We start from the raw sequence: 245,442 nt of genomic DNA on the forward strand, positions 1-245,442 counted from the left end.
TAGGAAACAATTGTGAGGTTTTGATCAAAGGAGCAACTTGTAAGAAGAATTTCTATGGAATGCTGATGCAGGTGACCAGTTAAAAAGTAAAGGTTTGGGGATTGTGATGGAAAACCAGAGATGAAAGACTTGGTTTGAGAAGAGATTTTATGCTTTGCATAATGTAGCTTAGGAGAAATGTGGGAAACTGAGGAAGGCAGACCCTAGTCTTGGGCCAGGTGAGAGGAGAGCAGGGGTGGGTTGCTGGGCCTTTGCAGACTAGGCTGCGCCTGTGTCAGGCTGCATTCCCTGGCAGCACTGGGTTATCACAAGCAGACTGGACGGACACACACACACACACACACACACACACACACACACAGATGGAGACTCTCCAGGGTCTCATAAGCTGAGCGAGCCATATAAACAGCCCAGCATCCAAGCTGGGAGGTGGGAACCAGCTCCTTCCAGGGAATCAGCCGCAGGTCAGACTTTGTGAGAGAAACCGGTCAGAACCTCGAGCTTTTCCTATTTGAATTGCCAGCGGCAAAGCCGAGCAAAACCGCATGAGTGGTTCTATTTCCAGAGCAAGGGTTTATCAGGGATATTTTTCTTCCTTATAATTCATATATTCCAAGTACATACATTTTTATATCTTTCAAGTATTCTATAATCAGAGGAAAAAAATGAAAAAACATTATGATTATAATTATGGTGGCAGAAAACTTAATTTCGTGTAAAGAAGAACTCCCTCAATGAGGATTAACAAAAAGGGGTCCCCCAGGGAGGAAGCTCTGCCACCCTCCCGTCTCTGTGGGGGTCAGGCCCCTGTTCCTAGAATGGCTGGCGCTTGCTTGGGGGCCTGGGGTGGGGTGATTAAACTCCACCACACGCTGTCACCCCTGGAATGGACCGGGTGGTCCTGAAATCAATTTTGCATTCTAATCCCATTATCCGTGCACCTGGCAGGCAAAGTCTTGAGTGTATTGAATGAAACACTAAGCTGATTAGAGTTAGTTGATTGAGTTTCAGTACATTCGTGTTCTGGAGGATTTCATTTCCTCTGAGGATTGGACGGCAGCTGAGGTTTCTCCCCCGAGGATACTGCTCCCTGGAACTGCAGGCGCTCTTCCCTGTGTTCACCCCACACCTGCCAGGTCCTACTGCCTACCTCCCATCTCCAGAGGGTAAACTAGCCCTTATTTTTTTTTCACTTGAATTTTCCAAGTCATTTATATTTATTGTAGAAATTTTAAGAAAAAAATAAGCAAAAAAAGACAAAAATCGCCTGTAGGTCCACCAACCAGGGATGACCAATATATATTTTTCTCTTTTTTCTAAAAAATTTTTTATTGATTTTTAGAGAGAGAGAAAAGGAAAGGGAGAGAGAGAAACATCAAAGTGAGAACCGAACATCGATCAGCTGCCTCCTGCACGCCCCCTAACGGGGATCGAGCCCATAACCCAGGCACTTGCCCTGACCCGTAACCAAACCAGCAACCTTTCGGTGCATAGGACGGTGCCCCACCCACTGAGCCACACTGGCCAGGGGAGAGATGCTATATTTTTGACTCATACATAGATAATTGTCAAAATGAAATAATATCAAACATACTGTTTGGAAATGTGTTTTTTCACGAAATCTTCATCTTGAGTACATTTTCAAGCTAGAAATGAGTAAGTCTACACATGCACTTTAATTTGTACGTACTATTCCATCGTATGACTCAGTCATTTAACCATTCCCTCATGGTTGGTCAGGCTGTTACAGCTTTTTGTCATGATCAACAATGCTGTGATGGACATCCTTGCACTCATCTTTGCCTTCATCTTGTCATTATTTGCTCAGGTCAAATTATAGGAGATAAACTGCTAGTTTGAAGAGAACACAATCTTTTAAAGTATGTCTCTGAAACAGGTGAAATCTAACGCCATGAACCACTCGCTATTTCCCCCCCACCTGCCTCTCTTTTGGGTTTGAAGGGTCTTGGGTAAGTTTGTGACTTCTTGCTAAAGAAAGTACATTTCCTTCTCTTTCCCCACCTGTCCATGTGCAATTTCTCTGCCCCTTCTCCTCCCTCTGAAACCATTGCCCTCTTCCCCTGCTCTGCTCAGCTCAGCTCTACACACGGTGCTTGCAACATGTTCATTCATTCAGGTAATTCAGTAAACAGTAAACATGCATGAAGCATTTATTCCATGATAAGCTCTGGGAAATATAGAGGCAAATGAGTCAAGTCCTTGTCATCATGGAACTTACAAATATTAACAGAATTTCAGACTGTGACAACTTATGTGGAGAACCAGCAGAGTAATGAGAGAGTGAGTGGACGTGGAGAGATGATTTAGATAACATGGTCCAGTGCACCTTCTCTGAGGAGGTGACATTTGAATGGAGAGAGTGTTTCGATATACTTCTCTGTTGATGTGTTTTCTTCCCTTTGTTAGATGGGGACTGTATTTTATTATTCATATTCCAGAGATAGCACAGTGCCTGGCACATAAAGAGGGCTCCGTAGACATGTATGGAATGAATGAATGAGTGAGTCAATGGAGGTGATGGCCCTACCACCCTCTGCACTGCTCTGAACCCAGATCCAGAGGGGGGGGTTCCTTCCTCGGATGCCTCACCTTGTTATTAAGTATTATAAGGAGACCAGAGGTGTTGGGGAGCTCGCTGCACTGCACAGCAAGCCTTGTGGCAGAGCTGCCGTGAGAATCAGGACAGCAGCGCAGCAGAGGTTAACAGCAGGAGCAGAGGCTTGAATTGGGCTCTGATGTTTATCCACTCTGTGACCTTGGACAAGTTACCCAACTCTCTATGAGTCAGTTTTAAATCTAGAAAATGGAGATAATAGCAATTAATTACCTCACTGAGTTGTGAGGATTAAATGGAGATAAAGTATGTAAGAGCTTGGCAGCAGGTGGGCTCCGCAAAGGGAGCAGTCAGCCTTGCTGTGCCCGAGGCGCCGGGGCCTGCGAGTGGCTGAGGGAAATGGAGTTTACCTGGCTGGCTCCAAGACTTCAAGAGAGGAGCTGCCCTGGCTGGTGTGGTTCAGTGGTTAGAGCCCCGGCCCCAGCACCAAAGAGTCATAGGATTGATTTCCCATCAAGGGCACGTACCTAAGTTGCGGGGTTTTTGTTTGTTTGTTTGTTTGTTTGTTTTTTAAATCCTCACCTGAGGATATTTTTTCCATTGCTTTTCACAGAGAGTGGAAGGGGGAGAGAGAGAGGGAGAGAGAGAAACATTGATGTGAGAGAGACACATTGATTGGTTGCCTCCCACACGCACCCCAACTGGGCCAGGGATCCAGCCTGCAACCGAGGTTCGTGCCCTTGGCCAGAATTGAACCCAGGACCCTTCAGTCCACTGGCTGCTGCTCTAACCCCTGAGCCAAACCGGCCAGGGCTGGGTTGCAGGTTTGATCCCCGGCCCAGTTGGGGCATGTGTGGGAGGCAACCAATTGATGTGAGACACATCAATGTTTCTCTCTCTCCCCATTTCCACTCCCTCTAAAAATCAATAGAAAAATATCTTCGGGTAAGGATTAACAACAACAACAAAAGACTTCCAGAGAAGAGACGGCATGTGGGCATATTTTCCACATTATTCTAAATGTTTACCCACATCCTGACTTCTCTTTAAAAAGAATTATTATAGGCAATATCTAGGGAATGACTGAGCACTGTATTAAATGCTGTTGCCACAAAAAAAAAAAAAAATTATTGTAAAAACAATATAAAGACATTAAAGGAAATTTTAAAGAAGAAAAATAAATCACCTATGATCTCAGCATTCTAGCTCAATGATGCTATTTTTTTAATCCTGTCTAGTTTTTCCAGTTTGTCCAAATATGTACATATTTTATATCACTGCAGTTACAGTGACCTGGTACTTTACATTTTGCATGTCATTTAACATTTTTATCGTAAATCTTCCTTCGTAATCCTGCAGTCTTCAGATAGAATTTTTAATGACAGCCTCAACTTCCAAGCTGATGAATCATCATTTATTTACTCATTTTTCTTATTGCTGGATATTTAGTTTGCTTCTTTTTGCTGTTAAAGATAATAATATATTTGTTTATATCTTTTTAATTCTTTATGGCTACACTGCTCTCTAGTATAACAATTTACACTTTATATGAGTATACGAGCACAATCTCACCAACTCTGCAAAGAGCTGTAGTGTTGCTAATGTGGCTGAACCTTGTTAACTTAACCTGGTACATCATGGTATTCATTTACTATTTAAGTTCCTGGTGAATAAAATTTAGTTCCTGTTCTTTGCTCATATCACTCTTGATTAGCTATTAATAAACTTAATTTTTTGTCTTATTTGCTGCAAGATTTTTCCCCAGTCTGTCATCTTTCCTTTTCCCCACAAAATTCTACTTTTTAAAAATTATAAAAGTAATACATGTTCATGGTAGAAAAAAATTGAAAAATAAAGTATTAAAATGTATGTCACCACTTAGAATTAACCTTTTTAATTCTGTTTCAAAGCCAAATGTAAAAAATATTTTTTGAGTCTACTGGGAAATGAGAATATGGACTGGTTATTAGATGATATTAGGGGATTATTGTTCATTTGGGTGTGTGTGTAATAGCAGGGTAAATATATATTTTTATTTTTATTTTTATTTTAAATATATCTTTATTGATTTCAGAGAGAAGAATGGAGAGGGATAGAGAGATGGAAACATCAATGATGAGAGAGTCATTGATCAGCTGCAGCCCACAACCCGGGCATGTGCCCTGACCGGGAATCGAACCCGGATCGCCTGGATCCTAGGTCGACACTCAACCGCTGAGCCATGCCCGGCAGGGCTAAATATATATTTTTAAAATAAGCTTAGCAGTTAAGATTGGTGAGGGAATGTCTCAGATTTGCTTTTAAAAACCCCAGGACAAAAACAAACAAACAAAAGTTTGGAGGAAATTATATAAAACCAAATTGGCAAGATGTTAATATTTTTTGAAACAGAATAAGTGCCCTAGCTGGTTTTACTCAGTGGTTAGAGCATCTGCCTGCTGACTGAAGGGTCTCAGGTTCGAGTTTGGTCAAGGGCACATACCTCGGTTGCAAGCTTGATCCCTGGCCTGTCAGAAGGCAACCAGTCGATGTGTGTCTCTCACACTAACGTTTCTCTCTCTATCTCTCTCCCTTCCACTCTCTCTGAAAAGCAATGAAAAAAATATCCTTGGTGAGAATTAAAAAAAAAAAAAGAAACAGAATAATGTATGTGTGTGTGTGTATATGTATGTGTATATATGTATATATATGTGTGTGTGTTAATCACTTTATTAGTCTCTCTAACTTTGAAATCTGTGATGAAAAGTTTCAAGCATTACCTTTGCAGGAGATCTTCCAGGCTCTCCTACTTAAAATTCCAACCCTGACTCTCATTTTGTATTTCTCGTCCCTGATTTTTGTTTTTCCTCCTTAGCATTTTATTGCTGTCTACCTACAAACCATGCTCTTGTTTTGTCTGGCTAATCTGGCGAGATGAAATGCAAACTCATCAGGACTTCTGTCGGTTCGGTTCAGTTTGGTTCGTCAGCACTGCCTGACAACTCAAATCATCGTTCAATGAAAAACAACGTCATCGTTAACATTTTAAAATTATAGGTATTCATTTTTACTTTCCATGTAACAGAAGAAAAAAAGATACTGTAGTAGAATAAAGGACGTGTTGAACATCAGATTATGGTTCCTAAAAGACCTAATGTTTAAAAAAAAACGTGAAAATCATCAAGGTTGGAGGCATTAGATTTTTTCTCCCTCCTCAATGGGCATACATTTAACTTCCAGGCAGTAAAACTTAGTAACTGCTTCATAAACGTCAGAATAAACATCACTAATATTTGAAAAAACAAGCAAACTTTTTTTTTTTACTTACACATACACCAAGAACAAAGTGGAAAACATAGGCCTACTTTTACAGTGATTCTCTAGACCAAGCAAATGGGCAAAGGCTGACCAGTGAGTAAAATATCCTAGCCAAGGGGAGAAATCCCCTATCATGAAGAAATGATTAGAGCTACTATATTCCTTTGTTGTTCTTTATTACTTTTAAAAAGAATCCCTGACAGCCATCAGTCACTGACCAGTGTGGAAACATTACCTGGGCAGGCCCAGCCAAGGAGCAGGGGGAAGAGGCCCTCTGGAGTCCCTGTCACCAGCTTCTTCCACCTTCTTCCCTGCCTTCCCCACCTTGGCCCATCTAAGTCCACCCAAAGTGGGTACTCGCTTTTTCCTCCGCCCTCAGCTCCTTCCCTCACCAACAGCACTGGTTTCCAACCCTGGGGGTCGGGCTCACCTGAGAAACTATGAAAACACAGCTGCTCCCCGCCCCCCTCCCCGCCGCCTCGGGCCCCATCTTTGCAGATCCTGACCCTGTAGGTCTGGGTGGAGGTCGGGAGTCCTTTCTTGAAGTCCTCATGTAGTTCTGATGAGTAGGTTTAGGGACCACTCCATAAGTGTCCTTCATTCTTTTTACATATCCCAGAACCTACCACCATGCCTGGTAAATTACAGGTGCTTAATAAATATGTAACGAATGAAATGAAGGAAAAAAAGTTTAAAGTCCTTATATACGTACACAAAAGTCAGTGTCACCTCTTTTGGTTTTCACAACCATTCTGTGAATATTATTGTCCCCTTTCACAGAGGCCTAGAGAGGTGAGGCAACTTCCCCCAAGGTCTCCTTAGAAGGGGCCAGAGGTTACTTCCTTCCACCAGGCCAATTCCCAGAGGCTTAGGTAAGGGGCAGAGGTTAAGGAGGAGAGAACGTATTCCTATTCCCATTTCTTAGGGCAGCAATTTTCAACCTTTTCATCTCATGGCACACATAAACTAATTACTAAGATTCTGCAACACACGAAAAAATTTATTTTTTGCCAATCTGACACACAAAAAGGGTATACTTTTGATTGATTTACAGGGGGAAAAAAGTAATTACCTACCTTTTTTGTTCCAAAGTGACTTTTTAAAAAATCAGGTGGCTATAGTTGTATATAAGGATTTCTGTTACCAAGAATTAACCGATCAGACACAAGCTTATTATGCGACATGACCAATAAAAATCAACTCTATTATATGGCCTATATAATTGTGGTTTAAGACAGGGCATTCATACCAGACGGCTACTGTTGTGTTGGCTGCTGTCATTTTTATCTGACAGTCTAAGGGAAAAGAGGTCAGTGCCCCTGACAAAATAGTCAGGTATTGCATGTTTTAAAAATTCTTGCGGCACAGCGGTTGAAAATCGCTGACCTAGTGGGTAGAGGGAAATTGAGGCAAGCGGGGAAAAAAGAGAAAAAGAAAGAAGGATCCAGAAAAGGTTAGGGGTGACTAACAGTATGAAAATGAAACAAGACATCAAAAAAACAAAAAGCAAGACTCTAATGCACACACAGGAGGGACTGGTTGGGATTGTGGAGAAGGGGCCAGAGAAGCTTTGTCACAGGAGGCAGAGGGAGGCAGAGCAGGTTCTAGAGAAAACAGCTCAAAGGGAAGTAGGTCATAACACCTGTTTCTGGGGAGCAGGCATGCGTCACTGGTCCCTGAGTTTGAGGTTTCCCTCGGGGTCAGAGCACTGGGCCCAAAGTTCCCAGGAAACACGCAACCTCTGCTGACTGTCGCCTTTGTCCCCAGGCCTCCTCCCCTATGACTGTGTGTTTAGGCGACTGCCCTGCATTTTTAGAACAATTTTTAACTTGCAGTCCGCTCTTGCAGAACCAGAATGTCTGCTCAAGACCAGTTACATGACATCTTCAGACCTTCTGGGTGCTAAGGTGAACTGCAGTCCAGACAAGTGTGGGCTGAGCCTAGTCAGAGAGGGCAGGAGATGAAAGGGAGTGGAGGCCTGAGCCCCGACTCTGGAGAAGGAAAGTTGAGCGGGGCAAGACCCAGTCCGAGTCTTCTATCCATGTGCCCTTAGAATGTAGCTCTGCTCTGTTTCAAGGCTTCCTAAGGGATTTAGGCTAGATCTAAGAAAGAACCTCACCATTGCCCTAGACAGGTTTGGCTCAGTGGTTAGAGTGTCATCTGGTGGACTGAAGGGTCCCAGGTTTGATTAGGGCCAACAGCATGTACCTCAGTTGTAGGCTCGATCCCTGGCCCTGGTTGGAGTGCTTGCCAGAGGCAACCAAAATCGATGTGTCTCTCTCACATTGATGTTTCTCTCTCTCTCTTTCTCTCTCTTCCATTCTCTCTGAAAAGCAATGGAAAAAATATCCTTGGGTGAGGATTGAAAAAAAAAAGAACCTCACCATTGAGGAACTGCAAAATATGAACATGTTATATGAAAGTTGTGAAGTTTCCTTTTGTAGCTGTTTAAAGATTATATCTGATTAATAAAGTCCTGCCTGGAACAAAGGAGTGGACTATATGACTTCCAGAAGACTTTATCTGGCTGGTGGTTCATGGTACACTGGGCAGCTTCCAGGTTTGGACACCCCATGCCTAGGACCTAAATGCTCTTCTGGGAATAAGACCAAATCTCAAAAAAAGGTTTGCAGAATGAAGATAAGGAGCTGAGCTCACTGCAGCCTCTACAGCAGCCTGGGGCAGGCCTGAGCAGAGGGAAGGAGGGAATGCAGATGGCCATCAGGGTGGCTGGAATGCATGTTACAGAAACAGCCTGGAGCCCACAGAATCCAGCAAGGTGGGGGGGAGATGGAATCCCAGCAAGCCAGCGCTGGCAGGGACTAGGCAGAGCAGCTGGTCTACCTCCACATTTTATAGACAGAAGGCCGAGAAGTGACTCATTTGCCCACAGTCACTTAAAGAACAAGAGCATGATGAGGCTGGTAGATCAAGACCTTAAAGTCTTCCAGGAATGTCAGATATCTAAAGGGGGGGCGGGCTAGCTCTGGAGGCTGCTGGCTGGATTTGAGGGAGGGTTTGAGAGGCCCCTGTAGAGTTCTAAGCCCTGGGTCTGGAGCTGACCAGGCTACAAGCCACAGATAGGAAGACATCCAAGAAGTGTGGAAGAACAATTAACGGGACTTAGAAATGGATCTCCTGGGGTCAAACCATGTACCCAAAGTGGCGGCTGGCATCTCTACCCTGACCTTTCTTCCTAAGCTCCCAAGATTACCGCCCAACCCTGCCAACTTTCCCATAACAGGACCCCACCTGCTCACCCTTTGCCTAGCCAGTCAACAGGCATCCGTGGAATCCACTTGCTCTGGGCTGCCTGGCATCTCCCTCCATTCACACCCGTTTGCTTTTCTCTCCCTTCCCTCCTTTCACTGGCTTACAGACAGGCTGAACCCCTTCTCACTGACACTGTAGAAGCTCCATTGGTCACATTTACCTCACTCCAATTTCACCTGGACAATGGCAACCGCCTCCTCACGGGTTCCCTGCCTTCACCCCTGATCCTCCAGTCCTCCACTTAGCCAGCAACTAGTGAGTATATAAAAACGCAAACCCAGTCACCTCACTCCCCTGAAAGCTAGTCATGGCTCTCCAGAGCCCCCAAGATAAAGCACCAGCTCCTTGGGAGAGCAGGCAGGTTCTTCGGCAGCTGGCCTTGCCCACTCCAGCCTCGAATATCACCCTCTGCTCCGTGCTCTGCCGTGTTGCTCCCAGAACCCCCTAAGCCTTTTCACACCCCTGGCTTTGTACTTTTCTTTTGGTTTTCCTTGCCTGGGAGGCTCTTATACACCCTCATTCACCTGGGATATCTCCTACTACTCATCCAAGTCTCAACCCAAAGCTGCTTCTACTGGGAAACCCTCCCTGATCTTCTCAGGAAGAAACTGGCATTTCTTTTCCCAGTTCCTGCGATAGCCTGTACTTGCCTCTCTCAGCATTTGTCACATGTGCTCTGATTTCCCATTTGCTTGTTGTGGTTGGCAGCCTCCAATGGGATGGCTCACAATGATCCCTACTTCTTGGTATTTCTCCTTTTTGGTGCCCTTCCCTTGAGTGTGGTCTGGGCTAATTGACTCCCTTCTAATGACAAGAATACAACAGAAGTTAAGAGATGTCACTTGTGAGATTGGTTACAAAAAGACTTTGGCTTCCGAATTGGGTGCCTCTCTCTCAATCAGAGCCCTCACTCTGGTGGAAGCAATAGTCCTGTGGAGGGGCCCAGGAACAGATGTCTCTAGCTAACAGTCAGTAAGGACTTAACGTGGGTCAGTTGCTACACGAATGAGCTGGAAGAAGATCCTCCCCTAGTCAAGCCTCTGAGGTTAACTGCAGCCCCAGGCGTCCTTGATTGATTTTGTTGTGGAGACTCTGAGTTAGAAGCACCTGGCTAAACTGAGCCCAGATGCCTGACTCATAGAAACTGTGAGACAGCAAATGTTTGTTGTTTAATCCTCTAACTTTGGGGGTAAGTTTTTACACAGCAATAGCTAACCAGTACACACCTCTTCTCCCTTGGTCTTAGAGCTCCTCGGGGACTGACTTATCCATCCTGAGATCTGCTGGGGCAGCTCAATAGGGAAGTGAAAAGATCCTACAAATTTTGAAGAAGCAAAAATAAAACAAAACCAAAAGAAAGGTTTCATCAATGGATCTGGGATCACAATGGCATCAGCCTTCTCAGCATCAGCTCTGGGAGCTGGAACACAATGAAACAAGACCTTCAAAATTCCGAGGGAAAATGATAGCCAACCTACAGCGTGAGTGTGAAACATTTTCAGTGAAGGTCTTAAAATTTTACCTATGATGCACCCATTTTCTCAGGAAGCTACTTGAGGACGTGCTCTGCCAAAACAAGAATGGAAATTAAGAAAGTAGAAATGGGATCAGGAACTAAGAGCCAATAAAGTGAGGAGCAAAAGAACTCTAGCTGGTGGTGAGGGGAGATCCTAAGACAACAGCTGTGGTGGAGGCCTGGAGGGGACCAGTCCAGAATGGCGCCAGTCAGAGCGCTGATAGAACACCTAATTTTTTGAGCATATTGACTTGAGATTTACACACAAATGGGGAAGAGTTTGAGGTTGAATTAGTAATAGATATACCAAATACTAAGCAAATGAGAAAAGTAAGACAATTATTAACCCTAGCAAAAACAAAATGTTGTGTAGGAAAAAGTAATTGTAGTATAGTACATGAGCTGTGAATAGAGTTTTCAAAGTCCAAAATATTGATCTGAACAAAATTACAACATAAATAAATTGGGAGGAAGGGGAGATGGCAAGCTTGATTGGCAAAGCCTGTGTGGAGGGGATAGGGAGAGCAAAAAAAAAAATTTTAAAAAAAAGAATTAAATCCTAGTCTTCCACAGTGAAAAGTCAATAGATGAAGAATCAGCTAAAAAAGCTGAAAGTAGTTGCCTCTGGGAGTTGGAAATGGGGTCTGAGTTGCTAGAGATAGTTGTTTTCATAACAAGTCTTATAGGACTATTTAACTCTTTAAACTACGTGGAAGTATAACTCTATTAAAAATTAAACTTAAAAATATACCACAATTTTTACATATAGACGGTCCTCAAGAAATGGCACTCATTATAATTCCTTCCATATGATGTCTTCATCAGACAGCTTGCTGCACTTGCAGGTGGATGTATATATGAGGACACTTGATTGCAAAGTATAAAACCTCAACTTAAAACTGGTGAAAGCATCAACAGAGATTGAAATGTGTCATGTCACAGACAAGCTTCAGTCATGGCTGGATCCAGGTGTTCAGATGGCATCAGCAGAGATCTTTCTCTCTCCATTTCTTGGCTTTATTTCCTATTTTGACTTCATTCTCAAGTAGGCTCTTCTCACACCTTAGCAAACTGGCCTCCAGCACCTCCAGGTTTCTATCCTACCAACTTCAAGATCCTAATGGAAGGAAAGGGTCTCTGCCTGGTAATTGCAGCAAAATGCCTGGGATAGACACTCATTGATCTGGCCTGGGTCACATGACTATCCCTGGACAGATTGCTACGGCCAAAGGGGTAGAGCACTCTGATTGGCTAAGCCTGAGTCGTATGCCCACCCCTGGAACCATGTGCAGAGTGTGGGGGGAATAGTGTCACAAAGGAAATGTGGGTGCTGTTATCAGAAAAAGTGAGGATAGCTCTAGTTGGTTTGGCTCAGTGATTAGAGCGTCAGCCTGCAGACGGAAGGGTCCCAGTTTCGATTCCGGACAAGGGCACTTACCCCGGTGGCAGGCTCAATTCCCGGCCCAGGTCGGGGCACATAGGAGAGGCAACCAGTTGATGTGTGCGTCTCTCACACTGATGTTTCTCTCTCTCCCTTTTCCACTCTCTCTGAAAAGCAATGGGAAAAATATCCTCGGGTGAGGATTTAGAAAGAAAGAAAGAAAAAGTGAGGATAAATGCTGCAAAACCAATAGTTGTGCCCTTACTTGAGAACTGAGACTGCTGCTTACCTTCACTAGTACAGGAGCTACTAGGTAGGAACCTTCTGAGCACTATATAATTGGCCCATCCCCTCTGCTTCAGGAGAGCCATCCTGTATGTAAAGACATGTCCCGCCCGGCCGGCTTGGCTCAGCGGTTGAGCATCCACCTAGGATCTAGGAGATGGAGGTTCGATTCCCGGTCAGGGCACATGCCCGGGTTGCAGGCTCGATCCCCAGGGGGGGCGTGCAGGAGGCAGCCGATCAATGACGACTCTCTCATCATTGATGTTTCAACTCTCTCTCTCCCTTCTCTCTGAAAATCAATAAAGATATATTTAAAAAAAAAAAAAAAAAAGGACATGCCCCCTGTTTCCACATCTTCTCATCTCTGAGGAAACAAGCTTAGACCCCCTAATTTTCCTTGCATAATAGTTTCTGGACCCGGCTTTTTCCTGGTTCTCTTTCCCTGGATGCTGAGTAGTGTCAAAATACTAAAATGTGGCACCCAGAGGTGAATGAAGCTCCAGGTGTGTGGCCTGAGCAGCCTAGAGGCCCATGGATGCTCATCTCATTTCTTTTACCAGTGGAGCACCTAAGGGTGCACTAGCTTTTTGTGACTGCAGTGCATTGTTGGCTCATACTCAGCTGCAGTCAACACCTTTTATTATAGGAGCTGTCATTAAGCCAGGGGTTCCTTCATTCTGCATTCATGCAATTGGTTCTTTGAACCTAAATAAAGGACTTTGTCCTTGTTAAATTGCAACTTATAAAATTTAGCCCACTATTGTAGTTCACTGACGTGCTTTTGAATATAGATCCTGTTTTCAGTTCTAACTATCTCTCCAGGTTTTGCAAAATCCACCTATTTAATTGGTAGACATTCTCTTTATTTTCAACCAAGAAGATAATAAAATAAATTAGGGTCAAGGATAAAGCCCTCTGCCCTACTACCCAAGACCACGTGATATATTGTGATTGCCTAATCAGCTATGGATCAACCAGACTGTTTATTTCCTAGGGCTACCAGAGCACATTACCACAAACTGAATGACTTACACAACAGAAATTCATTCTCTCACAGTTCTGGAGGTTAGAGGTCCTAACAAGGGATCATCAGAGCCATGCTTCCTCCAAAGACTCTGCAGAGAATCTTTCCTTGCCTCCATAACTTTTGGTGGTTGCTGGCCATCCTTGATGTTCCTGGGTTTGTAGCTACATCACTCCTTCTCTGCCTTTGTCTTCACATGGTATTTTCCCTCTGTGTGTCCTCTTTGTGTCTCTGTGTCCAATTTCCCTCTTATAAGGGAACCACTCATTGGATTTAGGGCTCACCCTGATCCAGGATGAGTTCATTCTAACTAGATTACATATGCAAAGGCCTTGTTTCCAAATAAGGTCACATTCTCAGGTACAAGGGGTGAGGACTTCAATATCTCTTGGTGGGACACAATTCAACCTACTATGTAAGTGGTATCAGTTTTCATCTCCCATGTCTCCTTCTTGATTCAGACTCTGAAGAGCATTTCTATTGAAAGCCTTGCGGCAATCTAGATGGCCTGGGAGTCTATGCTCCCCACCCCATCAACCAGTCAACCCGATCTACTAACCCAGCCTGGAGAGATGGAGCCAGCAGGGGCTGTATATGGCTGTTCTCTCCCTTCCAGCTTTTCAAGATTCTGGTGGAATCTACCCCTGGGGAGGCCAAACTCTGGGGCTTGGGGAGTGAGTGGGTATGTGGAGGAAGGAGGCCGTAAGAGGCATGGTTAAGAGCTTGGCCTTTGGAATAAGACAGACCTGTGACTTTGGGCTGGTTTACTCAACTTCTCTAGCATCCCACTTCTTCACTTGTAAAATGTGAGTACTAAAATTTATCATCCTTATGAGGATTAAATGACATCCCAGGGTAGCAATGGCTGTTTACCATTGCTGCTCCTGTTGTGAGCTGCTTTAATTCGGATGAATTTAGATTTGAATTTAGATCTTCAATGTCCCCCTGAGGCAAGTTTCTTAACATCACTGAACCTGTTTTATGTTTCTGCATTTGCAAAATGAGAAATCTAACTTAGGGTGTTGTGAGCTCTGAGTACACCCAGCACAGAGCCTGGGGCACAATAAAAGCATCATAAATATTTGCTCCCTTCCCTTCCCTTCCTTTCCCTTCCTTTCCCTTCCTTTCCCTTCCTTTCCCTTCCTTTCCCTTCCTTTCCCTTCCTTTCCCTTCCTTTCCCTTCCTTTCCCTTCCCTTCCCTTCCCTTCCCTTCCCTTCCCTTCCCTTCCCTTCCCTTCCCTTCCCTTCCCTTCCCTTCCCTTCCCTTCCCTTCCCTTCCCTTCCCTTCCCTTCCCTTCCCTTCCCTTCCCTTCCCTTCCCTTCCCTTCAGCAAAGGAAGTAATGTTAGTCTCTGCCATGACCTATTATCTGAAAACTGAAGTGGCTCCTTCATGATCACTCTCTTTTCTCTGTCCTTGGGGAGAGATCTTGGATTTTATATTGAGCTTGTCTTCATAGAGACTCTAAATTGTTATATATATCTTTGGCTACTAGTTCTTTAGAAAGCCCTCTTGAGTCACTATATTTATTTATTTATTTATTTTTTAAAATTTTTATTTATATTTTACAGTTACAGGTGACATTTAATATTATTTTATATTAGTTTCAGGCGTACAGTACAGTGGTTAGGCAATTATATAACTTATGAAGTGATCCCCTAATAATTCTAGTACCCATATGGCACCATACAGAGTTATTACAATATTATTGACTATATTCCCTATGCTGTGCTTTACATCCCTGTGACTATTTTGTAACTACCAATCTGTATTTCTCAATCCCCTCACATTTTTCATCAGCCCAGTCCTCCTCCCATCTGGCAACACTATGTTTGTTCTTTGTACCTCTGAGTCTACTCCTGTTTGGTTTGTTTGTTTATTTTGTTCCTTGGATTCCACATATAAGTGAACTCATACAGCCCGTGTCTTTCTCTGACTTATTTCATATAGCATAATATCCTTTAGGTCCATCCATGTTGTCCCAAATGGTAAGATTTTATTCTTTTTTATGGCCAAGTAATATTTCATTGTATCACTATTTTTATTATGCCCATTTCACCCAGGCAGTAACTGAAGACAGGCAGTTAATAGCAGCCCCACGGGCACATAGTAGTGAGAGCTGCAGCCTGGCTTCAATCCACATCCTTGAACTCCAAGCCCTATGCTTTGCCTTCACACACAAAAAATTTAGATTTTTTATTTTATTATTTTTAAAAAATATATCTTCATTGATTTCAGAGAGAGGAAGAGAGAGATAGATACATCAATGATGAGAGAGAATCATTGATCAGCTGCCTCCTGCATGCCCCTGACGGGATCGAGCCCCCAATCCAGGCATGTGCCCTGAACGGGAATTGAACCGTGATCTATTGGATCCTAGGTCAATGCTCCACCGCTGAGCCATGCCCGGCTGGGCTAGATTTTTTAAAAGTGTAATTACATATGTATATGAATTTTCTTTAAAATATTAGAACATTACTGATCAATCTAAAATTTATTTGCCCATCACTTTTAATCTTTGTCCTTGCCTCCACCTCCTCAAGGGTTACTATTTATGGGTTTGTGGTAGGCAGTTAGACAGATATGAGCTGAGTAAGGACAATGGGCCAGGTACAGAAGGTCACCAGAGTGGAAAGCCCTGGATGCCTAGCAAAGGACAACTACAGGGTGGGACCTCACCCCCAGGGTGACATTTTCTCCCCTAGCACATCTCTGGTCATGCGGTTTGGACCCCCCCTGACCTTTCCTCCCTAGAGATAACATCTAGGCCTTGGTTGTATTTTAGCTCCAGGCCCAAAAGAGCAGCAAAACAGACAAGTGATCCCGTGGCTGACCTCAGGACCAGCTGCACTGGATAATGACCCTCTGCCCTGGTGGTGACCAACAATCAGTGGAGACCCCTACGCTGAAGGGACACACCTGGAAAGCTGATGAATATTCTATTGAGATCTTTCCCTGGGACCTCCCCTAAAATCTCTACCCTTAAAACCCATAGGAAGGAAGACCTAGCTTGCTCTCCCTCCCAGGAGCATGGGAACAGGAGCAAATCCCAAGCCTTTCCTTTACCCTCCTTCTCACCCCCCTCCCCTTTCCCTCCCCCTTCCCCTCCCCTCCCCATCCCCCCAGGCATGTTATCATTACCTTCCTCACTTCTAAGCTCCAAGGGCCCTTCCTTTGCTTTGCCTCTATAACTTTTTTGCTAATCCCGTTTCTTCTACAAATTACTTCTTCTACCTCTGTGAGTTTATAAATAAATGTTCTCTTATAGTTTGAGCCTTGGCTCTGAATTCTTTCCTAGCCAGAACTCAAGTACTAAGGTTGCTGAACCCAGGTTGAGTCTGACCCCACTTGTCTAGCACCTGGTGCTGTTCCACCGCCTACAACATATTTGATATGTATGCTCCAGAATGTTAAAAAAACATGTACATTTCCATTCCTTTATGTATATGCAAACCCATACAAAATATACTGTATTGTGTTTGTGTGAGTGTTTTCACATTGACAACATCATGTACCACACATGATTTGGCTACTTGCATTTTTTACTGCAAGCACGTTTAGAGAGTCCTTCCTGTTGAAACATACATCTGGTTTGTTCCGTTTGTCCCCTGTATCGCACCATGGATGCCGTCCTTGATGAACCCTGCCTCTGTTGATAGCCCCCTGCTCATGCCCCATTTCCTACAGCTCTGAGGGCTGGAGGCTTTGTTGAGCAGGACCTGAGCAGCCTTCAGGAAGGTCTCCTGGGCTCACAGACTTCCTCAGCTGAGGAGGCCAGAATCATGGGGAGCTGGCTTTGAAAGCAGGGCCACCCACAGACCCTAACTGTCTGGGTTTAAGATCAAGGACTTCCCGCAGGCCACCTGCTGCAGTGGCAGGAAGGCCCAGCAGAGCTTGCTGGGCCTTCAGTTCCTCCCTGCTGGGCCAGCCCTCCTGGCCCCTGCTTGCCAACAGAACCTATTAGTAGTGAAAGATGAAAAGAGAAATAAAATAAACACAGTAAATAGACTAAAGGTTATTGAATGAAACGGCAGCAGTAAAACAATAAAAACAAACCAACTGACTGCCGTGTGAATACACAAACGTAAAGAGATTAAACCCTTTCTCGAACAGCCCTTGATCTAAATTAAGACTGACCAAGAACAAGGCCTGAGGCTGGAGGTGGGGATCGATTCCCTAGGGGAGCACTCCCTCTTTCCTGTAGGGATTCACCCTTCCTGAAGGGATGGAATCTGGGTTCCTTTAGGAATATCGTCCAGATCAGTGGCTACATATTTGAATCACCTGGAAAGATTTAAAACAAACAATTTCCTAGTGGTTGGGGGTAAATCAGTTGGGGATTGGGGATCTGTGAATTAACACTACACTGATTTGCAGTGTTTACTGATTTTCATGCTATAAATACCCTCACCAGGCCTGATTTTAAGCTGCTAATTGCTTGCAAATTAATTCATGTAGTATTCAAGACAGTTGCACCACATTTAGAAACTCTTTGTAGCTTTTCTCACCTTCCAGGAATTTCCAATACATAATCACAGAAAAAAACAGCCAATCAAAATTTAATAAGTTATTTATAGCCAAATAGTTTATAAAGCAATTTTCTTAAAATCCTTTCAAAAAAATCCACAGCAAAAAATATTTAGCCCCAGCTGGGTGGCTCGGTGGGTTAGAGTGCCATTCCGTGCACCAAAAAGGTTTCGGGTTCGATTCTCGGTCAGGGCACAAACCTAGGTTGCAGGTTGGGTCCCCTGTTGGGGTACTAGGGGCGCTCGTGCTCGGGAGGCAACTGACCGATGTTTCTCTTCCTCTCTCTCTTTTTCTCTTTCTCTCTTTCCCTTCCTTTCTCTCTAAAATCAATAAACATATCCTCCGTGAGGATTAAGTATATATATATTTAATGTGGGCTGCTGCATGTTGTGCTCTGATATGATATGTGGAGGCTTCCACAGGGATGTATTTCTAGGGTCCACAGAAGGGGTAGAAGAGGAGGGGTCTGGACTGGCCAGAGGCGCACAAGGGAAGCACCGCTGACCACAGAAATCCTCTGCAGGATGCACAGAGTCCACTGAGCACTTCCAAGGGAAAGGAAACTGGGATTCTTAAGGGTAAAGCAACTTGCTCAAGCTCACACAGCAGGTCTCAAGAAGCAGGTCTCTTTCCAAAACTGGAGCCCACTTAATGGCGTTTAAGGCCCCAGCTCAGGTCTGGCAACTTTAAAGTTTAGGTACCCCTCCCTTACCCTCCTTTCCTGACCCTCAGCCATGTCCTGCAGCTGCTGACTTGGCAAGACCACAGGCTGATCTCACTTAAGCTATGAGTGCCCGAGGGGGCAGCCTGTGAGCTTGTTTAAATTACCCACCTTCCAGCAAGGCTCCCAGGACAGAAGAGGTGCCTGCAGGGGCAGGAGTGGGGGAAGCCGGGAGAGCTTTCGGGCCTGTGGTTTAGGGGCCAGAGCTGCTGACACTGGGGGCAGGCCCACGCTGTGGGAGCTGCTCCCTGCAGTCAGGGGTTACACAATCCATGAAGTCAGCCAGGCAGGGTGGAAGTCCCCATGGAGAAAGTGTTCCCACAAGGGAGGGGGTCCATTCCCCCATCCCCTGCAGTGAGTCACGCCCCCCAGGGGTTCCTCCCGGCTACAGCCCCCACCTTCCTGAACGCACAAGGTGCGGCATTGCCTCGGTAGGGGTGAGCCTAGGCAGAAGAAAATAGTTGATTCCCTCAAGTATCAGCTACTCTGGCCGGCTCTGGGTCTGCTCATTGCAGTGGGGCCTGGGGAGGTATCCCCAAACAGCCCTCATGGTAGCCTGAAAGTCCTGGCCTCCAAGGTCAGACATTGCCACTAAGAATCCAGAAGAGGCTCTGTTCTCATAGCCTCCTTGGCAGCTGCCTTCAGGCAGGCCAGCTGGGCATAGCTGGGGAGGCAGAAAGGGCAGGCTCCCTGTGCTCTGGTGAGGGTTTCTGGTCCCCGAGGCAATCTCTCTTGTCTCTAAAATTATATGTGTGGGTTAAGAACACTCCATCTGGGCAAGAGTAGATGGAATCAGGGCAGAAGCATAATCAGACCCTGATTTCAGATCTGTGGCTCTCCATTTATCAAAAAGACAAAAATAAAAAACAAAGAGGAAAGAGATATGGTGTGTGTGTGTGTGTGTGTGTGTGTGTGTGTGTGTGTGTGTGATTTATTTATTTATGTGGCACATGATGTGGGGAGGGGACCTGACTCAGTGTGTGTGACAAGAAGGTGGTTTTGAGGGGGCGGAGATGAAGCAAAGGAAATGGGAAATTGAGGTCAGAAGGGAGAAGGGAATAGACAAATTTGGCACACTGTGGGTAGTCAGAGAATGATAAGGACCCAAGAGCTCAAAAAGGTCTGACAAGGGTCAGAACAAGGAGAGAAGTCCTGCAGCACCAAGGGTCTCCCAAGGGCCTAAGGGCATCCCTCCCACACACAAGCGCGAAAACAGAAGAAAGTGTAGATATGGGGGCAATCAACAGAAAACCTGACTTGCAAGCTCCTGAACAAACAGAAGTTTCTTTGTCTCACATAATAGAAAATCTGAAAGTGGGCTGGGGCTGGTCTTCCGCATTGTCAGGACAAGCACCTCTGAGGTTCTCTTGGCCTTTCCCCATGGAAATATAGTTGCTGCAGTTTCAAATATCGGGAACCTTTTCAAAGTAGGAAGAAAGAAGGGAGCCGAGCCAGAGAGGCTGGCCTAGGACTGCTTTTCACCTGAGGCCCATTGGCCAGATCTGGCCACGTGGTGATCGGCCTCCCCGAGTGGCAGGTAGGCTGGGGAAGCAGAGTGCAGGGTTCTGTAAGGATGAAGGGAAAATGGGTACTGGGAAGGCAACCAAGCCCCAGAGGGTCAAGACAGAGTGCCAAAGGTTTCTGGTAAAGACTGAATTAATATTCCAAAGTTGAGCTGAGTCTCCAGAAAACAGTGAGGCCCTGCTTTGGGAATGGCAATCCAGAACCCCACAGTCTAGCCCCATGATGCAAGTCTCAATCATCACTAAGTGTTTCGATTAATCTTCATAGTAACCCCAGGTAGGAGCTATCGTTTTCCCACACTGCAGGCAAGAAAGGAGTTGTGCATCACACTTTGCAGGGATACATCCAGTCAAGAATTTACAGGCTCGCCCGGCCGGGTGTGGCTCAGTGGTTGAGCATCGACCTAGGATCCAGGAGATCAGGGTTCGATTCCTGGTCAGGGCACATGCCCGGGTTGCGGGCTGCAGCCGATCAATGACTCTCTCATCATTGATGTTTCTATCTCTCTCTCTCCCTCTCCTTTCCTCTATCTGAAATCAATAAAGATATATTAAAAAAAAAAAAAAATTACAGGCTCTAATCCACCTACTCCTCAGCTTTTCGGTCCTAAACTCTTTGACTATTCTGGATAGAAAGCTGCCCACCCTTCCTTCACTCAGTGATTGATCTCCGGCTCTCCCCAGGATCAGAACAGCAGTAAGGAGGCCTTTGAAATCTGACCTGCACTCAAATCACTGTTCTTCCACTTGTCAGTGTGCGGCCTTGGGCAAGGGACATGGCTCTCTGGGCCCCTAAACAAGTACCTCTGCTAGAAGTTATGGGATTAAATAGATGACGGATTGGAGCACAAAGAACAGTGCCTAGGAACAGCAGGTGTTCAACAACATCAGTGCCTTTCTAGAGATGAAGCCGTGGAAATTTAGCCGTGGACCAGCTCTGGTTTTGCATAAACCAACCTTACATTATTGCCCAAGAACTTTCCTGAGAAAATCTAACTCTATATTCAGGAGTCATCTGCTTTGTTTTCCTTTGCCACTAAAAACCTGATGTGGCCTGGCCGGCATGGCTCAGTGGTTGAGCGTTCACCCATGAGCCAGGAGGTTACAGTTCGATTCCCAGTCAGGACACATGCCCAGGTTTCAGGCTCGATCCCCAATAGGGGCTGTGTGGGAGGCAGTCAATCAATGACTCTCATCACTGATATTTCTATCTCTCTCTCTTCCTCTCCCTTCCTTTCTCTGAAATCAACAAAATCAATATTAAAACGAAACCACACCTGATGTGGTTTGAAGTCCTCGGTGGTTACTTCAACTAACATTTATAGAGCATCGACCAAGGGCCGGGCACTCTGCCGGTTAAAGGCTTGGTCCTCGCCCTCTCGGAGTTTGCAATCTAGTTATAGAATGGCACATGTAGGCAAATAACACTCAAACCGGGCAGAGTGGAGTGAAAGACGTGGAGTGATCATTCAAAGTGCTGGGACTCCAGGGGTGGCAGAGCTACCTTCATGTGGCATGGCCTTGTCATTACTTCTCTAGAGAGCAGAGCTCCAGGGCTGCCATAGAAGAGACACCATCAGGACAACTACATAACTTGTGGGACCTCTTGTTAAAATATTAAGAACTTCAGTGACAACAGAGCCTTAAGTTAAGTGGGGGGCTCTTCTGAGCACAGGGCCCTGTGACCGCCCAGGACGCATGCCCATGCGGCCAGCCCTGAGCTGCCATTCCCTGACCCGCCCGCTGGCCTCTCAGGTCCTGCAGAAAGGACAGCTGCTACGTCTGGGAGAGTCAGGCACAAGGCAGACCCTGTGGGAAATGGGCCAACCCACCTCCTCCAGGCTAGTGACCATGTGTCATGTGTCCCCACTTCTGCCTGAGGAAAGTCATTTCTGTCTGATGAGAGTCACCAGGGGTGACTATGGGTTTCCACAAGCCAGAAAGGGAGGCAATTTCCCCAACAGGAGAAAGAGCCACCCTGCAATAGCCCCAGGCAGTTGCCGATGGCCTATCCCTCACTGTGTCTTCTGCCTCACCAGTAACCGCCAGCAGAAGGTTCAAAGGCAGGAAAAGAGATGGGGGCTACTGATGTAACTAATCCCAAAAAGAAAGCCATGGACAGAAAGCAAAATAGAATGTATAATAAGTTGTATTGTACACATAAATGTTCATGATAGGCACCAGGATAAAGGTGAGATATCAGGGGACATTCTTGAGCTGGTTGGGCCCTCCAGAGGTCAACTAGGTCGTCCCTCTGCCTCCAGCTGTTTCAAGGCAAATGCAGAAGGTGCTGTGGCCATGAAAGAGGGCATCCTGCAGGTCTGTCTGGAGATGCACAGAGCTGATGTTGCTGCTTCCCACTTGCTGCTCTGCTGCCTGCTTATGACTTATGTGACCCTCCTCAGGGCCCAAGAATAGATGCCTGTCAACACCCCAGTCTGAACAGGGACCTACATTTCTATGCACAGCCTTTGGGATCGGCTCTCACTGGAGTTAACCCAGCCCCACTCCTCCTTCAGCCCAGAGACCAGACCAGAAAGATGTAAGTCCAGCACGGGATTCTCCTGGCAGTGAGCAAAGAAGCCGCTAGTGTGCCATGGTTAACCTGGCTGTGCCTGCCAGGCCAGCCCGAATACACCCCTTTATAACCCATGGTTACAGGGTGCTTTACAAACCCTCTGCAGCTCAAGGTCTGGCACAAGGCCTTCCCAAATGGCCCTCCTTTGAAATGAACTTAGGACATATGGCTAGGTCCTTCCAGTGGGGTCCTGAGGGATGGATCACAGCCAGGGCAGGTCGCCTGGCTGGACTATAAAGCTCCAGGGAGGCTGGGACTTTGTAATGAGGCTCAGTATAACCTTGTTGCAATGAGCCCAGGAATTAGCACCTGGCACAATTTCAGCTTGCTCTGCCCTCTTTTAAAAATGACATTTTTTTTTGCCCGGCCGGGTGTGGCTCAGCGGTTGAGCGTTGACCTAGGATCCAGGCAATCAGGGTTCGATTCCTGGTCAGGGCACATGCCCAGGTTGCGGGCTTGATCAGTGACTCTCTCATCATTGATGTTTCTATCTCTCTCTCTGCCTCTCCTTTCCTCTCTCTGAAATCAATAAAGATATATATATTTTTAAAATTACATTTTTTTGACTACTAAAATAAAACCCAAAAAACACTGGCCAGGATGTAGAGAAATTGGAATCTTTGTGCACTGTTGGTAGAACATAAAATGGTGCAGCCACTATAGAAAACAGGATGGAGGTTCCTCAAAAAATTAAAAATAGAACCACCATGTGATCCAACAATTCCACTTCTGGGTATATATTCAAAAGAATTGAGAGTAAGGGCTGGAAGAGATATTTTTACACCCATGTTTGTAGCTGCACTTTCACAATAGCCAACAAGTTATCAACCCAAGTGTCTATCTATAGATGAATAGATAAACAAAATGTGGTATATACATATAATGAAATATTATTCAGCCTTAAAAAGGAAAGAAATTATGGCCCATGCTGCAACATAGATGAATCTTGAGAACATTATGTTAGGTAAAAAAAGCAGTCACAAAAATACAAATACTTTGTGAGTCCACTTATATGAGGTACCTGGAGCAGTCAAATTCATAGATACAAAGTGTAGAATGGCAGTTGCCTGGGTGGGAATGGAGAGTTGTTCAGTGGGTACAGAGTTTCAGTTTTGCAAGGTGAAAAGAGCTCTGGAGATTGATTGCACAACAATGTGAAGGTAATAACACTACTGAACTGTACACTTAAAAATGGTTACAATGGCTCGACCTGCGTAGCTCAGCGGTTGAGCATTGACCTACGATCCAGTTGATAGATTCTGGTTCGATTCCCAGTCAGGGCACATGCCCGGGTAGCTGGCTCGATCCCCAGTGGGGGACGTGCAGGAGGCAGCTGATCAATGATTCTCTCTCATCATTGATGTTTCTATCTCTCTGTATCCCTCTCTCTTCCTCTCTCTGAAATCAATAAAGACATATTAAAAAAAATAGTTATGATAGTAAATTTTATCATGTGTATTTTATCACTATTAAAAATTTTAGCACTGTTAATAAATAAAAAACTTACATTTTTGTTGTTTTCCTGAAGATAAGAGAAATATTATCAAAAATCTTAAACTTATAGAAAAGCATAAAGAGTTAGAGATGTAATATATTTCATATATTGTTAAAAACTCATAAAGGAATAAAAATTACCCATAACTCTACTACCCAGAGACAAGTGCTGCTAATAACATGATATACTTCCTCTCTATTTTGAACATACACATGTATACATCTATGTATCCATCTATAATTTATTTTATTCAATAAATACAATTATACATACCACTTTTTCATATAACTGTATTATGAGTATTTCCAAAAATCTCCTATAACATGATTTTTAACGGCTTCCTGATATTCAATAACATGGACCCAACAAAATTTATTCAACTTGTCTTCAGTTTCTGAATATTTAGGTGGTTTAAAGCTTTTCAATATTTTAAGCAATAATGTTAAAACATCCTTATTTATACACTATTACCCATATTGCTGATCATTTTCTGAGAGTAATTTCCCAGAAGTGAAGTTCCTGAGCCAAAGACTGAATATTTTGAGGTCAATGGCACACACTGACTGGGGCCTCCTCGGATGACCCTGTTTTGTGCCCAAGGCCACTGCTCACCCAGTGCTCTGCTCTCAGTCCCTTCCAGTGCTCACAAGGCCCAGCCTGTCTCTCCTTTGACTTCTGTTAGACCAACTGCTGCAGGTGCTGGGGAACTAAAAGCTCTGGAATTTAAGCAAAGTAAAACAGAGGCCTTGTGTTTCTATGGGCTAACTTTCAGGTTCAAATGACGTCTTACGAGGAGTCCAGAATCTCTGTCTCTGGAAAGGACTGGGCGATGCCCTCATTCAACCCTGTCATTTTACAGAGCAGGGAAATGAGACACGCAGGAGGAATAATATTCCTTTTTCTTGATGGATGAACTGAGCTAAAACTGAGCTTGGTCCATCACCCCGGGGAGGGGTCAGAGCAGAGAGGAAATTCTCCAGCTCACTGGACCAAGTGCCAGGTTCCAGAGCAGCTGCGGGGTCAGCTGGGGCCATCTTTTGACAGCTTGAGTGACAACTGCCTCTTGCCGCATCCTGGCATTCAGGAGGCTCCAGTAAAACTCTACAAGACAGCAGTTCAGACCCCTCTCCTACAGGAAATCCACGAAACCAGGGCAGGCATGTGGGTGGGTGGTCTGCACTTGGCCAGAGAGAGGCAAGAGGACCCAGACTTGCCCTGTGCAAGAAATGGAGTAGGGGAGGGGCAGGGAAGGGATCCTACCTTTACTGAGCACCTGCTGAGTGCTGGGCACCCACCTTATTTCCCTGAGTCCTCAATACTACCTGTGAGGAAGGCATTAGCCCCCCTTTTGCCAATGAGGCTCAGAAAAGGTAAAAAACTTGACTGAAGGTCAAACTGAGAGCAAACGCAGTCAGGGTTCCAGCCCAGGTCGACCACGCAATAGCTGCCAAGTTCTCACCACACCACTTGTTACTCACAAGGACCTGGACACACTTCGGCATACATAACAAAAAAGATACACGATCGTGCATGCGACTGGGAACTGGCTTCGCATCACAGTGAGAGGACGAGTGAGTTCAGTCGAGTGCGCCATGAGGCTGCAGGGCGGTACCTTCTAGCCCTAAGGCTCCGCGAGTCGTGGAATTCTGGGAGGGGTGCGGGGACTCATCTGAGGCTGTATCCAAAAACCCTGATGAAGACCATGGGCAAAAGGCAACAGCTGTGGGGAGGAAAGGACCTGGTGCAGGGGGTTGAGGACCTGGGTGCCCTGGCTGAGCTAGGCCAGCTGTGCGAGCCCGGGTGACATTCACCTCTCTGAATTTAGCTGTTCACATGTAAAATGGGAAACCTCCTGCTCCAGCCACCACCCCATCTCACTCCTTCCCTCTACAACAAAACTCCAAGTGTTATCTATACTTGCCTCCAGGTCTGTTTCTCTGATTCTTTTTTAAAAAATTACATTTATTATGAATTGCAGCTTAAATAAAAATAACATCTATTATATGTTATAAAGAATATTAAATAAACCTGTGCGCCTGCCAGTCAGCCTAAGAAATAGAGTACCAAAGCACCTGGAGTCTCCCATCACGTCCCTTTTCCGCCGCCCAAGAGTAACCACTATTCCAATTTAGCGTTGGTCATTCCCTTCCTTTTCATTAAACTTTTAAGTATTTATGTATCCCTAAATTTTATATAAATGCTATCTCATTATATGTACTCTGCCGCTTTTAAAACTTGCTATGGATTTAATTATGTTTCCCCCAAAAAAGATTGTGTTGTGAGTCCTAACCCCCAGTACCTCAGGATGTGACCTTTATTGGAGATAGGGTTTTGAAGAGCTACTCAAGTTAAGATGAGGTCATTAGGGTGGGCCCTGATCCAATATGACTGGTGTCCTTATAAAAAGGGGGGAATTTGGGCGGAGGCACGCACACAGAGAATAACCTGCGGGCACTGTGGTTACGCTGCCAAGGAATGATCAGAAGCTAAGAGGCCTGGAACAGATCCTTCCCTAGAGCCTTCCCAGGGAGCGTGGCCTTGCCAACACCTTGATCTTGGATTTGTAGCCTCCAGAACTGTGAGAGAAGATATTTCTGTTGTTTAAGCCACCCAGCCTGTGGTACTTTGTTTTGGCAGCCCCAGGAAACGAATACATGATTCCACGCTATGGTCTTGAAATTCACTTGTGAGCGAATGAAGCTGAGCTTTAACATTTTCTCTGCCATGTTCCATTACATGATATACCGCCATTTATCAATTTTACTTTGAAAAGCTATATGGCTTGTTGTCACTTCTTTTTGACATTGCAAAGGGGGCTGCCTTGACTCTCCTGCACTGTGTATCCTCCAGGGAACTGTCACTCAGGTCCACAGAGCAAATGCAAGTCTCGCCTGGTAAGAGAACCCTGATTGCTACCCCCTTTGACAATCTGGTGGGAGTAAAATGGTGTTTCCTAGTGTCTTCAATTTGCATTTTCCTGATTCCTAAGGTAGTTAAGCATCTTTTTATATGTTTACTGACAGTGTATGTTTTCTTGTTTGCAAAAGAGTTGCATTTTTCTTGTCTTTTTTCTTATTTATTTCTAGGAGTTCTTTGCATTCTGGACTCTAATCCTGCATTGGTTATATGTTGCAGGCATCTTGTCCTATTTTTCATCTTTTTGTTTTATTTATAGCTCCCTTCGAGGAACAGAAGGTTTTCATGATTTTTTTCCTTTTAAATAGACTATATGTGTGGGCAGTTTCAGGTTCACAGCAAAGTTACAGAGCAGGGAGTACAGAGAGTTCCCATACACCCCTCCCCTCACTCATGCATAGCCCCACTACTGCCCCCCACCAGAAGGGTACATTTGCTGCAATTGCTTTCCCTACATTGACACATTGTCGCTTTCCATTTTAATGTGGTAGGATTTATGCACCTTTTTCCTAACAGTCAGTGCTTTCAAGAAATTCTTTGTAGCTCAAGGTCGCAGAGATATACTCCTACACTTCCTCTTAAAGGTTTATATTCTGCCTGTCACATCATTAATGGGCCTGGGATTGATTTTTGAGACTGCTGTGTAGTAAGGATCTCCAGTGGGAAGGAGTCCTTGCTTTTCTCACAGGGTTATTGTGAAGATCAAAAGAGAAAGTACGTGTGCAACGCCTCTGACAACTGTAAAACAATTACAAGTAGGGTGTCTGCAATGCTGACTATGGCAGATGAGGAAGCCATTGGAGAGAAGGCTGCTTCAGCCCCTGATTTGCTAATAAATTGGTGGCATGTCAGGCTCCCAATAGGCCAGACAGAAACGCAGCCGCCACCCCTCTCCTGAGGCTGGAGAACAAGTGTGGTCTTCGCAAGAAAGCCACTTCCAGTAAAACCGCTGCGGCTGGACTCCCCCCACCCACACTGCTCCCCCCGTCTGCCACCTTACACTAGCAGACAAGGTTACAGATATGGCCCTGAGTCATAGAGAGAAGATAAACTTACACTCACGAAATCCTGCTCGGGAAAGTGCATGAGTAATGAGATTTAGAAAGCTGTCGTTAAAAGCAGCAAAAAGCAAGTGTGGCTGCTCCGAAGGAAGCCTGTCCGCCCCCTCTCAGCCTGACCACTCCACCTGGCTCCTGCTCCGCTTGCAGAGGCAACAAGAGCTAAAGGCATGGCTGTGACATGTGTGACCAGGGACCCCAGCGACCTGCTTGGGCGATGCTACAGAAGCAAAGGGGGAAGTAGGGCCAAGTTCAGGGAGCTGGAAGGAAGGTTCAGCTGCAGTGAGACAAGCCTGCGTGATGGGGGGCTGGTTAGAGGAAGAGGGTTATGAGCCTGGGGGGGCGGGGGCAGGTGCTAGAGAGCAGGCCAGGCTGTTGGAGGAAGGTGACGAAACCAAACGCAGCCTTTGGCCTACAGAAGGTGGTGGTGTTCGCACTCCTAGAAGCAAGCCGTGACCGAGAGCCTGAGCTCGGCCAAGGCCCCCTGCCCTTCCCCCGGGCCAGGCGCCTGCTAAGCAAGCCGGGACACTGGCCAGGAGTCCCTGAGCTTTACGATGTCAGCACTGGGAGGGGAGGCGAGGAAGCAGAGGATATAAATGGGGCTCAAGGAAACTTTTGGGGGTGACAGATGTGTTCAGTATCTTGATGGTGGTATTGGTTTCACAGGTATAGATGTCAAAACTTACCAAACTGTACACCTTCAGTATGTTCAGTGTAGTCAATTGTGTGTCCATAAAGCTGTTAAAAATCATAAAACAGTGTGGTGGTAATTTTTATTACATATGCATGTTGACAGAAGAAAGACTGGAAGGACGCCCAAGATGTCAATAGTGGTTAGTTCTGGGTTATGAGATTACAGAGGATTTTCCTTTTCCTTTGTGTATTTCTATAGAGCTTGTAAAAATGAGCAACAGTGGAGCCAAAGGGCTGGGCATGTGGTGGGTGCCCAGCACGAAGGGGCCACAAATAACTGAGGCCGCTGGCCCTGCAGCAACTGTCTGGGTTGAAGCTCAGCTCTGCAATTTGTTTGCTGAGTGGTCTTGAGCTAGGTGCTTGACCATTTGGTGCCTCAGTTTCCCCAGTTATAATATGGAGATGATTGTAGAAGCCTCTGAAGGTGACAGAGATTCAGCGAGCCCATGCAGGTGGTCCTCAGCAGTGTTCCCACAGCACAGTCCAGACTGGGTGGGTAGTAGCTGCTATCTCCTCCCCGTCTTAGCATCAAGGTAGCAAAAAAAATAGAATTGACTTAACAAAAGTTTTATTTATTTTTTAAGATAAAAAAATAAAGTTGCCTTGGCCCGTATGGCTCATTTGGTTGGAGCATTGTCCTGTATATCAAAGGGTGGTGGGTTCAATTCCCAGTCAGGGTACATACCCAGGTTGTGGGTTTGATCTACGGTTGGGGCACATACAGGAGGCAACCAATCGATGTTTCTCTCTCACATTGATGTTTCTCTCTCCCTCTCTCTCTCAAATAAATAAAAACATGTCCTCAGGTGTTTTTAATTAAAAATAAAGAAAGTTGAGTAATCTATGAAACAGAAAGCCAGTCCTGGAATAGAAGATTTTGAGGTTTCTCTTACCCAGTATCAGCAATTTTTATCTTCAACCAACTGTAACCACCATTTGGGCTCTCCCTCCACCCACCAACAAGTGCGCCCTCTCCCTCTCCTCCTGCACATCCCACCCACCTTCCCTGACCCTCTGATGCGAATTACCCCAGCTGGCTTCTCCTGCAGCTGCTTCTGGGGACAGAGACCATACCTTCCACCTCCTTTCCCTTATTCCTGCAGACCTAGAAGTCACCACCCATGCCCTCCCTGTTCCTCCCATGCCCAGGTCAAACTTTGGCTTGGCCTCCCTTCATGGCTCTGGATGCTATCTTTAACTGCCTTAGTCTGCTGAACTGAGTCACTAATCGCTTCCCTGAGCCTCAGTTTCCCCATCCTGCCCCACCTGGCTCACGGGGGGAATGTGCTTTGTAACTTGTGTATTAAGACTCACGAAGCTTTGGTAAGACCAAATTTTCCTCAGTTGGCACCAGTGCCCTGGAAAGGCGGTCTGCAGCCTCTGGGAGTGGTCACACACAGCACTGTGAGCCCCATCCTACGGTCGATCTTCAAGTCTTATTGAAATCATCTGCTGACTGGTCTCTTAAGCTTCTCCAAGCAAGCTCCCTGTCCTGTCCCTCAGGAGGCTCCAAGTTCCTTGAGGCCAGGGCCACCTCACTCGTCTCTCCCCCCTCCCCTTTTCCTTTTCACCTAACAAATCCACACCTTGCACGGGGCTAGCTCATCATGTGCTCTCATTGCTTGTTGTTAGTTTTATTTCAACCAGCATTTATTTATCTCCCTGGCAACCGCAGGTATGAGCCAAAGCTATTCAACTTTACAGTGACGACAGAACAGAGGCAGAGGGACAGGTTAGCAACAGTTCCTACCAAAGATGAAAGTACACCCTGAGTGTTTTTAAAGAAGCACCAGGGCAAAAGATCTGAGATGGACACTCAAGTAGGAAGGTCCCCTGACCCCAAGACATGTGTGTGTATGTAGGGGGAACTGTGGCCAGGACTGTGTCTGTGTGTCTGGTGGATGGCTATGGATGCATTTGCAGAATGTAGAACTTTCCTTTGACTTAAGTCCTTCCCACTTATTCTCAGATTGGGTGTTAGAGGCTTGTTAAAGGCTAATTCCAGGCCCAACCAATGGTTGAAAGAACCTGGGTGGGGGGCATGTTGAGTTACTTAGTTGCTCCCACAGGTTCTGGACTCCTGGGGTGGCCAGCCTGGCAGGCTACTGCCTGTCTTTTGTCTCTGCCAGGTTCTCCTTTTCACCATCCCCCCTCCCTAATCCCCATTCAGTCGTGCTATCTGCCCTGCCACAGGCATGAGGTCAGCCCGTTTCTGTCAACCGTTTCTGGTCCCAAGACAAGCCCCTGCCTGGAACAGCTCGCCAACGGAGAGGTGAGCTCTGAACTGTCAGCCCAGGGCTCCACAGTCTCCTGGCTCAGGGGTCTTGGGAGGAGCCCTTTCTCCAGGCCCCACCACCCCACTGAAGATAGGTCAAGGTCATTGATTGGCTCCTTCACTCCCTCACTGAGTGACCTTGGGCAACTCGCCTCTTCTCTCTGCTCCCGTTTCTGCCTTCATAAAAGAGGGAAATAACACCCACTCTCAGGGCTGTTATGAGCATGAAATGGGAAAATATCACTTCCCAAACTTCAGTCACTCTATTTCCCATCACAATTCTTACCATGTCTGCATGTCACCTGCTCTATTTTTTATTTGGTTTTTGTCACTAAATCAACTTTTAGTCATCTCATTTTATAAAAAATACTTTGGTAAAGAACACAGAGCCCATACAATAAATAGATTAATATATGCAGCCTCTCTTGTTCCTTTGAATTGATCCATTTAAAAAACTTGTGTCTCCAAATCCTTCAGTTCTTGGTCAGTCGGGCCTCTTTTGAGCTAGCTATAGTCTTCTCTAATACTCATTACCATAAATGCTTAATTATTGAAGTACGAAGTCCTGCAGGCTGGTGCAGCGTGCTTTGGGACACCCTGCACTAACAAATGGGCAGCCTGGGCCCATGCCTGCCCGAGGCAGGTGGGCAGTGGCCGTGGGTCATGGGGAAACCTTTGCCTGGGGGAGTCACTGGCCACTTGGAGAGCCAGGACCAGGGCCGTGCATACCCCCACCCCTACGCCCCACCCCCCGTGTGGAGACAGAGGGACACAGGGGACAAGGAGCCCTAAGCCTGACTGTGAAGTGAGATGTCAGCTCATCCTGGGAGTCACCTTCAGGCCACTGTCTAGCGCACACCTCCCACCATCCGGTACTTGAGAACTGAGCGCTGGGAGGCTGAGACTGGGGGTCGCGGGGGGAAGGGGTGAGAGCTGAATTGCTCTTTAGTACAGCTCAGGCCTCTGGAGCTGCGTGGCCAGGCAGGGCCTGACTCCATGAGCTCAGAGTGGCTTGTCCTAAGGAGGATTAAGTGTTTGGGGACTGGGGCCTTATCTTTTCAAAAACAAGTCAATTAAACTGTGCAATGAGGCCTGCATATAGCAGTCCTTAATTGTGCTCTGCACCTTCAGCATTGAAGGCCCCTTTCACATTCTCTGCTTGGTACCTCACAGCCACCCTATGAAGTACAGTCATCCCTCAGTATCTGCAGGTGACAGGGGCATGTGGGAGGGGGTTGGTTCCAGGACCCCTGCATATGTCAAAACTCTCGGATGCTCAAGTCCCTTATATAAAACGGTGTAGAGTTTGCATATAACTTACACAATCCTCTCATATACTTTAAATCATTTCTATATTACTTATAATACTTAATACAATGTAAATGGTATGTAAATAGTTGTTACAGCATATTGTTTAGAGGATAATGACAAGAAAAAAGTCTGTACATGTTCAGTACAGATGCAACCATCTGAGGCCTAACTACATAGTACATGTTAACAACAATGTAACTTCTTTTTTTTTTGAATATTTTTTATCTGACGTTGATTGAATCCGCAGATGGAGAATCCACAGATACAAAAGGCCAGCTGTTAGTCAGGGACTGTTACCCCAGTTTGCAGATGAGGAAACAAGGGTTCAGAGAGTAAGACATGAACCCCCAGGGCAGTATTGTGTGCTGGCTCATTCCCACACCTTACCTCGTTTGGTTCTTAGGACAGTTCTTATTAGCTAAATAAGCAAGGTTAAGAATTCTGCCCAAGATGTAGCAGACTTGAATTTATTAAGAATTACAGGAAGCCCCCAACTTCCAACCAGGCAATATTCCAAGATATGGTCAAAGACATTTTCCCATTGAAAATGTAATTATGGTAGTTAAGTATTCAGCCTAGTCCAAGGAGGGCCAATTAACCCACAGTATTCCAGAATTCTTGAGTATGTATAATAAACATTAGAAAAAATATTATAATTCAGTAGTCAAAACAGAAAAGCAAAAGCTGTTGACAAGAAATTACTTTAAAAAATATATATATATATCTTTATTGATTTCAGAGAGAGGAAAGGAGGGGGAGAGAGACAGATAGAAACATCAATGATGAGAGTCATTGATTAGCTGTCTAGCCCGAAACCCGGGCATGTGCCCTGACCAGGAATCGAACCCCGATCGGCTGGATCCTAGGTCGATGCTCAACCGCTGAGCCATGCCCGGCCCGGCAAGAAATTACTTTTTGTCTTGAATGCCTGCCTGAAACTCTGAGGCCAGGTAGAAGAATGAACATAATTGCCCCTGCCCTCTTATTTTATTATTATTTTTTTTAAACCCTCACCTGTGGATATTTTTTCCATTGCATTTTCAAAGAGAGTGGAAGGGAAAGAGAGATAGAGAAATATCGATGTGAGAAAGATGCATGGATTGGTTGCCTCCCGTATGTGCCTGACCAGGGCCAGGGATCGAGCCTGCAACTGAGAGGTATGTGCCCTTGGCTGGAATCAAACCCAGGACCCTTCAGTCCGTGGGCCAACCCTCTAACCACTGAGCCAAAACGGCTAGGGCTGCCCTCCTATTTTAAAATTTAAAGAAAAGGAAGGAAAAAAGTGGTATGTGGGGGGGGGGCACCAAGTGGGGAGCAGGCTGGTAAAAGGACAGTTAGTCGACCAAATAGGGAAGTTGTGAAAGGGAGAAGCAGGTGCTTGGAGCCAGCTCAGTAGGAGAGGCCAACAGCATGGTGAAGACACTACAATTTCTCCTGTTCCAGAGGCTGCTTTCCCACAAGAAGGAGAGAAACCTCCACAGAAAGAAGACAAGGTACTGGGAAGTCAGGGTGATCAGAGGCCCGAGAACAAGAAGGGGAGAAGCCATTCTGCCAGGGGGTCCAGGGAAGAGAAATGTGTTTCTAACAGGTAAAATCAGAAATGGGTTTAAAACCCACCACCACAGACAAAATTCTGGCAGTGGGGGCAAGAGTGGCGTCTATAGCCGCTGGAAGCCCGGCTCAGTCCTCAGAGGGGCAGCCTAGGATTCTGGCTGCTTTCGACTCATGACAAGACAGCCCGTTCCAATCCTGACGCCCCACTTCCCAGCTGTGTGACTGGGTGTGGTTCTTCCCTCTCGGAGCCTCACCTCCCTCCAGGCGGTGACAATCAAACTTCCCACCAGGGCTGCTTCGGGGGACGAATGAGTTAACACCTTCAGAACAACTCACACGCCCTGTCTGGTACAAGGGGGGACAGGTAATCAATCCGTGTTACCTCCCCGCCTGGCTGATTCCCTCACTTCCCAAGAGGGGCTGAGGGAGCAGCTCTGGACATAGCTCCCTCTGTTCGTGGTCACCAGGCTGCAGTATTTCCTGATTCTAAATGGGTGTAAAGAGATGAGAGGCATGATTCTAATTTGAGATCAGAGTCAGACAGCTGGTCAGGCTGTGGGTGACCCTCCTTCCCATCGGCGGAGCCCTCCAGGAGAGGGGCCTGCAGTGGGGGTGAGCACAGCCCCCAAAGCAAAGCAGAGCAGCCCAGCCAGGTCAGAGCTACAGATCTTCTGGTTCCACCCTCTCGTTTCACAGATGACAGAAAAGGCCTGGAGGGAAGGGCTTTGTAGTCACACAGCCATGGGCAAAGGAAGAGCTGGGCCTAGAAACCAGGTGTTCTAACACCCAAACCTGCAGCCAGAATCCTCATTGGAAAACACTTGCTCATGACCATGAGCATTTGATGAATTTGCTTTCAGTCTTTTAAAAATACAAATGTGTAATTTTATACTAACAGTTATGCTATACATGAACATATCCTTTTTTAAAATTAATTTCAGTACCTCCTGGACACATTGTGGTTTTTAGTCTTTGCTGGATGAGTGAATGAATGAATGCTTATTCTTACTATCCCACTTCAGGCCTTAGACTTTTTGTCAGCTCCTCCATGGATGAAAGCAGTAAGTCCTTGATTGGTTCCCCCCTCTAGATGTCCCTTGACCCAGTGCCCTTCCTCTCCACCCCTGCCCCCACCCCCTCCACCCAGTTCTACCATGGCCCCCACAGCAGGGCCCCAGGGGGCAAGGAGGGCAAGCGAGGCTGCTCAGGAGAGTCCTCTAATCCTGCTCCTTTCTTGGTCAAGGTTAGCTTTGGGACAGCCTTTGAACTGGGCTTGGGACAGGTGTGAGACACCCAGATGCTCTCCCCGGATCCAGGCCCTGGAAGGCTGCTCAGCTGTCCCCCCACACTAACAAGTTTAATTGTTGTTTTTGCCTCTGCTTTTTCGCTCCTTCCCCCCCTCAGTATTGGGACCCAAGCCTCTGGTGGGGCTCCAAGGGAATAATTTAATCATGGAAAATTAAGGCCAATTTGATGGTGGGAACCCTTTCACAGTGTATACGTATATCAAATCATCACATTGCACACTTTAAGTATCTTAAAATTTTATTTGTCAATTCTATCTCAAGAAAGCTGGAAAAAAAAGAGGAAATTAAGGTCAGAGCATGGGGCAATGGCAGGGCCTGAGGGCCTGACGGTGGACCTTGGCAGGGCCTGGCACTGCTGAGGGCAAGGGTGTGAGTGAGTTCTTCCAGAGGGGCCATGCCCTGAGGATTGGCCCTGGAAGGTTTCCTGGTAGGAGGTGAGAAGAAGAATCATAGTCGGAGCATCAGAGGTCAGGCGGAGAGTAAGAACAGTGTCTGATTCCTGAGATCAAGCAAAGAGAGTTTTCAAGAAAGACAGTGTGGTCAAGGGTCAACGCAGCTAAGGATAGAAGAAAAGGGGCCTCTACTTCCTGAGGTGGATGTGCACGGCCCTCTCCTGGGACTCAGGCCCAACTGTGACCAAAGGCCCTCAGGCTGGATCTGGTGCTAAGGAAGCCTCCCGGTGAGGCTGGATGGGTGTGGGCCCTCCAACCAAACCCCAGGGACAAGTGCCCGAGACTCCACTGAAAAGAAACAGGGTGGGACGGAAACCAAACAAATTGCTCCTTTAAAGCCACCTGAAATCCGTGTTTCGGGAATGTTTGATTTTTGGCTTCTTTCCTGTAGCAGGATATTTAAAGAAAATAAATCTTTTAAAGCTTCAACTCCAAAGCAAAGAGCCTTCTGTGTGCCTTCTTCTGGCCTCTGCTTCAAGAACAAACCTCCTTTACTCTTTGGTCTGGATTGTGTCCAAGGCTGGTAGAAACTCTTGGCCAGGATGGGTGCAGCCCAAGTCCCTGTCGAGGGTTCAGAGTGAGCGGGGCACAATCAGACCTGGAGGCCTTTCAGAGGCTTCCACTCTAAGGCACCCTGAGGCCAGGCGCCTGGGGTGGCTCACAGACGGCAGTGCCAGCTGGGAGCAGAGAGGGCCACATTCCTGCCCCAAACCCAAGTCCAGCCAGCTTTTCCCCGGGACAGATACTTGGTGGGGAAGAGGGGGAGCCGAAAAGTCACCCAAGGAAGGTGATCCAGGCTTAGCCTGTCTGGGATTTAAAATAAGATGGCCTTGACCACTTCCAAATGACTCAAATCCAGAGTCTTCCAAAGGAGGCCCTGGGGGGGAGATGGAGATGAAAGGGAAAGGGAGTTTCTCCTGCCGGGCTCCCAAGCCCGAAGCTGGCACTCCATTGCTCCCTTTATAGCGACCCCACACTCACCCAGTGCTGGTCCGCACAAAGCAAGCAAAGTCCACAGAGTGTCTTCCCAGGGAGCGTGTGATCTACAGAGCAGGGAGGGAGGCAGGCATGCGCTTTCATTTCCCTTTACAGATGTGGTAACAGTGGCTCTGGGACACTAGGGGCTTTTCCAGGGCTGCAACCACCAGGAAGCCGCAGAGCCTGCTTTTCCAACCCAGGTCTCCTGATGTCCAGTCGCCCAGTCTGTGCTCTCTCCATAGCATTCCACTGCCCCAGCCAAGAAAAAGGCAGGCGGGAGCATGCCTTTCCATTTCTGTCTGTGCCTGAGGAACAGATGTCTAGGAACTATGGGGCAGGGGTCTTTCCCAGCCCAGATGGCCAAGGGTCCTGCCCGGGGGTCAGTACCTTTGCTTAGTGACTTAATGCTCCCCACCCCCACTATTAGGGGATAGATGAGGTTCAGGTAAAGGACCCTAATGGGCCATGAAAGAAGCCCTGCCCAGGACCCTGTCCACCTCAGGGCTTGTCTCCAGACCAGGGACTGTCCTCCCTGGTTGCTGAGCCACAGACCCCCAGGCAGTCAGGGCAGGAATAGCCCTGAGGATCCTTCAGAAAACTCTGTGCTTGCAGATAGGGAGATGGAGACCCAGACTGTCCCGGGTCACGCCCACAAAAGGAACAGCAGCACCTTCCTCACAAGTTCTGAGAATTACATGAGATAATACAAGCAAAGCCCTTAGCCCACAGTTAGCATTAAACGGATATTGTTATTATTGTCCTCACTGTTGTGATTTTACCCACCAGAACCAAGTTACTAGGCCTCCAAGAGAGGGAGGAATCAGTCCAGGTCTCTGACCCATCTGGCTTCTCACGTAGGGTGATGGTGAGGCTGGGAGGCAGGAGACCTAGGACCCGGCCCTGTCTGGCCTCTCGCTAGACATGTGATCTGACGAAAGCGCCGTGGAACTTCTCACTGAGAAATAAGCTAGGTAGTCAGTAGGCCCAGATTTCAGCAGCAGCATGGCCTGACCACAAAGGCGCCGGGAAAGCGTGTGCCTGGCTGGGGAAGGAGACAAAGGCGCCCTGTGCAGGCCTGGCCCGGAGCTCTGTGGGTTTCCATACCCAGGCCCAGGGGCTTCCAGGAATCACAGTTAGAGTTAATACTTGCAAGTCGGCAGACAGTTGACTCTGTGTTCCTGGAAGATGCAGTCCAGGAAAGGCGGGAGGGAGAGGCAGAGCGAGAGCAGGAAGAGCATGAAAGGCAGCGACAAGAGGAGGAACAGGGGAGAGAAGGCGACAGAGCGCGAAGGTGAGGAGAGGAGAGACGGAGAGACGGACGCGCACAGAGACCACGGGGACGCCAGAGACAGCAGGGAGAGGGCAGACGGGCGGGCGCTGGGGGCAGTGGCTCTCAGCGGGGCCCGGACACCCGGCGCAGAGCACCCTGCCGTGGCTGCTTCAGCCCGGGGCACTCACACAGGGCGCAGAGCACCCTGCTTCAGCCCGGGGCACTCACACAGGGCGCAGAGCACCCTGCTTCAGCCCGGGGCACTCACACAGGGCGCAGAGCACCCTGCTTCATTCAGCCCGGGGCACTCACACAGGGCGCAGAGCACCCTGCCGTGGCTGCTTCAGCCCGGGGCACTCACACAGGGCGCAGAGCACCCTGCCGTGGCTGCTTCAGCCCGGGGCACTCTGAAGCCACCAGGTGCTTTCTTAACAGGAACTTCCTGTGGGAAGGCAGAGCCCCTGGGTGGTCATCTCGCTGCTCCCCGGAGGACTCTCAGCCCACACCTCCGTTCCTTCCCCTTTGGCTCGGAGGCAGCAGTGTTGCTTGACTTCCTGTGAAATGCCACCACAAACCTCCCGTGAAGCGGCATGCTTTACCTTTGCTGCCCAGCACTAGGAAACCCACACCAAACCGGGCGGGAGCGGCTGCTGCCGCCACGTGCCCGGCATCCTGAGGGCCCTGGGCCACCCTGTACCGTCAGTTAAGCACCTGCCCTGTGTCAGCTCACGTGCCCCGTGTAACGAAGCCCTGATGGCGCTATGAGACACGACTGTTCATCTGCGGCAGGGACACCGGGCAGTCTGCTTCAGAGCCCAGGTCTTAGCCCGTGTTCTGAATTGAAACAGAACTGCCTGTGAGCACAGTGCAGTGGGAAAGGCCAACGGAGCTTCGGCTCTGCCACGTAGAAGCAGTGTCACCTTGGGGAAGTGGCTTGTTTGCTCGATGCTAGTTTCCTCATCTCTAAAACGAGAATAACAACTTCAGAGGGTTGTTATGAGGATTAAAGGAGAGCTTATGAACCACTTAGCACAAGATCTGGCATGGAAGGTGCTCCATAAAAGTTCTGTTACCCAGTATAGGGCCCTGGCAAACCTCCAGCCCAGGGCCACGCCCCTCCAGCCAAGCTCCGCACGCAGGAACTAAAGAGGAGGACAGGGCGCTGATGGGGCATCGCCTGGTGCCAGGCACTGTGCCCAGGTGCCCAGGAGGGTCAGCCTGCAAGGGGTCTGTGCCCGGTGAGGTGTTAGGATTCTGGCCCCTGAGGTCAGGATACTGCTACAACCTCCTCTGCCCCATCAGCCCCTGCCTTGCCCCACCCTCAGCCACCTGCAGGGCCCCTTGGGTGAGGCGGGCAGGGCAGAATAGGGCAGGGCAGGGCTGAGCAGGAGGCGGCAGGGCGTCTTTATCGCTCCCAGCACAGGGCTGGAGGCAGAGTTAAGCCAGGCCTTCTTATCAGCTTCCCAAGCCTGAAAGGCTCTGAGACATGGGGGCTGGAAGGCAGGGCCGTGGTCACTGCCTAAGTCGTCCCCACTCTGAAATGGGCCTCTGAGCAGGAATGGGAGAGGCAGGAACGGTTGGAGACCAACCGTGTCATCCTAAGCAATTCCTTCTCCCTCTGGTTCCCATCTGTCAAACTGGGAGTGGAGGGGCAGCTGGATGGGGTGACCCCAGAGTCTCTGCCAGCTCTAAAGAGTTAGGATCCTGTGACAACCTGTGAGGTAGCCATAATCATCATGTGTATAGACGACGAACCTGAGGCCAAGAGGAGGGAAGAGACTTGTTCCTATAGCACTAGTTAGTAGCAGAGCTAAGTGATACCTGACTCCTTGCTCAGTGCCCTTCCCACCCCACATGCCCTGACCTTCTAGAAGACCCACAGAGGAAAGATCTAGAAGTAATGAGGGGGTGCTTCTGAGATCCCCATCCCAGGGTCCAACCTCCTCTACCGGGTTCCAGGAGTGGGCTAGGAACCTCTCAGAGGGGCTCCAGACACATGGCACCTGATGGCCCTGCAGGATAGAAGTCACTCCTTGGCTACGTGCAACCCAAAGGAAAGCAGGGACAGCATGGCTGCATGATGTGTGGAGAGTAGATTCCATCAATGGACCCCAATAATACTCCCTTTTTATCAGTAGGCCAAGGACTTCGAGAGGTGCATCTGAGAATCAAGGGCAAGTTCAGCAGAAATGGGGAAGGGGTAGAAAAGGAAGGTAGGTGCAGCTCAACTGAGGCCTCCAGCCTCAGAATATCTGAGGGGGGCCCAATGCATAACAGAGAGGGGGTGGGGGTGAGGTCAAAAGAAGAGGTGGGCTAAGTCCCACTTACCCCCGGAGAAGCAGAAATCCTAGAAATCTCAGGCCGGTAGGGACTATAGAGACCTAGAATCTACATCCCAGAACAGGAAGGGTCATGGCCTCCTTTGAGAATCTGAGGAAAGTTATGTCTGTGCCCAGTACCGAAACAGAGGTCCAAGCTGTCAAAGGAGATGATTCACCCTTGGTTTAGGACTTGGAAGGCCTTGCCTAAGATTGGGTGAATCCCCTACGTAGCTAGAGGCAGGAGCCTGGTATTAAAGAGAAAACCACAGGCTCAAAATGGTGCCACTTATGCTAAAATCTCATGATGCTAAACCTAGATTGAATACCTGATCTAACTGCAGTTTCAACCTCTCCCAGAAATGTAATCTTAACCAGTCAGGAATAAAGTAATCTGTCACGTAGGCCCTCTCCATCCCACAAAGAAAGAAAAGGCAATCTGAATGACAAAAACCCTTTCTCTTCACCCACAAAAGACATTCAGGCCCTCAAATAATCCTTTCTTTCCATTTGCTAATAGCTCCCTTGCCCCACCCTTCCTATAAAAACCTTCTGTTTTGTACCACCCCCCAGGGTGCCCTTCTTGTTGCTAGATGGGATGCTGCACAATTAATAAATCACTTAATAAAGCCAATTAGGCCCTGACCAGTGTGGCTCAGTTGGCTGGGCATTATCCTGGGCACCGAAAGATTGCCGGTTCAATCCCCACTCAGAGCACATGCTCAGGTTGCGGGCTCGATCTCCAGTGGGGCCGTGCAGGAGGCAACAAATCAATGTTCTCATATTTGATGTTTCTCTCTATCTATATCCCTCCCTCTCCTTCTCTCCCTAAAAATCAATAATTTTTTTTTAAAGTCATTTAAATCTTCAAGCTTACTCAGTTGAATTTTGTTTTTTAAAACTGGTAAGTGAAATCCTGATGACCAGCCACTCAGCTCTGAACCAGTCTGACTAGGTCTCCCCAGACCCTGGGCCATGGCCTTCTCAGCCCCGTGCAGAGCTGGGGCTCCAGGCAGGTGCCACTCCTGCTCCAGCCAGTTCCATGAATATCTCCCCATCCAAGCCTTGGCCCAGGTTCCTGGATCTCTTCTACTTTGGTCCAAGCCCAGGCCACACCAAGGACTCCCATTTGGGAGTGGGCCTGAGATCCCTGTGGGTGCCCCATTTCACCAGCCTGGACTGAGCTGTGCCCCTGAACACAGATAAGAGACTCATGAAGATTCCTGTTCCACATACACACTTAGGCTCAGGGGCTGAAAAGGCCTCATGCCTTCCTTCCTTCATCATGTGACCATATACAGCAGGCTTTCCACACTACACAGGCTGCTTCAGCTTTACTTGTAAATGCGGGCCCTAGGAATTTTAAATGTGGCCACTGAAGCCACTTACAGTAAGGCTCAAACTGGGCTGCCCTTATGTTTGCTAGGGAACAGTACTCTGCCCCCCTCCCCAGAACCCAAGGACAATGCTGAGTTAAGCAGGGACGAGAGCTGAGAAAAAACATAAACCTCAAGGGGGCTTAGGACTTGGGGAGACACTGGAACCAGGGCAAAGGGGATGAGAAAGAGCTGGAGTCCCTGGGGTTGAGCAAGGCTGGCCAGGAGCCTATAGAGTCAGAGCTAGAGCAGCGGGTGAGGCTGAGGCTGGACACGGAAGGGCCCTAGGCTGTAGCAGCAGGTGGAGTTGGGAGGAAGAGGGAAGGCAGCCTCTCGGAGAACTCAGCAAATGAGAGCTGGAGCCATGTCCTGCGCTGTAGGTCACCTACTTCCCGGGTGGGTGGGGCTGGCACCCCTGGAGAATGAGCTCTTGCCCCCACCCCAGCACACAAGGACATGCATGCCCACACAGGCACACACACCTCCCCGGGCCCCTGAGGTGTTCATCTGACCGCCTCATCTTCATCACACCCTGATTTCACCTGGCTATGAGGGGAGAAGGGTGGCTGTCACCCATCCTCACCTCCTAAGGCAGCAGTTCTGAGACTTCAGGGTGGCAGGGTCACATGGACTCTTGATAAAAATTCCAATTCCAATTCCTGCCCTCCCCCTACCCCATAATCCTGGGTCAGTGGTCTGGGGGCCCAGGTAATTCTAACAAGGTGGCCTTTGGAGAAACACTGCGTGGTCTATTAGCTCTGTGGTAGAGAAAATAATTAAAATCACACTGCTGCATTCATTGTGTGCCTACTGTGTTCCAGGCATGAACCACCTCACTCACTTCATCCTCTGACAACCTTTCAGGAAGGTGACATTATTTCCATTCCAAAGGTCATACACTGGCTCCTAGAGGAGTCACAGTTTCATGTGGACCCTCTCTAACCACCACCCCCCCAGGAGCCTGTATTCTCACAGGGCCTGGGACCCTCCCCAGGGACAGGACCTGACTCCCTAACAAGAGGGAGGGAGCAAGGTGAGGCCCACTAGCAGGAAAGAAGCAGGGCTGGACTAGGATGGAGACAATCCCCACCCCCCACCTCCCAGGGATGAGGCAGAGAGAGGACCCACTCCTAGACCAAGAGCCAGCCTCAAACCACCCAGGAGGTTCCAGTGCCTCTGGCTGGCCCAGGCCAGGCTTGACGAATTCCCAGGCAGCGGGCGCCCCCTGCAGTCGGAGGGGGTGCTGCAGGGCGGGGCCCGGATCTTTGCCGAGGCTGACATCCCTGACAGCGCTTGATTTTCTCTTCCATCGTCTCCAGCCCTGGCAGGGAGGTAGCCAGGACAGCCACTGTGGTTTTTATGGTTGCCCCATTTTAAGGATGAGAGAAATGCTGAGTGTCTTGCCCAAGGTCGCAAAGCCAGCTAGTGTTGGGCCTTCCTCCTTCCCAGGGTCTTTGTCCCAGCCCCTTAGAGCACACCCATCCCCACGCTCCCTCACACCAAGGACAGACACACGCAGCTGGACAATTGTAGGAGGCAGGAAAAGTATGTTTAATGTGCTTTGGAGGGGGGGAGGGTGTCTTGGCACTCCCGCCAGCAGAGTGGGCAAGGGTGGGGCTCAGGAGGTGAAGTTGGGGTGCAGGGGCTCCTGGCATTGCTGGGTGTGAAGGGGTGAGCCTCATCTGGGGGCCTCCTGAGGCAAGGGCAGCACTGGGCCTGCATGGAGCTAAACATGAAATGGGGGTGTGGGGACTTCCCAAGCTCGTGCCCCAGAGGTCAGGGCCTACCTGCTGGGGAGCAAGAAACTGTCCAAGCTGCCACCTTCCAGCCACCCCAGGCAGAGCAAAGGGAGTGGGCTGGCACCATACAATGTCACTACACCCCCAAATCATTCCTATTGTTTCACCTCCATATGTTTTATATTGTACTTCAGAATAAAAATTGCCTTTAAATAAAGGAATTGATCCCCCCAAATTATAAATCACTGGGCTAATTTTAGTCCTCATTGTAGCTGAGGAAACTGAGACTCAGAAAGGGTAAGTGGCTGGCCCAAGACTAACCACAAGTGAGTGGTCTGTGTGTCTTCAGGACCCCTGGTGTAATTGGGAGGGCTGTGACTCCACTTCTAACACTCCTCAGGTCTATAATCCCTCTCCCTGAGCTCTGAATGCTCTAGCTTCAGAGCCAGCCCAACATGAGGGGCGCTTCCCCCCAACACCTGTATAATCCACAGATGCCTCTCTCCCAACACACACACACACACACACACACACACACACACACACACACACACACACACACACACTACTTACCTCCTGGAGAGCTGCAGCCTCACCACTCCCTGGAGGAGCATTTCCTGGTTTGTGGAGAGCCAGAGGTTGGGGCTGGTGGCCAGACCCAGGCCCAGGGAGGACTGAAGGATTGAGCCCAGCAGGGCACATTGGGCAATGCAGGTTCTGCATGAGCACCCAGTCCGGCTCTACCACTCTCTGCAGCCAGACAGCTTTGGCCATGTACCTGGGGAGCAATAAGCCAGATGCAAGGGGTAGTGGCCCCCTGGCCTGGTCCTCATGCCTCCTTAGCTTGAGGAACACATAGCCCAGGGCTTGGCCCTGCAGGGAGCTGGAGCCAGCCTCATCCAGGCTGCAGTGTCCCTCTACTCCATTTCCTGGGGCAAGAATGCATAGAGGCAATTAAGTAGGGAGACTCGGAGGCTCCCACAATGCCTTGAAGGAAACCTCAGAGGAATGAGAACAGTGAGTGTGCGGGTCTGAGAGCTGTGCTAAGAGGCCAGGGGAGATGACCTAACTTCACCCCCCACAACCAGCCCCAAGGCCACCTGCTTGGATCTCTGGTGTGCGAACTCACTTGGGTCCCAGCGGTGCACAAATCGCTAAATACCAGTTGTTGGCACAGCCATGGTCAAAAGGGTTGTATCCTCGCAGGTATCGGCACTGGAGGGGGTATAGATGGAAAGAGGAGCTCAGAGCCAGCAGGACTGGGCGGACCACCCCACTGGCCCTCCATCCCTGAGCTTGTCAGCCCAGCCCAGCCCAGCCCTGCAGCAAACTCAGAGGGCAGAGAGGCCCAAGAGTGAGCTGAGGCCTCCCCCAGCTCACTTCTGAGTTGCTCTCTCCAGGCAACCCTGGCACTGCACCCACCTCTCTTGCCTTCTCAGGAACCCTTCCCATCACCTTGTAGCCCTTTTGGAGCATCTTCCCCATTTCTGTCTCCTTTGACCACACACATCCTCCTACCATGTCCTTACAGGTAGACTTTCAGTTCTTCCTTTTGCAGACAAACTGCTCCAAAGACAGTTCCACACACACACATCCACGCACACACATCCTGTTCCCCCACTTCTCTACTTTCTTACCTCTCACTTTTCTCTAAACTTGTGCTTTCACTGAATTTCACTATCTGGAAGAGCAGTTGTATGGATCCCTAACATATTTACCTAACCAAAATCACATGGCCCTGGAAAATCTGGGCTGAAGGTCCTGAGCACCCAGTGCAGTAAAAGTCAAGCCCAAAGGTCAAGTCCTCCCTGGGCACTCTAGACCAAGTTCTCCTCCTCCTCCTTTCTCCCTCCCTCCATTCATAGACTTCGGGCCTTCCTGAGCCCCATTTTACTCCCCAGCACAAGCCAAGTCTCACTCAGACTTCAAGAGCCTTTGCTACGAAATGTGTGTCATAACCCAAAATGGCCCAGTGGCACCTCTGCCCACCACCAGCTCCCCAGTACCCCTTGCCCCTGTTACTAAGACTTTGATCTTCAACAGTATTCTCCCCCCAAAGGAGCCAGGATTGCATGCAGGGCGGCTGACTCCTGGGACAGGAAAAGTCAAGACGGCTCCAAAAAGCAACACTAACCATTGAGATATTTCGAGTTCTGCCTACTTAAAGATGTTTAAAGCATTTAAGGGAAACTGGCATTCTATTCACAATTTTAATTAAATGGCTGGAAGAGCTCGATCAAAATTATAATCAGAATTTTAGAGAAATACATATTGATTTATTAGATGTGTAAGAAATATAGGAAAATGTCAATACTTAAAGGAATGATAATTAATAAATTCATAAAAATGGACTAATAAAGCAGAGCTCTTTCCTCTCTCTCCCCACATGGGACCCTCTGAGAGTGAATGGAATCCAACAACTCTGAAGTTTCCAAGCTGTCCTCTCTCACTCGCTCCAGATCTGGGTCTCCTGCTCCAATTCCATATTTCCAATGCCCTTGCAGTCCACAGGATCAAAACCAAAGTGGACGTCTTCTCACCCCATCTCCTGCCCAACTCCCTGCTGCCTGGACGCTCTCCGCCTCCCCTAGGGATCAGGGCTTCAAGCATCTCTCTCTCTCTCTCTCTCTCTTTCTCTTCCAAAGCATTACTGATTCCTGTGTTTGTAGGTTCACTCATTTAGTCATAAATATTTTGGGGCCTCAACAATGTTCCAGGCACTGTGCTGGTGGAAGAGCAGGCACAGGCCAAGACCGCAAGGTGCAGGCATTGCAGCTGGGCCCAGGGAGGCTGGGGAAGGGCCACTGCAGGAGCCTTTCTGTCTCAGATGCTGCTGGGTGCAGTCAGGAAAGATTAGTCTGAGGGCAGCCTGCCAGCTTTGGCCATTTGGAGATGCATCAGTGTGACATTGAGGAAAGAGGCCGGGCTGAAGTGGGCTGAGGAAGGTGAAGAATGGCACTTGTGAGCACAGCCAACTCTTTCAGGAAATATGGCTGAGCTGGAGGGGAGGGTGCAGTAGGTGGAGTGGATGCCTGTGATGTTAATGGAGGGTTTTGCTTTGCTTTTTAAGATGAGAGAGACGTGAACATGTGTAAATGATGATAATAACAGCGTATACAGCACTTACTTGTACCAGCTACAGTCCTATGTGCCTTATGCATATTAACCTAAGCTGCATCCCCCTTAAAGATGGAGAAACAGAGGCACTAGGGGGCTAAGTAACATATGTTGTGGAGTTGTGATTTGAGTTTGTATGGTCTGGCTCCATAGCACTTGCTATCAACCACCGAGCAAGTTGTGGTCACCGGATGGAGGTAGAATGGAGGTACCTGAAATGGGGTCTGCAGGTAAAGGGAAAGAGCCTTGCCTGGTGAATCAGAGTGCATGCCACATTTACGTTTCTTAGGCTGAAGATCCTGGATTGGGAGGGCCCATTCCAAGCGGTGGAGGAAGGGTGAGCCTATGGCCTGGCCTGGGGTTAGAAGGACCACAGGATGTGGGAAGGGAGAATGCTGCCCAAGAGAGGCTGAAATGAGGGACTGAGGCTTAAGAGAGAAGACAGGTAGACCACATGGGGTTAATGGGTAAGGGCTGAGCAGAGGAGTCATAGGTGGGCTGGGAACCAAATATGGGTGGAGTAGAGTGATTGAGTGGTGACTGAGAGGATGGGAGGTGGTAGGCAAAGAGGGCTCCCCTGTCCTTTCAGCTGTCTCAATGACTCCAGCCCCTTCCTCATTAAAATGGCACATGACAATCTTCTTAAAACTTTAGAAGTCATTGTCCTGCTGAAGGAATCCCATGGCAAGAATGTTCACCTTTACCACTCCTCCTCAACGCTGTATTGGAAGTTCAAGACAGTGCAGTAAGAAAAGAGCAAGAAATAAAGCCATATTGTTGGAAAGGAAGAAATAAAACTGTTCTTATTCACAGATGGTGTGGTTTTCTATTAGAACTAATAAGTGAGTATAGCAAAATTACAAGATTCAAGACCAATATACAAAAATTCACTGTCATGCACCACATAACGATGTTTGGTGAATGGCAGACTGCATATTCACTGGTGGTCCTAATTAGATTATAATGGAGCTGAAAAATTCCTATCACCTAGTGAGGTCGTAGCCATTGTAACATCATAGAGCAACACATTACAACTACCTACATTATTCAGTACAGTAACATGCTGTATAAGCTTAAAGACTAGGAGCAATAAACTATACTATATATCCTGCATGTGTAAGTCTGTTACAATATTTTATCCATTAAAAAATTAGATTATTTTAAGAGTTCTTTATAATTCTGGATTTAGATATTTTCTCCCAGTCTGTGGCTTGTCATCCCATTTTCTTAACAGTATTTTAAATTTTGATGTAGTACCACCTAGGTTTGAGTAAGTGCACTCTATGATGTTTGTACAACAACAAAATTGGCTAATAATGCATTTATTATAATGTATTCCCATAGCTAAGTGATGCATGACTATAATAGTAAACAAATGGATTTTTTTTAAAGTTATAATAGCACAAAAACAGGAAACACTTAGAAAGAAATCTAACACAATATATGCAAGATCTATATATGGAAAACTGCAAAACACTAATGAAGGAAATCAAAGGAGACCTAAACAAATGGAGAGGTACACTATGCTCATGAATTCAAAAACTCAATACAAATTTTCCAAATTGACCTATAAGTTCAATGCAATCCAAATGAAAATCTCAGCAAACATTTTTGTAGAAATTGACAAGCAGGTTCTAAAATTTATGTGGAAAAATCAAAGGAACTAGGATAGCCAAATGAACTTTGAAAAAGACAACAAAGTTGAAGAACTCATAATGCATGATTCCAAAACTTAATATAAAGCTACTAATCAAAATAGTGTGATATTGGCAAAAGAACAGAGAGCCCAGATACATATGGTCAATTGATTTTTGACAAATGGGCAAAAGTAACTCAATGGAAACAAGATAGTCTTTTCAACAAATGGTGCTGGAAAACCTATATGCAAAAAATATATATGTACATCTTGACTCATACCTTGTATCACATACAAAATTTAACCCAAAATGAATTATAGACCTAACTATAAAATCTAAAACTATAAAACTTCTGAAAGAAAACATATTTTAAAAAATTTTGTGACTTTGGGTTAGGCAAATATTTATTAATTACAACACCAAAAAGCATGATCCGTAAAAGAAAAAACTGATCATATACTACATCAAAATTTAAGATACTGTTAAGAAAATGAGATGACAAACCATATACTGGGAGAAAACATCTAAATCCAGAATTATATAAAACTCTTAAAATAATCTAATTTTTTTAATGGATAAAAGATTGTAGCAGACTTTTAATAAACCATTTATGTGGCAAATAAGAACATGAAAAGATATCCAACATCATTAGTCATTATAAAATACAGATTAAAACTACAATGAAATACTTCTACACATTTATTAGACTACCTAAAGTAAAATAAAAATTAAATTAAAATTTAAAAAAAACAACTGACAATGCCAAATGTTAGTGAGAATGCAGAACAATTGAGATTCTCATATTTTACTTTGGGAATGCAGAATGGAACAGCCATTTGGAAGACAATTTGGCAGTGGGGAATGGATAAACAAGCTGTGATACATCCATATGATGGAGTACTACACAGCAACAAAAAGGAAGAACCTACTGACATGGACAACATAAATGAATCTCAGATGCATTACTTTAAGTGAAAAAGGCCAGACTCAGATGGCTTTTTCAGTCCTCACCTGAGGATATTTTTTCCATTGCTTTTCAGAGAGAGTGGAACAGAGAGAGAAACATCAATGTGAGAGAGACACACCGATTGGTTGCCTCCCACACAGGCCCCAACAGGGGCAAGAATCTGGATGGAGTCTGCAACTGAGGTACATGCCCTTGGCCGGAATCAAACCAGAGACCCTTCAGTCTGAGGGCTGACGCCCTAAAGGGCTAGGGCCAGATTCAGAAGGCTTTGATTCCATTTATATGAGACTCTGGAAAAGGAAAAACTGTAGTGATAGAAAACAGATCTGTGGTTGCCAGGTGAGCAAGGAGAAAAACAGACTGCAAGAGGCCAAGAGGGAATTTTGGGGGGTGATGGAAATGTTCTAAATCTTGGTTGTGGTGGTGGTTACAGGACTGTAAGTGTTTGTCAAAACTCATACAACTGTGCACTAAAAAAGGGTGAATTTTACTGTATGTTAAAAAAAAAAAGAATGTGACCATGGCTCCCAGGATTCCACTGCACCAAGACCAAATTCTCCCCTTGACTGGCTGGGCCTTTCAAATCTGGCCAACCCCAAGCGCTCCATTTGGCTTCTGTGCCGTCTTCTGCTCCAGTTGAGACTACTTCTTGGTCATCCTATCCTCATTCCAGCGACCTTCAGGCTTCCAGCCTTTTGCTAGCAGACCCCTCCCTGCAGTGCTCTCCCGGGTCTCCTGCCCACCCAACCCCCTAAGCGGGGCGCCCTGCCCTGCCCCGCGGCCGGCCCTGAACCGCCAGCTCCCCAGCCTGTGCCACAGGGCGGAGGACAGGCCCCACAGTGTTCACACGCGCCTGGCAGGTGTTCCTCTCACTTCAGGCGCTTCACCAGCACTAGCGCGAGGCGCTGGCCTCACCCGCGCGCCTCCCCCCAGAACAGCGCGCACGGGCCGGGGACCCAGCAGGTCCTGGATGCAGCGCCCCGGGAGGGAGAGGGACCTGCTCAGCCGAGGTCCCTGGGGGCTAAGGAGGCACCTTCGCGGGGAGACAGGCCATCGACGACCAGGGTGGTGCAGAAAAAGTGCGGAGATGCCGGAGGCGCAAGGGGCCCAGCCCACAGCCCGACGTGCCGGGCCCCGCGGCGCCCCGCGTACCTGGCCCTCGCAGGAGCGCTCGGCCGCGCTCACCGACATCGCCTGGACCAGCAGCAGCAGGAGGAGCGGCACCAGGAAGCAAGCGGCGGGGACAGCCACCACCAGACTGCAGGCCGCTAAGGAGCAGCGCGGCGGCCTCCCTGCGCCTCGCCGCAGCCCCCCCGCCCCCCCCCCCCGCCTCTCCCGGCGCTGCCCCGACCCCGGTGCCACCTTAGCGACCCCATCCTTGACCCTGCTGGATTCTTTCGCCTCTTTGTAGCTCCTCCTAGCCCTGCCCACCCTCACCCAGTCCCAGACTGGTATCCCCAGCAGTAACCCCTCCCATCATTAGCTCTGGCCCGGTGCCCCACCCCAAGGCCCGCACCCCCACCCCCCGCGTCCGGGCTGTCCCGGCTGTCCCTACTGCTCCCTACCGCTCCCTACCGCTCCCTAGTGCTCCCTACCGCTCCCTAGTGCTCCCTACTGCTCCCTACCGCTCCCTACCGCTCCCTACCGCTCCCTAGTGCTCCCCACTTGGGCCCAGAGGCCAGGCGGATACGCGAAGACCTTGTCTATGTAAAGGAGCTGTTGAGTCGTCCGCAGCAAGAAGATCAGGCAAGTGGCCAGCACTGCGCCCGAGTAGAGGCACAGGGACAGGACGAGCAGCATGAAGCAGCGGAAGTTTCGGTGACCTATGCAGTTATTGACCCACTTGCAGTGATGGTCAAAATCCTGGGCGAGAGGGAGAAGGGGCCAGCCTCTAGTACCCCACCTCTGGCCCAGTCTCTCTCGACCCTAAATCTGAGGCCTTGCCTTCCCACCCTAAGCACCTGCCCTTCGCCTCACACACTGCCTTCCCTCACCCCCCAGTGAGCCACAAAGTCAGCACATCTGTAGACCTCTGTGGGCTGGCAAGTGAGAAACACGCACTCAGGTCAGGTTTGAACCAGTGTGAGTCGGAGGACCTTGGGTATCACTGTCAGCGAGCCTGGGGTGGGGGGAAGGGTAAGACAGGGGTTTTTCCTTCTCCTGGCTTGACCGGGCCAGCATAGATGTGGATGCCCCTGTGTATGTCAGCACCTGCGCGGGCAAGGGCCAGCCTCCCTGGACAGGTGCGCAGGCACAGCAGCAGTGACCCCATGAGTCCAAGAGTGGCCGGGAGTTACTGCTACCTTCGGCCTTTAGCAGGCCCTGAAGTGGTTTCACAGCCGCCCCGGCCCTGGTGTTAGTGAGCCTCCGGGTCCCCACCAGGGGCTGGGTGGGGGTGGAGTGGCAGGTGGGCAAGCGAGAGGGGCACTCACCTCCACACAGATGTTACACAGGTGGCAGTGATAGGTCCGGGGTGGGCGGTGGAAGCAGCACTTCTGGCACCACTGCAGGCGGAAAGCCCTGTGGTTCACCCATACCACGTGCACCGTCATGGGACCCTGTTCGTTGGAGCCTGGCACGGGAGGATGCTTGGGCAGCGCCAGGAGTCTCCTCCACCAGCCTGTTACGGGTGGGGGAGCCCCACAGCAGCACTGGGCTCCAGGAAGGGCGGGGAGGGGACTGGCAGGGGAATCCCTAGACCCAGCTGAGCAAAGTGGCCGAGCTCGGAGAGGCTGGCAGTCAGAGGGAAGCATGGTTTCCGCCGGAGGGGTTCTGTGCGGACTCGGGCCTTTGGCATCTTGACTGATGCTTTAAGGGTTTTGCGCAGTGGGAAGGAGGGAGGGAGGGAGAACTGAGTGCAAAGAGCTGGCTTCTCTCGCCAGCCCACCCCTCTAAGGCAACTAGAAAACCTCTAGAATCCTGTTTTTCCACATCCCGGGCCTTGGGAAATGAAGTGCCAGCCGCAGGGCCCAAGCAAATGAGGACTTGGGGGCAAAAGGGTCCCGAGGCCACAGCAGGAGAAATGGGAATCATCCTTATAGGCAGGAGCCCTTAGGGTGCTACCAAGTTCCAGGGGGCACAGGTCTCACCTTGATGTAAGATGCCAGGGTCTGAGAAGTTGAGTGAAACGAGACTGAAGAAGGTGAGGATAAAGAGGGGACCCGTGATGACGGGAAAGGCCCACTCCCCGTTCTGGGCCAGCCACCTGCAACTGCGACCGGAGCAGGGCTCAGCCCAGCTCTGAAGCTCCCGCCAAGACCCAGTTCACCTCTCAGGACCCACAGACCTTAAAGCCTGCTCTCAATACCCATGCTCATGACAGATCCATAGAGGCTCTACCAAGTGTCCTCCAGTATTACTAGCCACCTGCAGCTCCCACATGCACCAAGTGCTCTATACATCTGTGTCTTTGCACATTCGATTCCCTCTGCCTAGAATATCTTTCTTTCCCTGACTCCCTCTTCTGAACTCTCCCTGCCGTCTGTACTATCGTTATCTGTTTTCCTTTCTTGTAAGAAACCTGCCAACTTGTGTGGTAGACTCACGGGAATGCAAAGAAGAGAGCACTGAAAAACACCAGCACCACGACATTGAAGGCAGCAAACAGGCTTGGCAGGATCCAGGGAAGCGGGGCCTGCGGTGGGGGATGGGGCTCCTTAATGAGGGGAACGGCATCCTTCAAGAGCGGCATGGCTGGATCTCCGGTGCCCCCAGGGGACATCAGAGCCACCAGGCCCCTTCTCCCCTGCTGGCTCCAGGCGCCCCATGGCCATAGGGGCCTCGGAAGCCACAGCTCAGGGTGGAAGGAAAGAAGTCCTAATGTGACATCACAGAGGCTGAGGAGAATGGGGGCCAGGGGTTCTTCAGCAGAACTGTCTGCAGCCTGTGACTGTCACTTCCAACAGCCAACCCACTCTACTCCCACTTGTGCTGGGGACTGAGAAGTCCTGCCCCTGCGAGGAGGTTTGCTTCAAGACTACACGAGGTTAGAGAAACACTTGGGGAGAAGTGATTCTGATCACCCTGTCAGGTTGTGTGCTGATCGAAGCAGTGCTCACTGTTCACTCTATTTCCCTTTTTATTATTACAAAACTCCACTTTGGGGGAGGGGCAGCTAAATAATTTTCCAGCTTCCCCCATTCCCCTGGTTGGCTTCATGACGCAATTCTGTTCAGAGAGGCAAAGGTGGGTGTCTGTTGAGGGTTTCTAGAAAAGCTTTTGCTGTCTGATAAATAGAGGAAAGGACACAGTTGGCACAGCTCTGTCCCTCTCTTGAACCCAGATGTGCTGGCTGGAGGTGCCACCTTGGACACATTAGGCGATAAATCAACACGCTACACAGACAGAATGACATTGATGACATTGTTGAATCACTGCCCCAGCCTTGAACTGCCTACCTCTGAGCGCTTATTATGTAAGAAAATAACTGGGTTTTCTGTTACCTGCAGCTAACAGTCATCATTTGTTTTAGCCACTGACCATTGAATTCCTGTGTTTGGAGGATTCCCTGCACTGTAAGTCTTGATGAAGGGCAAAGACCATTTCTGTGTCCCAGTTGGAGCTGAAAATGCGAGACACACATTCAAAGTCTCTCATGCAGCCAGCACTCAGGCCTGTGACCCCGATGCCATTAGCCTCAGAATGGCTACCACACAGTCTGCTGAGACACGGCGGCTACACACGTTGACAGAGCTCCTGCACGTTGAAGTGTAATGGTCATTTTGAATGTCACTTTAATTTCAACAGAGATTATACTATTCTTAAACATGGATAAAATTTGTAATTTCAAGATTCCTACTTTTAATTGGACTAAATGAACTGGAACGTTTTGAGGAAATTAGTTTGATTAAAAACAAAGAGCAAAAATCTCTCATCAATGCACAATTATTATTACCTATATTTTCTTGTCTATAGAAACATTTTTTCTTTTTTTACTGATAACTAATCACTTCTATTTATTTCAGGACATAATATACTTTTTAGATCTGTGGATGATACTGTTATAACCCTGTTTAAATATCCATAGGGTATTTTATTTTTGCAAAGATAGGTTCTAAAAATCATAAAACCAGATGGATTAATATTAATATACATCAAAATTAGATTAAAAATATAGGTCATGGCTCTCATTTACTGTCCTAGCATTAAAGATGTTACAAAGATACATAGTTAGAATACCACAAAGTATCCCAACATTTACACTCATAAGGGTTAAATATCACTCCACACCAGCCAAACACACTGTCCTCCTTGCTGCTCCTCAAGCACATCCGGTATTTTCCAGTTTTTCACACTTGCTGTTCTCTTTTCCTGGAATCTTTTGCCACAAATATTCGCAGAGTATGCTCCCTCACTTAACTGAACTCTTTGTTCAAGTGGTGCCTTCTTCCATTATTTAGATGCCTGCATTTCCAATTATTTCCTTAGAATAGATTCTTAACAGTTGGCTTTTGATTCCATGAATATGAATATTTAAAACTGCTTTTGCATAATTTGAAGGTATTTTCCAGAAAGTATGTATACATTTATCTTCCCATAGCATACCCATATTACAATACAACACTATAATTGAATATTAACATTAAATAATTCCTTCAATTTTATAGACTACAAAAGATACCTTGATCTTTTCATTTATATCTCCTTAAATTACTTATAAAATTAAATACTTTTATACATCTATGGGTCATTTTATTGTCATTCTTTTGTGAATTGCCTATTTACATCTTTTGCTTGCCAACATTTCAATGTGGTGTTTTGGGGTGTTTTTCTTTTAATTGTAGTATATATGTGTAACATATAATTTACCATTTTAACCATTTTTAAATGTACAGTTCTGTTATTAAGTGCCTGTGCATTGTTGTGCAGCTCTCACCACCATCCACTCCAGAATTTTTTCATTTTTCCCACAGAAACTCTGTGCCCATTAAACACTAATTCCTCGTTTCCCCTCCCCCAGCCCCTGGTAACCACCGTTCTACTTTTTGAGTCTGTGAATTTAATTATTCTAGATGCCTCATATAAGTGAAATCACACAATATCTGTCCTTTTGTGCCTGGTTTATTCCACTTAGCACAATGTCCTCGGGGTTCATTCTCGGCCTTTCGCCATCCTGGAAATTGGGATATGGTAACTGTATCAGAAGTTCCTTCCTGAAGGCTGAACAGCATTTCATTGTATGTACATGCCACGTTTTGTTTATCCATTCATCATTCATACTTAGGTTGCTTCCACCTTTTGGCTACTGTGAATAATGCTGCTGTGAATATGGGTGTGAAAATATCTATTCAAGTCTTTCCTGTCAATTCTTTAGAAGTGGAATTTCTGATTACATGGTAATCTTATGTTTAATTTTTTTGAAGAACTGCCATACTGTTTTCTTTTCTTTCTTTCTTTTTTAAAAAAATATCTTTTATTGATTTCAGAGAGAGGAAGAGAGAGGGAGAGAGAGATAAAAACATCAATGGCGAGAGAGTCATTGATCCGATGCCTCCTGCAGGCCCCCCACTGCGGATCGAGAGGCCATCTCCTGAATCAAAAGTCGGTGCTCAACCGCTAGGCCACACCCGGTGGGCTGCCATACTGTTTTCCACAGCCGCTGCACCAGCTTACATCCCCCTAACAAAGCACAAGGTTCTAATTTCCGCAGATCCTTGCTAGCACTTAAAAAAAAAATCCATCTCAATAAGTATGAAGTGGTATCTCATTGTGCTTTTGAAGGAGATATTGAGTTTTTCTTCCTGATTGGCAGGAACTCTTTTATGTTAAAGTCTTTAACTGTGTTTATTGCAAATATGTTGCCAGTTTGTTGTTTGCCTTTTAATTTTGTGTGCAATTTTTAACATAGAGTTTTTGTTTTTATGTAATCAAATCTATTAATTTTTTCCTTAGCATCCCCTTACCTTCTAAGTCTTTCCCTTTCTTTCTATCTGATAAATATTTAACTATATTTCTTGCTTTCTTTTCCATCTACATTTTAATTTATCTGAAATTAATGTAGGGGTAAGATATACAGTAAGGGCCTAACCCCATTATAATCAATTGTTCAGCATCACTTATCAAGTAAGTTTTCCTTTCCCTCTTACAACAGATACTAAGTTCTTCATATATATTAGGATCTGTAGGTGGCACTGTGAGGTGCCTCCCAGTCTGCCTTCCAGAAGTAAAGAACTTATTCCCCCAGCTGTTGGAAGACAGTCTCAGTTTGGAGGATTGTCTCCCTTAAAGAAAACTGCTCACCCAAAGTGCCACCTCCTTCCAGGGATGGGTTGCATCCAAGGAGTAGCCAACATGAGGGTATAAAGGCCCACTTTGCCCCAGAGCAGGACAGTTCCTAAGGGCCATCCCAGCCCCCATGTGACCTTTCGGTTAGCTGAGGCTTTTGCCTTCCTTTCCACAGATGCTGATCGCCAAGTCACTCCCTAATAAATATCCTGCATGCTAATATCTAGAGTCTGTGTGTGGACTTTCTGTTTCATTAACTTATTAAATTTAACACCATGTATTTCAATTTTTTGTAGTTAGAATTCAGGGGACTTTTGCGTTTTTGGTTGTCATCATCTCAATCCCTAAAGTTATGATGTTACGTAAAACACTGCCAAGTGCAAAGTGAAATTTAAAATTTTTCAAAAGAAGTAGAATTTTATTATGTTGATAGAAATGATAATAGAATACCATTTAAATCACCCCAAAAGTCTAAACTGCTAAAAACTGAAGAAGGGAAAATCAACAAGGTTGAAAACATGGTAGGCTCTTCAAAAAAAAAAAAAAAAGGCCTGTGGCTTCACTGGTGAATTCTACCAAACATTAAAGAATGAACATTAATCCTTCTCAAACTCTTTCAAGAACTAGAAGAGGAAAGAATTCTTCCAAACTCATTCTATGCGGTCAATAGTACCCTGGTGCCAAGGCCAGACAAAGACATCATGAGACAAAACTACAGGCCAATATCCCTTATGAATTTAGATGCAAAAATCCTCAACAAAATACTCTCAGACTGAACCCAGCAGCATAGTACAAGGATTATACACCATGACAGAGTGATATTTAGCCCAGGAATGCAAGAGTGGTTCAAGGTACAGAAACCAACCCACGTACTACATCACATTAATAAAATGAAGGAAAAATACAACATGATTATTTAATGCAGAAAAGCATTTGGCAAAGCCTAATACCTTTGCATCAGCTATTTTCAACTAGTGTGTCCCAAGAATTTTTAAAACATGGACTACCTGACTCTTTAGTCAGGGGCACAGACCTCTTTTCCCTTAGATTGTCAAGGAAAAAAATGACAACAGCCAACACAATAGCCATTCAGTGTGAATGAATCAAAATTATACCGCCCGGCCGGGCATAGCTCAGTGGTTGAGCGTTGACCTAGGACCCAGGCGATCGGGGTTCGATTCCCGGTCAGGGCATATGCTCATGTTGTGGGCTGCAGCAGATCAATGACTCTCTCATCACTGATGTTTCTATCTACCTCTCTCCCTCTCCTTTCCTCTCTCCAAAATCAATAAAGATATATTTAAAAAACAAACAAAATTATACCTATTTTTTTGTCAGATCAGCAAAAATTACATTTTTTGGTGTGCTGCAGAATTTTAGTAATTAGTTTATGTGTGCCATGAGATGAAAACGGTGTCCTGTCATGTTATTGTACAATTTTGTGGGGAAAATTAAGCCAAAAAAATCAAAAGTGATTTGTTCTTCTTGGTTCTAAAAATCAGTTTTGAGGCCTCCCGGTGCTCACCACAGGCTGTGTCCTTATACTGACTGTACAGAAAGAGGAGGCAGAGTAACACCCCATATACACCTCAGCCCCAGCCCTTTGCCTGGTCTGTATTGTGAGTGGGGGACATGGGGGGTGGAGAGTAAGTGTTTGACAGCTAGTAGTCTAAACTCAGCAAGAGAAGAATCTGATTGGCCGGTTCAGGTCTCTTCTCTTGCCACGCTTTAGCTGTGGACGGGCTGGCCTTGAGCCAGGGCAGGGCCCTGGACTAATCCATGGGCCACACTGTATAGAAGATAGCCACTTAGGGACTTTGGGTGGGGCAGAAACACCCCATCAGAGCAAAAGCCTCCCTCTCACCAGCACCCTCCTATTCCTCCATCGTCATCCATCCTGAGAATTATCCAGCCTCTTCTGGACCCTCCAGCTGCCAGGCTCTGGAAGAATGAATGTCAGCCCAGCCACCTCCCCTCCCCAACTCCCTCCTGCTCTTCAACACCCCTCTCCTGCTTCCCCCAGCCACTCCCTCCCTTCCCAGTTCTGTCCTGAAGAAGCTTGGAGTACAATCTGCTCTAGGGAAATCTAAAGTTCAGGGCTTTGGGCAATTAAGCTCAAGGCCTCTCATTGGGCTAGGGGTGAATGACCCGGGGAGCATTCCCGTGGAAATGGTTTGAGGAAGCTGAGTCATCTGGTGTCTTTGTCAGGGCGGGCCCCAGGCAACTGACCCTCTCGAGGTCAGTGCCCCTGACTTCCCTTTGTGCCCAAACCTCCACCTTAGGAGGGAATTGGGCCCTTGAGATTCCTACATTGTCCTGCCTTGAGAGGTGTGTTTGAGGAGGAAAGTAAAAGAGGGCAAGGACCCTGTTTGACCCTCAGAAGATATTTTGAGGTGTTTTGAGACAGTAGTAGAAAGTTTTCTGGTATCACATCACTAACTGCTTCCTCCGACTGTATCTATTCACCAGACCAGGTCAGGGAGCCTCCTCTGTCCCCTCATTTGTCCTCTCTCACTGTCCAAGACCTTCACCTGAACCTCAACAGAGCCCTAGTCCACTGCTCTCTCTCTACCTCCATGGCTTTGTACACAACCAGGTGTCGTAAACTCTCTGACCCTCAGTCTTCTTATTTGAAACTGGAAATGAAGACAACACCTACCTTTAAAGAGAGGCTGTAAGGCTTCCGCGAGATAAGGAACATTTGCATTTCCTACAGCACCTGGTACACCATAAGTGCTCAATAGACCTTAGTTGCTGCTGTTGCTGTGATTTTATATTATCAGCCATGCAACCACTTCTAAGGAGCACTTAGTGTGTCTCAGGCTGTGTCCCAGGAACCTTGGGGTACGGTGTGTGGCCCCAGATAGATTTAAATCTATTTGGAGAAAGAAGAAAAATCACCAATCACCAATAAAATAGTTCATAAGCAATTTGGCAGAGTTTTTAAAAATCTGTCCATGCCCAGCCGGGCGTGGCTTAGCGGTTGAGCATCGACCTAGGATCCAGGCGGTCAGGGTTCGATTCCTGGTCACGGCGCATGCCCGGGTTGTAGGCTCGATCCCCAGTCGGAGGCATGCAGGAGGCAGCCGATCAATGACTCTCTCATCATTGATGTTTCTGTCTCTCTCTCTCCCTCTCCTTTCCTCTCTCTGAAATCAATAAAGATATATTAAAAAAAAAAAAAATCTGTCCATATGCTCAGAAATTTCACAACTCTTTCTCTTAAATACAGCCTCCCTCTCCCGCTTGCTGCATCTCTGGCTGCTATTTGGCTGGACAAATCCATCATCAAGATGTGGTGGGCCAGACTTTGGGAAACTCACAAGGCCCTCTTCTGGCTTTTCCAACTAGTCCTTCCTTCCACATGTCAAGCCACCAGCACCAACGCAGTCAAGGCCTCGGCCCTGATTCTCCCACCCCTAGGGCCCCAGAGCCTGAGTTCCAGTCAGGTTCTTGGGGAGAAGAAGTTGTTGACCAAGGGGCATTGAGAACTTTGTCCCTACCACCCCCCTAGAAGGCTCTTTGGAGGGTAGCGGGGGATATAGGATGGAGGTGAGCCAGGAGCAAAGGATGGCTAAAGCTATTTATCGGAGGGAGGAAGGAGGGACCACACCTAGGGGACCGGGAGGAGTCATGAACCTGGGAACTCAGCCAACTGAGAAGATCAAATTTCAAATTCCTCTGGGATGAACTCTGAAATAGAAGCTGTGGGCAGGGAGGCCGGAGGAGGCTGAGAGCCAGAGGGAAGGCCCAGCCACTCTACCTACTGTCTGCCCGAGTCCTTTGGGAAAGGCTGGCAGTCAGCAGGGCCAGGACCCACCTACCCCAGGTCCCCCACCTGCCTGCTCCTCTCAGTGCCTGCCGAGAACGGAGAACCAGAGGGAGAGAAGATAATGGAGCCAGACAGGACTCAGATAAAACTTGACCCCAGGTGAGTGAGGGCAGCAGGCCCTGAGCCAGCAGCCAGTTGCTCAGCAGCAGGTGGCCTCTATCCCTCTGGCCTGTCCCTCCCTCTCTTCCAGAGCCCTTTGGTTCCTAGCGCACAGAATGAGACAGGACTGATAATGGCCTGGTTATCCCTGAGGTCCTCAGGGATTCCATGGGGTCGGGCATGACCCCACAAAGCCTTAGCTTTCTCTCCCCATTTGAGGAGAGAAAGGTCCCAGAGCTGGGAGCTGGGGGAGAGGGTGCATGCACAGGGCCCCCACCAGCTGGAGACCCATCCCTAACCCGAAGGTCCACTCTTTCTCTGGGATCCTGCTCTTTCTCCTTAGCTATCCCCTAGACTATGCCCCAAGGGAAGGAAAGGGAATGGACTGTGGGCTCTTCGGGCACTGCAGCCAGACTGTCCATGGCCTAGGTGGCAGGCTGCCTTACACACTAGACTAGGCCCATTCTCCACTCCCTCCCAGAATCACGACCTGGAGGGGGAATGGACAAGGAACCTGAACCCAGAAGTGTTTAAGGGTGTGTCAAGTAACTGGTGTCCCTTCTGGTACCCTCTCCTCTCTATGAGTACCCATATCTGAACGCAGGCTGGTGTCTCTCCAGGTACACGGCAGATCTTCTGGAAATCCTGAAAACCAATTACAGCATCCCCTCTGCCTGCTTCTCTCACCCTCCGACTGCAGCCCAACTTCTGAGAGGTGAGTCAGGGACCCTCCCCAGAGGAAGAAATGGGCGTCCTGGTGGTAAGTCAGGACAGTTGAGAGGAACAGAGGAGAGGTGGCTCTTGGCTGGCCAGCCTGAGAGCCTGGGAGGGTGGCTGGCCCAGTGTCTGTCTGTCATGGTTAAGGCGTTGGAAAAGAGCAACTCCTCAAGGAGCCAACAGGCTAAAAGAGGGGCATAGCCTAGCCCAGGAGACAAACCTGCATGTTGGGCCTCCCACATAGCCTAGCCTCAAAGCTCATTCAAATTGGGGACAGTGGCCTAAAGCATTTTTCAGACCCCAGGACCATCCAGGGACTCAAGATGGTGCCCAAACGACCCAAGCCTCACAGAATCCCCTTGAGGTCTACACAACACCCTTCTTGGGAAGGGCCTGTATCATTCTAGAGGGGTGGTTATTCTGAACAGTGTTCTAGAAACTTAGGTGAACCTGTAAAAGTATTCTGACAGTGCCGGCCAACTAGGTTCCTATTTTGAAAGTGAAAGGCTGGGGATGGGACTCAGTTTATTCCCTGGATGCACAGAACATGATAATCAAATGACCCCAGCGTCTTCATAGCAGATGTGGCTCCACCACATTTTATTTTGTTTTCCTACTGTGTGATTAACTACCTTTTAGACACTGATAAATAGGAGCCAGTGTCTCTGTGGTACCTGAATGCTTTTCCCAGCCTCCTTCCTGACTTTGTTGCCTCAAGGAGTAGACTCTTTCTGAACAACAGGATGTCGTCTGTGTGCATCAGGAGGCACATGTGGCCATGTCCTTGGACATTGTCAGCCTTTTTTCAGGTGCTCTGAACCAGAGTGAATGCCAAATGCCAGAGTGTCCAGAGCAGGGGTGGGGAATGTATGTGGCCCATGAAATCATTTGGTCTGTCCCTGCCAAGGCAGCCACAGGTGGAACTTGAAATTCAGTAACTCTAGGAGCTTTTTCATAGCTAATTTTTAAGTTGATAATTCTATATGGCCCGCAAATGATGTTATAAATATCCAAATGGCCCTTGGCAGAAAAAAGGTTGCCCACCCCTGGTCTAGGAAAACCCGTTAGCTGCTCTGTGATTTGTGCCAGTGGACAGCTGCTACATCTAGCTCCAGGGACCTCTTGTTCATAGAGTGTAGCTGGTGATACACCAGCCATTGCCAGCCAGAGTCGATTTTGTCCCCTGGGGACTTTTGGCAATGCCTGGGGACAGTTTCTGTTATCACAACTAGAGGGTGCTACTTGGCATCGAGTGTGTAGAGGCCAGAGATCCTGCCCTGGAAACAAAGGAAATCCTCCCAAAGGGTCAATAGTGCTGAGACTGAGAAACCCTGCTTTCCACAGTGAAAATGACTCTCACACTGTTTGGCACCAACAATATTCAAAGTAGGGAGACCATTCGGGGCCTGGTAGCCTGGTGAGCTGCCTTGTTCCCAGGTGCAACTGTTGGAGTGGCGAGCAGGCCACGGGCACTGCTGGCCTGGGGCTGAGAGGGAGCGAGCAGGTAGGTTCCCCAGACACTGCGGAGCTAGATCTGGCAGATTCAAGGTTGCTGGTGGGGAAGTAGGGGACAGTTGAGAGGCTGGGCAGGTAAGGTGGGGCCCAACGAGTGTCAGGCAGAAGAGTTGTACTTTATCCTGTAGACAGAAGGAGCCTGGCGAGGGCTCTGAGATTGGGAGGGGCTGGATAGTGCTTCAGGACCATTAATCAGTAATCAGAATGGACTCCAAGGAAGAAGAACCTTGAGAAGCAGGGGTATAAATTGGGGCTATTGCCCCAGCCCAGCATGAAGGAAGAGAGTCTGAGCCAGAACAATGCCAGGGAAAGAAAGGGAAGGCTGGAAAACGCAGGCAACCCAAAGAAAGAGCAGGCACTCGGTAAATAAATATCTAGACAAGGTAAGTGAAGGAAAAGGAGACTAATGATGACTCTGGGGATCTGAGTGCAGAAACCAGGAGAGCCAGGAAGAGGCGCCCATTGGAGGGTGTGGAGAAACCCCTTCCTTCTTCCTTCGTGAACTTTGTTCCTCAACATAAATGCCATTTAAGAAAGAGCTATTCTGGAAGAACTAGTAAACCTTCCAATAATCTGTTTTTGAAACATCTATGATTTTATTGCAATTATAATACTTACAGCATTTTTTTTTTTAATGGATTGATCCAAACATTTATATAGATCTGCAAAGGGCCATGAAAAGTCAAGACAGTTCTGAACAAGCATAAGTATAAGTAGAGTACTTGCCTTCCCAGAGAAAAGGCTTATAATAAGACTAGGGAATTAAAGCAATGAGGCAATAACTACAAGTAGAAAAATGGAACAGAAGGCTGTCTGTTTGGGATCCCTCTTGCTGTGGCAGGAGCTTTTGTCTCTCCTTCAATAAAATTTTGCTTTCACTTAAAAAAAGAAGAAGAAAAAAAGAAAAGAAAAATGAAACAATATAGGGCCTAAAAATAAACCCATGTCCACGTGGGGACTTGCTCTATGAAAGAATGCTATATACATCAGAGGGGCAGGATGGACTCGTCAAGAAGTGATGCTGGCCCGGCCGGGCATGGCTCAGTGGTTGAGCATCGACCTAGGATCCAGGCGATCGGGGTTCGAGTCCCGGTCAGGCCACATGCTCGGGTTGCGGGCTCGATCAATGACTCTCTCATCATTGATGTTTCTATCTCTCTCTCCCTCTCCTTTCCTCTCTCTGAAATCAATAAAGATATATTTAAAAAAAAAGAAAAAAAGAAGTGATGCTGGACAATTGCCTGTCCCTATGGCAAATAAATAAACATGAAAATAGTGCCAACGTAGCTTTAATCCAGGTAAATGCAAATATTCTTACAAAAGAAAAAATAGAAAGATATCTTCATGAGAGTAGAAAATAATTTCTTAAACACAAGAAAGCATAAGTGATCATGGAGATTGACTACATAAAGCAAACTCTGTACAACTAAAAGCACTATGAAGAATGTAAAAAGCCAAACCACAGACTGGGAGAAGATATTTTCTTCTTTTTTAAAAAAATAAATCTTTATATATATCTTTATTGATTTCACTGAGAGGAAGGGAGAGGGAGAGAGAAACATCAATGATGAGAGAGTCATTGATCGGCTGCCTCTTGCACACCCCCAACTGGGGATCAAACCCGAAACCCCAGGCAGGTGCCCTGATCGGGAATCGAACCACGATCTTCTGGATCCCAGGTTGATGCTCAACCTGCTGAGCCACGCCAGCCAGGTAGGAGAAGATGTTTTCAAGCCTATAACCAACAGAGGGTAAGAAAAATTACCCAATAAAAATCAGATAAAATATATGAACAGACAATTCACAGAATAGGAAACTCAAATGGCCAATAAATATACAAAAAGATTGTCTATTTTCTTAGGATTTAGGGAACCAAGAGTTAAGTAATAAAATATCATTTTACTACACTCATTGGCAAAATAAAAAGTTTGATAATCCCAAGTGAAGGTAATTTGAGGTGAACTGTGAACTCTCAGACTGCAGGTATTGTAAATTGGTATAACCACTTTGGAGAGTAATTAGATATCTGTAACACTGAAGATTCTCATCCCCTACAACCCAGCAATTCTAATTCTAGGTGTATAAATAGAGGAACTTTCCAGTATGTGCCAAGGAGACATGTCCATAAATGCTTATTGTAGTATTTGTTTGCCAATGAAAATAATAATCATGAAAATGATGTTGGCAATACTAAACTTATGGACCTTGGTCTCAGAGAAGATTTTATAAATTTGACCTCAAAGGCAAGGGAAACAAAAGCAAAAATAAATGAATGGGACTGTATCAAACTAAAAATTTCTGCACAGCAAAAGAAACTCAACAAAACAAAAAGGCAACCAACCGAATGGTAGAAGATATTTGCAAACAACATCTCCAATAAGGGTTAATATCCAAAATATATAAAGAACTCATACAACTCAACAACAACAAAAACACACAATCCAAATTAAAAATTTGCAGAGGACCTGAACAGACTCTCTCCTAAGAAGACATACAAATGGCTAACAGATATGAAAAGACGCTAAACTTCACTAGCTATTAGGGAAATGCAAATCAAAATGACAGTGAGCTACCACCTCACACCTGTTAGAATGGCTGTTATCAGCAAGACAAGCAACAGTAAGTGTCGGAGAGGGTGTGGAGAAAGGAATCCCCACTCACTGCTGGTGGGAATGCAGACTGGGGCAGCCACTACGGAAGGCAGTGTGGAGGCTCCTCAAAAAATTAAGAGTAGAGTTACCATATGACCCAGCAAGCCCCACCTGAAAATTTTGAAAACATTTATTAGTAAAGATATGTGCACCCTTATGTTCACTGCAACACTATTCACGGTGGCCAAGACACAGAGACACCGAAGTGTACATTTATGCGATGGAATACTACTCAGCCATGAGAAAGGAAGAATTACTGTCATTTGTGACATGGATGGTTTTAAGAATGGTGTGCTAAGTGGAATAAGCAGGCGGGAAAAGTCAAGAATCTGTATGATTTCACTCATGTGGGATGTAAAACTGAAAACAGCAAATGAACAAATGACAAGCAAACAAAAACTCAGACACAGACTACAGTACAGTAGTTACCAGAGGGGAAGGGGGGAGGGGAGGGAGGTGCTGAGGGGGGTCAAATATATGGTGACGGAAGGAGATTTGACTTTGGGTGGTAAACATACAATGCAATATACAGATGATGTATTATAGAATCAAATACTTGAAACTTATATAATTTTATTAACCAATGTCACACCAATAAATTTAACTAAAAAACACACACACCACTGTTGGTGGAAAAAATATTTCACGAGATGATGCCATTTATAGAGATTTTTAAAATGCAAAGCAATATAGTATGTTGAGTATGTAGATATGTTGTAAAACATTAAAACATAAATGGAAAAGACATACATCAACTTCAGAATAAGTAGTTAGCCCTGGGAGGTGGGTAAGGAATGGAAAAGGACCCAGGAGGTATACACAAGGGCCTTCAAATACATCTGTAATGTTTAATTTTTCTAAAAATAACTTTTGAAGCAAAATCAGCAATATCATAACACTTTATTTTTTAAATTTTTATAACTACAAAATTATTATAAAAATTATTTTGAAAGGTGTGATGAAATGTTAGATTAAAATAACAGAATAAGAAATTTTACAGTATGATTGCAGTAATATAATAGGTATCACTTAAACCAGGGTGTTTTTTAAAGCTACTTTTTATTGAGGAAATACTACATGCCAGGTGCTGTACTAAGAGGGTTAATGAGAACAAGCAGTAAGTGGAATTTTACTTTGAACTCATGTGTCTCTGACTCCAGAGCCTATGCTCTTAACCTCCATGGAAACAAATATGCAAAAATAAAATAATTTTTGACTAGGAATCAGGTGGATTATGGGTGATACTCTTTCTTCAAAAGTTTACTGTTCTTATATTGTTTTCATTATATAAAATGTAATCTTCACTATTTCAGAGACAGTGGGAAATTTGCTAGCTACTTAAGTTATAATTGAATTCAAAGTGGTCAGTTAGACAAGCCTTTCCCTAAGTGCGTTCCTTGGAATACTAATCCCAAGGAGTGCTTCATGAAAACAGAGTCGATAGAAACACAAATTTTGTAAAAGCTGTATTCTATAACCTCCTTTTGGAAATTAACAATGTAAACCAGATTAAACACTTCAGCATGTTCTGCAGGAAAGAAATATGTTTAACTTTGTTTAAGGCATTTCCAAAAACCCTTTGGCCATAGACCACTTTTGTCTCATAATGCTGATTAAGATGCAGAAAACTAAGGTAGGGGACAAATCTTCTAAGAAGATAAATAAATTTGATGGAGAGCAGTGGTGTCAGGCTATGAATGCTAAAAGGAACTTCTCTCTTTCTCAGCTTTTGCACCGTGGAGGTGGGTACAGGAGCCTCTAGATCCTGCAAGTATGAGTGCCAAAGCCAGCAGTTAGAAGAAAGTGCAAAAGCATTTCTGCGTTGAACAGGCAGAATATGCCCCACCCCCTCCTTCATAAACTTAAACAATCTTTTAGGGTTGCATTTGGTCGTTTCTGTCAGTCCACATGCCCTCCTATATCTATGTGAACACAGTCAATAGTCAGGGTGTGTAATGTTAAGAGTGTGGGTTTAGTGTCAGGAATCCCTGGGTTTAAATCCTAGCTCTTTCACCTCAAGGCGCTGTGCCCCTGGGCCAGGTGCTTAACACTCTAAGCTTTGTTTCTTGAAAAAGCCAATGAAATGGAGATGACAATAGGGATTCTCATGGGGTTATTTCTTTCATTCAACAAATAGCCACAGTTGCTGTTCCAAGCACTTAGAGAGACTGACAAAGTCCCTGCCTTGGTGGAGTGTACACTAAGGTGAGGAGACAGAACCGAGCAAGTAAATAAATATGTAACAACGTCACTGTGGGAGGGGCAGGTCACACTGCACCCAGGGGAGGCTGGCTGAGGGGCGCTGGAGCAGGCTGCTGGGTCATGAGGAGCCGGCTGCCACCAGGAGCTCGGGGAGAAAAGCTGAACCAGCAGAAGCCAAGTGTAAAGTCCTGGAGGCGGAAGATTCCTGCGGTGGTTGGGAGGTGGAGGAGTGGTAGGGAAATGCCAAACCTCTGTCAACAGAGAAGAGCTGAGCTGCAGTGAGAACAGAAGGTGTGGGAGACGGTGGGGAATCAGTAGAGGAGACCTAGAGGGTCAGAGGCCAGGAGGGGAGCCAGGAGGGGAGCCAGGAGGACTACGGTTCTGAGTGGAGGGGAGGGAAGCTTCTCAAGGAGGAGGGCGTCGCCCAGGACAGTGAAGGCTGGGAAAGGATTTGGCCTAGATGGCTTGCCGAGAAAGGGCACTTTCCACTCTCAGCTCTCGGTGAGCTGATGGGGACCAGAGTCGAGTAGGGAGGGGGTTCAGGCAAGGACTCCCCCTCCCAACAATGGGCATTGGGTTTTAGAAATCCATTGAGTTGATTCTGGCTTCTGCCTTTCTGGGCTTTATCTTTTGTGTGTATTTTTTTACACAAAATATTCTATTTTAAAAATAATTCAGCTTTAGAAAAGTAAATATGAAAATCCAGAAAAGTAAAAAGAGGAAAAGTCATTTACAGTCCCGCCACTCAGAGACGGGCACTGCTAGTATCCCAGTGGAAGTTCCTTTTTCTATGCTTTTATTTAACATTATTAGAAATCATACTATACCTACAATTTTATGTCCAGTTTTTATAAGCATGACATATGAATTTTCTCATGTTAGTATAAGTTTAGCAAAATGTATCCTTTTAAAAACATATTTTTTGTTATAAAATACATATTTATTATAGAATAATTGGAAAAGAGAGAAAAGAAGACAAAAGCCACCCACAGTCTCATCGCCCAAAGACAGCATTGCTAATGTTTTTTTAGTATTTATAGGTTCTTTTCTACACAATGATTTTTAATATTTTTATTTTATCAAAGTAATACATGAACATGGTTAAAATTCAAACAGTACAAAAGGGCTACTAATGAAAATGAACAACCCCCCGCCCTATGTGAGGATTTAGCTCACTTAGCACCACCCTTCTTCCACTCTTTTCACATAATTATGGCAATATTTTCAGTTGGCTATCTTTATAGCTTTATGTACTATACCTATAGTTTATTTCCTATCCTGCCAACTATGGACAGTGCTTCTTGACTTTCCATTTTGTAAGATAAAGATATTAGTACCTACCTCTTTTCTTCAACTTTTTTTGTACCTTTCTCTTCCCAATCAAATTCTTTAAACACTGTTATAATTTTACCGTGCTAATTTTTCATTCTGTTTTGTCCACATAAAGTATTTTTAAAAGATATAATTAATGCAGTAAAAGGCAATGGTCTTAAATATATAGCTTGATGAATTTTTTACCTATGTGTACATCTGTGAAACCACCACCCAGATCAATATATAGAAACATTTCTGGCATCCAGTAGGGTCTCTCATACTCCCCTACTTAATATCCCTTCAAAGACCACTATTCCAATCTCTATCACCTTTATAGCTTGGTTTTCCCTGTTCTGTAATTCATATAAACAAAATCAAACGGTACGTGCTCTTGGGTCTGGCTTCCTTCATTCATCATTGTTTTTAAGAGTACTCTGTTTCGCCCGGCCGGGCGTGGCTCAGCGGTTGAGCGTCCACCTGGGATCCAGGTGGTCGGGGTTCGATTCCCAGTCAGGGCACATGCTCGGGTTGTGGGCTGCAGCCGATCAATGACTCTCTCATCATTGATGTTTCTATCTCCTTCTCTCCCTCTCCTTTCCTCTCTCTGAAATCAATAAAGATATATTAAAAAAAAAGAGTACTCTGCTTCGTTGCAGGTATCAATAGTTCACCTTTTTTATCGATGTACAGTTGGTATACCATATTATATTAGTTATGTTAATTTCAGGTGTACAATATAGTGATCTGACATTTTTATCCCCTACAATGTGATCACTCTGCCAACTCAGTAATTTAGACACTCAGAGGGCTCTGTCCTAACTAAATGGAAGTGAGTGGAGAAAGGGATGGGTAGAAAGAAAGAAAAACAGCACAATCCTGTCTTTTAAGGCCTTTGATAGAGAGAAAAAGTTTACCACTAACTTCAAAAGTCCTGCTTGGGAGCTGGAATCCAAGGGCCACCTTCCCTATGGCAGGTCCCCTGGATTGGTCATTAGACCTGCTGTGATAAGAGATAAAGGGCCTCCCTTGGATAAAGCAAACAGAGAGAGAAACGCGTGCACTGAAAAGCAGCCAAGATCAATGTGATATTTTTTGATAGATTGACCTTTGACCTGGTTGCTCCCCGTGGCGCCACCAGGTATGACTGATTCCGATGACAGCTCAGCTCTTTACTGTGGTGTGGCCCCCTTCCTCCCTGGTTTGGTTTCAGCAGTATTATCTCTCTGACTGAGCCACCCTCTGTCACCAAACATAGGGCAGACTAGTCAACACCCTCCTCATACTTGACGCCCAAAGCAAGAGGACAGCGGACTGGGCTCCCACAGCCTTCCTTCCCACTGCTTCCTTTCATCTAGCTGGGTGGGAGGGGGAAGATAAATGAGGGCCTGTGCTTACTCAGAGGACACAGAGCCCTTAAAACTACTTGTTGCATTGATGAGTCACGTGTTGCAACTAGATCCATTTCCCCGTTAGGGAGTTTCACTGCTGCTTGTCAAAATGTTTATCCCCTGACCATTATCAGGTGAGCTTGTTAAAAATGCAGTTACCCCCCTAGCTGGTTTTGCTCTATGGTTAGAGCGTCAGCCAGCCGACTGAAAGGTCCCGGGTTCGATTGTGGCCAAGGGCACATACTTCGGTTGCAGGTTCAATCCCCAGCCCTGGTCGAGGTGCTAGTGGGAGGCAACCAATTGATGTGTCTCTCTCACAGAGATGTCTCTCTCTGTCTCTCTCTCTCTCCCCCCCTTCCAGTCTATCTGAAAAGCAATGGAAAAAGTATCCTCGGTGAGGATTTAAAAAAAAAATAAAGTTACTGGGCCCATCCCAGATCTACTGAAGCAGCATCTCTGAGAGCTGGGCCAGCTGCTTTTTAACAACTCCTTGAATGAATGTAAAAAACACTAAAAGAGAGTTACTGGGCCCTGGCCAAGTGGCTCAGATGGTTGGAGCGTCATTCTGTACATCAAGAGGTTGTGGGTTTGATTCCTAGTCAGGGTACATACCTCAGGTTGTGAGTTTGATCCCAGGTCAGGGCACATACGGGAGGCAACCAATTCATGATTCTCTCTCTTCCTCTCCCTTCCTCTCTCTTTAAAAATCAATAAAAAAACATATCCTCAGGAGAGGATTAAAAAAAGAGAGAGAGAGAGATACTGGACCACATTTAATGTAAGACAAAGTGTGAGGCCAACATGGATGGAAAGGCCTGGGAGTCTTTACCTGTATCCATTTCTCATTTGCTAAAATCCCTTCCTAATGTCCCAGTTTCATGACATAATTTTTGAAGTCAAATTTAAACAGCTCTAAAGCATACCACTAATTACATTCTGTTTCAATTATAATGTTAATTGGTTCCTGTTTGCTACCATGACACCTGGCACTAGAGGTAGAAAAGTGGATAGGCCCTACTGAACTCCTAATCCAAAATTTTTGCTAATTATGTAAAAACTTTTTTGGTGTCTAAACCCTCACCATACCTAAAATGGTCTGGTCTAATCTCCAATCCATGCAGAAGAGTGACTATTTCTCAGCTACATGTTGGATTTTCTAGGTCTAAGAAGAAGCCATTCTTCTGCATGGATGGGAGTCTAGGCCAGATAATTCTACGTATGGTAAAGCAATTTAGACCCAAGTGAGGAAGCCCCATTTCTGCCCCTCAGTTCTGGTCATCAACTCACTGGGGTCTGCCTTCTTCCCACTTTAGTACTGGGCCCTATGGAAATTTCCCTCACGGTCATCATGACCTTGCTTGCCCTGGGCTCAATTGCCATCTTCCTGGAGGACGCTGTGTATCTGTACAAGAACACCCGTTGCCCCATCAAGAGGAGGACTCTGCTCTGGAGCAGCTCTGCACCCACGGTGAGGGCCCCGTAGCTGCCTTGGGAGGGACTGGAGAGCAGGCGGGGACTATTTTGAGAATTCCTCTAAACTCAACAATTCAAGTCAGCAAAGAGTTGCTTGCCTCTACCACCTTAGGGTGGAGGTTCCTAATCTAATCTCCATTTGCATTCAGGACCCCGTGCTTGGAAGGCCAACAAGCAGTGGGATGGAGTGTTTGAATTCTGAGAGCCACTGAGACAGCTAAAGAAACCACTCAGCCACCAGTGGCCCAGTCACTACTCTCCACAGTATTGCTGCTAAAAGCAAGCCTCCTTTCTGGACAGGCAAGCAGTGGTTCCTCCGAGAGTAGGAGGGAAAGAATTTTTTCCCGATGGGGTCATACTTAGCTCTACCCTTACATTATAGGCTTTTAAAACTCCCATAGCCATTATATTGGCCTTCGGCTTGCTTGTAGACCATATGATTGGACTTCTGTTTCCTTCTGGTGAGCTCTGAGTATCTGTTTGGGGTGGAGAGTGGGGCCCTTGAGGTCCTTTCCTGTCAGATGACATCTGCTTGGGCCATCTCAAGTCATCAGAGATGCTCTAATAACGTGGGATGTTGAAGAGGAAGGGCTGGATCTTGATCCATTTATTCCTAAGGATGAACTTATCTACTCCTACTCCGGGGATGTAGGATGAGCTAGTCTTCAAAAAACCCCTGGCTCAAGGTGACTTGCTGTCTATAACCTTAGACATAAAAGAAACTGACAGCTAAATTTTAAAAAAAGTTTTAAAATTCAATTAGTGATTTTCCCAGCTGGCCACTTTTAAGTAATAGTTCCTCAAATGTTTAGGTTCTGCTTCCTTGAGCCCTTGTCACCACAGTTTCAAGAGGGTGAGCACATAGTCTCCCTCCTTCCCTCAACCGGCTTCTTGCTCCTCTCTGAGCAGGTGGTGTCCGTGTTCTGCTGCTTCGGGCTCTGGATCCCTCGTTCCCTCATGCTCGTGGAAATGGCCATAAACTCGTGAGTGTCCTGCCTGCCCCCAGCTCCGGGCCCAGTATCCTTCTGGGGTTCCCTTCTGCTCCCACTCACCTGAGAATCCAGGGTCCGCGTCTTCTTTTACACCCTCCCCCCCCATCCCTTCCACAAATCCCTGCAAACCAATTCGTAGTGGTCACGAATCAAGCCCTTTCCAACTTGTGCTAGCCCGGGTCTCTTGAGCATGTGGATCTGTTCATTCTAGGCCACCTGAAACTGCCCCTTCCCAGGCCCCTGGACTCTGCCCTTTCTCTCGCTCCTCTTGGGCCGCACGTTCAAAATGCCTAGTCCGTACCGTGGTCCCCGGGTAAATCCCACCCCCTGCTCCCTTTGCAGCCCGCCCGTCTCTGGCAGCGTGGCTGTCCCCGCCGGCTGCTGCCTCCCTGTGCGCGCTCAGGCCCACGGCTCCCCTCCCCAGGTTTTACGCGGTGTGCTTCTACCTGCTCATGCTGGTCATGGTGCAGGGCTTCGGCGGGAAGGAGGCAGTCGTGCGGACGCTGCAGGACACCCCGATGATGATCCACACGGGTCCCTGCTGCTGCTGCTGCCCCTGCTGCCCCAGACTCATGCTCACCAGGTAGGGCGGGAGGGGGCGCCTCCTGGAGGAACAGGCGACCTCTTGCTGCTCTCTCCCGAGTTTCTGCTGGCTCCCTCAGCCCCGCTTCAAGCCTCTAGGAATTAGTCTCGTAGGGAACAAACCTAACGATAAAAGGGTGGGCATCCCCAGCCAGGATCCACACATTGGGCACCCACCGTGGGTTGGGGGAGCAGAGAAAGAACTCCAAAGTTCATCATGTAAGCCCATTGCCCCCTACGAAGTTCAGCCATACAGAGCAAATTGGACTCTAGGCTATTTATTTGCTCGTCCTGGTCAATGAGGTTGGGTCGGCACTGATAGTTTTTGCTCGAAAGGCAGCATTCTGGCCGGGGAGGGAGTGGGAAGCAAGAAGAAGGGCTGCCGATGCTCTCCATGTTCCTCCCCTGTCCTCACCCACTTAACCCTTGTGGTGTCTGATGGAAGCCAAGCCTCGGCCCAGGAGCCCAGGGAGGGAGATGAGAGTCTTCTTGGGGTGGGTGGCCTGTGGGTCCATGTCCCTAACCCTCTTCTCCCCTCAGGAAGAAGCTTCAGCTGCTGATGTTGGGCCCATTCCAGTATGCCTTCTTCAAGATAACACTGGGCCTGGTGGGCCTGTTTCTCATCCCCGATGGCATCTATGAGCCAGCAGACGTAAGCCAGGAGTAAGGGGCAGCGAACTCCGAGACTCACTTAGTACCTTTGAGCTCCAGGAGGAATAGCTGGAGCCAGCATCCCCTGACACCTGGGGACAGGGTGACCATGGTGGCTCAAGAACTATGGTGGGGGAGAGGAGACTAGAATAGGCTAAGGCCATGGGGCTTTTCTATTACCTGTCTTGGGGGAAGAAACAGAAGGAAAGAAAGGACTTGCTTCCCTCACTGACTCCTATTTGGTCTGCCACCAGATTTCTGAGGAGAGCACAGCCCTGTGGATCAACACTGTCCTCGGTGTGTCCACCCTGTTGGCTCTCTGGACCCTGGGCATCCTTTTCCGTCAAGCCAAGCAGCACCTGGGCGAGCAGAACATAGGAGCCAAATTTGCTTTGTTCCAGGTAACTACACCCTGCGAGAGACAAGATGGTTCATAAAAGAACTACAAATAATTGGGGTTAGGAGGCGAGACTAATAAAGGCTAAATGGGGGTCTGGGGATCTTCTTAAGCTTTAGGTTTCCTGTGAGGTTTGGAACATGATCCTTGCCCCTTCCCAGTTTTTGCTCTTCTGTGCTGTAATTGTCTGTTGGGGCGGCCATAACAAAATACCATCAAGTGGCTTAAAACAACCGACATTTATTCTCTCACAGTACTGGAGGCTAGAAGTCCAAAATCAAGATGCCAGCAGGGCCGTGCTCCCTCGGAAACCTGTAGGGAAGGCTCCTTCCTTTCTTTTCCCAGCCTCTGGAGGTTTGCCAGCAGCCTCTGCACTCTTCGGCTCGCAGCTGCATCTCTGACTTCTGCCTCAGTCATCACGTGGCCTCCTCCTCTCAAGTGTCTGTGTCTTGTGTCTCTTTTCCTCTTCTTAGAAGGACATCAGCCATATTAGAATAAGGACCCACCTTACTGTAGTGTGACTTCATCTTAACCAATTACATACAATTAGTTAACAAAAACAATGATGCTGTTTCGAAATAAGGTCACATTATGAGGTGCTGGGTGTTAGGACTTCAACATATCTGTTTGGAGGGCACAATTCAACCCATATCACATGTATTATCAAACCTTAAATTCTTCTGCCTCTGCTTTTTTTCCTTTCCTACTATTACTTCCTAAAACACTATAATCCATCACCACCACCAGCACCAGCTGCATTATCTCAGCTACAACTATGAACTACCTACACCATGTGCTAGGCGCCTTTCATACAGTGTACATTTTTTTAAGGCTCACCCGAGGATATGTTTAGAGAATAGAAGAGGGTGGAGGGCAGACAGAGAGACACCCACACACAGAGAACCATCAGTATGAGAGAGAAACATCAATTGGTTGCCTCCCTTACCTGCCTCAACAGGGGATCAAACCCTCAACATAGGTATGCACCCTGCCCGGGAATCGAACCCACAAACTTCTGATGAATGGGATGACACTTCAACCAACTGAGCCACCTGGCCAGAGCTTCATATGTTACATTTAAGTTTTCACAATAATCTTAGGAGTCATTATTATTATTTTACAAATAAGGAAGCTTAGACCCTGAGATGTTACAGGACTTGCTCAAAGGCACGTAGGGTGGGGCTTGAATTTAAACCCATGTCTGTCTAACTCCCCAACCCACATTCCTTCATCTCACCACACTACCTCTCATCTTCACACCTCTTCTGCAGGTTCTCTCAAAGGCAGGTTTGTTCACTTTTTACACTTTCCATTTTCCAAGTCCAAAGACAACTTTTCCACCAAATGTAATATCTTGTTTCCTTCTCTCCATTCTTTCTGTCTCCTTGCTGGCCTTTCTCCTACTCTCAAGAAATAATAACTGCATTATAGTTAACAGAGTAACTTCAAATAAATTCTCATTTAGTCTAAACAGATGCCTCTGAAATGTGAATTTCCAGGTACATGGTAGGGAGAATTGAAGGGGCTAGGAGAAGAGAGAGGGAAGAGCCTGAAATGGGGTCAGGGACTGAGGGCCAGAAAGGATCTGGGCCCCTGAAGCGCTTAGGGTAAACGCCTGTGGTTGCCGAGCCTGCCTGTGGTTACTCTGGGGAAGCCTGGACAAGCCGAGTCTGCCTTGCCTCGGGGAGAGCAAGTACTAAGGCAAATGATAATCTTTGGACAGAGATTACTTTTTTCTTCTTTTTTAAAATGTTTTATTGTGGTATAATATAGGTAACATAAAATTTACAATTTTAACCATTTTTATGTGTACAGTTCAGTGGTATTAAGTGCACCCGCTTTGTTGTACAACCATCACCACTATTTATCCCCAAAACGTTTGTCTTCCACAGAAACTCTGTACCCACTGAACTCTAATTCCCCTTTCCCCCTTCGCCCCCAGCCCCAGCCTTAGCAGGGATTCTTCAAAGGGCACTTTAACTGTTAATTGCCCATCATTCTATCAGCAGGGATCTCAGGCACTTGAGGTAGATGGGCTGACTCTTCCCTAACCACCCTTTTCACCCATTAAGTGCTCATTAGTAGCCATGGCTGAAGTAGGGGAATAAACTTGAATTCCCCATCAGTTGTTGTTGTATCTTGTCAGGAACTCTCATAAAATATTGGGTAGAAGATGAGGCTGTAATTTTCCTAAGGATCAGAAACTCTACCACATTTTAATCAAGTGTGAAACCCTCTGGGACCGTGCAGATCTAAAGGTTGGCTGAATGCACACTGGCAGGACAAGCACGACAGTAGGCCAGCTGGCCTCGGGGCCTTGGACGCCGGGCCCATTCTGCCCTAGCTTCTCTTTTCCCTCCTGCAGGTGCTGCTCATCCTGACTGCCCTGCAGCCATCCATCTTCTCAGTCTTGGCCAATGGTGGGCAGATAGCTTGTTCACCTCCCTTTTCCTCTAAAATCAGGTCTCAAGGTGAGTGAGCTCCTATCCCATTCCAGGATGGGTGAGAGGAGGAGGGTCAGGGAAGAGAGGACCTTAGAACAGAGGTTGGGCCAGGCCGGCTACTGCTCCAAATATTCAGAAAGGGATCTATCTCCAAGAACCCCAGCAGAGCTTTAAGGAGACTATGACTTCTCTGCTCACACAAAGGCCAACCTTGAGGCCAGCCTTGATGGCCAATCCAGGAAGCCACGGGTTCAATCCTTAGCTCTTGGGAGAGGAAGGGGTGGGGTTAGAAAGCAGAAGATCATGCTGATAAAACACAAAAGAAATGAGTTTTAATGTTAGCCTCAGACTGCAGATGGTTGAGAGCCAAGTTTTGGTTCTGGCTCTACCATTAACATGGTATGTTACTCATGACAACCTCTAGGTCCTGGTTTGAGGATAAATTGCAGAAAGAGTTCAACTCACATGCTAGGGCTGCTGGTGGGATACCACCTCTATAATTTAGTATAACTTCCCTTATATTTCACCCCACACTGCAGTGATGAATTGCCACCTCCTCATACTGGAGACTTTTCTGATGACTGTGCTGACACGAATATACTACAGAAGAAAAGATGACAAGGCTGGATATGAACCTTTCTCTTCTCCAGACCTGGATTTGAACCTCAAAGCCTGAGTTGGTGGCTTAGACAATGAAAGAGACATGTACTCATGAGATGGGCACAAGATTTCTTCACTGTCCCTCAACATTGACCAAATGGGGAAGGATTCATTGTCAGCACAAGCTGGCCAATTACATTGGAGTATAGAGGTGAAGCTGAGTTATGCAATTGCTTTAGATGAAATTGTTTTGGATCTTGCCTGGGAAAGGTAATTTAGTTTTATAATAGACAAATAGGATGGAATTTGAAACTCTACAACTGGGTACATTACCCCTGTAGGTGCCATGATTAGCCCTTAAAGCTTGTATACTGAAAGGTCACTCTGAGTTTTCTCAAAGCAAATGAAAGGGGGAAGAGTATATGGTTGGTTGTTTGGTATAAGAACGAGTAGAACTCAGGCAAAATAGTACAAGGGCAAAGATTTGAAGAAACTAGCCTCCTGAAGATTAGACTGAAAGTGTTCTTTTCCTTACAGAAGTGTTAGAGTGCTGATGACATTAGGCCTAGGAGTTCTGGGTTGGCCTCCCTTTGTGGTACAATGGCTTTTAAGTCTTCTGTGCCAAGCTGCAAAAGGAATCCCCCAATAATATGGCCATGGAGCTTGATTTTGAGCAGATAAATTAGGATGCAAAAGGAAAGGAAATGAGAGTACAGGTAAAAGCCCCAAATCCATAAAATGTATCATATACATATATTATCAGGTCAAAAAAACAGAAAATAAAACATTAGGTAAAATCACTTTGCTTTTATTTGGCTAAATGACAAAAGCCAGAATAACTCTGAACAAATTAATGACACTCAGACAGGCAAACAATATGCTGAACATCAATTGAGGAAAACCTTCCTGCAGACGTCAGCACTGGTGATGGGGTTAACTTTCATGCTGAGGCCAGCATTTCTTTCCAGGACTTTTTTTTTTCAGGTTCTTCAAAACAAAAAAATCCAACCCACCAAGTCTCTGTATTCAAAACAGTCAAGTGCCTTCAAAAAAGGGTGGGAAACCCCACTTTAAACCTAAAAGAACACAACCTGAGTTAAACCTTGCACTTTTGTTTTCTATCCCAATCTGAGTACTAACGTGTAAGTTTGGCAGACAGAAAAATCTTCCTTCTTTTAAAGAAAATTAACATTTAATAGCATAATCCCAAGAACATGTTCTACTTATTTGGAAAAATAGAAGCTAGGGACAACTCTCTATCCCATGACAATCTATTCAATGAGAGAAAACAAGAACAATCATTATACGACTTTGAAAAATATAACCTTCAAAAATACTTATATTGGTAAGCTTAAAAAAAAATACCATTAGTTAAAAACATTGTTAAGGGAGTTGTTTTTCTACATGTATTGGTTCGACCTCTGGTGAGAAAATGTAGAAACTATGGCTTTTAGGGAATTAAAGAAAAGCAGCAAAGTATAATTGATTTGGAAAGACTTTAAATATGGGATCTGGAACAGGATTAAAAAGGCAATGAGCTCCAGAAAATCAAAAGCTACCCATAAGTCAAGAGAATACAGAAAGAGAGTAACAAAAACACGGTGAACTACTGTAGAGGGGATACGCAGAGGCTGCCCGACCAGGTGAGTGGTCACAAGTAAAATTTTAAAAATGCAACTCAGGTGCTGCGTAAGAAGTTGTCAGTGATTACAAAAGGTCAAAGTTCTCTTGACCTCACTCCTATTTCCTCTCCACTTCAAGATGCCCAACCTCCTCACATCCCCAACCTTCTTACCCAAACCTCAGCAAAATAATGGCCTTTGACTCTATCAGCAGCAGCTGTAGCAGTACACATGACCCCTTTCTATTACTCTAAAGTTTCAAACTCTAATCTTCAGTGCTACTGAGTCTAGTACATGAAAAGAGCGAATTTTCTGCCCAGCCTATCTCAAGGAAACTGCTGAAACAGCACCTCCCTAGCACCAGCAATAGGACTTCCTTCTCCATGCTCCTCCTGCCTTGCATACAGAGGCTCTGGGGCCAACCACCTTCGAAGGCTCTCCCATCTCTGCCACATTTGGCCTACTCAAGCTAACAGCTTTGTGGGTGGGATTCAGAGAAACAGCTCCACAACCTCAAACATTAATACTGGAAGATGTACAAGTCATGGGTGTGGTTGTGGTATGCCAACCCCTAACCTCATTTAATCAGGCACAAATGATCAAATAATGCACCATCCCCACAGCTTCTTTCATCCACCCATTCTTATCCAGCACCAAGGATCACACTCATCCCAGAGTATCTAAGCTGCTGCACCATGACAGTTTTTGCTTTCAGTCAAAAGTATTTGAAGATACACTAGTGTTAGGAGACAGGCTGTAGAGGCTCACCAAAAGAGGCAAGAGAGTTTTCCAAGTAAGTGTGCACATGCGGGCCCTACTTGTGTCACAGAGATTATCAGTCTAGACGTCATATTCGGAGGGCCGGCATGCCAAAAGCAGCCCATTGACAGAGCAGAGGAGGGCCCAAAGATTCAAGACCCACACAACACACTTGAGAGGAGTGACTACAGGGAGGAAAACCATATTTGGGGCATCTCCCTTTCCAAACATACTGAGTAACGTGTACTTTGAGGGAACAGGTAGGTGGGCTTCAGTGGTGACTTCACTGCCTTTCTATACCAGGGAAAGTGAGACTGAAATAGTATTCCCAAAGAAGACTGAAGCAGAAAAGTTAAAGCAAGTGATCATATGAAGCTGGGTAATGTAGGCAAATATTAACTTCACCTGTTTCAAAAACAGGACACCCCCCCCCCAAGCCAAAGCTCATGTAAACCAGATTTGACAGTAAAAATAACACTTCATGAGAAGATTTAGAAATGTAGTTTTCATAGGCCATCAGGACAAGACGTTCCCCCCCTTTGTCCCTCTACTCTGCCATGCTCTGTCTCTGGGTGATCTGAGTTTAAAGAACCTATGTAGTTTTGGTGCACAGGCAGGCAGGTTTTACCAGGAAGGGAGATGACTATGAGATGCTCACAGCCCTAGCAGAAGGGCAAGAAAAGATAAAATGTGGTTTTCTTAGCTGAAAACACTAAAACTCCACCCCCACAAGGGGTATTTATGAGTGACGCGGTGGGGCCTGGACATAATCCTGTACCCAGTTACAGGATTACTGATAGGTTATGATCTGCTAAGTCATGTAGCTATAGGATGCTAGAGATTTAAAATGAGCTCAAGCTCAACAGCAAGTGTTAAACTTCTGCATTTTCTGATGTGAAATTTAAGGGATGAATCCCCCTGGGCAACCTAACAGGGGCAGTGGGACCATAGCCACCAGGCACATGTGGGAGAGGGAAAGAACCTATCATATCCTTGTCATGTGAACCCTTGCTCTGTGGCTTGCTGGAGGGGCAGTAGAGGAAAGTAAGTCCCTGCTAGCTGCCACTCTCAGAGGAAAACAAACACCGTGTGGAGCACTGGTTCCAGTCAAGAACATTCTTAAGAGGGGCAGAGGTCAAGATAGGAAGGCAGGTATTTCCTTATGCTTTTGCATCTATATTCTCTGCAAATCTCCCTATTCAATATGAGTCTGAGCAGCATGGATTAATAGATCATGCTCAAATTGCAGACATTTACAAAGTATCCTTTGTAAAAAGCTAGGTAATAAGCACAGAAATAGGACTAGCAAGGCCAGGGACTTATTCCAGGGGGAAAACGAATCTACACTTACTTGTATAGGGTTGAGTATTGTCCCACCTCCTCCACAATCACAGTAAATCTGAATGTGTTCCTTCCTTTAATAATAGATTACAAGAGAGATTGACAAGAGCTCCCAAATAACTGGGCCATAGAGTTTTCTGAGATGAACACAGCAGAAAAGGCGCAGCTGATACTATGTGCACTGGTTCCATCCCTATAAGTGTCTTCATGGACCCCATTGGGTCCAACAAGAAACTCCTCAGGGAGTAAGAAAAGCTAGGCTTGGATCTCCTTCCCACAGCCACCTTGACACGTGCAAGCAGCACCGTTAGGGGATTTGTGACTATCACCTAGCTTTTAGCATTTTTTTAAGGAAACCAAAATTATATTTCATCCCCCACCCAAATCACCCATCAGCATGGCTCATTGCCTGAAGGACTTGGCAAGCTGGTCTGCCTCACAACAGAAGGCAAACACTCATAGTGTATCAGGAAGAAAAGGCCTCTGGGTATTACACCACTTCCTTCTGCCCACTCCTCAGGGGCAAAAAATTAGTTCTATTTACTATATTTGAAAGACTAATTTTTAAAAATTAATAAAAATGACAATTTCCCTGTCAAGATCACATGAACATAAACAGTAAATCAAAGTCCGTGGGGAGGGTATACGGATGCAGAACAGGCTTCTAAGGTGTAGTCAGCCTCCTTCTTGGGTGGGTGATGTCTCTTGGAGGATGGGCTGTCTGGTCCCCCCATCTGAGGTCCTCTTGCCCAATTGTCTTTCCTTTGTAGCTGTCCTTAGGTTTATTGTTGGGATCACAATTTGGAATTCAACAGAGAGCTTCTGAAGGTGATGGGATAGAAGGTGGGGAGAGGGAAGGAGGGATGAAAAATTAGTCTTCTTCATCTTCACTGATATCATAGGCTGCAGCCTTGCGCCTGGAGAAGTTTGCTGGGGAGGAAGGAGGGGAAGTCTTGCCAGAGAAGGGCCATCGGAAAGAGGGGGAGGGGGAGCGTTCACGAGTGGGGCTGCTGCTGGGACTCTGCTTTGGACTGATGGCCTGCAGCATCCGGCCTTTCCCCTCTTTCAGCATATGTTTCTGGGGAGACCAAAAGGAAGAGTTAGAAGAAACATATGGATCCTACTAAATCATCAGGGCTGTGTCTGAGACTTTATATGATCATGAGTGCCCTTTGAAATGTCAAAAGTGACCAAGTAAGCCAAGGAGGGACATAGCTATACTTCTAAGTAATTTTCTCCCTAAAGTGGTCTATGTTATATAAGCTGTCTAAAGGTTCTCACCTGTTATCCAGTCACCCATTCCTGACTTCTATGTCAAAGGAATTCTTAAAAGCCCACCTGGCTTGTAGTCCAGATTCCAGGCAAGAACAAAGGAACTAACTTGGACTAAAAGGTACCTTTCTGAGTTTTAGAATTCTCTGAAAAGGAAATTCCATATTTTCTCAATAATCTATTCTGGTATCCAAATGCCCTCACAGTCAGATCCTTCCTGATATCTAACCTAGGGCTCACTTGCTGAACAGCTACTCATACACCCTCTATTTGACTTGAAAAGGCCTTGCTATAATCCTCAAGGACAGAATTCCCACCTCACCCAGCGACCCTGCAGCAGCTGTTTGTAGTGGAGGCAGCTTTCTTTTTACTGTTCTTTGTTCTTTCCTTTCCTTCTATCTAAAACTATAGTGTAGAAGTGGGCAGGGCTACTCACTTATTTTGCCAGCATATTTGGATGCTGATAGCTGACAAAATTATTTAGGAGAATATGTAATCTCTTTCTGTAAAGATTTTAAAGAACTTTTTGGGATAGTCAAAATACAGTTCTGCCCAAGAAGGGGAACAGGTTAGATAACTCCTGAATGTCAATGTCCCTTTCTGCTCAAGGATTCTATAATTCTTTCCACAGCATGAGAACTCCCTAAATTTTCCTAAAATTCCCTAAGTTATCCAGCTGGAAAGAACGTACCAGTGCTCCTTCTGGACCAAACATTTCCAGGAAATTTCCAATGAATTCTCGGGATTTCTCCTCCCATTTCTGAATGAGGTCAATGCTTTTTTCTTCTACCTTCTGAACAAATTCTTTTGACTTTTCTTCCACATCTTTCACTTTCTTCTTTACTTTGTCAACCCGTTCCTGCAAGTGGTATTTCTTCTCCTAGGTAAAGAAAGAACTGTTTTAAGAAATAATACCCACTCTGACCTTTCATACCAAAGGGAGGGGGAAAAACATGGTTTGACACTCTGTTAACACTCTTTTTATTCTTTAGAATTCCACTTTGCTTAATCTATCCCACACTTCTCTAGCAAAATAACAGATAGGATATGCTCTGGATGGTCATCATATACAAAAGTGTGATAATTCTAATATCGTAGAAACCCAAACTAAACTAAATATATAGGGTAGGCCCAGTAACATGTATGTAACCAAATGAAGTCACATTTTTAAAGACAAAACATAGACTTAGAACACAAACATACCCAACATAACCCAAACCCCATTCTAGATGGAGATGTAAAGGGAGCAACAAGATTACTGTACAACATTGCCAAAAACAAGCCAACTACAATAAGTTGAAAGTGGAAGTAGTAGATCTTTTACTTAATTCATCTACCATATTGGACTTTTCTCCTTTATCATTGGTTTTTTTCTATGATTTTACAAGAGCTGTTTTTAGTATTTGGAGGTCTGTTTGCTCATTCACAAAATAAAGATGATATTCTCTGGTTCTACCAGCTCCCTAAAGATAAGAGAAAATGGAAAGATCTCTCTGGGGGTGGTGGGGCAGGGAGTCTTTAGTCAAATGAAAAGTATTCTCATAATTTCCCAATCATAGAGGGGTAAGGAAACATGTTTAAGATTTTTAAACACCTGAAAATAGATAAAGGTTCTGTAGCAGGTGTTTAGCAACAGCTAGGGTTTATCTGCATAGATAAATCATACTCAGATGAAACCATTTCACCTATTCATAATTCACAGAGTGAGGGACAGGTGAGGAAGCACGGTAAACTACTAATGTAGAAGACACAGTTTGCAGCCTTCTTTTTAAATAAACTTTATAGAGGTATAATTTATATACAAAATGTATAGCAGTTTGTTGCTAAAGGACAGTATTAAGCTAAGGTAAATTTTGCTTTCATAAATCAAATTTTAAAACTTAGGTCTACATGTCCTGAGAAATTGCATGCAAAATGTGTGTCGCTATCCATACAGGGAGAGGATCCACAGCTTTCATCAGATTTCCAAAGGAACATCAAATAAAAAATTTTTTAAAAGGCTAAGAACCACTATTTTAAATGTATTTGAGATACATATTGAACTTTGTAAGTTACACATTCTTATTTATTTATTTATTTATTAAATTGGTATGTCTTTATATCAATATGTTGATACTAGACCATAAAGGTCGAAAATGCTTGTTTCATTCTCTTTGTCAAGAGCTTAACATAGTGCTATCTGCAAGGAGGATTCAGTGAGCTTTTGGAGGAAATCATTATAGCAGACTGAAAAGCAAGTTCAGCTCAGATAAGTGGGAGGCAATGTGTGTCTTACTGGGCCAGGGGACTCTGGGATGAGGTTGGAACTCACGTTGATAAAGCTGACATTGAGCTCCTTTGCCGTGTAGCCCCTCTGTAGGTTTCGTCTGGCATATACATCATAGTCCCGGACAATTCGGGTGATGATGTCTGATGTAGAGATACCTTCTGTCCTCTGTGTTGGAGCAAACATGCCTAACCCCAAAACACATACAAACACTGTGACATTCCAGTTAGCTCAGGCAGTAGGACTAGACAGAAACTGGGAGCAACATTCCTTTCCATTCCTCAAAAAACAGAATCTGCTGTTACTAAGGGAAGTCTGGAGATACCGACACACAGAAGGAAGAACGAATCAAAGGACAGGGGTTAAGGGAAGGAGGAGCTATGTGGCCCTGATATTAAGAAAAATACAGGGCTGGAGAAAAGCTTCCTGAAATTCAGATAGCAATAGGAGATATTTAAACTGAGAATTGATGGGTTTCAGTGCTATGCTCACACCTTAACCTCTTATCCAGTGTGGCCTGAAAGTGATGTTGAAGTTTACAGAGAAAGTGTATAAACTTTCTCTGCAAAGCAGCGATGTGGTTGAATCTCTGTCACTGCCCTGAGACTGTGCACATCGCAGGGAGAATATGCACATCAATCCACTCACCTGCTTCCTTGATGTGCTTATAAACATCATCACTTCCAGCAGAAGAATAAGGGATGTCGTCATGGGCTACAAAATCAATCTGAAAATAAGGAAATATCACTTAAAACCCAGGATGCCTGCCCTGCAGGGAGAAGCAGTACATACTCGCAAGCCCAGGACAGGACAAAAAGGGGAGGCTGGGCCTCCAACGGACACTTTCTCCTTATCTCTGGCTGTTTGCTCATAAATCCCATGGTTTGTTTACAAGCCATTGACCTAAGAATTCACAGATCATAAATATGAAGTCAGCAAGTTTGTTTTTAGCTGTTGCTCCTGGTGTACTGGAGGTGCTACCCTCAGACTTGGAAAACTGGGCTGCTGTGCTAGTGGGTGGCAGTGAAGAAAGAAGAAAGGAGTCTCCTCATCCTCCCGGGTCTGTAAGAATTCATCAAACGAGGGCTTCTGAAAGCCTGAGAAAGAGGTCATTTCTTTATCAACTGGTTTCTCCAGGAGATGAGTGGGAATATAAAAATAACAACCAAGAACACTTTTATTAGAATAGATACATCTGTACTCCTGAGAAATGCAAAATCCAAAGCCACAAAAGACCTTTGGGTCTCAGGAGCTACCATTTTACTAGTGTCAATATCTCTTGCAACAGTGAACAGACCACTGGCACTGAGATCAATAATCTTTCTGGGAAATATGCTAAACCTCACTTACTTATTCCTTCCTGAATAGGTCATATACCCTTTCCTAATATAACTGCTAATACCACCATATCCAACTCCCAGAAGCCACTATAGTGTGAAGTGTGCTCATCAGGACCATGTTAGGGACTCTCAGCTATCTCACTTACCCATAAACAACCTATTAGGGATCCATAGGCAGCAAAGCAAAACTAAGAATGGTGGGCAAGCAAGACTTCTGGTTGAGCATACACTCTAACAAGAAAAGCAAAATTAGAAGTTCCTCTAACCTCTTCTTACTGGGCCTGCCTGGCTGTGTTACTGAGAATAATCTTGCTCATTACCTTTGGTACCACTGGCTAAGTGTTGACATAGAAACGCTAGAGAACTATAAAAGGTGTGTCCTAATCTTAAATAGTTATAACATATATCCCTTAGCTTCAGGCCTACCCATCAAAAGTAATGCTTTTGAAGCACGTTGGCTACCCAGATCTGTTCCCTCCTGTTTCACTGAACAATTCACCAACATTCCATACACCCCTGTAGAGAACTGATGATATGCTTGCAGGTTCCTTAGGCTTGAGGGTCTCCAACCTGACCTGATAAATCCCTCATCTTTTATACCTACCTTTTATAGGTAACCTGTTGCTTTAATGTGGGAGAATTAAAAGGAGAGAAGGGGCTTTATAATACTAACTCACTAAGCAAAAGTGAGTAATCTCCCTGGTTTCTGACTATACAAAACTTGTAGCCCAAAATCAAAGCCCTGAAACTAAATTTAAGTCACACAAGAGAAATCTATGTTATCTTTCTATTTCCTGGAATGTGAGAAAAGCATGGCTGGGGTTATGTATACTTTAAAGAAACTGGTATGTTATGAGGATGGATACCTACAGTGTGAGATGGTGGTGGGGGAGTCACCTAACTGAAGCGGTCAATTTCTACAGTGTTACCTGCTACCATGTGATCTCGGCCAGTTAACTGCCCTCTCTGGCCCTGTTCTCACACATAAAATGGAAATAATAATCACCCAAAAGGATTGTTATGGGGAGCAAATGAAATATAATGGACATAAAAGTACTTATAAACCATCAAACCCTATATAAACATCAGGAATGACTATTATTAGTAGTAACATCACTGTCATCTCCTCTATGTGAAATTTATATAGAAGGTAGAAGTAAAATAAAGCTAGTGAAAAACTAGCCTAAGTACCAGAAGCCCTGAGAGTTGAAGAAATTCTGGAACAGAGAATGGGACATGTGCTCAGTTTCTTACCCGGTGCTCTGCCAGGAACTCCGGTGTCAGGGTCCAGGGAGCGTTCCTCACCACCTCATCCACATAGCGGCAGTGCTGCACTGCGTCATAGCGCTCGTTTTCATTCATCACCGTGAAGCCTTTGAAGTTGTGCGTTAGCTCATCACTGCAAACTGAGTTTACCACATCACAGAGTTGTAAGTCAAAGACCTCTTCACTTAACCACTCCTCAGTCACCAACCTCTCCCATCCCTAGGGCCGTACCCATTCTCCCCACCTCAAGAAAAATCTTCTGGAGGTAGCTCAGTCTAGGTAACAATGCTTTTTCTAATCCAAGATACACCTTTGGGAGCAACACTTCACTAAATAGTATGTTCACACTTTGGGGAAGAGAGGTTCCAACAGGGCTAAAAACTTTGGCTTTGAAATAAACCTGCTATGCATTTCTGTATCAGTTAAGCTTTAAAAAGTGTTTTCGTATTATATTTTTGTAAGACTGAACTGGACCATATAACAATTGTTAAGCTGATTTTGTAATTCAGTTGATTCAGAATGTTAAACTGAAATCCAGAGTAAATGCCATTCTTAAATAGGCAACAGGGGTCTTCCGTGACTGCAGAAACTCAACTAAAAACAGTGAGATAAACACTGGACATCTCAGGTCAATGGCCTTGGAACTTCTCTCTCTGGGTTTATATACTTCATGTTTTAGAGAGGGTGTATTATATCCCTCGTTTAAAAACCAAAACAAAAGCCAATAAACTCAAGTTATAAAGGTAGAAGAAAAAGGCTACTATAATTTTTTCTGGGCAGCACCTTAAATCATCAGATGTTTTCTTACCTCCCACAATGAGGTATGTATTAGGGAAAAGGTTCTTTGCTTGCATCAGAGCCCGGGCATGACCAGAATGAAATAAGTCAAATATTCCATCTGCATAAACTCTCACAGGTCGCTCATCTAAATCCAAAAGAAAATTTATCACAAAAAATACACTGATTCAGTATCTCATATTCGACAAATGTTAATGGCACTATGTGACTGTTTCATCCGCATATCCCTCTCTTAAGGGGTTGTGAGGAATAACAAACATCACAGGCATTGTTAGAAACAAAGACCCTTCTGATGTAATATCCATTAACTCTTTGTTAGCGTGGTTGTACCAAACTGCTCAGGTAATTGGATTTCGTGATTGCTTTTTCTTAATTTTAGAAGTGAAAAGGAAGAGTTATGCAACAGGTAAGTGCAAAACTTCAAAATCCTCATCTTCAGTTTATGTTTAAACTTTGGGTACATATGAACAAAACAATACTATAATCTGGCTGCTTGCTCTCTCATTTTTGAGCTTCCTTGAATACTGACTAATGCTTTGCTTTGAAAATAAACCTCCCTACTACTGCCCAGAGAGTAAAGAGTTATCCAGACAAAAAAAAGAGTTATCTAGAAAGGTGAGATTAAGAAAGAAGGAAGGAAGGAAAGCACCAGTTATCAATTTACTGCTTCTCTGTCCCAGATTCACCCTCCATCTGCTCTGGGATAACAGATGGAATTCCTTCATGCATTTCTCCTTGATAGTGAGCATGATGTTACACTTTCTCAGTAGAGGGTGATATACTAACTATTTGAAAATCAAATATATAAATACTTTAGGACTTTATAGTAGAAGTTTTTCTCTTCTCCTCTCTGTTAGTGAGAATAACAAAGAACTGATTGTCAATTTATTTTTCGTGGTAATGGACTATGAAAGAAAAGCCAGGAAATGATCTCTTGGGGCACAAGACTAATTCCAAATCCAAATAAACACACTGACAATGAAACTGATATAATGGCTCATCATGTTTCAAATGATAAATCTAACAAGTCCTAGTAAGATATTTCCACTACGAGAATAAAGGAAAAGCTATTTCACTGTAAGAGCAGAAATTAACAGTAGAAGCATCTACATCACTCTGGGAAAGAAGGGCCAGAGTCTCAGATACAGTGAAGGCAGGGATAAGATACCTTTCTCTCTTGTCTTGTGACTCAAGACAGTGAATCAAGGGGGAGGAAACTGGTTCTCAGGAAGCATATGGACTTTTCTTTCCAGATAGCTTTATCCATAAACAAGTAGCTTTTAAGCTGAGAAATCACATATTGCTGATAGGAATATAAATTGATACAACTTAAGAAGCACAATTAGGCAATATCTATCAAAAATCAAGTGACAAATGCTTATACCCCTTGGTCCAGCTATTCCAATTCTAGGAGTTTATCTCACTAACACATTTATTAAAATGTTATCCACAAATGTTGTTCATTGTAGCACTGTTTGTAATAGCAAAAAGTTTAGAAACAACCTAAATTTCCCTTTTTTTTTTTTTTTTAATCCTCACCCGAGAATATTTTTTTCATTGCTTTTCAGAGTGAGTAGAAGGGGGAAAGAGAAAGAACAAGAGAGAGGGAGGGAAGGAAGGAAGGGAAGAAAGAAAGAAACATCGATGTGAGAGAGACACATCGACTGGTTGCTTCCCATACTCAACCCAATCAGGGCCAAGCCTGCAACAGAGGTACGTGCCCTTGGCCAGAATCAAACCTGGGACCCTTCAGTCCTTGGGCCAACATTCTAGCCACTGAGCCAAACTGGCTAGGGTGAAACAACCTACATTTCAATGGGAGACCAAATATACCGTGATACACCCATTAAAAGGGTGGGAGGATTTATACATTATTTGCTTATATATCTATAAGAAATTGGTAAAACTGGTTGCCCATAAAAGGGATACTGGGTGGCTGTGAGACATTGGTGAAAGGAAGACATTTCACTCTATACACCTTTTTGTACTTTATGAATGTTAGGCATGAGAATGTATTGATTTTATAATAAAGGAAATAAAAATTTTAAATAAAATAAATACACCAATATAATGAAAAACTGAGAAGTAATATGATGGATTAAAAAGTCAGAAAGGTTATATAGCTCAGGCTTGCCAACCAGCCCCCTTCCTCTGTACTCTTAAGCTCTTTAAGCTTCAGTTTCCTCATCTATAAAACAAAGCAAAACAAAACAAAATCTGAGTAGTTTAACCTCTCATCTACATCCTAGAAATCATGACCATGAAGTAACTTAACATACTTCCATCTTTCCTAAACAAGCCCAGATTGGTTATGATCTCACTTTATTTGATCCTTAAAGATAAAAGCTAGAAAACAAAAATTAAGATTATTTTGTTGTTATTTTTCTGCCATTAGTGTACATCAAGTGAGATTTCCTGACAGTGGAAACAGCATAGAATGCTGTTGATCGTGGCTGTTTGCCAATAGCTAATCATCCCACGTTAGGCCACATCACCACTGAATCCTTTTCTCACACCAACCTCAGATGTGCTTCCTGCCCTCTTCAGTGTTTCCCCAGCCTCCCAACTTCTCAATTCCCTATTACTTAACCCCAAGTCTTTGGTGAACCCAGGCTGGTATATTAACCAAATAGCCAGAAGGGGCCACTGTTGAACTAGAAAATCTGAGTAGAAAGCACAAGTTATCTAGTCTTTCACCAAGTGGCTATTGGCGAGGATAACCATACCCTCCCTCTGATTTACATCTATTGTCTCAGCATATTATTAAGAGCAAACCCTTTAACTCTCAAAATGGTCCTAATTTGGACAAATTACAGTCCTTGCACTACTGCTGGCTAACTAACTAGATGTTCTTCAGGCAGAAAAGACCTGGGTTTACATTTATTCTCTTTTGATATAGTCTCTCAAATACCTATTACCAAAACATTTTTGTCCTTAACAGATTTCTATGTCCTTCAGACTCTGCTTTTTCTTCCGTTCTCCAAGATAACATATCATTGATTTTTTTAATCTTTTTTAAAAAAATATATCTTTATTGATTTCAGATAGAAGAAGGCAGAAGAGAAAGAGAGAGAAACATCAATGATGAGAGAGTCATTGACTGGCTGCTGCCTGCGGGCCCCTGACTGGAGATCAAGCCCACAACCCGGGCATGTGCCCTGACCAGGAATCGAACCCTGATCGCCTGGATCTTAGGTCGACGCTCGACCGCTGAGCCACGCCCAGCCGGGTGTTTTTTTATCTTTCAAAAGAAATGATCTTCTCATTTCTCAGGCCATACTTGTTTTTCCTCTGGGTAGTGAGTTTTCTGCTAGATTACACAAACTTCCCTCTTGTACCTCCTTAACCTCCCAAGTGAAAACCTAGGGGCAGAGGGAGGAATGCCCCCTTGTACCAATTATTTGTTTAAAATCCACTAACTATGGCATGTGTATGTAGGCTCATTACTGGTTTATCCCTTGTCCAGCACTGGCATGAATTCAGTCAGTTACTTGTCTATTTAACACAAAACTGAACAGACAAAATAAGATAGGCAAACTTTATAGGCTAATTTGTGACTATATGTACCGCCTATAATACAATCAGTTGGCCGATGTTTTTCTATTGTTAATAACTAACGTCTATGAAGAGTTGCACACTCCAGGGTGAAAAGAACACAAAGATGGAAAAACTTAGGTTTTAGCTTAAATTCTTTCACTAATTATTTGTTTTACTATAAAGGAACTTTTACTTCTAAGTTTCTATGGGCTTAATTCCTTCATGTATACAGTACAATAAAGAGACTATGAAGTATATTATCTCAAAAATGAACTAGCAAAATTCTATTATTCTAAAAAATTTTTAAATTAGATTTATTAGTTAGTGCTTGTTAATTATAAGCTTCCAAACTTGTGAAAAGTACATCTACACACACACATATTTTATGTATCAAAGGTGGTTAATATAACAAACATAATCATATCTGAGTGAGGTACTGCATTGTGAATGTGTGTCATTAGAGAGTGCATGAAAAGTTCTTGCCCTCAACAGACTCTGAATCACATCTGAATGTGACCATGTGACCCTTGAACTGTTTGGTGGCATTTTGAAATTTGACCTGCCACCATTACACTGTTACATATAGCCTGGTTTTCCGTGTTGTCATTTTACCTGCCCCATTAGCCTTGTCTATTTCTCAAATACAGGGAGCCAAACCTAAAACATCACATCATGAATCAGAGGGGTTGTGATCAACATGTATAAACACTTTTGCAAAAGGAAAGTATTCTCTGGAATTGTGAGGACCCCAAAACTATACTCCATACAGCAAGATATAGTCAAAGGGTATTGGGATCACTGGCCTGACATTGTTCAGCATTCATTTCTGTTAGTATTTTGCTACTCTTCAGTTACAACAGGGTGCAAATATACTAACACAATTAAGTAGGAACCACATATATCTTCTATCTAGATTTGTGGCTATAACTGCTTCTTATTCCCTAGTGCTTGCCTGAGTTTGAGTCCAGGCATGATTACAGAGTAGACAGAATTCTTACTATAGTAACTGGAAGAAATAAAAAAGAATTAAATAAAAGGAAAATTTGAAGAATTTATAGAGAAGTAAAGACAGATGCCTATAAGACTGTATTCACAACAAATGCTCATGGGAGTTTCTATTTATGATGATCCCTAAAACCAAATGCCCAAAACAAGAAGAGTGTCTAGACTAAGTACATTATGTAAGATAAGCATACAAATAAAGAGTATGGGCTTTGAAAATAATAAAGTGAGTCTTTAAAATACTGGAAAATTATAATATCAATAAAGATAAAATTAAGTGATTAGCATCTCTGAACTTGAGATATTTTTATTCTCTATCATCAACAGCATCAGAGCTAGAGTCTTCACTGATAGAAAGGAAGATTTGGGGAACAATTATGAAGGTTATTAAAGATGAGACAGCCTGATATATTATTTGGACCTTAGTAAAAATAGACAAAATTAAAGTCCAGCTCAGGCTAATATCTTATTGTCTGCGCTCAACTATATTTCATAATTATGACAACAGCCCAGGAAGCAAGTATGTACTACTATATCTTAAAGCTGTGACAATATCCTAGGAAACAAGTGCCTAATAATAATAAAAAAAAAAAGAAATTTGATGGAGTACAGTTATCCTCCCAAAAGAACAGCAAGGGAGTTAGAAGGAACTCATCCCCCTTGTCCCAAGTAGCCTTTACAGGTAAACTGAGGGAAGAATATAGAAAGTAGGTGTATATTTGATAAATACAATTGAATGCTAAAAACAACAGCAAAACAAGAAAATAATTGAGCGTTTACTTACAAGGAGTTCCTCTGCTGGCTTCTTCCATAGTTACCCTGACATAGGGCTTATTAAAGTCTACTTCAATTTCATCAGAAAAAGGAGCTGGCTGCCGTAAACCCTTAAGAAGAGGAAGGTGAAGGAAAAAAAAACATTTAAATTCAATGGTACAAACTGAAACACTAAAAAAAATGGCAGCTTTAAAGAACAATCAGTTACTCAATATACTGTGACTTAAATTCTTCTTAAAACTTCATAACACAAAAAAGAAAAGGAAAAGGCATTCCAAAATGACAGGTGAAAGTTGCAACATTTTACCAGATGGGCAAATCATGGTGTCAAAGATAAATGTTTTGCTAATGATTTCAGGGTAAAGACTGAGAAAGGTGGCTGGGAACAGTCCCAACTAACTGGGCTCCTCTGCTGCACGGCAGAGCAGCCAATCCTGTTCTATATGTTGAATTGCCAAGGTTCATGCATGCATTTTCAAATCAGTTCAGCTAGGGGACTGGGAAGGCAAACAGCTCCTGTGTACTTTATTAAGTACAATTATCACTGTGTAATGCTTTGCACTGTAAATATGTTCTAATGTTCATAATAGCCCTGTGAACCTAGTATAATAGTTGGTATCAATTTAAAGATGAGGAAAATAAGGTTCAGAGAAGTTAGATGAGTTGTCTGCAATTACAGTAAAACCTTGACATAATGGACTAATTGGTATCTATTGAAGCTGAAAGTCCGTTATATAATAAAGTAGGTTTTCCCAATGCATATGTCAAAAAGTTGACAAATTAGTTAGTTTACCTGTTTTTACTTATGTAGATACACTGGTGTAATTAAAATTAAGTATGTATGCAAAGCTTAATTTCACAGAAAAGTTTTCTATATGTATTACAGTAATTTTAAATTTATACTGAATAGTCTAGCAAATGCGTGCTTTCACCATTCACCAGTCACTGTGAGTAAACAAATGCACTCTGGCGTGGCTTAGTGCATGTGGGAACATCTGTCCACTTATGTTAAAACTGCTGCAGAAAGTCACTTAAGTAAGAGAGGAGTTTACAATAACTGAGATTATGATCTGAAGAAAATAAGCTTTCGGTACCATTACTAGGAATAGGGAAGTTTTAAAAGAAGGAATTGATATCAAAGAAAGTGAGAACTGAGAAAAGTCTTTGAATTTGGAGATTTAAATGACTATTAGAGACCTTCTAGAATATATTAGTGAAAGTCAGAACACTAGCGCCTCTAAGAAAATCAGAAGACAAGAGAATAGATTAGTAATAATCTCTCAATAGAGATTTGTGACCATAAAAATGAGAAAAACAGAAAAGTACCTAGAAGGGACAGAAGGATTATGTGGCAGTATTTTTTTCTTAGTTAAAGAGATTTGTTCATGTCCAAAACAGAAGAAAAGGAGCTAAAGAGACTGAAAATACTGGAGAGGGGAAAAATAGATAATTAAGGAAAGAAGAGGCTAGAAGAATGGCAGGGAATGGTCTCAAAGTAGAACAGGGGGAAGGTGATAGCTCTAGAAATAAGAAGGAGACAATTTTCTAAAAGCGGGAGAAAGAAAGGTGATAAAAGGACAATGTCAAATGTAAGAAAAGAAAGATGTACAAACTTACACCTGATGCCCTCAATTTTCTCAGTATAGTAGAAAAAGAAGTGAAGTTACCTATGAAGAACAGGTAGGTTGGAATGAGACTGAAAGCTTGAGAAAAGAAGAAAATATTTGGAATAGTTGTTATGGGAAATGTATTAGAGCATTAGCAAATAATTACCGGGACTGCCCTGCTGGCATGGCTCAGTGGTTGAGCGCTGACCTATGATCCAGGAGATCACAGTTCGATTCCCTGCCAGGGCACATGCCCAGGTTGCAGGCTCGTTCCCCAGCAGGGGGTGTGCAGGAGGCAGCTGATCAATGACCCTCTCCCCCTCCCTTCCTCTCTCTAAAATCAATGAAAACATATTTAAAAAAAAAATTGCCCTAGCCGGTTTGGCTCAGTGGTTAGAGCATTGGCCTGCAGATGGAAGGGTCCCAGGTTCAATTCCAGCCAAGGGCACATACCTCGGTTGCAGGCTCGGCCCTGGTCAGGGTACAATCGGGAGGCAACCACTCAATGTGTCACTCGATGTGTCTCTCTCACATCGACATCTCTCTTTCTCTATCTCTGTCTTTCTCCCTCCCCCCCCACTTCCACTCTCACTAAAAAAGCAATGGAAAAAACATCCTCAGGTGAGGATTAAAAAAAAAATTACTGGGACTACTGAGCACTATATTCAGTCCAAATCAAGCTAGAAACTATAGTAACTAAGTTAATAGGCCCAGGAAGAGAAACAGAATTAACAGAAACTGTGAAAGATCTGGGGTTAGGCCCTGGTGAATGGAAGGGAAAGAAAAGAGGGAAGTGAAAAGCAAAGGAGACAAAGGGATCTAGACATTTCTCCAAAGAAGATATATTAATGGCCAAAAAGCACATGAAAAGATGCTCAACAATATTAGTCATTATGGAAAAGCAAATCAAAACCACAATGAGATACCACTTCTTACCTATTAGAATGGCTATAACATACACACACACACACACACACACACACAACAGGCAGTAACAGTAAGGGCCAGGAGAAACTGGAACTTCATACACTGTTGCCATGAATGTAAACTGGTACATAGCTCTGGAAAACAATTCTTCAAACTGTTAAACATAGACACCATATGACCCAGAAATTACACTCCTAAGTATACAACCAAGAAAATGAAAACATGTTTTAAAAAGAACTTATACATAAATAACACCCATAACAGCATTATTTACAATAGCAAAAATAAAAACAATCCAAATATACATCAACTGATGAATGGATAAACAAAATGATATATCCATATGGAATATTATTCACCTATAAAAAGAAATGAAGTACTGATACATACTGCCGCCTAGACAGAACTTGAAAACATGCTAAATAAAAGAAGCCAGACTAAAATGGCCACATATGGCATGATTCCATTTATGTGAAATGTCCAGAATGAGGTACAGAAAGTAGATTAGTGATTGCCAGGAGGTAGAGAGAGAAGGGAATAGGGAGTGACTGCTAATGGGTAGGGGGTTTCTTTTTGTGGGGATAAAAATGTTCTGGAATCAGTTTAGTGGTGAAGGTTGCACAACATTGTGAATATACTAAAAACCACTGAATTGTACACTTTAAAGTGGTTAAAAATGGTGAATTTTATGTTATGTGAATTTTATATCAATTTAAAAAGATACATTAAGTATCCTATCTTGCATAACTTCCTTGTAGTATACCGTGTATGTTCCAAGGCAAAAGGCAAATGCAGCTGTCTCTCCTGGCTAAGGTTTGTGCTGAATCAATTCCTCCTAAGTATAGAGAATGAAACCTAAGGTTCTTAAGCTACAGCAGATGAGCAAAATCTCTATCTCTCTAGGGTTGCCTCCAGTTAAAAAGTATAGTATTTTTTTTTTTAATATATCTTTATTGATTTCAGAGAGAGGAAAGGAGGGGGAGAGAGAGAGATAGAAACATCAGTGATGAGAGAGTCATTGATCGGCTGCCTAGCCTGCAACCCGGGCATGTGCCCTGACCGGGAATCAAACCCCGATCTCCTGGATCCTAGGTCGATGCTCAACTGCTAAGCCTTGCCCAGCCAGACAAAAAGTATAGTATTTTAAAAACACACCCTGATACTTGTCTCAGCTAGAGAACAGTGTCTCTACAAGCTGAGGTTTATAAAAGTAGGACTAAGTATTTCTACCTGTGTTATAAAACATACCTCTTTCATTTTTAACCTCAAGAGAATCCTACAGAATAATATTGCTTTCAAGTCTTTTGACTATCTGATAGTGAAGTATACACGAAAGGGAATGAGTTTACAATTTAGATCTAAATCCCAGCTCTGTCACTTAATAGCTGTGAAATCACAGCAAGCTTCTAAGGCTATCATTTAATCTTCTATAAAATAGAAAACAATACTACCTGCCCCAGAAGGTTATTATGAAGATTAAGCATATGAGTAGGCACTCAACAAATTTATTCATCATCAACAATGTTAGTTCACTTTCTCTTCCATATTATGAATACAGGTTTCATTATGCCAATAAAATTAATTAAATTGTATTAATCTAAGAAGTTTGCTTCTAAATGCCATATTAAGTTTCCAGCTTCTAAATGCTATTTTAAGTTTCCAGCTTCTAAATGCTATAGTTTCCAAATCTACGCAAAGTATAACTAATACCATTATAACTAAAAATTACAGCTACTCATTGTCATCATTCCAAATGATCTTCTGAATGCAATATTGCTTCCATAAAACCTTTTTCCTGATTTTGTTCACATACATTAACTCATTATTCCTCAAAATTCCAACAAAAAAGAAGAGATTCTTGTGTCCTTACTAGTAGAGAAATGGAGATAATTCAAATAATGTTAAGACTAGAACTTGGTATTGGTTTTCCAGAACTCTTTCTACTTCTAAGGATTATTTTCTTTACATTTAAAGATTTTTTTTATTTTTGAATTTCAGTTGAGATACAATATTATATTAGTTTCAGGTTTATAATCCAGTGATTACACATTTATATAACTCACAAAGTGATCACCTTGATAAAACTAGTACCCATTCAACGCCATTACAATATTATTGATTATATTCCCTATGCTATACTTTACATACCCATGACTATTCTGTAACTACCAATTTGTGCTTCTGGAACCCTTCACCTTTTTCACCCATCCCTCACTCCTTCCCATCTGTCAACCATCAAAATATTCCCTATATATATGAGTCTGATCCTATTATTTGTTTATTTTGTTTTTTAGATTCTACATATAAGTGAAATTATACAGCATTTCTCTTTCTCTGTCTGACTTATTTCACTCAACACAATACCATCCATGTTGTTTCAAGCAGCATCTTTTTTATGGCCGAGTCATATTCCGTTGTATATATGCACTACTTCTTCTTTACCCATTCATCTATTAATGGGTACAAGTTGCTTCCATATCTTGGCTATTGTAAATAATGCTGCAATGAACATATATGAATGCATATGTTTTTTCAATTTAATGTTTTGGGTTTGTTTGGATAAATACTCAGAAGTGAAATGACTAGGTCCTTTTTGTCTCTTGTTATAGCCTTTGTTTTAAAGTCGATTTTGTCTGGTGTAAGTACTGCTACCCCAGCTTTTCTTTTCTTCCTTTCCATTTTCTTGAAATATAATTTTCCATCCCTTTACTTTCAGTCTGTGTGTCTTTCGATCTGAAGTGAAGGCTTCTGTGGAGAGCGTATGTAAGGGCCTTGTTTCCTTATCCATTCACCCACCCTATATCTTTTCATTGGAGCCTTTAATCCATCTGCATTTAAAGTAATTGTTAGATCCAAGATGGCAGATCCAAGGAGCAGATGGAAGTTACACTCGACTCCTCCCAGGTCCAAACTGGAATTACAATTAAATTATAGAACCAACCTGAATAACCAACTGAAGACTAGCTGAACAGAAGTCTTATAACCAATGATTTACAGAACAAGCCACATCAAGTCTGGTAGGAAGGGCAGAGACATGAAAAGGCTGGCCCTGCAACCACATATCTCAGCTGCAAAGGTTGAGGCCCCTAAAGAGCATGGGGTCTCAACTCTATGCAGGGCTCCCCTAGCCTGAAGCACCAGAGCCAAGAAGAGGAGCCCACGTAACATCTGGCTATGAAAATTAGCAAGGATTCTGTATGTCAGGGAGAGACAGGAGTCTTCCAGAAACCCAGGCGCTCTGCTAAAGGACCAGTGCCCAAAATCTTATTCATAGCCAGTCACCCTGGGCTCGTGTAGAAAGAGGGTGGATCAGAGCAGGACGGAGTAACGTGAGGAAGGACTGGGTTGTGTGGCTCCAGGGAAAAAGCTGACGGGACAGTCACCAGAGTCCCTGTACTGGGTCCCTTTCACACATCACGCACAAATGCCATCTTTCCTGGGTAGAGCATTCCCCTTCATACAGCATCAGCTAGGAGGAATGCACTAACCTCACCCTCACAACTCCCTGTCATCCTGTCCTGCCAAGCTCATACCCTGTGGAGGAATCACCTGTCTGGGCCCATGATGTAGACGTTCTTGGAGGGCTCCTGATGGCAAACTCGGGGTGTCAGAAACCAAGTTGTGTGGCTCTGGGGAAGGGGCCAGTTCCCCTGCCCTCAGCCTGACCAGTGCCAGCCCCCCCAATGAAAGATCCACTAGCCCCATCCTCCCAACACTGGGTGGCCCTGTTCTGCCATGCTCCTGCCCTGCAGAGGAGTCAGATGGCTGTGGCAAGCTTAGGCCCTTGGTGCAGACTATCCTGGAAGTCTCTTGAGAAGGGAAAGACTGAGTTCTGTGACACTACATTGGGGGCTATGTTTCCCTCCCATGCCCACCCCATAGTACCATTCCTGTGCAGAACCCTCCCTTCACACCAAATCTTGGTCTGTTTGGGTCTGATGAACTCTGCTGGCCTCACCCTGACAACTCCCTAGGACTGCACCCAACCCCTAAGGACTGTGGGTACCCAGCAAATGGCAGCTAGACTTCATGTACCCTGAGACTTTTGCTGAGCGGCCTCAATTCCAGCACTGGCACAGATTTTGAGTCTATATCAGTCTAATAAACACCATTTCCCCCTACCTGGTGACTCACTGAGAACCTACTTCATGCAACTCGCAAACCGCCAGAGACTATTTCAGTGACATAGCCTAACAAGAAGCCAGCAAGTGGAGGCAGATTTCAGGGTGTCTTGGGTCTTTTGCTGACGTGACCTTAGGCTCAGTGCTGCTAGAAGCCAGCCTTGGTGAACAGCTTGGGCCCTCCCATACCCAAGCCCACAAACAGTGGATCGCTTTGTAGTTCCAAACAGGTAGCTCAGGGCTGGTCACAGGCAGCACCTGACATTGACTTGCATCAGAGTCCCTCCCAAGAGGCCCTAGAACCAACACACCTGGTGACAGGACTCAGACCATATCAGAGCATGACCCAATTAGTTCCACAAGCAGCACACCCAAAGGAAGTTATCGGCAGGCTCCTGACCCTGCTGGGGGAATTCCAATTCATGAGGTCAGCCCCCATAAGCAGCTCATACACTGTGGTCAGGATTAATCCTCATAGTCAGCAAGCCCCAGGGTCAACCCCACCCATGGAGAGGCCAACAGCAACTACAACAGGATGGTTCACATAACACACAATGAACATTCCTGGAACACCTAGCTCAGGTAATCAGGGAGACTGTGTCACTGAGCCCCACAACACCTAATACATAAGGCCACCATACCAAAACTAGGAGTCATAGCATATCTGCCTAATACACATAAAAAAATTACAGAGAGACAGGCAGCCAAAATTGGAAGACAAAGAAATATGCCCTAAGTGAAAGAACAAAAAAATCCCCTGAATAAGAACTAAATGAAATGGAGGCAAGCAATCTACAAGATACTGAGTTCAAAACAATGGTTATAAGGATGTTCAAGGAACTTAGGGGAAGAATGGATGAACTCAATGAAAACTTAAACAAAAAGACAGTAAACATAAAAAAGGACCTAGAAGCCACAGAAAACAACCAGTCAGAAATAAATAATACAATAACTAAAATGAAGAATACACTAGAAGGAATCAACAGCAGGTTAGATGAAGTAGAGGATCAAATAAGCAATTTGGAAGACAAGGTAGCAGAAAACACCCAAGCAGAGCAGGAAAAAAAAAAAAAAAATCCAAAAAAATTAGGATAGTTTAAGGGACTTCTGGAACAATATCAAGTGTAACAACATCTGCATCAGAGGGGTACCAGAAGGAGAAGAAAGAGACAACATGGATTGAGAATCTATTTGAAGAAATAATGACTGAAAACTTCCTTAACCTTGTGAAGGAAAAAAACACAAGTTCAGGAAATGCAGAGAGTCCCAAACAAGATGAACCCAAAGAAGCCTACACCAAAACACATCATAATCAAAATGGCAAAGGTTAAAGACAAAAAAAGAATCTTAAAAGCAACAAGAGAAAGAAAGTTTTCTACAAAGGAGCTCCCATAAGACTGTCAGCTGATTTCTCAACAGAAATTTTGCATGCCAGAAGGGAATGGCACAAAATATTCAAAGTGATGAAAAGCAAAGACCTACAACCAAGAATACTCTACCCAGCAAGACTATCATTTAAAATTGAAGGAAAAATAAAGAGTTTCCCAGACAAGGAAAAGCTAAAGGAGTTCATTATCACCAAACTAATATTACAAGAAATGTTAAAGAGTTTTCTTTAAGAAGAAACAAGAAAAAAAAGGGTAGGGGGTCACATACATATGCATATTTAAAGGGCAATTAATATGTACCTATCAATAATCACTTTAAAAGTGAATGGATTAAATGCTCCAATCAAAAGACATAGGGTATTTGAATGAATAAGAAAACAAGACCCATATATATACTGCCTATAAGAAACCCATTTCAGATCAAAAGACACACACAGACTGAAAATAAAGAGATAGAATAAATATTTCATGCAAATGAAAACAACAAAAAGCTAGGGTAGCAATACTCATTCAAACAAAATAGACTTTAAAACAAAGGCTATAATAATAGACAAAGAAGGACATTATATAACAATCAGAAATTAATCCAACAAGAGGATATAACCCTTATAAACATTTATGTACCCAACATAGGGAACCAAAATATATAAAGCAAATATTGATGGACATAAAGGGAGAGATCAACGGTAGCAGTCATAGTAGAGAACTTTAGTACCCCATTGACATCAATGTATAGATCTTATACCATATACAAGAATAAAATCAAAATGAATTAAAGAGTTAAATGTAGGACTTAAAACCATAAAACTTCTAGAAGAAAATATAGGCAGTAAAATCTGATATTTCTGTTAGCAATATTTTTTCTAATATATCTCCTTGGGAAAGGAAAACAAAAGAAAAAACAAACAAATGGGACTACATCAAACTAAAAAGGTTTTACACAGGAAAGAAAACCAATAGCATTAAGGTGGAGGACAACCAGCTCAACAAGGTCATCAGTGAGCTGAATGGGGAAAAAATCAAAGAGATTGTCTCTGCCACCCCAGGGTCTACAGTTCCTGCTACTGGTTCTGCCCCAGGTGCAGCAAAGAAGAAAGATGAGAAGGGATCGGAGGAATCTGATGACAACATTGGATTTGGTTTGTTGGATTAGAGTCCTGCTCCCCTGCAAATAAAACCCTTTTTACATTTTAAAAAAAAGAAATGGACAAGAGATAAAATACTAGTTTAGAAGTATGAAATAATACTATGTTTAGCAAACTGCAACTAGTATTACTGGAATATAAAGTTCAGAATAAGAATCTGCAATAGATAAGGTAAGTAAGGGCCTGATGATGAAGGACTTTGTGTGCTGCCCTAAGGAGTTTGAACTTTATCCTACAGGTAATGTGATCCCATTTGCAGTTTAGAAGATCATTCTGATTGCTTTGGAAAGGATTGGTTGCAACAGGAATAGACAAGAAACCTAGACTGAGAGCTAGTTGTGACTGTTGCAATGATCCAGTTAGGAGATGACAAGAGCTTAAACTAACACAGTAGATACAGAGAGGATGAAATAAAGTTTTTAAGAGATAAAATAGGTACTTTTAAGAAATTATCAGGATGCAGAGGATAAAAGGTATTAAAGATGACTCCTAGGTTTCAGGCTTAAGGAGACTGTGCAGATGGAGTACTTCTCACTCAGATAAACACAGGAGGAAGAACTGGTTTAGGTGGGAGACAATGAGTTTAATTTATTACAGGATCAACCTAGGTCTATGAGACATCCAAATAGTAGTTAGATAGATGAGCTCATTATTTACTGTCACTGAAATGGCAATTAGGAGTCAGGGAGAATTACTGCTTTTCTTTTTTTTCTTTTCTTCTCTTTTTTTAAAAACAGATCTTCAAGGAATAGAATCTGCTCTGTTATTATCCTTTTTCTCATACCACATAGTGTTCTTCTTGGCACTATAGCCTTTCCCCTGGCATTACTGAAATACTTTGGATCTCAGAAGGACGTTGCCATTTGTGAAGAATGCTTGGGGAAAAGAAAAATTTTCTCTGTGGCATTCTGAAACTTTTTGCTGAAAACTGTTTAAGAATCCTTGGAAGTAGGGAATTCCGATTAAGATGGCGGAATAGGTGAATGCAGTACTGGCATCCTCCCTCAACCAAATCAAAAATACAACTAAACTACAAAACCACCATCATTCAGAACCATCTGAAATCTAGCTGAACAGAAGTCCTATAACTAAGAATATAAAGAAGCCACATCAAGACTGGTAGGAGGGACAGAGATGTGGAACGGGCTGGTTCTACACCTACATGCGGCACTTAAATTTCATGAGGGCTATTTTAGCTGCAGAGGTGCCCCCTGAGGAGCAAGGAGTCCCAGCCCCACACCAGGCCCCCCAGCCCAGGGTTGCAGTACCAGGAAAAGAAGTCTGCGTAACTTCTGGCTATGAAAACCAGGGGAGATTGGGGCTGAGTGAAATGAAGGGCTGCTGGAATTTCAGGCATTTCTCTTAAAGGGCCCATGCACAGACTTACTTGGACTCACCTACTATGAGCTCCAGCACTGGGTGAGTGGGTGGGGGGACACTCTAAAGGTGGGGAGGAACTGAATTGTCTGGCTTTGGAGCAAGGGCTGGAGGGGCAGCTTTCTCCCAGAGAGAAGTGCTGGTGGAGGCCACTGTTCCTTTGCTGAGCCCCTACCCAGTAGCCTGCAGGCACAGGCTAGTGCCATATCCAAGTTTCCATTAACGTAAGTAACACTGTTCAACCTGCCCTGGTGATTCTGAGACGCTGCCCAACTGAATTTGCAGCCCATACAAGCTGCTTCCAGTGACCTTTCCATAAAAACAGCCTGAATGGATCATGCTGAAGACTTTCTGAAATTCTCTCAAATGTTCACAAACCCCAAACAACCATCATCTGGCTTCAGCATACGTATACCTCTTGCTAAGTGGCCCCAAGCCCTACACTAGCGGCAGCGACTTGGTTCACAGATTGGCCTCTCCCAGGCACCTCTAATCCCAGCACAAGTAGCAGCGATCTGCAGATAGCTTTGTAGCTTATGCAGGTGGCCTCAGGAAGGACACAGGCAGTGGCTCACCTCAGCCTGCATCTCCTGGAAGACCCCAACCCAGTGTACTCAGTGACCAGCTTCAGACCACGCTGGAACACCATCCAACCACCTCCACATGAGCAACACACTCAAGGGGTGGACCTGGCGGGCAACAGAGTTCCACTGAATCAAGTTCTGCATCATGGGGTCAGCACCTGCACCACAGTTCCTCCACTATAGCTGTAGTCATGGCCAGTCCTTGTAGCCAATTGGCCTGGAGGGTCAATCCCTCCCATTGACATGCCAATAGCATTCAAGGTTCAATTACTATAGTTTTTAAATTTATTTTATTTTTAAATTATAGTTTACATTTGCCCGGCCAGGTGTGGCTCAGCGTTTGAGCATTGACCTAGGTTCCAGGAGATTGCGGTTCAATTCCCGGTCAGGGCATACACCCGGCTTGCAGGCTCAATTCCTAGTCAGGGGCATGCAGGAGGCAGCCGATCAATGACTCTCTCATCATTGATGTTTCTTTCTCTCTCTCTCCCTTCTCTCTGAAATCAATATAGATATATCTTTTTAAAAATTTTTACATTCAATATTATTTTGTATTAGTTTCAGGTGTACAGCATAGTGGTTAGATAATCATATACTTTAAAAAGTGTTTCCCCCTATATTTCTAGTACTCACTTGGCAACATACATAGTTATTACAATATTATCAACTATATTCCCTATGCTCTTTTCTTTATGCCTGCCCTATCCAGGATCTTCTTGATATCCTTGGCACTGGGGGAGGCATTGCCCCAGAGGTCATCTTTTCATCTTTGAATCTCTAATTCTAGCAACTGGCATACAGAGGTTCTCAATATAAATTGATTGAAATGAGATTATAAGATCTATCTCCATAAGTAGAACTGTGGCCAGTTTTCCCCAGAGTTTAGGTACTTCGTAATTTATTCATATATATGATAAATATTAAGGTAAGCCAAACGTCTTATTCTTTGCAAATACTTTTGTGATCCTTGACTGTACCTTTAGAAACATCCATATCAGTAAATTCTTTATACTTATAGACAAACTACCATAAAGTTATTCCTTAATTTTTCCTCAACTCTTTTCTCTCTCTTCTATCCATTTCATCCTGACCCATCAACCCAGCTACCTAAGGATACTTGGTGATCCTTCCCATTCCTTTCCCTGCTTGCAAGGAAAGCACTTTTTTAAAGTTAATGAGCTCTGAGCCATAGAATTCTACATTATGCTCACATCTTTCAAAGGGAAGATTTTGCTTATCTTTATACACCTAGTACCTACTGCCACACTGGTACATTAAAAGTCTATGATAATATCTTGTTTTCTCAACCCAAATGTCAGCTAATGATTGGATAAATAAAATGTGGTATGTGGTATATGATGGCATGCTATTTGTCAATAAAGAGGAATGAAATACTGATACATGCTATAACATTAATGAATCATGAAAACATGCTCAGTGAAGAAGTCAGCCACAAAAGACCACATACTGTATGATGTCATTTGTATGTAATGTCTAGAACAGGCAAATCTATAGTGACCAAAAGTAGATTAGTGGTTTCCTGAGGCTGGGGAGGTTGGAAGGAAATGGGGAGGTTGGAAGGAAATGGGAACTGATTGCTAACAGGTATTGGGCTTCTTTTTGGAGTGATAAAAAGTTTTCTAAAATTGGTTGTGGTGATGGTTGCACAACTCTGTGAATATACTAAAATTGAGTTATACATTTTAAACTGGTGGATTATAATACAGCTATTATTAAAAAAGAAAAATATTGCCCTGGCCGGTGTTGCTCAGTGGTTAGAACATCGGCCTGCCAAAGGGTTGTGGGTTTGATTCCCAGAGGTCAAGGGCACATACTTGGGTTTCAGGTTAAATCCCCAGCCCTGGGCAGGGTACATGGAGAAGGCAACCAATTAATGTATTTCTCTCACGTTGATGTTTTTTTTCTCTCTCTCTGCCTCCCTCCCACTCTCTAAAAATCAATGGAAAAAATATCCTTGGGTGAGGATTAACAACAAGAACAACAAAACCAGAAAAATATCTTGTTAGCTGTGCTACAGAGTTGAAAGAGGTTGACAGAAAGTACAGGTATACGACGGAGATGACAAACAAGTTTATTTAACATATATGCCTTACTAGGATGAGTCCAGCCAGTTGGGCGAGTGAACCTTTAAACATTAGCCCATGCTAAATAGCCAGTGTGTGCCAGAGAAGAATGTGGAATAGGCAACAAAAGTCACTCAGCTGATTTGTGACATGAATATATGAAGCAAACTAATTTAAAGCACTGAAATTTCTCAGATTATAAGGACCAAAAAATTAAGTCTTCTCAGAGCCCATTCCATTAAGACAGGCCTTCTTTGCTCTACTCCTGGCTATGGTGATTGACTGAGAGCACCACCTACTTGGTTATAACTTGTCCCGACCCCAAGTGAGATTCCTGAATTGGTGCCCACCAGTCTATCTCCTTAATCTAAACTGTCTAAGAAACATTTGGAAACTAACAATGTCCTATTTTGCTGACTGCTGAGTCATTGTCGTTTTATGAGTTTACTTGCTGTGGTGTGCAGCATAATGGCCCCCTAAAGATATGCACATCTTATGCTCTAGAACCTATGACTATGCTTTACATGGCTAAAGGAACTTTACAGATATTGTTATATTAAAGAATTTTGAGACAGGGAGATTACCCTGGATTATCCATGTATGTCCAATGTAATCATAAGGATCTTTATAAGTAAATGAGGGAAGCAGCAGGAGAGTTAGAATAAGATGTCAGTGACAGAAGCAGTGATCAAAGTGATATAATTGCTGACTGGCACTGTGAGCAGAACAATGTGGGCAGCCTAAAGGAGCTGGAAAAGGCAAGGAAACATTCTCCCCTAGATCCTCCAGCCCTGCCAACACTTTGATTTCAACTCTCTGAGACCCATTTCAGTCTTCTGACCTCCAGAACTGTAAGATAACATATCTGTATTGTTTTAGCCCACTAAACTTATGGTAACTTGTTATAGCCGCAATAGGAAACTAATACACTTGCCCCGCAAATATCACTGTGAGGCCTGAATCATATGACTCCTATCTGTGAAGTTCAGCTGCCTTTACTGCTCAAGAGAGAGTACTGGTTTGGAACAACTGTCAACTGTGTCAGAGTACAAATGTTTTTCCCTTTGGGCTATGAAGCTCCAGAACTAACCAATGGAAACTTCAGTTTGATCACTGGTCAATATAGGTAAAGAAAATACAGAAACATGCAATTCTGTCAGTGGGATTTGAAACACAGATTTCATAATAATATTGTATATTAATAATAACTTCCATTGTGTGTTCTTTGCCATGTGTTTGGCGGGGAAGCTTTAGGAAAGGTACAAACCTGAGACAGGATGAGCAATTTGGAATGGAGTATTTCACTGAAGGCTTGGTAACAATTAGAAATATAAAGATAATGTCCCAGAGATAAAGGAATATAAGGTAAGCAGTAATAGAAAAAGTTCTCATCTAAGATATAAACAGTAATAGAATGTTTAAATGATATGGGAGAAAAGACAGTAAGACATAGAAAACTAAACATCACGAGATGACACCAAGATCAGATCACTGCTTGGAGCCCTGATTTCTCTATTTCATTAGTTTGAATTTGATCTTTAGACTAATATACAACACAATCTCCAAATTTTCCTAACATTCTTTTTCCAATTCCAATGTAAAGCTGTTACAACTGAGCTGTGAGTTATAATCTAATAAGAAAGCATAAGATTTCCAACAACTGTGAAAATACAATCCACACTTCCTATTCATTCTTTCCATTATTTAAGAAGACATGTAATGTTATATCAGTTTTCTATCTTGCCCCTGCCAGGTTAAATGTACAACACAGAAATCTCTTCCTTACTTACAACTGCACAGCGTGGCATTTTGGAAGGAATCCCATCTTCCTCTGTTGCCCCATTGGGTCCAGGTTCCTCTTTCCTCCTCTTTCTTGTGTTGACTTTGGCTGAACTCTGTGCATCCATCTTCTTTTAACCGGTCATAGAAAGTGAAAAAGAATTTTTTCTCATTGAGGGAGAAAAAAGTCTGTCACCAGTATTTCAGAGATGTTAACACAGATATACTCAGCAAAAGATCAATTCCATAGCACATATTTCACAAAGAAGAGGCAATTGCATCTGGCAAAAACAAAGCTTTACAAACACAGGCTCCAGTAGAAACTCTGAAATGCCTCCCTGTGGAACAATGGCCAAAATTAATCACCTGACCTTGGCAATTATTCCCCCTGACCAATGAAGCCTGCATATTAACTACTCATTTCATATCCTGACTGCATGCAAAAGACTGGAATAACCTGGCTGAGAAAGTTATACAGCTTTAATACTGCCCCTTCTATCATCCCTGGAACACCTGGATACATGACCAATGCAAGGAAATGTAAAAGGTACGTCTTTGGTGCAGATGGGGGAAAGAACCTTTTTTAAATGAGTGGCCATAACCAATTCCTGGTTTAACAAAGCATGGATTTCTTAACTCTAAATGCTCTGTAGATTTCAGAGACTACTCCACCAGGGATCTATGGAAATTGTGGTGTAAATGTACTGTATCTTTTTTTTTTTTTTAAATATATCTTTATTGATTTCAGAGAGAGGAAAGGAGAGGGAGAGAGAGAGATAGAAACATCAATGATGAGAGAGTCATTGATCGGCTGCCTCCTGCACACTCCCGACTGGGGATTGAGCCCGCAACCTGGGCATGTGCCCTGACCGGGAATCAAACCCCGATTGCCTGGATCCTAGGCCACGCCCGGCTGGGCTGTACTGTATCTTTTAAATGTCCTTCCTCTTCCTTCTTCAATATTCATTTCCCCTTTCTCTTTCAGAGTCTCAATCACCTTATTTTTGCTTGTTCAGAGTCCCCAAGTATTAAAACCCTACCCAGGCTGCTTCTTCCCCCAAGAAAAAACTTATTTATCACTGTCTCATTTTACAGGGAGCTTCTAGCAACTAGCTATCATATAAAAGTTCTGAATATTTGATATTTCATGTTTAGATGTTGGCTTGTGCTACCTCAATCCCCAGCAAGAATATCTGCATTTTTATTGGGTAACATAATTTACACAAATTAATTTCTTGCCATTGATGGAATTTTAGGCATCAGCCAGAAATTGTGGGTAGAGAAATTTTAATTATCAGCTGCCATCTCTGCCCAAGATATGGTACAGTGAAAGATGGAAGAAAGATCCTCAGAGCAGAGGCAGGAAACAAAGTAAGTGCCAGACAGAATGAGGACATTCTACTCTGCCTCACTGACTCCAATAAGCCCTTCTGAATAAGATGTTCATCTAAACAACAGCAACTGTGCCTTACTTTCTTTCCTCCAGCTAAATTCCAAGTGGCAATGTGACAAGATCTACAAGAAACCTGACCTAATTCTTAGAGACTGAAGGTGACACCCTAATACTCTAAGTATTAGGCTGGCATAAATAAAAAAAGTGAGTCTAAAGTAAAAGACACCACCACCCAGAAACTTTCTTTCATCACAAATGCAAATTAAAATGGAAGAAGGGTACTATACATTTAACAAGTTTTTCCAGTGATGATAATCAGAGCTTTTCTTCATTATTGTTATTAAGTAGTCTTTCAAAATACTTAATCACTACTCCCATCTCACTGGTCTGCGAGCCCTGCTAAGAATGCCTAAACAGTCCATTTAGTGACCATTTCTAACTTGCATATGACAGGACTTCTCTGTAAGTATTGCTAAATTCTTCTCAGGGTAAGCAGACAAAATCTATTGGAAAAATGTAATCAGCAATCTGGACAGGCAGCTCAAGGTCAGGTAGTCAATAATATTAAGTACTTACTATGTACAAGGTACTGTAACATAATTTTTAAAGTAAAAACTGTTTCCTCAAGAAGTTTTCGATCAAGGTCAGGAAACCACGTTTATGATATAAAAAAGCTCTTTAGGATTCTAAAACCATTGGGGGAAAGTGTGTTGAGGAACAGTATATTTATACAGTTTCAAAGTATCTCCCCATAGATTACTTATTAATTACAAAGGGAAAGTTACTTTTATAGAGAAAAAAATCTCTTAGCTAAGTGATCAAAGTTAATTAACATCACCAATAATGTCTCCTTGTGTGAGGGACTAAGGATATACTACCTGCCAAAAATGCATAACCTGTATGGATTTATGAGGAACAAGCAGACAAACCTTAGTTAAAGGACAGTCTACAAACAAGCCAATGTTCTTCAAAATATGTCAATCATGAAAAACAATGGAAGGCTGAGGGGCTATTCCAGGTTAATAGAGACCAAAGAAATGACAACTAATTGCAATACAAAATTATAGATTGGGGGAGAAATTGTTACAAAAAATAGTTATTGGGACAATCAATAAAATTTGAATATGGACTGTGTATCAGATAATAATAGGCATCAATGTTAAACGTCCCAGATTTGATTTATAGTGTGCTATGTAAAAGGCTGTCCTTGTTTTTAGAAGATAAATGCTGAAGTATCTAGGGATGAAGGGTCATGATCTCTGCAACTTACCTCAGCAAAAAAAAAAAGGAAGGAAAATGTGTATATTATATTACATATAAAAAAGGTAAAGGTAAAGGTAAAGCAAATATGGCCAACATTATCAATGTATGAAACTAGGTGGGGCACACAGGAATTTGTTTTAATATTTTTACAACTTTTCTATAGAATTTACTTTTTCCCCCCCAAAAAAGTTTAATTTTTAAAATGCTCTAATAATTTCTACACAGATAGGCCCTCATATAAGGCCGCCTTTTGGGGTCTCTAGAAATGGATTCCTTCTCCTTCCTGACTCTTTAAATCAGAATATATGATGCATATTTTCCAAGAATTATGTCTAGTAATCTAAATATCTTGCAAGGGAGTTAACAGCAACAGTCATAATGGCTATTTTTTTGAATACTTACTATGTGCCAGGCACTGTGCTAGGCAATTAATACACATATATACAGTTATGATTAGCCCCAATTTACAAATGAGAAAACTAAGGATCAGGGAAGTTAAGCAACCTATCTAAGAGATCACACAGCTAGTAAGTAGAAGAGCCAGGATTTAAATTCCAAAATCCTTACCACTATATTCTGCTATCTTCCAGAAATCAAAGATTTTTACGAAGAAGCTGTCTCATCATTACTGTTGCTTCTATCAAGATTCTCTCTACAGCATGGGTCCCTTATGTGTGTTTTTTGTGTGTATGTTTTTATCCTCACTGGAGGATACTTTTTCCACTGTTTTTCAGAGAGACTGGGGGAAGAGAGAAAGAGAGGGAGGGAGGGAGGGAGGGAGGGAGGGAGGGAGGGAGGGAGGGAGGGAGGGAAGGAGGGAAGGAGGGAAGGAGGGAGGGAGGGAGGGAGGGAGGAACATCGATTGGTTCCCATCCACATGCGCCCGACCGGGGCCAGGGATGGAGCCTGCAACCGAGGTATGTGTCCTTGTTCACAATCAAACCCGAGACCCTTCAGTCAAGGGCCAAAGCTCTAACCACTGAGCCAAACCAACCAGAGCCCCTTATGTTTTTTTCACACTTAAGTCAGACCAGCTTAACTGAACAGTGGAATAAAAGGTCAGAGTTACTTAAAGGTAAACAAGGTCCCAGTACCAATCAAACAGAATTGATGTGGCTATTGGTTCAGAGGTTGCCTGATTTGTCAGCTATACAGATTTGTAGCTATCCAGATTCCTACTGGATAGTTTTGCTAGGGTTTCTTGATAAGCTTTCAACTTAATAAAGAATCCTTTAATATCTGCTCTTCCCTTTTATGACACTACAAATAGTTAGTATTTACAGGCACCTGAACTTTTCATTCATGATACAAATGTTTTAAGGGTGTCATAATAAATCAAGGGAGTAAATGCCATGTCATTTTCATCAGTTATTTTCCATAACTGCAAGTTAAAATTCCTTAATGTTTAATAGTAAACTATTCAAAATGTCCAAAAGCATGTTTATAGAAACTTCTCAGAAGTCTTTTCTCTCTCTGTTTGTTGGGGGGGAAGGGATAATGTGTGCTTTGCTCTTTTGTTTGTTTTATTTTTTATACTGTGGTAAAATACAAATAACATATAAGCTTTTTATCTGTTTACTTCTTGAAGTACTGAATCATCTTGTCATATGATTCAACTTAACCAGACAAACTCATGGTGAATGTCATTATACTGGATAAGCAAAGGCTCTCTCTTTCTAAGAGTTAAAATACTGCCAGCGTGGTTTTAAAGATATTTGAAAGCCAAATTAATATCTGGGGTCACTAGATCTTGTGACACTGGATCTATTCCACTAGATTAAAAAAATCATACAAAAATATAAAATATCACAATGAGGACTCAAGGTAAGAGAAAGGAGTTGTCTGACTAGCTATTTAAAGCTAAAGTAAAATTCACAAACAAACCAAAATCAAGGCAACAATATTATTAACACATCACAAAGGACTTTTAAGTAAAAGATTCTGCCCTGGCTGCTGTGGCCCATGCACTGAAGGGTCTCAGGTTTGATTCCCGGTCAAGGGCATGTACCTGGGTTCGATCTCTGGCCTGGTTGGGGCGCGTGAGGGAGACAATCAGTTGATGTGTCTCTCTCTCCCTCTCTTTCCCTCTGTCTCTCTCTCTCTCTCTTTTTCTCTCTCACTCTCACCCTGTCCCTCACTCCGTTCCACTCTCTCTAAAAGTCAATGGAGAAAATATCCTCGGGTGAGGATTAACAACAAAAAAAGTCACACAAACTATTTGAACAGCCTTTAGGGTTAGAAACAGTATGTGCAAAGGACTTAGCACAGAACATAGTCCAGTTTTAAGCATATGCTAGGTATCTAATAAATAATAACAATAATAATAACAATAATCATCACTATTATTTGAGTACCTCTTTTTTTCTTAGACCTTCAAGAATGTGTCTATTGTATACTTTCCACCTTGGACTCTTTGGAAAGTTATTTTAAATCCTGAGGCAGCTTTGGCCTTGCTTATTACATAATGCCATCTTTTCTAACATTTCATCTACTGTTTCCCTACTACAGTCAGGCATCATTACTTGTCCTTATGTTTGTTCAACTTAATGAGGATAACTGGTCCCTGTTCTCTTTATAACATCCTTTATTTATTTGCAAACTCCACACTTGGGTATTATTACATATTATGCATTAAATATGCAGTATCACACAGAGATCTCAGCAATAATTAGACAGTAGGAGATGAGTTTTTCAAAGAAATATTAGTTTCAATTCTAAAATTATTTTTTCTTTAGCTTCAGGGCAATAGATAAAGACCTTAATGTTCTTTTATTGTGGAGATGAGCAAACCTGACTGCTTCTGGGTTTGGCAAACTCTATCTGGCTATTTTTCAAGCATTATATGGCTGACAACTCACTCCTCAGTTGTATTCTGCCAAATGCCTTCTCCCCTTAATTTCTAAGTGTGTGTATTTCAAAGGGAATTAAAACCCTGAATTTCTGACTTATTTATACTTAACTGATCAAAGTTTCCATGTTTGTGTCTTGGTCAACACTTACATGTTCTAACTTGTTTATCTGACCCAGGAAACCTGGAGAGGCTGGCAGCAACCAGCTTTCAGAGAAGAAACCAAACTGGTTGTCTGGGTCTGGGAAGCAGCTAGTTCACATCTGTCCTTCAGACAATATTTAAAATTTCTTTTCCCCTTTAAATTCTATGGCAAAGGTGAAGAAAACGATAAAGTGCTTCCAAATCTTTTAGGTGATATCAACCTGAAATGGAAGTAATCCCAGAACCTCTCCATGGGAGGGGCTGAGGGGCAGCAATCTGGTCAGAAGGGGGTAGGGCTAGGAGTCTTGTTCTGGAGTTGTTTACACAGCACTTTATGTAAGTCTGAGAAAACATTAACTGTTCATATCAAGGAAAGGGAAGTGGTAATGGGGAGGAGAGGGTGGAATATGGTAGGAATGGGGATTCTTGGTTCTCTTTCCAAGCACTCCTTTAGTACTGCTTCTGACCTGACAACACCACACTTTGGACCCAGTATCTTAGGGGCTGGAGTTCCCAGAAGCAAAAGGAACCATTAAAATACTTGTTAGGCAAAGAGTGACAATAAAAGGCAAATCTTTGCTAAAAGGACATGGACATCAAGCTTGTCAAACTCCCAGGCTGGTTAAGTTCCCAGGTTATTTTGCTGTGATCCTTTTTCCTGGCTATTTTTTAAAAAAGTATGTTTTTACTGACTTTAGAGAGAAGGGAGAAAGAGAAACATTAATGTGAGAGAGGAACTTCGATCGGCTGCCTCCAGCACCCATCCCAACCAGTAATCAAACCCACAACCTGAGTATGTGACCTAACCGGGAATCAAACTGGTTACCTTTCGGTGCACAGTATGAAGCTCAACCAACTGAGCCACACAGGCAATTTTTTCTAATATTGGCTCTCCTCCCAAAAATGACAGAGCATCATGTGAGTATGCATAGACATTCACTCTGAAAATACTCCCAGGATGGCTGTAAATACTCCTAGAAAGCCAGGTTGAAAATTTCAGATTTATGTTGGCTGCCTATTGTATGGTACTGGATGCAGTGATCTTAGCTCAAAAATACAGGAGGTAACCTTGGACCATCATAAATATCAACAACTGTGCTGATTGATCACTTTACAAACCAGTTTCAAACTAATATTTATTTATTTTTAAAATATATCTTTATTGATTTCGGAGAGAGGAATGGAGAGGGAGAGACAGAGAGAGAGAAACATCAATGATGAGAGAGTCGTCTTTGATCGGCTGCCTCGTGCATGCCCCCGACTGGGGATCGAGCCCAAAACCCAAGCATGTGCCCTGGCCGGGAATTGAACCGCGATCTCCTGGATCCTAGGTTGATGCTCAACCACTGAGCCATGCCTGGCTGGGCCCAAACTAATATTTAAACGATATATCTCCCCACTTCACTTGCAGAAGAGACCCATGGAGAACAAAGTTTAAATTTACAAAAGGGAAACGTTTAAGACATCTGCTTATCAGCAACCACTGAGTTTTTCTTTCTTTTTTAAAAAAATATGTCTTTGTTGATTTCAGAGAGAGGAAGAGTGGAGAGAGAGAAAGACGGAAGCTTCAATGATGAGAGTCATTGACTGGCTGCCTCCTATTGAGGTTGGAGCCCACAACCAGGGCATGTGCCCTGACTGGGGAATTGAACCACGATCTCCTGGATCATAGGTCAATGCTCAACTGCTGAGCCATGCCAGCAGGGCAGCAACCACTGAGTTTTATCACATTAATAAGTTATAACTTCCAAAGAAAAATATCTTTTAAAAATAAAACCCGTGTGGTAGGCAGACTCTAATGTGGTCCCCAAGACTCCTGGTTCCATATTTCTGGTATTCATGCCCTTGTGTAATCTGCTCCCCTGTGTATGCGTAGCACCTGTGACTTGCTTCTAACCCAATAGAGCCAAGCAGGAATTTAATTTCATCTTTCATAAATACTGGGCTCCCTTCCCACTGGGCATATCACTGACCAAACTACTCAGGAACTCTAGGGGCTTGTTTTGGTTTGGGCCACAGAAGAAGAATGGTGGGGGGGTGGGGAGTGGAAAGGAAGGTAAGGCAGTGATAGGTGATGTGAGTTAGTCTAATCAGAATGAATCTCAGGACTCACCGGATGGGAATGCTTAGACAAAGATTATCACTTCTTACTTTGTAGATTTAAACCTGGAGACATGGCTCTAGGAACAATCCTGTGACAATCTAGTGGCCAACCTATAACCAGGAGGAGAGCCTTTTTCAAAATAGTCAAGACCGAGAAAGCAAAGCTGATGAGAAAAGTCAGACCCTGAACCAACTGTGCCAACCAAAATTCCCCTTTTTGTTCAAGTCACAAAAAATCATAATTGATCCACCACTATGCAGCAATGATCCCTGGAACACAGTAGGTACTCAATAACTATTGGAATAAGTATATTAAGTACAGAAAACTGCTTTGAAATTTTGAAAAGGACTACATACATTACTGATTTTTTCACTTGAATTTATTGGTTTGACATTAGTTCATAAAACCATACAGGCTTCAAGTATACAACTCAATAAAACATTACTGTTGGAAAGGAATCAACTACTTGCGAATTTATAAGTGTATCAAAGATGATGCAACAAAACTCTCATCCTTGCAGAAATATGTTTCCTTATTTGCTTACACTATTCCTTATCTGCTTACATACAGTTCTTCTGTTTTCTAAAGATGACTTTTGTGTCTAACACTATATTTTTCACTTAGTTTAAACTGAACATTACACATTAGACTTAAACTGAAGTATTAAGAGCCTTTGATTTAGAACAACACAGCTGATACTTTTTGGATTTTAATGTACAACACTTCTATATTTTATCTACTTTCTTAGGAGATGGAAAACACCAAGGTTACAGACATCCCATAACAATAACCCTAAAAGAATTTAGAAATTATAGTGATTAACCCTCACACCTTTCCTCTGGAACTACTACTAATTTTTAAACTTTGACTTTATAGGTCTCTCAAGGTTTTTTCATTTTTCACTGGCTCTCTTAGGCCATCCCCATGTTCCCTCACATCTACTAACTTAGGCACCACAAAAGCATATAGAATAATTTAATAATTAGTGCCCAAAATTATGTAAAAAATTACTGTTACTCTCATTTCCCGAAAGTTCCAATATATGCCTGCTGGGGCACATCAGCTTTGCTACTGAGAAAAGGTAATGGAAGGATGAAGACATATTGAGGATAACAAATACATGTTGGCTTTTTAGTTCATTATACTGCAACTTAGCTGTACCTAAAACCACACTACCTTTACAACATTCATAATTGCCCAGTACTGAATACCTCCAGCTATGAGGATCATACTTCCCAGACTCTCCATTTATGATAACTGCACCTTTGTAATCAACCACACCATTCATATAAAGGTGCAGTAATGGCCTTGAAAATGGAGGTGGCTTTAAATATCTACATTCAAGAGGGGAGGAAATACACACACACAGTCTGGCTTAACATCAGTTTGTCCATCAGGCAATGAGGTTGGGAAAAGCCAATGCAGTACACAACCAAAATGGGAATGGGAAGCAGGGAACTGCCTAATACTTAGCAAGTAGATCATGGCTTCCAGCCATAGCACCCACATTAATTAAACTGAGATGAGTCAGGATGAAAATAGTTGGAGATAAAATACAGAGCCTCCCTCATGAGTCCATTAGGGCAGGCCAAACTTCCTGTTTCCTTAGCGGTTTGTCCTCCAAAAATTTCTTTGTCAAAAGCAGCTTATTAAAGGAGAGACAAAGGGAGCTACCAGCTAGAATGCAGCATTTGTAAGGCCTGATCTTTCCAACACTGCTACCTATTCAATCCCTAGTAAGTCACCTTATCTTAGTCACTCAAACTCAAGCTCCCCATTCAAGCAGATTCTAAATATGGACATAACTGCCCACACCACCACCAACCACCACCACTCTGCCTATTAAGTGCATTACTGTCTCCAAATTGCTTTCAAGATACAGAACGCAGTATTGTGCCTGTGATTTTTACTCACAAAATCTGGCTCCATTTCTGCTGACTCACCTCCCAGTACACAGTGCTTGCTTTATTCTTCTGTGCGCCAACAGATGCCTGGTTGGGTGCATCAACTTTGCTACTAAGGAAATAGAGAATAAGTGGAAATGTGTGTGGGGGAGGGGTGTGGTGAGAAGATAGAGGATAAATCCAGTCAAGTGTTTTCCCGATATGAACGTCCTGAAGGAGACAAACCAGGGCGCCGGCATGCATGTGCTTGTGTTTTAAAGATGAAAGGCTTGGTCAAGGGCACGTACCTCGGCTGCAGGCTTGATCCCTGGCCTGAGTCGGGGCGTGTGCAGGAGTGGGGGGGCAACCAATCAATGTATCTCCCACATCAATGTCTCTGTCTCTCTGTCTCCCCCTTCTACTCGCTCTGAAAAGCAATGGAAAAAATATCCTCGGGTGAGGATAAAAAACAAAGATGAAAGACTCCTACAAGTGCAGTTTTAGGGACTCCTGCCCAATCCCCTCCATTCTACCTCCTTATTACTAGTAGATCTAGTAAACACCCCAGGGTGAAAGAGGTGGACTCTGCTTCTTAAATCGTGTAACAACCTAAATAGTAGCAAGTTGTAATCACATATATCCTTCAAATTTCAAAAATCTAATTCAAATTTGACTGAGCACTACAGAGAACTATCTGCAAAAAGAGACACAAAATTTTCCTTTGCATTCTATTTCTGCTTCCCCAGTCTCTGGGCCTGCATTACCTTCCTCAGTAAAACCCTATGCTCAGTAATTTTCTATAGGCATACCAATGGTCAGTTCCAAAGCTGAGTGAGTATGTATACTTCATATTTGGGATCTTTACCAACTTCTACCATTGTAAAGTTTAATAAAGTGGTGCTCTAAGAGGCAAGTTCTGTGAACTCATAGGTTAAAGTGCACCTAATACTCTTGGCATTAATCATGTCACCTGCTGGACATTCAGCCTTCCCACAGATAACAGTGCAGTCACATTATCCCTTGTGTAAAGACCTTTGAAGCTTGAGGGAATATATGTCTAAACCATAGTGGGAAGGAGGGACTGGATTCAAGAACCATCAGATATCCTAGATCAGGGGTCAGCAAACTATAGCTCACAAGTCAAAAGTGGCGCACTGCCTGTTTCTGTAATTAAAGTTTTATTGGAATACAGCCATGCTCATTCACTAATACATTGTCTATGGTTGCTTTTGTGCTACAATTGCAGAGTTAAGTAGTTGCCACAAAAACAAGCTTAATAGTTACTACCTGACCCTCTACCAAATAACTTTGCCAACTCCTATCCTAGATGAAGACAGGACCAGCTTTATCAATAATTTGGTAGCAAATTCTACCTAAATTATGCAAACAGTTCTAAAGTGGAGTGCAGTGCTAGGAATAGTATTATTTCAAGAAATTGTACCATAATTTTCTGATACAGGATTACTTCAGTTTATGTTACTTATCTGTATATATCATCACACTATATAGAATTAGTCAGAAGAATGCCTGATTTGGTAAATTCTAAACGTAAAGGTAAATTTCACAGCATGACCTGCACTGACAGATTACTTTTAAAGCAGAGCTCAATGTTACTATTCAATATTTGAGGCCAGAAAATTGCCACATTTTAGCTTTTTTGCCACATTCTAAGATTTTAGCTTTGAACTTGATCTCTCTCCTAATTTCTTGAGAAACTCTTATTCAACAAACATTGAATGGGCACTTAATCTGTGCCAGACCCTGAGTTAGCTCTGGAACAAAATAAAGCTTATACTTGGGCCTGGTCACACAACAAGATATTTAAGGAAAGAGATTATCCTAAAAAATCACAAGGGACACTTGTAATAATTGTTATAGTTGAATGACAGTGCTCTGTGTTTAAATTGCGCTCTGTCTAGAGTGGTTTATGGAATTCATATGTCTAAGACAAGGTCTATGACAGATTCAGGGAATCTAGTATTTGGACTAAAAAAAAAATTATATCTTTATTTTTTACTAACCTCTTCCAAATTCACAATTTCCTTCCACTATGAATATAAGCCACAACTGTAATAGTAGACTTAGTAGAAAAATAGAATTTGTCACCAATAGAAATCATATTTTCATATCATATTACATTTGTTACAAATATCTTATTTAAACACATGATCATTTAAAATTATTATAGTTATAAGACTCATTGATAGATAGTAAATACTATTTACTATATTAATAAAAAGCACATAAGTGCTATATCACACATTTAAAATAATTTTCATAACTATATTTCAACATAATTTGTTTCCCTTACAATTCTACGTATTTTATTTTTTGCATATTAAAATATTATTCCAAAAAAGGAGTCTACAAGATTTCACCATACTGCCAAAGGAGTTCATGACACAAAGAAATTAAGACTTCTGCTCTAGGGCCAAGAAATAAACAAATATAATCACATCTAAGATAATTCTCTATAGATTTTTTAAAACTACCTATTTTCTATTAAGTGCCATATACTCATTTTGTTCTCTAATGTAGAGCAAAGACCAAATGTCACTATTTTTAGCATCTTCCACTTCCAAACTGGTTTGCAAATAGTTGTGAATGTGACATAACAGCCTAGCAGATTCATGGGTTCCACTAGCTTTATTGGTAGTAATTCCAGTCCAAACATAGAAAGCTTCAAACTAATATAATTTTCAACTTTCAACAAGAGAGAAAGAGAAAGAGACAGAGACAGAGGGAGAGACAGAGACAGAGGGAGAGAGAGAGAGAAAGACGATAAACTTAAAACACATGTCCAGGTACCCATTTGACAGGGATATTGTGAAAAGAGAAGTTTAGGACTAGAAACACAAAGGTTTAAGCTTAGGAAAGAGAAGGTGCTCAAAGTCACCCTCTGAACAGATAAGCAGGAGAGTTGAGCCCTGTCCTCCTCACTCTTTCCTTTCTAAGTCTGTATTTCTAATGTGACTGATATGATAAAGTAAAAAATGTCAAAGCAGCCACAATCTTGAGCAAAATGGAACTCTCACAGTCATCGATGAATAGGGAGTACTCTTACTTTGGGTTTCTCTAATTGAAAATATTCCCTCCAAAATCATGACTTTTAGAAATACTTACTCTTTCCAACCTATTTTAGGGTAACACAAACGTTGGAGAAAGATCTATTTCTATTTGACTCAGAAAGGGGACTATCTCTATTAGTAGAAAAGCCAGATGATCTGACTTCAGATCAGCATTTATAATCTAGAGGTTGGACAGCTCCACAGGGGAATCATGAATGGGGTCAGGTGGTTTACAAACTCCATGAGACTGTATATAGAATTTGGTGAGTATGTATAGATTTCAGATTATTAAAGGGCTGTTTAACCAGAAGAACCATTACCTCTGCCACAGTTACAAAGTATAAAACAAGGGGAAGCAATAATTCTTCCCAGTCACAGAATGAGTCAATGTCATCAGATAAAGTAACCTGGGACTTCTGAATCCAAGGCTCTATCTGACTAGATCGTTCTCCTCAAGGGATCAAATATCCAAAGAGAAGGTCTCCAAGAAAAATAAAACCTCACCTGTTTATGGAAGGAGAAATCATAGGCCGAAGAAGGAATAAAGTTAATTCTTTATTAAGCAAGCCATTATACTGGTTTTCAAAGGGAATTTGCAAAGCAGGGTAGGTCAAAAAGAATAATTTCATTCAGGAAACACAAAAGACCCTAGAGGCAGTGCTACAGTCTCCAAGCCTGAATGTCTTCTCTTCTATGGTCAGTTACCTTGAAGCATATATTCTGTTCTAGAAAGAAACTCTTCAGTAGTTCCTTTTAGTTAGGTAAAATATAAGCCAAGTAAACATCTAAAAGAAAAAGGTTTAACTATCCACTTTTTTAAAAGCTAAACAAAGGCCATCCCTCACCATTCCCAACTCATTCCCATTCAAGAATCTTTCTGAACTCTCTCCCCTATCACAAAGTACACATGTGTATAGGAGTTATTAAAATTACCTCAAGCTTCATCTATCAGTGTGGTTTTTTTTAATAGGTGGCACAATCAGTAACACCTTCTACAAAGGGCTGTAAAAAAGGAGGCAGTGTAACTCACTTTAGTTCATTTCATCTGCATCACTTACAGCCCTCATGAAATGGAATCAGTAGGAAATAAAACCAGCAGCTAAAACATCATTTGAATAACCCACGGCATAGTAACATTGCTAGTCTTGGCCTCCAGTGCACAAATCACTGAATTGAATAGTTAAATATATTTAAGCCTCCCCCATGTGGCATTTTAGTCACCACTGTTGACCTTCCCAGAATCACTTTCTTCTCTGTGATGGTCACCATCTGTTTGCCACTGACTACTGCACCAAATCCCATTCTCAACTAATATCTCTTTACTAGGAATTCTCTGTTCTTGCAGAATCACTAAATATCAAGATTGAAAAGGACCCTGAAGGTTCCATATCCCTACTCCCATTTTATTCTTAGCAGAATGAGACATCTCTCTGCTGTGCCCTTCCTAAGCCTTGTTCCTACCTGCCCCAAAACTTCCCCTTCCTCAATGTCTATTCCTAGCAGTTTGTCCTATTATAAACCCCTATATCTGCACTGCCTCTATAACGATCACTGTCCCTATTTCAATATGTAAGTTCTGGTTTTCCCACCTGAGAGACTGTTTCAATCCTCAGTCGTAGCTAATCACCTCAATTATATTTGGGAAGCCTTCTCCAGTTAAGTCTATCTTAGAGAGCCTGTGCCTCAAGAATAGATCCAATCTTCCCATCTGCACCTTTGTACTTAACAGACAGCCCTAATAGAATCATGGCATTTCAGGCCTGAAAGAAAACTCAGAAATAATGTGGCCCAATGTTTTTAGACTTATTTACTACATTTTATTTCACATATTCTTATATGAAATCCATTTTACATCACAATCTCATACACACATAGCTGAAACAAGTTTCACACAATACTTCCCTTTGTGAACACACTGAAAATTTCTATTCTATTCTTTTTAAAATTTAGGTGCCATCCACTAAATGGATTTCACAACCCAATAATAGGATGGAACCCATAGTCTAGGAAACAGTCATCTAGTCCAAACTTCCTATTCACGGAGGAAGAAACTGTAGTTCAGGGGTGAAGTAAGTTCCCAGACACAAGAAGTTTGTCCATAAAGTTAAAGTCCCGGACCGACGCTCTTTCCACTAAAGACCTGTTCTCCCCAGTCACAGCCACTCAAGCACACCCCGTGCCCAACACAGCCCTACAGTACCATCTCGTAACTGGTCCCACACTCTTCTCCAAGTCCGTCCCTCAAAGTTATTGCTCGGTGGCCAGAGTCTCTCCACAGCTGCTGCTTCGCGTTCCCTTGGGTCAAAGTATCGTCACAGTCACCATCCATCGATCAGTCTCCTCCGAATCACTGGCCCTCGGTCACAGACCCCACGCAGTCACTGCCTCACACTTCTTCGGTCATAGTTCCCTCGCAACCTCTGCCTCGTGTTCTCTGAGGTCAGAGTCCCTTTGCATTCACTGCTCCCGGTCGCAGACCCCTCGTAAGCAGCTACATCCTGGTCACAGTCCCCTCGCTGTCACTGCCCCTGGGTCACAGTAGCCTCGCCGTCCCTGCCGCACACTCCCCTCGCTGTCACCGACCCACTCTTCTTCCGTCTCCTCGCGGCCCCAGCCCCACAGGGTCCTCCTCTCAAACAGAGCCGCAAGGATATGCACACACCGGGCCCCCGCCTGCAGCTCACCTTCCCTCGACCCCTGTCCCGTCGGATTTCTCCCGGGCGCAGCGTCACGGACAAGGGAAGTCGAGGAGGTGGTGGGGAGACGCCCGGGAAAGGCAGCTGACGGAACAGCCGGCCGGAAGTCCCGCCTACTGCCCTCCCCCTTGTCAATCCCACCACGATTTTTCCCTGAAACCCCCGACCCCTGACACAGTAGTTCCGCCTCCACAGGGGCGCCCGGACGGAGTGGCTGAGCCGAGGCCACCAGCCAGGAGGTGACCTGGCCACGGGTCGGGCTCCGCGCGGGACGAGCAGGCGGCGGCCTCCTCGCAAGGAGATGCGGGTGTGGGCCGCCGCGCGTGCTCCCGGCCTTGCGTGAAGCAGCAGCGTTCCCCCCGCCGCTCCGAGCTCCGTCCCTTCCAGGCGGCCCTGTCGGGACCCTTCCCACTCTGTCCCCAGCGCCCGGCGCGCCGTGCCGGACACTGTTCCGGGGCACTCACAATGCAGGCGGCCATGACGCCTTCGCCGGACGCGGCTGCTTCACCGCGGCGCCATCTTTCCCCTCCTGGGCGGGCGCTGTGGGGAGAATTGAGGTCCGCCTACCGAGCCCTGTAAAAAGCTGTAGCTGGTTCCAAACCCTCTCCCCTGAGTAGTATAAACCTATGTGTAATAAATATAATGAATCCTCTTGTTTCTGACGCGGGTTGGCGCACCCAGAAATGATCCCTAGGAATCAACTGTGGGCTAGCTGAGCGGAACGTGGAAGAAAAAGGGGTTTTATGGGCAGTAACCTCGCAGGGTGAGCTGACGATCGTAAATTCCTGAGGAGGTCATGGTGGATAGGTAGCCCCAGGCGGGTAACGTTTTTTAGTAAAAGGCTTGTCTTTGCCTTAGCAAGTCCCGTCCATTGTTTCTGCGCACCTGAGGCTCACACACTTCAGAAAGGCTCCGTCTCAATGGCGACCACCCGCAAGAGGTCACTGTCCTGCGTCCCACCCCCAGCTTGACTTCTCCCACCTTCGTGGGCGTCTTTCAGTTCCCTCGTCATCGCAAATGTGTGAAAGAAGCTACACACTGTTATTCTGAACAGCAGTTGAGATCTTGCTCCCGGACATATGCCATCCATTTAGCTCAAATAAGCTCATAAAAAGTCTCTCCAGGTTTGGCGGTGTCTGGTCAATAAGCAGGTTGGAGGGAGACACTGGCGGGAAAGCACATGGCAGGGTGTCTGGTGACAAGAAGTGTTTTCCTCTGTTAGAAGGAACCTTTGGAGGGGTCCCTGCAGATTCTATAGATGTAAGGCAAGTAGATAGCCATTGTTATGGAAGAAGTATGTAAAACTGCTTTTTAATAGAGTTTCTTATTCATTTTTATTTTTGTCTACATGCTTGAAAGTGGCTAAAAAGAAAGAGAGTGGGTAAACGTGTGTGTACTGAGAAGCCTCCAGGGAAAAAAAGGATTTAAATCGTGACCCTTTCTCTTTTGAGTTTCAAACAGTTATTTGAACAAGGCTATGTTAAACAAAAATTTTAACTCTCACCTTTTTTTTTTTTTTTTAGAAATATTTTATTTAGCCAAAAGTGCTAGCCAAAAAGATGACCAGGTTTGAGGGATGAAGTCCAAACGACCAGCAGCATACATTCTGTCGTCCTGGAGTTTGCAATCCTTTCTTATTCATCAGGTGGGGAGTGGGGGTGGGAAGAAAGATGTAAGCTGTCTTAGACTTTACAAGGGGATAAGAGAAGGTGAAGCAGCGCCAGCTCTGGGACAGGCACAGAGCCCACAAGGAAGAAGGGTCCGCACCTTTGGACAGGCGCGCAACAGTCCAGAAAGTTCATTCACAAACAAGAAGTGGAGGCTCCTGGTGTTGGAAGCTTCATTCTTTTGAGTAACTGCAGAAATAGCCACCTAGAAATTAATACGAAGTTCCAACAGACATGAATATGAGCAGTCTTTTGTAAGCAATCCACAGCTATTAACAGGCTAACTGTTCTACCTCACTCTCAGGCTACTGTAATTTAATTCAGAACATCTCAGAATTTTCTCCTTGTCAGCGCATAGACTAAGTAAGGTGCTCCAAATAAGGACAGCTAGCTGGAGAAGACGCTAGGGACTCTACGGAGAAGATCACAACAAAGATAGTGGAAGTTGGGATGGTAACCAACATAATTTTGGAGAGTCTTATGGGAGGGCTAATTTCATATGCAGCTTGGAAACTCTCAGACCCTGTCAGAAATTCTGACACTGGAAAAACCCTGGTGAAAACTGATGCATGTTTAAGCTAACAAGCTGTGTAAGGTGTAGGGTGGAAAGAGCTAAGCAAAAACAATGAGAGATAAAGGAAACAATTCAAAATGTAAGAAAAAAAACTATGCACAAATAAATTCATCTCAGTGTTATTTATAATAGTAAAAAATTAGAAATAATCAGTCCCTCAATAAGTACATGGCAAAAATAACCAATGGTATAACCTAATGTAATACATGAAACTATTAAATTATGCTTATGAAAATCATTATGCAAATAAAGTGACATAAAGACTGCACATAACATTATGAGAAGTGAAAAGTCAGGTTACAAAATTGTATATATGATTTTTTTAAAACTCTGCATATAAAAAAACACTGGTAGAAAATATACCAGAATATTTTAATTGGTTATGTAAAACAATTATGGATTATGGATATTCCCCTACTTTTTTCTCTACTTTCCAAATGTAGTTAGAACACATAACAAAATCAAATCATTAACTGTAAATCCTAAAACGCAACAGATTCAGTTACCAAACTGCCAAGTTATATTTTACAATATAACAATATAATCACTTAACAATATAAAAAGGTTCATATTTCTTCATGGTCATACCTTTTCCCAGCTTTCAAATTTTCAATAGTAGAAACAGCCGAATGCTGCTACAACACAGAATAAACTATCCTACAAAACAAACAAAACAAAACACACACACATACCCAGAATGTTAGGATGAATAAAGAGTTAGATTTTCTGAATGTAGAAATAAAATTAAAACTAATGAACTTTATGTAATACATATTCATAAAATAAGCACTCCCATTTTTCCTGATTTATCAAAGAAATAATATATGAAATGCTTTGAGTTTCTTGGAGTAAATGTATTACCCAACTCAAAGAAGTACATTATAGTATCACACATAATAAAAATAACAGCTCCTTGTCATAAATTCTAGATAAAGATAAATGGTCTTTGGGTATTTGTTCTTAATTTATAAAATTCATTTATCCATCTTTTTGTTCAGAATCTCAAAATGCTTTCCAGATCCCAGTTAAACTTTTTAAGACACTTTTTAGGTACTTCTTATAGGAACTCCACCTGCCTCAGCAACTCTGGACCTACAAACCTCATCTCCAGCCTGACAGTGATGACAGAAAATCTGCTCAAGTACATGATTAATAATTTTTTTTAATCCTCACCTGAGGGTATTTTTTCCTTTGCTTTTCAGAGAGAGTGGAAGGGGGAGAGACAGAGAGAGAGAGAGACATTGATGTGAGAGAGACACATCGATTGGTTGCCTCCTGCACGCGCCCTGATGGGGGCTGGGGATCGAGCCTGCAACCGAGGTACGTGCCCTTAGCTGGAATTGAACCCAGGACCCTTTGGACCACAGGTCAATGCTCTAACCACTGAGCCAAACCAGCTAGGGCTCAAGTACCTGATTATTAACCAAAAGCAAAATCCTTTGGTTTGCCCAGTTCCCTGACTCCCCGGGTGAGATAACTGTGAGCTGTGTTCTATGACAGTGTTACTTGAGGTGAGGGACCTGTTTTTGTTTTTGTTCTAACTGCCAATCCCTCATGTACTGATACCTTTGCAAAATACAATAAAAATTAATAACTAGGAAAACAAAATGAAAAAGGAGTTTCTAAACCCTTACACTCAGTTTATATACTTATCTTGTTGAGGGCCTGTAACAAACGGTTCATGGCACTGGTCTGTGGACCCCACTTTAATTGGCACTGTTCTACAGTGTCACCCAGAGTTCTCAGCAGGACTGAGCCGGGTTATCCACAGCAATTATCAGCTCAAAAACATATGCCTTTTCTCTCCCCCTCCCACTTCCTCATCCTCTGCTGGTGCTTCTGGGATCTTCTCCCAAACAACAAAGTACTTTAAGCTCTGAAAATGACACCTAAACACTCAACTCAACCAACTGGACTAAAGATACAATACACTAACTTGGCAACCTAAACCAGGCTCTCAAAAATGTTTAGACACCTCACCCTCCAACCCTGGGTTCTAAAACCTGATCGTGGAAACTTTAAATAATAATGGATAACTAAAGCTTTATAGTACATATTTGTTAATCTGAGTATTATCTTTCCCGCCCTGCTTACAAGCTCCCCACAGGCCATAACCATGCCTGCCTTACCATCTTATTCCTAGCACCTTCAGGACAGGGGCTGGCACATAACAGATGCTCAGAACTGTCTTTCAAATTAATGAATTATATTGTATAAGGACTTAGGGAAACAGAAATCTTTAACGCCAAAAAACAGGAAAAACCATCACCTTAACTTGACCCTTTCCCCAGAGAGCTGATAAATGAAGATTTACATAATACTTCCCACTGTTCAGCCCTTGATCACCAGGGCAGTTGAGCGCAATATGAAACTTTGGGAGGACCACAGAACTTTAGAGCTAAAAGGTACCTTAAGATCTACTACACCAGCAGCTTCCAAATCTGGCAGTAAGCATAACTATGTGGGGAACTTTGTTTTTTTTTTCAATCCTCACCCAAGGATATGCTTATTGGTTTTAGAGAGAAGGGGAGGGAAAGAGAGGGAGCTAGAGAAACATCAACCTGAGAGAGAAACATCCATCAATTGCCTCCTGTATGTGCTCCAACCAGGGATGGAACCTGAAACCTTTTGGTGTACGGGACAATGCTCCAACCAACTGAGCCACCTGGCCAGGGCCATGTGGGAAACTATTTTAAAAATTTAGATTCACTGATCCAACCTCTAGCTTATTTGATTAGAATCTACTTAAGTTGGACCCCAGCATCTGTATTTTAAACAAATTTCTCAAATAATTCTTGGGCAGCCACAGCCAGTCTTTGGGAAAATCTAGTACAGTTTCCTAACGTTACTGACACAATCAGACAAAAGTCAAATGACTTACCTAAAGTCATTCAATTAGAAAGTTACAGAGCTGGAAATGGAACCTCTCCTAATTCACTCAATCCAGTTTCTGTTCTACACTGCTATCCTTAACTCTGACTCTACTAATTCACAACCTGGGAGCATCTGGATAGAGGAAGCAAGTATAAAACATTATTAAAATTTTTTATAAAACATTCATGCCAATAACTTTTCAATGTTTAAATGAAAATTCTTTTCTGCCAGGCCGGGTGTGGCTCAGCGGTTGAGCATCGACCTAGGATCTAGGTGATCGGGGTTCGATTCCCAGTCAGGGCACATGCCTGGATTGTAGGCTCGATCAATGACTCTCTCATCATTGATGTTTCTATCTCTCTCTCTCCCTCTCCTTTCCTCCCTCTGAAATCAATAAAGATATTTTTTTTTTAAAAAAAGTTCCTTTCTTTTGGATTCCTCTTTAATTTTGCCTAGTTTTGAGAAATAGCTTTAAGATAAAGTAATTAATTTGATTACTAAAAGAAAAATCACCTTTGCTCATGGAATCCCTGCCACTCAAATTTCTTTGCAGCTTAGCAAAGTACTACATAGCTATTAGCGCTAAACAGTATGCTATACTCAAATTCAACCTTGTGAAGAGTTATGTCATCTGTATTCATATAAGTCTTCTTGCCTATAAGCAACACACTAGGTTTCTGCTTTAGTAACACAAAAAAGAACAGTAAAATCATCTCATCCAGAAGGAATCTGAGACAAATGTCTCAAACTAAAGTGTCCTCACATTTCAATAAATATTAAGTAATTTCCTTTGGAAAGCCCCCGTGTCCTCTGGAAGGAAGAAGGGGTTCCCAAACAGACTTACATTCATGAAAACATCATGAGTATAGTTGTCAGTGTCGGCATCCCAGAAACAGCGAGCAGCCATGCTAAGAAGTCAAAGATTAGAGAATTATCAACACTATAACAAGGGTCTGAGCCACATATATCTGCCAACAGCAGAAGTTTTCCTTGATACATTCTTTTAGATCAGTACTTCCAAACCTTTTCACAGGGTGACACACACAAAAGCATATTTGTTGAGCAGAGTATACAAGGTAAACTAGAAGGAACTGGAGTCGTAGATAAGGCTGCTTGCAGTTGGAGGTGACCAGCCCAGGGGTCTAGCAGCTTCAGCCTCTGATTAGCTGCCTGATGACTAAAAGGGTCACCACCTTGAAGTCTTTGGAACTCTGTGTGAGAAGCTCTGTTACATAGATTACGCTGGCTAAGATATTTGTGTGTGTGACTTTTAAAGAAAAGAACACCTAAGAATTATGATTAAAATGGACTTAATTCTTGCACAATAACATGAGAAAGTAAGTCTGGAAAGGATCCAACAGATTCTTTACTCCAATATAGAAAAGGGGAAAACTATGAACTAGAACTCAATCTTCTAATTCTACATCCAGTATTATTTCTACGGTATGCTATGCTACCTTTAAATTCTCAACTTGGCCATTCTCCTCTCTAGTTTTTGGATAAGAAAAAGGTGTCATTCAAAATAAAAACCAATTAAAAAATGCAAACAATTTAAATTCCCAGTAGTATTAGATTGGTAAATGAAATTAGGGTATTTCTTGGCAATGAAATTCTATGCAGCCATTAAAGATATTTTTTACAAAATAACTTCAAGAACATGAAAAGATGTTCATAATATAATATTAAATTTAAAAAGTAATTACAAATGTTTTACACTTTTTATTAAATGTATATGTATGATTCATCAATAACATTTATTGAGTGCGTACTTTGTGCCAGCCTTTGGCCTAAATGCTTTACATGTATTGACTCACTTAATCTTCTGAGGTAGGTATTATTATTACACCCATTTAACAAACATGAAAACTGAGGATCAAAAAAATTAAATAAAATTGACCCAGGTCATTCAAGTAGTAAGTGACAAAGCTTCACTTTGAAACTATGCAACTTAGCTTCAAGTCTGTAGCGAAAGATATAGATATACCATATTATATTGGTTCACTTCTGAAAGCTATTTTTAAAAAGTTTTACACAGAAGAGCTCCCCCTAACCTAATATTTTACTTTTTTAAAAAAAAAAATCCTCACCGAGGATATGTTTTTATTGATTTTAGAGAGAGGAAGGAAGACATGGACAGAGGGGGAGAGGGAGGGGGGAGAGAAAGAGAGAGAGAAACATTGATGTGAGAGAGAAACATCAATTGGTTGCCTTCCCTATGCCTGCTGACCAGAGATTAAACTCACAACCTAGGTATGTGCCCTGACTGGGAACTGAACCTACAACCTTTTGATGTACAGGATGATGGACCATGCTCACCCAGCCGGGGCTATTTTACACATTCTTAAATCAAAAGCGTTCTACCTATTTGCAAAAGTAACAATATAAAATAAAGTCAATCTACTTAATTGATCAATCAACAAGTATTTATTTAGCAACTACCATGTGTCCAGAAAGAGCAAAATCTGGCTCTATCCTCAATTCTCAATTAGGTGAAAAAAAAAATGAGCACACATCAAAAGAATAAGACGTATATTGTGTTAATGTATAGGTTATTAGGTTTAAAAGGAACTGCAACATCTACCTAGTCCAAGCCTCCAAGTCCAAATTGCACAGTTGAATTAAATCTGTAGTAGTGCTACAGAAATTTAGCGAATTTAGAGAAAAGCCAAAGAAGACTTCATGAAGAAAGCAGTACTTAAGCTGAGCAGAACCAAGTGGAGACATAAATATAAAAATGTATTTAACAGATATTTGTTGAATATCACATATGAGCAAAGTGCTACATGCAAATGATACAAAGATACATAAAACATAATCATTGCCTTCAAATTGGACTCTTTACACCCTTTCCCAATAAAAGGAACCAGAGCTACTTGGAAAAAGTGCCAATTCCAGGGCTAGGGCTGTAAATGTAGAAGATAAATCTGAAATATCTGGGTCATCAAAACCCTGAACCATATAAAAAAGAATGCTACATTTAAATATATATGTTTACATGTATTTATAAAGTTGTGTCAAAAGGACTTAGAAAAAATATGGTGGAACAGTCTGTAGCAGGTCAATGCTCCCTCCCAGATCAATTAGAAAAACTGGATAAAATGGATCAGAGCTGCTGAAGCAAACAGGACTAGAGGAGCCAAAATTCCATAGAGGTGAACCCCTAGGAGGTAAACTGATATTCTGCACTGGAGTTCTCCCTGGGGCATTTTCCAACTCTGGGCACACAGCTAGAGGCTGAGAATATGGGTTTTGTCCAGGTAGAAGACCAATTACTGAGAGGGAAAATAAACCAGCAGGGCTGCTGGCAGTCTTGCAGGGCTAGGGAGATAAAATCGGAGACCTGAAGGACCAAGATCCCTGTAGAAAATGAGAGAGGAAAACTGAGTCTTAACATTACATGGTAGGTTTCCTCTCAAGACATGTGCTGAAATTCTGAAACTGTGCAAGCAGGAACCTAAAAAACTAAGTGTGGTGGGCAAAATAATAGCCTCTCACCAAATATGTCTATGACCTAAACCCCAAAACCCAGGAATATGTTATAGTACATGGCAAAAAGGGTTTTACATATATATGACTAAGCTAAGGACCTTGGTATGCGGAGAGTATTCTGGATTACCCAGGTGAGCTCAGTGTAATCACGGGGGAGAGGCAGGTGGGTCAAAGTCAGAGAGATATTTGAAGATGGAGGAAAGGAATGCAGGCAGCCTCTACAAGCTGGAGTAGGCAAGGAAATAGATTCTCTAATAGAGCATCCAGAAGGAATACAGCTTTACTGAGCCCTTGATTTTAGCTCAATGAAACCCATTTTGGATTTATGATCTCCAGAACTGTAAGATAATATATCTGTGCTGTTTTAAGGCACCTGGTTTGTAATTTGTTACAGCAGCAATAGGAAACTAACACATCAAAGAAAAAGACTCTAAAATGAAGAGTAGTTTTATGCTGAGGAAACAAGGACTAAAAGTACTTGCTAGAGTGGGGTTCAGATGAATGCTTCAGGTTCTTGGTTGAGAGATCTGGAGAACTACATTCAAGAAAGAAGGGTGGCCCGGCTGATGTAGCTCAGCCGTTGAGCATCAACCTATGATCCAGGAGACTGAGGTTTGATTCCTGGTCAGGGCACATTCCCCGGGTTAAGGGCTCGATCCCCAGCAGGGGGCGTGCAGGAGGCAGTCAATCAATGATTCTCTCATCATTGATGTTTCTCTCTCTCTCTCCCTTCTTCTCTCTGAAATCAATAAAAACACATTTAAAAAAGGAAGGAAGTAAGGAAGGGAGGGAGGGAAGAAGGAAGGAGGGAAGGAAGGGAAGGAAGGGAAGGAAAGGAAGGGAAGGAAGGGAAGGAAGAAAGGAAAGAAAGAAAGGTGAACTGAAGACAGAGCAAGTTTTATTAAAGCTGCAACAAAACCTCAACTCAGCTCAGTACCTGACTGGATTAAGGTAAGCAGTCCATACTTTACCTGAATAGCAAAGGAACCCTATCTGAAAGAAAATAATATTATCTGGAGGTTCTACAGTTGTTTTTTTAACACCATGTCCAGGATTCAAACTAGGCATGCTAATATAGGATGCTAATGATAGAGGAAACTAGATGTAGAGTATATGAGAACTCTCTGTACTACCTCTGCAACTTTTCTACAATCTATAACAATCCTAATATAAATTTATTTTTTAAAAGTTAATGGCTAAATATTCCATAAAAAGACTGTGTAGGGAAAGCAGCCCCAAAGGGGCTGAGAGACTGAAGATTGAGACAGATGAGTCCAGCTTGTTGGTTAATGGGTTTAATAGGGAACTTATAGGAAACACTTGCCTTGGCCAGCTGCAAAACAGTCAAATCTCTGTCTGTCCCCTCCAAGACCACTATCTTTCATTCCCACTCAGAGACAGACCTACATGCTCCAAAAGGACTGCGTGGGTGGTCGGGGGGAACAAAGAAGCCAGAAACCAGCAGACCCTGGCACTGGAATGAGCTAAGAGGTAACTTCTAGAGCTCCTTGCCACAGAGGAAGAAGTAACGGAAGCTCTGTGACTAGTGGGAAACCTCTGGACACATTCCAGAGTCCCCCTAGGAGAAGGGAAGGTGGCGTCAAAGCTCCAGACTCACTCACTCAGAATTTAAGCTGGTGGATTAGCTTCAAGATCGAGTCAGCTCTATCCATACACTAAGAATTTCCCGAGGTTGATACAAAAAAGATTCAATGGCCCACAGATTCCACGGGCTCTGAGAACCCCAAAATGAAAGAATAAAAAGAAAATCATACACATCAGAGTAAAAAGACAATGAGAAAAACATTCTAATGTGGCCAGAAAAAAAAGACATATAACTCCAAAGGAATAATAATAAGACTTACAGCTGACTTCTCAACAGAAACAATGGAAACCAGAAGACAACGTAATCATATTTTTAAAGTGCTAAAAATGGAAAGGTACATACATTTCTTTCTATCTCATTCCCTTAAGGAATGTAAATGTAGTACTGAGCCATCCTCAACCATGCAGAGGAAGACAGCAGAGAATCATGACAGAGAGCCTACGTCCTTGACACCAGTGAGATTCCACACCAGGCTTGGGCTCCTACCTGGTGTAGTATGTTTTAAGAAGAGAAATACACCTTCTGTTTTGTTCTAAAAAGAAATAAAAGGAATCAGGAGTTAACTTGAAGAAACTACTCATGGCAAAAGATGGGATAATTTAAGCATCAATAAGGATAATAATCACAGTGGATTCAAACACATTGAATACATTTAAAACCATGGGTTCATAGATAGAAAAAAAGAACTCACTGGTAACCTCTGGAAGATGCTAGGGAACCAATTCATTATTCTGAAAATTAGTAAACTTATCCTTCCCTTCCTGTACAAGCTATACCTCATGGTAATGAAATGGCTGAAAGAAAAGTCATTCTTAATAGAATTCCAGCTAGTAAATAAAGAACAATGGTAGAATTAGAAGATCACCATTTTGTAACCTCTGATTAATAACAGATCTAGGACTGGCTACTAAAACCATTAATGGTAATACTGATAGGGAACTTTACAATAGATGGATCTGTCTGACAACATCTGAACTCCATGATCAATCTTAACAATAAAAAAAGGGACAACCCTTTTCTGCCTCCTGATGAGATGCAGCAGGATGCATACTAAACACTTTATGTCATATTCTTGCCCAAAACTCAAACCTCTGACTGATTAAGACTACATCTAACTATTTATTTACAAGAAAAGAGGAGATATAGAAGATATAGTAAACAATACCAAGCAGTACAATCAGCAAATGCCAGAATATAGATAGTACACTCTACAAGACAAACAACCCAGTTTCTTCAACAAATAAATGCTAAGGTAAAAAAAATAATAAAAAAAAAGAGAGGGAGAGAGAAAGAGCAAAAAGAGGGAAAGAAATGATATAGTAAGAGAAATTTAAGAGTTGTATCAACCAAATATAATGTGTGGACTTTGTCTGGATCCTGATTTGAACAAACTATTATACACACACACACACACAAATACATACACCATATATACATGTATAAATGAAACAACTGGGGACATATGAAAGCTAACTGAATATTTTATAATCTTAAGGACTGACAATATTTAGATGTGATGATGTTTTATTATATTAAAAGGGTCCTTGTATTTTAGAGATATATACTATTGTATTTACAGATGAAATGGTATGATGACTGGAATTTGCTTCCAAATAATCTGGTGGAGGCAGGGAGAGTAGGCGGATATATAAATGAAGCAACATAGGTATGTGTTGATAACCTTTGAAGCTAAGTAATAGATCCATGGCAGTTCCTTAGTCCCTACACTTTTGCATATATTTAAAACTTTAGACAATAAAAATTTTAAAATGGGTGGGGGAGGCCTTGTATGCCATGCTTTAGAGTTTGGCCTGATCACATTTAAGCAAGTCAACTTAAAGAAGTTTATATTTGAAGAGATTTAAAATAAACTCTATATAGAGTCTGTGGAAAGCAAGGTGTACTCCTGGAAGACTGGTCTGGCATACAAAATGAATTGTAGAGGAGGGAGATCAGAGTCAAACAGTGCTGATAAGGGGCTGTTGCTAAATAATCCTGGCATCCAGATTACAGTGCACGCAGTGGGAGACAGTGATAGCTAAATAAGATAAAGCAGACTCGAAGGTTTTAATCCTGAGTCCACAGGACCTCAGTAATACTGTGGGAGACAAAGAAATTAAAGTGACAGGCTGATTTAGGGAGCATAAGGAAAAAGAAATTTGGAACTCTTAACATGTTGAATCTAAGGTGACAGAATAGTAAAGTATGTCTGAATGTCTCTGTGGTGAGAAAATGTCCTGAAGCCTTTTGACCAAATGGTAGAGGATACCGTGGTGAAGAGCACTGTGCTAGGGTCAGAAGGCTGGACCCTATTAGTGTCCCTGACACTAGACACATCTATAATTTTGAGCAAATCATGCTGATAAGGGGCTAATAAGTGTCACCATAAAATAGACTAGACACTAGAAAATACTGATAGTGCCTTTCAAATTTAACATTCTATAGTGAAAATTCTCAGTGATATTATCTACAAGGTATTTTTAAGAAATTCATTCAACAAATATTTTAAAACTTTCTTACAAAATACTATACTAGGCACTGTTTACAAATGGAAAGAGGAGATCAACACTTGGGCATTGCAAAAGACAAGAAATACGTACTTTGAACTCATCAATACAGGAATGACAGTTCGAGGTCATGAGAATGAATGAGCGCATTGTGAAAGCATATAGAAGCGCAGAAGCATAAGAACTGAGCCCTGACGAAAGCTCACAGCTGGGAATGCAGGGGATAAAGAGGAACCAGTGAAGGCGAGAGAACAATCAGAAAAACAGGAGAGAAACAAGTTAGACAAGTGACATCAGGGCCAATAAAACCACAGTGAATTTTAAGAAACAGAAGCCCAGGCAAACACAAGAGCTAAGAAAGAACTTTTAGATTTGCTAATAAGGAGGTCTCAGATGATTTTAAAGATATTAATTTTGGATAATGGTAACAAGGAATATGGGAGGAAACATATATACATAATCCCATACTTTCTTTGGGAACATATATACATAATGCCCAAAAGACTTATTAGCCTACAGATACTATGAAAAGTGAATGACCCCATGGAGCTCACTCAGACTGTCAACCTCACTGTTCAGAACCAGGATCTCTTGGCTTCGCAGCTGCATTTTGTTACGCTGTCCTTTACTCACACTTGCAAAGACACAATCATACTGCATCATCAAGAGAATGAATACCTAGTAAGAAACATGTAAGAATAAAAACAAGAAAGAAAAACCAACTACTCACAATACTCCTTCACCTCTTTGTTCTCCAATCACGACTTGTACCACCATTTTATATCGGTCAAATCCCATTTCTAGAAAGAAAAAGTAAGAAAGTTACCTATAAGCAAATATATGGTAAAATTACTTAATGAAGGCAAATTTGCCTGGAAAAGAACATAAGCATTCAGTCTACAAGCACTTACCAGGTATGATGATAAGCTTGGGAGCCAGAGAGACCTGAGGACGAACCCTAACTGTAAGCTTAGTGTGTAACCATAGACATGCAAAATCCTGAAAATTCTCCCTAACACGCAGATCTGGAGAGGAGAACACTGAATGGGGGTCTTTACCTTCCCCCTTTTCTGACCAGGGAACAGTGGAACAGTAACAACAACAAAAGTGTGAAATGGGCAAAGCTGAAACAGAGCCAACTCTCTTTGATGAATGTAAAAGCTTCAGGATTACATAGTAAATTATGCAAACAATCTGAGCAGATACCCTTCCATGTGGGACAAGAACCCTAATTCAGGATACTTAACAAAATCTCAGAAGAAGACAGCCCCAATTTTTTTTTCAATCCTCGCCCGAGGATATTTTTTTTTCCATTGCTTTTCAGAGAGAGTGGAAATGAGAGAGAGAGAGAGAGAAAGAGAGAGAGAGAAACATCGATGTGAGAGGGAGACATTGATTGGTTGCCTGCCACACATGCCCCGACGGGGGCCAGGGATCAAGCCTGCAACCAATGTACATGCCCTTGGCCAGAATCAAACTCAGGATCCTTCAGTTGGCACAAAACTGTTCTAACCACTGAGCAAAACTAGCTAGGGCCAAGTTATTTTTTAAAAACACTGCACACAGGCCCTGGCCGGGTGGCTCAGTTGGTTGGAGCACTGTCCCGTATACACAAAAGGTTCCAGGTTTGACTCTCAGGGCACATTCCTAGGCTGCGTGCTTTGAGCCCTGGTTTAGGGTGGGTATGGGAGGCAACCAATCAATGTTTCTCTCTCACATCGATGCTTTTCTCTCTCCCTCTTCCTCTCTCTAAACATATCCTGAGGTGACAATTAAAAAAAGGAAAAGAAAAACTCCACACACTGCACACAGCTTAACTGAGCTTCCACATTTCTCTACCCGTTTCTCTTCCTCCTTTTCTCATATCCATGCTTTGGAATTGTGGCTAGAGTATTAAATATTCAGCCCTTAAATCATAGTTTTGAGAGAACAAAATAGCCTCAGGTACAGTGGGAGGAGAGTTTTTAAAAAACACGCACAACACATCAAAGCAAAATGAAAAGAAGCTGAAAAGCGATATGCAAAGGTGCAACAGCAAAAACAAACACAAGGATACCAAGAAAGAAAGAAATATACTGTTTAAAACAGAAAAAACTCAACCTTGGAGGTAATATAAATCAAGAAACAAAGAGAAATTCTTCACAACTGGTTCACAATGGAAAATAACATAAGATCTTAAATTCAATAAAATAAGAACTCAATCAGATTATAAAACAACAGAAAGATGAAAAGAGAGATTGAAGCTCTAGGAAACGAATGGAACACCCACACTATTAACAGCAGTGCAGAACTAGTAAATTTAAAATGGCAACAGATAAAACAGACACAAATGAAAACTGATTTACTCGTTTAAAATAATCACAGGTAAACATCAAAGAAAAAGGAAGAAATTACAGCAGAGAAAAGCTAATAGATGTGTGTGGAAGACAAAGATGACTCAACATATCAATATTTGGTGTCCTGAAGAAGAGAATCTAAGAAATGGAACAGGAAATGTATTCAAAGATAGAAAAAAATTTCCCTAGTAAGGAAAAAAATAAAAGCCCCAGATTTTTAAATGCTCAATACCAAGCCATATCCTAGAAAAGCTATTGAGAATCAAGGTTAAGGATAGGATTCTCTATGCAGAGAACATCAGACTGGACTCAGATTTCTCCACAGTCACATTCAATGCTAGAAGACAATGAAGCAAACTCTGTAAGATTTTCAAGAAAATAAATTATGACCTCAACATTATATTCAACCAAAATATACTGTGGTTTAAAGGCATTCTCAAACATGAAAAAATTCATGGAATATAGCATTTCTGAGCCTTTCCTGAAAAAATTCATAGCAAAACTTTGTCAGATAAAAACTGAACCAAAATATAGAACTCAGCAATGGTAAAAGTACTAAATCTTGGGAAATCAGTCTATTTAAATATAGAATGAGCCCAGCCCACGTGGCTTAGTGGTTGAGCATCGACCTATGGTCCAGATTGAGGCTCAGTTCTGGGTCAGGGCACATGCCCGGGCTGCAGCTCGATCCCCAGCAGGGGGCGTGCAGGAGGCAGCCAATCGATGACTCTCTCATCACTGATGTTTCTCTCTCTCTCTCCCCTTCTCCATTCCCCTCTATGAAATCAATAAAGACATATTTTTTAAAATAAATAAATAAAAATAAATAAATGATATAGAATGAATGCTATACCACTATGAGAAATAAGTCTATAATATCCTATTGTTATTAAAGTATTTGTTCATCTGTGTATATACATAGAAAGGAGCTCTTATATGATGTTCACTTAGTCTTAATAATTATGGGTAGCATTTGGTGATTTTTCTAATTTTGTTTTTCTACACTGTTCAAATTTTTTTTTAAATATTTTTATTGATTTTTAGAGAGAAAGCAAGAAAAATAAATTATGACCGCAAAGGGAGAGAGAGAGAAACATCGATGAGAGAGAATCATCGATTGGCTGCCTCCTGCACGTCCCTTACTGGGAATTTACCCTGCAACCTGGGCATGTGCTCTGACTGGGAATTGAACTGGTGACCTCTTGGTTCTTGGGTGAACGCTCAACCACCATACCACACTGGCCAGGCAGTTTAAATTTCTTTAAATGAGTGTGTATTTTTTTTTAATCCTCACCTGAGGATTTTTTTTAAAATCAATATGTGTTTATTGATTTTAGAGAGAGGAAGAGAGACAAACATCAATGATGACAGTCATTGATCAGCTGCCTCCTGCAAGCCCCCTACTGGGGATGGAGCCTGCAACCAGGGCATGTGCCCTGATGGGGAATCGAACTGCAATCTCCTGATCATAGGCCGATGCTCAATCACTAAGCCAAGCCAGTTGGGCATGTGCTTCCTTTTAAAGAAAAGGTGAGTACAGCACAATAAGATATTTTGAGAGAAAGATACTTTCACTACAATATACTGTTATAACTATTCTATTATTAGTTATTGTTGTTAATCTTACTGTGCCTAACTTATAAATTAAACTTTATCATAGGTATGTATGTATGTATAAGAAAAAGCAAAGGAAAAAGTTCAGTACTATCCATGGTTTCAGGCATCCACAGGAGATCTTAGAACACATCCCTGTAGATAAGGGGAGACTACTATATTGTGCACGTTTATTACAATGAAAATGTATTGTTATTACAAAGATATTTATTCTCGCTAAAAAAATACTTTTTTAAAAGGAGAGAGGGCTTTTCAGATGGTATATTATTTATAAGAGAGAGACCAAGAAACAGATAAAGAAAGGGTAGGGAAAGCACAAGATTTGCTATACACATGTAGAGCTTGGCAGGAGCAGAGGGTTGAGTAGGACAAGTAGTAAGAATTCAGCTGGAAAGATGGACTGAGGTTAGGCTGAAAGAGTACTGAATGGCAGGCTGAGGAATTGATATCTTGGTGGGGAAAACCACAAGAATTATGAGGGAAAGTACTTCCTGGATTTTCTGCACACTTGGATTTCCTGGAGAGTGGTTCTATACAATGTCTTATTTCACATCTCTACTCTTTCCCACCATCTGCAAAAACCTACATGAGTAAAAGTTAACTGAGAAGATTAGACATTAAAGAAAAATGTGTCTTTAATAGAATCCACAGCTTATGTCCCTTGTTTAAAGATGGGGAAGGAGGCAAATAAGTAAAACTCAATGTTCAATGGGAACAAGTCATTTCTTATTATCACCGTTATTACCTTTTAATTTATCTTTAATATTTTCTGATAAACGTTTTGTGAGCTGAGGCATTTCTTCTGGAGAGTATTCAGCATTTGTCAGTTCCTCCTTGAGCACAGCATGGATACAGTCTTTAACAGTAGAGGGTCTGAACCTGAATGAAACCATTTAAAACATCTAGTTGGTAACTCAAAAACCACAATTTACCTTCATAGCTCAACTTCTCGAGCTCTTTGTCGTTATAACCATTTCATTCTTATTTTTCATATTGCTTATTATAAAAGTAATAAAAAAAATTAAGAAAACAAGTGGTACCTCTCCCCTGAACTCCAGACCACATATTCCAATACTTATTCCATCCGGATGTCTAGTAGGCAACTCAAATTTAATACATCCAACACTGAGCTTCTGATTGTCTCCTTTCCCCAAAACTAGGTCCTCCTGCAGTCATCTCAAGTCGGCCAGTGGCATCTCCATTCTTCCAGTTGCTCAAGCCAAAAACTTTGGTATCAGTCTTGTTGCCTTTCTCTCTCACAGCTCATTTCCCATTCATGAGCAAATCTTATCAGTTCTACCTTCAGAATAATCTAAAATTCAATCATTCTCACCACCTGGCTGCCACCACCTTGCTCCAAGTTACCATTACTTCTTGCCTGGACTACAATGGCCTCCTTACAAGTCTCTCTGTATCTGCCTTTGTCCCCAAATCCTGCTCTCAACACAGGAACTGGACTGGTCCTATTAAACTATATGCCAGATCATGACACTCCTCTATGCCAAATACCCCACATAGCTCCTACGTCACTCAGAGTAAAAGCAATATCCTAATGTGATTTGCAAGGTCCTGTATAATCTACCCTACCAAGCTCTCTGACCTTGTTTCCTACTACTATTCCCCTAGTTCTCTCCACTCAGGCCCACTGGCCTTCGCTATATTCTTTAACCACACCAACTATGCATACTTCAGTGCTTCTGCATTTGTTAACCTCTGCCTGAACTTCAATTCCTCCTTTTATGTATAGCTAGCTCCCTCACTTCTTTCAAGTCTATTCAAAAGTCACTTTTCCTAGCCACGCTCTCTAAAACTTCAAACCATCCTCTTACCATATCAGTTTATATCTCCCTTTCTGGTGTTTACTATCTGATATACCATATGGTGCATTTATCTTATTTTTTGTCCTTTTACCTAGGTAGACCGTAAGCTCCATGAAGGCAGGGATTTTTATGTTTTGTTCATTGTTATATCTCCATTTCTTAGAATAGCACCCAGTGCATTTTTTTGAAGAAATGGATTATTGAATAAATGAAGACAGAGAAAAAAAATCTTCCCTAATTCCACCTCCCTAACAACGCCATTAGCATTTTAGTTGTAGTTATCATATATTATAACAGTAAGTTGCTTTTCTGGGCTATATAGTCTATAGGTGATTTATCTATCATGTGCCAAGTTACCAGGATGTTTTAAGTTTTGAGTTTATAATGTGGTTTAATATTTGGTAGCACTAGTGGCCTTTTATCACATTTTAACAGTATTTTCTTTGGTCTCTCACCTGTTTATCCTCACAGATGAACTTCAGAATCACTGACAAATTTGCAAGATTTGATCTGTTCAAAATATGGTTTCCCTATTAACAAACGTACGTCTGGCTCTTCCCTTAAGCCTCTTCCACTATCAGTAAATGTTAAAAGTTTTCTTCAGACAAGTTACAAATAATTTCATAGGATTATTCTTACATAATACATATATTTTTTGTGAATCATGTTCTGCACTGTTTTACAGCAGAACCAGGTGAATGAACATCTTTTTTTAATGTCCATTCTACCCACCTGAAAACTGCTGCATGAAAATTTTTATCACATTATAACCAAAGTTCCTGGCTTCCAATACTTGACAAGCATTTGATTCAGCAACCTGGTTTCAAGCAACAGAGAAGCAGCCTGGGGAATCTTTTAAATTTATTTTTTCATCTTGTGCAAATGAAGTTAGTGATGTATCCTACAGGCCTAGCAGACTGTCCTCTGCACTAGACTGCATGCCCTAATTCCGGGAAGGTATCAGGGAGGCAGGCCCAGGGCCTCCACATACATTCAGGTGTCCTGCCCTGCAGAGGAGTAAGCTATTCTGGCACACGTATGCACCCAATAACCTTCAACACTCGGCTGAGTGGCATCCGGCGCAAGCTTGTTTTCTGATCCTCTCTTTTCCATCTCCTCCTTTTCCCCCTGTGCCCACGTCCTGGGTCTCCTAGACTCCAGAGCCAACCATCCCCACCGCGCCAGCCTTACGCGCTCCCGGCGCTCTAACACCGCAACTGCGGGTCGGGTCCTCTGCTGCCTCCTGCAGCTGAAGCCCAGGAAGAACAGCACCTTCCCCCCCGGCGAGCCCCTCCCCCTTCAGCCCCGCCCCCAGCCCGGCCCCGCCCCCTCCCGCTGCACCGCGGGGTCCTCCCCGACGCCCAGGCTTCCGGGCGAGCTCCGCCCGCCTGGCCCGGCAGCCTCGCAGGTCGCCCCATCACAACCCGTGCGCTACCCGCCTTTGCTGGAAAATGGGCCGCAGAATGTAGGTGTTCTCGGGCTTCCCGGAGTTCTTCTCAGGCTCAGGCAACCCGTCTGCCCCAGTGAGGGACGTGCCTAACGTGAAGGATCGCCCTCTCAGCGAAGCCATGGCTAGGGCTTCTTGCCCCCGTGTTTCTCGCGATGAAGGGCTGGCGGGTTGCGGCGCGGAGCTGGGAAACCGTCGCCAGGGCGACAGGGCCGCCCCCAGCCCACGTGACGCAGTCCCGCGCGCCCCGCGGAGCCGCCGGCGCTCCTGGAGGGCCCCGCCCCGCGCGTGCGTGCGGCTGCCGGGCGGGACCGGGCCGAGCGAGAGCGGCTGTAATTTCCGCTGAAATTGATGTAGTTCTGCCTGGTTTACAAAGTATTTTAACGCATTAGCTCTTATTAACTGCTCTCCAGCCTTAAGACGTTGACACGAAACCTGAGGCCCATAGAGGTCCGACGATACACGGCCGGTGAGCGTCAGAGCCGTGACTCTCAAGTCTTTAAATCATGACCTGCGGGCCAAATCCAGACTTTATCCTGTTTTGTACGACTTGTGAACAGGCTTTGTATTTTTAAATGATTTTTTAATAAGTCAAGAGGAGAATGATATTTCATGAAAGGTGGAAAATAAAATTTCAGTATCCAGAAATAAAGTTTTGTTGTAACATAACCATGCTCACACACTGTCTGTGGCTGCTTTTGCTCTGTGTTGGCAGAATTGAGCAGTTGCAACACAGGCCTTACGGTTCTAAAGTCTAAAATATTATCTGGCCCTTTACAGAAAAAGTTTTCAGTGACCTGCTCTAATCCATAACTGCCAACCTGCAATTTCCCCTGCCTCACCCACACCCCTGCTCCAGTGCAAAAGTCAGAAGGAGCATACTTGGGGTGCATTTCCTGTTAATCAGCACCATTCTCTGGTCCTGTTTTACAAGGCTGTAGTTTCCTGGCTTCTGCCAGCTTCAAAAACTAAGAAAAGAAATTCCCCCAACATCCATCCAGGCTTCCTTTGGTAGCATTTAACCTATTGGTTGGATCAATAAATTACAAAACTTGCTACTATAAGATGCAAAGGGGATAGTTTCGATAAAAGTATACCTTTCCAAGTTCCACTAGAAACCAACTAATTTTACTATTCCAGGTTTTGTTTTACAAAGTGTTTTCTTGCCAGTATTGCCTACATTGGTCTCCTGGACTCCAGTAACTCACCTCACCTTTACCTTCCCAGTCCACCCTTCACAGTGTCCTCAGAATGGCTTTCCTTTGTCACTGGTCTGCTTGAAACCTTTTGATGGCTCCCTATGGCTGTCCCTCTAGAATTCACACTTCTTTGCTTGAAGATAAGATCCTTCATGATCTGGCTGGGTTGCTGAGCCTTACTCCTGACACTGGCCAGCAGAGCCACAGGGTCAGGTGTGCGCCTAGCACCAGCTCAATGCTGCCTCAGTCACACCCTCTTTGCTGCCCGTTGGTTCAGCAGCACCAGCCCCATCTCTGGCTACGGTCATCCATTCACACATCAGCCTGATCCCTGTGTGGCACAGAAGTCCAATGTCTCCTAGAGGCAGATAGTGTGTTCTCGCCTTGCTGTTTCACCAGTTTTAAGAAATCATACCCCTGTGATGCAGACTTTCCCTCACCTTTAGTGAATTCTTCAACTATGTTTCTCTTACTGTATCTACTACAGTTCAATTAAAAACACAGAAGATCAAGTGCATGATTCAATTCAATAAGCATCATATTAAGTCTTCTGTGCTAGGTGCTGGAGATACAAAAATGAATAAAACCCAGGTCTTGCCCTAAAGAGTGAACAGATTTGGCTGGGGAGTAGTGGCCTTAACTTAATTATTACTAAGGGGAGGGGTCACTTACTGTAACAGAAAGCTGAAGGGCAACCTATTCCAAAGATGGACCTACTCTTCTCTTAGCAGGATTACAAACAAAGCAACATCTTCTTCATTCCAGGATGATATGAAAAAAAGGCACATACAAGGTAAGGAACAGACATATTTTCTTCTTAATAAAATGTTTATTTAACACTGTCCTGATAAAACAGCCTCTCTGCCCCAAACCTGGTTAGAAGCCAAACCAAGGGTCAGATGTAGATTTTGTTTGGAGAGAAACAAGGTGGAAGCCCATTCTGACTGTGAGATGGTCCTGGGATATAGGTAGAAGGAAGGGGTGCAGGTGCCCCCTGGAATCTCACAGAGGGCAGCCAACAGCCATGTGTGGAGCACTATGGGATCCATGATAGAATGAATGCAGAACTCTCTCTCCTCTCCTCTGCTTTCTTCTCCTCTCCTCTCCTGTCATTTTCTTTCCCTCTAGCCTCTCCAAGGCCCTTCTCCCTGCCCCCTACAGCCCTTCACAATTCACAGTAAATGAAATTGTGAAGAGAGAAGGTAAGTGAGCCCTTCTTGCTCATCTCTAGATTCAAGGACATTGCACCCCTCAGCTGGTGGGATTGGAGAAAGAGCTGTCAGCTTTACTCTCAAACTTCTGATTTTGACCTTGTGCACTTTGAGATCTATGAGTGTCAGCAGCCAACTGTAGGAAGATCCACCCTAAATGTGCAGTATCTGAAGAAGAGAACGATTGGCTTAGCTGAGGCAGACATTGGAGACATTGTCTTTTGAAGTCCTGTCAACATCTATAATAATATCAGTCTGAGGCTGCTGAAAGGATGGAGGTGGCTCAGGCAAGAGTCAGCTCTTCACTGTGAATTATCTTGGTGCCAAGGACTGACCTTTCTCATCTCAATGTCCTGCTGAGCCATCAAAGTAGAACTGAGCCAGGATGGGGATTGTGGAACCTGGCATGTGTGTGAGTGTGCATGTGTATGTGTATGTGTGCCTAACATGTCCAAAACTAGACATAAATTATCTTTAAATTCTCCATTAATTATGTGGAAGACTTGGTACATTTCCTCTGCAGGAGAAGCTACTATGGATCAGGCACATCCTAGCCATGACCCTGAAACAAAATCAACCAACAAGGAAATGTGAGATGGACACAGGCAGTGCTTCTTGGACACTGTATGTGGGTATGTGTTGAGGTGTCTGGACCTCAGGAAACCCTGCCTACTCGAGAGGCTGTGCCTCCTTGTCTCTGATAGCTCTCTCTGTCCACCTTCCCCACCCTGGGCAGGTCTGTTGAGCCAGCAGTTCCAGAGGGGAGAAGGTGAGATGGTGTCTGGAATGACCTGACATCAACAAGCTCTGCTAGCATGACTGTCAGAAGACAGAACCACGCACCTCAGTCCTGCTGCGGATCTCTGAGAACAGAGGAATCACTGTATTCTGAAAGCCTCTGGCGCTTCAGCAGCTCCTCCCTGACTTGGGATAGACTGGGATGAAGTTGGGGTCCAAGGGACTGTGGAGAGGATATGGCAGCATCTTGGCCCCCACATTCCTTTCCAGGCTTTGTTCACTCTGTGGTCCCAGAGCCTGGGGTTCTCTAGCATTTCTTAGACTTGCCCACTAACTCTTCTCTTGACAGTATCCCTCTTTCTGGTTCTTCCTAGGCTGCTTCTGACTGCTTCATTCTCTTCCCTGCCCATCAAACCTTCCCACCAGGATCTTCTTCTTCATCCCACTCCTAACTCTATTTACTATCCAGCACCACCCCCTGACCAAAGGTCCTAAAGTGAGAGAGATGGAGGTCCTCTGCTTTCCATGTTCCACATTAGAAGCAGCTGTGGCCTCTCAGTTCTCCACACACCCCATCCCATGTCTCCCTTCCATGCTTTTTTTTTTTTTTTAAATGTTCTTATTGATTTCAGAAAGGGAAGGGAGAGGGAGATAGAGATAGAAACATCAATAATGAAAGAGAGTCATTGATCAGCTGCCTCCTGCACATGCCCTGCTGGGGATGGTGCCCCCAACCCAAGCATGTGCCCTGACTGACTGGGAATAGAACCCTGACCTTCTGGTTCATAGGTCAAGTCAACGTTCAACCACTGAGCCATGCTGACCAGACTCCCCTCTGTGCTTTTCAGTGTGCTGCTGCTTCTGCTGGAAAAACCCTTCCTCTTTGCTGTGCTATTTCAAGAATCAGCTCAGACACAAGTGAAGCCTTTCTTGATCTCTCACAAATCCTCTCCTTGAAAGTTCACTGTTCCTCTGAGCTCTCATTGCGTCCTGTGTTGACCTCTAACATGGCCCTTACCATGTAACATTTAAATTATTGGTACATACGTTCGTTTCCCTAGCCTGACCATGAGCTCTTCGAGGACAGGGAAGGGTCCAAGGTCAAGGACCATGCCTCTGTCATCTTTGGATCCACAGCATGTACAGTGGTGAATGCCAAGCACACAGTGGATACCACTTATTGAACTGCACTGAACACTAATAAAAAGAACACTGGTGGATTAGTCAGATCAGGGTGGTGTAACAAAATACCACAGACTGGGTGGCTTAAACAACAGACATTTATTTTCTGGAGGCTGGGAGTCCAAGATCAAGGTGCCAACAAAGTTGATGTGTACTGAGTCCTTTCTCCTTGGCTTGCAGATGGCAACCTTCTGGCTCTGTCCTCACATGTCCTTCTCCCCATTGCTCTTATAGAGAGAGAGAGACCTGGTATCTCTTCCTCTTCTTTCAAGGATGTCAGTCCTACCGGGTTAGGGTGCTTCCCTTATGACCTTGTTTAACCTTAACTAGCTCCTTAAAGGTCCTATCTCCAAATAAAGTCACATTGGGGGTTAGGGCTTCAACCTGTGAGTTTGGGGGGCACACAGTTTAGTCCATAACAACTGATGAACTTGAATTTAGAAGATAGGGGCTCAGGTACTGACTTTACCTGAACCTAAGTGAGTGCTTTTGGGCAGCCAGTCCATTATCCTCTAGGAACCTTAACTTCTCTATCTGTTACACGTGGCAGATTTTATGGGCTTGTGAGGTCATGGCTGGAGGACATTTTATAGACTGTAAATTCCTACACAATAATAATGACAATTATTCCTTGTACTAATATATCATTTTGCAGTTTACAATGTGATTTTAAAATGCATTATATCACTCAGCATAATGCAAGGAATTATTGTTATCATCACTACAAGAATACTTACAAGGGAAGTTTGTTTATGATTCATACCCATAAATAATAGTTGCAGAAAGGATTCAAGGCAGCTTCTGCTGAGAGCCCCAGTCCGTGCACTGGCATCTCCTATGACTTCTCACAGAGGCTGCAGAAAAGGCCCAGGAAGGTGTTGAAGAAATGAATGACGCCCAGGAGAATCTGGAGGAGGCTGATGCACAGAAGGGCGGAGAAGAAGGACACGTGCCAAACAACGGCTTTAGAAGGCTCCAGGCAGACAGAGCTCCAGAGGGAATGGTCATATAAATAATTCCTGTCCCCAAAACAAAGAGAGCAGGGGCTGAGGAATAAGTAGGAAATGCCAAATGAGCCCCCTCAGTAGACAGCTGGGGCCGCCCCCTGTCAAGTCAAAGGCCTAGATGCATTCTTGAGGGTGCCTGTTGTTGCTGCATTTGCCATTTTTGAGCATCAGAGGAGTGAGATGCTAGAATGTGTCACCAAAAGGAGTTTGTAGTCTCTCTTTCTCCCCTCTTTCTCCTCTCTCCCCCCACCCCTCTGGCTCGCTGAAAAGGCTGCAAATTCATTCTAGTCTCTACCCATTTACCTGTTGCGTAGGTCTTTGAATGGGTAACCGTATTTCCAAGCTTGCGTCTGGTTGAAGGATGAGACATCGAACATGCAAAAAGGACCATCTTTCAAGGCGACTCCAGAAGTGATAAAGCAAATGAAGGCTCCAAACAAAGCCAGGCCACTTGACAGCAGAGCAGTAAGCATCTGCAGAGGGAGAGAAGAAACAGTGAGCCCAGGCTGGGCTGTGACTAGGTGACTGACGGGGCCACCTGGAAACTTCTTTGGTGCTCAGGCTTCCCCTCATAATATCACCTGGGGCTACTCCTACCCACAGCACCTCCTTTAAAGCTTAACCAAGGTAGGGTGACTGATGAGGGGCCACTGGGTAGAGGTAGAAAGGTGTGGAAGAGAAAAAACTGAGAAGGGGGAAACAGTGGCACTTGAACCTGGATCTCCCTGACTCAGCAGGCTTTTCAGAACTTCTCAACAGGTTGGCATCAAAAACTTTTAAGCTCAGCCCTGGCCAGTGTTGCTCAGTGGTTTAGAGCATTGGCCACATGTTCGATTCCTGGTCAAAGGCACATACCTGGGTTGTGGGTTTGCTCCCGGCCCCTGGTCAGGGCGCTTGCGGGAGGCAACTAACCGATGTGTCTCTCTCGCATCAATGTTTTACTCTCTCTCTCCCACTCCCTCCCTCCCTCCCACACTCTCAAAAGAAATGGAAAAAAATATCCTCCGGTGAGATTAACAAAAAACAAAAAACTTTTACGCTCAGCCCCGGCTGGAGTGTTTCAGTTGGTTGGAGCATCGTCCTGTGCACAGAAATGTTGTGGGTTCAATTCCCGGTCAGGGCACAAACCAACGTTGCAGGTTTAAACCCTGGTCGGGGCATGTATGGGAGGCAACTGATCAATGTTTCTCTCTCACAATGATCTCTCTCTCTCTCTCTCTCTCTCCCCCTTCCTCTCTCTAAAATCAATAAAAATAAGTAAATAAATAAATAAAAAAACGTTAAAGCTCAGACTGCAGTCATTCAGCCTCCAGAGTTAAAGGGTCAGATTATCATAAACCATCTTCTGACTTTTTCAAGGGAAAGCTGTATTTTCAAAAGTTCCAAGCTTCCATCCCTGATTCCTATCTTTTTCAAATCAAGCATGAAAGGAAGGAAGGGAGGAAGAAGGGAAGGAGGATAGGAAAGAGAAAGGAGGGAGACGGAGACAGAGAAGAAGAGAAACATTCAGAAATTAGTAACTCTGAAATGACACCAGTTCTGTCACTGTACTTTTCTAATCTGTGTACCACTCTCCCCTCCCAAAAGATAACAACAACTTTATTTTCTTGGCAGGATTCTAGCTTGCTTCCATTTTGGCTTCTTTCCCAGGATACTAGATGGTTTTTTTCTCCCTTTTAAAAAATATGTATTTTACAATTTTAAATAAATAGTTTTTATATAGAATCATAGTCATTTCCCCACTGATGTCAAGTGGGCTTGGAGCTTGAGAGGGCACAGAGAAATGTGTGAAGTGTCTTTTGTTTGTTTTTAGTTTTTATCAGTTTTAGAGAGAGGGAGGGAGGGAGAAAGAAAAGGAGAAACATTAATTTTTGTTGTTCCACTTACTTATGCATTCATTGGTTGATTCTTCTATGTACCCTGACCTGAGATCAAACCCACAACTTTAGCATATCAGGATGATGCTCTAATCAACTGAGCTACCCAGCCAGTGCCAGGTATGTAGTAAGTTTTTGTTGTTGTTGTTTTAACATTTTATTTATTGATCTCAGAGAGAGGAAAGGGGAGAGAGAGATATAGAAACATCAATGATGAGAGAGTCATTGGTCAGCTGCCTCCTGCACGCCCCCGATTGGGGATCGAACCTGCAATCTGGCCATGTGCCCTGATCGGGAATCAAACCTTGATCTCCTGGATTATAGGTCGATGCTCAACCGCTAAGCCACACTGGCCGAGGTGTAGTAAGTTTTGACTCTAAATTAAAAGATTCAGGATGAATTAGTCTGATGTAAGCCTAGAATAGTAATTCTCAAAATGTGGTCCCTGTCCCAGCAGCATAGCCTCACCTGGAAACTTGTTAGCAATGCAGATTTTCCCATTCCACCGAGACCTACTGAATCAGAAACTCTGGGGGTGGGGCCCAGAAACCTGTGTTTTAACAAACCCCGCAGGGATTCTGATGTACACTCAAGTCTGGAAAACCAGATATGACTGAGAACAGACAGTGAATGAAATGTGTGGGTGTTTATATTTAATCCTTTAACATATAATTCTGAATCAGTGGGGTTCCCGATATATGGGTTGCAGATATCAAAGCAGGCTGTGGGGTTACTGTAAGGAGGCCACAAATTCAGGTATCTGAGGCTGAATAAGCAATATAGTGTGGAAGAAAACTGAGAGTTTTCAAATAAATATAGATGCTACTGTAATTAATAAAGTGCAAATTTATTTGGGGCCTCAGTTTCATTAACTGTAAAATGGAGAGGTTAGACTAGAATCTAGTCATTAGATGATCTCTGGAGAGCCTTTCAGATCTCAGAAGAATTAAGCAAAATAGCCAAGAAATTTTCTATGAAAAATACATGATAACAACATACATAACTCATGTTCATATTGATCGATAAGGTAAAAAGTAATAACAGTTCTCACATTTGTATAGATACCCATGGTTCATTACAACATTTACGGTTCATTATGACATTTATGGTTTATTAAATAACAGGATCTTTGACTTGTCCCTGTTAACTCCCATTTTACAGATGAGGACCTGAGGCTCAGAAAATTTAAGCAACTTGCCCAAGAGCTTAGGGTGATTAAGGGGCATGATTGCCATCTAATTTCAAACCCCAAGAGTAAAATTGCCTTTTTACCACTCTGCCTCTAAAGTAATAGAATGTGGGGACATTCTAGATATTAGAAGAGTGGGGTGTGGTGCTTACACTTCGGCAGGGCCCGCTCTTGCTGAAGCAGCCATATCTCCAGCCCATCAAGGAGATGAGGGTAGCTGCAATGAGTACCTGGGGGAGGAGAGAAGAGTGTTAAGAAGAGATCGGGTAGTTTACATTTCTAGCTGCCACCTGTGGTGTTGAAATAGAGTGGCTGGGCACCTCACATGGACTTGATTATCCTATCTTTCCTATCTTTGGCTTTGACTGTCAGGACCCAGTTTTGGATGACTAGCCTGATCTGCCTCTGTTGATGGCAACGTTCACACCCAGTGTGCCTAGTCCAAAATTCAGTAAGTCTTTCTACAGTCTTCTATCCCTTGGAGTTGCTGTAGACTCAAGACCAGCTTGTTAGATCAAACTTTTTTGCAAGGAATCAAATTCTCCTGCCCCATCACCTCCCTGTTCTACCCTGGGGGCACTTTGGGAGTTTACACTAAGGGAATCCAGGACACTTACCATGAGGCCTCCTCCCCAGAGCCCAGAGCCCAGCATGGCATGTTTGCCAATGAGGCCTCTCAACAGGTAGGTCACATCCCAGTTAGGAAAGAGGAGCACTATGTTGGCACCAGCAGCAAACAGGGCTGTAGTCCCGAGGCTCAGCCCCAGGATGCGGGAGCAGGTTCTTGAGCATGCCATCATGCAGGGAGAAGACAGTGTCCTGGAACAATGGAAGGAGGATCATGGTAGCTCTGCTACTGGGAGCATGGGGTGGGGGAAACACACTACATATTGTCACCTCCCAGGGTCAGATCCAGAAGAACCAATGAACTTGCTTAAAAACTCTGCCTCATAAATATTCCTCAATGGATAGGATTTAATTACTCCATTTCTGTCAACTTACACACACACACACACACACACACACACACACTCCTCATCCCATCTTATTTTGCTTGTACCTCTATTACTGCCAGTTATTATTTCTGTCTGGTACAGAAAAACAAAATTTTAAAGGTGTCATCCTCTCTCTTTAAAAGACATCATTTAAAAAATGTTCATTCAACATCATACAGGAAGCCCTTTCCATTACAATAAGAAAATGGAAAGAAGCAAAGTCATACAGATAAGAAAGGAAGAGTTGTCATTATTCACAATTAACATGAGTCTCTATATAAAAAATCCTAAGGAATCTATCAAAAAGTTACTAGGACTGATAGGTGAGTTTAGCAAGGTCACAGAATAAAAAATCAACATACAAAAATTCTATTGTATTTCTATATACAAGCAATGATAAATTGTCAAAATTTTAAAAATACCATTTATAATAGCATAAAATTAGAAAATACTTGTAAGATAAATTCAACAAAACACATGCAAGGCCTGTACACTAAAATTTATAAAAAATTGCTAAGAAAAAGTAAAGAAGATCTAAATAAATGGAGAGGCATACCATATTCATGGGTCAAAAGACTAAATATCATTAACATGTCAATTCTCTCTAAATTGATGCATAGATTCAGTGCAATCTCATTCCAAATCCTAGCAGGGGTCTGGTTGTTTTTTTCTGGTGTGGAAATTGACAAGCTGAATCTAAATTTATATGGAAATACAAAGGAGCTAGATTAGCCAAAACAATTTCAAAAAAGAAAAGTTGGAGGCCTTACACCATGTAATTTCAAGATATAAAGCTACAGTAATCAAGATGGTGAAGTAATGCATATAAAGACATACAGACCACTGGAACAGACTAGAGTTCAGAAATATATCTACACATATATGATCAAATTATTTTTTTAAAAGATGGTAATTCAGTGGGAAAAGCAGCCTCTTCAACAAATGGTCCTGAAACAATCCATATGCAAAACAAAATATATGTATACCTTGACTATTACTGCAAGCCATATTCAATGATTAACTTGAAATGGACCATCGATCTAAACTTAATAAAACTTATAGAAGAAAACAAAAGAGAAAAGCATTGAAGTTTTGGGTTAGATAAAGACTTATTAGGTAAAACACAAAAGGTACAATCCATAAAAAATAACATTAAAAAAACACACAAAAAGTACAATCCAAAAAAGTTGCTCTCCAAAAGACATCATTAAGGAAATGAAGAATCAAAACACAGGCTAGGAGAAGATACTTACAATACGCATTTTGTGAACATGTATGTGAATGCAAATACATAACATCTGACAAAGGACATGTATCTAGTCTATATAACAGACTCTTAAAACTCTATAAGAAGACAATGATTTAAAAATGGGGAAAATATTTGAACAGATACTTCATTTCATCTCACACACACAAAAAAAGAATGACAACTAAAACATGAAAAAAGACACCCAACATCATTAACATAGGGAAATGCAAATTAAAACCAAAATAAGATCCTACTACACACCCGCTGGAATTGTTATAGTTAAAAAGTTGGACTATACCAAGTGTCAGTGAGGATGTGGAGCAACTGGAACTCCCAGAGAGAGCTGGTGAGTGCAAATGGTACAAACATTTGGGAAATAAATGTGACAGTTTTATATACAGTTAAACATTCACTTACCAAATTCCACTTCTACATATTTATCCAAGAGAAATGAAAACATCTGTCCACACAGAGACTAGTCCTTGAATGTCCATAGCAGCTTTATTCATAATAACTAAAAATTAGAAATATGAAAACATCCTAAGTGTCCACCAACAGATGAACAGATAAACAAAATTATACACACACACACACACACATATATAATTCAGCCATGAAAAAGAATGTAGTTCTGTTACATGTTACAACATGTACGAAACTTGAAAAAATTATGCTAAATGAAATAAGCCAGACAATAAAGGACAAATATGTATGATTCCACATATGTATATGAAATATCCATAATAGGCAAACTCATAGAAATAGAAAGTAGATTAGAGATTACCAGGGACTGTGGGGAGGTGAGAATGGGGAGTTATTATTTAATGGTTACAGAATTTCTGTTTAGGGCCATTTGGATATTTATAACATCATTCTCAGGCCATAAAAAATTATCAACTTAAAAATTAGCCTGCTATTTAGGCAAACATTTAATTAATACACCCTTAATGTGATGGCTGGACCTGCTTCTCTTTGGTGAGGCCTTGGCAGGGCCAGACCAAATGATTTTGTGGGCTGTATAGGGCCCCTGGGTCGGACGTTCCCCACCCCGGGATTAGGGTAATAAAAAAGTTTTGGAAATAGATAGTGGTGATGGTTACACAGCATTGTGAATGTAATTAATGTCACGGAATTGTATATTTTAAAATGGTTTAAATAACAAACTTTGTTACATATGTTTTACCATAAGAAAAAAATCAATTAAAAATGAGAAAAAAACACGAAAAATAACTCAAATGTTCATCAATTTGAACAGATAAATTGTAGTATATCTATACAATTGAGTACTACTACTAGGCAATAAAAAACACAAAACTACTGATACATGCAGCAACATGGATAAATCTCAAAAGTATTACGCTAAATGAAAGAAGCTGGAAACAAAGACTGCTCGCTGTATGATTCTGTTTATATGAAATTCTAGAAAAAGTAGAACTACTGACAGAAAGCAGACCCATGGTTGCCAGGGGCTGGGAATGGAAGAGGGGATTAATATAAGGGACATAAGGAAACTTTTTGAGGTGATTGAAATGTTCTAAATCTAGATTCTGGTGGTAAATACACAACTATATGTATTGACAAAACTCATCAAGCTACTCTGAAAATTAGTGAATTTTATTATATTTTAATTATATATCAATGAAATTGATTAAAAATTAAAATATCATGTCTATACAGGTTATAAAATGTCTCCTCCACACCTTTACTTATAGCCATATGATCTCTTATATTTTCCCTGATATGTGAACTTCTTGTTTATATGTATATATATACATCACATAGCATAGGACTAGTAATATTAGGGTAAACTCATAGCAATGTGGATCTGAAAAAAGTCAATACCATGACATCCTCAAGAAGTGGCTTGTTGCTATTTTGCAGTCCAGTTGCATCTCTATCTCACCTTAAGACTGTCAGCACTCCACTTTAAACATTGTTTTGCACATAATTTTTTAAAAAATTTATAAAGCATTCTCTCTCTCCCCCCCCCCCCCCACACACACACACATACATATATAAGGAAATATTTCAGTATTTAAAGAATTAAAAATAATGTATATAATATATTTGTACTTGTAAATTGTATGGGCTAATTAAACAACACCCATGTAAATACAACCAGTTTACAAATAGGTCAGTACCACTAATATTATGAAACCCCAAGTGTGCCCTCTCTAATCCTACCATATTCCAGGATTCCTTCCTAGGAATGACTATCCTAAATTTTTATTTTATCATACCTTTTTAGAACAGTTTACAACTTATGAACTCATTTTTAAAAGATTAACCTAGTATTTTCTATTTGTCCATACTGACGTTTATGGTAGAGACTGATGCCAGACATAGCATTGAGTAGGGCATTTGGTTCGGGGATGCTCTTGCCTTCTCCCTCATTCTGAAGCCCCCGCAGCCCTTGGTGACTTTTGCTTCCCCTAATCTTGGAGCCCAAGCTCATCTCCTGGCTTCTGCCTACAGGGAGCTTCCTGCCTCAGTGGCATTTGCATTTTAGTGTGACAAGTTGCCTTCACCATGTGCCCTCTCCGCAGAGTCTTCATTCTCTATGCCTTGTTTCTCACAGTGAATTGAATAATTTGTCCCTGATGAAAGTTCAGATTTCAGTGGAAGGGGGCATGTGCTGGGGAAGATGCAGGTAGGATGTGAAAGAACAGTGGCCCTTACCCCAAGGATACAAGGGGCCTGAAGGGAAGGGTGCAGATCAGGGATCAGGAAGGACAGTGTGTCCTGTCCCATGCCCTCTCCCCCTCTCCTGCCTCTCCCCTCTCCTCCTGGTCCATCACAGGAGGCCTCTTTTCCTGACTTAGGCCCCTGGTACCAGGTGCTTCCTCCTCAGGCCCTCAGGGTGAGGAGCCTGCCCTGCTGTCAGGAGGCAGGGCCCCTATAGGGTAACAGTCCTCCACACAGTTTGGGATGCAAGTGTGTGTCTGGACAGCCACCCTCCCCAGGCTGCCTTGTCGCTGGGTGTAAGGCTCTCAGCGTGTGTCTCTGTTGGAGTGAATTAACCAACGGGGGTGGGTGGGTGTGTTAGCAAGTAATGACTTTAACCCACACTCCACCCAGATGACCGACGTTTTGTCGGGGGCCCAGGTGAGGACTGGGGTGTCATTGGACTTTCAGCATGCTCTGTGGCCACAGGCTGGGAGAAGCTTTGCTTCAGGAACGCTCTAGCGCCTTCTAATCAAGCCACCTGAGTAAGGCCTGTCTAGACCGGGTCACCAACATAGCCGCCCCCTGACGATCTCTTCTACAGAACATTTTCCTGTCAGGAAAGTTTTAGAAGGGAAACGAAAAAATATGGACATGCAGAGGGAAAACTAAGAGGGGGAGGCTGGCCTTCGGATGAGTGGAATTCAGAGACCCCTGGCTGATCTCACACAGAAAGGCCTTGCTGTGCTGCTCCATCCAGGAGGGCTGGGGCTTCGTTTAAATTCCACTTCCTCTCCCTGACTTTGTTTCTCTAGAAATCACAACATTCTGAGAAATGCTTCCAAAAAATGTGAGCCAGGAGATTAGCAAAGAGGTTGGCTAATTTGATATCTGAAAGGACAAGCAGGATGATAATGTAAAACCTTAAAAGAAGGCTTTAGGGGAGGCCGTGTCCCAACCTCAGATCCCAGCTGGGTGAATAAATCACCCGCTGGATGCCTGGGTGGCAATATAAGTGATCAACTAAGTAATATGGAGGAGGGGACTGCAAATTCTCTGCGCATCTGTCTATCTCCTTCATCATCTAGCCAGGCTTTTCTTTCATTCCTTCACGAACGGTCAAATATTTGGGGGCCACTTTCCACCAGGCACTATGCCAGGAGTTACGGGTACAATGGTGACTCAGATATAGTCTCTTCTCTGGGGGAACTTAAGGTCTGGTGGGGACACTGACAAGGCAATAAACAAGTGCCGAGCAGAGGTGTCCCACTTACAGTGTAGTGGGAGCACACAGAGGAACAACTAATCCTGTCCTGCAGACATGAGGCCAAACTTCCTGGAGGAAGTGCTGTCCAGGCTACAACTTGACCGACAAAAGGCATTAGACAGGCAAAGCTGGGACGGGAAAAGTCTGGGAAACCTGTGTAAAGGCCTGAAGTTGACAGAGAGACTGAGGCAAAGAAAAGTTAAATGAATTGCCCAAAGTTGCACAGCTGCTCAGTGGCAGAGCGGGGGCTCGTTTGAGTGCTCTGATCTGCTAGGCCATACTGTTCCCGGGCCATGACCTCACGGGGCCCTTTCATCTCTGCTTACCTGCACCCGGTGGCAAGAATCAGGAGGGGAGAGAAAGAACCTGGAGGAGAGCTCTGTCTTCAGAGTGAGCCTGCACTCCTGCAAGCGCCCGCTGGGACTCCTGCAGGACCCAGCCCAGAAGATCCTCTTTCAGGACACTTAAGGCGGGCCAGGGAGGCTCTGTATATATGCAGAGGTCACCCCAGGCAAGTGCATGTGTGTGTGTGAGGGGGTGCCGCCAAGCCACTGCCCACAGGCTTCCTTTGAAGGAGTTTTCCTTTTCCTGGAGAGCCCTCTCTTGATGACCCACCCGCTGCTCATTTTCATGTGACCCGAAGAAAGGAACCAGGAGGCATGGCCTCGTGAGCTAAAATGTCTTAGTGAGTCAGAGGACGCACCCATGAGAAAGATCTTTTTATTTTTTTATTTAGAGAATAGTTTATTAGTTTCTGTAATCAAACCCATGGAGAGAAATATCTTATTTTCCCTTCTTTCGCAAATAGCAACACCGTTTCACACACCAGCTGCCCATATCTGTTTCACTCATTGCAGAATTTGGGCTCTTTGGAAGAACAGCCCTGTGCAGAATGGCCACCATATTTTATCACCCTCCTTGCTTTGCTCTTAGCTCACTGGCTATGTTGCATGCTTCCTTCACCTTTATACGGTGCTTTCTAACATTTTCGTTCAAGCCCCAGGTCACCATCATCTTGTAGCACAGTCACACCAGACTACTGAACAGTTTGTGGTGCTCTCTGCATGGGAGATCTGTGACCCTGCCCCCTTTTTTAGGATTTAAAGAATAACTTTATTATGAGACCAGCCTATAAGAAATAAGAAAACCTTCACCATAATAATTTTACACAACTATTTTCATATTTGCATTTTTTAGACTTTGTCCATATGCATAGCCTATTTTACATAGTTATAGGAGTAATATGTATTGCCTTTTTCACTAATTATGAAATCATAAACACTTTCCTTTTCTTCCTTTAAAAAAATTTTTTTATATGTCTTTATTGATTTCAGAGAGAGGAAGGGAGTGGGGGAGAGAGAAACATCAATGATGAGAGTCATAGATCAGCTGCCTTCCGCACGCCCCCTACTTGGGATCGAACCTGCAACCCGGGCATGTGCCCTGACTGGGAATCGAACCGCGATCTCCTGGATCCTAGGTCGATGCTCAACCACTGAGCCGCACTGGCCAGGCCATAAACACTTTCCTGTGATTCTGCAGCTTTCATAATAATCCTTGTAATGTCTATATAATATTGCTCAGGCAATAATTTATTTATCCTTTTTATTAGACACTTAGATTGTTTCTGTTTGTTTGTTTTTGCACTGGAGGTGGTGCATATGTTTTTTTAAATATATATTTTTTAAAAATATGTTTTTATTGATTTCAGATAGAGGAAGGGAGAGGGAGAGAGAGAAACATCAACTATAAGAGTCATTGATCGGCTGCCTCCTGCACGCCCCCTACTGGGGATCAAGCCCGCAACCCGGGCATGTGCCCTGACGGGGAATCGAACCCTGATCTCTTGGATCCTAGGTCAATGCTCAGTCACTGAGCCATGCTAGCTGGGCAAGCTTTCATCCTATGTTTAATTATTTCTTTGGGATAAATTCCCAAGAATGGGATCACAAGTCAAGGGATAGACATTTTTATGATTATTTTTTAGTTGTACAGCACAGTGGTCAGACATTTATATACAGTGGTACCTCGGTTTTCAAACGTCTCCGTTGACGAACATTTCTGTTTACGAGCACTATAAACCCAGAAGTCAATGCTTCGGTTTTGGAACACACCTCAAAGTCGAAGATGCCACACGGCTCCGCTGAGGGCAAGACCCTGAGGCCCAGCTGTCGGCTGTGGATGCCTCGGTTTTCCAACCTTTCAGAACCCGAACGGGCTTCCAGAACGGATCACATCGAACACCAAGGGACCACTGTAACTTATGACCAGATTGCCCAAAAAAGTCTAGTGCCCACCATACAGTTATTATACTATTATTTGCTATCCTCCCTGTGCTGTACTTTACACCCCTGTGGTTATTTGTAACTGCCAATCTGCACTTAATTCCTTCACCTTTTTCATCCAGTATTTTTCATCAAACCCCCCTCCCATCCGGCAACCATCAGTTTGTCCTCGGTATCTATGAATCTGTTTCTGTCTTGCTTGTTTCTTTTGTGTGTGTGTGTGTTTAGGTTCCATATGCAAGTTCCACATATGGTATTTGTCTTTCTCTGACCTGCGATCCCATTTTGACAAGTTCTTATTCAAGGCCCAGTTCCAACATCCCCAGAGAAGTCTTCCCTGATTTCTTCACTCAGAGTTAGGCACTTCTTTCTCTGTGCTCCCATTGCACTTCTTAAAATTTAGTTATTACATACATACATATAGTAAAACGCACAAATCTTGATTATAAAACTTGGTAAATATTTTCACATGTACACTCAGGACAGCCACCGCACAGATCAAGATATGAGACATCTCCAAATCCCCAGAAGGTTCTATTGTGTTCCCTCCCATTATTATCTCTATCCCCAGTGTTGACTTCCATTTCGCTTTTATCATCAGTTAGCATTTGGTTGTTCTTGAGTTTCAGGTAAATGGAATTATATAGTGTGTACTTTTTTGTGTCTGGCTTTTTTCACTATTACATTCATTCATCATATAATTCATTCTTTTTTATTACTGGTATTATCCATTGTATGACTATATTACAAATTTATTCCACTGTTGATGGACACATTTAGACTACTTTCAATTTTTGCCTATTATAAATAATACTGCTATGAATATTCTTATACATGTCTTTTGGAGAATGTACATATACACTAATTTTATCCAGAGAAAATATCCCAAGAGTGAAATTGCTGAGTTATAGGATAGGTGAATATGAATGTTTAATTTTGGCAATAATATTGTCAAACAGTTACCCAAAGTAGTCCCATTTACACTCCCACCCATGGTGTATGAGAGTTCCAGTAGCTTTGCATTCTCACCAACATTTTTAATTATAGGCATTCTGGCAGATATTTAGCAGTATCGCATTATATTTTTAACTTGCATTTTCAAGATGAGTAAGCATCTCTTCATATACTTATTGGTCATTTGGAGATCCTTTTCTGAGAACTGCCTGCTCAAGTCATTTGTCCGGTTTTTACTGGCTCTTTGTCTTTTTCTTACTGGCTTATAGTGCTTTAGAATTTCAAATATGAGACCTTTGTCAGATGTGTGTTATGAATGTTTTCTCCTGTCTGTGGTTTGCCTTTTCATTCTTAATGATGTCTTTCAATGAAAAGAAGTTCTTGATTTTAAGTTCCATTTAGGGACTCCTTATGATCACTGCTTTTTGTGTCCTGTTGAAAAAAATCTTTGCCCACCCCCCACTGCATTTTGATTTCCCTGTGCTATGTAGGGCCTTCTTTCCCACGCCTGTGAGATCCTTGAGGGCAGAGGCTGTATCTTTTTCTGCTCTGTATCCCCAGAACCTAGAGTAGAGCTCTGAATATGACAGCAGTTCAGGAACCACTTGACGAATGAGTTAATTCATTCACTTCACTAAGTAACACAAATAGTCTCTGTGCACAGAGAGGTTTTACTTCTCATGATGAAAATAAACAACAATGAAAAAACTCTTGATGTACATATAGGATGTCACCCCTCCTAGATGTAAACACACTCTTTGAATAATTATAAAGGCAGTGTTTATTAAAATACACTTCATGTTCAAAATTGAGCTCTCAGCTCTTAAAGTGTGTATACATTTTGGGGGGTCATCCTGTATATGAGAAGGAATAATTATAACTGGCTGTTACATTCTTTAAAACTGCATATGAGTTGCTTTCTGTGTGAAATTTCTATGTATGCAGACGTATGTATGCCTGAAGCAAAAGCTGGTAAACAACTATTGAAAAGTTCATCAAATACGATCGTTTCCATTTTCATTGTAAAAGGGAGTCATTTAGAGCTTAAATGAATTCCTGTCTCTTCCCAGAGAATTTAATTTAGATAGAAGATGCTAGGCTGAGCACTCACAAAGCTTTATAATATGAAGAAACATTTATTCACTGTATAAAACACGTTTACAAACTATCTCATTAGATCCTTACAACAAACCTAAAGCAAGTAAAATAAATGTCAAGTTAGCTTCTTTATGCTGACAAAGAGATTACAGCCCAGAGGAATTTGACTTGCTCAGAGTAACAATGAGTAGGGTTGGGGAGATGATACTATGTTGTCTGACTCTACACAGTCCTGCACAATGATAGTTGAGATTTTTTCCCCCCAACCCCGATTCCAATTATCTTAAGGTATTTCTTCTTGGAGGCAGTACTGTTCTGCTTTGTCACCTGAAACACCTGGATCTCAATTCCTGCTAAAATACCTGTTAGCTATATGAATTTGGGTAGTTCAGTGCACCTTAGTAATAATTTGAACTTCAGTTTCTCATTTATAAAATGATGCCTACCTCATAAGTTTGAGAGTTAATAAGATGTAAGATGCCTAGGGTTAGTCAGTCCTCTCCTTCTGGGTTGTTGTTTTTAAAAAATTTTTAATCCTTACTTGAATATATGCTTATTGATTTTAGAGAGAGGGAGAGAGAAACATCGATATGAAAAACATCCTGCAGTCACCCCTTGAATGCACCCCAACCAGGGACCGAACCAGAAACCTAGGCATGAGCCCCAACTGGGAATTGAACCAGCAACCTTTCAGTGTACGGGACGACACTCCAACCAACTGTCCCACACTGGCCTGGGCCAGGGCCTCTCCTTCTGTTCTTGAATCTCAGCTTAGCACAAATAATTTTTATATACAATGTCTGTTAGAACATCTTATATAGTTAGGCAATTACAATGATCTGATGATGGCTGGCTGCCAGATCTCACTCAGATTTGTAGATGGTATCTGTTCAGAACCCAATGGCTTATCTAACAGCAGACACTCTTGAATGGATATTAAAATGGTGCTTGTGGAGCAAAGGAAAGTGTTGGAATTTGGCTCTAACCCCTTAAAGTGCCAAACCTAGTTGAGACTAATGATGACAGCTGAGGGTGTTTGTTCTTTAGGGCAAATTTGTGACAATTCAGTGATTAATGTTATGAACAAGACACTTCTTTTAGAAACTATATAATTGCAATAAGTAGTTTTAGGTTAAGTTCTTCAACTCCCTGTAGTAAGGCCCTCTATGGTTAACAGAAGCCTGGTCTCTGAAAGAATTAAAGCATTACCCTTTCACAGATGTGCTTAATGATTTTACAATCTGGCTCCACTGGAGACACAGCTACTAGTTATCACTTTGTTGGTGATATTTCTGGGTAGAAGCGAATGGGAGTCTGAGGGCACAAATGAAGAATAGGGCCTGGGTGGGGAAATAATTTGCCTAATGCCATAAGAGGCTTCCCAAAGCTGAAAGGCTTGGGAGAACAGGATAGACAGATGTTCCATTCTGGGGGATATTGTGGGGTCTGGAGGTGGGATTTAAGCAAGGAATAGAGGAAGTTGAGAAAATGGAATTTACTGGCAGAAGGAAAAGGGAAAAGATGATGACAATCAGGCCAATATTCCCCAAATAAGAGTGACAGAGTAATCAGCTTCCTTGTGGGTGGGATCCAACCTCAACTGACAGCTGACTAAACAAGAGAGCACATTCCCTTAATTGGAGGGAGAGAAAAAGGAAGATAGGAGATGTTGAAATATCTACCACTTATACCAGTTCACGAAAGAGGAAGTTCTTTTTTCTTCTTTATTAGCATAAAAATATTACATGCTTCAACCCAAATTAGGCATTGGTCTCCCATCACACTGCAAATGTTCTTGTTGTCTAATGACTTCTTGTTATCCCATGAAGACTTCACTGTCCTTTTCACTTGACTCCTAGGCAGAATTAGACATAGTTGACTGCTAGATCCTTCTCAAACATTTTCACTCTTGGCTCTCCTGACACCAGAATCTGGTGCTTCTCCTTCCTCACTGGTTGTATCTCCTTGACTCAGCCTCTTTATGGTGATCTCCAGGCCTAGGTTCTGGGCCCTCTTTTCTTTAATTTTCTTCCTAGGTGACCTTATTCCTTCTCATGGTACTATGCTCCATCTATAACATGGATGAGTTCTCAAATCTTAACTCCAGTCCACCTCTCCTTCAAGCTTCAGATTCACATATGCAACTTCCTACACTATACCTGACCTTGGAAGTACCATAATTAACACAGCCAAAATGCTTTCTGCCCACCAAGCCTGCTTGATCCACCAGTCTTCCTGCCTTAGTAATGATGCCACTACCTACCCACCTGCCGCAAAGTTTGTCACCCTTGGTTTCTCTTTCCTTCCTTCCCTCACATTTAACTCAACAGTCTTTTAATTCTAACTTCAAAATGCATCTCTGATTTATATGCTATTTCCCAGTTCCATTGCCATTATTCTAGTGCAGGCAATCTTCGTTTTGTACCTTGGTCATTGCAATAGTCTCTACTCTTGCTCTCTTCCAATCCACTCTCCATATAATAAATGGCTTCTCATTGCACTTGCGACACTATCTGAGCCCTTTACCAGGGCCTAAGGTGGCCTTATATGATCTGGCTTTTACTCATTTTATGCCATTCCCTTTGCTCACCTCACATGCCAGACACATTCACCTTCTCTAAATACCTCAAATATATCAGGGTCTTCGCATTTGTCGTTCCATTTGGAAATTTTCCTCCTCCTCTTACCGTGGCCTTCTCATCCTTCAAGGTCTCAACCTAAATATTATTCCTCAACATCTTATTTAAAGCAGAAATCTCTACTGGCTCCTTTTCTAGTTTTTTTTCATAGTATTTGAATCAAATCTGTATTTTTATTATTTGCTTATTGTCTATATTCCTAACTAAAAAGGAAGTTCCCGGAGGACAGGGGCTCTGTCTTTTTGCTCATCACATCCCTGTCATTTGGCACATAGTGAGGGTAGTTAAGGCTAAAAATAGGTTGTCTGTCACTGGAGGAATGGAAACGGTGTCCTATTGGCCCAATCTAGGTAGGCTGCCCACCCCTTAACCAGTCAGTGTGGCCAGGGAGACAAGGTCTTGAAAGAAGATAGCAAGTGCTATGAGAGTATGTTGCTGTAGCATGGGGATGAGGAATAGTTCCACACGAGGAAGACTAGCAGCACAAACAGCGCATGAGGGTTACTGCGAGCTAAACACTAATCCCAATTTCTATTACACAAATAGTTAATGGCTTTCCCCTCATTAATTTAGCAATTGCGTTTTTTTCCATCACTTGCTTAAGCCAAGTCCTTAATTAGTCATTATTGTTGGTTTGAAAAACTAGACACTTGAATTGCCCAAATATGTCAAATACAGGACCTTACTTTCCTAACGAGGCTAGAAAACCCAATGACTTGATCACAATACAACCAACATTTATAGAGCATTTATCATAAACGTCCAACATACTACTAAGAGCAGAAAAGAAGCTAGCAAACATTACCCTTGACAATGAACTATGAACTTCTGTCAATAAATACTACTGTCCTACAAATGAGAATATGAGGGCAAGATTTTGAAACCTGAATTGTATTAATAAAAGTAATATCCACAGTCTTATCTCACAAATGAGTAATACAAAAAAACTAATACTGAAAAGTTTTTATTTTATTTCCAAGATCAAATATTACAACAGGACATTTACATGTATTTATAAAAAAATGCAGCAGTTGAATTTATAGATCAGAGGTTTCCTTGAGTTTGGTCCCTCTCTCAGCACAGTGAGCTGATGTCTTCAAAAGATTAATCATCACACTCCCCTCCCTCCCCCACCCAAATTGTCCCACCCCCCTTCCCCAATTCAAGTTGCAATATCAATATAAAGCAACTGGGTACAACACAGCAAGAATATTCACAATTTGGTACAACCAAAACCAGAGGATCACCAACTGAGAGATCCCCATTTTAGAAATTATTTACCTATAGACTATGTGTATCTATAGATATATCACACCCAGTTATCTAAGATTTCCCTGGTTTTAGAGCAAGTGGAAGTTCCATTGAGTCTTAGCCAGCAGTTACAGCTCTGCTTTATCTAATGGCATGTTTTTCTCCTCCTATAAGTTTTAGATTTTCTATGGCCTCCATGTGTCTTCAAATTTAAGGTTTTCCCTAGCACCTTTATTATCAATTACTAGATATTCAGGAGGGTCTCTATTGTGTCTTGAACAAAAAAAATCTAGTGAATGATACAGTTGCCCCTTACTCGCTGGTCCCAAAGCTGCCTTCCCATTTTTTGAGAAGAACTGCAGAAACAAATTGTATCTCCTAGCACCATAGGATTAAAAACCCAGAAAACTGAGAACTACATGTGCATTTTGGGAGCACTTGCCAGAAACACTACAACAGGAGCACTGTCTCTGTCCATTATCTTCTTGGATTCAATAACAAAGTTACACTACAGATTAAATTTAGAGCCATCCTGCATTAAGAATGCAAATCTCACTAAGACCACCACTTTGTCCAGAATAAGTTGAGTACATAAACATCCCAGGGAATCTCTACTGTTAGGAACTGCTTGAGAAACACTTTAAGCAAATAACCCAAGCTGACTTCACTCAAGTATCCAGCCCACCCCCATCCCCTAATAAATTTTAATCCTTGATTAACCGCTCTGAGTAAGATGGGAAGTGAGGTCTGAAAAATGACATGAAAAATGTTTATAAAACACAACTAGTGAAGACTTGCCAGAATGGGACATCCCAGATGATTTAAAATGCATTGTTCAAACTGAACTCACACACAGCATGCACACAGCCTACAAACACTCCTGAGTTTCCATGGAACAATCAATACCTACTCAAAAACAGACTTGTTTCTTAAAGAGTTTAAAAAAAAAAAAAAAAAAAGACACCAGATGCATAGAAATTGTTAACAATCAAAAGGAAAACCGTCCTAAGAAAAAGGTTCTTCAAGGAGTGAATAAATTTTTTTCTAACAGATTCATGCCAAAAGTCCCTCAAAGTCTAAAAGTCATGTTATCATAAACTGGTACTCATCTCTCTAAATCTAAGACTAGAGGATTATCTCATAGATTTACTGTTTCCTAGCAAGTATTTTAAATTGCCTTTCCAAAGTGAAGGGACAAACCCAGGAAAGTAACAAGGCCCAACTCCCAAAATGGGTAAGATAAATGGCCCCTACTATATAAGCTTACTACTTATTAACTAAAAAGTGGAGGTCACACACTACTTTCATTCTAATTAGCAGGTAAAATGAGACTTTCTGGTGGCAATGGTCACTCCATGTGAGGTCTAACTTACTTACAGGGCAATAAATTATCAGTTATTAATAGCATATGATTAGTGTCAAAACCTATTTATATTTTGAATCACACCATTTAATTTATTGATATTTTCCATTATTAAGAACACAGACGTTTTGAGAAAGCATATTATAAAACCATTTTGTTGAAAACAGCAACATATCCAACTGAGCATCAACATTTCAATGTCATTAACTTGAAATAGATTCTGGTGACATGTACAATACTCTAAAGCCAGTGACTCTGACAGGAAAGAAAAGCAGAATGGCAGGGAATGGTTCCAGATCAAGAATCTCTTATCAGTTAAGATGCCCATATTGACGCCATGAAAAAAGCAAATAAAAAAGATTTTAAGGAAGGGAGAATTCAGTTTCAGGTTCGAATTTATCTAATGATTTGAAATGTTTCCTATTTTATTTATGCTTAATAAATGAATATTTGTGGTAGTTCTGTTAGATCAATAACTTCTTTTAATGGAGATAAAATTTTTATGTTCAATTTGTTCCATACAGCTTAGTTTGACTATTTTTATTTGAAAACCCAAGTGACCTCAAAAGGAATATAAAAGCTTAGGGCATTTTGATCCCTGTAGAGGAAATACCATTAAGCAAACAACAAAATCTTGCTGTCTGTTGCACCAGAATTAAGTACAAGGGAACTTCTCATATTGATTAATATGTGACTGTTCTTAGGCAAAATACTACCATTATTTGTATTTCTAATTCTACAAATAAATTAAAAAAAAAACTTTAAAGAAATGCTAAATTGTTTTATTAACGTAGCTTGTATTGCATTACCCAACTCTACTTTCAGATCATATGGCAAAGAAAGGCCTGTACCAAAAATCATGTTCATGAGAATGACTAAGCAATAATACGAGAGCATTCTGTAAGCCAAAAAGGGGGGAGGGGTGTCATGAGCTAGCCATTCTATATTTGGAATAAAAGAAGGCTTAAATAGAGAGAAAATGAGCTATAAAAATGATGTTTGCCTCAAATTTTTCCTTTGTATACTAATTTATAAAAAAATTTAAAATGTTACATATTAAAACTTAGACGTGAATTTCTTAAACATAGCCAATTTCATTAAAAATCTTGACTAATTTTCAGAGAATGGATGTGAAAAATCAGGAACAGAGAATGAAAAGTAAAAGGATTAAAAGATTTTTTAATTAAGGGTCCCATATCATTACATCCAGTAACTTGAACCACAAGTTCACTTCAATGGGAAAACTACCAAGGTTATCAGAATCTCTATGAAAAATACTCTTGATTCTAAGTGGCCTCTCTAGCAGGACTGACACACAGGTGAGCCAAAGACCAAAATAACCATCATTAAAATACCAAATTTCTCATAACAGGAGATATCAACATATGGGCTTGGTATTCTCTGTTGGTTATTTTCAGTACTAAAGAACATTCTTGTCACTATGCTAACGTGTACAGTGCAATTAAGTTTCATGGCAAGACAGTAACTGAAGTGTTAAGCAAGGCAAATCAATAAAGTTGAATATTCATAGTACACAGATGTCTTTAAGTACCCTTTTCATCAAGACTTCTATTTTTTGAAAACTGCCATGTTCATCAGAGGGTTGATTCTTCCCACTCTCATGTACTTTTACACGTTACTTATATATCAACCTGCACCCTAAGATTTACTATTAGGTAGTAAAATTAAAGAGGGAGAGGAGAAAGAATGACACAGTGGAGATACACTCTGTGGGGTAAGAAATATTTTTGAAAGTTAGCCTAACTGGATCTGAAAACGTTGTTTCTGCCAAAAGTAAGTAAATTTCACAACCCACACAAATTGATTTCCTAACAATTGCTCAGTGAATAAAGTGCTTTATTTAAGCACACAGGTAAAATAAAATTTAACTCTGGTGTCAGTGAAATATTTGGTTCGCATTAATTACATTTTAGTCACACTCAACAATGCTTAGAAATACTGCATTAAGTTTTTTAAATTAATGAATTGTGTTTAAAAGATCATTACTAGATCTATAACTATTATACTTTCCTTTCTGGAGATTTCAGTCAAGTGAGGTTAGTTATTGGGAAAATGAAACCTGGACACAGAAAAAGAGCAAAGGAACTGATTAACAAGTATACTTTTAATTAGCCTAGGGATAATATATAATAAAGAGGAGAGACTAGACGCATAAAATTTTGGAATGGAAAGGACTTCAGAGATAATCTAATTTCAGTGGTCTACAATCTGTGGGTTCCTAGTTTCTGCAAGGGGTCTGCAATTCCATATGCATATTTACATTTTTTTCATCAATGAAATGTTTGATATTAATACTTAACCCCACAGTTCCCCACCCATGCCAAATTTTAAAATCACAAGTTCTTTTACTTGAACAGACTGAGAACTCTTGATCTAGTCCAATTTGCTGTTAACTAGTAGCAGAGCTGTTACCCAAGTGCACTTATGCCTACATGTAGTGCCCCTTCTGCGTATCATATATAATATACATTTAATTTGTACCTGGGTAGAGAAATTAAACCTCTCCTTCACTTTTCAGTTGCTAGTGGCTCCTTCTAGTATTTTCCTAAGTGCCCTGCTGGCTAAAATCTTTAGTCCTGGGACCAGTAATCCTTTCCTATTTGTGTCTTAGGTATGCCTTACTGATATGATAAACATCATGCCCTAAGTAGTGACAAAAATTGCAACTAAAGAATTCAGGTGAGTCAAAAGAAAACTTGAGCTACAGTATTTGCCACTTTTCAGTTTTATATTTTTGTAAAGACTGTCCCAACTATTCTCAGCCCCAGAAACATAAGCATTTGCACGTTCTCCGATTATCTCATGTAGTGTGTCCCTCCAACTGGGTAAAACAGGCAGGAACTAGGTCATAAGATTTCAAGATGTTTTTAACTTTGATTAAGAACTCAATAAATAACTGACTTATATAGTTAAGAAGAATTTTGTAGAATATTTTAAAACATATACATAAAAGGGTTCAATAATCTGGTATGGGTGGGATATAGAAAAGATAATTCTATCTTTTCTGAAAACTGTTTTAAAAAAGATAAAATTCTTTTTTAAAAGAATTTTTATTTATTCTTATTTATTCTTGGCAAATAATGCCACATAGCTATTTTCCTTTCACATTTTTATCAGTCTGTCATTTCAAGAAAACAATAATCAGCTCCTCAAAATAATGGTGTAAATAAGAATTTATAGGCATAGCACAAATCCCACCAGCTTTAAGGAAATATAACCAAATGATACTTTACAGAGCCAAACGAGAAGATAACCTTTTGGCTGATTCCCGGTAGGAGACAACAGCATGGCAGTGAAAAGAGCACGGACTCTGGAGGCCAATTTTGATTTTGCCACTTACTGGCTGTGACATCCTGAACAAGTTCTCTGAACTTCAATTTTCTTTCTTATCTATGAAATGGGGGAAATATGCATTTTGTAGAGTTCTTAGAAAGATTAAAGGAGAAAATGCATATAAGGTACCTAGCACATGTTAATTACTCAAAATTAGTTCCCTGTTCTTCCCTCATTTGACTGTTCTCTCTCTTCTCTGGTTCCTTCCTAAATCAAGTTCAAAAGAGGCTTCCTGTTACTTTTTCCCCCTCTAGTTTTCATTTCATCTCCCTGTATTTGTCTCATCACTTACTCTCAAAGTCTATTTTGTTCTTTTCATCCCTAACTTTTATAATCTTTCAAGCTGTTTCCAATACATACAAGGAATGACTATTTTAAACTATTTGTAATTACCTTACTAACCTCATTTAATCTATTCAATAAAACCCCTCCTCCAAAAAGCAAAGGAATTTGCAGAGTTAATAAGACAAACTAGAGGAAGTATACTCCCCAAGTGGAATAAGTTTTTGAGTAAAGCAATATTCTTTATTCACTCTTCCCATGTACAACCCATAATCCCTCCTTCCCATGAGCCTCTATATCAAGCCCAGGATAATTACACTCCTGCCTCAAAATAAAATAAAATAAAATCCTTTACATCTTGTACTCGAAACACCCCAGATGTCTCTAAGTTGAGTCAGTATCTCATGCCCCACCTCTTTAATATGCTTAAGTCACTTTATATATATACTTGGTCATTTCACAGTTGAAAAAGTCACTTTGGTTTCTCATACAAGGATATGCCAGGGCTGAGCTTATCAAAAAAACTACATCCTATCATTAATGAACATGTTGTCTCGGGTTCTCTAGACATGTTTTCTAAAGAGAAGCTAATCAGTAAAAGAATAAGAGAATCCTACAGGGAAAGTTCCTGACTTCGCATTTTTGACAGATTTGGGCTGTAGCTGTGACTTGACTTTGCTGAGTGGAGACAGGTGCCATCCTAGCACCAAAACTGGGCATACCCTCACTTCTTACCCTGTACCTCCCTGAATTTTTAGATTCTGACCTTGTCTACTACCAATAATTTTTTCACCCTCTAATGCATCTTTGATAGTACATAGCTCTATTCCTTAGATGGTAAGTCTATTATTCAAGTTCAGAGATACAATTAAGGAATTAACATGAAAACCGTATTTCCTCAAAATTCAGAAGCTGCTAGTTAGCCTCAAGAGTCTATGAAAAAACACCAAAGTGGTATTACTCAGTCACCAATCTAAAGAGAGAACTTTGACTCAAGGTATAAATGAAATTGTAATTATATAAATATATTTATAAATATTTATACAATTATATACTTATACATAAGCACTTACACAGACTTAGAAAAAATGTAAGAACATTAATCCAAAAGGACTCACTGAAGAATAAACAGAATTTTCCATGATTTCCTTGAGGAGAAACATTACTCGTTCTTTAGGGTGGGTCCCTCAAAAGTCAACCATTAGAAACCATATTCTCTAATTGAGTACTAGCAACACATAAGCATCTTTTAAAAAAATCCCCTAGTTACCAAGAGAGTGATCTTAAAACAGATGGGAACCTAAAGGTCTCTGAGCAATAGCAATTTATGTTCCTCAAACAGAAAAATCAATCAATCTAAATCCCCAATTTGATGAAATAAGGTCCATTTTATAGCAAGTTAAAGTTCTGATTTTGCCACCAGAATCACCACTACCTTTTCAGAAGACTCTATTTAAAGCTCAAAATAAGAACTGAGCATATAGTGAAGCTGATAAGTCGAATAGTGTTATGTAGATTCAATATGGCATCTTTTAAACAATACTGAAAAAAACTTTCACCAACTACAATTTGAATGTGGCTTTTGTTGGCAGAAAAAAAAACCCCACATCTGAAGACTACTGGCAATCTTCCCCACTGCCCTTACTAAATGTTGTCTTATGAATTGAATTTAAAAGTCTTCTTAGACAGGCATTCAGTTTTGAGACCTTTTGCAAGAAAAAGCATGAGGAATTGAGCTCATTTAGTCACCAGAGCCTTTTAGAGACTGTTCCAACCAGGGGTAAAAAATGAATCATTTTATTTCTAACCAAAGGAACATGGTTAGCTACTCTCAGCTGCATCTTTTTCTTTTTCCCTCAGGACATACATAAGTATGCCTAAAGCACATAGGACAATCAATAACCATAGTGGTTACAACTACAAGCCACTGTACTGCATGATTATTGAATAGCTGCCTTCCTATAGATCACTTGTGGACCCAAACAACGGAAGGGCCAAACGAACTAATATGCTGTACTGGCAAAAACAGCAAGCACCTTCCTATACCAGGCACCACAATATACTCACTAAAAGTCCATTCCAGGACTAGCAGGATCAATAGTTTGTAGAGTAGTAACAAAGAAAGCTGTCTCAGGCTAGGATATTTGAAAGCCACCCCATGCTACTCACCCAACATTTAACACTCATTTTGCCAATAACACATCTCATGGAAATAATTCTAGCTGGAAGGATGGGAACCCTTTAAAGTAATTTTAAAATATGATGAATAATAATTAGGAGGGATGCTTTTTCCATGTAAACAAAAGCCTGGATATTTTTTACATGAACAATAAAACAAAACAAAACGTGTTAGAGAATTTCTTCCTACTAAAAATGGGGCTTATAAAAAAGGGAGGTTGTTCTTATTCTGAATCTAGTCATTCCTTTACCAAAGGAGTCTGAGGAGTAGTAACATTATCATTTGATCCCCAAAAAGTGCCATGCAAGAGACCACTTATTGGAACACACATTTCCTGCTGCCAGTACTAGGAGGTCTTATCCTTACACTTCCATTTGGTCACCTGATTAGGTAAGAAAGAAAAGTAGGAAAAAGAAAATATAGGAGAGGAGAGGGGGGAAAGGGGGGATAGGGAGTGAGAGAGACTTATTATAAGAGAGAGCAAGGAATAAAAGAGAAGGCAGGTGACTTGCTTGCCCAACTTTGGCTCTATGGTCCTATGAGCCAAAGTGCATACTCAGTGACATGGTATCTCACAGGAAAAGGGAAAAAAGGGGTAAGCTGAGAGAGGTCAGGCCATGATGTTAATTTCTTTCCTGTACAAAGACAGTCTCTTGAGGACAAAGGCCTGCCTCTTGTAATGTAATGTCATAGTCCAGATGGGAGAGTTTTCTTCGAGGGAAGTTGGTGAGAAGTTCAAAACGTTCATTTGGATATCCTTTAGACTGGACATGCTTCACCAAAGCCTATGAAAAACCAAAGGAAGACAAGGCAGTTAGATAGAAATAGAAAGAGCATACTAAAGAATTACATTTATAACATTCATTTTTATCATATTAGATATGAAGTTGAACTTATTCTTTCAGATAACTGAAGTTTAACCTTGTGGAAGGGCAATATAACCTGTTGGATGGGGAGATAATAAACCTGTATCCAGTAATTTAGGGCCAGTAAGTGATACTGAAATATAAAAGGTTATTACTGTTTCCTCAATAAACAAACCCACTATCTATATATATAATTATTATCCTTGGTTTTAAACATTTGATTCATTTTCCCTTCCATCTTTTTATCAGCAAAGTTACATCCTTCATTCTACCTATAGCCAGTCTTGCCACCTGTGCAACCCCTTCTTGCCTTCTCAGAAACCATGCCACTACAGAACATCCCTGCTTTTATAGGTACCTTCAACATCTCCCTCTCTACAGATGCTTCCCCTTAGACTTAAACATGCTCAGTCTCTCCTTCAATCATTTTCCCCCCTATAGCTTCACAGCCAAACTTCTCAAAAAAGTGCTCCATCCACTGTCTCACCTCACATTTCCTTCCAAATATGAGACCTAGGAAACAGTCTGGGTATCAGCAGCCAGATCTGACTACCTCGTCACAGAAAATGGCCAGGTAAAAACACCTGACCAAAGGGGGATTCATTTATAGGCTAAGCTAAGCTAGTCAGACTCCTTTTCTTTTCCAGGAGTTAAAAAAGACAGAGGAAAGGTCTATCAGCTATGGACTTTAGAGGATAAGGCCCTCAGCATCACTATGATGGACCACGTACAAACTTAGAAGTAAACAAAAGCCACCAGTATACAGAGAGAACAATGGTATGAAGCAGAGAATTACAAAGGGGAAACCGAACAGGCCCCATGAGAGAAATGAACAGAAAAATGGCCTTCGTTCTTAACCACTTTGCAGTTCCAGCTACAAGAAAGCCAGAAGCCCCATTATAGTTTTCATTCCCCTTTTCTGGGTAATAATTTCATTTGGAAAATAAAATGCAGCCATGGAATAGAAAAGCCCTGACTGCCTAAGATAATTCAGGAAGGAAATATACTAATTAGAATTAAGATTAACCTCAGTTAAATTTCCAGTTAGAGGTCAGACTGAATACCTAACACTTATTTCAAAGAATCATCAAGCCAATTACATCAATTAATTAGTTTCTCTCCTTCAAGCAAGCGCTTCCAATTAGATATACTTACTAGCAATTTAGCTTGCTCTGGAAGAGTGATCTGTTCCCTTTTTCCATCTGGATACCGCAACATCAGCTGTGCTTTTGGTCCTGGGGTTAAAAAAAGAGACAAGAGCTTAAGATGGAAGACTAATTTAAACAAATAAATACATCCCTTCAGTAATGTTGAAGTTTCAAGTAAAGTAAGTCTAGAACATAACTCACCATTTACATCTATGCCCTCCACTATTCCATCAGATTTTTCAGGTGACATCTCCAATATTTCTGAATCCATGGCTGGCAATCCTTGATGGTTTGCAGTTGTTCCAGGCTCAGTTCTGGGTGAGGGCTCAGTCAGCAGCCTTCTGTTCTCTTCTTTTCTATGCCCCAAATCTTTGTGGGGAGACTTTCTGGACTTGGCAAGGTTCTCTATCTCCTCTTCTTCATCAGAGCCACAAACAGATATGAATTCCTCACTGCCAGAAAAAAGTTCAGATTCAGATTCTTCATCTGAGCGGCTATCCTGTTTTGTCTGTGATGAATCAAAATGTGTCTCTTGCAAGGAGGCTCTGATGGCAGCTTCTAGCTGGCTGTCTTCACTTGCATCTATAAGGCTCTCCTGCAAGATGCAGTCATAAAACATGGGTGGAAAGAGAAAGAAAACAGTTAAACCAAAAAATAGATAGACAAGTCAAACAAGGCATGAGAAATATGTCAGTTAGCCACTATTATTTCTATTAAATGTATCTCTTCTACTAAATTTTCAGCTATTTGAGAGCAATGACTCTGTCTTACACAGCGAAGTTGGAATGGATAGTTTGAAAACAAAAATAAAAACTGTCATACCACCTGGCATAATGATGTTGCAAGCACAGGGAATTTTTTAAATATCAAAATGAATAAAATTAAGAAAACAGTTTACTGACTGCCCAGAAAAAGACAAGAATTAAGGTTTTAAATATAAAGCAAAAACATTAGTTTTTAACATGACTATACAAAGAGGCATGTCTACCTTGCTCACCATTATATTTTTCAATTAGCACTGTTTTGCCACACAGAAGAATATCAATAAATAACACAGTAATTATTGTTTTGGGGGGAAAAACAAAAAACAAAACCTAACAGATCTCTAACATTCAAAACAAAACAAAATACCATACAGTAAATTGGGAAAAACAACTATATTTTCCCAAACTTAATTACAATAAGATTTTCATTGTGATCATGAGAAATGCAAATTTAATAGTCTTCCTTCTGGTCAAGTTCTAATGCCACAGATTTCACTAAACTCATTCAGTCACAAAATATGGGTTGTTTGCCAAAGTAATCTTGAAAAAGAACAAAACGGAAGGTGTCACACTCTCTGATTTCAAACTGTTCTACAAAGATACAGTAATTAAACAGTATGGTACTGGCATAAAAACAGACACAGAAAACAATGGAACAGAATAGAAAGCCCAGAAATACACCCATGCTTATATAGTCAATCTACAACAAAGGAAGCAAGAATATACAATGGGGAAAAGACAGTCTCTTCAATAAATGGTACTGGGAAAACTGAATGCCCACATGCAAAAAAATGAAACGACCACCTTCTTATACTATATACAAGAATAAATTCAAAATGGATTAAAAACTTAAATGTAAGACCTGATACATCTGATAAGGGGTTAATATCCAAAATATAAAAAGAACCCATACAACTCAACATCAAAAACACAAACAATCCAATTAAAATGGGCAGAGGACCTGAATAGACAGACATCTCTCAAAAGACGACATACAGATGGCCAACAGACACACGAAAAGATGCTCAACATCACTAGTCATTAGGGAAATGTAAATCAAAACCACAAAGAATGGCTATTGTCAAAAAGACAATAAAGAACAAGTGTTGGCGAGGATGTAGAAAAACGGGAACCCTCATGCACGGTTAGTGGGATTATAAACTAGTGCAACTACTACGAGAAAAAGTCTGCCGATTTCTCAAAAAAATTAGAAATAGAACTACCATGTGACCCACCAATTCTACTTCTAGGTGTTCATCCGACGAAAATGAAAAACACTAATTCGAAAAGATATATGCACCCTATATTCACTGCAGCATTGTTTATAGCAGCCAAGATATGTAAGCAACCTAGGTGTCCATCAATAAATGAATGGATAAAGAAAATGTGATACATACATACAATGGAATATTAGCCATAAAAAAATAGCAAAATCTTGTCATTTGTGATATGGATGAAACTAGAGAGTATTATGCTAGGTGAAATAAGTCAGTAAAAAAAACAAATAGCATATGATTTCACTTATATGTGGAATCTAAAACAAACAAACAAAAGTAAGCAGAAACAAACTCATAAATAGAGAACAAACTGATGGTTGCCAGAGGGGAATTGGGTGAGGGGATGAGCAAAAAAAGAGAAGATTAAGAAGTACAGCCTGGCCGGGCGTGACTCAGCGGTTGAGCGTCAACCTGGGATCCAGGCGATCAGGGTTCGATTCCCGGTCAGGGCACATGCCTGGGTTGCGGGCTCCATCCCTAGTTGGGGGCATGCAGGAGGCAGCCGATCAATGACTCTCTCATCACTGATGTTTCTATCTCTCTCTCTCCCTCTCCCGTCCTCTCTCTGAAATCAATAAAGATATATTAAAAAAAAAAAAAAGTATAACCTTCCAGTTATAAAAAAGCACTGTTTGAGTGGAAATTATTTAGATTCTAACTCAAACAAAACTATACAAAAAATAAAATCTGTAAGATAACCATAAGCTGAACACTGGATGTTACATCTCATGATGTTAAAAAATTACTATTAATTTTTAAAGGGTGTGTTAATGGTATTGATTGTGTTTTTAAAAAGAGCCTTTGGCTCAGCGGTTAAGCATAGACCTAGGATGCAGGAGATCATGGTTTGATTCTCAGTCAGAGCACATGCCCAGATTGTGGGCTCGATCCCCAGTTGGGGGCTGATCAATGAAGACGCTCTCATCATTGATGTTTCTATCTCTCTCTCTTTCCTTATTCCTTCCTCTCTCTGAAATGAATAAAGATATTTAAAAAAAAAAAAAAAAGAAGAACCTTTGTCCACAGAGAACAGGCTGGCAGCTGTCAGAGGGGAGGGGACCAGGTCAGGGGATTGGGTGAAAAAGGTGAAAGGCGTAAGGAAAAAAATCCCCCAAAACCTCATAGACACAAACAAAAGTATGGCGATTATCAGAGGAAAGGGAGGTGGGGGGAAGTAGAAGAGGGTATGGGGAGATAAATGGTTATGGAAGGAAACTACTTGGGGTGGTGAACACACAACATAATATACAGATGATGTATTACAGAATTGTACTCCTGAAACCTATATAATTTTATTAACTAATGTCACCCCAATAAATTCAATAAATAAATAAAACTTTTACTTGAAGGCCTTAAAAAAAAGAGCCTTTGTCTTTTAAAGACACATACCAAAGTATAATGAACAAAACAACAAATTCTGAGATTTGCTGCAAAATAATGTGAACAAGATGGGATATACGTAGAACAAGACAGGCTACTTGTTGATAAGCAGTTAATGGATACATACAGGTTCAATAAATTCCTTGGAGTTTTGAATATCCTTAAAAATTTCCACAATAAAAAGATAAAAAAAGTATGGGTTGCAAACAAAAAAACGAAAGGGATCTCATTTTGGCTTTCACTAGCTGCAAATAATACAGCAAAAAATAAAGTTGAAGCTAATTTATCACCGGAAAAAAAAAAGAGCAAGTACATGTGCCCACGTGACCTGCAATGGCTTAGGTGGACTGCAGGTTTATAACATAACAATGCATAGCCCGCCCAGGCGTGGTTCAGTGGTTGAGTGTCGACCTAGGATCCAGGAGATCGTGGTTCGGTTCTGGTCAGGGCACATGAGCAGGTTGTGGGCTCAGTCCCCAATTGGGGGCATGCAGGAGGCAAATGATCAATGACTCTCTCCTCATTGATGTTTCTATCTCTCTCCCTTCATCTCTCTGAAATCAATAAAGATATATTTAAAAAACAAAACAAAACAAAACAAACAAACAAAAATGCACAGCACATAGCTTGATTTTAAAGATTGTCACCATGGCAGACATTGCTGGCTTCCTAGCCAATATCCATTCTCCTAATTCCTTACTTACAGAATCCTAATAATGTCCATAAAAGAAAACATAACAAGCTAAAAAATTCCATTTACCAGTTTCCCTTGCAGCTAGAAAAAGCTTGTGGTATGGAGCTAAAGCAGCACTTACAGAGAAAGTATAGAACTAAACGCCTATATTAAAAAAAGATGCTCTCAATTAATTCCCTAAGTTTCCAGATTAAATTTTTAAAAAGTACCCACTTTTAGTTTCTTTAAAATAAGAAACTAAAATTAAACTCAACTACACAGAAGGAAAAAGAGAAAAGACAGAAATCAATCAATGACCTAGAAAACAGAAGAAAAAAATCAATGAAACCAAAAGCTTTTAAATTAATAAAACTGTGAGGAAAAAAAAGAAGCAACAAATCACTATAACAGGATTGAGAGAGGGCACATCACTACAGACACTACAGTCATTAAAGGAATTACAAGGAATGACACCTTAGGTAAAAAGGACAAATGCTTAGAAAGACACAATCTACTAAAGCTCATTAAAGCCCTAGCCGGTTTGGCTCAGTGGTTAGAGTGTCGGCATGTGAACTGAAGGGTCCCCTGTTTGATTCCAGCCAAGGGCACATACCTCAGTTGCAGATTCCATCCCTGGACCCTTTCAGTTTGGGAGGCAACCAATTGATGTATCTCTCTCACATCAGTGCTTTCTCCCACCCTTCTCCTTTCCACTCTCTCTGAAAAGCAATGGCAAAATATCCTCGGGTGAGGATTTAAAGAATAGATACCTGAGCAGTCCTATATCTATTAATGAATTTGTAGTTTATAACTTCCTACAAACAAAACTCTAGGCCCAGGTGGTTTGTTTCATGGTGAATGTCATCAAATATTAAGGAAGAAACATAATTCTACACAAACTCTTCCAGAAAACATAACAGGAGGAAACACTTCCCAATTCATTGGAAGGCCAGCATTAACCTGATACTACAACCAGACAAAGATAGTACAAGAAAAACAAAACAAACACACACAAAAACTACAAACAGTATCTCTCATGAACATACACACAAAAATTTTTGACAGAAATATATTAAAAAGTAATGCATCATAACCAGGTGGGTTTTAGCACAGTAATGAAAGGGTGCTTTAACATTAAAAAATCACCAATGAAATACACTAAAAATAGAAAACCGTACAATCATCTCAATAGATGTGACAAATCATCTGACAAAATCCCCTTTTAATAAAAATTCAGCAAACTAGGAATAGAAGGAAACTTCCTCAACCTGATAAAGTATACATACAAGAAACATATAGCTAGCATCAAATTTAATGGGTGAAAGACAATACTTTCACCCCAACACCAGAAACAAAGATGTCTAATATCTCACTACTTCTGTTTAACTTTGTGCTGGAGGTTCTAACTAAGAAAAAATAAATAAAAGGCAAGAGGTTGTAAAGGAAAACATAAAATAAGTCTATTTACAGATAATATGACTGTTTCTATAGAAAATTCAAAGGAATCTACAAAAAGCTATTAGAACTAGTGAGTATAGCAGGGTTGCGGGCTACAAGGTCATTATTTAAAAACTACAAAACATTGCCGAGAAAAATTCAAGGCTTAAATAAATGAAATATACTATATGCCACGTTCACAGATCTGCAGATTCAGAATGCCAATTCTCTCCAAAATGATCCATAGGGCCAATGCAATTCTAATCAAAGTCCTAGTAGCTTTCTTTGTAGAAAGTGACAAGCTGATTCTAAAACTTATATGCAAAGGACCTGAAAAAACCAGAACTACTACAGAGTTGGAGGACTTAAGCACGAGATTTCAAGATTTATAAAGCTACCATAATCATTAAGACAGTGAAATACTGGTATAAAGAAATTTGTATCACCGGGCTGGCGTGGCTCAGTGGTTGAACATTGGCCTATGAACCAGGAAGTCACAGTTCAATTACCATAAGGGCACATGCCCAGGTTGCAGGCTCGATCCCCAGTAGGGGGCGTGCAGGTGAAAGCCAGTCAATGACTCTCTCATCATTGATGTTTCTCTCTCTCTCCCCCTTTCCCTTCCTCTCTCTGAAATCAATAAAAACATTTTAAATAAATAAATAAATAGTCACTGCAAAGAATAGAGTCCATAAATCCACACATATATGATCAATTTTTGACAAAGGTACAAAGGCAATTCAATGGGGAAAGGATAATCTTTCCACAAATGATGCTGGAAAAAGTGTATAGCCACATATGAACAACCAAAAAACCCCAACTAGACCCTACCCTAACACAAAAATTAATTCAAAGAGAGTCACTGACTTAAGAGCTAAAACTATAAAAAAAGATTTATTACATTAAGACAAAAAGCACAAAATATAAAAGTTAAAAAATTGAATTTCATCAAAATTTTAAAATTTGTTCTTCAAAAGACACTATTATGAAATGTATAAGCAAGTAACAGACTGGGAGAAAATATCTACAAACCATATATCCAAGAAAGGACTTATATGTAGAATATAAAAAGAACCCTTGCAGCCCTGGCCAGGTGACTCGGTTGGAGCATAGTCCCATGCACCAAAAGGTTGTGGGTTCGATTCACAGTCAGGGCACATATCTATGTTGCAGGTTCAGTCTCTGGTTTGGGTGCATACAGAAGGCAACTGATCGATGTCTCTCTCTCTTCCCTCCCTCTTCCAATCTCTAAAATTATAAAAAAACATATGCTCAGGTAAGGATTTTTTAAAAAAGAACCCTTACGACTCAGTAAGATGCCAGAGATCTATCTAAATTGACACTTCATCAAAAGAGATAGCAAAAAAAGCACACGAAAAGATACTCATATCAAAATTTGTCATTTTAAATGTGTTCAGTTTATTGCACAGTAATTATAAAGCAATAAAAAATTTTAAATATAATAAACTAAAGGCTAATTTATCACACACACAGAAAAGCAAACAGGTGTGCCCATATGACATGCAATGGCTTGGACAGACTGCAGATAATAACACTATGTACCATATAGGTTGATTTTAAAGAACGACACTGAGGAACACTGCTAGTTTCCTATCTCTCATCCTGTCTTCTTTGCTTCCTTATTAACAGAGCCTCAGTTTGTGCAAGAAAGTGTCCAGCTAAAACAAGCAGAACTCTTATCTGTGGCTGTTTACCTTTATAACAGAGGCATCACCCCACTCCTCCTTGTCCATGCTTGGACCTAGGAGCTTAGCATATAACTGCGACCATGAGGACAAAGCCAACAAATACTAGGGATGGAGGGGGAAAATAAAAGAGGAGGAACCTGGTTCCTTGATGACATACATAAAGTCAATCCCTAGACTGCTAGCTTCTGGACTTCTTGCTGAGAAAAGCAGATAGATGTCTTCCTTGTTTAAGCCATTATTTGTTGATGTTTCTCTTGCACACAGTTGATCAAAATTTTTAATAATCAGAGAATTAGTATAAGAAGTGAAGTCTGAGGTACTAAGTTGTCCAAATCATCCCTATGTATTTGTCCAATTTTTATGGTTGCACTCTTTTCCACTAAGTCCTTTAATTTTTATAAGAGAACTGAACTGGTAAGGTTGTAAACTCAATTTATGTTGAAATTCAGCAACTCACAAACTCAGGCTCTGGTTTTTGACAATATCAGCCTTATGACTACAAAAGATAAGAAACTCTCTTAGGACAATTATAGAAGCTCTGGGTTTTTTAATGACTTTCTACGTAAATAAAACTTCTCTTAGCAATGAAAAAAACAAACAGTCTATAAAGTGTAACAATGTTTTAGTTCTGCACTATTGTGTCCCCCTAAATAAAAACGTTCTGCATAATGGGGGGCATTCTATACCACCCCTTGGCAAGCAACCCACAGCCTTTTGTTAAATGGGCACTAACTTTATTCTAGGTGATTACTTAAAAGTAACAGTTTCATCACTGCATCATATGGACTGTTAAGTCTTATCTTCTAAAACTAATTTTATCCTCATTGCCAATCAAATTTTAACAGCTCCTACAACCAATGTGAAACTCTGATATCTTTGTAGGTCCATTATTTGCAATTAATATTTATACCAATTATCAAATAGGTCTGGCTAATAACAGCATATTAAAGAAATTAAGTGTAGAAATAATCTCTGGGTGGGCTAGAGAGCCAGGCCCTAAAGCTATATAACCAGTAATAATGACCAACTATACCATGAGAGTTTTCTAGCAAAATATCATTTTTACTGCTGCTTAGACCTGGCAATGCTGCCCTTGAAAGAAGTGGATTCCTCCATCACTGGGGCTTGCCAAATCAATCTTCCTCCTCACCGCTACATATTCACATTGTTTACTTCTAAACCGAGGTCTCAGGTCACATGCCTGTACCCTAACTACAAAGGAGACTGGGAATATGAATCTTATGATTTCATTTAGAGGACAGAATCCACATGTGGGAAATTATCAAAATATAAGGAGGGCATCAAAGATGTTGTACAGCCACAGATTATAACTGTGCAATACTTGCATTATTAAGAGCTTAACCTCAAACATTTTACACAAGACATCCATATACAATTACACTTAATAGCCCATTATCACTTCTTAGTCATACTTACTGAACGGGCACACTTTTTGGGGGGACTGCTAGAAAGTCCATCCAGTTGCCCATGTTCACCCAGAAATCCTGTCACTTGGTCCAAGAAAGAAGATACATCTAACTGGTGCCACTCTACTAGCTTCTGACCTAAAAATTAAAAACCAAGATATATAAATATAATAAAATCAACATGCAGGCTCAACATTCTCATTAAGAGATAACGCATAATTAAAAGTTTTGGCATTTGCAGAATTAAAATTTTGGGAACACATATCTCCATCCTTCGCCAGTTTAAGTTACACAGCATTTTCATAACTTAAATAAAAAATTATAGCCAACCTAAGATTCCCAGCCATCAGGCAACTTCTTTATCTGCTGATACCACTTATTGCCATTTAGGAAGAAGAGATTCAAACGAAGCGAAATCTTAATAAAACTTAACTCATTAATAATAAACCAGCTTTACACTCCGCTTCTCTGGTGGGATTACAACCAGTACCTGAATAATCTTAATATTTTAATAATAGAATACCTAAGGGGATCCCTATAACAAGAAAGATAAAACAGTAAGTTTTTGAAAGTACAGAACTGAAAAAATATAAAATACTATCATCTCCCCAAATTGTCAGAAACAGACTCCCTAACACATTTCAATAGACGTTTAAATAATTCTAAAGGACATGAATAAAAACCCTTCACCTAAGTTATTACAAAGAATTCTGAAACTGAATCCAGTCAAATATTAAAGATCAATTATTTAGGTAACTGAAAAATAAGTCATAAGTCAAATGCTGTAAGCTGATATAAAATAAATATTACCTGTCCGTGGATCCAAGATGGAAACATAGGGGAAATCCCCTAGCTTATAAAACTGTATGTATCTCTGACCTTCCTCACTGTCATGATAAACCTGTTAAATCATTGATATAAAAAAAGTCAGCCTCTAAAAAAAGTATTAACTATATCCCTGTTATATACCAATAACAATTAATTACCCAAATATATCTTTGGTATATGTTAGGATTTCACTCCTACATTAAAGAGGAAAATGAAGGTCATCTGGCATGAACTCCCTCAACTTCCTGCCCTCAGTCCCTCTGGAAACTTATATATCAATCCATTTTTCCTCCCTTCCCAGTTCAGAAGAGATATTACTCTTTCTGATCAAGTTATTGCTCCTTTTGTTGAAGTTATCTGTTCACCTATGTCATTCCTAACTTTATCATATTCATCTTAATAAATCACATATTAAGATAAGCTCGAGTGGCTAGCATAGTGTCGTGCAAAGAGATACTTAATAGTTTCGGAATAAAAGATTACCATTCAGAAAGAATAATACTGAATTTAGGGGAACTATAAAACATGAATGAGTAAATTAATAACAATAACAGCATACCTTAGAGTGGAAAAAAATTAAGTTCATTCAGACATTTTTATTTTCTATAATTTTTCATAAAATAAAAAACTTGAGCAAGATTATCTAACCTTAGCTTGATAATTTATATAAAAAGAAAGTACAGCCAGCAAGATTAAGTGACACATCTAAGAACATACAGTTAAAAAGTATCAAACTCAAGCTAAAATCCAAGTCTTAGTCAAATGTTTTTCCATTATTCAAGATCTTCTACATCCACACTGTCAATTATAGTAGCCACTACAACATATACTAATGAAGTACTTGAAATGTGGCTGGTCCAAACTGAGCAGTTCTGTAAGTATAAAATATGCACACCAGATCTTGAAGACTTAACACCTACACACACAAAAATCAAAACATCATTAATATTTTAATTACTGATTTTAAAATGTATTAAAATTAATTTCACCTGTTTCTTTTAACCTTTTTAAATGTGACCACTAAAATATATTTAATTACATATGTGGCTCACATTATATTCCTATTAAACAGCACAGTTGTACACTCTATCAAGATATTTAAGCTCTTCTGAGATACAAATATTATAAGGTTACATAACTTGTTTCGTTCTTTCCTTCCCTTGCTGCCCTAATTTTCACTTGTCCTTACTATTTCAGCCATTATGGGTGGTTTTACTTTTTCATGTAATAATTTAACTCAGTTATTAATTTTTTTCCAGTTTGTAACTAAATTCCTCCTTCTCAGCATTCCATACTACAAAAGTAAACTACTACTAAAACTCGGATTAACTCTCCTCACCTGCCAGAAAATGAAATGTTCCCGGATAATATTCTTCACAGCTTCATTGCTCCATACATCACGGTTGAGGCACTGGCATGCAAAGTCTTGCACATTTTGAATGTTTATCATCAGCCACTTATTCTGCATCTGGCCACACTCTTTGGCCTGTAAGAGTAAAGTTATACAACACCTGTTAGAAATAATTTCTACTTAGTAACCAATATGTTTCAGAGCTCAGAAACTGTGATCTTTTCATTTAAATACTACTAAGTTTTTTTCCTTAAGTATGACATCTAGAGTTTTTGGTATTTATACATTATTTACACTAATTTGCATAGGTATACATAATTATACTGTCCATTTTCAAGTATTTTTCAAATTTAAGTAAACTGTTATTGTTATAATAGCTGAATTTTTATTGTACAATTTAAACATCTGAAATTTAATTAATTTCACATAATTCTATTGCATTGTCTCTTTCAACCCCTACCCACAAATATACCACTTCCTTTTTAATAGATGTAACCAGTGTGTGTATATCACTTTATGTTGTTTCATTTTCTTCAACATCATATCTATCCACATTTCCAAATTATCATATTCATCTCAACTGTTAGGCATGTGCTATTTTATAGAATCACCCTAAACATTTCAATAAAAGCTGCTGAGGGTTTTTTCTCTTCCGGTTGTTTTCTTAGGAGTAGATTTTTAAAAAAATGAGATTATAGATCAAAGAATATTTCAGAATTATCTTTAAAAGACCTCCCAATTTATAGCACAAATACTAATCATGAGTGTGTACTTTTCGCCTAACAGTACCTTGTCGCTATAAAAACCTTAAAGGGTTGCTGAATGCAAAGATTGGCAGAAAAGCAAATGAGCAAGCAAATGCTTCCTTAAACCTTTGCATAGGAACAATGAAATGAAAGCTATAGTTTTGAGTAATTTTGTTTTGTAACAATATTATTTTCTATCAGCTTAAAATAGAAAAATCTTCAATTAACTCAGGTAAATAACAGTTGAACACATCATTTTGGAGGTATTAGACAATATAAGACTATCTTCTTCTTTAAGAAGGTTTACACAGTCTTACAAATACTGTTATCCTATTTTTTGGTATAAATCCCCCAGAGAAAATCATTTTCTAATATTCACTGTTGATTCCACAGGTGAAAACACAAGTTTAAACAGGAAATATCTCTGGAGGATCCAAGATGAAGGCAGATTGAGTGGAAGCTGCACTGACACTCTCCCAGGAGGAAACTAGAATTACAACTAAAATACAGAAAAACCACCCTGCATAATCAACTGCAACTGAAGACTAGCTGGGGAGCACCCTCATATTCAAGAACGAAATGTGGAGAATGCAGAGAGACTAGTAGAAAGTGCGGAGGTGCGAGAGGGCTGGCTGCACTCCCACGGACAGCACATGAAGGTGCGGAGGGTATCTCAGGTGTTGGGGGTTCCCATTGAGGACTCTGGGGTCTAAACCCCAAGCTGTGCTCCCAGTCCAGAGCACCAGAAGTGAGAAAGGTACCCACATAACATCTGGCTGTGAAAAGCAGCAGGATTTCTGTTTGCCAGGGAGAGATAGCTGGAAATGCAGACACTCTCTTAAAGGGCCAACACACAAAGTTTCGGGTGCAGCCACTCACCTTGTGCTCTGGCGGAGGCAGAGTGGACTAGAGCAGTGTGAGGAGAATCCAGTAGGGCTGGCTGGGTGAACAGATCTCACAGGGGACCCATCTGGACTCCGGTGCTGAGTCATCCCCCCCATATGGCAGAGGACATCTTTCTTAGGCAGACTTTTACCTTCCAAGCAGCTTTTGCCTAGAGAGGTAGCAACTGCTGACCCTGCTGGGAAACCTCTGGCCCCACCCTGCGGAGTTTCTACAGCCTGAGGCTCCTTAAGAGACTGATAACAATCAGCCACCCTACCCTATGGAATTTCTACAACCTGAGGCTCATTAAGAGACTGAATAACAGCCTCTGGGTGCTTTGAGTCTGCCTGATTTGCTTCTGGACCCAGGGTTGGAAAAGCAGACCATGGTGCACATCTTGGTCCCATCCAAAAACCAAACACACGCAGACCCAGCAGAGGAAACCAAAAGCTGTGGAGTGTGGAAAACTTCAAATAGGGTACTGAAGGCAAGTCACAAACAGCATCTGACATTGGCCTGCACCAGAGACCATCCAAACGACTGGGAGTCCTAGCAAATCTACCTAATACAAAGAAACAAGACAAAACAGGGAGCCAAAATGGGGAGACAAAAAAACAAGTCCCAAATGAAAGAACAAAAGAATTCTCCAGAAGAAGAGAAAAATGAAATGGAGATAAGCAATCTATCAGACAGAGTTCAGAACACTGATCATAAAGATGTTCAACAGCATGAAAAAGCATATAGAAAGAAATTAAGAATGACACAGTAGAAATAAAAAAAAATTGGAAGGAATGAACAGCAGATTAGAGGAAGCTGAGGATCGGATCAGCAAATCAGAAGACAGGGTAGAAAAAAGTCACTCAATCAGAGAACCAAAAAGAAAAGACAATTAAACAGGACAGTTTAAGGGAGCTGTGGGACAGCATGAAATGTAACAATATTCACATCATAAGAATACCAGAAGAGGTCGAAAGTAAGCAAGGGTTAGAGAACCTGTTTGAAGAAATAATGGCAGAAAACTTCCCTAACTTGGTGAAGGAAAAAGTCACACAAGTTTAGGAGGCACAGAGAGTCCCAAGCAAGAAGAACCCAAAGAGGCCCATGCCCAGACACATCATAATTAAAATGCCAAAAATTCAAGAAAAAGAGAGAATGTTAAAGGCAGCAAGAGAAAAGCAATCTGTTACCTACAAAGGAGCTCCCATAAGGCTGTTAGCTGACTTCTTATCAGTAACTCTACAAACCAGAAGGGAATAGCATGAAGTATTCAAGGTAATGAAAAGCAAGGATCTGAAATCAAGACTACTCTATCCAGCAAGGCTATCATTCAAAACAAATGGTGCCCGGCCGGGGGTGGAAAGGAAGGGGTGGGTGGGAAGAGATTATAAGAATTTATATGTATATATGCATAACCCATAGACACAGACAATAGTGCAGTGAAGGCCTGGGGGGAGGGGTATTGGGTGGAGGGATCAATGGGGGGGAAAGGGAGACATCTGTAATACTTTAAACAATAAAGATAAATTTTTTTTAAAGATAATTTTTTTTTAATGAAATTAAATACCCCTGTATTGAGCCAGAAAGCTGAATTTTAACTCATCAAACGCTTATTTTAAAGTATACAAATGTAATAAAATTACTCCTTACTCCTAGGAAGTAACAGTGTTCAATTTCCTTACCTACAGCATACACATGAATTTAATAGATAGGTGATAAATGAGTAATTATACTGCCTTAACTGAAGAAAAAGTATTTGAGAATAAAAAAAATTAATACACATTTCTAGAGAAACAGATTGGAGAGTACTTATCCCTATAACGGTATATTTACATAAGTCTGCCTAAAGTACAATGCGGACAAGGGGGAAAAAAGTCAAGAGTTTAAAAATGATGGAGAGTGATTTGCTTTCGTTTTTAAAAATTCATTTATTCCTATTCATGCTTTCATTAATTCAGATTTATTCATTCAACAAATACCTTACTGAGTGCCTACCATGTTTCAGGCACAGCTACAGATGATGGAATTATAGCATTTACCAAAGAATAAAAAATCCTGCTATCATAAAGCATACACTGGGGAGAAACTTTGTATCAATCAGTACAAGAAACTGAAGATGCTGTTAAGAAATTACTGCTAGAAGAAAGGCCCAAAGAAGACATGAATTTTATTAAAAGCAACAATGTTTGGAGGGAATGAGAGTCTTATATACACAATCTCACTAATTATATGAGTCAAGGACTAGAGGTAAGAGTGAGCCACGGGACAACTGATGAGCCTTCCCTCTCGGAATCTATTAGGTTGTTCTGAATCAACACTCAAAAGCCATTACATGGAGACCCAAGGACAAGTGTGGCCACACCAAATAGATACAGCTTATCTGTGACAACAGGGAAACAGTGGGAGACTTCTATCTCTCCCATTCTCCAGATCAGTAAAGTTAAGAAAAAAAAAAGATACAGAGGAAAAAATATGTTTCAATAATAGATATGCATAAAGTCAAGAAGGGAATATATTAAAATATGCACATTAATGGAAATTATTATTTTATTATTTTTCCTTACTAGTTTTCTAATTCGCCAAATTTAAATAAAACTAAATATAAGCTACATATAAAATTTATTTTTTAAAAGTTTATCTTGCCCGGCCGGGCGTGGCTCAGAGGTTGAGCGTCGACCTGGGATCCAGGCGATCGGGGTTCAATTCCCAGTCAGGGCACATGCCCGGGTTGCGGGCTCAATCAATGAATCTCTTATCATTGATGTTTCTATCTCTCTCTCCCTCTCCTTTCCTCTCTCTGAAATCAATAAAGATATATTTAAAAAAAAAGTTTATCTTACATATTTTGTTATTGAATTGGTTCTTTACATTTTTAGTAAAATATTTTTACTTGCATACACAGTAGGACTTTTGAAATTAACAAAGTGTTCTTATTGATTAGGACTAGGTGCATGTGTAACTAAATGGCAACAAATAAATATGCATTTCTTATGAAAATAAGGAAATATTATGAAAATTGTTCTGATTCTTTCTGCACAATATACGCCAGATTATGCCATTCAATCATTTGACAAAGATTTAATGAGGGCCAATTACATGCCAAAAGCTCTTTTAGGCACTGAATACGATGACAAATAAAACAAAGTTCCTGTGTTCATGGAACTTACAGGTAAAATATTCCCTTGTCCAGGTCAGATCATTCATCCTAAGTGGGTCACTCAGTTCCAACTATATTGATTTCCTTGGCTGTACCAGAAATACACCCTAGTTCCTTCCAACATCAGTTCCTTACTACCTGCTCTTCCCCCCGATATTCCTATGGTTCACATTCCTTCACTTCATTCAGGTTTCTATTCAAATCTCATCCTTCAGAATTTTCCCTGGTCTTCCTATCTAAAACAGTCCTCTCTCCTTACATTTACAAACATATGTGAAACTTATGAAATCAACCCTGCTTTTAATTTTGTTTTTAAGTACACATGCACCTTAGTGGCTCCAAACAAAAAATTGCCCTCTCTCCTTCCCTTATTCTATTTTATTTTCTCCCCCTATATATTGTAACCTAAAATAACACCCTATCTCTCTAGACACACACATCGAACATACTTGACATATATACATACTAAATGTTATATACAGATATATATATATAGACACACATTTGTTTTTTATTTGTTTATAGTCTGTTTCTCCCTATTGATTATAAACGCTTTGATGGCAAGAACTTTGTGTAATTTGTTTATCATTATCTACCTGTGGCAGAAACTGCTTATAGTTACCAAATATCCATTTTTTTCTAAGCACCTGGATTTCCTAGTGTCCCTTGCAGCTAGGTGTAACCATATGGCCAAGTTCTGGTCAATGGGATGTGAGCAGAAGTGATGTGTTCAACTTCTTGACTGTGCCTTTAAAAGGAAAAGGTATACCCTTCTCAACCCCCTCCCTCCTTCATTCTGGCTGGAAAGCAAACACGATGGTAAGCCACCTGGAATCATATGGACAAAGGCATACAAGACCTAGGATATAGAAGAAAAAGACAAAGACACTACACTGCTAGTAACTTCATAGAGTAGAATGATCCTAATCACCTGGACTTCTATTTTGTTTAAACTATTTGTTTTCTTCCTGGTCTATCTCACATGCAGTAATATCTTTAGCCCAACAAATATAATCCCTATCACCTAGAACAAGGCCTTACAAAAGGAGGCCTCGATAAATATTAAATGAACAAGTAAATTAATCAGTCTCTTCAAAACCCTCGAATATGGTCTACCTCTAGTTACATTTGGGCCCTGCCTGAGCAACCAAAGAGGGTCCTTATAATTTTTAACATTCACCTCTCTAAACGTCAGTGACTTAATTTTGCATATTACCTCCCTAATTTATATAAAATTAATGGATATATCATTAGTTATAATGAAATGCCTACGTTTTCTGGGAGTGTTAATGTAATGTAAAGACTCATAAATGATAAAGTTGAGTATTACTGAAAACATAAATAGATCATTGCAAACAATACAGGTCATGAAATAAAGAAAAAAAGGTGATATAACTTTAAAAAATGAATCAAACTTCAGATGACAATTTCAAAAAAGATTCACATTTTCCCTCAATGAACAAGCATCAGAATAACTGCATTTTATGAGCCCAAAGTGACCATATTAAATCAAGCTCAGAGTTATTTCATTAAGCCCTAGAGCAACTCAAAAGCTAATGAAAAGGAAAACATGTCAGAACAAACTCAGATCATTTTTGTCTTTCACATTGCTGCTTTTCTCTCTCAATAGCTGTATTATCGCCAGAACATTAGAAAGGATAGGCCAATAAGCACCTGGAACACTAGAAAGGATAGGTGGCTGCCATGTTAAGATCATGAGGGAAAAATGAAGAAAACTGAGGAGGCATCTAACCTGACATCTTTGAGCTGATAAATAAACACCAAAGACTCCCTCAACTCTAGATTTCTTTACATGACAAAAAGAAACCCTTGTTTGGTCAAATCACCATCATTTGGATTTTCTGTTACATGTATCCAAACACTTTCAGTTTTTACAATTCAGAAAATTAAAACTGAAGAACAAGCTTATGGTTAAATTTCTTACCCTAAATACTTCATTTAGGCTAGTATAAGAGCATGCGAAGGAAAGAACATTTTTTAAAACCATCATAATTCACTTTCAAATATGTAGCTGTAGCTACTAACATCATTTTTGTGGTTATTGTTTGGCTTACTTTATCCTAACAGATAAGACTTTACCTGAAATTTAAGTGATTTACATTTATGCAAATGCCATTCTAATACAAAAGAGCATTAATAAGCTAGTCACAAGCTATTTGAACACCTCAACAGAACAGTTAAAATCCTAACTAAACTCAGTCATTTAACAATACTAGGTCCTATAAAATTCTAGAGACTGGGTCCCAAGGTTTACAAAAAAAGAAAAAGAAGTACAGTCCCCCTGCCCTTATTAAGCTTATAATTTAGCAGATAATCAAATAAATCTGCTCTGAAAAGTTTTTCTTTGGTATTGGCCAAGTTAAAGCCAAGAAGTGAGTGAAAATGTATTCTGCAACTAGAGATAATTCTTTTAAAATACACTAGGAACCCCCTAGGAAAGTGGGCAAAGATACCTACAAACCACAAATAGCCAACAAACACATGCACACTATTCTCAGTAGTAATCAAAGATATATAAGCTTTTGAAAAAGATTTTAAAAAGAACTATCAAAATGGCATAAGAGTAAGATTTTAAAAAGTAATATTTAAAAAAGAACTATCTAAAATGATACCACACAGGCTAATAAAATGATTTTATCAAGCAATCTCATATACTGCTGGTACAAATATAAGTTTATGTAACCTTTTAGGTATAATCCATATCGTACTTATTAAGATGCCAATTCTCTATACGGTATGTTGAAAACTTTTTCTCTCTTAAAAAGAAAAAAAATGGCATTGAAAATGCAAAACAATTCATAGCTAAGGCTTAGAATTTCCAACTACTTACTGTTTCGAAGCTGCCTTTATGCATCAAATCAATGGGTGGCCGGAACAGATCTGCAAGGGTAGTTAGTTTCTTATCTATGGCTCCTCCATTTCTTAATTCCTGTTCTTGCCGAACTGAAACACAGGAGGATGTGAAAGTTTCAACTAACCATAAATAAAAAGCATAAATCTCACAGTATAAAAAACATGTTATCAATTGCAAGAACTACTGAACAATGTGCTTGACCTCAAACGCAAATATTAAATGCTGATTCTGAAAACAATACAAAGAAAGGTGAGGAGGTAGTCTTAAGTCTCAGTGGTGGCTTTCTACCCAAAGGTAAGGATAAAAGCAGCAATATATATTACAGTCACATAATCAAAATATTCCCTTCATATATTCAAAATTAACTTTAGCATTGAAGAAAACTTTCAACTCCATTTATCTAGTTCTAAAAGTGATCCTAATTTATCTGTAGTTTCTAGCTATATTCCCAATCTTTAAAGTTTCTGGCAATAGGCAAGAATGACCATTGCTATCACCTTCTCCTGGCAGGGCACAGGATTCCCTGGATGACCTGAGTCAGTTTGGGTTCCCCTTCAACACTCTCCAAAATTACAAGACCTACTTGTGCCTCAGTGAGCTTATTATAAGTCAACTATAAAATCAAACATGGTCCAAGAGTTTCTTACATATTCTCTAAGCATAACTGTCCTTTTTAGAATTCCATTGCTAAATCAGTAGTAATTCCTCTAAAAGTGTAAGATCAAGATTCTCATTCTAACTTATTCCACAGAAAGATATAAACCTATTCTACACAACTGTAACCAAAATGTTAATACTGGCTGCTTTGGGTGGTGTGGCTTTTTCTTCTATTTTTCAATTCCCCTACAATAACCATTTTCATTGTGGTCATTACTTTAATTGACAGATCTTAAAGGTAATGAGCTTTTTATTTTATTATAGTCAGTATTTAAGTGCTCATTCAAAAGCTCATTAAGTTTGTAAATTGCCTAATTTTTACATTATCTCCACCTCTCTTATTATTCTCCCATCACTGACTAGGTTAAAATTTAGAACAATTCTGCTCTGGAGGAATTAATAACAATCACAGGCTGAATTCATATTTTTACTTTTAAAATAAGGTGACTCCTCAAAGTAATTAGAACTCATATTAATCATCTTTTTCTTTTTAAGAAAAAGGATATAAATAAAACTAAGATCCTGACCTGTAGGGGAGTGTATGGGCACTTTTCTACCTTGTGGTTTTATATGTGGGAGAGAGGGGGGAAAGGAAAGGAGAGGAAGACAAGGGGAGAGAGACAAGCAGACAGACAGAGGGAGGATAAACTGATCCATAGATACCTACTAGTTTCAGTTTGAAAATCCCGGAAACCATCAAATATTGAACGTGCAGGCCGCCGTCTTTTAGGAGCTTTAGGGGGAAAAATAGAATTGACACAAAAATTTAAACATTAATTTTAAAACAATTCTAAAAGCTTCCTTATCTATAAGTATGTTTTAAAACACTCATAGATTCATAATGGTGCCCTCCTTCAAAAAATGAAGTGTTTTAAAAACCTTCAAGTCGTTCATATATAATTAGCTCAACCATCTTCAGCCCAACAATTTTGTTTTACAAATGAGGAAATTAAGGTCCAGTTAAAGAGACTTGACCAACCTGTGTAAAAGATAGGAAGAAAGATTTTAAGGATGACTCCCCATGGAGATGAAGCTACAAATGTTGCCAATATCCAATTCAGGTTAGACTAAGACTGATTTTCAACCAGTGTGCCACAAGAATTTTTAAAACATGCACTACCTGACTATTTAGTCAGGGGCACTGACCTCTTTTCCCTTAGATTGTCAGGAATTGCTGACCACACTTTAAGAATCACACTTTAAATTAATATTGTCCTAAAAAGAAATAATTCTCCAAAGACCTTTCTTAAGTTATAATAAGGTCCAATAATGATAATTCAGAGTGATTCCTAACTGTATAAGTCATTCTCATCCTCCTCCTAATGTATATCAAACCAGAAGTAAAAGGAGGAAAGTGAGATTTCAAATGGGAACTCTTCTGCCTCTGTTCAACAGTAAAACAGCACAGAATGTATTTCCTGTAGTCTTTCTCCACTCAAAGATCTTGCCTTCTTCCTTGCAATTAAGAAAAAATAGCCCAGCCAGCATGGCTTAGTGGTTGAGAGTCTACCTATGAACCAGGGGGTCAAGGTTTGATTCCCGGTCAGGGCACATAGCTGGGTTGTGGGCTCCATCCCCAGTAGGGGGCATGCAGGAGGCATGACTCTCATAATTGATGTTTCTATCTCTCTCTCCCTCTCCCTTCTTCTTTCTAAAATCAATAAAATATATTTCTTTAAAAAAAAAAAAGACAAAGCTTCCAAGTGTATTACTCCTTGGCTCTAAAAATCGATTCATAACATTTATATACATTTTAAAATTATTACTTGCTTTATTACTTCACAGTGGAAATTAAGAAAGAGTGAAAGTAAGTATATTAACAACACAATGACTGGCTGAATTGAACAATATAGAAAGCACATATTATTCCTCAATATTGAGATCTTATAGTTTTCTTCCTTCCATCTCTATTTCTGAATCTAAACTGTATATTCTTTTATTTCTTGCTATAGTAATCTCCAAAACTAAAATTAAAGATCAATTAAGGTGCTTTTTCAAATCAAATATGGCCCTGGCCAGTGTGGCTCAGTTGGCTGGCATTGCCCCATGCACCAAAAGGTGGCCTGATAGATTCCCAGTCAGGGCACATGCCCAAGTTCCTGGCTGGATCCCCAATGGGAGATGTGCAGGAGGCAACCGATCAATCGATGTTTCTCTCTCTCCCTCTCCTTTCCTCTCTAAAATCAATAAAAAACATATCTTTTAAAAAAAGATATGGTTTATATAAAACTAACAAACAAAACAGAAACAGTAATTGATACTGAGAACAGACTGACAACTGTGGGGGGTGCTGGGAGAGAAAGGTGAAGGGATTAAGTAAAAAAACCTCATAGATGGGCAACAGTATGGTGATTACCAAAGGGAAAGGGGGTTGAGGGGAGGTAGGAGAGAGTAAAGGGAGAATAAATGGTGATGGAAAGAGACTTGACTTGGGGTGGTGAACACAGAATACAATATACAGATGATGTATTATAGAATTGTACCCCTGAAACCTACATAATTTTATTAATCAATGTCACCCCAATAAATTCAATTTTAAAAAAAGATATGGTTTATATACTTTTCTTCATCCTTGTCTTACAACTTATTTGCTCTCCTTTAGTCTAGTTTACCTATAAACTTTTCATAAGCTTATTTCTCTGCATTACTGTTCTCAATATGTACAATATACATTTCTATGCATTAGTCTGCCCAACTAGATTACTTTATCTTCTATTTTTTAATATACCTGGTAATGCTAAAATAGTTGGCTCACAAAAAGTAAATAAGTGTTTATGAAATTAAAACTATAAATTTTCTTTAAATCTGATTAAACATCTTATTTTTTATCATCTTCTCTATGCACCCATATTGATACCACATTTTTTTACACGGATTAGGTATCACTTTCTCCTTTGTTCAAAATAGGAATAGCATGTCTAGAAATTAAGAAAGAGTGAAAGTAAGGCATATCAATACAGCAAGATGATGACAGTCAGGTAGGTATACAGAACATAAAAATAGCTGGAATCTTTAATGATTAACTGGTTTCCATTAGAAGGCAGGAGTTCTTTTTGCTAATTTCCCTCCCTTGGCCTTCTGCAACAAATATAACTTTTTACACTGGTTCACTCCTTGGAAAGATCAGTTGTGCAAGTTTCCTGAAAATACACAATTACAAGATAAGAACTGACTCTATACTTGAAGTAACAATCTGAGCAAGCCTTCACATCTTTTGATAGCTTCATTAAAATCCTAGAGACAACAGCAACGTCAAATGAAGCTAAGGAAAAAAGAGGAACTTACCACCAAACAAAGGTTCTGGTTCCACCAATATTTCCTGCTTTTGAGGAATAGGGGCACGAACTTCTTCTCTATTAAAAAAAAGTGGGAAAATATCAACATGAAAACTGTTTTTTTGTTACCTGTTTTCTCTGTAACTACTGTGAAATATTCAAACTAAAAAGTAAAATGAATACCAGTCTTAGTGACTTTTAGGAACCACAGTGATGAATGCTTGTTAGATAGTTTCCATATAGAGACTAATTGGAATAAAGTACATGGCACAGATATCTCAAATGATTTACAAAGAAAGAGAACAAACAAATATAAAAAGTGTTTACCCTTTCCTCTCAAGTTCTCTAACCTAAATTCTTTCCAAAAAAAGAGAGGGAATTAAAAAAAAAAAAAAAGGCAAAAAATTAATTAAAAATATTGGCTTAATAAAAGCACTATTACTACCACATCAAATAAATAATTAAATTACACAGATATAGTAAAATAAGCTTAAACAAATATGCAGTGAATTCTATACTAGTTATGAAGATGGCCAACATAGGTATTACCCTGGATTATTTATAAATAGACCCTACTACATACAGAACAGAAAAAGTAATTACTCATCTTATAAAAGCCTGTAAACTCTTCAAAGGTTACTTCTAGAGGGTTTACTAATAATCCATCTCTTCCAGTAAAAAAAAAAATACTCATTTAGATATACTGTAAAAATGGTGTATGTTCCTTTAAATATCAATTTATTTTATAGTTTTAACTCAAATATTACATTCTGATTAATGTTCATAGCAAATAGTAAGTTCCAAATTTATTATTTTCTGCTTATAATTAATGTTAAGTTAGGCCCTGTGTTTTTCATTCAGGCATTTCTAATAGTAATAACTGAACTGGAGGCCCTGTTTTTTGGTATCTAAGAGTAGAAAATCTAAACATACTTTATGAAATAAAGTATGAACATTCATTTGTCAACAAGAACTAACATCCTGTAATCAAATAACTAGACAAAGAAATATACAATAAGCCAAATAACTAAAGAATAAAGGATAATTCAAAATTATCCTTTATAATTATCCTAAATAATTACTCTTTCCTACTAGATATCTGTCACCACTTACAGACAGAATTTCAATAATCTGAAGGAACAATGTGGTAAGAGGAAGCTCTATTAATCTTCTTTCATCTAAGAAAAACAGGTCATTATCTTAAGAAAACTAATAATTTAAAAGATATCTTTTACCTAAATCTTTCCATTACTGACATACCTCACTATTAAATATAAGTATCTCAATCAGCTATAGTGCCTACACAGAAAGACATGATTACTACATATTTGAGGGTATCTGTTCCAAGATTGTTAACTACCTAACAAGATGGAAAAATGGAGCAGAAAAAGTTAAACTATAAAGAATGAAAATTATAGTTTAGGAATTAGGAGCCACTATCAAATGTGAACCAATTAACAAAACAGATAATCTAAGTCAAATTATACTGTAATTCAATAGGGAAAGACATTAATTTATCAACACTATTTTTAAACACAATTAAGAAAACATGTTTTATATAGTGAGGACAGATGTTTTCCCAAATCTGCTGTGAATAACTGTTACTCAAGTTTCTGTAAAATAAATGTTTTCATATTGATTTACACGCTATGTTGAGAGAGAATGGGATATCACACCTGAAATATATGACCAACATTGGGAGAGAAAAAACTTTACAAGATATTAATAATGATCTCTAAAGTTCATGCTTCATGTGGAAACAGTATTATTCTAAAATGTGGAACTATATCAATAAAAAGAGGCAAGAATGTCCTGAATGTTATTTGGCCTCTTAAATCTGTGTCTAATTTAGTAAAAATAAAATCTTCGTCTTCTGTCTATCCCTATTTAAGGGGATTCCTCTACTTTGAACCTCATGTTATAAACAATGAGTTATAAAGGACTATGAGTATTTACGTATTAAGAATCCTTTAAATTTTGTTTAAAAAAAAAAAAAAATCAATGGTTTTCCTTTGAGTAACATTCATTTCTAATATTTTCCAAACTGTTGGAATTTTGCCCAAAAGGTATTCATTTCAAGCTCCTATTAGTATGAAATGTAAAGAGCAAAAAAACCCAAATCTGTTTACCATTTATTACTATTCTCTATATAGTACAATTCCATATACTGAAGGTGCTTCTAATAATTAACTACATGTAACTATTTAAGGTTTAAAGGACTAGAACTATTTTTCAAAAAATTTTCATGGCAGCTCAAAACTTTCCTGGGACAATGTAAGAAATAGAATTGGGAAATCTGAACTTTATGGGCTTTACTTCCATATCTGCTACTTAACTGCTGTGTAGCTTGGGAAAATGGCTATGCTTCTGCTTCCTCAGCTGTAAAACATGTAAAACCCATAATAATGCCATCCTACAGGGTTCTTTTGAAGATTAAATAATAGACATGACAATGTTTTAGAGAATTTAAAGCATGTAAGTGTAAAATTTTCTATTTGACACTTTTTCAGAAGCTTTCCACTTATAATTTTTTTCAAATACAGAGAATTAACCTAATAAAAATGCAACTACTGAATTTAGGCAGGGGGTTGCTCCTAACAAGAAATAATAAATTCATACTCTGTGTGTGGTCTAACAGTGGAGACACTTGCTGAACTGGTACTGGGTTCTTCAGCGATTCCACCACCATCCAAAAACATTGTGACTGCCATCTCCAGATTATTATTGCAGGCTTCAAGCATATGTTTCCCTACACTTTCACTTGCACCTGAAATAGCAGAAAGAGGTTAAAGGTTAAAAAATAACACCTTCTTATGTTCAGTTCTTAGAATACAGAATTTCCAAGCAAATTGACAATATATTTTCCCTTTAAGAATGAGTAACTTAAAAACAAAAACTTATTTAAACTTTTACACTATTGGCACTCTCCCTGTCTCAGGAGCATGCCTGTACCTTTCCCTTCCCCCTCTTCTTCCCCACAGGCATGCATTTGTTAAACTCTAAGAGTCCCCACCAGACTTGCAACCAGGGGAGCAATGGGCAGTGGCAGCTCATCCCAGGCTAATTCCCTGACCCTGCCTCCAAGGCACTTTCTCTGACTTCCAGTGAGCCAAAGCAGCTCCACCTAGGCTCTCTCCTGTTGCTTTGTCTATCCTAAGCCCTTCCTTGTTTCACTGTCCCCAGCTTTAATAAATGTACTCTCAAAATAATAAATAAATTAAATAAAAAATAACTTTCTACACTGTTGCTATAGTGTGGTATACTGAGCTAGAGAAGAAGTAGCAGCATTAAAATAGTCTTCCTTCATAATAAAAACTAAAGTATTTATCTGACATTTCTTTAAATGGATCAACAATATATTTGTTAATAAACAAAAAAAGATTTTAAAAAATCAGACTACATTCTAGAAGGTTAGAAATTATTAGAAAGAATACATTTCAGTTCTCATTTCATTTTTTTTTTAATCCTCATCCGAGGATATGCTTTTATTGATTTAGAGAGAAGGGAGAGAGAAACATCGATGTGAGAAACATCCATCAGTTGCCTCCTCATATGCACCTTGACCAGGGATCGAACCCATAACCTGGGTATGTGTCCTGACCAGGAATCAAACCCACAACCTTTTGGTGTATGGGACAACGCTCCAGCCAACAGTATTTAATTTCTATGAAAAAGAAAGCATTTTTCTTAACAGTGGGAGAGAAGTGAGACAGAACATTTTTGTCAAAGATATAAGTCAAAACCTGGTAAGAAATGTCAATCTTCATCATTTAAACCTGGCCCTATCACACACTTACTCATCTGTAAAGCCAGCATAGTCACTAGATGCAATACAAATTAGTAAAGCCCTTTAGGAAAACAATTTTACAACATGTATCAAGAAACAAAAATACTTGTTCCTTTTTTGACCCAGTAATATGGGCTTCTAGTAAAAAGACATATACTTTTATTATTTACCCTACATAAAATAATACATACATAAACATGTCCACATACATGTCCAGTATAACTTTACTTAATATGAAAAATTGAAAACATAAATGTCCAATAGTAGAGTTTGATTTATAGAATCTATTTGAGGAAACATTTTGTGGTCATTAAAAAGAATCTCAGCTTTCCAATGGGATGACTTTCCTTCTACCTGATTGATGTCCCTTACAATCTACTTCAGTAAGGTCTGCTGGTTGTGAGTATAGGGGGAGCAGAGGGTCTGAAAATGTCTTTATTTTGCTGTCATTCCTGAAATACAGTTTTACTGAATACGTGTTCTATTTTCTTAAGGCTAACAGCTATTTTCTCTCAGTACATTGAAGATTGCATTCCACTGTCCTCTGGCTTCTGTTGTTGCTGCTGGGAAATCGGTTGCTAAAGAAAAACACTTGTATAGCAATCTGTTGTTTCTCTCCAGTTGCTTTTAAGATCTCTGTCTTTGGTCTTCTGCAGTTTCACCCTAATTTGTCATGGCTTATTTTATTTGTCTTCCTTGGGATTCGCTGGACTTCCACCATATATAAGTACTGTTATCTTTTATAAATTCTGAAAAATTCTCAGCCATTTCTATTTAACAATTACCTTACTCCTCCAGTCACACTTATTTCCTTCTGAAACTCCAAGTAAATGTGTTATAACTCTTCACTCTAGGCTGTGCTAAACTGTTCTTATCTGCTCACTAAGCTTTTAATTTCAGTTAATTTTTTATAATTAGAAGTTCTGTTTTTTATTTTTTCCTAATCTGCTTGGTCGTGTTTCAGAGAGCCTTACTTCATATTCATATGTCAACATTAATTAAACTTATCAGAGTTAATAAGACAAAACAAACTTTCTGCAGTCTCTAGGTGGTCACACTGTCTTGTTTCTGCTGGCTGTTGCTTACTGTGCCATGGTTTTTGTTCATTTTGTGATTTTTTTTACTGAGATCTCATGCGCCTTGGAATTTTGACCTGTAGATTTTTGAAGCCTAAGCAGATATGACTTGATAGATTTTGTAAGGCACCTGTGGGCACTACCAAATAGGGACCACTTCAAATACATTCTTGACTTGAAATTTTACAAGACCACATGGGAAATGTGACCCTATATGGACCACTGTTATAAATTCTCAGTGAAGCTACCGCCTGCCACTCCCCAACTACCAAAGTTGAATCAATGTCTCAACTTCATTAAGTGGCAGAGGTCTTCTTTTAGACTCCTCTCCTTAGGAAGGCCACAGGCTTTGTTTCCTGTATCCTGTGCCTTAACACACTTATCAAAGGAGGTCAATGCCAATCAGTTTGGGCAGATTTCACTAGGATGAAGGCTTGCTTTAAATCTAGCTAACACCTGCATTCCTGATTTAATTTCATTTTTAGTCTCTGTGTACTCCTTACTTTCTTGCCAGACCAATGATACATTCTGAAAGATTTTTTTAAATACACATTTTCCCCCAGATTTTTTTCTCAGCAAGAGGGTTATCCGTGATATCTCTCTAGTTCAGCCCTACTGCCAGAAAGGGAAGTGCTGGTTCTACTCTTAATATCTCTTCTCTACTACTATCTCTAAGGCTTTATTTCTGTTTCTTTTTTTACTATCTCTAAAGCTTTAAAGCAAGCCCTTAATACTTCTTACTTGGATTACTGCAGTAGGCTCCTAACTGATCATCATTCTACCTTCCACCTGGCTGCTGAGGTTATGTTCCAAAATACAAGTCTGACTGTATCACACCCCAATTTCTTTAATGGCTTTCTGACACCTACAAAGTCCTTATGATCTGGAAAGTCCTTTGTGATCAGGTCTCAACTTATCCCTCAGGCTTTGCCTCTCCTCTTCCACACCCTACACAATTCAGTGCACTGAATTTCATGCTTGGAATATCCTTATCCTCCTCAGCCCTCTCACCTACTTCATCTGGTTCATGTATGCTCAAGAATCACCCTACATGTCACTGTATCAACTTGTGTGCAAAGGTTTCTCACTACCTCTCCACTCCTATCCCTCTGACAGTCTCTATAATATAATACACATGGATATACTACTAAGCAGTAAATGTTGGTTTACTTTCTGGCTCCTCCAAAAGAGAAGCTTCCTGAACACAAGGACTGGTTTTTGTCTTGGTATCGCCAACATCTAGCACGTTTGCTTGCATGTCTAATAACCTGACTTAAAGCTACTGCATAGTACTCAGCTCACCAGTTATTACACCAGGGAAGGGCCAGGCTTCAGCCAAAACAATTCTTCTGTATCCTTTGAATTTTATATTGTGTGCATATATTCGTATTTTAAATTTCATTTATAAAGCAAGATGGTTACACTGTGGAAATCACAAACTGCAAATGGATACCTAGGATAAATGGAGTTAAGATAAAATTTCCAACAAGACCATCACATACAAATTTTAAAAGTTCTATATCTCAATATAAAGTGAAAATCATATGCTCCCAAAAACTGTCAGATGACACAGAGTAGCTACAGCTTTGTCTGATAGCTGACAAAGACATATTCCTATGATGTGAGTGAACAAAAATTATTTCATGAAACACTGAGTGGAAAAAAGCATTAATATACAATATTATGATTTAGCGTTAAATCAATAAAAACATATTACTAAAAAAGCATCTGATCATTTCACTTAAACCTCTAGAAATTTACGTATTTGTGTTGGCCAGAAAAATCTTTTTGGGGAACTGGACAAATATAGAATTGCCTTTTACTTGGGGTTTGCCTTACATGTCAGTATATACGGTAATTTAAGTTACATAGGACCAGGAATGTTTTTTCCTTTAAAGGGGTTACATACATTGCTAAAATTGGAGAAACTTTCTCCAACTCTTCACTCTCCTTCAAAGGCAAATATCCCATCAGCAAACCAACAAATCCTATAGTTTCCATCTAATCCTATCCACTCTGTCCTAAGTCCATTATATAGTCTTCGTTCAAGCTTTCAACATCTCTTACCTGTACTATCACATCTCTCCACTCTTGGTTGTTTTCACTTTGATATACCTTCTATACTTCAAATAATGTAAATTTAATTGTCTTCCCTGTTCAATAATTCTGCATTGCTGACTGGAAAAGTTTTCATCTCTCTTGGGTTGCATACAAGATTTAGTCATTATTTACTGCTCCCATTTTATATCCCTGTGCTCTCATCTCACTTCTATCTCATTCCCTCCAGTTACACTGGTCTATGCAATCTAGGCAGATCCCTTGGTGGTACCTGACAATGCCATGCCTTTGCATGATATGAATAGTGGTATCAGTCCTCTCCAAGTACCCACTTTTCTGTTAAGTTTCAGACTTCCCTCCTCCCTCTTCACCCTGAAGTAGATACAGGAACAGATATACTCTTTTCCAAAGTGGTCTTAATCTCTATCGTTGTCTCTGCTACCTTTTCTAATATGCAAACTTTAAAAACATGTTCCCTGGACGGTGTGCCTCAGTTGGCTGAGCATCATCCCCTGCACGGAAAGGTTGCTGGTTCAGTCCCTGGTTGAGGGCATGCAGGAGGCAGCCAATCTGTTTCACTCTCACATCGATGTTTCTCTCTCCCCCTCCCTCTCCCTCCCTCTCTCTCCAAAAATCAATAAAAAAAAAAAATCTTACAAAAATAAAATAAAATAAAATAAAACCCTCACTGAACTGGCACAGTTCTTACCTTTCTCATGCTAGTGATCTCTTAAGTTCTCAGTCAAGCTAAACCAAAAGTTCTCAAGTTCTAGTATGTACAAATTTACATTCTCAACATTAGAAAACACACTTTAAAGAAATGAAATCTCAAAAACAATTGCAACTTTTTGAGGGTGTAAAAATTAATAAAGGGAAACCCCACTAAAATGGAACTGGAAGGCCAGAAGGGGGAACTCTCCCACAATACCATTCCATGTCAATTACAGAAATTGTCAATTACAGACTCCAACAAAAGAAATCTTCAACAGGAAAAAATAGATTATAGGCCTCAACAGCAAAACATGTACAATGCATCCCCTACAAGAAATTGATTATCGGGGAGGGTGGTATGGGAAGAGATTAACCAAAGAATTTATATGTATATATGCATAACCCTTGTACACAGACAATAGTGGGGGAGGCCTGGGTGTGGGGTGGAAGGGGTCAATGGGGGGGGGGAGGGGGACATCTGTAATACTTTCAACAATAAAGATTTAAAAAATTTTTTAATTGATCACCACAGCAACTCTGCCAACAAAAAAACCTTCATGTTCTTGAACTGTCACCTCCTTGAACAATTTGTTGCTTTTCTCCAATGGACTTTCAAAACAACCCCTCCCTCTGAACTTTCTCCTTTTTCTCCATAACTTTCCTCTCTGTCTACTGCACTTGCCTGTGGCTTTTGCTACAGCTTGCTTGTCCCAAATTGCAAGTCTTTGCTGTTCCCAAATAAACCCATTTTTGCTGGTAAAATAACTGTTTCATTTTTAAGGTCAACAAAGGGAAGGAGGAGTTCACATATCCCAATAACCAACTTTGTTAATTAAATACAAACCCTTTGGGCAAAAACAGCACAAATTTGATGAACAATTTCAAGATTCATGCACTTCTATATTATTTGTCATAAAACCTGAGGCTTTCAGTGCTTCCCCAATATTTTTACACCATATCATTATACTGTGCTGTATTATTATACTTCTTAAATGGTAGTCTAAAAGTTCACTGTTGCCCTAGCCAGTTTGGTTCAGTGGTTAGAGCCTCAGCCGGAGGACTAAAGGGTCCCGGGTTCGATTCAGGCCAAGGGCACATACCTCGGTTGCAGGGTGGATCCGCAGGGTGGATCCCCAGCCTGTTGGGGCAAGTGCGGGAGGCAACCAATCGATGTGTCTCTCCTCACATTGATATCTCCCTCCACCCCACCCCCCACCTCCACTTCCCTCCCTTCCACTCTCTCTGAAAAGAATGGAAAAAATATCCTCAGGTGAGGATTAAAAGTTCAGTATCTATTTTACTCAACCATTTTGATGCACTTATCTACACGGCAGCTTTTCAAAGTTAAAAGGTTCCAATAGGTAGATTACTCCGGTAGCCTATTCTAGCACAGAGATGAATGAACTGTTACATTTGCCTCATAATAAACCCTAAAACTAGTTTCTCAAGGCATGTGCTGATCTCTTTTTTTTTTTTTCCAAAGAATTAACTAGATGAGTTCATACCATTTTGGCTCTTGTCCCTCTGGATGCTCACACTGTATTAACAGTACCACAAAAAAACATGAAGAGCATGCTGATGGACAGCGAAACGCCCTTCTGCCATAATAGTAACCAATGCTGGTTGTTTTCACTCTTTTTTAAGTTTATTTGTTCATATGGAAATTCAACTTAAAAATACAAATAATTGTATACAAATAGTTGTCATCCTTTCCTTTCCACTACTCTCCAACTATCACAACTCCCATGCCACTGACATGGGAACCATTTAGAGAATTTGTGGGTTCTGAAATGAAATAAAAAATGCTATGAAAATCAGAAACTTGTTAAGCCAAACCTCAGGTCTGCCTGTCCCAAAAGTCTTTTTCTAACTACCTACATTTATTTTCACTTTATTATGCTGCCTAAAATGCTGCCATTTAAGAAATTAATTTGGGTAAGCAGACATCCTTTTTAAAACTATAAACTTACACCCTGGTCAGTGTTGCTCAGTGGTTAGAGCATTGGCCCCCACACCAAAGGGAAGGGTGGAGGGTTCACACATCTCTCTCACAGCAATGTTTCTCTCCCCACCCCTGCCCCCTTCCACTCTCTGAAAATCAATGGGAACAAATATCCTTGGGTGAGGATTTAAAAAAAAAAAAAAGTGAAACTATAAACTTACTGAAGAGGTAAGGATGTATCAATTATTTCACAATGCATGAATTAATTCAAACATATTGCTTCCCCTTAAAACCCAGTAACAATAAATTGAAGGTAAGATAAGAGATTATCGGAAACAAGGGATGTAAATAAGCTTTAGCATCCCAAGTGCCTTTTGGGAAAGAGGTAAGAAAGCCTACATGAAGTACCACATTGGTGTGGGATGGAGGGGGCAGGGGAGAGGTGCACTTAGAGCACCAAAAAGATACAGGGTATCCTGGGGATAGAAATACCAAACAGTTGGAATAAAGGTATCAAAATTTTCCCTCTGGCCAGTCCTATACCCAGTAATGAAGAGAAAACACTCTCCAAATTCCCTTTAGTTCTCAGGCTAGGGACTATAGATAGTATAGACATTATGAGCCTGGATAGTACTCAGATAAACCTGAGTGTGAATCCTAGTTCTGTCATTCACTAGTTGTGTGGCTTTGAGCTAGTTACTAATTTATTTAGCCCTCAGTTTCCTCACTTATAAAATGGGGATATTACCAACTTCATGAAGTAGATTAAGAAAAATCACGTTAAAATAACTTGGCACAACTCCTTACTGGCAAATAGCTGGCTATTAGTAATTTTAAAAAAGTTATTTGGTACTCAAGGTTTACAACAATGACAAATGAAAAACACTGGAAGTATTTTCATATAGCTTATGGAGATCAACATTCTGTCAGATAGTAAACAGGCAGAGTAAGACATCTGTTTTCTTTTTTTTAAATTGATTTTAGAGAGAGAAACACAGATTTATTGTTTCACTTTTCACGCATTCACTGGCTAACTCTTGTACGCGCCCTGACCAGGGATTGAACCCACAACCTTGGTGTATTGGGACAACTCTCTAACCAAATGAGCTACCCAGCCTGCCAGGGCATCACAGTTTTCTTTCCCTTGTTCATCTGATGTCATGAACATGTAAACACTCGTGTGTTTTTTAAAATTAAAAAATTTACTTAGAAGCATTCAGAATTGTCAACAAAACAGTTGCTACTTTTTTTTGCAATTATAGAGTGGTATTCGGTTAACAGAACAATTATTTCACATAAGCTGCATGAGAGAACTGAAGATTAAAAAACTACCATCCCCATATACAACTAATTTGTGCTGTGTACCAAAAAGAACCTGCTTTAAATTTCCATGCCAATTTAAAACCTCCATACTGCACCAGGCAAGTTTAGTGGCTACTGAAAATACCACTAGGACAGGGCTATCTAAAGACACATTCAAGCCCAGCCTGGCGTGGCTCAGCAGTTGAGCATCGACCTAGGATCCAAGGAGATCACAGTTCAATTCCCAGTCAAGGCATATGCCCAGGTTGCGGGCTCGATCCTCAGTCAGGGGTGTGCAGGAGCAGCCGATCAATGATGACTCTCTCATCATTGATGTTTCAACTCTCTCTCCCTTCCTCTCTTTGAAATCAATAAAGATATATATATTTTTTAAATCCAAAAAAATAAAAGACACATTCAACAGTGTTAGCTATACAAAAAAAGAAGACACTGTACAGTTTAAAAACGTATCTTACACAGCCTTACATTTTCTTTTTTTTTCTTTAAAAGGAGTGAATTGTGTACAGAGGTTAAATTCTTTATAGACAAGAATAAAACTGCACTAGAACAATGAACATTCATCATCATCATCTTCCTCCTTTTTCTTGCTTTTTTTCAGCCTTGACAACTCCTTTCGCTGCACCAGGCTCTCCCTTTAGCATGGTATGCAGCAGTCTCCTCTCCGTATTTCTCCTTCAGCTTAGCAGCCTTCCTTTCATCAGGCTGCTCGTCACCTGCAGCAGTGGGATTCCACATCTCTCCCAGCTTCCTGGCAGCATCACCAATGGACAGGCCGGCATGCTCTCCTTTGATTTGGGGGTGATACAAAAAAAACAAGAAAAAGGCCAAAGGAGGCCTCTTGGGTGCATTGCGATCCCTGAGCTTCCTTATGTTTCTCCTTTAGGAAGGACATAAGTTTTCATTTCTTTCATCACAGGCCTTGTCCGCCTTTGCTATGTCTTCAAAATTTCCTTTCTCTTTAGCAGACATTGTCATCCAGCTCTCTGAGCACTTAGAAAACTCTGCAACGCTGACTGAAGCATCTGGTGCTTCATCTTTTGCTCCTCCAGGCAAGATTGCACAAAGAAAAGCACATGATGACATTTTGCCTCTCTTTTTGCATCTTAGGATCTCACTGGGTGATAATTTAAGAAATAAGGTGAAAGTTTAACCTCATCAGTTTCCCATCCTGGAGTTTTGAATCACTCAGGAATAGAAAACATTAAAAGAAAAAATAACTACCCGGGCGGGCGTGTCTCAGCGGTTGAACGTCGACCTAGGATCCAGGAGACCGAGGTTCAATTCCTGGTCCAGGTACATGCCCGGGTTGCAGGCTCCATCCCCAGGCGGAGACGTGCAGGAGGCGATCAATGACAACTCTCTCATCATTGATGTTTCTATCTCTCTCTCTCCCTTTCCCGGCCTCTCTCTGAAATCAATAAAGACGCCCCCACCTGGGGATGGAGCCCGCAACCTGGGCATGTGCCCTAACCGGGAATCGAACCTCGGTCTCCTGGATCCTAGGTCTATGTTCAACCGCTGAGCAATGCTTGTCCAGGCAAGATATTTTTAAAAGAAAAGAATAAAGAGTTGTTTAAATGTGTGTGTGTAAAATTTTATATATATATAAAAAAATAACCTTATATGCAGAAAACTAAATTTATTAAGTACAAGAGGAATGAAATTATTAACTTAGGGGAATGAAATAATTAAACAAAGCTAATTTTTGTTGGATCAACAAAAGGAGCCTATAGTGAGAGAAGCAGTAACATGGAGGAAAATGCATGGGCCTGGGAGTAAAGACACCAGAGTTCTAGTCCCTGTTCCACCATTACCTAGACCAGTGCAGAACAGCTATCTATTACTAGCCCATGAGAAGATAAAAACAGAAATTCCAGTGTAAGAACTTAGAAACTTTTACCGCAACTTGAGAGAGTAATTTTATGTCTGTTGAATCTAATAAATATTTAAGGCTGGCAAATTATCATATGAAAAAATGACCAATATCACTAGGGAAATGCAAATTAAAACCACAATGCCACCCTGGCCGGTGTGGCTCAGTTGGTTGAGCATAGTCCCATGTACCAAAAGGTCGCTGGCTGGATTCCCAATCAGGGCACATGCCCAGGTTGTGGGCTCAATCCCCAATGGGGGGAGTGCAGGAGGCAGCTGATGGATGTTTCTCTCTCACATCGATGTTTCTCTCTCTCCCTCTCCCTTCCTCTCATTCTAAAATCAATACAAAACATATTTTAAAAAAAGAAAAGCAATGCCACACCATTATGCACCTATTAAAATGGCTACAAAAAAATTAAAAATACCAAATGGGCAACTAGAACTATCATACATTGCTGATGGAAACGTACCATGGTAGTCATAACTTTGGAAAACTGTTTGGCAATTTCTTAGTTATACACCTATCATATAGTCCAATAATCCCAGTCCTCTGTATTTATCCAAAGGGAAATAAAACTTATATTCACACACTTATACACTAATGTTTTTAGCAGCTTTATTTATAATCCCCCAAACTGGAAATAACACAATCAGTCAATCATTTAATGAATGGATAAATAAACAGTGGTATATCCATACAATGGTATACTATTTACTAATAAAAAGGAACTACTCACACCACAACAAAATAAATGAATTTAAGATACAGTACTCTAAGTGAAAGCAGCCAGACTCAAAAGGTTAAATACTGTGTTTCCATTTATATCACATTCTGGAAAAGAAAAGCAACAGACAAAAAGATTGGACTATAGGTCGGGGGAGGAGTTAACTACAAAGGGACAGGAAGAATTTTTTGAGAATGATACTAGAACCTGTACACCTTATGGTTACACATCTTACAGTTACATGATTGTATGCACTTATCAAAACTCATAACTATACACTAAAAAGGTTAGATTTTACTGAATGCAAATTATACCTTAATTTTTAAAGATTTGGGCTTGTATTTTTCTTATCTTTATTTCATGCTCAAGCAATTAATTTTAGTTTTTTTACAAAAGTTTTGGTCCATCAAGATTTTTTTTTTTTTTTTAAAGGTCCCTTTCCTACTAATAGGTTTGAGAAGCACTGACCTAAGTCACTTTTCTTTTCTGGACCTTTAATTTCTCATTTGATTAACTCAGAAATGGGTCGAGATGGTTTCTAAGATACCATCCAGCTCTAACCAAACAAAAATACAGATACGTATTTATATTCAGTGATTTCTGGTTTACTAAAGTGCCTACATATTTGAGGTATTTCCATACTCCTGATGTTGGCAGTACCATCACATTACCCTGGTTTTCCTCCATGTTTGGTTTATCTCTGTCGTCTGTCAGATGCTAGTGTTCCTTAGGCTTTGTGTTCTTGAGCCTAATATTTTCTCATACTACACTCTCCCCTGGCAAGCTGCCATCCACTTTTAAAGTTTCAACTGCCATCAACATGACAGACTCTTTAGTCACTACTCCTTCCAGACCCAAATATTCATTTGCTTATTCAACAGATCCAATCCAAAGTCCCACAGGCAGCAACTAACCTAACACTGAACTAATCATCTCCCACCCAAACTTCTATTCCACACCTTCACAAAAAGCAGCATTGTGTGCTTCGATGTCCAAAACAGAATCCTATGCTTCATTCTGACTCCTCTGACTTTTTCCCATATCTTTCAGAGTACACTTCTCTGCCACTAACTTATTTCAGGACAACAGTTGTCTTTCCTGGACTAATGCAAGTCTTCTACTGATCTCTTCGCGTGCCTCTTCACTATTTTTTTCTAAAAAATCCAAATCTGATTATGTCACTCTCCTAATTAAAACTTCATTGATTCCCACTACACTCAGAATAAATCCAAGATTTCTTAACATGGGTTACAAGGCCCTTCCTAATCTGACACCCAATTAATCTATTCAGCTCCATTTACTGCATCTCCCATTAGCTATGCTCTATTCACTGGAATTATCAATTTCCTAAACCTATTGTCTCTGCTTTCTTGTCTCTGTATGTGTATATGTCTGTCCCTATCTCCTCCAGGCCTCTGCACAAGCCCCTCCTGCCAGAAACATCTCTCCTCTAGGTTTTAGCTAAGAAGTTATTTCTTCTGAGAACACTTTCTTGACCTCCCACTTTTGTGCTTTATAATTGCTCCTTACCATTTTCCCACTGTATTACAATACTGATATATGTGTCTGCATTCCCATTAACCTTTAAGCTTTCTGAGGACATACACCCTGTCCTCCTCATAGCATTTTCCCCTGGATCTGAATAATGCCTGGCACACAGCAGTCTATCAATAAATACTGAATTTATTAAGATTCTATTCAGAACTCAAAAATAAATTACCTCCCTAAATTTTTTTTTAATTTTTATGTATATATATATTTTATTGATTTCAGAGAGAGGAAGCAAGAGAAAGAAAGAGACAGAAACATCAATGATGAGAGAGAGTCATTGATCGGCTGCCTCCTGCATGCCCCCCCCTCCCCACTAGGCATTGAGCCCACAACCAAGGCATGTGCCCTAACCAGGAATCGAACCAGGATCTCCTGGATCATAGTTCGATGTTCAACCACTGAACCACGCCAGCTGGGCCTCCCTAAATTTCTGTTCAAATGCTATTATCACCTTTTGAAATAGTTATTAAAATTCCAAAAGAGTTTTCTTTTAATATCTAGAACACTTGCAGCCACGTTTCCTGAAAGAGAATTTAAACACATTTTAATACTAAACCAAGAGAAATGTATTGTAGAAAAGACTATGAATGGAAATTGGCCACAAAACCAAACACAACAACACCAGTTTCTAATTTCTATAACAAATATACATTCATTCAACAACTTGAGAAAAATAGTGAACTAAGGTTTCTTTTACAGCTGAAGTTCTATACCTGCATTAAATATGTGAATGCCTACTAAGCACAAAGCTTTAGAATTCTATATTCGCAAACTCGTCTTCTCAGAGTACTTTCTATTCCCTCACACTTTGTCCTATCTTCTAATTACCTATTAATTTTTACCTATTCTATTGTGTCTGTGTAGCCCTTATCTCAAAAGTTATTCTGATTGTCCTGGCCAGTGTGGCTAAATTGGTTGGAGTGTCATCCCGTACACCAAAAGGTCTAGGGTTGGATTCCCAGATTCCCAGTCAGGGCACATACCCAGGTCGTGGGTTTGATCCCCGGTCAGAGTGCGTACAGGAGGCAACCAATCTCACATCAATGTTTTCCTCTTACCCTCTCCCTTCCTCCCTCTCTAAAATCCATACACACACACACACACACACACACACACACGTGTGTACATATATATATATCCATCCATCCATCCTCCAGTAAGGCGGGGGGGGGGGGGGGGGGGGGAGAATTATTCTGATTACACCTGTGCATTCTGTATCTGTGTGGCTGGATGCCAGCCCAAGTTGGTGTTAATGGATAATGCCATAGTTCAAAACATTTTTTAAACCAGTACTTTTGGTGTTACCTTCAGACCCAGCAGCACATGCTTTCCTCATATTTTGGGAACTGATACGACTTTTTTTACACAACTTTTCATTTTCTTTTAATTAAATTAGGTTTTGAGTGTACCTTTCTATGATACGTCATCTTATATTGCATTGTCAAAAGTCATTCAAGGCCATGTATGATGAGTATCAAGGGAGATCAAACAGTAATATTATAAAACGTAGTAGACTATAAAGTAACAGGACTGGTCTTCTATTTTCTATGTAATTTCAAATTATTCCAACAGCATCAATGGTAAAGGTATATAGATTCTCAATGTGATTAATTCAAAGATCATCATTTCCATTGGCTACTTGCTTATTAGAGTTTGATCATGGAAAAAATGTCTTTGATATCATGTTAACTAAAAGTTTCAGAATTCTATTTAAAAAAGAAACAAATATAAAAATATTTCAGAATTCTAAATTATGTATACTATTATCCACAATGAAAAAATAATAAAAAAATAATAAAAATAAAAGTATGTAAACAAGAATTGGAAAAATGTATAATAAATAATATTGTGCAAGTGGATTAGTTTTTCCTCTTCTTTTCCCCCAAAAGTATTTCATGTTGTGATATCTTTTTAATAATTTTAAAAAATCATAGTCATTGCTTCATACTCACGTATCATACATAGAGAGATTTGTTCTATTTGGTGAGAAATAAGACTCAACACTCTTTCAATTTTCTATTCTATTTCTAAATGCTACAGAAAAGGTAAGACTCACATTTTAAAAAATGCATTATTTTTACCAGAACTTCCAGATAAGTAAAATCTTTTTGAAATCAGAGCCTAAGCTCTTAAGGTCAGTTTAATTCATCCAGCAATGAATAAATATCAAATACCCTTTTATCATAAATACAATTTAAAATATTTGTGGACAGAACCCAAATTTTATTTTTAAGATACATGAAAAAAGACTAACAGAGTCAATCACGTTTCTAATAGTTCACTATTTGTAAAAAAAAAAAAAAAAAAAAAAATCCCAAAAATTATTAATAGAAATTTATAATACATTAAGAACAATGTAAGGTATTTTCCCTTTTGCAGACTTCCAGATACCATGGTCTACTGAGGGTCTCCAACTTGATTCAGAAATAGAAAGGCCTGTGACCAAGAAATAAGCCATGAAGACTCGCAGACAGAAACAGAATTAAAGCAATTAAGTGAGTCATTACATCTCACCATACTCTGGGTTTTGTCTATATCTAACAAAAATGTTGTGCTAGGAGAAATAATGTGAAGTTAAAACAGTCTGAGTTCTTGCCTTGGCCAGCATGGCTCAGTGGTTAGAGCGTTGCCCTGCGCACTGGAGGGTCCTGGGTTTGATACCTGGTCAAGGGCACATCTGGCTTGCAGCTTTGATCCCAGGCAACCCATCAATGTGTCTCTCTCACATTGATGTTTCTTTTTCTTTCTCTCTCTCTCTCACCCTCCTCCCCTCCCTTCCACACTCTTTAAAAAAAACACACAAAAAACAATCTGAGTTCCTGAAGGGGTGGTAGATAGTATAAAAACTGAAATTAAACAGGTAGCATATTAAACCACTTCTAAAAAACTAAGATTAATCATCTTCAATATCTAATTCACTACAAAAATTTTTCTATATAAACATAATCAACAATATTAACTTATCAACAATAATTTCCAAATTTTCCCAATAACAATGATCTGCTCAGCCATTGGGAAATGCATTATATCTTTAATCAAAAAGTTTAAAAATATTAAGGAAAGTTATTCCACTCCTCATCCCAATTTAATTACAAATTTTACTTCACCAACTTTGATGTAATGTTTCATGCCCACAAGCTAATGCATAAAACATCTTCTACCCAGTACTGCAGAGCAAAAAAATAAAACTAGCTTTAATTATAAAACAGCAACTTGCATACAACCTGCAGTAGTTAAAACAATGTAAAATTTTACTTAACCAGATCTTGCACGTCAAACACTACGTACATTAACAGTGGAATCCTTCTCTGCATCTAACAAATTACCAGATAAAGTATAAGATCTGCTAAGGAAGGGAACTAACATTCTGTCTGACCTCCTTCCAAAATGACAAACTAGAACGGCAAAATTACATTCGGCACATGGAGTACACTTCTCTCAAATCACTCCACAGAGAACTTCATCATTTGCTCCGCCCTCTAATAACTCATGCAAAAAAAGTTCAGCACCATCAAAGAGAAACAAGTCATAGAGAATTCATAGAATGGCTTAGGGCCTTTCCTCCAGGCGGTTAGAGGTTCTGCGTGTGCCTTTTGCAAGGGTCCAAACGAAAAGAAAAACTGAGGATTTGGTGGATGCTGACATCCAGAAACTGATTTTTTCTCAAAGAAGTTTCTGCCGCCATCCCTATTTTATCAGCAGGAGGCCCCGGCGCCATGGTCTCAGTCTTGATTTTATTATGGGGAGGTGGGAAACGCCACCTAGAATTCCCCCAGGCCTTTCCTCTTAAGGTGTGTGGGGGGGAGGGGGGTCCCCCTCATTCTTCTCTTAAAACCTCAGTCTTTGAAGGTACTCCTCAGCACCCCGCCTTTCTGGCGGCCTATCCCGCGGGATCGGTTAAGGCGCTGCCGAACCCACCAGCCTCGCGGTTAAGGCAAGAGGGCCCGAACACGCCAGGGCCACAGCGATGGCTCCGAGGGGCCCAGAAAAGGGAAGGGCAGGCCAGGGACAGGGGGAGAATGACCTGGCCGAGGAAGAAAGGAACAAGGAGGTAAGGGGATGCACTGCACCCCATGGATGCACAGAGAAGAGATGATGATGAAGAAGGAAGAGGGCGGTGGCCCGGGTGCGGCCCCCCACCTCTACCGCCCCCAGGTCCCTCGGCCGGCGGGGGCGAATGGGCTCGGCCCATTCTCCGGGTCTGGGCTGACAAGGGGTGGGGAGTCTTCCTCCACACTACAAGGAGACCGAGAACGAGGGTTTGGGGTGGGCAGGGGGAGGGGGTGGCAGTCTGCCGCCTGAACCCGGAGACCTGGCGCCGTCGTCGCCTCTTCCTCAGGAGAGAGGACGGGAGCTGCGGGTAAAGCCCGAGGGAGGAATGCATGAAGGTAAGGGGAAGCCCGGGGCAGACCGGCCGCCCGCTCCACAACCCACTCTCCGCCTTCCGGTAACCGCGTCTCTTACCGGTGATGGCGGTGAACTGCTGAATTAACCCCTTCAGCGCCGAGGACGCCGCGGAGCCCCCGTGGGCAGCCATCTTACCGCCGCCGCCGCTGCCGCGGAACAACAACACAGACACACACGGACAGCCCTCCCCCACCTCGCCGCTCGGTCTGCGCAGGCTCATTGACCACCACCAAGCTCCGCCTCTCGCTCCCCGCCCCCCCGCGACGGTAGGCGCAGGCGCGCTTCCAGACCCGGCTGAGAGTGGGCTCTGCTCTACCGGTTGGCAGTTTGGATGCTCCCTGCGGCCGCATCCTTTGCAACCTCTGGTGCCTCGCTCTCCAAGCTCCAAGGCCATGCTCCTAGACACGAATGAGATCTTCGGGCTTGGCAGAAGGCTTTTGGCGTTTCAGTTTCACAAGCCTTTGGACAGACCCAACTGCCCATGACTTTTTTTTTCTTCTTTTGCAGTTCCATAGCCGCCTGCTAGGTCTCCTGTAGCTCCCATCAAAATAAAATTCTACATCATCACACTGAAGCCACTTTTGCACCTGCTTCCCAACCTCTAAACAATTGCTTAGCTAACCTAGTGCGGCAACCCATCCAACAGAAGTAAAATACCAGAACCCATTGTGCCAGTAAAGCACTGGGTGCAGAGTATGACACACGGTAGGTTTTAATAAGCTATTGTTCAGTCCACTTTCCTTCAGTAAATTTGTCTCCCCTCAAGATTTCACTTAGTTTTCTCACCTACAAAAAAAAAAAGGTGTCATTTGTGTAAAAAGAAAACGTGTATATACAGTAGAGGAAAAAATGTATAGAAAGGGTAGTGGAAAGGTTTCCTCAAAACAATAATGGTTACCCCTAGAGAGGGAGGCAATAGGAGGATTAGTGAAAGGGCACTTTGAGGTGTTTTTTTGGTATCCTTTATTTTTAAACAAAGGTGATGTTTGTATTTAACTTACATAATTTTAAGTATTTTTTAAGTCCTCACCTGAGGATATGTCTTTATTGATTTTTTAGAGAGAGGGGACGAGAGAGAGAGAAAAAAAATCTATGTGTGAGACAAACTTCAATTGGTTACCTCCCATATGCACCCCAACTGGGGTTCAAACCCACAACCTTTTGGTGTAGAGGAACACGCTTCAACCATCTGAGCCACCTGACCAGAGCGTAAGTATATTTAAAAACAGTTATAGGGGTACACTGAAATCTGGTGATCCCCCACCTTGAGAATAAAGTTAAAGAGACTCAGTTTAGTTTCTAGCTTCCCACCTCCCACCCCCACCCACATATTTTGCATCTACATAGGAAATGGTCCAATAAAAAATGGGATGAGTCATCTGGTAAACTGACCCATCCTAAGAGTCTATAAATATGCTTTTGGGTGAATGAAGCGATAACCAAGTCAAATTAAGGCAACGATAGGCTTCTGTAGTTTCAGGAAGATATGACTGGTGTATAAGAAGGCAGACGCCTGATCAAGAGCATTATCAATTAAGTGACAAAGATTGGTCCTGGCACTACCTTTCAGGTTGCTGCAGTTCTTTATGTGGGTTTAGGAATCCCAGGGACCAATCATGGATTTGAGAAGCTGTTTGGTTCACATTGACCCAGAGGTGCAAAAAGAAGGGAAAACCAGAGCAAGAAACAGTGTGATCTCTCCCTTCCTAAAGGCCTTAATTCTAAAGGCTGTGTCACTATAGCCAACCATGCAAAATCAGGCTCCAAATAAAATGGTATAATACCATTGACTATAATAACTAGACACAGTTATGGCTGCACCTCTGTCGAGTGGAAAGTCTGACAATGAGATCTGTAAGTTTTTTTCCCAAGGTCTTAAAATTCAAAAACACAGTGGTGTGATTTTTAGATTAATCTTGTAAAAAAGTAAAGACTGTAGTATCTGCAATTCTAGTAACATTTTGTAGAAATTAAAAGGTCAGCTGAAAGAAAATGATGCTGGAAATAACGAAACTTTGAAAAGATTTTTTTTTATTATTAAAAAACATAAAAAGATTTAGAATCACAAGGAAATATATTTAAATAATCCCCTAGATCATGGAAAATAGATTTTTTAAAAAGCGTAGATTATTATCAGAAAAGAAATTAAACTGCAAAAATGTTATACATTGAATAATGGAAAATTGAAATGGGTTTTTTTTAAAGTTTTTATTTTATCCTCACCTGAGGATATATTTATTGATTTTTAGAGAGAGAGGAAGGGAAAGAGAGAGAGAGAAACATCGTTGTGAAAAAGAAACGTCGATCAATTGCCTCCCATAGGCACCCAGACTGGGGATCCAACCCACAACCAACTGAGCCACCTGGCCAAGGCAATTTATTTTTTTTACAAACTTTTTTCCACCCCATGGAAAATTGAAATTTTAGATGACAAAGAACAAATATCCCAAAGCATCAGTAACTATTTGAATTATTTCACTAAATTACTCTAGGATTTTGTTCATAATTTTAATTCTGAGTTTAAGATTCCTTGTCTCAAAACAATTTGTAAGTTGTTACTGTAATTTAATGGAATGACAAAGTAAATGAGATGGAATATTTAAGATAAACTGATTAAACATTTTTATTTTATTATGACTCTTCTGAGATTCAGAGAGTTTGAGAGTTGTTCGAGGTCACACAACAATAGGGTAGAGCCTGGAACCCAAATACCTTGAATCCTTGATAAATGTACTTATAAATTAAAATGGCAATATTTCTTTTGTTTAAAAGAACAGGTAATTAGATTACATAGTTTTTAAAATCCAACTGTATGCTGTTGACACAAGATATACCTAAACATAAGGATAAAGAGAAGTTGAAAGGTAAAAATGATATACAGAGGTAGTGTTAAAGAAATGAAAGCTGGAGTAGCTATATTAATTTCAGACAAAATAGACTTTAAAGCAAATGTATCAGAGATAAGAGGGTCACTATATAATGACAAAAAGAACAAATCACCAAGAATATAAAATAATTCTAAACCTGTATATACTTAACATGGTCTCAAGTATATATAAACAAAATTTAATGTTTAAAGAAGAAATTTGATAGATACACAATTATACAACCCTCTTCTCTCAGGTAAAAGTAGTAAAGATATACAAAATGTTCATTTTTGCCCAGCTGGCGTGGCCTAGTGGTTGGTCATTGACCTATGAACCAGGAGGTCATGGTTTGATTCCCCGCCAGGGCACATGTTCAGGTTGTGGGTTTGATCCCCAATAGGGGGCATGCAGGAGGCAGCTGATCAGTGACTCTCTCATCATTGAAGTTTCTCTCTCTCTCTCCCTCTCCCTCCCTCTCTCTGAAACCAATAAAAACATATTTTTTAGAAAAAGAAAATACTCATTTTATTCAAGCACACATGGAACAAAATAAAAATTGACCATAAAGCAAGTCTCAACAAATGTTGAAGAATCCTTATAATATAGAACATGTTCTTGACATAAGATCAGTTAAAGTAGAAATTAGTTTAAAAATAGTAACTTTTAAAAACTCATATATGACTTGGAAAGTTGAAAACAAACTTCTAAATAAGTGACAGACCAAAGACAAAATAAAAATGGTGTATTGCCTGGCCAGGCATGGCTCAGCAGTTGAGCATCGACCTAGGATCCAGGAGATCATGGTTCCATTCCCGGTCAGGGCACATGGGGCTCGATCCCCAGTTGGGGGCATGCAGAAGGCAGCAGATCAATGACTCTCTCATCATTGATGTTTCTCTCTCTCTCTCTCTCTCTCCCTTCCTCTCTCTGAAATCAATAATTTTTTTTTTTTAAAAAAAGGTATATCATTCAAAGTCCCAACAGGTAATAATTATCACTCAAATGATCTATAAAGGAACAAATTTTAAAGGTGTGGGAGGGATATATGGCAATCAAGTGATGGTGGAAGACCTGTGAATAGTAGCAGTAGGACAGTCACAATCTCTAGGTCCAAAGGGACAAGGAGAGAGAGGAGTTACTGGAATCCCAAGGAGGAAGAATGTTAAGGCCACCTTTTTTAAATTTTATTATTGATTTTAGAGAGAGAGGAAGGGAGAGATATATATAGAGAGAAACATCAATAGAGACATCAGGCTGCTGCTTCCTGCATGCCCCTTCTTGGGGATCAAGCCAGCAACCCGGGCATGTGCCCTGATCAAGAATCAAACCGGGGACCTCTTGGTTCATGGATTGATGCTCAACCACTAAGCCACACAAGCCGGGCAAGGCCATCTTTTAAGAAACAGACCTTCTGTCAGGGGATATAATCAGCCTGAGCAATCTCACAGAGAAGAGGCCAAAGAAATAAATTCCATGACTTCGCTCTCTTCCTTCTCCTGTCAGAAATCTTCACTGGCAGAAACCAACCAGAAGACAGCGGGCATAGTAGCCTATTGATGTAGTTTGTACAGTCAGCCTGCAGGGCAGAGCGAAGAGGAAGTGAGTGGATCTGGAGGGGCAAAGGGAAGTTGATAGGCACAAATGGAAACTGGAAAATATTTAAAACTGAATGGTCGTGGAAATACATATCAAAATTTGTGGAATGCAGTTTTAAAAGTAAAGGAAAAATACGTAAACTTAAATGGTTATATTAGAAAAAACTAGAAAATGAGTAGCTCAACATCTAACTGAGAAGTTAATAAAAAACAACAGAACAAACCTAAAGAAATTTGAAGGGAAAAATGCAGAAGTCAATAAAAGAAAACAAAATACAAAAGAAGGATCCATAAAACCAAAAGCTGATTCTCTGAAATATTGAAGTAAAATATAAATCCTTTCATGAATTGGATTTCAAAAAGAAAAAGACAAAATATTAAGAATGAAAAAAGGAACATAGCAGATACAGCAGTGATTTTAAAAATAATAATACTATATTATGAACAATTTTATGGCCATAAATTAAGAAATAAAAGTCAGTTTCCTGGAAAAATAGAATTAATTTACTAAAACTGATTCAACTATGAGTAGAATTATGACAATTAATGAAATTTAATCCATCACAAATAAACAACCAAACCTAGATGATTTTACAGGTAATTGCTACCAAAAAGAAGGAGGAGGAGGAGGAGGAGAAGAAGAAGAAGGGGGAGGGGGAGGAGAAGGAGAAGAAGAAAACAGATGACCCCAGACTGCCAGTCAAGATGGCGGTGTAGGTAAGCACCTCGTCTCCTTCCACAACCACATCAAAATTGCAACTGAACTGTAGAACATCATTCAGAACTGCCTGAAATCTGGCTGAATGAAAGTCCTACAACTAGGGAATTGAAGAAGAAGCCACATTAAGACTGGTAGAAGGGGTGGAGAAGCCAACAGGCTGGTCCCGCACGCTCATGTGGTGGATAAAAATTGGGAGGGAGCTGGGGCCGTTTTTTCTCAGTGGTTAGAGCATTGCCCCTCGGAATAAAGTATCACAGGTTTGATTCCTAGTCAAGGGTATGTACCTGGATTGCATGTTTGATCCCCAGCTCAGTCAGGGCATGTGCAGGCGGCAACCAGTCAATGTGTCTCTCACATCTATATTTCTCTCTGTCTCTCTCCCCCCACCTCCCTTCCACTCGCTGTAAAAATCAATGGAAAAAGTATGCTCAGGTGAGGATTAACAACAGAAGGAAGGACGGAGGAAGGAAGGAAGGAAGGAAGGAAGGAAGGAAGGAAGGAAGGAGGGAGGGAGGGAGGGAGGGAGGGAAGGGAGGGAGGGAAGGAAGGAAGGAAGGAAGGAAGGAAGGAAGGAAGGAAGGAAGGAAGGAAGGAAGGAAGGAAAATTTTTGGAGGGATACCTCAACAGCTGCAGAGGTTCCCCATGATGAACAAGGGGTCCCAGCCCCACACCAGGCCTCCCATCCCAGGGTTCCAGAGCCAGGAAGAGAAGTTTCCATAACTTCTGGCTGTAAAAACCAGCCCGGGTTGAGGCTGAGGCAAACAGAGGGCTGCTGGTGTTCCAAGAAGTTCCTCTTAAAGAGCCCTCACACTGACTTACTCGGATTGGCTCCCTCTCAGCTCCAGCACCGGGGCACCAGCTTGAAAGGCACGAAAGACATATGGGGGGGTGACGACTGAAATAGCTGGCGTCAGGTTAAAAGCTGGAAGGGCAGCTCTCTCCCAGACAGAACATCATTCCTTTGATGAGCCCTTCCCCACAATGCAGGCAGGCAGGCACTATATCTGAGACTCCATCAATCTGGGTGGCACTGTATACCTGCACTGGTGATTCCTTGAGGACTTGCCCCATCCAACTTTCAGGCCCACAAAGCTGTCTCCAGTGGCTTATGCATACAAATGGCCTATCTTAGCTCATGCTTCAGATTTTCCTAAAATCTCTCAAACAATTACCATTTGGCCTCAGCATGCCCCATATCTCACTTAGTGGTCCCAGGCCTGGCACTAGTAGCAGCCAACCTTGGTTCATAGCTTGGCCCCTCCTGGGTACCTCCAAGCCCAGTATAAGTAGCAGCCATCGGCAGTCACATTGTAGCTCATGCCAAGTGGTCCCAGGCAGAACACAGGCAGTGGCTTACCTTGGCCTGCACCTCCCAGGAGGCCCCAGAGCCAATGCCCCCTAGTAGACAGCTTCAGACCACCTCAAAACATCACCACCCAATTACCTCAACAAGCAACACACTCAAGGGCAGGCTCAGCAGGCAGAAGAGCCCCACTGAAGTAAGTCCTGATCTGTGGGGTGGGCCCCTGCACAGCTGATCCTCTGTAATAGTCTGAGGTGGGTAGTCAGTGGTCACAGCCTGTCCTTGCAGTCAATGAGCCTGGGGGTAAATCCCTCCCACTGACATGTCAACAACAATCAAGGCTCAACTACAAGAGGAGGGTGTAGCCCGGCTTTCATGGCTTAGTGATCCATGGACCTATGATCCAGGAGATCGAGGTTCAATCCCTGGTCAAGGCACACTCCCCAGGTTGTAGGCTCAATCCCCAGCAGGGTACGTGCAGGAGGCAGCTGATCAATGACTCTCATATTGATGTTTCTATCTCTCTCTCCCTTTCCCTTACTTTCTCTGAAATCAATAAAAACATTTTTTTTAAAGAGGAGGGTGTACAAGCCCACACAGGGGGTGCACCTCAAGTGACCAGCTTGGGTGATCAGGGAGGCTGTGCCACTGGACCCTACAGAACACCTACTACATTAGGCCACTCTACCAAGTCTGGGAGACGTGGCAGCTCTACCCAATACACAGAAACAAACACAGGGAGGCTACCAAAATGAGGAGACAAAGAAACATGTCCCAAATGAAAGAACAGAACAAAACTCCAGAAAAAGAACTCAACAAAATGGAGATAAGCAATCTACTAGATGCAGAGTTTAAAACATTGGTTATAAGAATGCTGAATGAACTCAGAGAAAGAGTAGATGAACTTAGTGAGAATTTCATCACATAAAAATGGAACTAGAAAACATGAAAAAGAACCAGTCAGAAATGAAGAATACACTAACTGAAATAAAGAATTATTTATAGGGAATCAACAGTGGAGTAGGTGAAGCTGAGGGTCAAATCAGAGATTTGGAAGATAAGGAAGCAGAAGACACTCAATCAGAACAGCAAAAAGAAAAAATAATACAAAAAAAACGAAGATACCACAAGGAGCCCCTGGGACAATTTCAAGCGTACCAACATTTGCATCATGGAGGTGCTGGAAAGAGAGGAGAGAGAGCAAGGAATTAAAAACCTATGTGAAAAAATGACAGAAAACCTCCCTAACCTGCTGAAAGAAATAGACTTACAAGTTCAGGATGCACAGGGTCCCAAACAAGATGAACCTAAAGAAGCCCACACCAAAACACATAATTAAAATGCCAAAGGTTAAAGGCAAAGAGAATTTTTAAAGCAGCAAGAGAAAAGCAGTTAGTTACCAACAAGGGAGCTCCCATAAGACTTGTCAACTGATTTCTCAAAGAAACTTTGCAGGCCAGAAGGGATTGGCAAGAAATATTTAAAGCAACGAAAAGCAAAAACCTACAACCAAGATTACCCAGCAAAGCTATCATTTATCTTCCCAGACAAGAAAAAGCTAAAGGAGTTCACCACCACCAAACCAGTATTATATGAAATGTTAAAAGATCTTCTTGAAGAAGAAGAAAAAAAGATGAAAAACATGAACAACAAAATGGCAGTAAATACACATCTATCAAAAATTGAATCTAAAAAACAAAATAAATGAACAAGCAGAACAGAAACAGTTTCATAGATACAGAGAACATTTTGACAGTTGCCAGATGGGAGGGGGTTTGGGGGAATGGTTGTAAAAGATGAAGGGATTAAGACATATAAATTGGTAGTTACAGAACAGTCATGGGGATATAAAGTAGGGCAAAGGGAATATAGTCAATAATATTCTAATAACTATGTATGGTGTCAGATGTGTATGGGACTTATCAAGATGATCCCTTAATTATATAATGTCTAATCCCTGGGTTGTACACCTGAAGCTAATATAATATTGTATGTGAACTGCAATTGAAAAATAAAAATTATTTAAAGTCAAAAAGTATATTGCATTGTGGGACAGGCATTAAGTTGTTTAGGGTATTATGTGTTATATCAGGAAAACTCAACTGGCTTTAATAAGAAAAGTTAGGGCAAGGTCTATGTCCAGGACCACAGGGCTCCAGCTCTGCTTCTCTCTAGACTTGCCCTTATCTGAGCTGTGTCCTAAGCTTGTAGCAAGATAGCTGCGGTAGTTCCAAGCATCACATTCAGATGCCATAACATCTAGAGGAAGAAGAGCCAACTTATCTCCTGGGCCAAGTCTTTTTTTTTAATTGTGGAAGGAAACAAGCAAATGTTTCTAGGAGTCCCTTGGGAGACTCTCCTTCAACATACGGCTGTCTGAATTGAGTCACAATTCTGTTCCTAAAGCCTTTCCTGCCAGATGATATGAGAAACAAAACTGGTTTAGTAAAGCATATGGCTTTGTGGAGGAAGGTGGATACCTCCCTAAAGTCTGGTGATTTTAGGAAGAAAGAAGGAGAGGAATGGGTGTTAATTAGGCAGTAAGAATCTGCTCCATTCATAAAGCTTCACTCTGAACAGGAAGAAATATTCCCCTCCTTTCCTATGTTCTGATTTTACCTTTACCTAAGTACTTAATCTTTCCAGTTTCTGAAACCTTTCATAAAGTGGTGTAAGAGTATGTTGGTCAGTGGGAACTTCTATCTCTCAATATGAGTTTTAAAAATTGGTATTTTGGTTTAGGATTAGAATTTTCTACTCCTGTGGTTTTTGCTATTTCCCGAATGTTATATAAATGGAATTATAGAGGCTGTACCCTTTTGAGCCTGGCCTCTTATTCTTAGCATAATGCATTTAAGATTTGCCCGTGTCAGTATTTCATTCCTTCTTATTGCTCAGGAGGATTACATTGTAAGGATGTGCCCCAGTCTGTTTATCCATTACTCACCAGCTGTTTCCAATTAGGGATAATTATGAATAAAGTTGCTATAAACTCACGTACAAATTTTTGTGTGAGCGTAAGTTTTCACTCCTCTTGGGAAAATACCTACATGTAGAATTGCTGGTCATATGATGAATGTATGTTTAACTCTGTAAGAAGCTGATATACTAGTTGTCCAAAGATTTTCAATTTTGGGAAGATGTCTGACAATCATCACCGTAACCAAGGGAACAACTTATATTATTAAAAATGGACAACCTGATATTTTATATTCCTGATATGATATATTACCCTGAATCCAATCAAACTTCTAGGCCTAATTTCTAGACCATTAGAAATACAGGAATATGAAGAAACAAGTTAAAGGACACTATGAGGAAGCACTTAGGCAAATCTAGAATATGGGCATTCAAAGACAACTGTCCTGGTATCTTCAAAAAGTCAATATCATGGGCGAGGGCAAATGGGTGCAGTGGTGGGAGGCAGGGGCATTGATCTAGATGAAAAGAGAGTAACAACACGTTACAACCAAATGCAATGCCTAGATTGGATCTGAGCTGTAAAAACAACAACTATAAAAGACTTTTGGGGAAAACTGTGAAAATTTTCATTTGGATTCAATATCAGGTGACATTAGGAAATGATTAAATTTTTTAGATATGATAATGACTGTGTAGTAATGAAATGGTTCTTATTTCTCAGAGATGCAGTCTAACATATTTAGGGTAAAATAGAATATCTGCCACTTACTTTTAAATGATATAACAAATTTTAAAAATATATAATAAAATTATTAACAATTGTTAAATCTAGGCTAGGTAGTAGTATACAGGTGTTTATTATCTTGTTCTTTCAACTTTTCTGTATGTTTGCAACTTGTATAAAATAGCTGAAAAATGTAATTATGGTATTTTTTTCTTTAAGTTCTATTTATATTTCAGATCTGGTTCACTGTTTTAAAAAAAATTGTTTCTTGCATATGCTTTCAAGCTAATATTTTATTTCTTTAAACATGATTATCCGTTATCTTTTTTAAAATACATATATTTTTATTGATTTCAAAGAGTGGAAGGGAAAGGGGGAGAGAGAGAGAAACATCAATGATGAGAGAATCATTGATCTGCTGCTGCCTCCTGCACGCCCCCTGCTGGGGATTGAGCCCACAACCTGGCCATGTGCCCTGACAGGGAATCAAACCACAATCTCTTGGATCCTAGGTTGATGCTCAACTGTTGAGCCATACCAGCCGCGCATCAGTTATCTTTTAATACATGTCTGATAATTCCAATATCTGAAGTCTTTGCACATCTGCTCATTCTGTCTGTTGTTTACATTGCTTCTCATACATGGTGCCTAGGTTTCTGTGTGTGCACTTTGATTTTTATTTCGAGGTGCTTATTTTTTACAAAATTATTTATAGGAATGCTTTGAGGTCTAAGATGAAGGCACATTTCTCTAGATGGGATTTACCTTTGTTCCTGCCAACCATTTAGGGGCACTACCATACTGAGACCAATTTAAACTAAACTTATAACTTGAGGCTTTCTGAACCACACAGGTGTTATGAATTTGGGCTTCAAATCACTATGTGAAAGTTGGCCTGGGGCCACAGCTCAGAAACAGCCCACACTCCCCATTACTCATCACTGAAGCAACCTTCCATGCAGCCCATGGTGATAAGAGGTGGAAGGGTTATTTACTTCTGGTTCTCTTACCAGAGGAGTCTTGGTGTTAAATGGGGAGTGATTTATATTTTACTCTTTCTATGGACCAAATTGGGTCCCCTTCCAAATTCGTATACCTTAGAATGTGGCTGCCTTTGGAGATAGTGCCTTTAAATATGTGATTAAGTTAAAACCAAGCCCTTAGAGTGGGCTATATTCTAATCTAACTGGTGTCTTTATAAGAAGAGGAAATGTGGACACAAAAGGAGACACATGCACAGAGGAAAGACCACGTGCAGACACAAGGAAAAGGCGGCCATCTACAAGCCAAGGAGAGAGGCCTCATAATTAGACCAGACCTGCTGACACCTTGACCTTGGACTTCCGGCCTCCAGAATGGTGGAAAAAAGAAAAGAAATTTCTGTTGTTTAAGCCACCCAGTCTGTCGTATTTTGTAATGGCAGACCTAGTAAATGAATTCAGCTCCCCACTTTGTTTGGCTCTGGCCTTTGACTTCTTTATTCTGCACCCCAAGGGTTGTGAAAATTGTAGCTCATGTTTGTCAATTGGGCATATGCCCTTACCGAGGAGACTTCAGCACTCCCATTTCCTTTCAGAGATTCCACATTCTCTTTGACTTTGGCCCAATAAATCCTTACTATCTTCTCATTCTTTCCATGGTTTTAAGAAGTTGGGTTTTTTTTTAAGGGTATCCATGCCCTGGCTGATTTTGCTCAGTGGTTAGAGCATCAGCCCTCAGACTAAAGGGTCTTGGGTTCAATTCCAGCCAAGGGCACTTACCTTGGTTGCAGGCTCGATCCCCAGCCCTGACTGGCAACCAATTGATGCCTCTCTTCACATCAGTGCTTCTCTCTCTCCCTCCCTTCCACTCTCTCTGAAAAACAACAACAGCAACAAAAAACAACGAAAAAAAAGAGTATCCAGCATGTTTTATTTTCTGTGGGACAGTCTATCAACATACCTCCCTCCACAGATCAGCTTTGCTAGAGTTGCAGCTCCACTATGGTGAGGAGTTAACTTACAAGATGTCAACAGTCCCAATAATGGGAGACTTCAAGAAGGAAAGAGGGAGGTGTGGTGATTGCCCAGGGGCAGTGGGTGGGGGCTGGAGGTGGAGGAGGGTATGGGGGGGGGAATAAAATAAAATAAAATAAAATAAAATAAAATAAAATAAAATAAAATAAAATAAAATAAAATAAAATAAAATAAAATAAAATAAAATAAATAAAATATTTTGTTCAAAACAAACTAGCAAAAAGAAAGAAAGAGGGAGGGAGGTGGAGAAAGGCAAGCAGAGAAAGGGGAGGGGAGAGATCGGCAGAAAGGGGGACGGAGGTAAGAGGGAGAGACAAAGAGAGCAGAAGAGAAAGTCAAGAACTAACAAATCAGGCAGAGATGAAGAAAAAGGAAAAGCCAAGGACAACCTTGTCTTCAAGCATAGAAAGAAAAAGAATTGGGGTTTCTCTGAAAGAAGGCTAGCGTAAAAGTGACTTTTCAGAGAATGGCCCTGAGTATGGTTTAGATCAGTGATGTTCAGCTTTTTCTCTCACGGTATATTGCCCTGGCCCTTTTGGCTCAGTGGTTAGAGCATTGGCCTACAGACCGAAGGGTCACAGGTTCAATTTCCCATCAAGGACATGAACCTGGGTTGCAGAGGACTCTGCCAGAGGCAACCAATGGATGTGTCTCTCTCACATCGATGTTTCTCTCTCTCCCCTTCTCCCCCTCCTCCCTCCCTTCCACTTTCTCTAAAAATCGATGGGGAAAAAATATCCTTGGGTGAGGATTAACAACAACAAAGGTATAATTTTTATTGATTTACAAATAATAATTACAATAATAGTAATTACCTACCCTTTTCATTCCAAAGTGACTTTTTAAATAATCAGGCGTCTATACTTGTATATAAGGATTTCTGGTACCAAGAATTAACCAACCAGACACAACCTTATTATGTGACATTACCAATAAGATGCAACTCTGTTATATAACTTATATATTTATGATTGAAGACAAAGCATTCACACCAGACAGTTATTGATGTGTTGGCTGTTGCCATTTTTTTAATTTGACAATCAAAGGGAAAAGAGGTCTGTGTCCCTGACTAAATAGCCAGGTATTGCATGTTATAAAAATTCTTGGGGCACACTGAAAATTGCTGGTTTAGAGTAATAGTTAGACATTAAAGGGTAAGAAAGGACTAACATTTTCAGTCAAATGAGAGCTACCATATAGTAAGTATAAATCTTAGTGCACAAACTCATGTAATAAGAAATGTAATTTTATTTTTCTACAACTCAATTTAACTTTTATCATTTCCAGACCAGGGAATCTTTAGGTAGTCTGGGGTAGCCTGCATACTAGTCACGAATTAACCTCCCAAATCTACTGTCCATACCGTGAGGTTGTTTTTGCTTACCACTCTGAAGCCTAGGTTTTAAATTCAAAAGCTAAGCATTGACTCCTTTTCTTTTTCCTAGTTTCTACTATGCCATTGACATTTGTTAAGAATGCTTTGGGCTGTCAATGACAGAAAACTTGAATACCAGTGGTTTAAGTAATAGTTGTTTCTCGTACGTAACAAGATGTCTAGGGGGGCTGGTACTGGTTCAGTGAAGTCGGGACTGATAACCCTTGGCCTTTCACTCAGGTTTTCAAGATAGCTTTTGCAGTTCCAGCCATCACAACTATGTTTGAGTCAAGAAGAAAGGGAAAGGGGGGAAAAAACTTAAAAAAACTTTCCCAGAACCCCCAGCAAATTTCTGCCTTTTTGTTCATAGGCCATGATTGTGCTTTAGGGCCTAACTGTGAAGAAAAGTACTCCTCATCCAAAACTCCCTGACCTTCGTGATGATGGGACCTGGGTGTTTATCCTAAATTAGATTCCACAGGACAGTAACTCTCTCTTACAGAGCAGCTCAAGGCTGTGTTCATGATACTACTTGTGGTGATTTTTAAAAATATCTACAATTTCTTTGCCATGTTTTCCTTCCAAAAGTGGCACCTAATTCCTCTCCTCTTTGGTATGGACCAGGTGGAATGGCTTGTTTCTAATGAAAAGAATGTGAGGGAAGTGACAGCATGAGACTTCCAAAAAGAGGTCATAAAAGGTATTGCAGATTCTACCTTGCTCCTTCTTGGATCACTTGCTCTGGAGAAAACCAGCTGCCATGTCATGAGGACACTTAAGCAGCTCTGAGGAGAGACCCACGTGGCAAGCAACTGCGGCTTCCCGCCAACAGCCAGCACTGACTGGCCAGTCCTAGTCAAGTGTTCAGATGACATCTTGTCTATAACCTGATAAGAGCCCTAACCAGAACCACTGAGCTAAGCCACTCCAGAATTCCTGACCCACAAAAACCATGTGAGATAATAAATGTTTAAGTCATTAATTTTTGGAGTAATTTGTTATACAGCAATAGATAACTAAAACCACATTCCCTCTGGGCTCCTTGGGTTCTTGGTAAGCCTGGCTCCAGGGCAATATGCTCATCTGCATCCATGTGGATACCTCTTTGGTATCCCCTGAAGAGTCTTCCTACTGGAATATTGGTTCCATTTCCTCCACTTCCCAAGAGATGTGGCCTTCCTCAGACTGGGTGAATCCTCTGATTGGTCTTGTACAGCTAGAAGGGAAGGTGGAGGCCCTGATTTAGTTTAAAGGCAGCAGGATTCAGCCATGTCATCTGTCATCTTTTTTCTCAGACAATATAGGCATTTCAGGGACTTGGCTAGCTACCTAAGAGGGAAAATGTATAGCAACCAAACTAGGTATTGCGGGGACTTTTTGGCTCTGAGACAATGTCCTCCCCAAGGCCTGACTTAGCTTCTGCATTAATAGCTGTAGGTTGTCTTTGTGAATGTAGGAGTTGTCCATTTTTACCACAAAGTAGTAGTAGTGGTGGTAGTGGCAGTAGAGAAATGTTTGCACTTCCCTAAAGTCTTAGTAGCAATATTAAGGTCCTAAATAATGAAATAATTTCTCCCCCTGTCCACTGGGAGCTGGACAGTGCTGTGGAGAGCACCTTATTCTCCAAAATTCACTTTCTCCCCACATTCCCAGGCCACCATTTTTACAATAGATTAAGAACTGTGCCAGTTTTAGAAAGGTTTTGAGGGTTTCTCTACTTTGGCAACTGGGTTTAGTGCCATTGAAATTATTCGTCCTTTCCTAAAAAGAGGCTTAGTCTTTTTGAAGTTCATCCTAAGACAAGGGCATTATAATGCCTTATTAGTTTCCTAGGGCTGCCACAAGAAATTACCACAATCTCGGTTGCTTAAAACAACAGAACTGTATTCTCTCACAGTTCTGGAGACTAGAAGTCCAAAATCAATGAGTCAGCAGGATCATGGGAAGAATCTAGGGAAGAATCTCTTCTATGCCTCACTCTTAGTTTCTGGTGTGATCAGCAATCCTTGGCCTGTGACTATGTAACTCTGGTCTCTTTGCCTCTGTCATCATATTGTCTGTATTCTAGCATGGACATTTTCTTATAAGGACATCAGTCGTATTGGATTAGGGGCCTGTCATAATCCACTATGACCTCATATTAACTAATTATATCTGCAATGATCCTATTTCCAAATGAGGTCACATTCTGAGGTACTGGGGGTTAGGATTTCAACATATCTTTTTTAGAGGGGGTACAATGCATCTGTAACAATGACTTTATTCATCCCTGATTTAGGAAGTGTTAATCATGAATGCAAACTCTAACAAGGGTGCTTTGCCCTTCTTTTATTTTAGAGAGAGAGGAAGGGAGAGGGAGAGAGAGATAGAAACATCGATATGAGAAACATCTATTGGTTGCTTCCTGCACACACCCCAACTGGGGATCGAACTCACAACCTGGGCACATGCCTTGACTGGGAATTGAACCTGCGACCTTTCGGTGCACAGGACGATGCTCAATCAACTGAGACACACCAGCCAGGGCACTTCACCCTCTTTTATCGGTCACCCTGTGTCTGTCTAGGGAATTTAATCTTTCTGTAGGACTCTTTCATGCTTGGTCTCATCACTATCTACTGGCATTTCAGAAATCAGCAGACTTTTGAGGGGTCACGTCAGCTCTACACAGCACATTTCCAGCCAGATCATGGCCTTTGTGTCAAGATGACTCGGCTCTAATCCTAGTCTAGAGTTAGATTATATCCTCAAGCAGATATGGGCTACCCCAGAATTCTAAGACATCCTGGATGAGCTCCACAAACAGCTGATACTAATCTTGAACCAGAAGTACTTGTACAGTAGCTTTACTCTTCCTTAATTCAATTTAATTTCTACTGTGAGTCCCTGATATATGGGGTGGCAAAACTTAGTTCCGTTAAGTTGGTTTCCTCATGCTTTACCTGAGTTGTGCCTAAGTTCTGGGGGTCCTGCATTAGGCTCCCTAGGGAATGCATGTGGTCCTTGGTTGAAATGAGATTTGTCATTTGGTCTGAGATCAGGAAAGCCTGTCCCATCGTGCAGGGGGGGAAAAATACTTTTTTCTCTTCCCTTCTAGTTCAGTTGTTGTAGCCATGAGAATTAAACTCACGGAAGACAGACTAATGGAGAAAAAGCCGAGTTTATTTATATGTGCAATGCACACACATACAGGAGAATTCAATGATAACTCAGAGGAGGAGTTAGAACCTGGGGCTTATTCACCATCTTAATAGATGAAGGGGGGAGAGAAAGGCACTTACAGGAAGATAAATGACTTTTTGAAAAGATTAAAGGTTTTTTTGGATTTTCAGGAGGACAAATGGGAGACAAAAAAGTTGCAATAATGTTTGTACAGGTATGACTGGTCTTTCCATCTCCTTCAGAGCCATAAAATTCCCTGGAGAAGGAATTTGAGGTAGGTTTTATTTGTGTTCTCCCTCCTGGGAGTGGATAGGCCCTGAAGAGGAATTCCTTTCCTAAGTCTTGTTGCTTTTAGTAATATAAGGGAAGCTCCGAGAAAGCTATTTTTCTGCATATGTTGAATCTCAAATGCCTTCAATTTAAAATAATCTTTATACCAAGTGGTCTATTTGGGGGGTGGCATATTCTGACCCCCTTCACTCAACATCAGATATTCTTATAACTCCATTGTTGTTGTGTTGTGAGTTCTCTCTGGGAGCTGAGTTTTCCAACTCAACAGCCTAGAACTAACTTCTTTTCTTCTCTGCTTTTTCCTACGTGAACATTTTCTGAAGGAATAAATGTCGAATAGCCCAGATGACTAAATATGGGAAAGGCCAAATAATGCAAGAACAGGGTAAACTCATGGTTACTATATCAAAAACCTGTCCTTCCACACCTGTGCTATATCATTTCATCATTTCAACAACTCTGTGAGGAAGATTTTATTGTCTGTTTTACAGTTGAGGTAACACCCAGAGAGGTTAAGTCTACACAGCCAGAAGCAAAATTTGAATCCACTTCTACCTGATTCTAGAACCTAGACTTGCCATCTCACCATAGACTGTATTTGGGCATTTGGAAGTATAATCTGGATGCCCCAGGCTTTATCAACCTGGGTGAAAATGGGTCACATTAGCACTTACTCAAAATTTTGCCGGTTGGTCACCCATCACTTGTTCACACAGGATCTCAGCCTCCTTCAAAATGTCCCCCAAGAAAATTCTCACGAATGTTCAAAAACAAGTTCTCTTGTCTCTTCTCCTTGGCAGGAACTGACACAGAAATGATACTCGTGTTGCCTATTGTGCCATGAACCATAAGGTTCCTTTTTTTCCTGACCCAGGAATCTTGGGTCTTTTGCCATGAAACAGTAAGAGGCTAACTTCTGAACTTGTAAGTAGGGTAAAATCAAATCCCAGACCTGACACCTGACACAGGCTTGAGGCACCCACATGAAGCTGTTCAGAGCCCAAGCAGAACTGGTAGCAGTGACTGGAATAAGGGTCAGGTAAAGCCAAGGGAATCCAGATAGGTTGTGAAATAAATGATGATAGATGATAGATGATAGATAGATAGATAGATAGATAGATAGATAGATAGATAGATAGATAGATAGATAGATGATAGATAGATAATGATAGATTATGATAGATAGATGATAGATTGATAGATGATGATGATAGATAGATAGATAGATAGATAGATAGATAGATAGATAGATAGATAGATAGATAGATAGAGCGGGCCACTTTAAAATGTAGTCAGAGCTGTGATCCCAGAGGAACTGCCTTGCAGGTCTCATGCTTCAAATCTTTGCAAAATTAAAGCAGGGCAAAATGACCTTTGGACCAAAGCGACATGTGTCCCACAGAACTATTTACAAAGATAATAAGAAAGCAAATATTATTACTGCCAGTCTGATGACTACCAGACTGAAAACCAAAAACACCATTTAATATTAGTGTCACTACGTTAGCTTATCTGCACCTATAGAAATATCTCCCTTCTACTGATGTAATTGTTCCCTTTCCCTTTCTCATAAATATTCGTTGTCTTTGTCTCCCAATTGGAACTCTTTTTGGCTTACTGCCTGAACCAGTGTTCCTGATGAGGCACTCCTTGTGATCTCAAACAAACGCTCGTTGCCTCTTGCTTCGGCCTTTTATATTTAGGTTAGCGAGGTGATGGAGGTGTCCCTACGATGTTTCTCTTCCCTCAAATCGTGTACAGCCACCTTCTCCACTCATTCTAAACTGAGACTGGGAACATTGGAGCTATCGGGTAAGAACGCCATTGACCTGTGGGCATAAACCCACAAATCTGTATGTAATTTAATTTACCCTGGTCCCTCTTTCCCTCTCAATGAAAAAAGCCATCTCTTATGAAGACCTATCCCTTCCTTTGCCTGGGTGTGTATATGAAAATGTTCCTGGACCCTCTCTACTGACACTTTTTTATTTTATTTTTCAATTACAGTTTACATTCAACATTATTTTGTGTTAGTTTCAGGTGTACAGCATGGTGGTCAGACAATCATATACTTTACAAAGTGTTCTCCCTGGTGTTTCTAGCCCACCTGGCACCATACGTGGTTATTACAATACTGTTCACTGGATTCCCTGTCCCCATGACTGTTTTGTAACTACCAATTTGTTCTTCTGAATCCCTTCACCCTTTCCACCCAGTCCCCCAGCCCTCCCTGACACTTCCACGTGCCCGTGTTCTCCCCTTCCCACAACAGCTACACCCTAACCTCTTTCCAGCTCTTTCCAAACCAAACTTCTCTGCATTGTTGTCTTATACAACCGTCTCCGTTTCTTCCCTCGCACTCTTCAGAACCCACTCCAATGTGATTTCTGCTCACACTGCACCCAATCCACACTTAAAAGGGTCACCTAGGACTTCAAAATTGCTAATTCCCGTAGACATTTATCTGTCTTTATCCCAACTGCCTTCTCAGTGGAATTTGGCATTTGCTCACTCCCTCCTTCTTAGGGAGTCTGGCTCTGGGCTCCCCCCAGGGCGATTTTTCTCCTCTCTCTGACCCTGTCTCCCCCGCTCTGCAGCGCAGTATTCTCTACCAGCCGTTCTCTGTGTCCTCAGGCTTGCCCAGGCCCATCCCACCTTCCCCCTGTAGGATAGCAAATCTTACCATCCCATAGGATTTATAAATTTCAGGCGTTGCCCTAGCCGGTTGCTCAGTGGTTAGAGCGCCGGCCTGCGGACTGAAGAGGCCGGTTCGGTTCCAGCCCAGGGCTCGTAGCTGGGTTGCGGGCTCGGTCCTTACCGGGCGCGTGCGGGAGGCAGCCAAGCGGTGTCTCTCTCACATCGGCGTTTCTCTCGCTGTCCCTTCCACTCTCTCTGGGAAGCAATGGAAAAAATATCCTCGAGTGAGGATAAATAAATAGCCCGGCTGGGCGTGGCTCAGCAGTTGAGCATCGACCTAGGATCCAGGAGATCTCGGTTGGATTCCCGGTCAGGGCACAGGCCCAGGTTGCGGCTGGATCCCCAGTCAGGGAGCGTGCAGGAGGCAGCCGATCAATGACTCTCTCATCACTGATGTTTCTCTCTCTCTCCCTCTCTCTCTGAAATCAATAAAGATATAATAAATTAATTAATTAATTTCAGGTGTTTTTCAAGTATATTTAACTCTTATATTTATTTTATATAATTTATATTTAAGAAGGTAGTGCATTTGGTTGAAAGAACATGGGCCTTGGACTCCAATCTGAACACAAATCCTGGCCTTTTACACTTACCGTCAGAATCCCCTTGAGAAGTGTCAACTACACTGGTCTCAAGTTCTTCCTCTATAAAATGGGTATACCATCCCCTTATTAGGTGTCTAGAACTGCACAAATCCCTTTTTTCCTTAAAAATCATATCCTGGCTTATTTCCTTTTTGGATAGAATAGAGTGGTGAGTCTGAGTTCAGTCTCTACGGTCAAATAGTTCTGTGTTCAAATCCTGACTCTGCCTCATTCTTGCTATCTGACCTTGGGCAAATTATTTAATCTTTTTGAGTTTCCATTTTCTTCATCTGTAAAATAGGTGTAATAATACTGTCTACTTCATAGAATTGTTGAAAAAATTAAAGGTGACTCATATTTTAGTTTTGATTAGTTAGAACTCTATAGTTGTCCCCAAATAAGACATAATTTAGAGGTGATGAATCAAATTGAATAGCTTAAGGCTTTTGACACACATTTTACCAAGGTGAATATTAGAGTAAGTTATAACCCTACGTGTGATTCATAATAGTACCTTACTCTAAAACCCAGACATTTGATGCTTGTAATTGGAATTTTTTTTTACATATAGTGATAAGGTAATTTCTTTTCTTTAGAGTGAGGGTGGAGGAATTTATTAACTTCTAAATTTAACATCCTTACATTTATACCAAAAAGTATGTGATGTTAATAGTGCAGTCTTTGACTAATGTTCAAGTTACAAAAGACCAATACATGCAAAACATCACGCAGTCTCTTTCTTCCTTGACACTGCATTCCTCCTGCATCCCTCCTCACCTACAGCCCTATTACCACAGGAAGGCTTTCTAGACATTTACGAGAACCTAAGGATGCCCAAGTGGGAGAGGTGTTTTGAAAAGGAGAGACAATTCTGGAGAAAGTGACTTCAGAGGGAGAGTGAATGCTGGGATCATCCCAGGCAAGGTCATTTTTCAACAGCACTTTCAGAAAGCTTCAGGAAATATGTCATTGAAACTAATAAAAAATATCTTGGACACAATAGGTACTCACATAATAATAGTACATGTGAATGGATAACCTTTCATGCTAATTACTGGTTGAAACAGCTAAAATGAAGGATAATAGAGAGGAGAGGAAATAGATAACAGTGCTCAAATTTAAAGACTGTCATTTACTAAGATCTACAGAAGGAAGAAGAAACAGAGCAGCACACAGACAGCTGAGGTTCGACTCTTTCAGTACCTTCAGATTACAAATTTTAAAAAATATACCTTTATTCAAAACAAATATGTGCAAGTAGCATAATAACTTGAGCAAGCTGTGAAGCTTTTTTCTCCCTGTGAAGTATTTTTCTTGTGGTTTAGGGATCTCTTGAGATACAAAGGAGCATGCGGGCAGGGTCTCTTGTGACATGGGAACTAAGCAAAGGATTGCTGAGTGACCTACGGGAACCAATGGGCGTGGGTCACAGGTTTCAAGGACTAATATTTGGAAAATCAACTTTATTGAGCGCTGGCTGGGTGGCCAGTTGGTTGGAGTGTCATCCTCTCGCACATCAATGTTTCTCTCTCTCTCTCTCCCCCTCCTTGCTCTTTAAAAAAATCAATAAAAAATATACTTGGATGGGGATTTAAAATTTTTTAAATTAACTTTATTGAGGTATAATGAATATACAAAGAAAACGCACCCATTTTAGTTTCAAAATATGGAACATTTCCATGACTTTTAATATCTGGTATGCTTTGTCATCGAGCTAACCGTACCAGTCAGGGGCCTGGTAGGAAATAGATGGCCCAGTTAAACTGGACAATTTGAGAAGCAGGATTACTTACAAAGGCATGGGCACAGGGTAGGGGAAGCACAAGACGGTTCTGTGTAGCAATGCCAGAGAGCTGTTGCCACTTCTAGAGCAGGGGAGTGGAGAAGAGGAAGCAGTTGCCAGAATCTGGAAGGAGAGGCTGTGTGGCGATCACTGCCTACAGGAGTTATGACTTTCAGCTGTGGGGCACAGCCAGCCACGGGCTGGGCCATCCTGCAGAGGCAGAGAGAGAAACACTCCAATCACACTCGCCTGATTTCCTGCTAGGGCTTCAACCAGAAGTCAGAGGGCAAGGGAGCCCCTTCATTTAGTCCTTACAGGTTACCTCTTAGTGCAGCCCTCATCTTTTTGGTTGCTTTTGTTATTAAGCAATATTAAAATTGCCACTCCTTCCTCCCTAAAGACACAAGCTTAGGTAATTATGCCTTTTATCTATTTTTGGTTTGTGACCTGTTCTTATTGGCTCAAAGGAAATCTTTTTCTTCTAAAAACAAACCAGTTAAATTCATGTAGTTTTAGGTTTATACAAGTAAAAGCTTTAAGTTTTCTAAGCATTTGCCAATAGAAGAAATCAAATAAATTTTTATTGTTGTTTACAAGGTGCTTTTCCAGACAGACAATCATTCTTGAGATCTTGAGATATTTTTTTTAAAGATAAGGACTTATTTTATTTTATTTTTTATTTTTTGTTAATCTTCACCCAAAGGTATTTTTTCCATTGATTTTTAGAGAGAGTGGGAGGGAAGAAGTGGGGGTGGGAGGGAGCCAGGGAGAGAGGGAGAAACATTGATGTGAGAGAGACATCCATTGTCTGCCTCCTGCAGGCACCCCAATCAGGGCAGGGGATCCAACCTGCAACCCAGCTGCACGTGCCCTTGACCAGGAATCGAACCTGAGACCCTCTGATGCGCTGGTTGACCAATGCTCTTCTCACTGCGCAGGGCAAGATCTTGAGATTTTTGAACATAGTTTTCAATTCAATAAACTTAGAATACAGTTGTATAAATGACAACTTGGTGATGCCTGGTTTTAGAGGTTGCTGCGTGTTTCACCACTGGTCAAATTTTAACCATTAAGTTACCATTTACTTTCAGAATCTGGTGTTGACTTTAGATGTTTGTGTTTTGTTTCATGTGTCTGTGGAGAAGTGTTCTTTAAAAGGAGTTTGTATCGTTAAGGTGCTTAAGAAACTGTAAGCTGCAGCATTGCCCATTTCCCATCAGGGTGTTATATTTTATTTGTGCCTGTGTGTTTTCCTAAAGCACTAATTCTAGAAAGAGCTACTCGTGGATACATCACTAGTCATGAAACACTTTTGCCACTTGCAATCAAGTCAATGTCCTTTAATAAATGTTGAAAAAAGAGTAAAAAAAAAAAAAAAGCTCTTTGGAAGTGGATTCTTACATGTTAAAACCAAATTGACTTGGTGCCATCTCAGTGTCTCTTGCTAAAATTATTACCCAATTTCTCTATTTTTTTGCAGTCTAGGTTTACTTTGGAGAGTTACACCATTATGATCTATTTCAATTACCTGAATGCCCTCTTCTAAATCTTGTGTTCTAACTCTGTTATTTCTGGGATGTACCCACCTAGGAGCTCTGGGAATTTAGCTTTGGTGCCCGAGGCTTTAGTTTGCCATAGAAATTTTCTAAGACATTTCAGAAAGGGGTTCTTTTCTTCCCTGTAGGTGAGGAATTGGAAAGTTTGTAGGGACTCAGGACAATGATTGTTTTAGGTGATTGTTAATCTGTGTGGGGTGGGGCACACAAACCTTACCCTGAATCATCAGCTCTGGTCAAGATGGGGATGCTAAGGTATAATCAGGGCAATAAAAACTGAACAATTAGGGGGACTTTCTGCAGGTTCTCTACAATTTTCTTCCATAGATCTTTTTTTTTTAAATCTTTTTCAGTATATCTTTATTGACTTCAGAGAGAGGAAAGGAGGAGAAGAGAGATAGAAACATCAATGATGAGTCATTGATCGGCCACCTCCTGCACGTCCCCAACTGGGGATCAAACCCACAACCTGGGCATGTGCTCTGACCGGGAATCGGACCCCGACCGCCTGGATCCTAGGTTGACGCTCAGCCGCTGAGCCACGCCCGGCCGGGCATCTTCCATAGCTCTTTAAAGAGGTTTTACCTCTTCTGAGCATGTTTAAGCATCATTTTCACACACACATTACCCCTCCATCTTGTCAGGATGGGAGCTTTCCAGGTTTTTGCCTTAGAAATGTGAAGATATCTTAGTCCTAGAACCCATTAGAGGAAAATATCTCTGGTGTGGTTTGCGCCACCCGCTTCTTGTCTCTCAGGTCCAAGCTTGGCCTTCTAAATTCTGCTGTGACATAAGCACTTTCCTAGCCCGGCTGAACTGGCTCAAGTGGGTGAGCGCTGTCCCATGCACCGAGAGGTGGCTGGGTTGCAGGCTCCGGGGGAGGTGGCCGATTGATGTTTCTCTCTCTCTCAAATCAATAAACACGTATTTTAAAAAACACAACACTTTCCCATACTCCTTTGTCAGTAAGCTTCCTATTAAGCTTACTAATAAGAGGTAATAGGAGGAAAGGGGAAAAGGGGCTTTTGCTGTTCCTATCAGTGCTGCCCCAGGAGTGGCAGTTGACTCGAGCCTTCAAATTCCTCCATTCTCGTAACCAAACTTCCCACCTGTTTCCCAGCTTTGGGGGTGGTAGCCATTTCCTGCAGTTGTCATCTTTGGGTTTAATGCTCCCTTTTGCTCTAACATCTGTCTAACCAATTCCTTGTAGTACTGCATACTCTCTGCTGAAATACCTATCGAGGTTTTTGTTTTAACTGGACCCCAATCGATATACCCAGTACAATCTACATTTGTGTAGTAGAAATTGAGCAGGGAGTGGGGTTCTCATCCTGGTCCTGGGACTCAGGAAAGTCCATGGTAAGTCAGTTTACCCTGCAGTGAAAAGCAGACACCACCAGCTTTTTAGGGATGATCACCAACAGAAAGCCTTGTGACCCGAACTAGTTTCAGGGAGACAGCCTAACTGTGGCAGCCTAGGAGCACAAAAGCCAAGTCGAAGAGAAATGTAAATAAAATGTAGAGAAGGGTCCCCTTAGTTGAACTCAGGGTCCATGTTGCTCCAAGTCCTGCCTGTCTTAGGCAAAATATTCTGGTGGGGGGAGAGGGGCGGGGGGGATCAGACCCAAGCTTTGAAGTTATCATTGTTTATTAAGATCTTTACACAGGAGTAAGTAATGGGTAAACATACAGTAGTGGTTCAACTCCCTGGTCTCTTTCATGTTTTTAGTGTTTCACACGTCTTTATGCATACCATGTGTGGAACTAGTACAGGAATTTGAGGAGGTCACAAAGTGTTTCTGAGAATTGGTTTCCTCTGGGGCCAAGGTCTCCTGTGACACGGAGCTGTGGACACATGTAGCAGGGGAAAGGAGAGTAGAGTCTTCATCAGGAGACAGAAGATGACTGTAATTTATTTATGCCACACTGGGGACTTACAGGAGCATGAATGAAGCACTGGATGAAAGTGGGACTGGTGGATGGGGTAATTAATAGTCAGGGGGAAGAAACTATCACTTTCTTTTTTGAGTCAGGGCCTGTGCCTGGTGCTCTATGTATATTAGCAACTCTGGTTACATTATGATTTCCATTTACAAATTAATAAAGTGGGATAGTGAAAGTTAAGTAGCTCACCTAAGTTCATACAGGTAGAGACCAAGGAAATTCTTTTCTTTCTTACTGCACTACATGTCGTTTTGAGGTCCGAAAGTCACGCACAAATTACTAGTCCAACAGTTCAATTCCCTATGGATTAAATGCTTGTGAATTAAGGAATCTAAAGGCCATTGAAAGCCATTCTTGGCTCACAGACCCCGCAAAAATAGGTGGCATACAGATTTGGTCCCTGGAATGTAGTTTGCAGATCCCTGTTCTAGGGCTTTCATTTGAGACCCGGGTGTATTAAAAGGCTTCCTTCCCTTGGTAGGTACTGAAGTTTATTCTTTTCTCATCAGCACTGTAAGCCTGATGGCAACTGCTTTTCAGAGGTTTTCAGCCTTTTAGCCTCTGCTCTGAACAGTTCCAAAGGATAGCAATTATCTTGATGAGAAAACTGGTCTTGTGTTTGATGACCCTCAAATCTCCAACACTATCACTCCAGCTTCATGAAATGGCCAAGAGCTCTGCCATTTTCTTTGTTCACCAGCAGCAGCCTCCACTCTCTAGAATCTTAGCCCCTAAATTAGTCATTGTCTCAGTAGCTCTCTGATAGTTTTAAGTAGACAATTTTACATTTTATTATTATTTATCAATTCTTACCCAAGGATATTTTTTTCCATTGCTTTTCAACGGAGAGACATCGATGTGAGAGAGTCACATCAACTGGTTGCCTCTCACACATGCCCCGACCAGGGCTGGGGATCGAGCCTGCAACTGAGGTACATGCCCTTGGCCGCAATCAAACCCAAGACCCTTCAGTCAGTGGGCTAATGAGCCAAAGTGGCTAAGGCCAATTTTACTTCTTTATGTGGCTTTTCTCATTGTTCTTAGCCATGCTACCTAGAAACATAAGTTTTGCTTTTCAAATAATTTTAAAATAGTAAAGCTAAATAAATTCAAATTCATTGTTATTCCCCAAAACTCACAATGCTATTTTCATGGATTTGAGAGAGGAAGGGAGAGGGAGATGAAACATTGATGTGAGAGAGAAACATCAATTGGTTGCCTCCTGTATGCGCCTCAACCGGAGACCAAACCCACAACCTAGGTATGTGCCCTGACTGGGAATCGAACCCACAAACTTTTGGTGTATGGGACAAAGCTCCAATCCAACCACACTGGTAAGGGTACACGATACTATTTTTTTTTTTTTTTTTTATGCTGGAAAAAACCTTCCTGAATTATGATTCTTAAAATTTAAAGGCAAGAAAGGACCATCTATAGTAGTAGTACAGGCTGAGATGTATAAGCTTCCTTTCTCTTGGAGTTATTTTAAGAACATTTAAATTTTTTTTGACTAGATGATATATTCAGTATGACTGAAAATTCAAAAAGTATAAAAGAACATATAGTGCCTAGCCAGGCGTGGCTCAGTGGATGAGCATCGACCTATGATCTGGGAGATCTCGGTTCAATTCCCAGTCAGGGCGTATGCCTGGGTTGCGGGTTGATCCCCAGCGGCAGGCATGCAGGAGGCAGCCGATCAATGACTCTCTCATCACTGATGTTTCTCTCTCTTTCCCTCTCTCTGAAATCAATAAAGATATTAAAGGAAAAGAAAAAAGGCATTCTTCCACTTCTACCTGAGGGCCACCCAGTTTCTCTCCTTGCTGGTGGAATTGTTTCTCCTTCTTGGAATATTGTATACAAATACATATATATGTTTCTATTTTTTGGACAATAGTTGCACACTATATATGCTATTCTACATCTTGTATTTTTTATTTAACTTTGTATCTTAGAGTTCTTTTCATATCTGTAATGTGGTGGTTTTTTTGTTTAACTGCTATATAGTCCTCCATTTTACTGTGTCCACTGATGCAACATTATGGTTATTTCTAAGCTGCTATTACAAACAATGCCAGACAAAAATGTTCTGTACATGCTATTCTACACACATGTGATGACAGCTTTCAGAAATTCCTAGAGGCAGAATTGCCAAGTTTACCTCCAAAGGGATTTAAACTTTTCCATTCATACCAAGCAACCCGTGAGAGTAACTATTTCCCTATACTTTTGCTAAGATTTTTTAAAAACCACACATACACACACAAAACCAAAACCAAAAGAAGCACCTTTATCTCTACTAATCTGAAGAGTGGAAAAATGTATGAGCAAAGTATAAGTGGTACCATGCGCCTTTTCACGTATTTAAGAAACATTTGTATTTCCTTTCCTGGGAACCATGTTCCTGGGGAATCAAAGATAACCTTTTCTAATTTTCCTCTTGGGTT

The 245,442-nt window shown here is 41.7% G+C and overlaps 5 protein-coding genes, 1 non-coding gene and 1 pseudogene across 9 annotated transcripts; 2 read left to right on the plus strand and 5 right to left on the minus strand.

Moving 5' to 3' along the window:
- Positions 1 to 38,965: 38,965 nt before the first annotated feature.
- Positions 38,966 to 52,853, minus strand: ZDHHC19 (zDHHC palmitoyltransferase 19). The gene is made up of 8 exons (XM_087817812.1): positions 52,708 to 52,853; positions 52,252 to 52,373; positions 51,595 to 51,734; positions 50,853 to 51,025; positions 50,315 to 50,420; positions 44,571 to 44,656; positions 44,015 to 44,219; positions 38,966 to 38,971 (listed from the first exon to the last, which is right to left on the minus strand). The coding sequence occupies exons 1-8, from the start codon at positions 52,851 to 52,853 to the stop codon at positions 38,966 to 38,968; spliced, it is 984 nt and encodes a 327-aa protein (XP_087673938.1).
- Positions 52,854 to 57,894: 5,041 nt separating this feature from the next.
- Positions 57,895 to 58,022, plus strand: LOC148092900 (small nucleolar RNA SNORA51). Its single transcript, XR_015714719.1, has one exon. It is a non-coding gene; the product is annotated as a small nucleolar RNA SNORA51 (small nucleolar RNA).
- Positions 58,023 to 60,279: 2,257 nt separating this feature from the next.
- SLC51A (solute carrier family 51 member A) lies at positions 60,280 to 77,367 on the plus strand. Its single transcript, XM_016200161.2, has 9 exons — positions 60,280 to 60,317; positions 60,938 to 61,032; positions 71,418 to 71,572; positions 72,487 to 72,560; positions 72,994 to 73,152; positions 73,692 to 73,803; positions 74,057 to 74,203; positions 76,565 to 76,670; positions 77,183 to 77,367. Exons 1-9 carry the CDS (start codon positions 60,280 to 60,282, stop codon positions 77,317 to 77,319), a joined length of 1,023 nt encoding a protein of 340 aa, XP_016055647.1. The 3' UTR covers positions 77,320 to 77,367.
- A 668-nt stretch (positions 77,368 to 78,035) lies between these two features.
- Positions 78,036 to 143,739, minus strand: PCYT1A (phosphate cytidylyltransferase 1A, choline). Of its 4 annotated transcripts, XM_087818211.1 has the most exons (12): positions 143,558 to 143,739; positions 141,044 to 141,177; positions 137,079 to 137,148; positions 129,591 to 129,654; positions 108,244 to 108,363; positions 93,231 to 93,330; positions 87,918 to 88,034; positions 87,098 to 87,249; positions 85,152 to 85,230; positions 84,549 to 84,691; positions 82,929 to 83,117; positions 78,036 to 82,043 (listed from the first exon to the last, which is right to left on the minus strand). In XM_087818211.1, exons 1-12 carry the CDS (start codon positions 143,686 to 143,688, stop codon positions 81,837 to 81,839), a joined length of 1,506 nt encoding a protein of 501 aa, XP_087674337.1. In that variant the 5' UTR covers positions 143,689 to 143,739; the 3' UTR covers positions 78,036 to 81,836. The 4 variants fall into 4 exon arrangements, with proteins under 4 accessions (XP_087674337.1, XP_016055482.1, XP_016055481.1 ...); XM_016199996.2 differs by lacking the exons at positions 129,591 to 129,654; positions 137,079 to 137,148; positions 141,044 to 141,177; positions 143,558 to 143,739 and adding an exon at positions 123,620 to 123,843; XM_016199995.2 differs by lacking the exons at positions 129,591 to 129,654; positions 137,079 to 137,148; positions 141,044 to 141,177; positions 143,558 to 143,739 and adding an exon at positions 123,136 to 123,322.
- Positions 143,740 to 148,603: 4,864 nt separating this feature from the next.
- TM4SF19 (transmembrane 4 L six family member 19) lies at positions 148,604 to 152,777 on the minus strand. Its single transcript, XM_016200163.2, has 4 exons — positions 152,586 to 152,777; positions 152,121 to 152,198; positions 149,206 to 149,375; positions 148,604 to 148,914 (listed from the first exon to the last, which is right to left on the minus strand). Exons 1-4 carry the CDS (start codon positions 152,766 to 152,768, stop codon positions 148,731 to 148,733), a joined length of 615 nt encoding a protein of 204 aa, XP_016055649.1. The 5' UTR covers positions 152,769 to 152,777; the 3' UTR covers positions 148,604 to 148,730.
- Positions 152,778 to 166,067: 13,290 nt separating this feature from the next.
- Positions 166,068 to 217,624, minus strand: UBXN7 (UBX domain protein 7). Its single transcript, XM_016199998.2, has 11 exons — positions 217,513 to 217,624; positions 200,620 to 200,767; positions 198,011 to 198,078; positions 195,393 to 195,458; positions 194,045 to 194,157; positions 186,397 to 186,543; positions 185,040 to 185,130; positions 184,240 to 184,367; positions 175,764 to 176,157; positions 175,570 to 175,649; positions 166,068 to 174,333 (listed from the first exon to the last, which is right to left on the minus strand). Exons 1-11 carry the CDS (start codon positions 217,583 to 217,585, stop codon positions 174,172 to 174,174), a joined length of 1,470 nt encoding a protein of 489 aa, XP_016055484.1. The 5' UTR covers positions 217,586 to 217,624; the 3' UTR covers positions 166,068 to 174,171.
- Positions 206,841 to 210,145, minus strand: LOC107527268 (high mobility group protein B1 pseudogene; annotated as a pseudogene).
- Positions 217,625 to 245,442: the final 27,818 nt, after the last annotated feature.

This window comes from Miniopterus natalensis, chromosome 6 (genome assembly GCF_054644295.1).
Source record: "Miniopterus natalensis isolate mMinNat1 chromosome 6, mMinNat1.hap1, whole genome shotgun sequence".
NCBI classification, from domain to species: domain Eukaryota; kingdom Metazoa; phylum Chordata; class Mammalia; order Chiroptera; family Miniopteridae; genus Miniopterus; species Miniopterus natalensis.

Bases quoted from the DNA above. Each gene is read 5' to 3' on its own strand.
- SLC51A (XM_016200161.2), top strand. From the start codon at position 60,280: ATGGAGCCAGACAGGACTCAGATAAAACTTGACCCCAG. The intron at 61,033-71,417 runs GTGAGTCAGGGA...TTCCCACTTTAG, and splicing joins TGCAGCCCAACTTCTGAGAG to TACTGGGCCCTATGGAAATT. The intron at 71,573-72,486 runs GTGAGGGCCCCG...CTCTCTGAGCAG, and splicing joins GGAGCAGCTCTGCACCCACG to GTGGTGTCCGTGTTCTGCTG.
- TM4SF19 (XM_016200163.2), bottom strand. From the start codon at position 152,768: ATGATGGCATGCTCAAGAACCTGCTCCCGCATCCTGGGGCTGAGCCTC. The intron at 152,199-152,585 runs GTAAGTGTCCTG...CTCCTCCCCCAG, and splicing joins TCTGGGGAGGAGGCCTCATG to GTACTCATTGCAGCTACCCT. The intron at 148,915-149,205 runs GTAAATGGGTAG...TTTTGGGGACAG, and splicing joins TTCAAAGACCTACGCAACAG to GAATTATTTATATGACCATT.
- ZDHHC19 (XM_087817812.1), bottom strand. From the start codon at position 52,853: ATGCCGCTCTTGAAGGATGCCGTTCCCCTCATTAAGGAGCCCCATCCC. The intron at 51,735-52,251 runs GTGAGACCTGTG...CTCCCGTGCCAG, and splicing joins CCCTGGCATCTTACATCAAG to GCTCCAACGAACAGGGTCCC. The intron at 44,657-50,314 runs GTACGCGGGGCG...TACCCCCTCCAG, and splicing joins AGCGCTCCTGCGAGGGCCAG to TGCCGATACCTGCGAGGATA.
- UBXN7 (XM_016199998.2), bottom strand. From the start codon at position 217,585: ATGGCTGCCCACGGGGGCTCCGCGGCGTCCTCGGCGCTGAAGGGGTTA. The intron at 198,079-200,619 runs GTATGAATTTAT...TTTTTTTAATAG, and splicing joins ACTGTTAGACCACACACAGA to AGAAGAAGTTCGTGCCCCTA. The intron at 174,334-175,569 runs GTAAGTATATCT...GGTTTTTCATAG, and splicing joins CAGAGCAAGCTAAATTGCTA to GCTTTGGTGAAGCATGTCCA.
- PCYT1A (XM_087818211.1), bottom strand. From the start codon at position 143,688: ATGGCTTCGCTGAGAGGGCGATCCTTCACGTTAGGCACGTCCCTCACT. The intron at 141,178-143,557 runs GCGGGTAGCGCA...GGTTTCATTCAG, and splicing joins CGGCCCATTTTCCAGCAAAG to GTTCAGACCCTCTACTGTTA. The intron at 84,692-85,151 runs GTGAGTGGATTG...TTTTGGGGTTAG, and splicing joins TAAGCACATCAAGGAAGCAG to GCATGTTTGCTCCAACACAG.